The 288,358-nt window shown below is 44.3% G+C and overlaps 8 protein-coding genes and 1 long non-coding RNA gene across 15 annotated transcripts; 7 read left to right on the top strand and 2 right to left on the bottom strand.

The window, feature by feature from the left end:
* The first annotated feature begins 20,008 nt into the window (after positions 1–20,008).
* On the top strand, positions 20,009–35,187 carry LOC119646337 (flocculation protein FLO11-like). Its single transcript, XM_038046762.1, has 5 exons — positions 20,009–20,101; positions 22,660–22,827; positions 22,888–24,684; positions 25,720–26,241; positions 34,880–35,187. The coding sequence occupies exons 1-5, from the start codon at positions 20,047–20,049 to the stop codon at positions 35,071–35,073; spliced, it is 2,736 nt and encodes a 911-aa protein (XP_037902690.1). The 5' UTR covers positions 20,009–20,046; the 3' UTR covers positions 35,074–35,187.
* Positions 35,188–52,518: 17,331 nt separating this feature from the next.
* Positions 52,519–124,400, top strand: LOC119647065 (proprotein convertase subtilisin/kexin type 5-like). Its single transcript, XM_038047826.1, has 10 exons — positions 52,519–52,828; positions 60,150–60,860; positions 70,773–71,720; positions 78,559–78,768; positions 95,262–95,297; positions 95,382–95,504; positions 114,439–115,155; positions 121,817–122,758; positions 123,060–123,977; positions 124,115–124,400. The coding sequence occupies exons 1-10, from the start codon at positions 52,654–52,656 to the stop codon at positions 124,306–124,308; spliced, it is 4,974 nt and encodes a 1,657-aa protein (XP_037903754.1). The 5' UTR covers positions 52,519–52,653; the 3' UTR covers positions 124,309–124,400.
* An 8,745-nt stretch (positions 124,401–133,145) lies between these two features.
* On the bottom strand, positions 133,146–159,241 carry LOC119647056 (proprotein convertase subtilisin/kexin type 5-like). The gene is made up of 5 exons (XM_038047815.1): positions 159,129–159,241; positions 158,934–159,056; positions 153,208–153,924; positions 140,496–141,638; positions 133,146–134,329 (listed from the first exon to the last, which is right to left on the bottom strand). The coding sequence occupies exons 1-5, from the start codon at positions 159,193–159,195 to the stop codon at positions 133,203–133,205; spliced, it is 3,177 nt and encodes a 1,058-aa protein (XP_037903743.1). The 5' UTR covers positions 159,196–159,241; the 3' UTR covers positions 133,146–133,202.
* Positions 159,242–164,709: 5,468 nt separating this feature from the next.
* On the top strand, positions 164,710–166,042 carry LOC119658998. 4 transcript variants are annotated; one of them, XR_005250311.1, is made up of 6 exons: positions 164,710–164,794; positions 164,853–165,019; positions 165,122–165,262; positions 165,334–165,560; positions 165,615–165,788; positions 165,856–166,042. It is a non-coding gene; the product is annotated as an uncharacterized LOC119658998 (long non-coding RNA). The 4 variants fall into 4 exon arrangements; XR_005250309.1 differs by having other exon boundaries at positions 164,753–165,019; XR_005250313.1 differs by having other exon boundaries at positions 164,753–165,019; positions 165,316–165,560.
* An 11,043-nt stretch (positions 166,043–177,085) lies between these two features.
* On the top strand, positions 177,086–178,717 carry LOC119658979. The gene is made up of 4 exons (XM_038066863.1): positions 177,086–177,363; positions 177,704–177,930; positions 177,984–178,157; positions 178,230–178,717. Exons 1-4 carry the CDS (start codon positions 177,163–177,165, stop codon positions 178,480–178,482), a joined length of 855 nt encoding a protein of 284 aa, XP_037922791.1. The 5' UTR covers positions 177,086–177,162; the 3' UTR covers positions 178,483–178,717.
* An 18,580-nt stretch (positions 178,718–197,297) lies between these two features.
* On the top strand, positions 197,298–202,593 carry LOC119658989. The gene is made up of 4 exons (XM_038066873.1): positions 197,298–197,582; positions 201,763–201,989; positions 202,057–202,230; positions 202,289–202,593. The coding sequence occupies exons 1-4, from the start codon at positions 197,382–197,384 to the stop codon at positions 202,536–202,538; spliced, it is 852 nt and encodes a 283-aa protein (XP_037922801.1). The 5' UTR covers positions 197,298–197,381; the 3' UTR covers positions 202,539–202,593.
* Positions 202,594–208,553: 5,960 nt separating this feature from the next.
* LOC119658966 lies at positions 208,554–221,194 on the top strand. 2 transcript variants are annotated; one of them, XM_038066852.1, is made up of 4 exons: positions 208,554–208,673; positions 208,745–208,858; positions 219,866–220,573; positions 220,697–221,193. In XM_038066852.1, the coding sequence occupies exons 1-4, from the start codon at positions 208,616–208,618 to the stop codon at positions 221,083–221,085; spliced, it is 1,269 nt and encodes a 422-aa protein (XP_037922780.1). In that variant the 5' UTR covers positions 208,554–208,615; the 3' UTR covers positions 221,086–221,193. The 2 variants fall into 2 exon arrangements, with proteins under 2 accessions (XP_037922780.1, XP_037922774.1); XM_038066846.1 differs by having other exon boundaries at positions 208,573–208,673; positions 208,728–208,858; positions 220,697–221,194.
* Positions 221,195–237,061: 15,867 nt separating this feature from the next.
* On the top strand, positions 237,062–270,757 carry LOC119658215 (ethanolaminephosphotransferase 1). 3 transcript variants are annotated; one of them, XM_038065492.1, is made up of 9 exons: positions 237,062–237,864; positions 254,914–254,982; positions 255,053–255,236; positions 262,855–263,111; positions 263,168–263,325; positions 263,421–263,601; positions 263,681–263,890; positions 269,397–269,438; positions 270,502–270,757. In XM_038065492.1, exons 1-9 carry the CDS (start codon positions 237,808–237,810, stop codon positions 270,535–270,537), a joined length of 1,194 nt encoding a protein of 397 aa, XP_037921420.1. In that variant the 5' UTR covers positions 237,062–237,807; the 3' UTR covers positions 270,538–270,757. The 3 variants fall into 3 exon arrangements, with proteins under 3 accessions (XP_037921420.1, XP_037921416.1, XP_037921410.1); XM_038065488.1 differs by lacking the exon at positions 270,502–270,757 and having other exon boundaries at positions 237,062–237,642; positions 237,702–237,864; positions 269,397–269,535; XM_038065482.1 differs by lacking the exon at positions 270,502–270,757 and having other exon boundaries at positions 269,397–269,673.
* A 6,917-nt stretch (positions 270,758–277,674) lies between these two features.
* Positions 277,675–287,268, bottom strand: LOC119658896. Its single transcript, XM_038066701.1, has 4 exons — positions 286,915–287,268; positions 286,608–286,834; positions 278,096–278,269; positions 277,675–278,012 (listed from the first exon to the last, which is right to left on the bottom strand). Exons 1-4 carry the CDS (start codon positions 287,113–287,115, stop codon positions 277,766–277,768), a joined length of 849 nt encoding a protein of 282 aa, XP_037922629.1. The 5' UTR covers positions 287,116–287,268; the 3' UTR covers positions 277,675–277,765.
* Positions 287,269–288,358: the final 1,090 nt, after the last annotated feature.

Below are 288,358 nucleotides of genomic sequence, written 5' to 3'. Positions count from 1 at the left end.
TCGGAACTAGTTCTTTGGTTACTTCTGAAACGACATATTCGATTAAGAATTGCTGAAAAAACCCTGAGGGATGGGCTCTGTTCCTCTTGTTCTATCACCATGACGGTGTTAGGCGTTTGTGGTATTGAAACGGCGTACCACAGCCGCTTAGAGTGACCACTGTTACCTATTTATCTACCTAGCTTCTGAAACAAACCCCACTGGTTTGAATCTTTCGATATGAAAGCTTAGCACCCTAACTACTTAGCAATCTGTATAATTATCACCTTTTTGGAGGAGGAGAAATCTTTTTGTCAAATTTTTGTAAAGTTTTGTCAACGTAATAGACTTGGGGGCACGCAATATCCGCAGTTCCATTTACTGAGAGTCTTTTCCCTCCTGTTTTTTTTTGATAAAGGACATTTCGTTTATCTTTCTTGTCGCTCAGTGCGTAGGCTTCAAATCCACGAACGAGTTTCGCTTATCGTGGAGCGTAGCTCTTACAGTTGGTGTCTCTAAAAGTACTGGATTACCTTTCGGAATATATTCAGTGCTGAAGCCAGTTCCTTTTTCCAATGACCTCTTGTGGCATTTGATGCGATACGATCCCAACATCAGCTTCATCAGCTTTTCCGGATATGTATAAATGTATAGTTAAATTAAAACTCGTTGCTCTTCGAAGTACATGCAACTTTTCACATAAATTCGGTCTAGATATAAATTTATTTTTTTATTTTTCAGGTTACGCTGAAATTAGATGCTATCAATGTCAAAACTGTAGTAAAATACCAGAAAATTCTATCGTCACTTGTGGAAGCGGAACGACGGTAACGCCTTCGCCGACAGGATCGTCGCCGGGTAGTACGTCTTCAAGTTCAAGCACTTCGCCAGCATCTTCCTCACCTACTACCCCCCTCTACCATTAGTTCGTCAACTGCCACTCCCTCTACCAGTAGTTCCTCGACTGCTACTCCCTCTGCCAGTAGTCCCTCTACCACTACTCCCTCTTCCAGTAGTCCTTCTACCGGTACTCCCTCTTCCAGTAGTCCCTCTACCGGTACTCCCTCTTCCAGTAGTCCCTCTACCGTTACTCCCTCTTCCAGTAGTCCCTCTACCACTACTCCCTCTTCCAGTAGTCCTTCTACCGGTACTCCCTCTTCTAGTAGTCCCTCTACCGGTACTCCCTCTTCCAGTAGTCCCTCTACCGCTACTCCCTCTTCCAGTAGTCCCTCTACCACTACTCCTTCTTCCAGTAGTCCTTCTACCGGTACTCCCTCTGCCAGTAGTCCCTCTACCGCTACTCCCTCTTCCAGTAGTCCCTCTACTACTACTCCCTCTGGCACTCCGTCTGAAACTTCTGAAGTGACCGACAGTTTTGCGCACCCACGCTTTGCACGTGCCACAGAGGCATACAGCTGCTACGTTGTTGAATATAAAGGTAACGAAAAATCACAAATTTATTAAAAAAACTCACATTAACCCCGACTTTTACCAATAGTTGACAATGTAACATACGTGGACCGCGGATGCACAGATAACAAAGACTTGTGTAAGTTGGCCGAAAATGTTACCGACAAGTGCCGCATCTGTAGCGACAATGAATGTAACAGTACCTCAACATTGCAGATATCAGTTTTCATATTGTTAACAACCTTGGCTGTGGCCTTTGCATCTTTCAGATGAAATGTATTTTTAGTATCAATTTTTGTTAGATTTTGAAGAATAAAAACATATTATTAGTTATGGTTTTTTTTTCATTTATGGAGCTCCACTTTATTGCGTGTACATTTTTCAGTTATGGAAGGGGTTGCTTGCGGGGGGGAGGGGGGGAGGGTTATCACAAGATATTCCAAAGCATTCTGGCTGACAAAGCAACTTTTCAACATCTGAATCTAGTCTCCGTGACAGAAGGACGTAATGATGGAATCAAGGAGAGCCAAGGTAAACAAGGTTTGGCAATGCAAGAAGTAAAGAAAATGGGCCCTACTCATGAAGAAATTGAAGGCCCTGCAACTCTCCAACATGGACAACACTCAGACGGGAAATAACAATGTCGAGTACATAAACAACTTCATTACAAATAGGTCCAAAGAAAACTTCTCAGAAGAGGAGCTAGCCCCCTAAGGAGATGATCTAGGCTCTCCCAGTTATCATCATCAACGGCGAAAAACCGGTCTAGTCCTGCCTTAGTAAGGATCTCCAGAAGTCCCGGTTTTGTGCCGAGGTCTACTAACTCGATATCTCTAAAAGCTGTCTGACGTCGTGAGCTATGCCATCGCTCCATTTCGGGCTATAGACTTTCCGGGTTGGATCATCCTCATCCAAACGGATTAGGTGACCTCCCTGTTGAGCCCGATTTTATCCACAACCAAACGATCGTGGTATTGCTCATAGATTACGCCGTTATGTAGCCTACGGAATCATCCATCCTCATGTAGGGAGCGAAAAATTCTTCGGCGGATTCTTCTTTCGAACGCGGCCAAGAGTTCGCAATATCTTACCCAGGTCTCCAAGGAAGACATAAGGACTGGAAAGTTCATAGACTGTACAGTAAGAGCTTTGACCCTATGGTGAGAGGTTTTGAGCGAAAGAGTGTTTGTGGTCGAAGGGTAGTATAAGTCTCAGTGCCAAACGTGGATTGGTACCCACGAGGGAGCATAAAACCTGGGAAATGCCTGCTGAACTAACACCAACAGCTTTACTACACAAATCCTATCTCCACTTCCACTTGGTGACCGCTGGGAGCTCTTTTTTAACGAAAAGTTGCAGAGGGAGAAGGATGAAGGCGAGTCTCCCGCGCCTAAAAACGTCACAAACTATATCAACTGGTCCCTTCAGGTTGGGGGTTGGGTAGGGCTGAGGACCATGCACGGAAAACAATTTGCTAGGAAACCACAACACGAGCCTCGGACCGGATGGATAACACAACGACGAACTCGGCAACGACAACGAAATAACGATTTGCGCATTTTCTCGTGGAATGTGCGTTACCTGTATAGAGATAGAGCTGCCAGCAGCTAGCCGATACCTTGTCCTAATATAGGGCTGATGTAACAGCGGCATATTGCCGCAAGTTGTAAATGCTCGGAATTCGGGAAGACGTTAACTGCAGTGATGAAATGAGGTTAATACAATTAAACCTCAATCATTGCAGGGTCGCACAGGATTTGTTTGCGCAGACCACTTACGAATTCGCGATGGAGATTGCTATCATAACTGAACCGTACAGAAACCTTGACGGTGGTGTATGGGTCACGGATCTGATTGCGGTCGTCCAGTCATACAGTATAGCATGGGTTAGGCCGGTGGTTTTGTGTGGGCAAAAATAAGCGGTATATTCGTATGCAGCTGCTACGCCCCACTGAGCCTCACGCTGCCTGAGCTCGAAGACCTGTTAGACGATCTAATTCACGTCACAAGTGGACGAGGTACAAAGGACACCATGGAGACTAACACAATGGGGCGGTACTTATTAGAAGCATTCGCCCAGTTGGATGTAGTTCTGGCCAAAGAAGGTGATGTAAACACTTACCGGAAAAGGGGATCTGGTCCAATTGTCCATTTGACTTTTATCAGCCCAGCGCTGGCACGTGATATGTTCTGGCAAGTTAGCGAGGACTTCACGTACAGCGACCACAAAGCAATCATCTTTGAACTAAGAATGGAGCCACAGGGCAGAGACCCGCACCCCGTTAGCCGAAATTCAAAAGAAAGTGATGAATGAAGAAACATTCATGGTGGTGTGGTTAGACTTGCCTAGCAAAGCAGGCACTTCTCCATGTCATATAAAGCATCTCCAAAGCATGTGATGCGTCGACGCCTAGGAGGTGCTCATCCCCCACTAGAAGACCCAATTATTGGTGGAATACTGAACTTGTCAGCCTTCGAACGATTTCGCACCAAGTCAGATAATGGTTGAGAGGGCAATAGGTAGGATCGATCAACGGCAAAAGAAGCATGCCTATAAGGAAGCCTGCAAGAAATTCAAATCCGCTATTCAGCGGAGTAAGAGGGAATATTTTAAAGAGCTCTATTCCAAATCGAATATAAAACCGTGGGGTAGCGCCTATAAAATAGTGACAGGTCGATTCAGCCGTTCATCTCCGCAGATCTCGTGCCCTATACTCTTATTGAAAATAATGCAGTGGTTATTTCCCCAGCAAGAAGGGGGTACTGTCACTTTCCAGCGCCTCCTAATTGTGACGCCAATTCCAACGGTCAACAGAGACAAGCTGCTGGAGATATGTAGTCGAATAAGCGACAGCAAAACCCCGGGTCTAAATGGCATATCGAATAAGGCCCTGGAACTTGTCGTCAAATGTCGGTATTCGAAGCGTGCGTGTCCGAAGGTTGCTTGCCTGCACCATGGAAGCGGCAGAAGCTGGTGCTGCTGCCCAAGGCTGGCAAACCTCCAGGCAAACCTCCAGAGGAACCTTCCGCCTGTAGACTACGTCTTTTAGACACTATGGGGAAAATATTGGAGTGGGTAATTTATAATACAGGGTGCGGCAGCATAACTTTCTTTTTTAAAATGCGCGCCACTCAGTTAGTTGATGTCATAGCGGAGCGCTAGTAGTCTCGTTCAAGAGGGGATACTGTGAAGTTTTGTCCCGACACGGTTCAGTCGCCATCAAGCGTTGGAATAGTGAGGAGCGTGCCTTTGCCGTTGAGGTTTACTTTTCAAGCGGATGTTCGGTTATTGCAACACAGCGTGCATTTCGGAATCGCTTTAATTTAGCCCCGTTGGCTCCCGTCCCAGATCGCAAATCAATTGTTACATGGGTCACTGCATTTAGACAAACTGCAAGTGCGACAAAAGGAAGACCTGGAGTCCCTCGGCCCGTTAGATCACCTGAGAACATTGAAGCAGTGAGAGCGTCAATGTTGTGATCGCCACGGCGTTCTGCGCGCAAACACGCATCTGCCCTTGGACTATCCGATCGTTCTGTGAGAAGAATTCTTCGTGATGATCTTCATTTTCATCCCTATAAAATGGCGATAGTGCAGGAACTTTCAGAACGTGAGGGAACACTTTCCAGAGCGCCTTATCTCAATTAGAAGCGATTTGGAATGACCGGCACGCTCTCCCGATCTGTCCCTTGTGATTTTTTTTTCTATGGGGTTTTTTGAAATCCCGTGTTTATGTGAACCGTCCAAGAACCCTATAAGATTTGAAGACCAACATCCAAGAAGAAATTGCCAACATAACACCTGCTATGCTAACAAGAGTCATGACAAACGCCAGAAATCGGTTTACGCAATGTATGGAGAATGGGGGACGTCACCTAACAGATTTGATCTTCAAAACAATGTAAATAAAAACTTTAGACATGTACCTGCATTATAAATAATAAATAAATATTTTCCGATGCATACAATAGTTTTTATTGAGTTTTGAAAACAGGAAGTTATGCTGCCGCACCCTGTAGATTACTCTCGGTCGTGGAGAGACAAAGAGGACTTTCAGATCGGCAGTATGGATTAGCACTTTACTGGCTTGGCCGAAAATGCAATTCACGGATGGGGTTGCACCAGCAAATATTGCGTGGTGGTGACCCTGGATGTGAAGAATGCATTCAACTCGGCCAATTAGAACCTTATACGTCTCTGACGATGATTGGTGTTTCCATCTACCTCGCAAATATTGTCGATAGTTACTTGCAAAAGCCGACGTTCTGGTATAATACCGATGATGGACCTAAGGACTACATTGTCTCCGCGGGTGCTCCACAGGGCTCTGTACTGGGCCCACTACTGTGCAACATCATGCATACTTAACTTTCCGGTTCCGGAGGAGGCCATAGTGGCGGGTTATGCCGATGATATAGCACTGGTTGTGGCCGCAAATCATCGCGAAGATGTTGAGTTGTACTCAAGCGAAGCAATCAGTGTGGTTAAGGATTGGTTAGAGGTTATTGGACTGGCACTCGTGGATGGCAGCAAGAGGGGCCGCAAGAGAAATTAAGCTTGCATTATAATCGGGAATCGTATTAACACTTCCAAGCCGGCCAATACTGGGGAGTGATGATAGATGGAAAACTCAATTTTATGCAGCACATAGAGCATACTTGCGAAAAGCATACACCACGAGTATGGTTCTGGCAAGGATGATTCCGAATGTAGGAGGACCGCGGCATACTTGCAGGCTGTTCATAGTCAGGGTGAGTTCTATTTTGTTGTATGAAGTCCCAGTTTGGGGAGAAGCGTTGCAGGTTTTTGGCAATGCACATAAACTGAGTGCGGTCTACAGAAGAACTGCCTTAAGGGTGTGTTCTGCTTCAGGATTTTCTTAGATGATGCAACATTCGTCATCTCGGGAATGATGCAGATTGACATCGTGGCAACTGAGATGATGAACATATATACAACATCTGGTCCATCCCTCCTTTATCGGATGCGAAAAATCCGAAAGGGAGACATTCATAAGCAGATAGCAACAGCGATGGGACCAGTCAGAAAGGGGTCGCTGGACTTACAGGTTGATCCTTTCCATCGAGGAGTGGCTGGAGAGAAAGCATGGGGAGATCAATTATAATCACACCCAGTTTCTCACCGGCCATGGAGGACATCGTCAATTCCTGTACAAGTTTAAATTGGACACGTCACATAATTGTCCAAACTGCGGCGGGGTCCCAGAGCAATCAACGCACATATTCTTCCAATGGCCTAGATCTGTGGGAGAAAGGAGGAACCTAGGGGAAACTCTAGATAAAGTGTTATCACAAGAAAATTTTGTCTGGAGGATTGGGATGCGATCTATTTCATGATCGCAGCAATCCAGGATAAATTGCGAAAAGCAGAAGAAGTGAGGGAGCCGCGGGTGGACGGAAGGAGACCTAAAGTAAGCTAACTCCGCCCCTGATCTAATAATTGAAGGTGGTTCCACGAGGTAGAGGGTGATTCGAAGGTGGTTTTTATCGGTAAAAATCCTACACTCTGGGGTGTCCAAGCCATAGTCTTTTGAAGATTAGCACCTCCTAAAAAAAGGCAGACAGTAACCCGATTTTTATAAGGCTTTATTTTATACAAAACCTTAAAAGCCAGGACACTGGTCAATAGGGGACCGTGCTGTCAGACCCTATAGGTATATCCTATAATAGACACTGCCGAAGCTGCGGTGTGGAAGGCAAGAGTCTCACGTACTTCTTTTGCGGTTGCCTAACTCAGCGAGGTCTGGCCTACTAGGAAGTTAGATAAACCGGTTTTTGGCATCCTCACAGGAATTTTTATCTTTAGCGTAAAGTCGTTATCTTTCATGAACTGCGGTTTAAGGATTTGGAAGTTACCAGACTTCGCTTCTTTCTCCTCATAAGGATCATAATGGGCGGGGAAGTTAATCAAAACGGCGCATAATTAAATTAAATTGTTTCATATGTCCCTTGTACTTTTTCGGTCCTAACATATTAAATTAAGTTTTACGTTAAAATTTTGCCTTTACTCGAAACGGGAGAAACCTATTTCTGGGGTTGAGTATCTCGATAGCAGTTGTTGAAGAGCCAGCAGTTTGGCGTATGGGGTAGGTGAAGGGACGAATAAAAGAGGTGCACCTTCAAAGAGCCAAGCAGAAGTTAGCACTATGGCTATTGACGCATCTACAATGAGTCAACTTCCCTTTTATTTTATCTGCAAGCGGGAATGTCCTGTCTTCCATCCACTTTACAGTTTATATCTTTTTCAATTTCAATTAAGAAATTTATCAAGTTTTTATGTACATAAGAATAAATTGATATCAGTCGGGCTTTTAGTTTTCTGCACCTTATTGCATTGCGTCAAGTGCAGTCCTTATCTGGGAATATTATTGTTTATGAGTTCCATTTATCAAACTGTACATAAAAGTTATTTAATGGATTTTATTTTATTTCTAGATTTTAAGATAACAGTAAATCATTGAATAAACTAATAAATATGCTCATGGGCAATATCTTGCAATAGATATCTGACTAGCAGTTTGTCGATAGTTCAAAGTGAAACCTATAGTATGACTTATTGTCTGTTAGATATGGTTAAGGTATGCGCACTGCTGTGTATCACGTAGAAAGGAATTTCTTTGTTATATTTAATCTCCAGCTAGATTTCCGCTGAATTTCTATTGTTATCTATTACTTATCTCTGGGAAATACTCTAATAAACTGCGGACTCCAGATTGCCGATAAAAGGTTTCATACGGGTGCCTTTTTCTGCCCCTCTAAACTGTCAGGAATCTCAGATGATGTATGTGATCGTTATAGAGTCACGAAATAGATGGTTCCACGCGGGGGGAATCGGGGGATTACGCGATGGCTAAAGACCATCCGAATTGTTCGAAGTAACCTAAAAAAGCAGAGCTATTCCAAAAAGTCCTAAAAAAGTAGCGAAATTGAATAAAAAGTTCCGCCCGCAAATACTGCGTATCCTGTTGCCAGACTAGCCCATCAGGGTTGATTTGAAGGATCTTCTTGCTGGCCAGGCTAGACATGTTTCTGTACCTGGGATAGGTGAACGCATTTACGCACGGAGTGTGCGGCCTTCGCAATGTCACGCCGTCAGACTACCAATTAAACACCTCGCGCTCATTAGAGAACTGATCCGGAACAATTTGGCATATTACTTCGGCGAGCGGTAGAGCAATCCACTGCAGGATAGACTGACGCGGAATATAGCTCCCTGAGGCCAACCCATCTCTATTTTAGGGTGAGCTGTCTCTCCTCTAGGGCAATTTGTGGGTTTTTCAGGGGCCAGGCCTCTCTTCAACCAAGACTGTTAGTGAGTCGTGATAGCCACACCCTATACGAGGTGACTCTACTATTAACAAAATGCTACGGATCTAGACTGGAGAGTCGAAAAACACCTCCAAGATTCAGGGTGCCATGCGAATCATGCCCATTGGATAGGTTGCAGTCGGCGGTAACTGACGGCATTTGAACGGACCCTTACTATCAGTCGATCACTAAATGAGTAAGTTAGACCTTACCGTGCTACAGGGGACTCTACAACGGTGGGCCTGATGCTCAGAGGTGGCGGCGAGGAAGATGGGGCGGCAACCCTATCGGCCAAACTAAAACCAAGTGGCCGAGGAGAACCTCCATAGTGGTGGCACCGGGAGACGCTGTAATCACTTTGGTTTGCCGGCCGTGATTCAGTAGACGAATGTTCCAAAGGCCTAATTAGGGCGATCAGACCCGAGTCTGCACGGGGACTCATCTGAAGTGGCAAATTGGTGACGAAACCTTACCAGGAGTATACTGGTACCATGGGAACCGGGAAAGCCCCTGGACTCACATACTTCGGGTGAACTCCTGTTGTATGTGAGGACAGCTCGGTTATTTGCGGTTGGCCCCCTAGTGGGAGTTTCATGGTGGTTGCGGTTATGCTCAAGCGAGAAGAGACCTTCGGGCCTCGACGTGGTTTTGCGTATCAACACGGGTGCCGTACTCCATAGTTCGGTAGAGATTTAGGGAATTCTTGCATCCACCAGTATGAATGCTAAGCCATGCACTTGGTATAGACTGGTACCGTTGTTGCTTGTCTCAGCGGGGCTCTGATTGTGGTCACAAAATCAATCCGTGTCTTAAGAGGACCGTAGGATTAAGTCTCACGACAGGTGCCTACGTAAAACACCTTGGGCTTCACTACCACGCTGGACCTCCTAACCCCCATAATTGTGGGGATCAAATGAGTACCCGCATTAAAATAAAACAAGTCGGGAAACCGGAAGCTGGGCGCTTCAGGTACGAAAGGTTTTGTGTAATTCTTAGTACGTAGCACGTAATATATCCATATATTATGTGAGAGTATCCACTTTCGGGTGATATTGACATTCATAGTCTTCAATTTCCAAAGAAGCAACAAATTTGAGGTATTATAACTTTGTTAGTAATGGTACAATTTCCACGAAACTTGGTAAGATCATGCTCTATATTACTGCCAAATTTCATGGTACTAGGATGAACTTAAGAGGGGTTTCTAACCAATTATAAAAAATTATAGTAATATACTATTATTAACTTTATTTAAACAGATATCGGCATGGAAGGTATTTCGGAGCCCAGGCACCATATAGTGGCAGCCTCCTGATTTTTTTCAGATTTTTCGGTTTGGTAGTTTCTGAGAATGGCCCCCTTAAAGAAGTGATCACTTTCAAACCCCCGCGCTCCCCACTCTTCCAACGAATGTCAAAACTAAGATCGGCTTTGAAAAGTACTAATCGAGACCTTTAATTTGATACCCCACATGACTATATTTGATAAAAAAAAATTTTACACCCCCCTTTTGCATGTATGGGGTGTTTACACAAAACCTTAAAAACTACAACCAAACAACCGACCCCGTACCGCATACAAACTGGTTAACCAGGCGGAGGCACACCTCCGATTACACTGAAGCAGCGAGAAGTTGGGACTTCAAGCAGTAGATCCAGGTCAACATTGGTATACTGCGAGGACATCAACCAACAAAGACCACTACTCAAAAAGAAGGGACATGCAAAAGCACGTCTGAGATTAATATATTAGACATCAGGAAAGAGACAGATGTCAGTGACGCAGGTGCTAAATGACACCTGCGTTACCTGAATGAAGGCCTGAAAAATGAAGAGACCCTTAGGAAGGCTCTGGATAAACCTAAGCCATTTTTATCAAAGCCAAGAAAGCGGGTACCAGCAAAGATTACCCCAATTAGAGGGAATTTTCCCAAAAAATCCAAGCTTGAACTCAAGGGGGGAGAAAACTCGGGCAGGTCGGGATGTAGGCAGGAATCATTCGACGACGGCATCCGACTGGCATACTGCCAAAAACGTTTCCCGAGAAAATAGCCTTCGATCAGGTCGTATACAAAAGTGGCAATCCAAGGCTTACTGGAAGCTGAAGGATCCTCGAGAGGCAGTCGTGGCATCGGGATACTTCCCAAGAGACGACATCCGGGTTCAACTGGGGCAAGTCGCTAAACTGGTGAAGTGCTGTGAGAAGGGGGCGTTACCACTTCTCCTCGGCTGCGATGCCAACGCCCATCAAGAAGTCTGGGGAAGTAGCGACACAAACCGAAGAGATGAGGACCTTCTTGAATTTTTTCTTAGCAGTAAGTTAGAAATATATAACATAGGGAATACTTCAACATTTATAAGACAGGAGGTACTGGACATAACTCCAGGAAATACTTTGACTAACGGGCTGGTCAGGAATTGGAGGGTGTCGGATGAGCTCTCTATGTCTAAACAAAGAAAAAATCTGGTTGAACATTGAGAATCTTGTTCTCTTTTTTCAGCCTTTGTCGGGGGGGGTCGGCTCGTCGTGATCGGTTTCGCCATTTGGTTCTATCAAATGCCTGATGCAATCTCGAGGCTTTTAAATCTCCATCCAGCGTATCAACCCACCGTTGTTTTGGCCTGCCTTTTGTCGTTTACCATTGACTTCGATGTTTAGACCCATCTTGGTAGTGAATTCTCGTTAGCGTGAATTGCGTAACCATATCAGAAATTGAGGATAACTCCGAAATAAAAAGAATAATAAGGAATCCCAGGGGAACGGATTGGGAATACTATGCAACGCACCTTCAAGGGGCCGGTTACATCAGAAGCGAACTGGAACTAGAAACAGTGGTGGAAACCATCAACACAGTTATCATTGACGCATATGAGGGCAGGTATCCGGTTAAGACAGTTAGGCTATCAAGGAATGTACCATGGTGGAACAAGAACCTGGCCAGAATGAGATTAGAGGTTTGAAAACTCTTCAACCGGGCAAAACAAACCGCGGAGTGGCCGAGGTGTAAAAATGCTGCGATCAGGGAAGCAAAACGGAGCGTATTCAGGGAATTCTGTGAACGGATCGAACAGATCACAAAAGCAACCAGGCCTTACAAGGCTGTAGCCAAAGATGGGGCAATATCCTCTGTCTGTTTGAAGAAGGAAGATGGGACATTCACCGAGAATGAGGAGGACAGAGTACATCTTCTTCTCAGAACTCATTTCCCGGAGTCCTACCCCACGGCGGCAGGTGACAACATTCTGCCTGACACCCCAACAACGAATAAAACGAAGAAAAGAGAACTGGAAACTAGCAAAGGAAGTATCCTCAGAAGCTAGGGTAAGGTTGACGGTGGGAACTTTTAAACCACTGAAATTACCTTTAGTTGATGCCATTTTCACAGCACTAATCCAGAGGGGCCTAGGAATCTGAGTCTCTTCTGAGGGTAGAAAGGGGCAGCATAGCTCTGCGATATATATGTGCTAACAAATACTGGAATACAGGTCCAGGGTTACGCGGACGTCATTGTTTTAATTTTCAGAGGCAAATATGAGGACACCCTATGTAATAGAATCGAAACTGGACTAAGGGTTTCTAGTACCAGTGACTGCGTATCAATTTAACCAATCACCATAGTATAATTCACTAGGATACGTAAACTCGATCACCTGAGGGTCATGAGGTTGTTTGACATGGAAGTGAAACGAGGAACAGAGGTCAAATGTTTGGGAATTACGCCAGACCAAAAATTATTCTGGAAGACAAATTTCGGAAAGCCACGAGGGCTCTGATGCCTTGTAGGTCCATAGCAGAAAAAAAAAATAGGTTGTGGCCCGAAGACACTACTTTGGATATACACTGCAATGATCACCTAAGGGGCGGTAATCTGGGCAGAAAGAATTGAATTCAGCACACAAACCAGCGAGTTACATGAACTTCAAAGACTGGTTTGCGTGTGTATCAGTGGGGCAATGGGGACTTGACCAACGGCGCCCCTGGAAGTCGTTCTTGGATTAACCACTCTCCATCTGCACATACAGATGCAGCCAAGGAGGGCAATACTTAGGATGGCCAGGAGTATCAGTGAGGCGGGGTGCTACGTAAATCGAAGGAACGTTGATATTTTTTTCTAGGCGGTGTCCCGAATTATTGATAGCACGGGATAACATGACAACAAGGTTTCACTTCGCTAAGAAGTTTGAAACACGTTGTGTAACAAGGCAAACTAGGAGAACGTGGCTGAGACATACGGCTTAACTCAGCAACTGATTATTTGGTACACTGACGGATCCCTCACAGCAGAAGGAGCGGGTGTCTGGTTCATTGGTCCAAGGAAAATATACTTGGAGCCAATGGGCAGGTGCACTAGCATATTCCAGGCGGAAATATATATAGACAGATGTGCCTCCTATAATCTCCAAATGAACTGCAGGGGGCAGAACATTATTATTCTCACCGACAATCAAGCAGCGATCAAGGCACTGAGGTACAACCAGGTGAACTCTAAACTGGTATGGGAATATCTTGAGAGACTGAATACTCTCGGCTCGTCCAACAAGGTCTGGATACTTTGGGTTCCAGGCCATGCTGGGTTGGAAGGCAATGAGACAGCGGGGGAATTAGCCAAGAAGGGAGCAGGGACACCTTTGCACGGGCCAGAACCCTTCTGTGGAATCGGAAACGGTTTCATGGCAGTGACATTACAAAATGAAGAGGAACGGTTGAGGTAGCTATACTGGGCGGCCCTACCAGAAATGGAGTAGTCCAGGGTGCTTATTGGAGGATACGAACCCAAGCGCACAACGAATTGCTAAAACCTCACCAAAAAGAACCTCCGAATCATAGTGGGAATACTCACTGGTCACTGTAGGCTAAACGACCACCTAGGGAAGCTAGGAATATCTACAGACACTGCCTGCAGGTTCTGTGCGGAGTGTGATGAAACCTCTATATCCGTTCTGGGACAGTGTCCGGCATTTGTGCAAAGTAGCTCAAGGCATCTGAGAGAACACTTAATACCAGATGCACAGTTGAAAGATCTGGAAGTAGGGAATATACTAAAATTCCTAACGGTAGGCTTGCTTGAGATACTATGATTAATAGGTTTACTATAACCAGCAAAAGAGCGCGGTGTAACTTCCCCTTAACAGAATAATAATAACACTTCCCACTGGTCCTTCCCGCTTCTCGGCTAAGGCAGTTTTGAAATCAGGGAATTCCATTCACGAACGGGAGGGAAGAGTAGGAAGGGAATTGTTAGTTCAAGGAACTCCTCGCCATAATTCGGTGTATGAGTCTTGCTGCAAGCTACCCTCTTTGGACCAAGGAGCCGATTTCTGATAAGGTTTGACTGCCAGATTCCAACCCATTTGAAGGAGCACAGAACTAGGCACCAATGGGGATTTTTGATATAGTGGGCAGGGATGCTTCCCATTCACAATCACATGCAGTTCAGGAGAGTCATCCTAAAGGGGATATTATAATCGCGGTAGGTGATCTGAGTACTAAGGTGGGTTCTGACAACACTTTGCTCGGATATCTGATGGGAAACACAATTTCGGTGACTGTAACGATAATGTTTGGAGGTTTGAAAATTTCTGCAGCTTCCACTGTCTCGCCATTGGTGGCGCATTGTTCGAGCACAGAGCTTGCCATAAGTTGAATTAGGCTTCAAAAGGTCGACACCGCACGAGCAACCAGAGTGACTACTTTGGATGGTCAGGTCAAATTATTTGGATGTGCGTAATAAAGGAGGCGCGGATATCGGCAGGAAAGTGAACGTTTTGCGGTAGCCAATTCTCTCGGGGTTAGAAAAATCCGACCCCCAAGTTCAACATCGACTCCTTATATGACCCGGCTGTTGTTCGATAGTGGGAGAGCTATCCTGTCGACCGAACGACAGATACACTAAGTAACTCGTCTTGCCATCAACAATACTCTTTACTCGGGTGCAACGCAGGGCCCCCTCGCACCGAAGTGAGGTCTTAAGAACTAGCTGACTGCCGAATTGTAGAAGCGGATCGATCAAGGGAAGCAATTTGGTTTTGTTGATCGCTGCGAGTGATGGTGACACGCTCAAGCTCCGATATCGTGCGAAATCTTGGTGACAAAATGGAATTTGTTACTATGCTGGTCAGGGAAGCAGAATCTGCCCCAGAACGTTATGATTCCAGTGCCGCATTAGGAAAAACTTGCCTGTGGTAAAAAGTCATTAGATGGGCTTATGAGGGATGTGAATGATCGACTCCTCATTCACCATGGTGAGCAATTGAAGTTACGGATGAGGAATGTTCCTATAGATAGAGAAGAACTTATCCCGGTCATCAATGCATTCAAACCCAAGGAAGCCGCGTGGTTTACCGATTTCCCTGCAAGACTATTTCTCGCTGCTTCTGCTTTTTACACGTATATGGAAATCCTGGAAAATAGAGACATTTCCCACAGAGCGGGAGAAGGAGATGATCATTGAGATTCCGAAAAAGGGCATCCGCTCTTGGAGGTATCTAAGCTTCCTATACTAATCACATGAAGACCCTATGGATCATTTTCGAATAGCGCCGGGGTTAGCTCACCACTTCACCTGCTCTTCGTTGATTTCAAGGAGTGAGAAACATCTTTTCTGCCTGGAAGAAACGCCATAGACAAGTATGGAGCAAGGTAAAAGTAGCTTCTACGTTCTGAATTAGTCTAAATCCTTAGCACTGAGAAAGTACAACTTTTTTAGCATTTACTTTTTAATATTATAGGGATAAGTGAGGGTCACCGCGCTCATGAATACTTAACGAGTGAGTGCACATTCCGAGAGGGACAGCCCTCAAAAAGGCTGCCAAACCCATAAATTAAATTGTTTCTGTCTAGTAAGAAATCGGCCGAATGAAATCACGGAAAATGGAATTGCCACTTGACCCTATTATTTAAGGGAGTCCTTGCATAAATCTCCCGAGGACATCCATAAATTTGATATTCCTAAAAGCTGTCTGACGCGTTGGCCTATGCCATCGTTCCTTCTGAGCCTTGCTTTCTTACCATAAATATTCCTCTTATTGACTTTTCGGGCTGGGTCATCCCCACCTATACGGATTAAGCGACCTACCCACCGCAACTATTTAAGACGTTCTTGGAACTCTTTCCGGACAACTGCGACCTTCTACGGTGGTAATGTAGCTTAAAGAAAAATGGGGAGCCAGTTGTGTTCATGTGGTGCTGAACATCATGCTTAACGGGCTCAGAGAGACTAAGCGCGGTAGTGATGTTGCGGTATTTTTGAAGAAGTACTCGAATACGTGCGTCGGCAACGTCTTCAAAAACAATGAAATGAGTGATGCGTGAGCAGGTTAAGATTTTTCCTAGTGACCTAAGGGAAGTTGTGGGGTCAATGAGGAACCTATTATGTATATCCACTAGCAAACCATAGTGGCACAGGAAATCCGTGCCTAAGATCAGTATACTGATGTCGGTGATTATGAAGCGCCAAGAAAACGTTCGTTGAAATCCTAAACTCAAGTCTACTTGCCTGTAGCCATATGTGTGGATCGACGACGAATTTGCTGCCGCGAGTTTTAATGACTGCGGTATTAAATTATTATCATTGGGATACGGGAAGAACTGAAACTTCCGCTGCTGTATCGACCAGGTAGTTGCGCCGGTTCAAGAGGTCGTAGATTGTGAGCCGACGTGGTGCTTCACTTTGAGTAGCAGTCGCCAGACTCCCGGTAAGTCTGATTTGTTCGCCTGATCGTCTATTTCGGGGGACGGGTCTAGACTTTGATGTAGTCCTACTCCCCGAACGCATACTACCGACAGCCTCTGCCAGCTCAGAGAGGGTGGCTGTTAATACTACCACCATCTGCTGCAACTAAACCACCTGACCTAAGTTGTCGCGGGATACCTCACAACCCATGGGTCGCACGAGGACTTCATGAATTTAGTCCGCGGTGACGGCTAACGTATCCAGGGACCCCAAATCCGCACAGACCAGGATGTGCTTTCCAAAAGCCTCTGACTGTAGCAGCTCGGTACAAACTTTGTTACGCTGGGGAGTCTCAGGTCAAATTATTCGCGGTTGGTTGTCAGGAGGCCAAGTAGAATGAGCGGCAGGACCTGCTACTAAGAAGAGTCGTCTTAGACCATTATAGCGAGCTTGGATTGCGGGTGGTATGAGATTGTCCGGTGGCGTTTTAAGCCGAGGATTTTGCCCATCTCTGAGAATTGAAAGGACTCAAACTATACATTCCTTATTCAGCGATTATAATTGCCGGCACACCAAAGCACGAAATCCATTATCGATAAGGGGCCTCTGCACAAAATTATGCAGTAATGTCTTTCAGAGGTATCGCCTTAGGCCACCGCATGAAACTGTCGATCATTGTGAGGTAATACGTGAAACCGTGCGGAGGATTCTTTTCTAGAGCGCGCCCAAGAGTTCGCAGTTTTTTTTTGCTAAGAACCAAAGTTTCTGAGGAACGCATGGGGACTGGCAAGATCATAATCTTGTACAGTAAGAGCCTTGACCCTGTGGTGAGACATTTCGAGCGAAGTTGAAATAGGCTCCGTTGGCTGCTAACAACCGTGCGCGGATTTCATCGTCATAGTTGTTATCGATGTACGATTTGATATTGTTCGTTCTGTGCTTTTTGACGCTGATGTTGTCACCATGTACTTCGTCTTGCCTTCATTAATGGGCAGCACGAGATCTCCTGCCGCCTGTTCGGTCTGGATGAAGATAGACTGTACATTTTGGGTTGTTTTTCCCATATTGTCAATATCGTCAGCATAGGCCAGCAGTTGGGTGGACTTGAAGAGGATGGTGCCTCTTGCATTGACATCTGCATCGCGAATCACTTTCTTCAGGCCAGGTTGAATAGGAGGCATGGTAGGGCATCTCTTTGTCTTAGACCGTTGTTGATGTTGAATGGTCTCGAAAGTGATTTTGCAAATTTTTTCTGGCCTCACACATTAGTCAGCCTAGTCGGTCTTATCAATTTCGTCGGGATGCCGAATTCTATCATGGCCGCGTACAGTTTCACCCTGGCTATGCTATCATAGGCGGCTTTACAGCCGATGAAAAGATGGTGCAACTGATGGCCATGTTAAAAGGTAGGCATTGATTCGGTGTCTCATATCTTGAACATTAGTTGATGAACCACTTGGTGTAATTGGTCATCTCCATATTTAACCAATTCGGCTGTAATTCTATCGACTCCTGGCGACTTATGGTTTTTAAGCCGGTGGATTGCACGGACTGTTTCTTCTGTGCCTAGGAGCATTTGTCCATCGTCTTCAGTTGGCGAGACCTCCAACTCGCCGATATTTTGGTTGTTGAACAGTTCATCAATATACTCAACCCATGGCTCCAATATGCCCATTTTGTCGGAAATCAGATTTCCCTCTTTGTCTCGGTAGGATGAGCAACGGATATCGACCGGAATATATGGCCTTGGTCCATTGTCTAAGGTCTCGCAGTATATACTGGATGTAGAGCCGAAGGTAGGAAGCTCCCTAAAAGTTCTGAAGAACTGCGTGGTCCTTCTGCGCCCCGGCGATTTCAGGAAAATCGACAATGGCGGGGATCATGACCTCTGCAACGCGTGACGAAGCGTCAGCAAACACGTTATCTTTTCCAGACACGTGCTGGCTGTTGGAAGTGAACTGGCAGATAAAATTCAAGTGCCGAAGTTGGCGAGGGGACGCTTTGTCGGGCTTTTGATTTAAAGCAAAAGTAAGTGGCTTATGGTCCGTGTGAAGGGCCTGCCGAGCATAAGTGCTGTAGTTGCTTTGAAGGGGTTGTGCTGTTTGGAGAAGAAGCTCAACGGCTGCCAGATTCACTTTTGGTGAAGAGCAGCACCTACGAGATGTTTGAGGGATCGGATACGGCTAGGGATGCATCTTGCTGAGGGAATGCCATAAGTGTAACATCCACCAGTTGTTGCTTGGTGGTCTCAAACGCTTGGACCGTCTCAGGGAACCGCAGAATTAGAAGGGAATCTTTGATTTTTGGCTCAGACAAGAAGGCGTTATGGATTGATTGGGGCCTTAGAAATGACGATTGAAATATGCCCAAGAACCTTCCGAAATCCTCAATAGTTTTTTTGGAAGCGGGAAGCTCGAAATCATTTGCTCCTTGACTGGGTTTGGATGAATGCCTTTAGGGGTAATCAGGTGCCGAGGAATTTCACCCGCGATTGCTGGAATTTACATTTCTCCACGTTAAGTACCAGACCGACCTGAAGGAGACGTTGAAAAATGCATTCGAGGTGTTCTCATTGCTCGAACTCAGAGGAAGAGGCAACCAGAACATCATCCAAATATACGAAACAGAAGTTGAGGTTTTCCAGTACAGAGTGGTTTGCGCCGCGTGGCACAGTCCAAAAGTCATTCTAGTGAACTCAAAGTGTCCGAAAGGTGTGCATTTTGCCATTTCTGGAATGTCCTCAAGAGCTACAGGGATCTGATGGTATGCCTTGTCTAGGTTCAAGGTGGAGAAAATACGGCAGTGTGCGATAGAGTGCACAAAATCGTGGATGAATGGGATGGGGTATCGATATGGAATCATCTGAGCGTTTAGACTTCTATACTCGCCATAGGGTCTCCATTCGCCATTAGAATTTGGGACCATGAGAGTGAGTCAAAGTGAGCAGTCTAAAAACTAAAGGGCGATATATCCCGTGAAATTATCCCTATTGAATTTGGTAAGCTGACTTCGCTCCGATCATTACAGTTGAGCGTTGCTGGCTGCAGATAGTTTGAAGATGGGTTACCGATTGGGCTTGTTTTAGTCTTTCGGTTTTTAATTATTAGTTTATTGATCAGCGACCAATTTGACACGTTTCAATTCATTTTAGTTTATTTTTTGGGATGCCATGGCTTTGGGCAAATGTGGCGAAAATATTTTTAAACTTTTCTTTGCACCGGAAAGAGGTCGTTCCCCTACGTTAAATGGAATTAACTTGGATGAAAAAAACCGGTCCTCGAGCGATTTTCAAATTTTTCTTTCTTACACAGTCTATGAGTATATTTTGCTGTAATATCAGGCTGGAACGGCCGTTGCCTTGCAGGATATAAAACCAGCAAATCATTTTTCGGATCGTATCATAATCTATTATATCGTCAATGACACTATACTGACACCTCCCAAGTTGTGTTATTCATTGCTGTATTTTCCAGGGATATTTGCAGCTTATCACTATATAATATCGGTAATTAAAATCACAAGCGATAAAGATATATCTTCTTTACATTATCACTTGTGGCGCGGATGTTTTCGCAGTTTATAAGATCCGCTTCGCAGACAATATTATCACAGTACGGATACAGATATCGATTGAATAGTGCGCTTCTTCAAGACAACATGGTTGTTTTCACAAAAGTGCTACCGTTGGTCCTAGGAATATTATGTGCCCAAGGTGAATTGTTTGGATGAAGTAGAAAAGTGGTCCCTACCTTCATGCTTGGATTATTGTTGTGAAATATCCTTAGGTTGATTCAGGATTGTGTGAAGTGATATCAATTTTATATTTTGTAATCTACGGGTTCATGGCTATTCCATGGTTTTTCGTGCCATAGACGTTTGTGAATCATTCCAGTAAAGTGGTTTCTTTTAAAAAGCTCAAACGCGGACAGTGCCTTAGACCCCTCAACAAAAAAACCCCTACAGCCGAGGTCCTTCTCTTAGTTTTTTGTTGCGATCTATGTCGAACTGATCTTACTCGTTACGTACTTCTATTGAGGCATATCGGAATCCGAGTGTATTAGGTTGACTTTATTAGTGACAAATTTCCATGTCTGAATCCCCTGGAGGATAATGGTGGAACCTGTCCAGTAGGACGGTTTGATATGTCTTCAATGTAGGCGTCCTGAATTCCACCAGTTATATTGCGTTACACAAATCTGGTCGACAAGTCGATAACAAAGGGCCACTTTGCATATACCGGAGTATATAACTGCCGTTTACGTGGCTTCTGATGTTACGAGGACTCCATGAAGACGATCAGCAGCCTCATACTGTTACTGTTGTAAACAACGGGGGAATGACATTCTCTTCCCTTCCTTCCATTTTGCGCTGAGTTCCACTAGATGACCTCATCCCCGTCCATTATGGATCAATAGTTCTACCAGTTTTTCACATGATGAGGCATTCAGTTTCGATATGTTTGATCCAAGCTCACTTTGAATGTGAAAGCGTCCTTCATTTGATGTCACAGAGGATCTTCTTCTTCTTTTGCTGTCACGAGCGATCGCATCCTTCGAGGTTTTTCAAGAAGTTCTTCATCTTACTGAGTACTGCTTTAAGTGACCAAGCCTGAATCCTCTTGATTACTGACTTCACCCCGCTGCAGTTTTTCCCCGACTTTACAATGGCTGCCTTTCAGGAAGTCTTCCAAACCCCCCCCCCCCCCCCTCCGAACAAAATCGTCAACAGTAGAATAAGACTTGCTCCGAGTCCTCAGGTGGGCAACAACATTTAGGGCAAAGTCATCCAGTCTGAACCGATACAGGTTCAGGTACATCCCGCAACTACCATGTTCTGACAGGAATTGGGGTCAGGTGGTAGATAATCCTGTCATTTTATCGCCGAATCCACTTCTCAATACGGAAAACTGATATCTAGATCCACCCTACAAATAGCGTACCTCACTTGCCAGAATGTCTGCCGGGACCATTTCCCCAATAACACGCGCTTCATATAAGGCCCCACTAAGCGGTAAGTCATGTTAAGCCATGTTAAGTACAATCGGCTTGCAGACCGGGGCAATGCATAATAGTGAAATTCCGGCCAAAATCTGCAACTGTATGGAGGGCCTCTACTGTTAGTCATCATCCGTGCTAATGACAAACTGGAACCTGCCGCATTCTCACAGGTATAGTTTAGGTCTCCCTTGAAATCGATCTTCTCGTCAGTCATTACTCCAAAGTATTTGAAAATTGGCATTGAAGTGATGATGTGGCTATCAATACAGACGCTACCCCTATTTATTTCCCTGCGGTTGGCAATCAACGCCATGTCTATCTTTTGTTCGACAAAGTCAAACTGGACCATCTCCAACCATACTTTTAAGGCGCGAAACCGACTATCGTGGCCCCCTGCGAGGCGGGGAGGATAAGAGCCCTAGTGCACATCATGATTCCGGGGATCCGACACTGAGCCTGTGGTACTCCTACCGTCACAGTTCACTGCTTAGGTCATCTGTATCGTAGCGAAACGCCCATTCTGGGAGGAACTTTCGAGGAGGTTAGTCAAGTAACTATGGAAACCCGTTTTAGTTAATGAGTGGAGTGGACCCTACCTGGCTGGATTAAACGCATTTGTGAAGTCCGAAGTTATCACGGCTCACCATTTTTCGGAGAATATCGCGTCTTGAGCCAGCTTGAAAACCACGTCTATGGTATCGATCATTGAAAAAGATTGACGAAAATCTAACTACTGCTTCGATAGGTCAACACTATATTCTATGATATGGAGAAGTTTTCTATAGATGACCCTTTACAATAATTTTACTACGCGGCAAATCGCCCGGTATATTGATGGGTTTCCCGGGTTTTGGGCTTCGGTAGCAGAACTAGTTTCTACCTATTTCACCAAACAGGGAAAACATCTTCAGCTATGTCGACCTCGCTGATAAACCAATAGGACCTCTTATTAACAACGAGTTTATGGGCTCTATTAAGAGTTCTATTATTATCATATATTCTCCGGAATGTTGACTGGAGGGGCACGTGATGGTTGATATTCTTCCTTTCTTTGACGAACCCTCCTTATTTTATTAACGAGGCAGGTGAAAGCTGAGAGGAACGAAGCGGAAGTCTATTGTTTTCAATTACTCCCTTATTGATCTGGTGCGAATTCCCTTGCTGAAGACAATTATATTAAATGTCTCGGAAGGGCTACTACCATGATTATCTCAGTTTCTGAAAATTATATCACGTTATTTGGATTATTGAATTTCTTAACTTTCCATTTCAGTGCAAGCCCAACTAGAATGTTTCGAATGTGATGATTGTCCAGATTCCATGAATAACCAAGCACTCATTAGATTATGCGAAGACGAGAGCGAAACATCGACAATCGGATCAACATCACCAGGGCCGGAAATACATTCAACAACTTCAGCAAATACGCCAACAACAGAAGGTACGTCGCTATCAACAAAAGAGGAATCTTCAAAACCAAGTAGCACACTTCCACCAACAGATAATTCACCACATGCTTCACAAACCACAACTCCATATTTGGGGACTACAACCCCAACAAAAGGAGATACACCACCAGGATCAGAAGGTTCATCAACAACATCAGAAAATGTGTCAGCGTCAACGACCGGGGTAACCACTGAAACAGAAGATCCACATTCAACCACGGATAATTCCCCAACAACTTCCTACACCACTCCACCAGATTCGGGAGGCCCCACTACAGAAAATTCATCTCCAAATTCAGAAAATCCATCAACAACATCAGAACATACATCAACGGAAACCACCGAAATAAGTTCCAAACCAGTCACTTCTTCGACTTCAGAGACAACTCAATCAAATTCGGAACACACTACAGAAATTTCATCACCAAGTTCAGAAAACCCTTCATCAACATCGGAAGATTCGTCAACGACAACGATTGAGCTAACTTCAGAGTCAGGCGATCCAGTCTCATCCACGGATAATCCCTCAACAACGGCGGAGACGACATCAACAGGTTCGGAAAGCACGACTACAGAAGATTCATCACCAAGTTCAGAAAACCCATCATCAACATCGGAAGATTCGTCAACGACAACGACTGAGCTAATTTCAGAGTCAGGCGATCCAGTCTCATCCACGGATAATCCCTCAACAACTGCGGAGACGACACCAACAGGTTCGGAAAGCACCACTACAGAAGATTCATCACCAAGTTCAGAAAACCCATCATCAACATCGGAAGATTCGTCAACGACAACGACTGAGCTAACTTCAGAGTCAGGGGATCCAGTCTCATCCACGGATAATCCCACAACAACTGCGGAGACGGCACCAACAGGTTCGGAAAGCACCACTACAGAAGATTCATCACCAAGTTCAGAAAACCCATCATCAACATCGGAAGATTCGTCAACGACAACGACTGAGCTAACTTCAGAGTCAGACGATCCAGTCTCATCCACGGATAATCCCTCAACAACTGCGGAGACGACACCAACAGGTTCGGAAAGCACCACTACAGAAGGTTCATCACCAAGTTCAGAAAACCCATCATCAACATCGGAAGATTCGTCAACGACAACGACTGAGCTAACTTCAGAGTCAGGCGATCCAGTCTCATCCACGGATAATCCCTCAACAACTGCGGAGACGACACCAACAGGTTCGGAAAGCACCACTACAGAAGATTCATCACCAAGTTCAGAAAACCCATCATCAACATCGGAAGATTCGTCAACGACAACGACTGAGCTAACTTCAGTGTCAGGCGATCCAGTCTCATCCACGGATAATCCCTCAACAACTGCGGAGACGACACCAACAGGTTCGGAAAGCACCACTACAGAAGATTCATCACCAAGTTCAGAAAACCCATCATCAACATCGGAAGATTCGTCAACGACAACGACTGAGCTAACTTCAGAGTCAGGCGATCCAGTCTCATCCACGGATAATCCCTCAACAACTGCGGAGACGACACCAACAGGTTCGGAAAGCACCACTACAGAAGATTCATCACCAAGTTCAGAAAACCCATCATCAACATCGGAAGATTCGTCAACGACAACGACTGAGCTAACTTCAGAGTCAGGCGATCCAGTCTCATCCACGGATAATCCCTCAACAACTGCGGAGACGACACCAACAGGTTCGGAAAGCACCACTACAGAAGATTCATCACCAAGTTCAGAAAACCCATCATCAACATCGGAAGATTCGTCAACGACAACGACTGAGCTAACTTCAGATTCAGGGGATCCAGTCTCATCCACGGATAATCCCTCAACAACTGCAGAGACGACACCAACAGGTTCGGAAAGCACCACTACAGAAGGTTCATCACCAAGTTCAGAAAACCCATCATCAACATCGGAAGATTCGTCAACGACAACGACTAAGCTAACTTCAGAGTCAGACGATCCAGTCTCATCCACGGATAATCCCTCAACAACTGCGGAGACGATACCAACAGGTTCCGAAAGCACCACTACAGAAGGTTCATCACCAAGTTCAGAAAACCCTTCATCAACATCGGAAGATTCGTCAACGACAACGACTGAGCTTACTTCAGAGTCAGGGGATCCAGTCTCATCCACGGATAATCCCTCAACAACTGCGGAGACGACACCAACAGGTTCGGAAAGCACCACTACAGAAGATTCATCACCAAGTTCAGAAAACCTATCATCAACATCGGAAGATTCGTCAACGACAACGACTGAGCTAACTTCAGAGTCAGGCGATCCAGTCTCATCCACGGATAATCCCTCAACAACTGCGGAGACGACACCAACAGGTTCGGAAAGCACCACTAGAGAAGATTCATCACCAAGTTCAGAAAACCCATCATCAACATCGGAAGATTCGTCAACGACAACGACTGAGCTTACTTCAGAGTCAGGCGATCCAGTCTCATCCACGGATAATCCCTCAACAACTGCGGAGACGATACCAACAGGTTTGGAAAGCACCACTACAGAAGATTCATCACCAAGTTCAGAAAACCCATCATCACCATCGGAAGATTCGTCAACGACAACGACTGAGCTAACTTCAGAGTCAGGCGATCCAGTCTCATCCACGGATAATCTCTCAACAACTGCGGAGACGATACCAACAGGTTTGGAAAGCACCACTACAGAAGATTCATCACCAAGTTCAGAAAACCCATCATCACCATCGGAAGATTCGTCAACGACAACGACTGAGCTAACTTCAGAGTCAGGCGATCCAGTCTCATCCACGGATAATCCCTCAACAACTGCGGAGACGACACCAACAGGTTCAGGGGATCCAGTCTCATCCACGGATAATCCCTCAACAACTCCGGAGACGACACCAACAGGTTCGGAAAGCACCACTACAGAAGATTCATCACCAAGTTCAGAAAACCCTTCACCAACATCGGAAGATTCGTCAACGACAACGACTGAGCTAACTTCAGAGTCAGGCGATCCAGTCTCATCCACGGATAATCCCTCAACAACTGCGGAGACGATACCAACAGGTTCGGAAAGCACCACTACAGAAGATTCATCACCAAGTTCAGAAAACTCATCATCAACATCGGAAGATTCGTCAACGACAACGACTGAGGTAACTTCAGAGCCTGGCGGTCCAGCCTCACCCACAGATAACTCGTTAACAACTGCGGAAACCACTACAGAAAATTCCTCAGCCACAGAAAATCAGTCATTAACACCAAGCCGAGTTGTACGGTCAGCACCAATGAGCGGGCAAGTGGTCCTAGTAGGGAAATCAAACTATCCTGAATTTCTTCAAATCCCTAAATCAGTCGCTGGGAGGAAATTACTATTTGTTCGACAAAATGGTAAATCTTACCAATGCTATTCAGTGGAAGTTCAAGGTATGTATTGTCGTATTTAGGATATGTGATATGAAATAGTGAGAGGTACTGGCTATTCTGGAAACCTGTCATGGATGAACCGAACACCAGGTGTAAGATATGCACACTGGCAGGCAGCCAGGTGACCATTGAGGCTTTGCGCTCAGTGGTAACATTTTTTATCGAACAGTCTTGACGGCACCTTCAAAGTCTGGATTCACAGTCGTAGGAGGAAAGAGGAGAATGGTTGGGTTGAGGAACTGTCCAGGCGAGGTTCTGTTCTTGGCAGGTCCATGATGTGAAGGGCGGACTCTGCTCCTATTACTTAGCAGTCCTTGACTTCAGATAGCGAGGGTTCACCATTTGCGCCAAGGAGGATTTGGCCAACTATAAGAAGACGCAGTCGGAAGAGTTTTCGGGTCAGACGCGTGCAATGCGTCGAGCATTTCGGTGGTCAGTACAATGCAATGGCCTATAGGTGATCATGGTGCCAGACTCGGTATACCCTACAATTCGTAAAAGGTAAACTACGAAGGCACTTTCTTTGCGAGTACCAAGCTCTAGCTGAGCCAGGCAGCGGACACTAAGACACCTTAAAAAGGTCGCCAATTGTAGTGTGGAGAGCTGCTATCTTCCATGAATACTACAGGCTGCATATGAGTTACTCAATCGGTATTAGACAGCGTAAAATTTTCTGATCCCTCTTCTTAGTTTTCTAGCAATTAATTAAAATTAATCAGTAGAAAAGTATTTCAGCGAAGGAAATATTTCGATATGATTGTTACTGTTAAGTGAAATTTCAAGGAACCTTCCATTATGATGACTGGACTTCGTGTATGTGATGCTTTCCATTTGAAAACGAAATCGTTGACAAAATATCTTCTGTACAGAGCATACGTCCTCCGCATATATTAGAGGGGGGTTTCCATATCGGGACCTCATAGCAGCGGTTTTCGATATCATCACGGTAAAGTTTGAAAGTGAAACCATATCCAGTGAGGGGGAGAGAACAGGTAGGATATGTTGAAGAAAAATTTAGCTCCCTCTTTTCTCACCCCGTTAAAAATCGCGGCAACCGTCCCCATAAAAAGCTAGATTATTTTCATGTCAAAGTGAAAGGGTTTGATTTCGAACCCCATTCCCGCAGAAGTAAAGCGAGGTATGAACATAGAAGTGAGAGGACCTCTCTCTCAAACCTCATTGAGAAGTCGGTGCTGACAGCCCACCTTAAAAATTGGCAGTTCAAATAGGGAATGTTTTGACATTAACATTGGAAAGCTTGATTTGCCAATGCCGCCTCCGCAAGGGGAAGGGCTGAACAGAGCGTGTAGGAGGAATGGAAAAGTCCCACCTTCCTTCATCCTCGGAAAAAGCCATAAAACTTACAATGTCTTACAAAGTTACGATGTCCCGAAAAGGGGCCAAAGCCTTTCAACGTAGGATGACCGCCACAATTCTTCGACGGTCCTCCTGCATAACCTCTTTATCTACTCCCGCTCCGTGGGTGGCGCTGACAAATCAAACTTTACCGTGATGGTATTAACATATCCCCCATTTGAAGCGACATGACTTTTTAAGGAGTGGCGAAAACCGTTTTTCCTCCGAAAGTGTCAGTCCAGAGTTCTCTAGCCATCATTTTTTTCCGGCTCAGTGATCGCGGCCGGGCTTCATCACCAGTTTGAGTGCCTCATTTGGTATCTGCTCACCCTGCTCACGTCCAGAGGTCTTTGCAGGTAGCCAGTATATCTTTCTTACAGAGGAAATAAACTCTGAATAATTTTTCTAAGTGGATAGCTTTTGGATCGCCTCAACAAAACTTTACTTATTACACCTCCTCGCCTTGTGTTTACGTCCACTACTAAGTCAAGTTCCTTGAAGCATTTCCTCTTTTCGGTAGACGAAATTTGGGTAGAGTTGCTCCAGGAGTACTTGGCGTAGAACAGTTGAGGGAGAGTACCAGCATCTCGGGAAGTCCTGGGGGGACCTGAAACGAATTTCAGGTAACCGTGAACGATGCTACGTAGATGTGGTTGACGTGCTATAGCCCATCAAGGGGTAAATGATTCGTCCAAAAACTGATACTCAGTCGGATCAGCTGCAATCGCTTGCAAACTTACATAAAACAAGCCAACCATTCTATTCAAATTTCCTCCGTCTTCCGTCCTCCGTCCTCCGTCCTCCGTCCTCCGTCCTCCGTCCTCCGTCCTCCGTCCTCCATCCTCCGTCCTCCGTCCTCCGTTCTCCGTCGTCCGTCCTCCATCCTCCATCCTACATCCTACATCCTCCATCCTCCATCCTCCATCCTCCATCCTCCATCCTCCATCCTCCATCCTCCATCCTCCATCCTCCATCCTCCATCCTCCATCCTCCATCCTCCATCCTCCATCCTCCATCCTCCATCCTCCATCCTCCATCCTCCATCCTCCATCCTCCATCCTCCATCCTCCATCCTCCATCCTCCATCCTCCATCCTCCATCCTCCATCCTCCATCCTCCATCCTCCATCCTCCATCCTCCATCCTCCATCCTCCATCCTCCATCCTCCATCCTCCATCCTCCATCCTCCATCCTCCATCCTCCATCCTCCATCCTCCATCCTCCATCCTCCATCCTCCATCCTCCATCCTCCATCCTCCATCCTCCATCCTCCATCCTCCATCCTCCATCCTCCATCCTCCATCCTCCATCCTCCATCCTCCATCCTCCATCCTCCATCCTCCATCCTCCATCCTCCATCCTCCATCCTCCATCCTCCATCCTCCATCCTCCATCCTCCATCCTCCATCCTCCATCCTCCATCCTCCATCCTCCATCCTCCATCCTCCATCCTCCATCCTCCATCCTCCATCCTCCATCCTCCATCCTCCATCCTCCATCCTCCATCCTCCATCCTCCATCCTCCATCCTCCATCCTCCATCCTCCATCCTCCATCCTCCATTCTCCATCCTCCATCCTCCATCCTCCATCCTCCATCCTCCATCCTCCATCCTCCATCCTCCATCCTCCATCCTCCATCCTCCATCCTCCATCCTCCATCCTCCATCCTCCATCCTCCATCCTCCATCCTCCATCCTCCATCCTCCATCCTCCATCCTCCATCCTCCATCCTCCATCCTCCATCCTCCATCCTCCATCCTCCATCCTCCATCCTCCATCCTCCATCCTCCATCCTCCATCCTCCATCCTCCATCCTCCATCCTCCATCCTCCATCCTCCATCCTCCATCCTCCATCCTCCATCCTCCATCCTCCATCCTCCATCCTCTATCCTCTATCCTCTATCCTCTATCCTCTATCCTCCATCCTCCATCCTCCATCCTCCATCCTCCATCCTCCATCCTCCATCCTCCATCCTCCATCCTCCATCCTCCATCCTCCATCCTCCATCCTCCATCCTCCATCCTCCATCCTCCATCCTCCATCCTCCATCCTCCATCCTCCATCCTCCATCCTCCATCCTCCATCCTCCATCCTCCATCCTCCATCCTCCATCCTCCATCCTCTATCCTCCATCCTCCGTCCTCCGTCCTCCGTCCTCCGTCCTCTGTCCTCTGTCCTCTGTCCTCTGTCCTCTGTCCTCTGTCCTCTGTCCTCTGTCCTCTGTCCTCTGTCCTCTGTCCTCTGTCCTCTGTCCTCTGTCCTCTGTCCTCTGTCCTCTGTCCTCTGTCCTCTGTCCTCTGTCCTCTGTCCTCTGTCCTCTGTCCTCTGTCCTCTGTCCTCTGTCCTCTGTCCTCTGTCCTCTGTCCTCTGTCCTCTGTCCTCTGTCCTCTGTCCTCTGTCCTCTGTCCTCTGTCCTCTGTCCTCTGTCCTCTGTCCTCTGTCCTCTGTCCTCTGTCCTCTGTCCTCTGTCCTCTGTCCTCTGTCCTCTGTCCTCTGTCCTCTCCTCTGTCCTCTGTCCTCTGTCCTCTGTCCTCTGTCCTCCGTCCTCCGTCCTCCGTCCTCCGTCCTCCGTCCTCCGTCTTCCGTCCTCCATCCTCCGTACTCTGTCCTCCGTCCTCCGTCCTTCGTCCTCTGTCCTCGGTCCTCGGTCCTCTGTCTAAATGTGCAGCAAACCCTCTGAAGCTATCAGACGATAAACGGAATTCATCTGCTTTCGTTTCTGCGAGTTGCAAGCGCCTCCACCTAGAAAGTTACACCACTCTAGCTGGTGCCCAGAGCTGGTGTTGGGGAAGACGGGGGACACCCTGTCGTCCGAACCAAAACCTAGTGCCCGAGGAGAACCTCCATGGTGGTGGCCGCCGAGATGCAGCAGGCGAATGCTCCGAAGGCCTAATTAGGGCGATCAAACGCAAGTCTGCACGGGAACCCATCTGAAGTCGCAATAGGTCACGAAACCTTACTAGGGGTATACTGGTACCATGGGAACCGGGATACTCCCTGAATTCACATACTTCGGGAGAATTCCTGTTGTATATGCGTTCAGCTCGGTCATTGCGGTTAACCCCCTAGTGGGAGCTTCATTTTGGTTGTTGGTTACGTTCAAGCGAACGAAGACCTTGGGGCTCGACGTGAGGTTGCTTTTCAACACGGGTGCCGTGCTCCTTAGTCAAAGATTTAGGTAGGTCATGTATCCACCAGTATTAATGCTGAGCCATGAACTGGGTATACACTGGTACCATTGTAGCTGCCGCAGCGGGGCTCTAATTGTAGTCACAAAATCAATTCGTGCCTTAAGAAGACCTTGGGGTTAAGTCCCCGAAACAGGTACCCACCCAAAGGAACGAAACCACTCTCACTCTAACCACGTAAGAACCTTCGTTTATTTTTGGGCCTCTTGTTGTTTGCTAATATTCATGTAAATGTCGTGGTGTGGTCGACTAGCATCTACCCAGGAGCATTAATTTCTGCCAGAGCAATTGTAATGTTTCTTCATTTGGCAAAGAAGAATGTCCTTAAGAACCAAATATCACAATTTAGCGGGAGTACCAACACTCCTTCTGGAACCTTGACAAATCGTTGCAGTTGTAAACGGTGGGAAGCTGTCAGTTGAGTACCTCCATCGTCTTCCCTTATCTCCTCATAGTAACAACAGTCCAACAAGCAAAGTTTTAAGGTGGGTTACTGTATTTTTTATTTTAGGCATGGCCCGAAGGTGTTAGTGAATTGAACATATTCTTCCTATACTGCCAGTTTCAATGTTCAATGTTGGGAATGCCATCTAAATCTGGAGCATTATTGCCATCGATTCTCCCAAATATTTATTGCAGTTCTCCATCGGGGAAGGGAAGTGTTTGCAGTCGTTGGATTGGACCATCGTTTGCTTTCCTCTTTTCTGATAATGAAGAAATAGAGTGGCAGCAATTTCTTCACAAAGTAGTGAACAGGTCATCTCGGGTGATCTTTGGCCTCTCAGTCTTTAAATGACCATCCTGTAAGCCTCATCTCAAGGGTTTATGTGGGTATCCTCGCATAACCATTTGAAAATTGCCCACACGCTTTCCTTTGTCCTTTTCTATCGGGTTTTTCTCAGGGCATCTAGCTAAGTTTCCTCTCCGAAAAGCATGCAGGTGGCATCATTGCGCTTTCATTTTTAAGAAGAGTAACATCATGATTACTGGGTGGTTTCGCTGTAATATTGTGATGTTAGGGGGTGATGTGATGTTTGGTGATAGTTGGATCGTATTCGGTTATAGTAATGTGATATCATTGTTGTAATATTACATACATCACCTACCCAAGCTCCAGTTTGTATCACTTCGACCACCTGCAATTGCCTGTAATAGGGTACCCCCTACTTCTTTTTACGTCGTGTTCATTTTGAGCCAGCTACACAGTCATTGTATAGCGCCCTCCGCTTCGCATTTTCTGCATTGTTTCACTTGTTATTTGCACGGCTATGGATGGATGTTTTCGCTATAAAACCTGAGCTAAAGCAGCAAAGGTTTCATAGCCTGGGGTCTAAGATGGGGAGGTAGCTGCATATGAAGTGCAGAGCCGCCTCCTACTCTTCCTCATATTGGCTACATATAGGTGATACTATCATTCCCATTTTATCTTTATGGTAGTTTAAGGAGCAGTGTTCTGCTAATAGCCCTGCTAGAATCCATTCGGTTGCATGAATCCTTGCAATTTCATTCTTCAAGGCAGACTGCTCATGACGCGGCTAACATTTTCCGAGAATGTCGGCTTATGGCCTTCAACAGCAATTTGAGGTGATGATCACTTCCGTTCAGATCGTCTTCCTACCTCATCCTTCTTTAGGTGTCAACTTGTTTTTGGACTTCCACTCTGATTCACTCTTTTTCTCAGATGCCGTAGCTATGTGTATTTTTCCAGCAATTTCACTCGTTCTCTTTCACTTTTTCCAGTTTCTTCAGAGGAAGCCCTTTTTACCCCTTTTGAGTTTCCCATCCGGATGATCTGTTTAACGGTTTATGTAGCCTCTTCCCCCATTTCGCGTGTTCGGTATCTAACGGACACCACTTGTGTTGGCTGACACATTTCTTTTACGTTTTGGTCCCTCTTTTGGTATTGATCATGCCGTACGCCAGCATGATGTCTTTCATTAAGGCCTGTATACTCGCAGCGGTCAAAGGGTAGCATAGGTCCCAGGGCGAAAGCGAAACGTGGATTGATACCCACGATGGAGCATAAAACCTGGGAAACACCTGTTGAACCAACACCAACAGTTCTACTACCAAACCCTATCTAAACCTCCCCGTGGTGATCGCTGGGAGTTTTTTCGTAATGAAAAACTGCAGACGGGGAAGGATGAAAGCGAGCATCCCGCGCCCCTAACAACCGGACAAATTGTACCAACTGGTCCTCCAGGCTGGGGGTTGGGTGGGGCAACAAAATGGAATAACGACTTGCCCATTTTCTCATGGAACGTGCGCTCCCTGTACAGACCGAATGCTGCTGGGCAGCTAGCAAGAGTTGCGCTGAATAGGGACCATCCAGTAAACCATGTGCTTGGAGTAGGTTTCTTAGCCAGCCAAAAAATGAAATTTGTTGTTATCGGCTTTGAAAACATAAGCGAAAGGCTATGCGTTCTCCATTTACGAGGAAAATTTAGAAATATAAGCGTCATTAGGATACCTTCTACGAAGCAGTTGAGCGGGTCCTCGAAGCCTATTCCAAGAAAAATCGGGCGGTTGGTTCGACGATGAATGTAAGCTACGGAACGGAAAAATGCTTCTTACCGGGTAATGTTGCATTCTCAAAGAACGCGAACACGCGGAAAACCGACTTCACAGACGGAAAACCCTGAAGCCTGGGAGAACCCAACAGGCCTGTGAACTCAATACCAGCAAGTCAATGAAGCCTGATACACCTCGATACTTATCCTGCCGAGACAAAGAGGGAAATCTGATTTCAAGCAGAATGGGCATATTGGGGAGCTACGGGTTGAGTAAAAAGAACGTTGACGAGTTGGAGGTCCTGCCAACAGAAGACGACGGACAACTGCTGCTACCACTAAGAATGTAAGAAGCAATCCATGCAATTCATCGGCTTAAATACCATAAGTTGCCAGGAGCTGATGGAGTTACAGCGGAGTTGGTTAAATTTGGAGGTGATCCACTACACCAAGCGATAACGCTCAAGGTGTGGGACAGCGAATCGATGCCTGACGCCTGGCCGTCCGTCCGGTTGTGGATAAAATCCGGCTCAATAGGTTACGGTGGGCGGCTCACTTAATCCGTATGGATGAGGATGATCCCACCCGGAAAGTCTATAAGGGCAATATCTATGGTAGAAAAAGAAGACGAGGCAGACCCTGCCTAAGATGGAGCGATGGCGTAGGTCAGGATGCCAGACAGCTTTTAGGGATATCGAATTGGTGAACCTTGGTGCAAAACCGGGATGTTTGGAGTTCATCACTAAGGCAGGCCTAGACCGGGTACCAATTGTTGCACCGTTGATGATGATGATACTCGCAGAACTTGATAACATTTTCCAAAGATAGCTACCGATTTGGAGCAACGTCTTGGATATCTTAAGCCTTTAGGCGTCGCCCCACTGAAGGAAATCGCGGCGCTGCTGCCCGTATGGAGGGGAGGCGATTCTAGGAAGAATTCTCTTTTTCTGAACGGCTTTGTTCATGGGAATAGTTCTATTCCGTCCTAGCCATTTGCAACAAAGTAGTCAAGATTCGAACTGTTCCTATTCTCCTCTGTGTGATTGAAGGTTTGACGACACAAGACAGAAGTGGATACCGGTGGCTTTGAATGGTGAGCACTCGCAAGTGTTATTTACTCCTTAGTGTTTCCTATTTACCCCTCAGTTTCGCTATCATCGCACTTAACGCTGTGCTTCTTTACTATTTACGATATTTAGAATTTTTGAATTCAAAAAGCACTGAAACTAAAATTGGGTTTTGCCTCATCAAAGAAGTTAAGCGCTATTGAGAGTAATTAGTATTTAGATGGGGGACCGTTGGCGAAATTCGACTTTTTCTTGTCCAACTGTAATGCAGATAGATAGAGAGAGTACTGGAATGATGAATAGAAACGTTCTATGCCCTTGGTAGCAATATATAAGCTTAAAGGATACCCTGAATATTTGGTAGTGAGGGCGAGAAGTAAATATTAACAATTTCAACCAGAGCACGTCCTCTTTATTGAAAACATCACATATAATTAAAGATTCCAGTGTTTCATACTTGCGCCTCTGCTATATAACACATTATTTTATATATTGTCGTTTTTTCGATTTTCAGGATCCGACGGGAAGTATAAAACCAAAAAAGGATGTACAAGTAGGAACGACTTTTGCAGTCCGGCTGGAAATAATACCAGAAACTGCCGTACGTGCGATACCAGCAAGTGTAATGGTGGCGCCCATATTGTTGTTTCGTTAGTAACTGTGATATCAAGTTTGATTTTGTTACGTATCTTTGCCTTACAAGTCTAAGGTTGCTTGGATTCGAGTCTATCACATCTGTTTGAAGGTTTTACCATAATTTTTACTTTTTATTTTGCAATGATTGAATGACTGTCATATTAAATTATTGAATTAATAATAAAGAAATTAAACTATAATGACGTTTGTGTAGAAGCTATTTTTTTAAGAAGAAAGCTATGAGGCAAGTCTGTACCTACCATTTCGAATGGATTATGCTTTTTGGAGGCGAGGTCATTATTTTCCATCCGGCATTTACTGCTAGCAGGGCAACAATTGAGATCCTGGAGGAGTATATGACCAGTGATCGCTAGTCTATTTCCTTTAAAGGGCTAACAGGTCCCCCTAGGTCGAATTAAGGAAAAAGGAAGTAGGTGCAGATGTAGTTACCTCGAAAGGAATAAATGAGCCACAAGATTTGAATGCAAATAATAGAATCATCACGGAATTACCAGTGGATTCAGCGATGAGGCTTTTTATAGCAGGTTGCAATGTATCAGCACCTAAAAAAGACCCTACCACGGGAGGTGGACACCTGAAATTGCCACTTTTTGAAGGAATTACGTAAGTGGATTGCAAAGTTTCGGAGTGGTCAAAAAGAGATAGCTTTTAAATATACACAATGCAGAATCTTTTCAAATACAGACCAGGTACTCCGCCGGGAAGTTAGCAACTAAAAAACACCCTGCTGTCAGGGGCTAGTGAGGGACGTTTGCAGAAATGACGCATGATTCTTTGCATATAGGTATGGACACGTAGAAACTCGGCGCTCACCGATCACATACTCTTCCATGAAAACAGCCACAATCGATGAATTGTCCCGGTGGTAGAGGAACTGGAAAAATAGCGGCCAGGACAGAAAAAGGTCGGAACCGGACAGTATCCCTAGTGATGTACTGAAGCTTGTACTTAGACATAAGACGGATATGCGGCTGTTTTGCCGTTCCATTAGAAAGTTGCAAACTAGCGTTGGTAAGCAAAGGTAGCGGGGACCGCTTTGATTTCCTGTCAGTGTACTACGCTTTAAATATGGTGGTGACAATACCAAAGTTACTCGAGAAGACCCTCAAACTAAGATTGACTGATGGTTTTAGAGTGAAGCGGTCCTGAATAATGCTATAGAGGAAATGTTTAAAGCGGTTAGTCGAACTGCGGTATAAAGCAGTCAAAGTTAATGTCCGGTGCTCCTGACTGAAAATATAGGGACGTCTTCAATTCATTCATGTCACATTTGTGGATATTGAGGGACTATATAAGACAACTTCTACTCGCATAAGAGAAAAGTATATTCAGAAACATTTTTGGCCCACTTCAGAGAAGATTTTGAAAGAAGAAATTTGTAAGTGGCACCAAGACCGTCTGGTCTTGGACAAAATCCAGCTCAATAAGTTGCGGTGAGGGGGTCACATAATCTATATATGAGAGGATGATCCAACCCGGAATGTCTATAGGAGCAATATCTATGGCAGAAAAACAAGATGTAGCTGATCCCGCCTCAGATGAAGCTATGGCCTAGGCTAGAATGAGAGACAGCTTTTAGGGATATTAGATATATTGAGTTGCTTACTAAGGCAGGTCTAGACCAGACACTGGTTGCTGCGCCGATGATGATGACATATAGGACCATCCTAACTCTTTGAGATGTGCGAAGGATAACGGAGATAATATTACATTGGTGGCAGCTCAGGGGTTTATACTCAGTCCAGATCTCTGGGACGCATCAGCTGCGTCGCTCGAACGGTGTCTAGTTGGACAAGCAATGATGTTGGGGTACTAGTCGTCGTTCATTCGCTCAAATATATCCAGCGTACAATGGGAAATGCTTTAATAAGGAACTTAGAACACCAGCAATTTGCGCTAATGTCCGCTAATTTAATATTCTTAACAGCTGCCTGGTACCTGGCCTACGCCATCGTTTTATCTGAGGCAGGGTCTGCCATGTCATTTGACTATAGATATTGCCTCTTTAGACTTTCCTGGTAGGATTATCTTCACATATCCGAATTATGTGACGAATAGAAACTAAGATATCGCTATGACGTTTGACTGGACTTGAACTGGCTTCTAGAATGTGCATGCGCTTCTCGACAACGGTATCGAAGTAGATCCGGCTCTCATCCTACAATAGGAAAACTTTCTTGATGACACAGTCTCCGAAAAATTCATCCAAGAATATTGATAAGCAGTGCCGCCAGGGTTGACTTTTTTCTAGCGTGATTAAATTTTTTGGCTCTGGAACTTCCAGGCTAATGAAAATAGGTGACCTCTGTTACCGCAACAGACTACAATGGGCTCCTTGTAGTGAACAGCATAGCCACTAACATTTCCAAGAAGGACGATGGCCAAAAGGATTCGGACAGACAGGGCAAACTTACGCAATGATCTTTGTTATTTCCGAGCCAAATCGACTCGGATAACCACTACTCAACCTGGTGCTGAATTAACGTGAACGACGACAGCGACGACAACGACGACGACCTGGCATGGGCTTATGATTTGGCAAATGATTCGAAATAGGTGGCGCATAAGCTGACAGCTGTGGCATTATGTCACTTTAGTGCACGAGAGTGCAAAAGGCTTTCAGCGCTATGTTACAGCTGCCTCCGTTCTCCTAATAACCTTGGCGGACCTGCAAATTGACAGTGTAGGCTCAATTGAGATCGACACCTAACTAGTACCTGATAACGGATCAAAACATAAAGGATTTGTGTCAACGCCCGCGTGACCTCCCTGCGCGCATAGGCAATCGCGGGGATCATTTAAGGCGAGGTAGTGGCTTGCAACTGCGACACAAATTAAAATGACAACAACAACAACGACAACAAGCATGACGATACAACAGGCAATAGCCGGAAGGAGAAGCAACGTACCACGTTCAACGCTTCTAGCAACTAAAATGGGAGGTCCCATTTTGCAAGAAGCCCCAAGTTACGACGGCCACCTATTGAAAAAGTAAAAGGGCCCACTGTCCCAATGGTGAATGCGACTGAAAGTGAAAAAGGGAGGACATCGTAAATGATAAGAATACTGGCGACAAAAATGAGAAACGGAAAAAGGGCCACGAGAAAAGATAGCAAACTCCGAGCTATATGACAACACTTTGTCCGGAAAAAAGATTGATGAACTTTTCAACCAGGCGGAAATGCCAGTTATCTCACCGGATAGGATGGTCCTCATCCGATAGACAAGACTAGAAGAAGAAAGGTTACTCAAGAAGTGCGGGGCTGTCCTACGCAAAATGAAGGCCACGGTCCAGCGAAACATCTCAATGGGCGTTAAAAATGACATAATGGGGATGGAAGAACTGCTGCACCTTATTGCACACTAGAGAAACTCCTAGATGACAGTCGAAGAGGAGTTGACGAAAAAGTACATCGCTAGTGCAACCTTCAGTTACGTAAAACGCAGTGCCCGTAGCCCGCCAGAGGGGGAACAAAAATCGGCAAAAGGCGAAAGAAAAACCGTGGGGATCTGCTGACGAGGACGCAGCTCCCTGAACAGAGATGAAGCTGATGAGCAGCTAGCCGATACCCTGTCCCAATATAGGGCTGATGTACCAGCGTTACAGGAAATGCGTTGGACAGGGAACGGTTTCCGAGAGAAACGTCGATACACCATATATTATAGTGGTCATCCAGTAAACCATGTGCTCGGAGTAGGTTTCTTCGTCAGCTAAAAAATGAAACCTGCTGTTATCGGCTTTGAAAACATAAATTAACGGCTATGCACTCTGCGCCTGCGAGGCAAGTTTAGAAATATAAACCTCATTAACGTTCACGCCCCTACAGAGGAGACTGCAGAGTCGGAGAAGGATACCTTTTTTTTTTGTACGTACACGGAGGTGGAAAATCTTAGAAAGACACGTCCGCCGCAGCTCCGCCGCCTGAACGGCGGAACAACAGCGGGCGCGTGTGGAATTCACACCCACTAAAAACCACCCCCGGTCTCTCCAGCCCCAGCCCCGCGGGACCACCATTGAGGTATTACTTCGCGGGGTAGGTTTGCTCTTAGGCACTCATCCTCCTCCTATTTGCAGCTTTCCTTCTTCTTTGTTCCTTCAGCAACTCCTCCTGCATTTGGATGATTGCGGAGCCAACCGCAAGCCACTTCTCCTCGGACTCCAGCATCTCAGTAACCAAGCTGTCCGGGGTCCCGCTCCTGCCCAGCACCTGGTTTAAGCTCCTTCTCTCCATCGCAAATCGTGGGCAGTGAAACATCACATGCTCTGGATCCTCCGGTATGCCATCGCATCTGGGACAGTTCGGAAAATCATCCAACCCAAAGCGGTGCAGATGCTGCCTGTAGCAACCACCGTGTCCCGTGAGGAACTGGGTAATGTGGTAATTGGTCTCCCCATGTTTTCGCTCAAGCCACACCCTAATGTTGGGAATGAGCCTGTGCGTCCACCGACCTTTCGCAGACTCGTCCCATCTGCGTTGCCAGAGATCAAGCGACTCTGACCTTGCCGCATTTCTACGCTGTGCATGCCCCTCCATATGTCTTGCATTGTACAGGACACTCATTTCTTTGGCCAGAATGTGCCCTCAAAGCCATCTGCCGGTAAACCGAGTTCACCTGCTTCCGTCTCTGAGAGTTCGCAAGCGCATCTGCCCACACAGGCGACGAGTAGAGCAGGATGGAGTGCACCACTCCGGCTAGCACCAACCTCCGGCAATGTTTCGGCCCACCAATATTTGGCAACATTTTTGCAAGTGCCGTGGTGGCACTGGCTGCCTTTTGGCATGCATACTCTAGGTGTTCCGTAAAACTCAATTTGGTGTCAATTATTACCCCCAGGTATTTGATAGCCGGCTTTGATACGACCGTATGTCCACCGACCTCCACTTTTACAGTGTTATTTTTTCTGCGTTTCGTTATTAAGACCGCTTCCGTTTTCGCATCCGCCAAGGTCAGCCCGGCCTTTTCTAGCCAGGACTTTACCGCTCTCTCCTGTTTCTGTTGCGTAAACCTCCACATCTTCTGGGTGTTTTGCTGCAACAACAACAGCTAGGTCATCAGCAAAGCCGACAATCGTAGTCTCCTCTGACACGGGAAGAGCAAGCACCCCATTATACATGATATTCCACAACAGGGGACCAAGTACCGATCCCTGTGGTACCCCGGCTGTGACAATGTACTCTTTGGGGCCCTCATCTGTCCCGTACCAGAGAGTCCTCTCTGAGAGGTAGTTTTCCACCAAATTCGCTAAGTATCCGGGGACACCTATGTCAGCCAACGCCCCTTTAATTCTATTCCAGTTGACCGAGTTGAATGCGTTTTTGACATCCAACGCCACCGCAGAACAGCAGCCGCCAGAAATCAGTGCACCTTTTGCCAGGTTTACCACCATGCCAATTGCGTCCACCGTAGAGTGGGCGTTCCGACAAACCATTGCTGGCTTCGACGATGGGCAGGAGTCTGTTGTAGATGACTCTCTCCATCATCTTCCCCATTGTATCCAACAGGCAGATAGGACGATACGACGCTGGGTTTCCAGGTTGCTTGCCAGGCTTCGGAAGCAACACCAACTTTTGCTTTTTCCACTGGGCAGGGAATATTCCTTCTTTTAGGCACGCCTCGAAGGTGTTGGCGAAAAGGTCGGGCCTAGTCTTCACTGCCAGTTTCAAAGCTCGGTTGGGGGGTTACAGGCGGTATTATGCCGTCATTTAGCTGGACAAAAATTTGCCTTCCCCTATTTTCGTGGTGAGGGAACAGAGTGGTAACAATCTGTTTCAGGAGGCGCGGACAGGTCACCTGGGGTGATTTTCGCAGCCTTTTCATCACCACTCTGTAAGCCTTGCCCAAGGGTTTATGTCGGCATGGTCGCACAGCTGTTTGAAGCAGTACTTTTTGCTCCTCTGAATGGCTTCCTTTAGGCGGCCACGCAATTGCTTGTGTGCCTCCTCTCGACCGTCGCCACCGGGTTTTCCCCTGAGCCTTTGGCAAAGCCTCCTTGCCCGAAAACATGCGGCTTGCAAACTTGCGATTTCGTTGTTCCACCAGTAGTTGGGTTGTCTACTGGGGAGCAATCGCCTTCTGGGCATAGTAGCATCGCATGCTTCCGTCACCCATCGAGTGATCTGGGTGGCTTTCTCTCCAGCCGTACCACTCAGGGATATGTCGGATTTGAGCACCGCGGAAAACGTGTCCCCCTCGAAAGCTTTCACTGTCCAGCCAAGCATACCACCCGGCATTCTGCGAAAACTCTTTTTCGAGCTCAATCCGCCCTTGATCTCTATGCAGATTGCCTGGTGGTCGCTGTGAGTATAGTCCTCACTGACATGCCAAGCGATTCTACTGGCTAAAGTGGCACTCACGTATGTCAGGTCCACTATAGACCCCAGGCCCCTTCCCCGGAAAGTGTACGAAGACCCAACATTCGCCAGTACCACGTCCAGCTCCGCGAATGCTTCGAGGAGAACACGTCCCCTGACATTAGTTATCCGGCTGCCCCATTCAAAAGCCCACGCATTGAAATCGCCTCCTATTATGATCGGCCAACGTCCTCTTGCATCCAAAACAGGAGCAGCAAGCATCCGCTCATACTCGACGAGTGTAGCGCTGGGTGGAGCATAGCAGCTGTAGATGTGGATGTTCTTCACCTTCGCTCTGATGAAGCCCTCCTCCGGGTGCTCCATTATTTCCTGGAAGGCTTGTTCTCCACAAGTCCACAGCCCTACTTGGCCCGTTTGGTCTTTGACCCAAACGCTACCACCGCGGTTTTGGTATGGTTCACTTAGTATGGCCACATCGATGTTTTTCTCGCGGATGGTTTGCGCGAGTAGATCCTGCGCCGCCTCGCAGTGGTTGAGGTTGATTTGTAGCAACCTCATCTGCGATTCGTGCTAAGGGCTCTCCTGTATTCCGGGCACCTGCTGCTGCCCGCAATGTGCCGATGGTCCACACCCTCCTTTCCTTTGCACAATAGACAATTTGGGTCAGCTCCGCAGTCCTTGCTGATGTGGCCTTCCACTTCGCATCTCCTGCATTGCTTTGACCTGTCATTTGGGTTAGTGCCTGACTTCGCAATGTGACGAAAGCCAAGGCATCTAAAGCACCGTTTTAACGCCACCTGTTCCCTAAGGCGACACATAATCCAGCCTATTCTCACTCTCCCTGCTGCTAACAGTTTGAGTGCGTTCTCCACTGGCAGGCTGATGATGGCGGTTTGTGTTCCCCCATAGGCTTTCCTTAGCGTTTTCACCACTGACTCTTGTAGTCCGGCAAGATCGAACTGTTTCTCCAACGGTTCGCGAACCTCCTCCTTCGTCGTGATTTCATCTATATCTTTGCAGATTATAGTGATCTCCGGCCTGCTAGCTCTTATGTCGGCTTCCTGCCCTAAAGTCTTCCCGATTTGGCTTAAGAATTTGTCCGCGGTTATATCCTTGGATTTCTTAAGTTCCAACATAAGATCTCCCTTCTGCGACCGTCTAATACGGCTGACGTTGTCTCCCAAATTGGTGAGTTCAGGGTCTGCCTTCACTTTCCGGAGAATGTCGGCGTATGACCCTTCGCCTCGTTTGGAAATGAAAATCACCTCCGGTCTAATCTTCCTCCGATAATTTCTTTTCCGCGGTTCTACCTTCCTCCAAGCTTCCGCATCCGCCTTTGAAGGTTCGATCCCTTTTCTCGAGGTAGCCACTGCAGTATTTTTACTGGTAGATTCAGACGTGCTTTTCATGAACTCCGCCTTTTTGGGAGTTGAGTCCTTTTTTCCTTTCGGGGTTTGCTGGCCTGTTGAGTCATTCAGCTTCCCCGGTTTCTCCCCTTTTGTGTTTTGAACCGGCGCTACTTGAGTTGCCTGGTTCACTTTTCCAATCGGCGACTTCCCTACTCGTTCATCCTGGGCCTTGCCGTACGTCAAACGAATGCCTCTTATCATGGCCCTTATATTTTGGTGAATGTTCCTGCACTCCTTTATAAACTCACACAGCTCCATGATCTTTTTACCGAGGGCAGTAAAGGCAGCTTCAGACTGATCATCGCCCAAAACATCGCTCGGGTGAATCGGCGTCAGTGATTCTTCCTCATCGTAGACTCCCGCTATACGCTTTCCACTGGGGGTAGCGCTTGTGCCCGTGTGGGAGGGGATCTGCGAAAAATCGAGCTCCTTCTGAACGGATCCATCACTGGAGCCAGTTCAAGTTCCTCCCGTACGCTTGTAACATTAGATGCCACAGTAGCCAAGGTTCCCACTACTGAGGCACTGCGGTCGTTGGATATCGACGGCCGGGAGCCCGCTCGCTCACTCCCAAAAACCGCCGGCACTGGGTTTCCGAAGCCCTGCACCGTAAAAAAACTACTTTCCTCCTCTTCCATATTTGGTTTAATTTCTGAGTGTCCTTCCCATAGCCAATTTTTATCCACGGGTGGGCGTTTACTTCCCACCTACCCGGCCTGCGCATAAACATGCCCATACACGCACATCTCCGGATGCGTGCATGTGCATGGCCATGACACATTCGCCGAGCATTCCCTTATCCTCACGAAGGGACGCGCCTGATGGGAGATTTGGCAACTCCACACAGTAGAAGGATACCTTCTACGAGGCAATAGAACGAACCCTCGAAGCATGTCCCAGGTATGATATCATAATCATACTTGGGAATTTTAACAGCTTAGTAAGGAAGGAGCCCTTATTCGAGCGATACGTTTTCCTCCAATAGCTTACACCAAAATACAAATGAAAACGGACTGCGGATTATTCAATTAGCAGAGTCACACGAAATGATTGTTGGAAGTACCTAGTTTGCGTGGAAAGCGGTTCACAAACATAAGTGGGCCTCTCCAAACGGGATCACTTTCAACCCAATTGACCACGTGTTGATCGAACGCCCCCACCTCTCAGCCTTGATGAATGTCAGAACATATAGGGGGGCCAATATAGACTCGGATCACTATCTCGTTGGCATGGTGCTCCGAGCTCGCATAACAACACCACCCAGAATTCCCTCTGACAATCAGGTAAGAGTGAATACTGGAGCCATCCACAACACAGCCCTCCGCAACCCCTATTAGAAAGAAATGGATGCCGTAATAACCGCAGTCAACAGAGATCCTAGAGATGAAGCATCAAGCAGCAATGATCTTCATAATCACCTGAAGGACGTTATCATAAATACGGTCACAAACATACTTGGCCCCGCCCGCAAAAAGAGTAAGAACGGCTGGTTTGACGATGAATGTAAGCTAGCAACGGAACGGAAGAATGCCGCATACCGAGTAAGGTTGCATTCTCAAAGAACGCGGGCACGCGCAGAGACTTATCACGAACTTCGTCGAGCGGAGAAGCGACTTCACAGACGGAAAAGGAAGCCTGGGAGAACCCACAAGTCTCTGAATTAGAAAAGTACAGGGAGCAACCGCACCAGGCGCGGAAGTTTTACTAACAAGTCAGCAGGATGAAGCCTTACACACCTCGATGTTCATCCTCCCGAGACAAAGTAGGAAATCTGATTTCCGACAGAATGGGCATATTGGAGTGATGGGTTGAGTAGCTCATCAAGGTACTGAACAACGAGAACATCGGCGAGTTGGTGGACCCGCCAACTGAAGACAACGACAAATACTGCCACCACCAACTATGGAAGAAACAGTTCGTGCAATTCATCGACTTAAAAATCATAAGTCGCCAGCAGCCCATGGAATTACAGGCGAATTGGCTAAATATCGAGGCGACCAATTACACCAAGTGGTTCATTAACTTGTGCTCAAGGTATGCGACAGCGAATCAATGCCTGACGACTGGCAAAGAGGAATTATCTGTCTCATACATAAAAAGGGAGATATCCCACAGTGCAGCAATTATAGAGGTATAACGTTGCTGAGTATCATCTATAAGATATTCTCCGCTATCTTGTAGGCCGGATAGCCCCATACGCCCAGAACATTATTGGCCCATACCAAAGAGGCTTCACTCCAGGCAAATGGGCAACAGATCAGATTCTCTCTGCGGCAAGCGATGGAAAAACTGTTGGAATATGCACATCAGTTGCACCATCTCTTCATCGACTTTAAAGCCCCCTATGGTAGCATAGCTAGGGTAAAACTGTACACGGTTATGAGAAAATTCAGTATCCCGACGAAATTGATAAAACTGACTGGGCTGCCCTGACCAATGTATGAGGCCAGATAAAAGCAGCAGGATCACTTTCAACACCATTTAACAATAACAACGGTCTAATACAAGGGGATGTTTTATCATGCATCCTCTTTAATCTGGCCCTCGACAAAGTGATCCGTGAAGCTGAGATAAATGCAAGAGGTACGATCCTCTTTAAGTCCATCCAACTACTGGCCCGTGCTGACGATATCGACATCATGGGAAGAACGACCCGGACGTTCAAACTGCCTTCATCCAGATCGAGAAGGCGGCAATTGGCGCGAGATCCTGGGCTGCACATCAGTGAAGGCAAGACAAAGTATATGGTGTCAACGTCAGCACCAAAAACCAACCAACCAACAAAGTCAAACCGCACTGGTCAAACGGGAAGAATAAAAATAGGAGAATACAACTTTGAGACCGTTGACAATTTCTCCTATCTAGGGTCGAAAATCACAACCGATAATAGCTACGACGATGAAATCCGCGCACGATTGTTGTCAGCCAACAGAGCCTATTTCAGCTTAGAAAAACTGTTCCGCTCGAAATGTCTCACCCCGGGGTCAAAGCTCTTACTGTACAAGACTATGATCTTGCCAGTCCTCATGTATTCCTCGGAAACTTGGGTTGTTAGCAAGAAAAATTACGAACTCTTGACCACGTTCGAGAGAAGAATCCTTAGAAGAATTTTTGGCCCCTACATGAGGATGGACGATTTCGTAGCCTACATAACGACGAAATCTATGAGGGATACCATGACCGTCCGGTTGTGGATAAAATCCGGCTCAATAGGTTACGGTGGGCGGGTCACTTAATCCGTATGGATGAGGATGGTCCAGCCCGGAAAGTCTGTAAGGGCAATATCTATGGTAGATTGACGAGGCAGACCCTGCCTTTGGTGCAGCGATGGCGTAAGTGAGGACGCCAGACAGCTTTTAGGGATATCGAATTGGTGGACTTCGGCGCAAAACCGGGTTGTCTGGAGTTCTTTATTTAGGCAGGCCTAGACCGGATACCGGTTGTTGCGCCGTTGATTATGATGATCATTTAAGTTTTTGACCAGCGCATCGTGTGGAAGGGAGGGGGCCGCAATAGCCAGGAACGGGGCAACGCGGTCTACTAATACCGGTTCAGTGCACTTTACTCGATCAGAGTCCAGAAGGGGTTGGCTCCTGATACACGCCACGACTACCACCTTGGCAGAACTAGGCTTACATCATCCCATCTACGTCGACAAGGAGTTGCCGACGGCTCCGGGAACTCCCCGTGTTTCCCGGCGTTTATCAGCCATTAGCAGTTCGCTCTTCATCGGAAAACTTTCTCCAGGCTACTTCCTAGGACCCAGGTATTATGCCAACTAGGGAAATGGAGAGCATGTCTTTCACAAATTTCTGTCTAGTGAGGCCTACAGAATTCGTGCCTCGGTCTGTGACTCCTTGCCGCTTGGAAAGTTACAATCTATTGCGTCTATCTTCATGTGTTTTGGAGACCCTTAGTGAGTAGTAAACTACTACTAGCTTCTCCACCACGATAAGGTGGTGCCCAAGAGGCAGTCCGTACTAACATGGGGAACTCGCCTTCATTCTTTCATTTTTAAGGTTTTGTGTAAACACAAAACCTTATTAAATCGGTTTACCGTCTGTCTGTCTGTCTGTCTGTCCGTCACACGCATTTTTCTCGGAGACGGTTATAGCAATTGACACCAAATTTGGTGGAAAGGTGGAAACTGTGAACGCTCACACATACAGTGAGTTACATCCTTTTACGTTGAATTTAAGGGGGGTCCCCATACATGCAAAAGGGGGGTGTACAATTTTTTTTCATCAAATATAGTCATGTGGGGTATCAAATTTTCGAAGCCGGTCTTAGTTTTGATATCTCTTGGAATCGTGGGGAGTGCGGAGGGTTGAAAGTGATCATTTCTTTAAGGGGGCCATTCTCAGAAACTACCAAACCGAAAAATCTGAAAAAAATCAGGAGGCTGCCAGTATATGGTGCCTTGGCTCCGAAATACCTTTCATACCGATATCTGTTCAAAGAAAGTTAATAATAGTATATTACTATAATTTTTTGTAATTGGCTGGAAACCCCCCTTAAATTCATCCTTGCGGCACGAAATTCTGCAGTGATGTAGGCTATAATGTAGAGCATGATCATACCAAGTTTGATGGAAATCGCACTATTACTAACAAATTTATAATACGTCGAAGTTGTTGCTTCTTTGAAAATTGAAGACTATCAATGTCAATATCACTCGAAAGTGGACATATGCATATATTACGTGCTACGTACTAAGAAATACACAAAACCTTTCATACCTGAAGCGTCCAGCTTCCGGTTTCCCGACTTGTTTCATTTTAAAATAATTTATTTAAAAATGGACATATATTTTGAAATAAAAACTGCGCCTGCACCTAGAGCGCGAGAAGGCTTATTTACTTACTTATTCTAACTTAATCTAATCTAATAAATAATACTTAAATCTAATTCTTATAATTAATGTTTTTACAGCGCTCACAATTTCGCGCTTAACCTCTGTGCACCACTACCAGGCAAGGAGTGTCGAAGAGAGAGACAATGGCGGATTTTAATGCAGAGCTCAGAGGCCTTCCCAGCCTTAAGAATGTGGCTAATGGGGTGGAGTTAGTCCAGATAAAGTTGCCTCATGAGTGGATTGGGGTGATTCTCTGTCCTTTCGAAGAATCTTTCTAATAGGTTGACAGCGAACTCTCGAAGAGGTTTAACTTTTGCTCGCCTGTACACTTCGGCGTTGCGGCCGCACTTCTTGGTTTTCCAATTGTACGACAAGCCGACGCAGTGTCTCAAAATTTTGCGCTCGAAGGACTCGCACTTCTTCACAGCTTTGATTGAGCAAGAGATCCATGTAGGGGCTCCGGTCGGTCTTATGAGTACTTTGTATAGGGTCAGTTTAGACTTAGTGCAAAGACCTACTCTTTTACGAAGAATAGAGTAGATTTTACTTAGTGCACCGCGTGCTCTGCTGAGAGCAAGATTAAAGTGGGGGTCGAATATTAGGTGTTCATGAAATAGCATTCCCAGGTATTTCATTTGTTGTGAACTGTTTACTACGGTATTCCCGATGCGTAGCTTTAAGCGTTTAGCTTTTCTGTGGATAGATCTACATCCCAAGTATCTGGATTTTCTCCGAAGAGTAATAAGCTATGTTTTGGCCTCGTTGATTTTTATCCTCCAGGTCTGGTAGTACTTGCAGAGTATTTCTTTATAGCATTAGCTGCCTTACCGGGTCGGAGGCTCGCGGAGAAGATAGGCGTGTCGTCAGCGAACTGTAATAGTTCTGTGCCGCTCTCTGGGATTGGAGTGTTGGCCGTGAAATTGTTGTAGAGTGTAGGTCCTGAAATGGATCCCTGCGGTACTCCAAAAGTGACCGGTAGGAGATCGGAATAATCATTTCTCACGCTGACGTAAAAATGCCTATCTTCGAAGAAACTTATTATAAGTCTGATCACCAGAATAGGGAAATTAAGGCTGATTAATTTGAAGATGAGTCCGTTGACCCACACGGAATCAAATGCCTTTTCAAGGTCTAAGGCACACACTACTGTGGACTTGTTAAGTCTGCTACTCACTGAATCGTGAAGGTAGCTTAGTGCATGTTAGGTCCCGTGCTTTGTCCAGAACCCGAATTGATGGTTCGGAATAATGTTTTTCCGATCGCAATGTTGGACTAATCCCACTGTCCATACTTTTTCGAAGAGCTTGCCCAAGCTGGAGAGGAGAGAGACGGGCCTGAAGTTTTGTGCTTCGTGGAAGCCGCCTTTTTTTTAATGGCGATTATCTTTGCTACTTTCCAAGTAGTGGGAAAGTAACCATTATTGATGCAGTTGTTGAAGACTGCAAGAAGGAACTTCATTGATGCCCTAGGGAGGTTTTTGATGACAATATTTGCTATGTCATCTGGTCCGGTTGATTTTTTGCCGTTAAGGCTTTTAGTGATGGCTGCGAGCTGTGATAAGCTCAAACAGGTTTTTGGGTCATTTGTTTTGCAGGATGGGTTAAAGGTGGAGAAGGTAGTTAGTTTGAGTGAATGCTCATGAAGAAAGTCTTTGATTGTCGTGTCTACAATCAAACTGACGGCTTGGTTGTTCCTATGTTAGGTGAAGGAGAGTTTAGTTGATTTAGGAAAGACTCCGCGAGTATTTGAGCTTTCCTAGCGTCACTGCCGATGTTTTCATTGTTCTTGGTAAGAACGAAGTTTTTGGATCTGTTGCGGCCTGTCAGCCTATTTATGTGTTCATATTAGATATTAGATCCGGGTTTCACATCCGCTAGCTCGGGTGAGTTCCTTGCTACGGAATTGTTCCACCATTTGACGGATTAATGTACTAAGGCAGTTAATCCGCGAAATTAACACTTTATATTCCGTGTTAGTTTTGTTGCCATTGTTGTGGAAATTTCGTTTGAGATTTCTGCGCCAGATTTGCCGGACTTTCAGGTGTTTCATTATCTCGTGCTGCAGTTTATTGAACTGAATCTCATCGATTTTGAGGAGCTTCGTGTTTCTGCGTGTAGCAGAGTTGATGGCATCAGTAGCCAAGATGATGGCCTCATCGATTTCTTGGTCTGTTAGGTTTTGCGAGACAGTGATTTTTTTCGGGTTTAGCTGTGGTGCTAATTCTGCCCTGAATTCATCCCAGTTAGTATGGGCGAATGATCTTATTGCGCTGGGTACTCGCTTTTGCAGTTGAGAGTTTAAGGAAATTAAAGTTCAACTGCGAAGTGATCGGACATCCCCGCTAAAGTTTTGCACGTTAACACCTGCAGTGTGAGAGTGGCGTCTGCGGACATTAGAAAATAGTCAAGTATTGACTGACTTGCAGGCCTTGTTGGTGTGTCTGGCAAGATCATCTCAAGCTGGTTTAATGGACTTTGATTATGGATTTCGAGGGCAACCCCATTTCGTTTTTTTGTCAAATCGCCCCAGGAAGTGTGCCGTGAGTTAAAGTCCTCACCAAAAATTAGGTATTTAGATTTAGACTGGAAATCGCTCAAGATTTGTAAGTCTTGGCCTAGTTGTTCAGAGGGAGAGTTACATTTTATGTAGACTGCAGCTATTAAGATGCGCCTATTGTCGTTAATTTTAACTAAGGCCGCTGCTGCGGAACAGGTCTGCAGGTTTTTGATGGAAACTTCCTTAAATGCATAGTCTTTTCTGACTAAAAGGGCGGTACCGCTGTTGGTGTCGTCCCAGATAATATTATATCCGGTAAAATTAACGTTGTGCCTGCTTGTCTCTGAAACACAGAAGAAGTCTGCTTTCAGGGAATCGACCAATTCTTGTGCGGTGGCACGTTGGGCGTGTGAGGTCAAGGACGCGGAATCAAATGTAACGATTTTTAACTCCATAAACTCATCAAAAGTTGGATAGCGGCTAATTGTCGCTGTTCATTTGTTTGGGCCGAAGCAAGAGTTTCGACCAAGTTTTTGAAGGCCAACTTGTTGCCTTGAGGGACTTGAGGGGCTGTAGTTCTAGGAATAGTGTTCCTAGTAGTTTGGGTCGGAGAAGTTTGGGGAGGCTGCAGCTTTAGGGAGAGTATTCCTAGCTGTTTGAGCGTAAGAAACGTCCGGTTTGGCCAAGCTTTGTGACATCTGAGTCACCGCCTGTTTGGCTTTCATAGTCTCGGCATTTTTTTTGCCCTGCTGCCCTGCTTCCCTTCTGGCAACCTTGTATGCCGGGCATCCGCGGTAGTTGGCGGGGTGTCCGGACTGGCCGCAAGGAAGTTGGTTTGTCTGCGGTGGGATTTGAGCATTCCCCTCGTACATGGGCTTTCGTGCACCTCACGCACCGTACGATGGAGCAATTGATGGCGATATGCCCGAAGTTTTGGCAGCTGTAGCACTGCACTTCTGAATCGGCTTGACTTTCTCAAGCGAAATTTTCTGGTGAAGGAGATGTTTCACCTTAAATGCATCATTTAGATCTTGTTCTGACTCGAAAGTAGCCATGAACAGCCCCGATTGCGACTTCAACGGAAGCGCCGGGTTCAGGCTGTGAGCAAGTTTGTCGACTCGCGTGACTATATTTGACTCGCTTTTCAACTTTAGGTGCGGGTACTCTTCGTTGAGTTCGCGCATTATGTCAGCCCGGTCAGTCTGTCTATGAAGACCACGGACGACTAAGGACTGAGTCCTTAAAGCCGGAGGGGTACTGGTCGCGGCATGCAGTCCCTTTTCCTTAATAACATTGAAGATCGCTGCATGATCCTCAGGGCTTTGGGCAAAAATGAGGGTCCTATCGGCCCTCGTATTTTTTAGGATTGATTTTAGCCCTTTCTCTTTAAGTATCCTCAAGAATTGAAGAACATTGATTTTATACTCAGTGATGGGCGGAATTTTTGCTTTTTTTGGGCGGAGTGCCAGAGGATTTACCGGTGGGGCATTAACTCTCTTTACACTCACCTTTTCTTTGTTTCTCTTTTTCCTACGCTGGACGAAGTTGAACTCGTCGCCTTCCTCTTCTTGGATGACGACGCACATCCCTCCATCTTGATGATGTTGTTGATCCTTCTGTTCCTGCTCATTCAGTTGTTGCTCGTGTTGTTGTTGTTCATGTTGATGTTGCGTTGTTCACGATGATGTTGTCGTTGTTCGCGTTCTCCATATTGCAGATGTTGTCGTTGCTGCTGCTCCGACGTTGCGATTGGCATCCTCCCTTCCAGGGATGCCAAGCGATCCTCTAGCTGCTTTATAATTTTTTGCTGACAGTCCAGCTGCTGGACCATCGCGGCCTTTTCTTGTTTTAGCTCCTCGATTTTTTCGAGGAGGGTCGCGAGCGAACTGCCTTCACTCTTCACCAGTTGCAGTTTTTCATTAAGAATGAGCTCACCGTGGTCACCACGTGGAGATAGGATTTGGCAGCAAAGCTGTTGGATTTTGTGTCTCATCATGGGGATTAATCCACGTTTTCGTGCTGGGACCATCTGTTCTCCGCCATACAACCATAAATATGCAAACAAATATAATTCGATTAATTATCTGCTATATTCGGTTGAAAAAAGATTCGATTGGAATTTTTACCGGGCGGGGGTTTTCAGAAGTGTTGGGAAAATTTATATGAACTATGGGCAACTAGCAAATTTGAAAAGCTGCAACCACATAGTCGAACCAATGATTGTTTGAACGAATATTGGTTCACAGTTTGAGGGGCTTCGAAAACCTTAATTTTACCTTAATTTCACCTAAGTCTACCCTACCTTGAAGGAAAGTAACGAACATGAGATAGTGAGAGAGCTTTCGATCTATCGTAAACTTTATCGTCAGCCAGATAACGACCAGCCTAAAAATTTAGGCCCGCTGATAACCAATCACTGTGTCTCGGAATATCGATATCAATATGATTCCCATTCCATCATTGGTGACTGCATAACGTGTTATTAACGAGCAAATATTGGAATATATTTTGACAAATTGGAATTTATTGGATCCGTTCCTGGGTGCTGTTGAAAAAAATGTCGAAAAGTGAACTAGGGATTTTCATATGTCTGGTGTTAGTGGTAGCTGCACGAGCAGAGGATAGCGATGTGGAGTGTATAAACTGCAATTCAGCCGATAAGTGGGAATGTGCAGGCAAAGTTGAAGATATAAAAGGAGCTTGTAACGGTCCTGCTTGCTTTACATATTTAGGTGAGTTGGTTCAAAGGATCCACAAGTTACTTCGAACTAGTGAAATCCTTTTTATGATTTAATCTTTTTCACCATTCTCAACATCCACCCTACTAAAAAGTGAAAATCTCTAGGAAAATTCAAAATTCCTGGGTGACTTGTCAGGCAAGGCAACTGCGCGGCCTCTTTCATTTAATTATTCTCGAAAGGTGCTTATCGTTATCGCGGTCACAGTGTGTGTGGAGCAGTGAGATTAATATATCAATACAAGTACACTGAAGTGTTATTACCAAATAAACAAAGAAAATTATAACCACAAGATCGATCCAAAGTGTATGTTCGAGATATAATCCGCACACGTAATTTAATTTAATGGGAAAGCTTGTTACTTGCGAAATTTGTTTTATTGATTATGTGACTGGTGTGCTACTCCCTATAATGTGACTAAACAAATACGGCAGGTGTCTGTACGATGGTGAAATATCAAAATGATATGGGGAGAATGCATTTATTAGGGTATGAGTGGGGGTGTGCTCTATAAATTACATGAATTACTAGATTTCCAAAATTGAAAGTTGAAAAATTTAATAAGGGAGGAAGAACTAAGATAAGTAGGCTCCAGTTCATGCTTTTTAATTTTCATCTCCCCCTTGTTATGTAATGAACATTAGTAAAACTTTTCAGGATTCCAAGCTTCTAGACAGTGGGGTGTTTGCCATACGAACATCCGACTACAGTGGGCCTGGCGAGATTTGCATTCACTCCACCCCATCTCCGCGGACCCCCAGTTCAATGCTACTTTGGGGCTAGGGTTTGTTTTGAAACACTCGTACTTCAGGTTCATTGGGTTTCCCTCGTCCTTACTTCAATTGCGGAAACCGTAAACCAGCTGCCCTTCGATCCCAGCATTTGCGCAACTCTACTCTCCAAGCTCACTGTCCTTCCTAGCGTTTGACACGTTCAAGACAATTCCGTGAATAATTCATCCCAAATTAATGCCCTATGAGAAACAGGGTAATCTTGTAGTTGTTCTGGTGGTTTAACATGAGTACCTACCATGTAGGCAGCCCCGTCAAGACTGGCACAGCGGTACTAGTTTATAAAGAGTGCAGGCTCAGCATTCATACCAATGGATACAAGGCCTATCTAACACCTCTGCCGTAACCAAGAGTACGGCACCGCCCCCAAAAAGCTCTTCCCGCGATGTAGGCATAACTACCACCATCTTCTTCTTCTTTTTCTTCAGCCTTTGTCCCGTTCATAAGCTTTGTCGGCTCGTCGTGATCGGTTTCCCCATTTGGTCCAATCAAATGCCTAATCTGGATACAATCTCATGGTTTTTCAATCCCCATCCAGCGTATCAACCCACCGTTGTTTCGGCCTGCCTTTGGCTCGTTTACCATCGACTTCTATCTTCAGACCAATATTGGCATACCATCGAAAACGCCTCACTCGTAATTTTTCCACGATCGGTGCAACCCCATAACGATCGCGGGTATCCTCATTTCGAATGTGATCAAAACGTGTCACGCCACTAGTCCAACGCAACATCTTCGTCTCCATTACCGCAAGATGCCGTTCATTGTCTTTTATAGTTGGCCAACATTCAGAACCATAGAGGGGGAAAGGATGTACGACGTTTCGGTAACCTTTAGATTTGATTAAGAGCTAATACGTCGATCACAAAGGACACCAGTATTGAGACGCCACTTCATCCAGGTCGCATTAATCCGTGAAGCAATTTCATAGCGCAGTTCTCCAATGCTTGATAGCCTTGACCGGAGGTATTTAAATCGTGCAGTTCTGGGCAGGTCACTGCCGCTGATAGTGATTGTGCTCGTTTCATGGGGATCAGTCGTAAAAAGTTCAGTTTTATTCAGATTGAATCTGAGACCATGTTGCATAAGGCGATCATTCCATTTTTGGACAAGTTGCTCGAGATAATTTTTGCTACTAGATGCTAGGAAAACATCATCTACATAAAGCTGTGTGTAGGCCGCTGGACGTTAGATGTCCCATGTGACGGCGTCCATGACAAGAACAAAGAGGAGTGGTGATAGTGCGCTTCCTTGATGAACACCAACAGAGACACATCGCGGTTTTGATATATCCGCAACACGTCGAACTTTACTTTTCCGATTGTGGTAGAACAGTTGAACCCTGCGCACTATTTCTTCTGGCACTAAGTTTTGTCGTAGAGTATACCAAATAAGTTCGTGTAGCACACGGTGAAACGGTTTCTCTAAATCCAGAAATGCAATATAACGAGGGCGATGCTTCTCACGGTGTTTCTCCATGAGTAACTGCGCAGCGTGTATTGCGTCAGTAGTTCCACAGTTTTTGATAAATACGGCTTGATTCACGGTTATTTCAACGATTTCGCGAATACAGTTGTCAAGAATGCGTTCAAAAGTTTTCATGATATGGGATAGTAACCGGATAGGACGATAATTTGGACATTCTGCCGGGCTACCTTTCTTTTTCCATATTGGAACTATGGTACTTTCTTTCCAGTCAGATGGTGTTCTACCTTCCTGAATAACCCGATTCAAGAATTCACTGAACCACAGTGTTGGGTCACATCTTTTCGCTTTCCAGAGCTCAGATGCGATGTCGTCAGGTCCTGTGGCTTTCACGGATTTCATTCATTTTATTGCCTCCTCGATTTCAGTTACGCCGACAGTTAAGTCCTTGGGTGTTTGACGTAGGTCCCCGTCGTGGAGACTTAATGCTACGGTTTTCTTAAGACACAGATTGATTTTGTGACCAAAATCAGTGCCCCGCTGTGACAAGCAACAACGGTACCAGTCTATACCAAGTGCATGGCTTAGCATTCATACTGGTGGATGTAAAACCTGCCTGCATCTCTACCGAACTAAGGAGTACGGCACCCGTGTTGAAATGCAACACCACGCCGAGGCCCGAAGGTCTCTTATCGCTTGAACATAACCACAACCCTCATGAAACTCCCATTAAGGGGTCTGCCGCAAATAACCGAGCTGTACCCACATACAACGGGAGTTCACCTGAAGTATGATAGTCCAGGAGCTATCTCAGTTCCTATGGTACCAGTATACCCCTGGTAAGGTTTCGTGACCAATTTGCCACTTCAGATTAGTCCTCGTGTAGACTCGGGTCTGATCGCCCTGATTAGGCCTTTGGAGCATTCGCCTACTGCATCACGACTGGCAAGCCAAAGTGGGTACAGAGTCTCCCGGTGCCATCACTATGGAGGTTCTCCTCGGCGACTTGGTTTTGGTTTGGCCGACAGGGTTGCTGCCCCGTCTTCCTCACCGCCACCTCTGAGCACCTAGGGCTGCATACAGTAGGATCGAACTGACCACCCTCGAAATAAGGAGTCGACGGCTCGGTCTTGGGCCACCTATGTTTGGTAGCATTCTCACAACCAGCGCTCCGATGTTATATGCTTTGGTTGCTGCACTCTCCACATGCAATCTGAAATTTAACCTCTGGTCAATCATTACACTTAAGTACTTAAGTGCAGGCTTGGTATGAATTGTTTGCGTTCCAACTTTGATCTTCATGGAAGTGCACTTTCTCCGCTTGGTAATAAGCACTACTTCCGTCTTATACTCTGCGAACTGTAGACCAGCATTCTCCAACCAGGATTTAATCTCATAGATTGCTTTATTTGCATAAAGCTCGACATCTTCGAGAAGGCGTTCAACGCTTCCTTGAAGAGGACATTTTTCTGCTGATCAGCAAAGGAAAAGGGGACCCGAAGCTCCCGTGTGCATATCCAGCGCTGTGTATGCTTGACATGACTGGGAAAGTGCTTGAAAAACTTACCTCCAATGGAGTTCGGGTTCCAAGCATGGTGGTACGCGGTGGAGGCTGTTAAGGAGGTCGTAACGCTTACTTTCGGAAATGCCTTTAATTCCATAAGATGGATAGATAAGCTAGGCACATTAGAAAACTCATTCCACGTGCCAAGCTATCTCTTAAGAATATTGAGGGATTATCTGAAAGACTGCCCCCTGTTCTATGAGGCACTAGAGGGCCAGAGGAGGATGGAGACCACGTCGGTAGTAGTATAAGGATTAATCCTTGCACGGGACCGAAGAGTCGCGCTTGGTCGGTTATGCACACATCGTTGTAGCACTTATTGTCGGGTGCAATGTTGATCAGGGGCGAAGCAGACCTGGTGTTCTGATGCAACCGGTAAGTGGATATGGTTTCAGCCTTGCGTTTGGAAAAACCGAAGTAGTTATATTGACCAGAAACAGAATCCCGACCCTGTGCCCCATATCGATCCTCGAGTTGACTGTAAAGTCAAAACCCGCGGTTAAATCATCATCATCAACGGCGCAATAACCGGTATCCGGTCTAGGTCTGCCTTAATAGAAAACTCCAGACATCCCGGTTTTGCGCCGAGGTCCACCAATTCGATATCTCTAAAGCTGTCTGGCGTCCTAACCTACGCCATCGCACCATCTTAGGCAGGGTTTACCTCGTCTTCTTTTTCTACCATAGATATAGCCCTTATATACTTTTCGAGCTGGATCATTCTCATTCACATGGATTAGGTGACTCGCCCACTCCAACCTGTTGAGCAGGATTTTATCCACAACCGGACGGTCATGGTATCGCTCATAGATTTCGTCCTTATGTAGGCTACGGGATCGTCCATCCTCATGTAGGGGGCCAATAATTCTTCGCAGGTTTCTGCTCACCAAATTTGGTAGAAAGGTGGGAGCTATGAACGCTCACGCATACAGTGAGTTACATCTTTTTACGTTGAATTTAAGGGGGTCCCCATACATGCAAATGGGGGGTGTACATTTTTTTTTCAGCAAATATAGTCATGTGGGTATCAAATTAAAGGTCTCGGTTAGTACTTTTCGAGCCGGTCCTAGTTTTGACATTTGTTGGAAAGGTGGGGTATGCGGGGTGGTTGAAATTGATCATTTCTTTAAGGGGGCCATTCTCAGAAACTACCCAACCGAAATATCTGAAAAAATCAATAGGTTGCCACTATATGGTACCTGGGCTTCGAAATACCTGTTCCAAGGCCTCGTGAACTACTTCCTTCGTGCTTGCATTTATTTCGACTTCATGTTACAACTTTGTATTTTTTGATATCCGGCATAAGGTCTCCTTTCTGAAACTGTCGAATGTGGCTAACATTATCCCTCAAATTGGTTTGGTCTGTCTTCACTTCCCTGGCAGAATTTGGCCCTTCACTTTGTTTGATGATTACCTCTGACCGTATCCTCGTCCGATCTCTCTTTTTATGAGTTACCATCTTTCTCTAGGCTTCTAGATCGTCTTCGTGGGGTCCCTTCCTTTTTTCTGGAACAGCGCCCGCCATCTTTTTTTGGGAGTTTGTTGTCCTGTTGATCCATTCAACCGCTTACGCAGTCTCCTCCCTTCTTTTCTCGCCTTTCATCCTGGGTCTTACTGTACGCTGACCTAATGACCATGGAGCTTATAGTCTCCGGTGTTCCTATGGATTTATGGCTGTGTCATGTACAATGGACCACTACGGTCCGAGAGGCGTTGCTCCTCCGTATTTCATATATATACACATTCATACACCCCATGTGGCCAATCTCTCAAGGCTCTAGTGCCTCTTATTACCTTTGAAGAGATCCTACGACAATTTCTATGCCCTTCTGTAGTGCTGGGAAGATATTGTACCCTCAGGCTGATTTCTGTGGTGTATAGGTTCCCCCATCCTATTTTACTGCAGTTTCCGAGAATACCTCTTTTGCTGGCTTCCAATTTTTCTTATTCCTCTGTAGGTTATTGGGGTGTCAGGTAGAATGTTGTTGTCAAATGCTGTAATATAGGACCCCGGGAAATGAGAAATAGATACACCCTGTCCTCCTTCGCTTTGCTTCCTTAATCATTTGTTGTCCCTATTTGTTTCAGCCAGGGAACGGTTTTTTGGAACTTTGTTCTCATTCTGGTTTGGTTCCTGTTACACCAAGATAAATACTTTAATGACGTGCTTGTCTTACCCCGACAGCTGGATTGTCTCCAGTTCTATTTCTTTCCTGATATAACCGCCCACGTCTAGATGAGCTATGTTATTGCTCAGGTGTTTTATTTAAGAGTCTCAATCTGTTCTCTTAAGGTGTGTGCCTGTCTGTGACCCAACATAGAGGTTCATCTGACACTCCATAATTCTTGACTAGCCCATTCATAAGAGTAGTCTCTAGGGTTAAGCTTAGTACCTTTTCCCTGGTGCTGGCTAACAATGTTGGCGCATTCCAATATTATATATTTCTAACGTTTTGTAAAGGATGAATTCAAGAAAGTGCTCATTTCGTATATACATAGGTGTTGCTGCTTCCAGCCTAACGACTAATCTCGTTATCATTCCGGTGTTGCTATCTGAGAAGTGGCCCAATGCCACGGCTCCGTCCCGAATTGTCTTTCGGTTTCCAATAGAACTGGAATTGAGGTCTGCAATCAGGAACTCTGAAAGGCAGCTACATTTTAAATTGGGTTTAGGATGATACAAGCTCTTGGTTTTTCGTACAAGAAACCCCAAATTATCTGCATATTTACTGCTGGTAGACTACGAATCCGCTCTCGGTACGTCCAGGGTTCTCAACCAGCACTATTTCAGTGTTATTTTTAAAAATCGGACTTTCAATTACTGTAGATGATTCTTTGGCATGGTGGATGTGAACTAACTCAGCTATCTTGGTGCTGATCATTGGTTCCAATAATGGTTGGAGCTCTTCTCCAAAATCGGACTATTATCCTTCTGGTCCGACAATCTCAGTGCTTTGCCATCTGTCTTGAGCTCCAGGAGAACCAGGTCCACCTTCTCCTTCTCAGTTGGCACCAGCCTACATCCTTGCTAATTCTGCCTTTTTGGCTTCTATGCCCTTCGCGATTCCTTCGGAGATCTCGCTAGCCTTTCCTTCCGATGTACCCTGCGAAGTAGATTTCATTAACTTCTCTGTATTCACATGCGACTGGACATTAAGAAACCTGCAGTTAATGAGGCATTTACGGGATTTTATTGCCTCCAGGGATCGGTCAACTATCCTGATCGTAAGCAGTTTGCCTTTGCCTACCTCTACCTAGTTTCTATCATGGTCGCCATCTCTTAGATAAGAGCTTGGTGAACGCCCCTCCTGTACCGATATCAATTTGTCTCTGTAGCTTTGAAGCACCACGTTCCGGCATCAACTGTTTGCAAGGAACGAGAAAGCAGAAGCGCATTTTCCTGTAGTGTAGGCGTTTTGCATATTATGATCAGCGCATTCCTACCTGGACCGCACCTCGGTCCAGTTGGGAGGGAATTACTTTCCCTGCCTCGTCAAATATCAGCTTCTAAATTGATGTTTTATTTGTTTTTTAGATAATGGAATAACGAAGCGAGACTGTACGGGACCAAGTAGCGGTTGCAAAAAAGGTGATCCATTGTGTAAAACCTGCAATGAAAAGCGATGCAACTCTGAAATTATTCCGGAGAATAGGCCAACATGTATTATTTGCGATGGTACTGTAGACTGCATCTCTATAGAATCCAACGCGAAAGGATACCCGTGCCAAATTTATAGTGAAAAAGCAGAATGCTATACCTATGTAGCATCCGAAAAAACCGTCAAAAGAGGTTGTGTTGCTGATAACTTTAAAGACTGCACCACTGAAAACTGTCGCACATGTCCTAATAGTGATTGCAACAACGATGATATCTTCACCGAGTTTTCATGTTATAATTGCACTTCGGAAAATAATGGTGCCTGCAAAAGAAAGGATCCCCCAGGAGATAGCTGCACAATAGATGATTCGATTGGAAAATGCACAAATAAAGTTCTTATAGGTCGGACCTCTGAATGTTTCACCCAGTTCGACGGGGATGTAGTGATCCGTGGTTGTTCGAATACGACGATGACAGGCGATGTATCTACTTGCGCGGAAAAAAATTGTAATTCCAAATGCGTTTCGGACGTGAAGTGCCATGTTTGTGATTCTAGCAAAGACAAAAACTGCGCTGACTCCGAAAAGTTGGGAGAGAGTAAAGCATGCGATAAGTACGTTTCGACATGCTATCATTGTGAAACTGAAAGTAAGTACCTATCTACGTTTATTTATACAATTTCTTCACTTGTAATTGATAGATACCTTAAAGGTGAAACGCCTTTCCGAACGGTCTACTGCTTCGATGTTCAACATCTTCCAGAAGCATTCCTCAAAGAATATCCCAAGTACTTTTGTTCGACGAGTCTCCTTATTATTATTCTGTTAAGGGAAAATCGTACAGGGTCCTTAAAGAACTATTGTGGCCCTTTTGCTGGTTATAGTGTACCTATTAATCATAGTATCTCTAGCAAGCCTATAACCGTAAGGAACTTTAGTATATTCCCTGCTTTCGGATGTTTCAACTTTGCATCTGGTATTGAGTATCCTCCCAGATACCTCGACCTACTTTGCGCAAGTACCAGACACTGCCCCAGGACGTGTATAGAGGTCTCATCACACTCCGCACAAAACCTGCAGGCAGGTCGATATTCCTAGCTTCGCTAGGTGATCGCTTAGCCGAAAGTGGCCAGTGAGAATTCCCTCTATGATTCGGAGGTTCTTTTTGGTGAGGTTTAAGCAATCCTTTGTGCCCATGAGTTCGTATCCCCCAATAAGCACCCTGGATTGCTCCATTCCTGGTAGACCCGCCCAGTATAGTTCCCTCAACCTTTTCTCTTTATTTCTTAATGTCATAGCCATGAAACCATTTCCGATTCCACAGAAGGGCTCTGGCCCATATAATGGCGTTCCTGCTTCTTTCTTGGCTCCACTGCTTCGTTGCCTTTCAACTCCGAGAATCCAGACTTTGTTGGACGAGCCGAGTGTATTCAGTCTCTCAAGGTATTCCCATACTAGTTTATAGTTCACCTGGCTGGACCTAAGTGCCTTGATTGCTGCTTGACTGTCGGTGAGAATGGCAATGTTCTGTTCCCTGTAGTTTCTTTGGAGATTAAAGGGGGCACATCTGTCTATGGCGTATATTTCCGCTAGGAATATGCTAGTATACCTGCCAATGACACCGGCATCCGTTCCCTCTGCTGTGATGGATCCGTCAGTGTACCAAGAACTCAGCTGCTTATTTAAGCCGTATGTCCCAGCCATGCCCTCCCAGTTTGCCTTGTTTCTCCAGCTTGTTTCAAACTTCTTATCAAAGCGAAACCTCGCTATCATGTTATCCCTTGATATCAGTAATTAGGGATACCGCCTAAAAAGAATGTCAATCTCCAGCTCCCCGCCTCACTGATACTCCCGGACATCCTGAATATTTTTTTTGACACATTCAATTTATTCATTTTATATTTACAAAGATCAGCTTAAGGCTATTACTTAATACTAGAACTTATTTCTAACGACATTAATCTTACCTAGAAATTAACCTAAAGCTTAATAATAAGAATAATTTACAGTTTGACTTAACCTAAGCTTACAAGCTAGTGGGGGGAAAGTCAGGAAAAACCCCCCATAAAATAGAGATTGTTTAAGAAACACGGAACCGGTAAAGGGATGGGAGAAGGATGCGTAAGGGGAGGGTTAAAACTATTGGGAGATGGAGTAGACAGTGTCAGAGCGATGTAGATTGTAGGGCCGATGGTAGTACATTAACTTACCGTTGCGAAAAACGCGACCTAAGGAGTGAAGGTTTAGGATGTCGGAGGGGAGGACATGGGTTCTAAATGGGCGGTCTGTAGGACTGATGTGTGAATAGATGGATTCTCGGACTAGGCTATTATCATGATTCAGGGCTTGGTAAAGGAACTTTATTAGGGATTTGATGAGGAACACGTCTAAACGGGTTGAGTTGACCCGGTTGTAGACGGCTTGGTTGGAACGGGGATGGGAAGGGCCTAGGGATATTCGGAGGAACTTCCTTTCGTTAGCTCGTAGGCGCTCCATTTGGTGTGAAGTTAGATCGCACCATGCTACGAAGCCGTACGTCATTAATGGACGTATTAGTAGCTTGTAGCAGTAGAGCTTAACGTTAGGACGGACAGGGGACTTGTAGTTGAGGATGGGCCATAAGGATTTCAGACCACTTGTAGTGTTGGAGAGGATCGAATTAACGTGAGGAATGGGAGAGAGACGGGAGTTTAGATGGATGCCTAGGTATTTTGTGGATGTGACGGTGAGGATTGGGTCTTGGCCAATTTTAATAAGGAGATCGGAAATGTCGCAGCGCATCTTGAAGGTGATTTTGATTCTGCCTCGAAAGACGATGGCATGGCATTTGGATGGATTGAGTAGGAGTTTCCAGGAGATGAGGTAGGAGTTGAGGGATTGGATGGAGTGGTTTATACGGGATTGGGCGGCACGGATATTTCTGGATGGGGTATAGAGAATTAGGTCATCGGCATATTGAAGAGTTTTAACTGTGTAGGGAGTTGTGGTGGAATGGTGAAGAGGGATATCTGCAGTGTAGAGTGAGAAGAGGGTTGCCGAGAGGACCGAGCCTTGTGGGATGCCTGCGGGGGGACTGTAGGAATCGGATAAGGAGTCGAGGACTCTAACTTGGGAATGGCGGTTGGAGAGGAAGCTAAGGATAAGTCGACAAAGGTGGGGATGAAATTTAAAAATGTAGGAAAGTTTGAAAATAAGGCCTTCGTGCCATACGGAATCGAAGGCCTTCTGAATATCTAGGAGGCAGGCGGTGGTGGGGATGTTGTTGTTTAGGTTTTTGTAAAGGTCGGATTTGAGGACGAGGAGGGCGTGTGATGTGCCATGTCCTTTCTTGTTGACGAACTGGAAGCTGGGGATGGTATCGTGGTCGGAGATGTGGGAGAGTAAAAGGTCATGGATGGCAACTTCAAAAATCTTGGAAAGGGAGTTGAGTAAGGAGATTGGGCGGTAGCTATTGGGATTGGATGCGGGTTCTTGTTTTTTCCGAATGGGGACGATGTGCGCTTGTTTCCAAGGCGTGGGGAAATGTGCTAGGATGAAGCAGTGATTTAGGAGTTGTGAAAGCAGAGGACTTAAGGTTTTGGCGCACCTCTTAAGGATAATTGTAGGGATTTTGTCAGGACCTGTGGATTTTTTGCTTTTACGGGAAAGGATTATCGATTCGATGGATTCTTGGGAAAGGGACGGGATTGGGTTGCAAAAATGGGGAGCGGGACCTGGGGGTGGAATTGGTAGGCTGGTGTAAACTGGGAAGTTGGACGTAAGATCAGAGAGGTGTTGAGAAACTGAAGATTCGGTAGCAGGGTCTGAGAGGCGGAGGGTGGTATGATGAGCTGCGAGAAAGGCTTTCGCCAATTGGTCAGCATGATCTTTAGGTGACGTGTTGTGGGGAAGGGTGATGGGAGTTTTGGATTTGGCAAGATGGGGACAGGTGTGACGGAGTTGATTACAGGTTTGGTTGTTTATTGAGATGCCTGCGAGTTTGACGGTGTGGTGTTCGGCGTAGAGGGATTGTATTTCGGATCGGATGGTTCGAGTTAAGGAGTCGATACGTGTTTTGAGGGAGTTGAAACGGGGATTATATCTGTTCCGGTGGAGTTGGCGGCGTAGGGTGGCTTTGGTTTTTATTAGGTTAAGTATGTGGGTGGGGAGTGTGATTAGGTTATTATAGTTTAAGGGTCGGAGAGGAATGGTTTGGTTGCACACCTCTTGGGTGATTTCGGAAATCTGGGCTATTGAATTGTCTAGAATCTCTGGAGAAGGAGAGGGTGGAAGAGAAATAGCAGAGAGTCTGTCAGCAAGTCTGTAGTTGACTAGATTCCAGTTGGCTTTGGAATAATCGGGAAGGAATTTAGGTTGGGTTCTAGGGAGTTGGTCGTTAATGTAGAGTTCTAGGACTACACCGTCATGGTCACTTAGGCCGGGAACAGTTGGGAGATCGGAGGGAACCATAGGGAAGTGGGATTGGGTGAGGAGATTATTACTAATGAGGAACAGGTCAAGATAAGAATGGGAATTGGATGCGTGGTGGGTAGGTTGATTGGGTGGGAGAAGGGTTAACTGTAGGGGGAGGGAATTCTGGGAATACCAGTTGGCTAACCTGTTGCCATTAGGGTTGGGAATGGAATTGAACCACATACTGTGTTTGGCATTCAGGTCGCCGCCTAGTATGAGGAAGACTTGTTTATTTTGGGATTCTGGGAGGCCTCTGAGGAAATGTATGAGTCGGGTGAGGTCAGCTGGGTCAAGGATCTGTTTTGGGCAGTAGAGGCTGCCGAGAAAAGTGATAGAGGAACGGGAAATGACCGCGATAACCGTAGTCTCGAGGAAAGGAGTGATGGATGATGGGACAAAAATTTGGATGGAGTCTATGTGATTGGACACTAGGATAGCTGTACCTCCGCCCGGGCGGTTTATGCGATCGGTTCGGAAGGAAGTGATGTTGGGGAAGGAGAGTTTATGGATCGAGTTAAGCCTTGTTTCGGTGAGGAGGAGGAAGTGTGGATTATGGGTGTTATGGAAGTTAAGGAGTTCGTGTCTCTTTTGCCTGCTCACAATGGAATTTGGGTTGAGCAATACCACTTTAGTGGACATTGCTGGGAGAGACTTGGCACAAGAAGGAAAGTAGGGCGAGGCGTTTTTCCATAGGGGAGGAAAGGGAATGGTAAGTGGGAATGAAGGAGTTGAGTTGGGAGGCGAGTTGAGGAGTCGGCATATTGAATAGTGAGAGGATTTCACTATCCAAATTGAAGGAGTTGCTAGGATGGGTGGCGTTTCTGGCTATGGAAGCATAAGAGAGTGGCTGGCTTTGTAGTGGGATAGAATTGATAGATTGTCTAGGGTTGTGGAGGGAAGAAGTTTTGGGAGCAGGGATTGGGGAGGGCTTGTTTGGTTGAGGAGCTGTGTTTTGGCGTGCACGGGCTTGTACGAACATCGGGCAGTTGCGATAACTCGCCGGATGCGTATTGGAGCCACAGTTTATACACGTGGGATTTTGGCTGGGAGTCTTGGGGCATTGTCGGGGACCGTGGGGAGTGTTGCATTTAACGCAACGGTAAGGTAGATTGCAGTTGGATGCGGCGTGTCCAAGTCTCTGACAATTGCGACATTGGGCTATTTCGTGGAATTGAACGGGTTCAAAATTAACAAGGCAATGGAACATCGCCCTGGCCTTGGATAAGACGGATTGTTGGAAGCCTGGTTTGAATGAAACCAGGAAAAGGTGGAGGGATTTGCTGTTTCGCCTCGATGAGCTCGTCTCATACGGTCGAACACTAACTGCGTCTGCAACACCGAGCCGGTGGAGTTCGCCGAGAACTTCATCAGATGTGTAGGTGAAATCTAGTCCCCGGAGAACTAGATTTACCGGCTTTTGATGCGCTGGTGTGAAAGTGAAGAAGGGATGATTCCCTTCTTTCAGTAGTGCTTTCGTCGTTTCGAACTCCGTTTGGTTCGAGACGAGCACATGTGTGGAGTGAATACTGGTTTTCTTGAGGGAGACATTAGGGGAAGCACTGATTATTTTAGTTGTAACAGATCTTGTACTAGTTGGGTCGGCGCGAATAATTATGGGGGGAAATTTTTCCTGACTTTTTCCTTAGAAGCAGGTGTACTATTCTTATCGCGGATTACTGTATTTGGATGAACTTGTTGTTGAGATGGATTGATTGTGTTAGTATTGGTAATCGGTTGTTGAGTTCTGGAGAGATCAATGTTGGGAGTAGTTGCTGGATGTAGAGTTATTCGTTGTATGGTTGAAGTGTTGAAGGTTGGTTCTTGCTGGATCGGTGTGTGTGTCATTAGTTGTTGGCTTGATTGCTGTTCGTTTATTGCATTGATGTGTGGTTGAGATGGTGAGTCGGAGAGGATTTGAGTTTCTGTTTCTTCTAATGATGGTGGTAGTGGTGTTAGCTGATGCGAGCGGGTCATTGTCTCCGCTTCGTTGTGTGTGTGCATGAGTTGGTTGCCGTATTTGCCGGCACAAAAATTTCGGTAGTCGGCCATTTTGCTGGCCAGGTTGGTGAATGTTTCCTCGTTATCGAGGATCCCGGGCCCGTCAATTCCAAGAAGAGACATGAGCCGGAGGTTGTGGATCATTAGTCTCTTGTTGGTTTCTGAGATTTGGGACAGCCGGCGCTCGAGGTCGGCCATTTTTAATTCAGAATCGCTGTCCGACTCGGAACAGCATTCTATCGAAGCAGCTGCGGGGCTGCTCGGTGGTGAGGAGGGGTCGTCAGGTTCCCCAGCAGGGTGGATCTTTTTGCAAGGATCCACCTCCTGGGGGGATACGGACCTAACGTCCACATTGCGTTTCGACATAGTGTCGAAACGCAATACAAAGTCTATTAATTCTACACGTGTTTAAATGTTCAAATGTACTACTGCACTAGCACTACAAAACTAACTACAACTACGTACAACTACTACTACTACTACTGTTACACAATTGAGTCTTTAAGTCTTTAAGGAACACTCACTCGATTCGGAAAGAACGCGTCCGTACTGCACGACGTACTGACTGACAACTGGACATCCTGAATATTGCCCTTCTTGCCTGCATTTATAGGTGCGGATGGGGAGAGGTTAATCCCAGAAGGGCCTCCAGGGATACCGTTGGGCATATCCTCATTGCCCCACTGATACACACGCAAATCAGTCTTTGGAGTTTGTGTAACTCCATGGCTTGTGTGCTGAATTCGGTTCATTCTGCCTATTTCAGTATATATCCAAAGTAGTATCTTCGGGCTGCAATCTCATTTTTTTCCTGCTATAGATCTACAAGTCATCAGAGCCCTCGTAGCTTTTGGACAAGTGTTTCCGACATGTGTCTTCTCTGATTTCTGTTTCTCGTCTAAGCTCCATGTCACATAACCTTATGGCTCTCAGGTGATCAAGCTTACGTCTCCTAGTGAATGGTACTATGGTGGTTTTGGCTGGATTGATCCCCAGTCCCACCATCCTGCACCAGGTACTAGTAATCCTACAGCTCTTACAGATTAAAACAATGTCGTCCGTGTAACCCTGGACTTGTATTCCAGTATTTGTTAGCAACACAAGGAGTTCGTCTACTACCATACTCCACATAAGCGGCGATAGTACCCCGCCCTGTGGACAACCTTGAGTAGTGTTCATGACAATAGAATTTGTACCTGTTGGTACTTCTATTTGCCTGCTTTATAGCATTTTACCCATCCAGAATGCCAGGGTGTTTCCCACTCCCTTGCGGCTCAGGGCACTTTGTATCTCTGTGTGCGATATCTATCCAAAAACGCACCCAGTGCTATTTGCTGTGTTTCTATGGCATCCCATTGTACCTCCGTCAGCTGATACCAAGCAGTTGACCGTCCTGCCCGGTAAGCGCGTTGACAGTGATGTAGGGGATTACGCTTTAGAACGTTAGTTCTAATATAGTTGTCTATGACCTTCTCCACCGTTTTGAGTACGAACGATGTTAGGCAAATTGGTCTGAAAGATTTAGGGTGAAAAGGATTCTTTTCACCCGCTTTTGGAGTAAAGACCACTTTTGCCCGTCTCCATGCCCTTGGTATATATCCCAGTGCTATGCTCCCCCTTACCACCCTCAGAAGAGACTCTAAGATAATTCCTAGGCCTCCCTGGATTAATACTGGGAAAATGCCATTTACTCAAGGAGATTTCAGTGGTTTAAAGTTCCCACTGCCTACCTTAGCCCAGCTTCTGAGCATACCTCTTTTGCTAGTTTCCAGCACTCATTTCTTCTCCTTTTTTTCGTTGTTGGGGTGTCAGGTAAAATGTTGTCGCCTGCCACCGTGGGGTAGGACCCCGGGAAACGAGTGCTGAGAAGCAGGTGTACCCTGTCCTCCTCATTCTCGGTAAATGTTCCATTTTCCTTCTTCAAACAGACAGAGGATATTCCCCTGTCTTTCGCTGCAGCCTTACAAAGCCTAGTTGCTTCTGTGATCTGTTCATCTCTTCACAGAGTTCCCTGTAGCTGTTCCGTTTTGCTTCCCTGATCGCGTTGCTATACATACATCTCTTCACGGAATTCCCTAAAGCTGTTCCGTTTTGCTTCCCTGATCACGCTGCTATACGGAGTCAGTGCATTTTTGTACCTCTGCCAGTCCCCGGTTTGTTTTGCCCGGTTGAAGAACTTTCGTACCTCTGTTTTCATTCTGGCCAGGTTCCTGTTCCACCATGGAACATCCCTTGATGACTTAACTCTCTTAGCCGGACAGCTGGCCTCATATGCGTCAATGACGACTCCACAACTGTTTCTAGTTTCAGTTCGCTCCCGATGTCACCGCCTCCTTGAAGGTGGGTAATGTAGTTGCTTAAGTGCGTTGCATAGGATTCCCAATCCATTCTCCTGGGATTCCTTATTATCCTTGTTATTTCGGACTTACCCTCAATGTCGAATCTGATTATTCTGTGATCAGACATAGAGGGTTCATCCTACACTCTCCAATTCCTGACCATTCCGTTCATTACAATATTTCCTGGAGTCATGTCTAGTACCTCCTGTCTAGTGCTGATGATAAATATTGGTGTCTTCCCTAAGTTATATATTTCTAACTTATTGCTACGAATAAATTTCAGAAGGTACTCACCTCTTCGATTGGTGTCGCTGCTTCCCCAGACTTCGTGGTGGGCGTTGGCATCGCAGCCGGGGAGAAGTGATACCGCCCTCTTCTCCCAATGCTTCATCAGTTTAAGGACTTGTTCCGGTGGAGCCCAGATTTCGTCTCCTGGGAAGTATCCCGATCCTACGACTGCCTCTCGAGTGCTCGTTCCGGCTTCCAGTGAGACTTGGATAGCCACAAGGTCCCCGGTTAAGAACTCTGAAAGACATATATATTTTAAATAACGTTTAAGAATTATGCAAGCTCTTGGTTTTTCACAAGACGGGTCTCAAATTACCTGCATGTTTCTTCCTTCCAGACCACGATTCTGCCCCCGGTACACCCGGGGCTCCTGAGCCAACACTATTCCAATGTTCTCCTTGGAACTCGCCCTTGCAATTACCGCAAATGTAGCTTTCGCATGGGCTATCTTAATTTATCTGGGCTATCTTAGTGCCGGATATTGGCTCTGTTATTTTTTGGAGCTCTTCTCCATTGTCGGAGTATCGCCCTCCTCCTCCGGCATGACGTTTTCCTGCACGTGGCTGTCCACCCTGAGTCCTGGCAGTCCTAGGTCCAGGTCGTCCAGCTTTCGCTTTTCACTGGGCAGTAGATCTACTTCCCTGGTTGTTCCGCTCCTTTCCGCCTCTATGGATTTCGAGACTTCTTCGGGGACCTCGGAATACATTTCACCCGGTGTCTCCTCCGAGGTGTCTTTCCTCGGCTTTTCCCTCCTCTCTCCACCAGTATAAAACTTGGTTGAAAGCGTATCCCGGAGATACACAAATTTCGAAGTCCATCTCTTGCACATTTACTCGACGACAAGGTCTTCGATACTTTCCTGCTCCTCACGAGTGAGTATTTGCTTGGGAAACATTTTTGACAGTATGGCCAGTTGAATGCCCTTGACCGCAATAGCATAACTAATGGCGGGCTTCGTGAGTCCTACTTCCACCCCTGACCTGCCCGGGTTTTCTCCTCCTTGGGTTCAGGTTTGGATTTTTTGAGAGCATTCTCTTCATGCGGGCTGATCTCTGCTGCTCCCCGCTTTCTCGGCTCCGGTAAAGATGGCTTAGGTCTCCCCTAAGCCTTCTTAAGGGCCTCTTCTGGTTTCAGGCCTTCCTTCAGATACCGCAGATACCATTTAACACCTGCGTCACTGGGACCTGTCTTCTTCCTGACGTGTGATATATCTATCTCAGACGTGCTTTCGTTGGTCTCTCCTTTTTTGAAAACCCATCAAAGGCCGTTTCGATAGCCAAATTTCGTAGCCGTATGGTTCGTCCCCAAGGCGTTGTTGACGCTTCAGTAACAATACATTTTGAAACTTTGAGATTGCTAGCCCACAAAATTCCTTCCCTTTTAGTTGTATTTTACGACAATAATTGAGTTGCTCAATGTGTCAAATATTTTTCTATGAGCTTGAAATTATTTCTAGATTAATAATTTACCCTTATTACCAACAGGTGGTGAAACTCTTCGTGGATGCGGAGTGAGCTCTGAGACAAACGTGGTATGTAAATTATGTCGAGATGACGACTGCAACAAGGATGCTAAGCTGCAAAAGTCATGCTACTCATGTGACTCAAAAACAGATTCCAACTGCATTCGAAACCAGAACATTGAGACGAAATTTTGTAAGACTAGCGAGGACGAATGTTACGTGATGTATGATGAAAATGACGTCACTACCCGTGGCTGCAAGAGCGAAATAACCGCAGAAAACTGTGAAAAACTTGGCGATAACTGCAAAACCTGCAATACACACAATTGCAACAAGGATATTCTAGCTCCCGAATCACTTTCCTGCTACGTCTGTAACGACGAAAAGGACTGTAAAGCAGATCAGTCAACTTTAGCGGTAAAGGCGGTACAATGCAATGACCCAAAGGATCAGTGTTTCATGTATTCAGAAAAAGGAGAAACAATGCAACGAGGATGTTTGGCCCAAACTGGTCCGGAACAATGCAAGAATAATGATCCAAAGTGCGTTAAATGCAGCACCAACGAATGCAACTCTAGAGCATACCAGGGATCCTCAGGACTAAGTTGTATCCAGTGCACAGGAGACGATGAAAGCTGTCCTTGGCAATTTACAGCCAGCCAAGCGAAACCATGCAATGAAACGCTCTACAACAAACGAGAGTTATGCTATTCATTGTCGCTTGGAGGGGGAAAAGTAGAACGGGGATGTTTGTCTGACAACGATGTTTGTACCTTGGAGAATCCTGATTGTCGTGTCTGCTATGATAGTGGTTGCAATACAGAGGCATATCAGACATGGTCCTGCTTCCGATGCCGCAGTGATGAAACCGGACAATCCAGTTGCCTCAAATCTCCTGTAGATGATTTTAAAAGGAAGTGCGTGTATGCACCGACCGCTGAGAAGCGAGGATGCTATATTCGAAATTACAGTAAGTGCTAAATATTTTGATAGACCATAGCTTTTAGGATCCTCGTTCAGTTAATCATAGCATTTATACGTGGGTTCCTGTGAGGTCTGTGGATTGGTGCGTAGACGTTGAGCCGATTGAAAGCGGGCATTGAGGTTTTTTTGCTTGCATCGGATTGGCCTGCTTCCTACAATTTTGACAAGGTTATTGCCCTTGCGGAAATTAGTGGAGAACACGCAACTCGCAATTTACTCACTTAGGACTTTCCTCCGGTTAGAGCACAAGGCTGCTGGAAGGTCGCGATTCAAATCTCACTGGTGGCAGTGGGATTTGAATCGTGATTTGACGTCAGACACCAATCAACTCAGCTGTCAATGAGTGCCTGAGTCAAATCAGGGTTATTACCCTCTCGGAGGTAGCAGTTCGATGCTACATGGTGGACCCCCTGTCAGTTTTCACATTGAAGAATTTGCTTCTTTTGATCGGTTGATCGCTTCAGGTGGATTAAGATCGTCAATCTCGAAAGAAACATTGAAGAGGCTCATTCTACGACCTTTTTCCTTTTTTTTTGGAAAGAGCGAAAAGTTTCGTCTGATTCTGGGCCATTCTTGAGAGGTATTTCATGATTTGACCTGTTTGAGTTTTTGGCAATGGAATTGACGATAAAGTTTTATGTGACCCTGAAATTCTCAGTCGGTGGAGTTTCGAAGACCCCCATTTTGGTACTTACAAGTGATCTTGATGCCTCGATGGGCCGGTCGTCTTTTGACCGCCGGTGGTTTTTGTAGGTCAGGCTTCCTTGGGTTGATAGATCTTCTTTTCCTGTTATGGTGTTTTAGTCCATTTTTCGCGTAGGTGAATGCATTTACGTACAGAGTACTGGACTCCCACAACTGTGCCCCGTGAGACTGCCTACTAAACACTTCCCCATTGTCAGAGAGCTAGACTGAAATCGTGTGTCATATTACTTCAGGTTAGCCTGCGAGCTCACAGCCTTCAAATCAGGGAATTCCTTTCGCCAATGGGAGCGAAGAAGAGAAAGGGAACTGTTAGTTCAGGGAACCCCTGCCATCCGATTCGTCCACCGGTTGAGTTATTTTCTTTGCAACGAGGACAACTAGAACGCAATGCATAACCCGGCTCCACTTGCCAGCACTTCTCAGCATGTCCTCAACGATGTTGTCTGGAGAGAGATACGCTGTGTACAAATAGAGGTGCTGATGAATTCCATGCCACCGTCCTCAAGAAATGAAAACGTGGGAAGGGTGTCCAATCTTTTGCAGACAGAAAATCTCCATGCTCACTTATGAGCTAGGAAAGGAAATAGTTAGTCTCACTTTGTTTCCGATTCAGCCATGCGCCTAAGTAGTTAATGAACCGCGCAGCCCGTCTGCCTCTAGAAAGTTACACTCATCTATTGTACTTTACCACCACCTCCCTTGGCTCTTCTCGCTTCCGCTTGTATATAGCATTACGCTTCTTAACAAGAAGGGCAACGGGGATCACTCCCACGACCACCAGTACGGCTGGTGCGTTAGCAGATGCCACTTCCAAAGTCCGTCTCTGTACTTGTGCAACTTCTTATGCTTACCTCATCCGTAAGAGATGATTTGGCACGTGGAAAGTATTCTCTAGTGTTCCTAGAATCTCTTTCCATCTTTATTTCTGGCGTCAAGCATTGTGAGGAGTATGACAGCGTTGTCTGTGACTCTTTATGCTCTGAAGCCGAATTGCCATGGTATAAATCACCGGCACAACATATCGCTTCAGCGAGTCTATTTATAATAAGCTTTTCGAACACTTTCCACGCAGTGTCCAGTACGTAAAGTGGTCGGTATGAAGACGGCAACCCGGCGTCGCATTTGCCTGGTCAGCGTACGTCTCGCTACCTTCTAAAGGGAAGGGAAAATGTCCTGTTTCAGGCAAGCATTGAATGCGCGAGCAGTAAGTCTGGCCGATGTTGCAGCATCAGTTTGTATACATCTGCTGGGATACCATCGAACCCCAGTGCCTTCCTGTTTTCCATAGGGAGGACTGCCTCTTCCAACACTTTTATAGAAAAAAGTGGGCAGACCTCGGCGCTGTCTGCGCTACGGACATCATCCCGTACAGGGAGGAATAGTGCCCGGACGATGCGGTCCATTTGCTCGGCTTTAAGTGAACAGAGTTTTCGTAACGCCCCGACTTTTCGGGTTACCAATTTGTAACCGAAACCCCACGGGTCCCCATTGACTTCGTCCTGCCACAAGCGGGTTTGCCTTGTTTATTGCGCTGCGGAGTCTCCTTTTGGCTGTTCCGTACTTTGGTAGATGTCTCCTTCCGGTCGTTTAAACTTTGTGTCAAGCGACGGAGGTAGTGACACTCCTTTAGGCGCTCCGCAATTTCCGTCGTCCACCAATACATAGAAGGCTTGCCATGTATCGGTGCCCTCCTGCGCACAGAAACTCCGCAGACTGTCGTTATCTGGTGCATAAATGAATTTACGACAGTCTCAGCTGCAGTACCGCCACCCCCAAGAGTGTCCTCCAGCGTATCCCCACCTGCTCCAAGAGTTTCGACAAACTTCCCGGTGTGGCGTATACTGAAAGTTTGTGCCCACCACTTCAAAGGCACTGTATTGATGGTTGCTGCAGATATATTTTCTAGAACTCGCCAATGATCCCGACGCAAAGCATACGTCGGGTACGTAATGATTCCCTCGCAGTCTGGACACCGGAACGTTGGGGTGGATTCCGTGTTTAAAACTACAAGTCCTGTTCTCGTCGCCATTTCGAGAAGGTAATTCCCTCTGGAGTCTAAGTGAAGTATGCCCCATTTTAGTGCTATGGCACTGAAGTCACCCCAAGCCTGTGTCGAAAGTCCAGCATCATCTCATTTGAAAAATGTAACTTCCAAACACCGAATCCAAACAAAGCTGTCTCCTCGGCCTTGGGCAGGAACCCTGTCGTGGGTGCTGTCCCTTCGAGCAGCGGTACCGGATATGCCAGAGTGCCATGAAGCTAGGCCTTTGTATCAGTACTGTTCGCTCAGGAGCTTTAGCTTTAGCCTCCACAGCGAACAGCGCTAGCAACTCGTGGGCAGCTGAGCTCCAATGCATTTTGAATCAACGCATCTTATGCGGATCAAGTTGATCGCTTCCTAGCTATTTCCAGTTCTGCTCGGAAGACTGGTCACCATACCGAGTCTGGAGTGCGCAACCATCTCGTCAAACGCGGCACGACCCCTGTATAGAAAGCAACTCTCCTTTTCGTTGCAAGTATTCGCTTTATAGCCTGCCTGTCCAGTTTCTACGGCATATTGCCTTTCAAGTCCGTTGCAGGTTGCAGGCGTGTGCGCATAGCTAAACAGTTTAGGTAAGTGGGGCCCGGATTCGTATCCTACATATACTTAAGAATTAGAAAGCCAGCACCGAAGAAGGACACATATTGTGTCCGAAACACGTGTTCGCTATCGTTCAATAAAATTTATGGTTACACTGGAAACTTTTCCTTTTAATAATTTTACTTATTAAGAAGCTTCCTCGCGTATTGTTCCACAACTTCCACAACGTCGAGTTTTTTTACCTCGGGAGTTCGCAAAGGTGATACCAATTCGGACATTGGTTCTGTGAGTCAGTCAAAGTCTCGGATTTCCAGAGTAAACGTGGGTTCCAGGCTAGAAACCAAAGCTTTCTCTCCCTGCAACCCCTTGAGTGCTTCACAGAACGTACCTTTATCTGTTGTTCTCGGGCCTAATTCGAAGAGGAGTCCACCACCCTTCGTTTTCCCGGATGGAAGTCACTTTCACTCCGCTATCTTTAGGCTTGATCCTATAACGGGTTTCGCTGAGGGCTTCCGCAAAAGTCTTGCCTTCCATCTGTTTAATAAGCAGAGCTGGCGGTTTAGTCTTCTTTCGCCTCCCTCTACCCTCTTAGACTCAACGTGTCCGCCTTAATTTTAGGCAGCGATTTTTCCAATGGCGCGACTGTTGCCTTTTGCCTCTCTTCGCCTTCTTCTTTTAAGGCCTGGAGAGTACCTGAGTGAAGTCTCCTTCAAAGCCCCTTCCTGCTTGCGTTTTCCCTCCGTTCTCCCCCGGATTTTTTCGCATCTTTTATAAAACTTCGTCTGTAATACGAAATTCCGTCCAGTAACTCCTCCAGATCCATCAGCCTCTTTTTCACCCCTCTGCTGACGTTTTTCTGGAGGAACGTCACAGACTGCATGTGCTTCGCAACTAGCGCGCATTTCTTGGTGAACCTTTCCTCTCCAGCTTTCTCAAGGATAATCTACAGCGCTACATATTGGCTTATATTGGAAGCCATCTAGTCAGTGGGAACTATCACTGTGAGTCATTCAGCGACAACAGTACTGTATGGTATTGCCTGGGTTGCCATCTCCGTCGCAGTTGCTGTATTACTTTCATCATCATCAACGGCGCAACAATCGGTATCCGGTCTAGGCCTGCCTTAATATGGAACTCCATACATCCCGGTTTTGCGCCGAGGTCCACCAATTCGATATCCCTAAAAGCTGTCTGGTGTCCTGACCTACGCCATCGCTCCATCTTAGGCAGGGTCTGCTCGTCTTCTTTTTCTACCATAGATATTGCTCTTATAGATTTTCCGGGCTGGATCATCCTCATCCATACGGGTTAAGTGAGCCGCCCACCGCAAACTATTGAGCCGGATTTTATCCACAACCGGACGGTCACGGTATCGCTCATAGATTTCGTCGTTATGTAGGCTACGGAATCGTCCATCCCCATGTAGGGGACCAAAAATTCTTCGGAGGATTCTTCTTTCGCCCAAAAGTTCGCAATTTTTCTTGCTAAAAACCCAAGTTTCCGAGGAATGCATGAGGACTGACAAAATCATAGTCGTGCACAGTAAGAGCTTTGACCCTATGGTGAGACGTTTTGAGCGGAACAGTCTTTGTAAGCTGAAATAGGCTCTGTTGGCTGACAACAACCGTGCACGGATTTCATCATCGTAGCTGTTATCGGTTGTGATTTTCGACCCTAGATAGGAGAAATTGTCAACGGCCTCAAAGTTCTATTCTCCTATCCTTATTCTTCTTCGTGTTTGTGTTTGACCAGTGCGGTTTGATGTTGTTGGTTGGTTGGTTTTCGGTGCTGACGTTGCCACCATATATTTTGTCTTGGCTTCATTGATGTGCAGCCCAAGATCTCTCGTCGCCTGCTCGATCTGGATGAAGGCAGTTTGTACGTCTCGGGTGGTTCTTCTCATGATGTCGATATCGTCAGCATAGGCCAGTAGTTGGGTGGACTTAAAGAGGATCGCATCTCTTTCATTTACCTCACCATCACGGATCACTTTGTCGAGGGCCAGGTTAAAGAGTACGCATGATAGGGCATCCTATTGTCGTAGACCGTTTTTGATGTCGAATGATCTTGAGAGTGATCCTGCTGCTTTTATCTGGCCTCGCACATTGGTCAGGGTCAGCCTAATCAGTCTTATTAATTTCGTCGGGATACCGAATTCTCTCATGGCCGTGTACAGTTTTACCCTGGCTATGCTATCATAGGCGGCTTTAAGGTCGATGAACAGATGATGCAACTGTTGTCCATATTCCAACAGTTTTTCCATCGCTTGCCGCAGAGAGAGAATCTGATCTGTTGCTGATTTGCCTGGAGTGAAGCCTCTTTGGTATGGGCCAATGATGTCCTGGGCGTATGGGGCCATCCGGCCTAGCAAGATAGCGGAGAATATCTTATAGATCGTACTCAGCAACGTGATACCTGCATAATTCCTGCACTGTTTGATATCTCCCTTGTTATGTATGAGACAGATAATGCCTCGTTTCCAATCGTCAGGCATTGATTCGCTGTCCCATACCTTGAGCACAAGTTGATGAACCACTTGGTGTAACTGGTCGTCCCCATAGTTAACCAATTCAGCTGTAATTCCATCGGCTCCTGGCGACTTATGATTTTTTAGCCGATGAATTGCACAAACTGTTTCTCCTAAACTTGGTGGTGGCAGTGTTTGTCCGTCGTCTTCAGTTGGCGGGACCTGCAACTCGCCGATGTTCAGGTTGTTCAGTAGCTCATCAAAGTACTCAACCCATCGCTTCAATATGCCCATTCTGTCGGAAGTCAGATTTCCCTCTTTGTCTCGGCAGGATGAGCGTCGAGGTGTATAAGGCTTCATCCTGCTGACTTGTTGGTAAAACTTCCGCGTCTGGTGCGGTTGCTCCCTGTACTTTTCTAGTTCAGAGACTTGTTGGTTCTCCCAGGCTTCCTTCCGTCTGTGAAGTCGCTTCTCCACTCGACGGGGTTCGTGATAAGTCTCTGCGCGTGCCGCGTTCTTTGAGAATGCAACATTACTCGGTATGCGGCATTCTTCCGTTCCGTTGCTAGCTTACATTCATCGTCAAACCAGCCGTCCTGGCTCCTTTTGCGGCCGAGGTCAAGTATGATTGTGGCCGTATCCGTGATAACTTTACTTTGCGAGCCTTCTTCTCTGTTTGGGCATTCCGATGTCTCGTCGGGTATTTCAGCCCTCGCTGCTTGCTTCGCTGGACGCTGGGGCGAGCGTCGCATTTTCGTGATGCATACGAACGCAGCCAACTTATTCTCCATTCCTATCCCCCTCCATTTCTTTATTCACCATTTAAGTGTTTGACTAGCGCATCGTGTCCAAGGAAAGCAAGGGAAGGGGACGCAATAGTCAGGGGTGGCTATAACCTCGGGGACAACGTCCCTATCCCAGTTCCCTGAGGCCTGACCTACGCTTAGCTGATCCCCCAACTCAGGGATGTGAGCATTTCCTTTACAAATAGTAATTTATAGGAACTAAGGCTATAATTTTAACATTATATATTTTATTAAATATTTGTGACTCAAAACCGATTCTTTACAGACGACATTGTCATAAGAGGCTGCTTGTCCGACTTAAGTGACAGAGATTATGCCGAATGTGTCGACGAAAAATACAAAAAGTGCATAGACTGCAAGAGTGAGAACTGCAACAATGCAAAAGCACCAAATAAATCAACTATTCTTCACGCATCAGCTTCAATTCTTTCATTGTCTCTAATTTTCGTAATTTATAGTATTTCATGGTTTAATTACTAAATTTTTATTATCTAGAAGATTTATGAGTTGTTTTATCGTTTTTATGAGGCAGAATTAAACTTGAGATGGTGTGAAAAAGGGCGGAAAAGTATGTTTTATATATTTTTTAAATACAATTTAAATAAACCAAAGAGAATTTTTATTTAGTGTACCTAATTTTATGACTTTATTTGTGCAGATGGGGCCTAGATTTCGTAGAAATGTATTGCTGTTTTTTTTCAGATTTTTCGGTTCGATAGGTTCTGAGAACGAGACTTGTTTCACTTTTTTCGGCACAGATGTGGAGCTCCCACTCCTCTATGTTCCATCCAATATAGATACAAGATCATTTTCAAAAAGTACTAAGCGAGCCATTGCATTTGATACCCCACATGACCATATTCTGTAAAAAAAAAGTGGGCATCACCCTTTTATATGTATGGGAGCCATTTGATCCATTTAGGGGAAGCTCGAGGATCCTGCGATCTCTCCCAAAGTCAACGTGGGTGAAAAAAGGAAATCAGGGAAGCTCCCGGAAGGCTAATGAATACGGAAGTGCCGAGTGGGAAAAAGTGTCAGTGCCATTCCTGCACTGTACAATAGTATTAAAGACGAAAGAATGCTTCGAAGAAATCAAGCATCACTCAGGCAACACAAGCGATACCTGCTTAAAAACCAAAGGGTGGTAAGCTTGAAAACAGGAGTAGAGAGGTTGCGAACAATTCTTTCGGATCCTGGCAGGGCGCAAAAAGGCAAAAAGGCCTCTCCTCGGTAAAGGGGAAGGCAAACAAACTGACCAAAATCATAGAAACAGTGGCGCCGGCTACAATTGACCCACGGGAGGTAAAGTCTCAAAAAGAATCCAGGAAGCATCGACCAAGGTTGGCAGCAAAAAAAATGTGACACTTAAAAGAAGACTACGGCGCGAATTGACTATCATCACGAATAAAAGTTGATATAGCTTATGCCGATATCTTCAGGAAGGTCCAATTCGATCCTGAGCTGATGGACCTTGGAAAATGCGTCACCAGAATCGGACGCCCCCAAAAAGGAAATCTGATGCTGGAGCTGAAAAAGTCTCCGGGCAAAACAGCTAAAAATTTCCTTGGCAAGGTGGAGAAGTCCTTAGGAGAAAAGGCATTAATACGCGCAGAAGGCGATTATGCTTCAGGTTAAAGTTGCATAATTCGGTAAGTCCTTACACGACCTCCTCGTGGTGGCCGCTGAAAACCGTCTTCGGGCGGGACAAGAGTGTGTAGGACCGAGCTGGGAGTAGGCTCATCCAACTGACGAATATCTACTTGTCTGTATGTATCATGTGTTAGGAGCAAGTAGATCTGGCGGGGGGTGGACCGAAGCAACAGCCCGGGGATTGTCCTCCCTGCACCGGAGAAAGGTGCTAATAGGACCCCAAGCCAAGGTGGCACAGCATACGCCGAGGGCTGCGTGGCTAATGGGGAGCTTGGTCTTTAGTATGCGAACTCTGAATACCTTGAGCACCTTCAGTTTCAAATAAGAGCCACACCAGCCAGGGTGGACATTTAAAAAAAAAAACGACGATAGAAGAAGAGAGCGTGATGCCAGGCGCATCATCGCAGGACGAGCTGCTGGCCTCCAGCCAGGAGACAATAGCCGTCGAGGGCAGTATACTCGGTGCCAGTCGTAGCACCACTGTGCTGAAACTAACCGCAGGGACCTCCCGGAGCGAGGTCGCAGACGGACTAGTGACTTCCATCCTGGAATCCGCTGCCTTCAAACTGGGTGTAGCGAGTACCAGACAACCCAAAATCCTCAACGTTGGGGGATCCCTCAAAAGTGAAAACTGACAAGAACGTCGGTCGCCGGAAACCGAATAAGAGGCGAAGACCCACTGGTGTCTTGCTTACTACTGGCTGTAAAGAAGACAATGCATATTCTCAGCAAGAAAAAAAGAATTAGGAGGCCGGTACGCTCGACGAGCGTGATGAAAAAGACCTCGCTAAATACCAGGCGATTATTAAGCAATACAACAGCAAACGCCTGGCAGCCGAGCAGAAGGCGAAGCCCATTACTCTGAAACGCAATCGATCTCAAGACGAGGTCGAGCAAGATCACAAGCAGAGCAGAGTAACCAAGAGCATAGACGCTAAGCAATATCAAAAGAAAAGTACGCAGCAACAGTCCGCCAACGGCCACGAACTGCGAAACCCTTCAGCGACGTGACCAGGAGCCACTTACGTGTGGCGCTCACGGATGGTAATTGGGCTAGCGGCAAGCTACCGCTGAAGGTGTGGACCAGTGATGAGGTCCCCGAAGGCAAACACACCGGATTCATCCTCTGCTTCGATTCCTTTTAGGTGATCCGTGGGTTCAACGTTATAGGTTGCGAGGACCAATTGTCTAGGAACTTTCTCGATTTGTGCGTCGCAAAGACCAGCGGCGCCTGGGAGGGCGTAAAGCTCAATGTCATCCCTTACGACGAGATTCCCGAGAGACCGGTCGCTCGCATGTGGTCGCTCGAAGATCCGCATGGATAAGGACAATCCCAGGAATGCCATGGACGACTGGGTTGTTATAATGGAGGAGGAACCCCAGACAAACAGCCGACTTCTACTCCGCATAAATGAAGAGTGCCTTGGGGTACTGGAAAAGGTCGACTATAAAGTGCGGCTCTGAGTCAGGAACGCAAATAAAAAAGTCCTCCGCTCTGCAAAACCGGATGACGAACTAGATCCAATCGACGCCGCCAATGAGCTGTTGGAGGGGATGAGGATCGACAGTCCGACGGGGACTGACGGACCCCCCACGCAAGCAGTTCATGCTGAGGGTAACGCAGATAAATCTGCAGCACTCGAAGTACGCCTTAAGTAATCTGCTTGTCTTCTCCTAGAGGAAGACATCGGCATTGTACTAATACAAGAGCCTTGGATCGGAGGCGACTGGACCGTGAAAGTGCTAAACTACAACATTCGACGAGCACCATGGCGACAAAAAGGCAAACCTCTGGATAGGCGGCGACGCCAATGCAAGGCATGCCCTTTGGGGCAGCTTGGATATCAACGAGACGGGTGAGGCATTCTTTGATTTTATTATTAATGCAAATCAATCTGTATGTAACAGAGGCAATACGCTGACCTTCCATTTCCCAAGTTTGGAGAACCGTTACCGTTGGGAGAAGGTGTTTGATATTATCCAGCTAACCGACAATCGGATTCGGGTGGAAAACTGGAGAGTGTTTTACCAGAGATCCTTTTCAGATCATAGTTGGATATTTTTCAGTCTAGATCTCTTGGTCAAGTAATCAAGACCAAATTCTCCGGTCCGCAAAGGTCGTTATTCTGCAAAAGGCATTTGATACCGCCTTTAAAACCTTGTGCCCTGCTAAATATAGTAAGAAGATAATGCCATGGTGGTGGAATGAAGATCTCTCCAGCCTCAGGAAGCTAACCAGGGAAATCTTCAACATCTGCTACAGGCATAAATATTAACAGCCATACAAGCGCTGCCTAAAGAAGTACAAATCGGCCATATTGTCAGCACATCGCAAACACCAGCGAATCCGCGATGCTCACAAGATTCTGTCCAAGGAACCTAGGAGCCCATCCTTTCTCAAAAAGTCTCAATGTTTCTGGACAGAATCTTCTAGTGAAACTTTGGAGCTGCTTGTTCCAACGCACTTTGCCGCTCGCGAAGAAGACTGTGGGTCAGAGCCTTGCTTGGAGGGTTTGCAACCAACCCAGCCGTGCGAGACTATCAAATCGGAAATTAACGAGGATAAGATCGGCTGGTTTATAAACAGCTTCTCCGTATATAAATCTTCGTGTCCAGATGGAATAATGCCAGTCATGCTACAGAAGCAGCATCCATCCATTACAAGCGACATCATGGAACGAACCGCGGCTGAATGAACAACAAATTGGTTCTTTCACCAATGTAAAGTATCTGGAGGTAATTGTGGATCCAAAACTAAGTTGAGATTGAACATAAAACTGCGGGTTAAGAAGGCCTGTATAGCCTTCTATGACTGTAAGAGAACACTTGTAAAGAAATGGGGTTTCCAGCCGAGGATGGTCCTCTAGATGTACACAGTTGTGGTCTGTCCAATACGAACCTACGCCTCCATTGTGTGGCGGCAGGATTTGAGCAAAAAGTACAACAAAACGAAGATTATTAGGATTCAAAGAACCGCGTGTGCAGGTTCTACTGGCGCTCTGAGGTTTTGCCCGGTAGATGCTTTCAATCTACTTGTGCGTCTCCTCCCCCTAGGCCATCAAATTAAATATATTGTAGCGCGCAGTGCTGTGAGTCCGGATACTGGTCAGCGAAGCCCTACGGCCATAGTAACATCCTAGACGCGTGTGTGTGTGTAAGATGGGAAAGGGGCAATGCTTCTGAGCGCTCAGATCTTAGTGGTCCATTGTACTCGATTCCCTCGTCTAACGTTAGTGGATGTGATTCTACCCGCTACAGTTAGAGCACGTCAGCACCAAAAATTTGATGTCTGATGCGTCCGTAGGTGGGGCATTCACATAGAAAGTGTTCCGTGGATTCTGCTTCGTCATTATAAGATGGATACGTATCATCCTGGATAATTTCTATTCTGAACATATGCCTAGCTGGGCTGCATATGAATTATGGCCAGTCAGAATGCCCACAATACTTCTGCAAGTCTTCCTGCTTTTCGACAGGATAAACTTTCGAGTATGTTTGTTTGGTTCTGACAGGAAATGTTTGGTCTGTCTAGTAGCATTAAGGCTTCGTCACCTGTCATGGGAAGCTTGTTCCCAGTTTTTGATAGCAGTATCAACCAATGCTACTGCCACCCCAATTGCTGGTTCCGATTCGGGCATGGGGGAAGTTGAAGCCTCTTTTGCTAAGGCATCCGAGATTTAATTTTCCTCTAAATCACAATGACTAGGTACTCAGAGTAAATTCACTGTATTTAATCTAGGAACAGAGTTCAATCGGTTCCCTACGATTTTTAAAGTGATCAAAAGACTACCCAACGTCCCAAACGTCTTTCAACTGCTCGTCAAACATCCGGGTTTCCGCCCTTAGGATCGCATACACTTCATCTCGAAAGGCTGTTATGTATTGTCCCAAGGAAAAAGCCAACTTTTCGTTTTTATTCGAGAGGTGGTCTCCTGCTCCAGAACCATTTTCTGTTTTCGAGCCATCGGTGTAGAAGACGTCAGTATATCCTGACACGCATTCTTCCGGTTCGTCCCAGTTTTCTCTCTGTGTCAAGATAACATCATATCTTCTACCAAACACATGTATGGGGATCTTAGAATCGGAAGACATTGCGAAAACTAGATTTAGTTCTCCCTATAGCTCTCCCAATGCTGCGCGTTGTGTATTTCTATACACTATTCCGCGATCTCGACGAACAGCAAGCACAGCCATATCATCTGCATAAGCTTGAATGTGGCAGATTTTGTAGTTTGTAGTTGATCAGGAGACTCCACAGAAGTGGCGAAAGCACACTTAATTTAGGGCAGCCTTTCGTCACTTTCGTTGTTAGGTAGCGATCAAAAGCACACAACAATCTCTGCGTTAGCATAGCGTAGATCCTCTTTATTAGAGTTTCATCAACACCATGCTCTCTGGCGGCATCACAGCTTTTGGAAGGGCGCACAGCCAAAAACCCCTTCAATGTCTAGGAGCAACCTCATCACGTACTCACCCTTCAGAGTTGCATCTTCTATCTTTGAAACCAAAGAATGTAGAGCAGACTCACAGGACTTACGGCGTTGGTGTTTATGTTGGTTTTCATTTAGGCGGTTCTACGCCTTCCGGCGAATAAAACGCTCAACCAGTCTCTCCTGACATTTCAACGAAAATGATGTTAAACTGATTTGCTTGAAGTTCATTGGATTTGAATACTCATTTTTCCCAGGCTTTGGTATGAAGACTCCCTTCACTTTCTAGCAAGAGGAAGGAACGTAGCCCAGAGCAAGACATCCTCAAAATATATTTCTTAGAAGTTGCTCTAAGTGCTCTATACCCTATTTTAGCAGCGGTGGTCTGAGAGTGAGACTTCGTCTAGCACTCGACAATTTCGAATCAACTCTAACAACTTTGAAGTGCAGATTGTTAGGTAAATTATTTCATTTCTTCTTGGCCCCACGAACGTACAAGGGCACCCCACGTTCGCGGTCATCAGACCAGCTGAAGTGATAACATGAAACAGCTTCTCTCCTCTAGAATTGCATTTGTTACTGCCCAGCAAATACGCAGAGCATTCGCATCACAACCTATTAAAAGTTCAAGGCCACTTGATCCTGCATACACTACCAGATCCCTTACTTATTGCGTTGGCGAAAGGGCAGAATAAATCAAAGCGTAAATAAGCAGAGGCAACTATGAAGTTTCTCTTCTTACCATGAACCTGGTAACAAGGTCCTGGGAACAGAATTGTCTCATCATGGATGCCTCTAACAATTCTGACATCAGAACGTAGTCCCTCGGTCTCGAAGATCTTTCATCAAAGAACATCCTAGTCCCCTTAACTGATCCACTGCCAAATATTCTCTTAAAACGAACCCATGGTTCTTAAACCAGAAAAATATAAGGATAATCCTGCAACTTTGCCAGCTTTGCTGCCAGTAGAAAGGAAGAAGCTTTGACATGCTGCAGGTTAATTTGACTAACTCTTATGTTTGTAGCCATAAGTGGAGTCTAATATGAAAACCACCGCTGACTCGTCCAGGCTACACGGATCTGTTTTCGTGCGTCCACATTACCAGTTTCTCTTTCTTCCGTTTTTCCGGGTAGAGGCGGAGGAGAGGAGGTTCTGACAGGCAAGCCTCTAGTCCCTTCTCCTTTGCGGCTTTAGTTTAATTCCGCCGAGCCTTCCTCCCCCGTATTTTAGAAGGTTTAGGCAACAGTGTCATCAACAGGCCGACCGTAGTCAGATTTCCAATTCCTCTCATTAGGGGAGTTGCTGTAATATCCTTTTTGGTTGACTGCGCCGTAGACACCGGGTGTAGGTTTCCCACTGAAGTGGAGAACCTGTCTTCCACAGAAGAACATGAAAAGATGAATTAGTTGAGGCCTCCAAAATCTGTATCTCGGCCAAGAATTAATTTCTCAGACTCGCGGGCGGGTTTGAAAGTTGTGACTTCTTACCTCTTAGAGAGTTGCAATCCTTTGTTTCCATCTTCATGAGCACCCCCACCACGACAAGATGGTGTTCGAGGGGGAGACCCTAGACGTAGTACCTCGGGAAATCTGGGCTTCCCCAAGGACTATACCACATGCAAGCTGAACTTCATGAGTAACCTTGCTGTGGACTTTCCAACCAGGACAGAATGGGAGACCGGCGGCGTGTTGCAAGGCGATGACACAGTATTTCCCCCCGGCGGATCAAGAATGGAGTAGGTGCGGAGGTCTCCGTATGGTCGTATCATGTCCCAGGTTTCGCTAGTGTGTTCCAAATGGGAAGTACTGGTGATATTGGAAGCCTGGCGGTGGCGGGAGCATGATCGGGGCTCCAAGCGTAGCAAAACCATTCTGACCGATAGGCGAGCGGACATTAAGGCCACTTACTCAGCAGCGACATCATCCAGGCTGGTGGGGCAGTGCAGAAACGTGCTGAATAGTCTGGGCGGCAAGCTCAAGGGTACGATTCTCTGGGTTCCGGGTCAAGAGACGGGAATGAGCGGGCTGACGGATTGGCAAGGCGAGGTTCTTCTCTTGGCATTCCTTCAGCAGGTAGAGTCGGTGTCTCATTGGGGACTATCAAGGGTGGAATCTACTCGCACTATTTAGCAGCCGCGGAACTGAGATGGCAAAGGCTCACCACCTGTGCCAAGTCGAGGAGGATTTGGCCCGCTTATAACAAAGTACGGTCATGAGAGCTTCTGTGCCTGACGCGTGCAAATGAATTCAAACTTACGGCGGTCTGCACGGGGCGCTGACCCATTGGAGACCATGCCGCCGGGCTCGGCATACTTTACAATTCGGATTGCCGATCCCGCGGAGAAGGGGGTAACCCTCAGGCACTTCCTTTGCGATTGCCCAGCTCTAGCTAGAGTCAGGCTACCGATACTGGGTAACCCATTCCTTAGGGACCTCAGAGATATTTCTATTCTGCAAGGTGGGAGAGCTGTTTTCCTTAGTGAATGCTTCGGAATGGCTCTGAAGATCTGAGTCCGGCTGGGCTCTGCCTCCCTACTTTCAAAACAGGAGTTATGTTAGAAGTTTGTGGCATCAAAACAGCGTACCACAGCGCTAATTGGGCTCTTCGGAGCCCCCTCTCCCTACCCAATATGAAGGAAGGAGATAGGAAGAAATAAAATGCATCGTAGAAATGCTGGGTGGTCCTTCGGCCTCTTTTCAAACTTTCAGTTTGTTCTGATGATAATGGCTATCAACCCTACATAGAAGTGAACCAAGTCAGAAGTGGGAGTATTAGCAGAAATTGTTTAGATTGCAATTTGTATGGAAGGGATGACGTACCATATATTCTACTTCAAAGCATGCCTGGCTGTAACGTATCTTCCACATTGCGCCCATAATTGCAGCTAATTGTCCAGAATTGGATAAGTGATTTATACCATTTGACCAAATTTTATTCACATGCACTCGTGTAGATCCCTAAAGTCGAAAAAGACCACCCAGCTATCAGCACAAAATATTTACTACCAATATAGCGGCAATAAAGTTAACAACCCCATTTTAGTGATATGTGCATGTAACGAGCCGCTTGAGATGCCAATCAACAATTCTTCCAATTATTTATTAACCGCCACTTAGTAATTATAAAAGGAATTCAATTTGTAGCCTTTTACACAAATTCAATCATAAACTTTACAATCAAAACGGAAGGCAATTGTATAATTAAATAAATTTCTGCTTAATTGTGATAAGAAATTGACCTAGACACAGTTCCAATTGGGATGGAAAAAGGAGAAATTTTGGATAGAAACAATTGCTGTGTTAGCTCCTTTTGTTGATCAAATAGGAGGATCGACTTCCTACCACTTCACATTTCCTAATTTGTTGTTTCTGAATTACCTGGCTCTGCCAAAATCGACTTACTTTCCCCGATGAAAATAAGACCATGGTGTAAAACCATATCTTATATATATTATATGAGGCTCCAATCAACGCCGCCTTTCGACCCCAAAGTCCTCACTGACGGGCTACTGGATAAAAACCACCTTTGACCTAGATATTGTTTTAAAGCAAACCACTTTTGGTCAAACCATAAACTTCGGGTTCTATTCAGAGTGAGGCTTTTATTGAGTCCCATTCGTCAACCTAAATAGCAGTAAAGAGGGCTAGGTCTGCAGCGACCATTATCCTTTGCCGAAATTGATTGCCATTGGTAAATGCTGTCAAAGTTGCATTGCTTAGATAAGGTTAGATGGACCTTGTGTAATGCCACCAGTTCATCAAGTTACGATAACAGGAAACTCTTCTTAATTGTGAAGTTTGACGATGATAGCATGAACGAAAGTCCAGGCAATAGTGCTACATTCTTAATAATATCTAAAAAGAAGAAGTGCCTTCTCAGTACTCCATACAAAAGCAAAACGCCATAATGGAATTCCGATTTGACAACATAAATCGAACTTTCAAGATCGGGATAACTTCAGACTGGAATTGTTACAAAGGGGCTCACAAACATCAGACAGGAAAACCATTGGATCGGCTAAAGGACCATAGCGAAGAGGCAGAAAGGATCGAAGCAAGTTAGAGGAAGAAGAGCATAGTCAGCAACTTTGCAACAATCAGGATCCCCAAGTCTGGTAAGCGGTTCCTCAGCTGCGATACCTGGCTTTGGAATGACGATGTTGAAAGTCAATATCTGCCTACACAGACTTCCCCTCGGACGCCACCTTGCCGTGGTGGGCGAGCTTATGATAGTTTAATACTATACTAAGGGGTCCAAAAACACATGAAGATGGAAACAAAGGATTATAACTCTCCAAGTGGTAAGAAGTCACAGATTTCGAATCTACCCGAGACTTCGAAAAATCAAGTCGTGGCCGAGGCACGGATTGTGAAACCCTGATCAAATTCATGTCCCCCACGGAGAAATCTGTGGAAGACCGCGCGGTCAGCCAGAAATGATAGTACAGGAACTCCCTTAATGAGAGGAACTTGAAACTTGACTACGGCCGGCCTGTCGGCGACACTGTTGCCTAACTCTAGTTAAAATACGGGAGAGGGAGGCTCGGCAGAAGGAAACTTTAGCCAAAAAGGAGAAGGGATTACAGACTTGCCTGTCAGAACCGTCTCCTCCACCTGTACCCGGAAAAATGGAAGAAAGTGGAGCGGGTAATTTGAACGCAACTGGTCTAACGCCCGTATGTGAAAACAGATCCATGCAGCCCGGACATCGTGAATCTGGGAGAGCTCTTGGCCGACGTGAATGGAAGGTACTGGGGAAGAACGCGAAGTTTTTTTCGGAATGTGGATGTGGACATGGCTACACCACCAATGCGGAGATATCCAGAGAAATCGGACGCAAGAAAGGGGAACTTTTGGTGGAAGGCACAAGCTGGTAATCCCGGTGGGATCCGTACTGAATGCAGCAGACTTTTCAGTTAGCGGCGGTTTTCATATTAGACTGCCCTTGTGGCTACAAACATAAGAGTTCGACAAATCAACTTGCAGCATGTCAAAGCCTCTTCCTATCTACTGCCAGCAAAGCTGGCAAAGTTGCAAGCCTGTTCTTATAAATATATTTCTGGTTCAAGAGCCATGGGTACGTTTTAAGAGAATGTGTGATATTGGATCAATCGAGGGGACTAGAAACTTCTTCGATCAAAGATCTTCGAAACCGAAGGCCGGCGTTCTAATGTTAAAATTGGTAGAGGCAACCATGATGAGACCATTCAGTTTCCAGAACCTTGTTACGGTAAACTTACAATACCAGGTTAATGGAAAGAGGACAAACGTCATAGTTGCCTCTGCTTACTTATCCTATGATCCTTTGTGCCTTCCACCGACACAAAAACTCAGGGATTTGGTAGTGTATACAGAATCAAGTGGCCTTGAACTTTTAATAGGTTGTGCAACATTGTAAGCATATTTGTTGGGGCAATAGCAAATGCAATCCTAGAGAAGAGAAGCTGTTTGATTTTATCACTTAAGCTGGTCTGATGACCGCAAACGTAGGGTGCGCCCTTAAATTCGTGGGGCAAAGGGGAAGTGAAATAATTGACCTAACAATCTACATACACTTTAAAGTTGTTAGAGTTATTTCGAAATTAGTGAATGCTAGACGAAGTCTTACTCTCAGACCACCGTTACTTAGAATTTAGTCTGACTATTGCAGGCGAACAGGCCGTAATACGAAAACGGATTGGACGAAGTTCAATGAACTTGACGACAAAGTTGAGCTCCCTATGCGACTAAGGATTCTTTTGGCGATAGAGGATCAATTGGAAACTCTGAATCGTACACTTTGAGAGTGTTTTGAAGAGTCTTGTCCTATTTCCCGAGGCCAACGTGGTAAAACGGTTCTGCAAGGGAGACTTCTCAGCTGTGCAGAGTATCAATCGGCCAAGTTGGACTCTTTTAGAAAACCGGATGGTACTTTACTCCAGAAGACAGATTGTCTTTGAAGTACCCCACCCGCGAGAACAGGTGTCAGAAGTGGGAAGAAGAGAATTGGCGGTTTCCGCAAATCCTTTAACATGAAGATGTTGCAAGGGGAATTGAGACACTGCGAGTGCGGTTGTTACCAATGAAAAGGCGAGAGCTGCTATACTATCATGAACACTTCAAAGCATCTGGCATCGGTGGCAACCAGCCAGCGATGCTAAAGAACATTTAGAGCAATTAGGAAATATTTTTCGAAGATGTCTTGCTCTGGACCACGTGCCTTCATCTTGGCAGAAGGTGAAGGAAGTCATCACACCAAAGCCTAAACATCATTTTCGTTGAAGCGTCTGGAGAACCTGATTGGGGGTCATATTCGCGGGAAGGCGCTAAGGTCGCAGCCACCAAATGAAAACCAACATGGTTACCAATTTGGGAAGTCCTGTGAATCTGTTCTTCATTCTTTGGTTTCAAAGATAGATTACGCAACTTTGAAAGGCGAGTACGCGATGGGGGTGTTCGTGCACATTGAACACGTTTGACTGTATGTCGTTCCAAAAGCTCTGTGATGCCGCCAGAGAGCATGGTGTTGACGAAACTCTAATAAAGTGGATCTACGCTAAATTGTTGTGTGCTAAAGTGGATGTTGGTCGCTACCTAACAACGGAAGCGTCGAAAGGCTGGCTTCAAGGAGGTGTGCTGTTGCCAGTTCTGTGGAGTATGCTGATTAATTCACTACTATGCGAACTGCAAAATCTGCCAATACACGTTCAAGCTTATGCGGATGATGTGACAGTGCTGACTGTTCGTCGAGATCTTGGAATGGTGTGTAGAAATGCACAACGCACTGCTGATTTGTTTGAAAATTGGTGTCTAAGGCATGGACTTTCACTGAACCCAAATTAAATCACAATGGTATTATTTACAAAAAGGAGGAAACTGAATGGTATTTGCCTTCCAGAGATGAGGGGTACAACCCTTCAACTCTCCGAAGAAGTGAAATATCTGGAAGCTATTCTAGATAAGAAGCTTCTTTGGAACAAACATGTAGAGATAAGGACGAAACGAGCTCTCACAGCTTATGGACTGTGTAGGCGGACTTTCGGCTCTACATGGGGACTTAGGCCTCAGGTAGTAATGTGGGTATTTGTTGCTATCATTAGGCGGATGTTCGCTTATGCATTCGTAGTATGGTGGGTGACAGTGAAATAAAAGGGTTTTCGTTGTAAACTAGCCACACTACAAAAAACTGTGTGTCTGGCTATCACCGGTGCCATGAGCATGACATCCGATGCAGCTTTGACTGCATTACTCAGCCCTTGAATTTGTTTATTCAGAGCACTGCAATGAGAGCGGCTCATAGACTAATTCGATTAGATCTATGGAGAAACTATGGACGTGGAGGTCGCAGAGCATTGGAAGTGTCATTGAGAGAAGTGAATCTGGTTTTTGCAATGCCTTCCGATTCTCAGATCCCCATACATCTATTTGGCGTATGCGATCCTAAGGGCGACAACCTGCATGATTGACGAGCGGTTGAAGAGCAGGCGCATCGCAATCTGTAGTGATAGTCAAGCTGCATTGAGGGCATTGAGTAGTACTTTGATCACTTCAAAAATTGTTCAGGAATGTAGAAACCGATTGAACTCTGTCTCTAGATTCAATTCGGTGGAATTACTCTGAGTATCTGGTCATTGTGATGTAGAGGGATATGAAATCTCGGATGCCTTAGCAAAAAAGGCTTGAACTTTCCACGGGACATTTTTTATGTGAGTGCGCTGTTTGTGGACGCATCAGACATTAGATTTTTGGTGCTGATGTGCTCCAACTGCAGCGGGTAGCATTGCATCCACTGGCAGAAATCCTGCGATACACAGACGAATCCGGGATATTTCGATAGATGGGCAATCGAGTACAATGGACCAGTGACGTGTGAGGGCTTGTAGACTTTCGATCGAGAAGCAACGACGGACAGTTGGAATACTTTGAACAGATTTCAACTAAAAAAATTTCCTTATTCATCACTTCCACAAGCACTGCAAGTATTTGAAGCAATTCTAAATGTCAGCGACATAGGTGCCCTGAGATGACGAGGAGTTAGACAGACGGTCGATCAGCAATATAGCTCTCCCACTGTCGACCGACAGCTGGATCATACAAGTGCTGAACTTAGAGGGTCGCAGCTTTCCAACCCTGCCAAAAATGGCGGACTCAACAAGCAAACGAACATAAGCACCCATTAGGGAGTGATCCTCTTCGAACCCAAAGTAAGCGCCTTTCTTGTTACTCACAACCAACAGACAACTTCTAAATTTTCTGCCGACCTCAAAATGTTCGATCTAATTGCTCGTACGGCGTCGATCCATTGAAACCCAACTGATCTTATGGCACATTCTGAGCTCGAACAATGTGCCACCAACGACGATGTAAAAAAGCATCCACCACGAGTATGGCTCTGGCAAAGATGATGCCGAACGTGGGAGGACCGCGGCATACTCACAGGCTGCCCATAGCCAGGGTGGTGAGCTCTCTCATGCTATATGCCGTCCCAGTTTGGGGAAAAGCGCTGCAGGATTTAGGCAATACACATAAACTAAGTACGGTTTGCAGAAGGACATCCTTAAGGGTGTGCTCTGCCTTCAGGACTGTCTCAGACGATACAGCGTTCGTCATCTCGAGAATGATAATGATTGATATACTGGCAACCGAAATGATGAACACTATAACACCTAGTCCATCTCTCCTTTATCGCAGGTGAAAAAAGCTGAAAGGGAGAGCTCCATAACCAAATGCGAACAGCGATGGGACCAGTCAGAAAAGGGTCGTTGGACTTACAGGTTGATCCCTTCAATTGAGGAGAGGCTGGCGAAAAAGCATGGGGAGATCAATTATAACTCACCCAGTTTCTCACCGGCCATGGATGATACCGTCAATATCTATACATGTTTAAGTTGGACACCTGGCTAATTGTCCAAATTGCTACGGGGTCCCAGAGGACCCAGCGCACGTATTCTTCCAGTGTCTTAGGTTCGTCGAAGAAAGGAGGAACCTAAAGTAAACTCTAGGTGAAGTGCTATCACCGGAAAATTTTGTTCGGATAATGGTAGCTTGCCAGGAAGACTGGGATGTGATCATTTTCATGATCGTATTAATCCAGGATAAACTGCGAAAAACAGAAGAAGTGAGGAAGGCGCGGTTATGAACCCCACGTAGACGCGGTAGACGGAAGGAGACCTAGCTAAAGTAAGCTAACTCCGCCCCTTGATGTAATACCTAAAGGTGGTTCCACGGAGTAGGGGGGAGTCGGGGGTGGTTTTAGTGGGTAAGAATCCCACATTCTGGCGTGCCCAGGCCAGAGCCTTTCGAAGCTTTTCGCCTCCTTAAAAAAAAAAGACCGTGAGAGTTAGATGCACTATCGTGTATCAAAAGTGGGCATTAGGGAAACCCTCAGTAACTCTTCCTATTTTGAACGTAAAAATCGCGCATGACAATTAATGATCACAGGGGAGACGTTTTATCAGACGCAGCCTCCTGACTCTCCCCAAGATCGAAACCGTCAACAGGTGGTATTTGCTCTGTATGTGTTCAATTCAAAACCCGAAAAGGGTGAGAATTATATGATCTGTAACCGCCAGGTTTATAACCTTGACTGACTCCAGCTAAGACAACTAATTTTTGTACAGGATGAGTGGTCTTGAGCACACCATCTGCTTAATGACGGGCTATACTGATCTAATGAGCAGCTCACTCTTCTGTGGAGCACTCTTTTCTTGGGCCTTCTTCCCACTCAAAAATTTGTTAGTGTCAAAGCTCACCAGTGCTTATATATTCTGCGGAAACTTAGAGTTTACCAAATAAAATCGTAGACTTTTTGCCACGTTCGAGAGGAAAATCTTCCAGAGAATTTTCCGTCTACTGCGTGAGGAGGGACGACTTTGAGAGCCATGTATAGTCATGGATAAAATTAGGCCTAGCAGGCGGCAGTAGGTGAGCTATTTGATGCAGGGGAGACTGCTCGGAAAGTTTGTATACATATATATATACAGTGAGAGACGACAAGGGAAGAACAATGGCGTATGGTAAGATGCTAATTTTTTTTTGTGAGTAAACGAACTGGACGACCTTGGAGCGGAATCGGGGTGTCCGAAGCTTGCAAATGCAGCGGGCCCAGGTTGAACACTCCAGGCTGTCGTTGATAATGGCATATATATATATATATTTATTGAAAACTTCCAATAGAATTATTTTTATATGCTGCTCAAGTGGAGTTAGGATATTCCTAAATAAAAAAAAATTGATCTAAAAGCTTCCATAATGAAACCAGCGGTTATACAACAAAAAAAATAAGCCCTCGGTTCGCATCATTACCTGAACGATAGGACCTTCATATACCAGCATTTACCTAGTATCCACCGAAATAAAGTTCGAAGGTTTCCTTTCTGATGAAAGTGGATTGAACTCTGGAAGTTCCACGAATCAGCAGTTTGCGCAATTAGTAAGGCGGGAAAATTTTTCTAAACGAAAGGATTTACGGTCAGATAACAAGTTTATGGTTTCACGCAATCATTCCAACACTTCTTTATCATGTTCACAAATTTTATGTGTTGTACCCATGAAAGTCAGCTTTAACGCTGATATAATTCGTTATCACTGTATAATTCCTGAGTGCAATTATATCAGGCAAGGGACAGATTAATGATTTACAGCCAAGATCTACCAGTTGAGGATTTTTTTTTATTTCGGGGTTTTTCTCAGATACATACGTATATATTATTGATAGTAATTAACGATTATGGTTAATGGTTATGTAGGTGGGATAAAAAATAATTGAAAGTTTATCAATATCATTTCTTTCCCAAAGTATAATGGGTGATTAATGAGATTTTGAATTCAGTTGATCGAGTTTTGTCCATCATAACGTATCAAAATTTCCCAGATAGTCAAACATGGGAAGTTTTAAATATCTTTTAGTGTCCCTATTTATTTTAGGATATGTTTTTAGTGACGGTGAGGTTTACTAAACGAATTCAAGTTCGTGGAAAGTGAAGTTTTATAATCTATTTCTATCCTTTTTGTCCTTCGAAAAATTAGTACAAAGTTTAACTTGCTGGAGTTGTAATTCTAATGTGGACCCAGATTGTGCGCAAAACCCAGGAAGTCTTACGGAACAAACTGAATGCCAGGAGCCGACAGACAAGTGCGAAGTCGCTATTTGTAAGTATAACTATTCAAGGATAAAGAAATTTTACAAACTTCAAACTTAGTTCAAAAGATATTTTTAAAAATTCGAAGAAGACCTTTATTCATTAATTCTACCATCATTGAGTATGACATGGATTAACAAGTTATTCTGCAGACGTAAATCTCTGCATTTTTTGAAAAAAAAAGGATTTTATACTCATAGTAATTTTGGGAACCATTCGCTTCCCTCTGTCGTACTACATTTTGTTCCTGTCGTAATTATTGTCGCATTTAGTGATTGACATTTTCTCGGAGTAATACATTTTACGGTGGTGAAGAGAACAACTGGTTCCCGAAATATGGTATAAATAATTTGAAACCAAAAAACGGGGTTAATTTTTCAATTAAAATTAATACTTCCTGTTTTTTGGAAATTAAAAAAAATAGTGGTCAGCAGTGAGATAATAACTTATCTAGCGAATTAAAAATTCATCAAGTTATCTACAGAATATTGTGAAAACAAAAAAAAGTAGATAATTTTTTAAATCCTTTCTATTGTAGTAGTGCAGCCCGAGGAATGATGACTGACTGACAATTTGAAGTACTTCCAAAAATTGAGGGATGTCAATTTTTAGAGAATATTTAATCCTCCTAACAATAATACTGGGTGTCATAGGTAATGGATGACGTGGATTAATTAAGCGGCATTCATGGTTTATGTGTGAATGAAAGAATCTCTGCCTATATCTTATTTCCGGAATCAATTATTTTCCTTCACGAGTGCTTCCAAAAAGGGAATACTTTTTTCATACGCATACTAAGTTGGTAGGAGAGGATATTCTGAGTTAAGACTTTCTTCTTCCTGTTCAATTTTTGACTCATTTCGTAGTAGGGTTGGCTCATTTCGACCGGATTCGTCCCTCTTCTCGGTCATAAACTTGCTCCGGGAGGAGTCGAAAGGCTCTCAAATCACCACCAGACGTATCAAGTTATCGTTGCTTCTGTCAGACTTTTGGTCTTTTTCCAACGACTTGAATGTTCAGATCAGTTTAGATCAGCAACTTTTCACCAGCTCGAATTTTATGACCAGACTAGCAAAGACCCCTTACTCGCCACTTTTCTATGCTGAATGCAACCTGATATTAATCGAGGATGTCCTTATCTAAGATGTGACCATAATAGGTTATTCTACCGATCCAACCAAACATCTCCATCTTCATTTCCACGAGGCACCGTTCATTGTCTTTGACAGTCAACCAGTACTTAGAACCTTAAAGAGCGATGGGGCGCAAGACACTACCCAGCAGGTTTCTTGCTATTGTATTACATTTATTTGTAGCCCTTTCTACTACTACAAATTTTAAATCGGAAAACAACCTACATCCCTCAGTTAGTGACTATTCATTTCAGTATTATCAGGATCAGGAAGCCAAAAGATTTTCCCTGTTAAAGCGATTATACTGAGTGACCAAATCGTTTAGTTATAAAGCAAGTTTATCAGAAGATGTCCACACATCTTCAAATCACGCACAACTCAGTAATTTCTTAATTGGTCTCAGTATCTTAGATTGCGCCTCCAAGCTGCGCTCCATAAATCCAGATTTTCTTTATCGCTGTTTTGTATATCAGCACTTTGAATTCCAAGTGCAGGTTGGAAAATCTAGTTTTTATTTTTGAATCTCAGGTTGCTTTGAGCTTTTTGACCTCAATACAGTAAGCCTAAGTCTAGTCTAATTGTACTACTAGGTAGTACCCAGCTATCCTTAGATTAAGGAATGGATGTGTGGTTGAGGCTAAATGGAGGGGACATGTCAGTTACTCCAATGGGAAATGATATGAATACACTCGTTGACGTTGATTTTCAAACAGGCCAACAATAGCTTAACTTCTTTCATGTGATTTTCAACGCCCCGAAGTTCTAGACTTAGATTGAATTGTATGCATGGAATCGCTGTGAGATATGGTTCGATTGGTTGATTTGGTAAATGAGGTCTCTATACCAGACCTTGTGGAATACCTTTGCAACGTTAACGTCGATCGGCACTTTATCCTTTTCCGAAATGCTGAGGATCAATAATTTCGATTTCGCTCTAGTGTTTCAGTAGCTTAGATATTAGCAGTTTCTTGAATAGCTTTGAAAGCGAGGTGAGCCGATCTATTGGATGCAATGTCCACACCATCATCATTATTTCCGAAAATTTCCAGCATTTTCCAGTTTTTTTTTTTTGTTTTTGTATGGGAGGAGGTGGAAATCTTAAAAAGACGCCGCTGCGCCAGGTTACAGCAGTGTGTGGAATTCTCGTCCATTAAAACACCCTACTTCTCCGCCAATATCCAGGCGAGACCACCGTGAAGTATTACGAGGAGAGCTCTGGTTGACACCAGCACAACTAAGTCATGCGTCCGTAGCGCTTTCCGGGCTCGTTCCATTTCCTGCAGTTTTTCCTGTATCGCAGTTACTGTTGCATTTATCGCACTCTAATTTGCTACGGACCTCAGCATCTCCTCCACGAAATTATGGGGCCCGATAACTGCGCTTAGGATGGCGTTTAAGCTCCCTCTTTCATTCGCGAACCTCGGGTCCTTGAGTGTTGCGGCGCATTCGAGACAGTCTGGGGACTCATTCAATCCGAAGCGATGCAAGTACTGCGTTAGGTCGTAGTTCAATTCTCTATGTTTACGCTCGACCCATCTCCCAATACAGCCCCAGACTTTTCGAAAAGCCACAATCACTTCGGTCGGAATCGCCCTCCTTTTCGGGTGACCGCGCACTGTCGCATGGGAATCATCTTCGTGATGACACACACTGCCTCATAGGATACTGTTCTATATGCCCTGCACACAATTAGCCCGATTGGCCGGTATGACGAACTTACCCTTCTCAGGTTCATTGTGTTATCCAGTGCGCACGTTCAGACAGGAGCCGCGTATAGTAGGATGGATTTTGGCTCTCCAATATTTGGCATCATCCGTGCTCCGTGCTGACCTTTGCTGCATTTTTGCGTGCATAGTCCAGGTACCTATTGAAGCTGAACTACCACCATTACCACCACGTATCTAATGATTGATTTAAAAACGACCAGGTAATCAGTAACCCGGATTTTGACAGATTTGTTTTTCTTGCGATTGGTATTAAGTACCGCCTCCTTATTATCATTCGCCAGGTCCAATTTCACTATTTGGAGCCATGCTTTGATAGCACGAATGGTTTCATTTGCACACAGTTCCATGTCCTGATGGTGTTTCGCAACTGTTACCACTACCAGGTCTTCCAAAAAACCAATCAAAGTTATCTCCCTTGGCACGCGAAGACCGAGCACTCCGTCATACATTATGTTCCACAGCAGGGGCCCAGTACGGAGCCTTGCTGTCACAACATATTCATTCAGCCCGTCGTCCGTTTCGTACCAAAGAAGTTTCTCCGAAAGGTAACTCTCGCTTATCCAGGTTGGGTTAGCAGGGACACCCAATTTAACTACGATTCCCTTCATTCAACCCCAGTTGGCCGAGTTGAAGGCATTCTTGATATCCAACGTCAGCATCGCGCAGCACTTACCAGCGGCCGATATGTTCGGGGCCAGGTCTATGACCGCTGCAATGGCATCGACTGTGGACCGCGCACTGCAAAATCCATACTCCCACCCGCTCCTCGACGAACGGAAGCAGCCTGTTGAATGTCACCCTCTCCACCATCTTCCCCATAGTGTCCAAAAAGCAGGTAGGGCGATGTGAAGAGGATGTGCCAGGTGGTTTTTGGGGCTTCATTAGCAGAACCAAAATCTGCCTTTCCCATAGCGCGGGAAACACTCCATCCATCACGCATGATTCAAATATACTTATGAACCGTGCGGGCCTAATTTTAGCTACCACCTTTGGCCTAATTTTAGCTACCAACTTTAGGGCTTTGTTCGGAATTCCATCCAATCCCGGAGCCTTACTATCCCCAATTGGTCCACAGTTGTCCTGCAGTTCCTTCTCGGTAATCCTTGGAATTGTGAAGATGTCTTGTTGCACCGTTGCTTGAAGTCCACTTTCTCTCTGCTGTGTGGTGTAATTTTTGTACACAAATCTTGTTCATTACAACACGCCCCACGGGTTTATATTTACTTCAAGGCACAACTGCTTGTAGCAATTCCGCTTACTTTCCCGAATAGCCTTCTTAAGGCTACTTCGAAGATCGCGGTATTCCCTGTCCGGCGCCGATGTTTTGGCTTCACTCTGGTCCTTTGGAAAAGCCTCCTCGCTCGCAGAAATGATCGTCTTAACAGCGCGATTTCTTGGTTCCACCAGCAGTTTGGTCTTCTACTGTGGTGAAACGTCCGTCACGGTATTGTTGAGTCGCATGCCTCAGTTACCCGTTGACACAAGTGGCTCTCTTTTTCCTTCGAAAGCTCCAATGGACAGCCCAGCTATCCTGGTTTTTCCACTTGTGTTGCTCACTCGACAATCACCCCCTCCCTTCCTAATATCGAGAAAGATTGCCTGATGTATGAAGTGATCACTCACTCGCCAAACCATCCCTCTCGCCAACGAGATACTGGGGTAAGTTTGATCAACGATTGAGCCAAGCCCTCTAATTCAGAAGGTGGGCATGCATCCAACGTTGGCTAGTACGATGTCCTGCTAAGCGAAGGTTTCAAGCAAGATTTGGCCACTGGTGTTTCTTACTCGACTTACTCAACTAAGGCACACGCGTTGAAATTGCTGGCAATGATTTTGTGGCTGTAGTCCTTTGCGTAAAACACCAAGCTATCTGGCATCTCCTCATATTGCGATAGGAGGAGCAGGAGGAGCAGAGCAGGAGATTGGACGCCGTTGACTTTTGCACTTATAAAGCCGGCTCCTGGGAATGCCATTGTTTTTTGAATGACTTTCGCGGTCGGGTTCGTCGTTGTAAGATCCATCCTGTCCGAGGTTTCGTAACTTTGGTTTTCCGTGTAGGGTTGTCAGCCCTACCCAGCCTGAAGGACCAGTTGGTACAATTTGTCCCGTTTTTAGGTGCGGGAGACGTTAAGAAAGAGGTCCCAGCGGTCACTACGTGGAGTTGGGGATAAGGTTCGGTAGTAGAGCTGTTGGTGTTGGTTCAGCAGGCGTTTCTCAGGTTTTATGCTGGGACCTATACTGCCGTTTGGCTACTCTTACTTTGATGTTAGAATAAATCGTGTCTCTTTATATGCTTGCATTCACTTCAATTTTGTCAATTATCGAGGGACCTTAGGGCTCCATTCTCAGTCCGTTATGGTTTTCACTTTTCCGTCCTTATTTACCACATTACCCAATGCGCTGTACATTACACAATGTACCCACCCTTAATGCTGTTGAGCTATCAGTCGTGAAGCTTTTGTGCTGCTTCAACCCCCTCTTGCTCAGATTATTAAGTGCATAATCGATTGCAGTTTGGTCGTCTGGCTTCATCCGTAGCCATTCACAAAAATAGATTTATTGACGCGTTGTAAACATTTTTTTTATATAAATAAAGAAATACAATCAATCTATGTGTAAATTCCAAAACAAAATAATTTTATTTATAAATCATCTTAAAAACCAAAACTCTGCCAGAGAACTTTGCTTTTTTGATAGCATTTTCCTCGGAATTAGTAAAGCTGTGAACACGTGGGAATGCTGAAAACGTAACCCAAATCTAAAGTTATCAACATCATAAATCTTTGCAAAGCCACCACACCTATTGTTATCGGAAAGATGGTACTTACTCAAGACTGTGTAACTGAGGTCCGTTGTTAAGCAGTATGAGGTAAACATTTCAGATTTGATGACCAAGAAAAGTGACCTCCCTCTTAGTAGAAAATAGCCAAAGATACGAGGGAAGGAATCCCTACAATATATCTTATAGGTACATACTCAGCTTCCCGGAAACGTCTGTATTCAGCGTTGAAAGGCGTCAATCAGTTTCAACCGTTTTAATATTCCCCCATTCTTAGTGCTGGATCAGTTGGGATCAATTTGTCGAAAACCTCGGTGTTATGCAACTACATATGTGTAATTGATGGTTAGTTTTATCGATGATGAACAATATCAATTAAGACTTTAAAATTATCGCCAGGCATTGTTTCGATGTGATTTCCTAATCCATCAAATTCCATCAGTGAAACGTTGCATAGATATTTAAGGGGTTTCCACACTTTATCGGTAAAATATGTAAAGACAAATTAGCTGGAGTGGGTTGAAGCGAAAGGAGTTGCTATAGAGAGAGAGATGCTTCCAGGGTCTAGGGAATTTTTCCTGTTCGTTAATAACATCATCTTTGATAAGCGTTGAGAAGAAAGATAGATACAGAAGCGGAAACCCCCCCTTTTCAATAGCATAGCAGTTTTTCAGATTGTTTTCCCGGCAATATTTTCGATCATACCCCGTTTTTGGTGTGGTTAGGATTTACTACCTTTCCCTCTTTAAAATGCTTGTCGAAAATGTCCCATATTTAATAAAAGTTTCCTGCTGTTGCTATCATTAGAACAGCTGGACTTGCAGTTTTGATATTGCGAGCGAAACATTGGAAGCAATTTTGTTTGTCCGGGTAATTGCTGGGCTGTCGGACGAAGAAGAACCTTTCAAGTGAAATCGGCTTTGTTAGCAAACCAATAACCACTAACTAGTTGAGGGGAACTGTTGACAGAAACTTAGATTAGGACAGCTTCAGAAGCTGTGTAACCGTTTTGTATGGTTTGACCCGTTTTTAACTTTCGAAAGGTTTATAATTGACAGTGCAACTTGATGATGAAGAACTGGGGGAGTTTGATCGGAGATCCTTCTTGGATCACAATTGTATATTTATCAGTCTCACTCACTGTAGGACCGACTAGTGGAAGTTTGGTTAGGTTATCAAAGCCAAGCATGCCGGTGCTCCCAATGGTAAGACCTGTACAACAGGGGAACCGGAATTATAGGTCGGAGCTTTAGAGGAGAAATTCAAGATTGCCTATAGTTTCTCCCGCCCGGGAAAATTTAACGAAGCCACATTGCTGCCATGGTGGAATCAAGATTTCTCCAATCTCAGGAAACTGACCAAAGAGGTTTTTAATATCTGGTAGAAAATAAAAAATATTGACAGCCAGACAGGGAGTGCTCGAATAAACACAAGTCGGCTATTAGGGCTGCCAGGAAATGGTCCTGACGAGAGTATTGTCAGAACATTGAAAATGTCAATAATTCTGTAAGATTCAGTAAGATTCTTGCCAACGAACGCAGGAGCCCATTTTTTCTTAAAAGCTCTATCTACTCCTTTTTGTGTTGAAGACCCAATATCGAGTCCTGGATATCAAAGACAGGCCCACAGAGACAGCTCTCTCCGAGGTAGTTAGCACGATTGAGCGGTCGCTATGTTAAAAGCGTCATACCTTAGCAGCCTTGACGGATAGATATAAAGTATTCAATAGCATCAGTAGCAAAACCAGGAGCAGGACTCAAGATGACATAAGAAAGTTGACGAATAGCATTTATGCTAAAAACCAGGATAATTCAATCTGGTTGGAAGGTGGACACTTGATTAGAGTTATGAGTAAACAGATATCCCAGAGTGGCGCCATGACACTGAGGCTCTGAATAACAGTGATGGATGAATTTTTACGCCGAGTGGGAAAGAGTGGAGTGCTAACGACTTGGTGATGTTAGTGTCAAAAACGTTTCCATCTGTAATCAGCGAAATTATAGAAGGGAAAGGTCTGCTTGTGAACTGCAAGATGCAAGCTCGGGATTTTTCTTCTAGGGAGGTAAAGTATATGTACACAAAAAGTACCAGACTGGCGTCCCAAGAGGGCTATCTGCTAAAACACTCCCCTCTTACGTACATAACGCTAACTCGAAACTTTTTGACACACCATCTCAGGCCAGCATTATCAGCATATGAGCATATATAAGAATACCTTGAATGCAACGTGCCCCTTTGCTCCACATGTCCTTGTTTTGCAGAACGGGCTCAATTATGGCGTCCGGAGACGCTTAACACGTCGACAAGTGATGGCAATGGCGCACCTACGGTCTGCAGAAGAAAAAAGTGTGGTAAGCATCATTCGCCACGTCTTTGCAGTAACTATTGACAGGTGACCGTGATTTCACCATTGTGTGCAGGTAAAACTGAAAATACTCCTGCCCACTGAGCAGCTGGATTAGGAAATAACCATTCTCACCGTATTTTCGATTGAAACGTGGCCGCATGTCTTTGATGACATGCCCTCGATTCTCTTTCCCAGGATTTCTGCCATGAGTTGAGAGGATGAGCTCACTCTTCATAGGGTATGCACCCTTCAATAGCAGGAGAGCGATCGGTATAACCCTGCTATCATGATTATTGCTGGCTCTGAGAGGATTGGATAGACGGACGAAGTTCGCAAAGCTGGTAGTTGCTGTCTTTACGCTAGACTCTTTTGGTACGTCTCTCTACTAAGGATGCCAGTCCATACTTCGTAGCTCTAAAAAAGGACAAACTGAACCGCATTCATCAGCAAATAGCGCCTACTGGATGAACAACTGTCGATATTGGGCATTCGTGTGCAAATCTCAAGTATTCTAGCTGCAGTCCTGTTTGCTGTGTTCCACATCTGCTCGAAGAAGCTGATCTTCATGTCTATCATGACGCCGGGGTATTTGTGACAAGATTGTAATTTTACCAACATGAATAAGGAGTATTGTATGTGGCATTGCAAGGGTCTGGACTAAGAATAAATTGTTCGTTGTCCCGTAGAACACAATGCGGCCTTTTAAATCGACAACCAATATGCGCAAAAGGTAGGCTGGAATATGGAAAAAAATGTGCCTTGAGCTCGTTGCACCAATTAACAGAATTGAGATCACTTCTATATATAGCGTCAAAAGGAGCACTGCTCGTCGACAGTGATGACTGTGTACCCCAGTCAGTCTCACTGCTTGAACTACGTCCTCTATCGCATCAATTGTGGACCGTCCTGTTCTAAAACAATTTTGTTTTGATGAGACGCCTCCCACAGCACGTATTGCGACAATCAATCCGGGATTGGCGGGCTATTCAAACAGTTTCCCGGCTGTATCGAACATAGTAAGAAAACGTTACGCTGATGGCGCCTCGGGGTCGCTTTTTTTGAGTAACACGAACCTCGCAATCTTTCATCATTATCATCATCTAGGGCGCAACAACCGGTATCCGATCTAGACCTGCCTTAATAAGGAGCAGGGCCTGCCTCGCCTTCTTTTTCTACCATAGATAGCTGCCCTTATAGACTTTTCGGGTTGGATCATTCTTATCCATACGGACTAGATGACCCGTCCCCCGCAACGTATTGAGCTCAACGTGTCCAAGAGTTTGCAATTGTTTTTGCAAAGAACCCAAGTCTCCGAGGAATACATGAGGACTGGCAAGATCACTGTCTTGTACAGTAAGAGCTTTCACCCTATGGCGAGACGTTTCGAGTGGAGCACTTTTTGTAAGCTGACCGTGCCGGATTTCGCCCTCGTAGCTGTTATCGGTTGTGATAGAGATAGGAGAAATTACCAACGTTCTCAAAGTTATAGTCTCCAATCTTTATACTTCCTGTTTGACCAATACGGTTTGATATTGTTGGTTGGTTGGTGTTTGATGCTGACGTTACCCTCATATACTTTGCCTTGCCTTCATTGATGCGCAGCCCAAGATCTCATGCCGCCTGCTCCATCTGGATGAAGGCAGTTTGTGCGTCTTGGGTCGTTCTTCTCATGATGTCGATATCGGCAGCTTAGGTCAGTAGTTGGGTGGACTTAAAGAGGATCGTACCCCCGCATTTCCCTCAGCATCACGGATCATTTTCTCGAGGGCCAGGTTAAAGAGGACGCATGGTAAGGCATCCCCTTCTTTAAGACCGTTGTTGATGTCGAATTGTCTCGAGAGTGATCCTGCTGCTTTTATCTGGCCTCGCACATTGGTCAAGGTCAGCCTAGTCTATCTTATCAATTTTGTCGGGATATCAAATTCTCTCATGGCCGTGTACAGTTTTACCTCGGTTATGCTATCGTAGGCGGTCTTAAAGTCGAACAAAAAATGGAGCAACTGGTGTTCATAATCCAACAGTTTTTCCATCGTTTGCTGCACAGAGAAAATCTGATCTGTTGCTGGTTTGCCTGGAGTGAGGCCTCTTTGGTAAGGGCTGTTGGTGTTCTGGGCATATGGGGCTATCCGGCCTAGCAAGATAGCGAAGAATATTTCATAGACAGCACTAAGCAGATATCTGTATAATCGCTGGACTGTGTGATATTTCCCTTTTTATGTATGTGACAGGTAATGTCTCGTTGCCAGTCGTTAGGCATTGATTCGCTGTTCCACATTCTGAGCACAAGTTGATGAACCACTTGGTGTAATTGGTCGCTCGCGGGAGTTCCTAATAAGTCTCTGCTCGTGCCCGGGTTCTTTGAGAATTCAACGTTACACGGTATGCAGCATTCTTTTCTTTCTTTCTTTCTCTCTCATGTGTTCTGCGGATCTAAGGGTTACTTTATCTCTCCCCCAGAGTCTGATGTAGTTCGTTGGTAGACTTGCAATTTAAGCCATCCACCAGTACGCAGCTGACTTCTCTTGACGGTATCTCCTTTTTGAGTGCCTATTCAACGTAAATTACGGTGATAAAGCTCATTTTGGACTTCACTAACGATTTAGTCGCGCTTTGCATATAAACGAACTCGGGCTCATGGCCCGTATGGGGAAGGGAAAGAGTTTCTGAAAATTTTCCAGTTTCCTTGGGTACACACAGTCGGTATTTTTCACACTCTAATGTGAGGTGTTATCATGTGGTGGCCGATGCTTAGCAAGAAATATAAACTCAAAGCTCAACGGTCATAATAACTGTAAAGACCGAGTAAGGACCGACCCGGTTTTGCGGAGTAACAATGCAGTATTCTTTATCAATGTATAAAAGATGGGCCGAGTCGGTCCGACAGTGAAAGAGAACTGTATGATTTTCTAGAATAAGCTAGTGTTCAATCGTACTGGCGATCATGGCAGCCTATCCATGGTTGGGGTATTATTCGACCCCAAAACGTAACGTAGTCAGTTGTATTGGCAGTCAAGTCACCATTAGCGCCTTGTACTCAATAGTGGTGTCAATCAATTCAGTGTCGACAATGAGGGGTGGAATCAACTCGTACTACTTGACAGCCACTAAGTCCAGATGACGAACATGCGCAATATTTGATGGAGGATCTGATCACCCTTAAGTACTCAGGCTGTGGAGATCATGAAAACAATTCCTAGGGGATCTCAGAACTACATACTAATTCGGGAGTTAGAAATGACTTTAAGTTTATGTGCTGAATATGAAAGGCCACGAGGATAGAGCTACTACAGTTGATCAGCCTCCACTAGTTTATCTGAGTCGGCTATATTCTGCCCCATTTGCCCTTCCTACAGCAGTTACGATTGTCTTAGAAGTTCAAGGAAAGTCTTCAAAAAGAGCCATCTGAAAGAATGCATAATAAAGTGGAAGCGACTACCGACTAATACAAATATTGTGAATTTTATTGGATCTTCTCCTTCTGATTTCAATCATTTACGATACCTATAAGGGTAGATGATCAGAACAACCTCTACATCCAATAAATCTTATTTCGTTCCTCATGTGCTGGTGTTTTAGGTTGCTGGTAAAGAAATTTGAATTTCGATAGGCCAATGAAAATCTTTCTGAGGCTAGCAGAGTGACATTTTTGCTATTCCTTAAAAAGGGGGAGATGAGAACCCTAGTAGAGCTTTTGATGGGGTGCTGTTCCTTAAACTATCCTACGGTGGTCCTGGCTATTTGCAGCCAATGTGGGGAAAAGGAGGAGGCAGCCCTTCAGCTGCACTGTAGTCTAAATGAAGGTACCTCAGAAAGTTTTCCTCCAATGAAGAACCTCTCTGCTCTCTGCCGTTGGAAGACGTTGACAGATTCCCAAAAAACCCTGCGGAAACCGCAGTCGGGGGCTTTTGAATAAGCGATTTTAGGGAGCAGCATAATGGGCCTGATAGAAGATCTAAGAGTTTGGAGCTGCTGCTGGCTTGACCAAACTAACCTAACCTAAGTATAAGTTGCCGCAATTGAAGCGATATCTCTTTGTGGCAAATTTACGACAATATTTCGGCTCAGGAAATGTGTTTTATATTTCCATGTAACTAGTCCATTAGATACCAAGATTGGGTGTGAACCCCATTGATCTCAGTAGAAACTGTCATGGTTTTTCCTTCTCTGGATTGCGGTGTCTGCATTGGAGAGTTGTTCGGCTCCATGCAAGTATTTACTTTTAATTTTGCCTTCCGACCCTTATTAGTTTTGCCACGAAATTGGGGAGTGGTAACCTTTGGAAATGGTTCTGTGAATCAGTGTTGAGAGCGTCTAGAAGCAACTTCGGTATGCTTCTGTCTGATCTTGATATTTCTTAAAATCATAACTAAGCGTTTTTAATTAATTTCTGATTACGTACGTTTTTGATTCTCCTAATTTTATTATATCCAGAAAAAAAATAAATTCAACCTTTGATAAATTTGGGGATACTCATAAACAAATAAAATTGACGCCTTATGATTCGGCACTTATTATGGAACGTAAAAATAGCTATCAAATCAATTTATCAATAATTTATATGAAAATGATGGAGCCAAATCTTGTTTGGGTTTTACTGACTACATACTCGTGTGATTCAAAATTAAAGACAGTCGACTGCCAGTTACATAAATTTATGATATCGATAAGACTAATAAATTATCCAATTTATTTTTAATTGCTGTTAACCGAAGGTTAAGTAATTAAGATCTGAGTGATACCGACAATAATCACGTAAGCTTAGCTACAGAAATTCTTGACGTTTATATTTCTGGATTGGATGCCCAAAGAACTTGCGTACCCACGCTTATCGACAAATTATCCAAAGGGTGGTTAGGCCAATAAAATGTAATCTAACTACTAATCGGGTAGGAGGAAAATATCGTATTAGATTACGGTTAACGTATCTTACTTATTCAACTGACATCCATAAGATAATTGCACGAGTCATACCCCATTCTGTCAGGCCTTCGCACCTGCTTTCTTATCGAGTGTTTACTTTTTAATGTATTGGGGGCACTTAGTTAGTTTACTGTGAGAGATCGTTAATGTCAGTATGACGCATGATTCATCGATTTACATAGGTCCTACCTCCTTTTCACCTCTGCTTTACAGTACCACTTATCAAGGTTGGCTTCCCTTTGGGAAAATTATCAATCTCTTTTTCTGATGACTGAGAGATAGTGGCGCTTATCATAATGGACCTCTCTCTTTAGGACGTTACAGGCACATAGTTAGAGGGTATTTATTTGCGAAATTTTCGTTTCAGTTTTCATGAGGCCGTACTTCATTTTCATTGTCAACGCACTAAAAGTGGGGCAAATAAAAAGCCTGTGGTTGAAAGAGAGCACAAAGATGAACACAAACAGCCATGACGATCGGGATTCGAAGCCAGACAACTAAATCGAGAAGTTGCTGCTCAAGCATCTCGATCATCACACCGTCAAACAATATTCACATTTAGAACCCAAATTTCACCTTATCGGCAAAATGCACGGATCTAGACGCGCCGGCGTATAGGATTTGCACGCATTTTTCTAAATTTCTACTCCTGTCCGCAAATCTTGAACATTGGAAGAATATGTGCGGTAGGTCCTCCTAGATTTCATCCCAGTTTAAATTATCAGGTAAAGCGTCCAATATAAGCCTGTTTGGGCATAGGGCTCCGTGACATACTCGAGGAGATTATAATTGGTCACACTATACTTTCTCTAATCATTCATTCCTTTATTTCAGAGATGAGCCTGTAAGTCTATCCTTTTTTTAGCCGATCCTATCGTTGCCGCCCTTTTTTGAAAATCTCTCCTTTTCAACATCCTTCATCTACGAAAAAGAGAAATAGACTCCAAGTTACAATCGGTTATTATTTCATCCGCTAAGGTGCCAGTCATCATTCCCAAAGGGACGAATGCCGCACCATCTGAGATTATCCTAAAAAAAAACAGCCTTAACCGTGTCCGTTTGGAGGCGGCATTCAGTTTATGTTCGTTACATGAGATATTTAATGCTTTTCCCTGAATAACCAGCTTAGGATTTCGACGAACTTCCGTCTACGCCCGCTATTTTTCTGTCCTGATGGGCCTTACCCCGTTCTTTTGGCCCCCCATCCATTCGTTTGGCTCAGTGACAAATTGATCAGAAATTAGCAGGTTCACTATTCCACCAGTAGTTTGTACTCGTAAATGTACATCTCCTAGTCCTGAACGCGTTACATACTTTTGTGATGCGCTGATTTGGTAATCGAAAGCTGGTCTGATGCCTTTTTCGGTTCGTACGCGCTTCGTATCCCGTTGCTCCTGGTGGTTGCTTTGGGTACACTTCTCGCTGACTAGTTAGCACATAGCATGGGTCAATGTAGCAGCTCTACAATTAACTCAAACCCTCTTACGACACTGGTTCACATCATCTGAATTGACAAGTACCCACCTCCTTGAATTTGCTCCTCCACTAACTCTTTCGCAGACCCACGGGACTTAGTCATCGACAACTACCTTTAAGACTCACCTCATAACATGGAAACCGCAATTGTCAAGCATGCCTTCAAATTCATACAATTTATGATCTAGTAGATCCTAGGAGAAGGCCCGCGGTGAGTTCCATGTCTCAGTTTGGAGAATAGTGCTGCATGCTTTAGGTAACACACATAAACTGAGAGCGGTCTACAGAAGAAGAGCCCTAAGGGTCTTCAGGACCTTCTCAGATCGCATTTATCTCAGCGGTAATGCCGGTTGACATCTTGGCAGACGAAATGACGTTAGGTCAATCTCTCCTTTATCCCAGGTAAAAAAGTCGAAAGGGTAACAACAATGAGACCAGTCAGAAAAGCTTAGTTCTGACCATCGGGGAGTGGCTGGAGAGAAAGCATGTCCGGAAAATATAGACATGGGATATGATCATAATTAAAGCTATCGGAAAAAAATCAGGAAGGCATGATTACCAATGCTGTGCATAAAAAAAGGATACTTAACTAAAGTGAGTTAACTACGGCTCGTAATGTAATAACCAATGATGGTTCCACGGAGCAAAGGTTGGGGGGGGGGGGGGGGGGGGGAATCGTCGGTGGCTTCAATACTTCTTATCTCCTACCAAACCGGTTTTGCAGCCAGACCCCTATATTGCCTTTCCAACGGTAGAATATATTATTCATATATTTGCGTCAAGATTTCTGTAATGTTCACTTTAATAGTGCTTTCCCCTGTCAATTCGGAAGTGGGTTGTGCAAGCGAAACCCGAGCGACATTGAAAATTCTGCACATTTACACTTCCGCCAATATTTCTGTCATCCCGTGCTTGGTTTTCTTTCCACAATTTGTATTTGAGGTCCTTGTTCCACTCTTTACGGATATGACCTTTCTCTCACATATCTATATAGATCGAATCGAATGCCACCGATGCATCCCTTTGCGAATTGTCCAAACAGGGGGGATTTGAAGAATCTCTTTAGTGAGGTCTATTGTGTTTGACAGCAGACATACCATCCAATTCAAACCTTTTCTGCGTTTATCAACTTCAGCCCTGTGAGTTGGTGTTTAAGAATACAATGCTGGTCTTAAGAGGCGACTAAAAGGGATAGAAATTTATAGGTTAGCAACGTGCAAATTTTGAAACTGGAAGCAGATGCAAATACGCTGACGAGTTGCTTCAGTCGATTACCGCAAAGTGTGCTTTCTTCACCTGGTAGTCGGTTTGTGACAGAAGTTTGATTGCTGGATTCCGGTCCAGGTTAAGAAACATCACAGTTGTACAGTGCTATGTTCCCATGGAGACTTTCAATATGGTGGAGAGGTATACTTTCTACGAGGAAATAACCGCAGTTCAGGGGGACTTTTCCTAAAGGTGACAATGTGATCGTTATGGGTGATCTGAATGGCACCTCGTCATTTATGACACATTGTTCGGACGCAGAAGTTGCCATAAGGTCAGTTGGGTTCCAACTGACCAACACCGTACTAGCAATCAAATCGACTACTTCGCGTTTAATAGTAGATTTTGGAGTTGCCTTCTGGATGGGCGCAACAAGAAAGGCGCTGAAATCGAAAAGAACACTTCACTATGGTTCATAGCCGTATCACGTTCGGTGAGGTTCTGAGGTTCCACCTCTTGCAATTGAAATGGCCGTCACTGTTACATTCCGGCGATCACTGCGGTCAAACGGAGTAAAGAAGGTGAGCCTGACGGGCTCCCCGGAGAGCTATTTATCACTGAACCTGCATTTACTGCAGGTCTACCACTTCTACTTCCACCGAAATCTTGAATATCTAACACATTTCCCTGAGAGTGGGAGAAGGGGATGATCGTTAAGATTCCAAAGAAGGACAATCGGTTTGAGCCTGACAATTGGTTGGAATGGTATCTATGATAACAGCTAAAATAATCCTGGAACGCATCAAAGAACATATTGACAGTTCGGTCGACGGAGACCAGGCTGGTTTTCGGTTCGGATCCTTCTGCATTCACCACATCAACACCCTACTGGTCATTTGGAACAGTGCCCGGAGTTTAGACCTTCGCTTCAGCTGCTCTCATCGATTTCGAGAAAACCTTCGATAGTGTGAACCGGGAGTGTAACTGGCATTTCGGAGAAACATAGCTATTATCAGAGCGACAGATGATGGTGCCGAATGTCACGAACTGTACCGAGGTACAAACTCAGAAGATTTTAAGGTCGAAAGTGGAGTTCGCCAGGGTTGCATCTTGGCACCGATATTATTTCTCTTCGTTGTGGGTGAAATTCTTTCATGCTGCCTTGTCCGGAAGAAGTAGAGGAACGCAATGAAATGCGGTCACCCTATCTGCATTCATGGGCAGAACACCCGTCGATCAATTTATATATCTAGGAAGGAAGGATGTTACCAGAAGCATTAACATCATTAAATCTGCTTTCGCTGGCCTGTCTAAAATCTGAAAATACAGTTATCTCAACACCAAGATAAAGGTGAGCCTGCTCTGTGCTAATGGTTCCCCCTGTGTTGCTATATGGGAGTAGTGCATGGAAAGTTAAGTTAAAGCTAAGTCTGCGTTATATCATGAGTATACTGGCCCAGTACTGGTCGGTGCACAGACCTGACATTCATATGCAATCTGATCAGAAATTGGCAATGTGCTTTCCCCGCCTTGACATATGAGAATGCTCCCTTGCGTAAAGCATTGCCGATACACTTCTTTTTCACTCTATAGAAAGCTTTCTCGAAATCGATTAAATACAGGTGAAGCGGGTGGTCTGAACTCCGTATACTGCCCCAAAATAGTCCGATAGGGAGGTAAGGGAGATGCAGAGAGCAGCCATCCAGTTCATCCACAAGAGATGAGATTATTCAGTTGAATATAGTGGAGGAGCCTCCACCTCCTCTTCTTCAACTACTCATCATCGTGTACGAGCCTATTTTTAATGTCTCTGAGAGTATTATCGAAGTTTTCATGAGACGGAATCATTGCCTTCTTCGGTGGCTTCTGCTTCCATTTCCTACGAAATAGTGGCAACATCGACGTACACTATACTGCACTTTTCGAACTTTTTGATGGTAAGGGAATACCAAACCGTCGTGCTCACCCCGCTTGAAGTTATAACCTTTTCGGACTGTCGGAGACTGCGTAATATATTAGTTAATAATTTAGTTGAAACGATGGGGGATATGGGGTCTTGTAGCACTGTTAGGAATCACGGTTGTCCCAATTATTTCCATGACGATGGTCCTGCGGTTTGTCGGTATTATCTATGATTTTCACGTAGATTTGCCCTCTTTTTCTCGTTGGGACAATGTGCCTCAGTTGTCAGGAAATCTATCGAAACTATTCCCTTTAATAATCCCTGCTACCTCTTCGTAGTTTGTCCTCAAGACATCAGACTCTTAACGTCACCAAGAACCAAGCCAAGTTTACCCTACTCTAGTTGTGTGTTCTAGTGATGTTTCTTGCGATCTTCGATGTATAGCACTGAAGGAGGGTACAAGTGATTCCCGAAACGAACAACTTCGACCACGAGTAATCTGCTGTTCTATTTTGGGTTTCTGATGTTAAGTATAATCCATTCTAGCGATATAGTGTTGATACTTGATTCGGGTTTATAGTTTTTTAAGTTTCCTTTATGGGAGAGGATAGACTGCCACTAATTCATTGAGAAGAAAATGCTGACCGGTAAGGTGTACTTCTATTCGTCTCGGGTTCTCTATACTACTTCTGTAGGCTAGCCCGTCTACAAGGAGAGAAGGGGAATGAGGCATTCCCCCACACTTGAAGATTGCTTGGGGGCCTAGAATTTTTTGGGGAAGGAATGGCGGGCGCATGATTTTCTCCCCGAACCCATTTTATTATCCATACGACTCTGCCTGTCGCTGTTTCCCAGTAATTTAGATCTCTGCCCAAAGTTCTTCGAAGTTCTTCGGGGTTGTGTCACCTGTGCATAAGACTGTGTGGACGAGAGTCAGATCCGAGATTGGAAAACGACGCTCTGTTTTCCTGCGAGTAGATGCAGTAGCGACGCCCAAGCGAAGATAGGTTCTATTGAGCACATTCCGAAGGCAACTTTTAAATCTACTGCTGATACCTATATGACACACCTAATTTTATATTCGTAGTTAGTATGTCAAAATGCACCTTGTAGCAGACTCTGTGCAAAAACAGTGTCTTCTCAATAATGCAGTGGTGGAAGTATTTAAACCTTTCATCGTTGTTACGGTCATCTCCATCACATATCCGAGCAAGATATTCCGGCCTTAATTTGAACTGGAATCTCGTAGTGGAAGCCTTGTCAAAAACCAACTTCGTCCAGCAATTCAATATCCCTAAAAGTTGTTAGGCGTACAGAACGTGATCAGCAACGGTTCATCGTTAACTGAATGTGCACTCAGGACTTTCTCAATCCTTAAACGAAGATGAATAACTTATTGAAAATATTTCAATTTAAAAGAGGAGTACTAATAACTTGTTTTGTATATTTTCAGTGACCGATGATTCAACGTATCGTGGATGCTCATCTGACCTTCCTACAGAAATAACAATATCAGATGAATGCGAAGAAGACCTCTGCAACGGCGAAATCTATCCTGCCGATCGACTTCAGTGCCATCAGTGTTCTGGAGCAGATTGCTTAGCAGCGCAGACACAGGGAAATGAGCTTCCATGTAAGTTATACCAACCTGACGATGCTTGCTTCACCGATGTCATCGATGAAACGGATGTTCAACGAGGTTGCACTTCCGATTCAAGCTATGTTCCTGGCGATTATGCCAAGTTCTGCAAAACATCAGGCTGCAACTCGGACCCAGGTTTGAGCGAGTTCAGCTGTGCAGTATGTGACTCAACTGAAGACGGACTAAGTTGCGTATACGGAACAGTCTCCGGATCAGAATGTTCTGTCACCACGGAAAACACCTGCAGTATGCAACTATTATTGGGAAGATTGGAACATTGTTTCACCTATCACAAAGGAGAACATGTGGTCCGTGGGTGCTCCCGGGACTCACCGCAGTATGTGAACCAAACGAATTATATTCGAGAATGTATTCTGGAGAAGTGTAACGACGAATGTATAGAGCCACCACAGTGCTATTCTTGCAGTTCCGCCACAGAGCCTTACTGCCAAGATCAGAGTGTTGGTAATCTAACTGTTGAAAATTGTCCTGTAGGAACGACCTCTTGTCACACGTGCAGAGATGAAGGTAAGCAATCAGTTATTCGAAAAAATGCCAGATCGAACTATATCTGATCAAAGATTAGTAACTTCCTTACGAAATTTAAAGAAGCTTTTAATTAGTTAATGAATGCATCCTAAAAAGAGATTGAAAAGCGTCCTTGGTGTTACTTGAAATTGTTTAACGCTGGCATTTTTTCGAAGTTAAATATACACCGATCCTTATTACAACACAGATAAACACACACTAAACACAGCACACATTCGCGAATAATTAGTGATTCAAGTTCACCTAATTATGAATTAATATAATTTAAAATATCCTCGAATAGAGGAGCCAAGTTACAATTGTGATGAAGCTCTTAATTATTTTGTTTTTCGTAAAAATGCGGTTCATTGTGTGGTTTTGTCTGATTTTTGGAAAAAAACATTACAGTGTATTTCGCAAACAGTTTAATTTAGGTCGTCGAAGGTAGTATTATTTTAAATTTCACCACATCGCTCTTTCAAAATTTAGCATTTCCAGTGCCTAAAAAAAGAAGAAACTATGCCAATTGGTCTTCCAGGTTAAGGGCTAGTTAGGGCTGAGAATGCCACAAGGAAAACGACTTTTATCAGGCCTCGGAGACAGCCTCGGATTGGGCTGACAACACAATGTCAGTTCCGGCAAAGAAAAGTATAAATGATTTTGACATTTTCTCTCCGAGCGTGCAGTACATATCAAAAACTGCTGATGCTACCAACAGAGCCTATTTCAGCTTACAAAAACTGTTCCTTTCGAAACGTTTCCCCCTAGTGTCAAAGCTCTTATCCTGGAGGAATGAATAACACCAACTGCAGATTACCAAACTGTCACCAATGTTTGCGGTTGGTGGAGACTTGGTTTTGGCATATGCGCTGGTGCTTGATCGGTGTCCAGCCATTGAGCTAATCGTCGGCGATTATCGTACAGGATTCACTTTTCATCGCGCTTCACAATTCTTTGCAAAAAGGGATTAATTGTGTTTCGCGCAAGAAGAGGAGTTTTTTGAAAAGCAACTGAACAAACTCAGCTGGCTTCGAACTTTGCCACGAGAGGCAGCAACATCAGCGAAGAGGGGTATCGAGAAATCAGCCGCAACAACGCATAACCTTCTAGTTTAGTTTTATTATTCTGGAATGGAAAGTGATTTGTATTTAGAGATACCCCCCCCCCCCCCCCCGTGTTTCCTTTATAGAGAAAGACGTATACGTGGCGATACATCCGGTTCCTAAACTGGTGACCCACGATAGGTTTGGACAACGAACATTTCATGGACGCAAAGGAAGGCGAGCACGAAGCCAAACAGCAATCTGCCGAAATATGCAACGTCATCGCCCTCACGCTTCTACCGTTCTGGCAAACGCAACCAGCATTATGGTTTGCGCGGGAGGAACCACAATTTCTATCGTTTAGAATTGCGATCAATTGCAATACATCGAAGTTCGGTAAGGTCATTGGAGAATTGGACATGCCCGCCTTAGCACAGGTGGCGGACATCGTGGTAACTCCCCTTGCTGCAGGGAAATATGCTATGATCAAGCAAAGTCTTCTAGCCGCATTCGGTGCAAGCGATGAGGAGCAGACTCGGGATCTCATACATGGCATAAAATTGGGCGATCAGCGTCCAACTCAACTCCTGCTATATGAAACGTATTGCAGGTAATACAGTCACGGAGGAGTTTTTGATATCCTTGTGGTTAGAGCGTCTACCAGCAAGATGGAATACAGTCAATAATGATAGCTTTAAATACCGACGATATAGCGACTGCGGCCGACCGCATAGTAAAGGTCAACCAGTAGACCATAAAGTTCATCACACAGTCCACTAAAAGCTAGCTGGCAGTTACCGCAGAAACTTCAGTCGACTTGCAGTCTTGCGATATGTTAGCGTACGATGAAGCTGTTCTACGTTCGGATTTTCGTCGGATGCGAGTCGAAAGACGAAGCGGACAATTCCGGACGTACACATCGTGCCGCACTCCACCGAGAAATAATGCGGGTAACCATGAAAGCACCAAGACAATTCGTTGGTTCCACTCACGCTTTGGAGCTGCAGCGAAGAACTGTCAATAACTATGCTCGTTCAAATAACAGTCAGGAAATGCACAAAGTCGCTGATGGAGCAGGTGCTAATCACTTCGCAGATTTTTTACGACAGCGGCTTCCGAGGGGCGTTCACCCTGATGAGGACCTGTTCACACGTCTCGAGACCCCTGGCGGTGTTGACTTTCGACGTCGCTGATGCCCAGAAAAGGATCGGCGGGGGGCGTTGATTCTCCCCGCAAACCATCTCCACTGGGCTGGCCGCGAACTCCTCCCGCTGGGCTGTACGAAGACCAAGGAGGACAAAAGGCAAGGCCACCGCGTAAACCTGTCGACCATTGTGGGGCAATACTTGAATCCGTGCGAATCTCACAAAGGTCCGATGATGCCGAGATGGATAGTGTGAAAGCGCTTGGTTCACCGAGGGAACACACCTACTTCTTTTCGAATGTGTTTGTTGATCTTGCACTTCTGGCACGCGATGCATTGTCTGGCCCAAGAATTTACGTCCTTGTTCATGGACGAACAGAAATATTTTTTGGTAACTAACTGGTTCGTCATCCTGATCCCTGGATGCGCATGATCGTGAATCGCGTGGAATACTTCCCTCCGAAAATGGACTTTGTCCCTTATTTGAGGTCTCGCAGAATAAGTTTTCAGCCGAAAATAGGAAGCTCCTTGAATTTATATTTGGAATTTGCTTTCAGGCTCTGAAGCTTTGCGTCATCTTTTTCTGCCTCGGCGATTGCCGTATAATCGACCGAGGTGGGACCTGTGGCCATCGAAATTCGAGACAAAGTGTCTGAAATAAAACTGTCTTTACCAGACACATGTTGGATACCAGACGTAAATTGGCTGCTATAAGTCATGTGTCTAAGTTGGCGAGGGGACGCTTTGTTGGGTTTTTACCAAACCGCGAATGCATGGGGCTTGTGGTCCGTAAACATAGTGAACGGCCTGCCCTTAAGTTAGAAACGGAAGTATTTTATAGCGAGGTTTGTGGCGAGTAATTTACGATCGTAGGCGTGTAGTTGCGTTGGGCTCGGTTGAGTTGTTTTGAAAAGAAGCTCAACGGTTGCCGGATTTGATTCACCCGTTGGTGTAGAGCGGCGCCTACCGCAGTATCTGAAGCATCGACGAACACAATTGGGGGAGCATTTAGCTGGGGAATTGCCAGCAGTGTTGCCTCAACAAGCTGTTGTTTGTCTGTCTCAAATGCATGGACGATCTCAGCAGACCAGGCAACCTCGCAGGAGTCTTCAGTTTTGGGCCCAGACAAGTAGGCGTTCAGGATCGCTTGATGATGGCCGCTCATCATCTGGGGCATCTGGGCAAGGAACGACGATAGAAATTTAACATGCGCAAGAATCTTTGCAGATCCTTCACTATGGTTGATAGTGGAAAAATTTTAATCGCCTCAATCTTGTCTGGGTCAGGCTGGTTACCGTCAGGGGTAACTAAATGGCTGAGAAATTTCACCTTCTTCTGCAGAAATCTGCATTTTTCAATGCTTAAGACAAATCCGGCCTCAAGGAACCGTTGAAAAATGCACTCGAGATGTTCCAAGTGCTCACATGCTAAAGAGGAAGCGACCAAAACATCATCTATGAAGACAAAACAAAAGTTCAAGTTTCGTAAGAGAGAGTGGATGAACCTCTGGAAAGTCTGCCCAGCGTTGCACAAGCCGAAAGTCAGGTTAGTGAACTCGAAGAGTCCGAAAGGTGTACAAATAGCCGTCCTCGGAATGTCTTCTGGAGCTACAGGAATTGTGGTGGTACGCCTTGGGTAGATCCAAAGTCGTAAAAACACGGCGATTTGTCAATGAGTGCGCGAAATCATGGATGAGTGGTATGGGATATCGGTGGGGAACTGTCTGAGCATTCAGACGTCTATAATCCCCACATGGCCGCCATTCGCTGTTTGGCTTAGGGATCATATGAAGCGGGGAGGACCAACAACTGTTTGATAGTATGCAGATATCCTGTTTCATCAAATTTTCACTCGCTCTTCGCAACAGCAAGCTTCTTAGGTGAAAGGGGACGCACCTTTGAGAAGATTGGAGAGTCGATGGTATTGATATGCTGTTGCACATTGTGCTTCACCGGCTTGGAGAAACTACTTTCCGTAGTGATGTTGCGAAACTTTCGGAGGAATGCGCGAATGCGATGGTCGGCAACGTTCTCGATAATTATTGAGAGAGTGGCATTTCGGCAGGTAAAAATCTTCCCCGAGGCTGCGTAGTCTATTAATGTCCTGTTCTGCAAGTTAACCAGCAGCCCATAGTGACACAGGAAGTCTGCGCCTAATATGAGGATGCTAAAGTGAAGCGCCACGAACAGGTTCGGCAGAGTCCGAGACTCACGTTAACCTGCCTATAGCCATAGGTGCTGATGGGAGATGAGTTCCGCTAAACGCACGTTTTGCGGAATAAGAGTATTCGGACGGGGTACAGGGAAAACCGACAACTCAGCGCCCATGTCGACCAGGAAGCAACGTCTGCTTAGGGGATCAAAGATTGAAAGGCGGCGGGCTAGCCATCGCCGTCGCCGAGACACCCAGCGATCCTAGTTTTTTACTGCACTAAACGTGCATCCTGTGGTACATTTAGTCGCTTGAGGTCCGTATTTCCGATGGTACCAGCAAATCGTCGAAGCATACGATTATCCGAACGCCCCTTTTGGGAATAAGACCTCGACGGTGATTGCCATCAAGATCTACCTTCCGAACGCAAAGTACCTACCGTCGTAGTGAGCTTGGTGACCGCGTCCGCTAATATCCTCACGATCGATTTCAGTTCGTCGATTTCTCAAGTTGCGTCTCGGGAAACTTCCGCGGCCACGGGGCCCGTGTATACCTCGTGCACTTTGTTGGGCGTGGCGGAGAACACCTCCAGCTAGCGGCGGTATCGCGTCTTCGGCGGATTTCTCCTCACGCGACATATTCCTCTCAGATTCCGGGAGAGCGATGAAAAGGAACTGGAGCGGGAAAGAACTGTGGCTCAACTGAATTCGCGTCCGCCGAGGCAACAATTAACGCAGTCATGCGGAAAACTGTCTAACAGAGACCGTAGCGGAATTTAAAAGGAAAGGAAAAATAAAAATATAAAAAATAAATATAAAACAAAAGAAAATAAAATAAAAATAAATGGAAAATAAAAGAAAGACTGTAGTTAGCTCACCTGTGCTTGCGGCCGTCTTGAATTTGCTCCACCTGCTCCCAAAATTCCAGGTCCGGCCGAATTTCTCGTGGAATGCTGGCTGGTCCACGAAAACGGCGGCGATATTAACGTCGCTGATGGGTGCTGCTACTCTCGTTGGCACCACGGCAGACAGTGGTTGCCGCAAATAAAAAGTACCCGCTACAGAACAAAGCAAAAAAGTTTCACGTGTGGTGAGGGGGCGCAATCTATGTGTCGGAATTGAGAAAAAACAGCGTCATTCTTATCGTTAATTTTCACGCCCTAACCGTTCACCGATCCTCATCCAAACAGCCGGGCTAATCCGCGGAAGTTTTTCTTTGTCCGCTGGAACTACTACCAATGCCGTTGTTAGCGTGAAAACAAAAATGTTTGTTTCAACCAGGCGCCTTCAACAAAACGGGGTCACCATTTTGTTTCTGCGGCCATTAAATGCAGCGGCGGAGGCGAATTCATGTAGGCGCTTAGGTTCACGCCTTCGATTTGCCGCCACATCACTCCGCTCCCACCACAATATTTTTTTATGAACGACCTTGCTTTCATCCTCACCTGCCGGTGTTTCCTATGCGCAGACATCCTCAAATTATTTGCCTCTCTTTCCTCTCGCCTGTGCTCTTTTGTAGAGACATTAAATGTCAGCAAATGCCACTAGATGTGCCACTCGTTGAAATCCTGCCAAGTATCCTTTTCCTACATTCCTGGAGGACGACCCCTTTCCTTCCAAGCCAAGGGTGTAATTCTTCGATGACCACCTTCTTTTCAATTCCATCATCAATTGCGCTTCCAAAATCCTCCGAGTCCAGACTTCCTTCAAATTTGTCAACTCCCTTGTTAGAAACATCCTCGAATATTGTTGTGTAGTCTAGTTTCCCTTCCGCAACTGTGATTGTCCCGCTCTAGAAGCTGTGGAATGCAAATTCATCTGATCCTATTGTTTTTCAAAAACAATTTTCCCGGGTGGACCGTCCTTCCCGCACCACACCCTCAACCTCCCTTCCCTGCAACAACACCGAAACGTCCATGATGTTCGTACCCTTTTCACATTCTCTCATTGCCTGATAGTCTGCTCTGCCACCTAGGATATTGTACAACATACTCTCCTCGTTTCCCTTTGAGGAATACAAATTAGGGGGCTTCCAAAATCCGGGCCCCGATTTGAAGGCCTGGAGTCCCGGATGAAATCGAAATCGATTTTTTAGTCGTGAACTACTATAGGTTAGTCTACCGCGTCGAGGCGGTGTCCGCAGGAAGCCAGCCATGTTTTCTTAAACGAAAAACCTATTGTTTGTCAAGGTGGACTTCCCCTTAACGTCCTACCTTAATTTTTACTACCTACTACCCGTCAATATGTTACGAAATACACTACTGATGTTTATCGTTTAAGGATAGCAAAATAAAATGCTTAAATACTCCTTGAAACCATTCAAGCGGGAACAGCTCATCGCGGATGCGGGGAGTTCGAAGGGAGTGGTCAATGTGCATCCTGTTGGAACGATCCAGGGTGTAATAATAAAAAGATGCTTCGTTGTTACTCCTGCAGTTCCGAAAATGATCCAAATTGTGATACTTGGGAGAATCCTGAAAACATCGACAAAGTAATTTGCAATGGAAATTGTATAGCAACTCTTCGGAATGGTATCGTAGAAAGAGGATGTCAAAGTAACAGCTTCGACTGTCAGCCAAGTTTGACATGTAAGAGTTGCACGGAGGATGACTGCAACAGTGGACGCGTACCTGATGAAAGTTTACGATGTTATCAGTGTGGTGAGAATGACGCCGATTGTAATAATGACCAATCATACCAGCTAGCCCCAAGTTGCCCCATTGTTGAAGATGAAACTGACAAATGCTACATGTTTGTCACGAATGACAACAAGATGGTTCGGGGATGCACCACGGATATGCGCTACAACGAGTGTACCCTAATGCCGGCCGGAAAATGTGTAACTTGCTCTGGAGACGGATGCAATAGTCAGGCTATTATTGGTAAACTGCAGTGTATCAAGTGTGATTCTAACACTGATCCTAGCTGCAAAACTGGACTGATTACGAGGGATGATGAATGCAGCGTGACTTCACTACAGTTCTGTGAGGTAGAAGTCCCTTTCTCAGAATATGAATATTGTTTCACATACCAATATGGAGAACGGGTTATCCGTGGATGTTCCAAAGAGGACACAGCCATTTCTAGCCAGATTAAGTACGTGCGCGAATGCAGGTTTGACAACTGCAATAACGAATGCATCGACTCACCAAAGTGTTATTCTTGCGACTCCTCACAGAATCAAAACTGCGCAGACGATGTTTTTATGACTAATCAAGTTAGTTGTAATGCTGGAGACATCTCATGTTATACATGCCGAGATTCAGGTAAGTGTCTTTAAGTTGGAGCTTTGAAGTTGGCGTTTTTCGTGTGTGAGGTGGTCCTTGTTATTTTCAAATTTATTAATCCAAAAATACGGTAACTTGAATTTCTAGTAACTTCAACCAGACATACATTTACCTTACATATGCAGATCCAAGAACTCAGCACACACAAAAACTATAACACTTACACTGAGAAACAATAAAGTTGTCAGGTCAATTGGCGTATTTGCTTTAAGCAAGGGGCGACCATCCCAGCTGACTTGACAAATTTCTCCCTTGTTACTAATCTGAAGGATAATTCCAGGCAAAGTCATTCGACGTGGGTGCGGTAGCGGTGACACTTTTGGACAATGCGAATCCTGTTGGGATGATGACGGTTGTAACAATAAACCCATGCTTGAGTGCTACTCGTGCAATTCGCAGGTGGATAAGAAATGCGCCACTTGGACTGATGTGGGAACTATCAACACTATGATCTGCAACGGTCTTTGCATTGCTACCCTCCGTGATGGCTACGTAGTGCGAGGATGCCAAAGCAACAGTTTCGACTGCCCATCAAGCGAAACCTGCGTCCGATGTGATAAAGATAATTGCAACAGCGGTCTGGTTCCAACTGACCGAATGATGTGCCACCAATGTGACGAAAGCAATCCTGATTGCTACCAGGATAAGGAAAGCAGCGAAGCCACTGCTTGTTCCGTATATAAATCTGGCGACCAGTGTTTCCTTTTCATGGATGATAACAATAAAATGGTCCGTGGATGTGTATCTGATGAGCGTTATGATGATTGCTCCAAAAACCGGGATCGTTGCATTACCTGTTCAGAGCCAGGATGTAACAGTATGGGTGGACTAGTCGAACCAGCTCTTGAGTGCGCAAAATGCAAAGGGGGTGAAGAATGCGCCTGGGCCCAAACTGAGTCAAGTAAATGTGAAAGCTCAAGACCCTATTATGAGTCTGAAAGCTGCTATATTGCAAGGTCCTCTGATGGAACTATCAGCAGAGGCTGTTCGTTGGATGATCCAAACGCCTGTACCTCCGCAACATGTACCACCTGCTCAACCAATGGATGCAATGATGTCAACCGCGTTTATCAAAGTTGTCTCCAGTGCACTGGAACTGGCGACAATTCTTGTGTAGTAGGTCAGGATGTAAAGGGCACAACGTGTTCTGAGCCTGTTCAGACATACGACACCAGAGGATGCTATGCCCAACGTGACGGTAATTATACTTTAAATATAATTTTTTTCTGGCAAAAGTTTTCAGGTCTAGAAATGCCTTGGCCTTTTGAGACCTCCTTAGTTTTTCCATTGCATTTGCCACTTGCGTCAAGATTTATTAACAACCACTCCTTTCAGGTGATACTGTGAAACGAGGCTGTCTCTACAGTTTGAACAATGAACAAAAGGAAAGTTGCGAAAAGGATCAGAAAAATTGTCAAGTTTGCTACGATCAGGACTGCAACACCAAAGACCTGCGAAGTCACGCACCAACTCTTGGTGCCTTTTCAGGTTTGCTGTTGGCAGTTGTTGCATACCTCATCAAGGGTTAAGGACAATAGCTCATGATATTAAAATATTTTATTAAATTATCTTTGTTGCGTTTGTAAAGTAAAGAGGAGTTTTAAATATAAAATTGAATATAGGTATGAACTTTTTTGTTACTTTAGGAAAGCTAGCCGAATTCCTTTTATTGTACAAGTCAGAAACCGGAAGAAGATTTTTCCAGTAAGGAATGTAATGTAAGAGGATTCTAGCCCAAGTTCACTTTGCTGTCAACGAATCAAAGCTGGATTAAACTAGTCCAAACAGCATCTTGTGGGGAATAGGGCGTCAACTACAACTCCATTAGAACTTACCGAGATGGCGGCACTTTCCTACTGGTATCTGCCATGTGCCCTTCGGCTTTTTTGGGAGGGTGGGTTCCACTGCATGAAATAGTTAGCAACTGTTGCTCCTCTTTACCGTGTGATGTACCCACTGCCATCTAAAAAACGCCTCTTCTTAGATACACAAATTGATCGACGACACTTCGATGATCTGCCCATCAATACAGATAGGCAACGTGCACCGAACTGTCAGGCTGAAACCTGGTTTTTTTTCTTGCTTATTTTCAGTCCAACCCTACTTAGCTCTCTTTCCAAATTCAGAGTGATTTGATTTGAGTCCAATGAACTGGAGAGGAAGCAAACAGAGGTCATCAGCGTAGTGGAGGCGTGTGAGAAAAGATGTCATGCGCCATTGAATTCCTTGACGTCCTCTAGACAGGGCAGCATGAAGAACATGCAACCTCTGTTCTTTAAGGCGTTTCAGGATTATTTTAGCTATTATCATTGCAACGACAGGAACCACCTAGATACTCCTTCAATTGTGACACTCAAAAGGTGCACCTTGTTTTTTGGAATCTTAACGATCATCCCCTTCTTCCACGCTTCGGGAATCTGCAGAAACCGTGTTTACAATGATAAATAACTTTGGGGCTTGAGAGTCGTGCCCGGCGACTTTGCTCCGCTCCGGTGCATAGGTGGCCGAGATGGTCTTTTTCTGCTTGGAAGACCAATACGTATCCGCATATTACGGTGGCTAGCCATTTCATCTACAAGAGGAGGAACCACATCAGATCTGTTATGGTTAAGGACCGTGGTGAAATTTTTTTTACCTCTTCAGTTTTTGATAATCGTGGATGAGAACTAAACCGTTAACGTCCTTCACAGTGCCACCGGAAGATTTGTGACCACATGTAAGCTCTTCCTTGGTGAGGTTTGCAGTTCTCAAATCATTGCGGTCCGCTGCACCTTTCGTCTCCTTTTGTCACGGCACACACTACGTTCACTTTTCCAGGATTTCGTATGGTATTGCAACTCGGGCGCGCCATGGGGCCATCATTCACAGCGGTTAATGGAACCTCCATTCCCTTCCGTTTATCGATCAGCTGCCACGATTCCGCACTCAACTTATGACGCCTCTTCGGAGCCTAACATCTGAGAGCAGAACATTTTTTATGGCGGCCCAATGCTTATTGATATTTTCACATGTGTCTGCCGTCCGATCAGCTAAATAACTCCCCCAATGTCAAGCGACAGTTGGATCATATGAGTGATCGATGTTGAGCTTGGGGGTCACAGCTCCCCAACCGCGCGCCAAGTGACTAACGTAAACGACCATCAGATGGGGTTTCCTTTCGAGGCCGATGTCAGCGCCTCTCAATTTATACATATCCAGAAGCTGACTTTTATACCTACTGCTGCTCGCAAAGTGGTCGATTTAATTGCTCGATCAGATGAAACCTAACTGACCGGTCATATGCACACTCATACAACGTGTCACCAATTACAAGAACGTAGACTGCAGGGATCCCCAGACCTTCCATTATTTACGTAGAGGTCGCCAGGACCGTGTTTTCTCATCACATGTCCGAGCCGTGTATTGTCAGAGCTCACTTTGCCATTCAGATTACCCATCACGATCACAATGTGAATTGCTCATAGAAACCATCCATCTCCATCCATCCATGTACAATTACGATGCTCCTTAAACCAGAATGTTGGAGTCAGAATCCTGTCAGAAGCCGGGTCCCAGGTCAAGAGAGCGCCCCTTGCGGTGGCTATCAGAAAGCACCCGTCACTGGATACGCATCTGCAGAGTATAAAATTCCATTGTCGCAAAAGGGGGAGAAGTACTTTTCAGTGTCCTACTTCGCCTAGACCCAGAATATTCAGCTTATATCTTCGGAATTCTCGCTTGAGTTGGAGAAATCGAGAATTCTGGCCACCCTCGATACCGAGGAGCATGTGCACATTGCAGAAGCCGGTCATGGTCCGTTCTCGATAGCCAGAGATCTTCGAGGCATTCCTGATTTTTTGGTAGCAATAAAGATTCAAGTGTCCAAACAGATGAGTGGCTAGAGCACAAGGTTGTCATACGGAAGGTCGCGGTTCAAATCTCACCGGTGGCAGTGAGATTTGTATCGTGATTTGACGTCGGACACCAGTCGACTCAGCTGTGCATGAGTACCTGAGTCAAATCGGCGTAATAATCTGCTGTGCAAGCAATGCTAACGACATTGCCTCCTTTAGGGCACTGTAATCCTGTAGTGTACCATTACGGTCTTGAATGAAATGCTCCAACACACGTCAACGAAAGTTGCTAGTCAACCAATTCTTTCCCCTTTAGTTGTCTTTTAGGACAAGCAGTGTAGACTTTGAGTCTTTTCTTAAATCTCAACTCATAGGGTGTGACTCTTGCGCGACTATAAAGCAGGCTCAACAGGGTTTCACGTCTGAAAAGAGGGTAAGGATGCGTCCCTGCTGAGGGAAACCGCGGGTTTTTATGTGTTATACTGAGGAGATTTGAAATTGGACACAAACATGTCGGAAACTATAAGTTCCTCTCTACAAAGGTTTTGCATATTTTCTAGGTAAGGGCCGAAAGTACATAAGAATCCTTAGAGACTGAATTAGACTTTGAAAATTTGATCCTTTTCTATACCACAAATCTGCCTGCCTTTGTTAGGTCACATACATTCCAGTTTTGGGTCAAGGACTACAAATTCGATATCCCTGAAAACTGTTGACGTCCTGGCCTTGGGTATTACTCCCTCGGGGCAGGGTCCGCAAGTCTTCTTTTTCTATCATACCCCTTCACAACCGGATCGAAAACTAAGAGCTGCTTCGAAAAGTATTAATCGAAACTTTTTATTTAATGCGCCCCATATATGTGGTGAAAAAATGTATGAGGAGCTCCCCTAAGTTCACGGTAGAACAACGATTTCAATGTATATGTGGGAGTTCAAGGTGCCCACCTTTCATGTCAGTAAGCGCAGCTGTTCCCGAGAAAAGTGTATGTGACACAGGCAGACAGACACTATCAACACTTTCCATTAAACAAAAAAGCTTATCGTCCACTTTGAGAAAAGGGGCCAGAAACCGTAGTAGGTGGGCAAATGGTGCCCCAAATATTAGTGCCTGCAATGGAGCTGAGATCCAATCAAGAAATAAATGATGGTTAGACTAATTTTAAACTAAAAAAAAAATTAAAAAGTAGAAAAAGAAAATGAGGAGCTTCTCCGACTCGATCATCATTTCTATCATTGGTGACCTACGCAGGTGAAAGGTGACCTCGATCTTAAGGACTTGGGAGGAAATGTCAGGAGCATCCGTGGTAACTAAAAGGGTCATTTCATTCCGGAGTTAAAAAGGTCCGACAATCTTGCTAAAAATATACTTGACAAGATTGCTACAATGCGTGCTCAAGTGGGAAACCATTATATAATGCGAGGACTTAGACGAGACCACTTCTAAGACAGGCTGCCTTAATGGAACAGTTTAAACTACACACTTTACAGAAGGCATTTATTATATAATAATACTCAGGAAAGCGTACGTAGGCACACCGAGAGAAATTATTCGACTACCAGCAGAGGCAGGACGCAAACTACTGAGCGTTGGAAAGGCCTCTATAGTATGGGGAAAACGTTCATATTGACCAGAAATATCAAAGGAATCTCAAGTGCCTACTACACAATAGAAAGGAGGGGTTTGAGAGTAGGCATACTGCCTGAAACGGCAACTGTCATAAAAGCCTCAATGAATCCTTGCGCACTCATACCACCTACGTACCGAAGATGCAAGTGGCAATAATAAGTGCACCCCATAGAAACTCTAACAATTATGTGTAGGTAGTCGATCTAAGAGACGGGACGGCTATATACGCTTGCGGTGCCAAGTCATGCAGGGATATATTAGTTTGCCTACAACTGAGTTCGTGTAGACAAAAGTAGACGGCATACCCGTCTATATTTGTTATTCTCTTCCAAGCCAGACGTTAGCTCAGTTCGAAGGTGTGTTGGACAGATTGATCTTGGACGCGAAAGGACGAAGGCCAAAAGTCATTCCTGTTAACTCTAACGCATAGTTCCGAGAAAATGGAAATTCACTGACGAATGTAAGAGGGCGCTGCTTTTTGTAGACCTTCGCGCAGTTAGACAGACAAACAAGTCAAGCGATAACCCTTGATTTGCAAAATGCGGACAATTCGGCTGATTGGGACCTAATTAAAAGGTCTTTGGAGAAAATTGATGTACCCAATTACTGAACACCACTTATCGACAGGAAGGAGGCGTTGATATGACAAGGACAATGGACTGAACGAATTTGATCTTTGCGGGTGTTCTGTAGAGTTCTGTTCTGAAGCCGCTTTTGTAGAACCTTATGTATAATGATGTCCCCAATGTTCCAGTTACAAGGGACGCCAAGATAACTGGTTATAACGGTGACCTTTATTGCAAAACATCTCACGGATGTGGACTTGGATTTATCTGAACCAATCACTGCTATAAAAGAAGTAGTTGAAATATGAAGATCTTGCACAGGCGATAGACAAAACAGAGGTGGTAATTATCACGAAGCGCCGTAAGGAAACAACTTCTTCCATTGGAATTGAAAAGTACATCATCAATCCACCTGGGGTGATGATAGGGGACCGCCTTGTTGGTTTAGAACCGTCTCGGGGAATGCGGGCTATGCGATAGTAGAAATGGACGTGACAGATACCGTAAATATCTGTATAGGTATAAACGCAGCTCATCTAACTATTCCAGCTGCGACGGCATTTCGGAGGACCGAAAATATGTTTCTTTCTTTGTTCTAGATTCCCAAAGGAAAAAAGGGGTCTAGAATCTCCTCTGGAAAAGACAGTTTCACCAGAAAACATAATTGAAAGTAGTAGTAGGGGGAAAGTAGTTAACATATGTGTATTCATATATATATGCCTTTTGTAGATTTCCATCCCCCAAAACGATAGAAAGACCGCCAGACGGGCAGATAAATAGGGAACCAATTTTAAAAAGGTTTTGTTTCCCACGAAGCCTTAAAAACCAAAAGTTTTATGCACGATAGGATGCTCAATCGCGAGGTAAAATAACTCCCACTTAGTGTGTCGTTAAGACAGTTGCGTTTCTGGATTTAGGGCAAAACAGGCAAGATGTATTTGATGGAAAGAACGCTCCCTGGATACACAAGCAGAACGAGTGCGATGGTCGATGGGGCTGAGAATCTTGGTTTTGCTGATGCTTATCTTTCCTCTGACAATATCCACCTGTTTCTCCAAATCCAGTGTCGAGGTGTATGAAGAAAGAGGACATAGTCCATTAAACTACTTCACATCTCCCACCTAAGACATCTTACAAAATGTCACCAACAACAAGAATAAAAAGTATCGGTGAGAAGGTGCAACCTTGGCAGACTCTGCTTTGTATGTCAAATTCTTCTGCTTTGATGCAGCATTTCACATTTTGGCCCGTTTCTCGGGGATACCCCTCTGGACAGGATGTTCCCAATACACTCCTTGCCGAGATTAAAATCCCACACACTACTCAACAATGATCCGGATTGTGCCACTGGGGCCTGCACAAGAGGATGTCAAGCGAAAACCAACCTGCTCTAGTTCATTCAAACTTTTGAGGTCACCTAGGATGACTTTAGCCACTATCTCTAAGACGACAGGGAGGATGCACCACACCAGTAGCTGCTTTGTCGACAGGAGTTACAAGGAATAATTACGCGGGAAGACTATTAAGGTCGGAGGCTTTACTCCGTCTTAGCGGGTAGATGGCAGAAAAAAATTGGTTTTGTTTGAGGGAGCAGTCCGTACGTACATGTTTCAGTAGCTTACTATATTATCCTCAAAAAGTGGAACCTCACCGGATATTATACGATAGAGAACCATGGGTGTTCCTTTCACCTTATCAGCAGCTCATCAACATGGAAGCGAATCCAACCGTAAGCTTTCGCTACGGGACAAATGACGGCTTTACGACAATAGGTCAGTTCGCTCGTCATGCAGTATACGGTTCTGAAATCGTCACTATCTGCGACAGCTCCGCTTTCCCGATGATATATTTTCTCTTTTCTGTTACAGCACACACTCTGCTGAAATTCCTGAGATTTCCCACAGTGTCATAGCTCGAGCGCATCACACTTATTATTTTTCTCACTGATCAATAGAGTTTTCATCTCCTTCCTTTCGTCGATCCGCTTCTATGATTTCGTCATCATTTAACATCGTCATATTCCTCGCCGTGCCATTATGGTTTGAGCCTTATGAAGCCGTCAAGTCAGGAAATTGCTGTTCAATTTCTCCACCAATCGAGTAATCTTCTTCGGAGCAATAAGAAACCCATTTTAATGCGCAACACGGCTTCAGCTGCAGCTCCCTTCGGTATCTCTGTGACAATCTTGGTGGTAAGAGCTTTTCAGTGTATCCGACCGTCTGTCCTCTGTTCTCTTTCTTGTGTCTTCTTCGTCTCTATGTAACCTCTGTCTCCGTTCTCTGCCCTCCACCCTCTGCTCTCTGCCCTCTTTCCTTTGTTTTCTAACTTCTGACCTCTGCCAGCTGACCTCTGCCCCCTGTCCGACCCTGATGAGGAAACTATCTTATTCTTACCTATTCAATAGTGTATCTGGCCACCAGGTGTATCTGGGACCAGGTACGACTTTCGAGGCTACTGGATTCTACAGGATAAATTCCAGCACTACCGAAGACGTGATATTGATTCCCTTTTAGCACTGCAGCTTTTCATAAAAAACGGAGCGGTCTCAGATAATTGCGTACCATCCGAGGAGAACCACCCGCTGTACGCTTTAGGTCGATGAAAACCGAGCCACATTTTTGATAAATCCCGATTGCACGTGTCGCCTCGGCCAGTCTACTCTTGATAAGCTTTTTGACCCACTATGTCAAGCATACAGAGCGAATGCTATGCAGACGGCGGGTTCATAACTAAATTTGCGACGGTGTCAGCTGCAGCGTCTCCACCGTTCCAATTATGCTTCAGTGCAGCTCTATCTGCTCTAAAAGATTTGACAAATCCCTCATGCTTCATCTTAGTAACTTAGTAACACACAGAGAGAGCGCTGGTTTGATGCTCGCAGGGAGATTAAATCGAACACTTCAAACGCGATATATTAATGGTCGAGAAATCTTCCAGAACTCGCCACCCGTTCCCCGATAACACCAGTGATTTCCACGACAAGGTTACGTAGGAAATGCTTCTTTCGCTGTCGTAGTCGGCCCGTTTGGGTGATATTCGTCATTTTCCTTGGTCAAAAGCTTGGTCCGGATGTAGTCGAGAGGCTTTTCAATCACCACCTGTTTCGGTTGGCCTTTTAGTCTGGGTGTTACATAGATAAAAAGCACTAAATCCAGGTAAAACTACTCCTTATGCTTTGAGCCAAAACCCACAAACGAGTGCCATTCCGAAACTAATTGGAAACAGTACTTGATAAGGTGAAATGCATGAATTTGGACCCTTGTACCGGCGGCGTTCGCTGATTAGCACTAGATCGGCTTTTTCCTCCATATTCAACTGCGCTGGCAATTCACGAGTGGTTGTACTTCGGTCCATGTTGGTTTGTAGGATATAGGTCATGAAAGCCGGGTCCTAGTCCATTCCAGTTCCGTCTGAAAACCGGACACCGCACTAAGTCTACAGTATTTGTGGCACTTTTTCCAGACACGCCACGATCCCTACAGAGAATGTATCTCGCCTTTTCAAGCTGGTTTGCTCTATAACTTATCTGCTCGTATTTACGATGCAGTTCCTTCCTGTCATATCCATGCCAAGTGAGCCTTATTTCTCAGTTTCCCCTTGACTGCTTCACAGAACTTACCCTTGTCAGCTGCCCTCGAACTTAATTTAACGAGGACTGCGTCACCACTAGTTTTCCGTATGCAAGGCACTTCTGTTCCATTCAGTTAATTCTCGAACGGATGCCATCAAGGACATCCATAAAGGGCATACATTAAGCACATAATAATTCGGGGATGGATAGACAACTTTAAGATTGAACTGTTGAACGTACATACTGCGGACAATGGTTGCTCAGACAAAAACTTCATTTATTTTATTGTTTTACTGTCCTCGTTTGGGCACAGCATTCCAGCATTCAAAAAGAGGAACTAACGGTTTGGTCCAAGACAAAGGGAACTCATCAGACGCTGCCTCACCTCTACCCTCGGAACCGGATGACCAAAACCGTTAGTTCAAACAATAATCTAGCTTTAGGCCTAGGTTCGGCTCAAACTATGGGCTATGGGTTTAAACTTGCATATACTATTTTTGGGAATATATAAAGGAGAGTTTTCCACCTATTGCCACTTTCGGTCACGCTCCCAGGACAGAGGTGAGGCAGCTCCAGATGAGTAGCCTTTGCCCTGGACGAAACCGTTAGTCTCTCTTTCTTCATTTATTTATTTAATAAAATAAAAAAGTATACTTCAATCAGTGAAGATCCTCATAAAAGGAGTAGATTAAACAATTTGTTCAATATAATAAATATGTATATGTTTCACAATCCGACAGAAAGAAGAAACATTCCAATTTAAATTTTATTCGTTTATTTTTTAAAACAATATGAGTCAAAATAAAGCTGTTGATTTACTAAGAACCTTAAATTAAATATTTCACTATCACACCTACTAAAACAGGCAGGCTAATCAAAAAACGTTTGGCAGAACTTGGGACTTCTTGATAGTTACATCCTTGTGTCAAGCAAATTTCACAAGGCTCATCGCTTTTCTTGCATTTATTCAATGAAACTTCATCCAAAGCGTTGACACATCCTCTTTTAATTGTTTTTCCATCACGCATAACATAGCAGCCACGTTTGTCATAAAATTGGATATCATTTGCGCAGCGAGTGGTGTCAATACCCTGAGCGGATTCCGCACAAGGACCACCCCCAATTTCCGCAGTGCACTGCACGCAATTCTGGTAAATCGCATTTCCTTTGTTGCAACTTGGATAAGTACAAACATCACAGTTTTTATCTGAAGTCGGATCGCATTCGTCAGGATCTCCTGTGCAACCTCTAATCACAAAGTTGTTCTGGCCTAGGTGGGTGAAACACGAGGGTGTTGCAAAGAACGGAATATAGGATGCACAACTTTTAGATGTTAATTGAGCCCAAGGACATTCTTCGCTGTCATCACACTGCATGCATGGTAACGTGTTTGCCTTTTCCTTTGCATAACTATTGCATCCCGATCCACTGCACACTAGACATTGAGGTCCCTTCTTCAGACATTCTTGATAATTCTGGTCGGATTTGCATCCTCTCACAATCTTCCCTTTTTCGTTTATAAACTGGTAGCACTTATCGTCTGGGTCATAAACAGGACATGCGTAAGTTTTTCCGCGTTGGGCTTCGTCGCATGAATCGTCAGTTTCATTACATTGGTAGCATTGCAGTCGATCCTCTGGATATATACCTTCGTTGCAAGCGAGGCCATAGCATGGGGTACAGAACTGGTCATCAACTTCGCATTTCAAGCTGTCGCTCTTACAGGCACGAATGGTTTTCCCATATTCAGTCACTTTGGTAAGACAGGATTCGGGACAAATCTCAAACTCCAGCATTTCGTCATGGTGCCATGTTGCACAGTTCTCGTCATCATCTGAGTTACATTTGTAGCAAGATTGGACTTCTTTCGAGTTGCACCCATTCGGACTAGGGCATGACTGGCAGACATCTTGCACAGATGTTCCATTAACGCATCCTCTGGTTACTGAATTATCTGGAAGGGAAGGAATGTTCAGTAATAGTTGATTATAGTTTCCGATTTGCCTAGCAAAAAAGGTTATAAATCGTCTCGTCATTAACACCGCGTTATGGGATCATAAGGCAGTTAAGGGAATTAGGAGGGTGCAACGACAAATTAAGAGAGCAGGAACAAATTTTTGGATGAACTTCTAGATAAACTAAAAAGTCTACTGTTAAAATGAATGCAGGATGCAATCAATGCAAAACACCACAGTAGTAACGAAAGAGTGGAAAAGAATTTGGACTTAACTATATTAGAACCTTTAAGGTGGGTGTGTCAAACGATGGGGAAAGAGGATATCCAGTGGGTTGAAACAAACGCAAGAGGACACCATTTGGCATGAGAACGATTTGGATTCCGATAATTTTCATGGGGTAGTTCGCAGAGTATTGCGGTAGAAATCGTTTTTAGGAAGGTGTCATATATATTCCGACCATAAGTATCTGATGGTACAAAGTCATGAAAAAGACGAATAGAGCTCATTTTTAAGAAGCCCAAATTCCGGAAGTTGGTGTGGACTGTCATTGGGGAATTGAAGTTACCATTGACTTAGAAGATAAAAGCAAAGTATAGTTTTAGCTGTGAGAGGACGCGTTAGGATTACTGGGTTATTTATATAGTTCAGAGCAGAGCACTTGCTACCTAATGTTGTAGGACACAGAAGGCTCTTTTTGATGTAATTTTGGGCAGGAGCTTCGTACAGAGCTAAGCCATCATTGATTGTATTCCAGAAAAGTGCGATGACATTCTTAGAGGATCGAGCGAGTTATTAAGGAAGCTGAGAATGACTACCCTTCAAGATAAAGTGTTTCAGTTGTCATTTGATGAAAATTGTATTGTGAATGTTTCGCCGGATTAAAATAGTGAAGTGTATATTTAGAAGTAAAAATATGTTCCTCTAGGTTTGTTCTACAATAGAAGTCCAGAGTCTGTTGATCAGTGCATTGGAATAGCGACGAGAGGGTTGTGTAAGATGGAAGAAAGCCGGAGGAGGGTTGTTTTAGACCTCGGAAACCGGAAAATTTCATAGGAGGAGAACGCCAGCTGGGAGAATAGGTCCTAGGAAGGAAACAATTTGTGAGCATTTCAGTGTCGTTTAGGGGAACTGCCTGTCATCAGTAAGTGGTGCCAAATATATTTTTAAGTAATAAAATACTGAGTTAGTCCGAAGTGAATCTTCGGAGTTGTATGCTTGAAGTCTAGCATTTACTGGATGAAAAATTTCAGTGGTCGAGGGGGAGACGGGTGAAATGTTTAATGAGATACTAAAGCTATCGATCACATCATCACTCAATTGTACCTGGTATATAATGATATGTTATCTCCTTCAGGGGATCGGTTGCTGTTCACTATCGTTAAAGTTTTTTGGATACCATTGTTTTCATGTACGATGCCCATGAATAAACCACAGCATCGGATACCCTAAGCTCATAGTGATGAATAACTAAACTTTCCAAACACCCCGAGTATTATTCCGTACAACTGCCTGTTTATGCTAGTGCCGAAGAAGCAGCGGAACGACGGCGAAAGAACAATTTGACCATATATTATCTTTCCAATGGATTATCATTGCCTTAGTGCACCAGACTTCAGCCGTCTTCATATCCAGCTCCTCTCTTGCGCACTCGGGTGGCCCTCTGCTGCAAGTTGCATCTCCGCCTAAGGATTTTAAGCTCTGAGCTCCTCGAGGAGTTCTCAGTCTTTCGCTGCGGCAGAGATCGCATACCTTCAGGTAAGTCAGCTAGTGGATGTGCCTTGATCGCAGTTAAGTCCCCCTGCTAACTGAATCCATTTTTGCTTTAGCTTCTATCCCCTATGATTATATCACCTTACGTGTTTTTCCATCCAAAGCCGGTCCTTTTATTAGATGTTGTGTACACTTCCTTTGCCTAAGTCCCTTCTATCTGTACGATGAATTTTTCGACAATCTTTCAGAAGTCCTTATTGTAACTTTCCCTTCTCTTCTCTTCATTGTTTGTGGTGGCTTTAACCTCCGACTCTCCCTGTATTCATTTTCGTGAACACCCGTGCTGTTTTTCAGTTCAACCGTACCACAAATCATCTAATCGCACTCTCGATCTAGTCCTCTTCTATACGCCAGAACGATTTCTTTCTCAATATTCTCTTCCTCTTCCCTACATTTCTCCTGACGCTCACTATCCTGCTCTTGAGTTCGAGGTACAACTGCCATACCTCAACTCCTATACTATGCGCAAGCCCTCTCTTAACTTTCGTAAGGACAACTTTGAGGGTTCGAACTTACCTCCGGCGTCAATTAACTGGGATCCCATTCTCTCACCATTAACCTGCGACCAAGCCCTCCACTCCTATTATTCCATTCTGTTTGACCTCCTTCCTAGTTACGTTCCTTCCTCCCCCAAATCCCTGAACTCCTACCCATTATGGTTCACCACTGAAATCTATAAAAAACTGTAGTAAGTAACTGAAGTAGTAACTGAAGTAAGCTGCGAGGAAAACTTTTTATCCACCAGAAGCCGTGCAGACTTTGACTATTTCAGCGATCTGCGATCTTCATGTAAGTCGTTGATATTCAAGACTAGGAAGGATTACCTGGACTGTGTTGAAATCGATTTGGCGCGTGGTATCTTGAAGTCTTTCTGGTCTCACATCCGTCTCCTCGCACTTTCATCAAATTCTCAGACTCCACTGCAACCTCTCCTCAGCTATCCAGTAATTTTCTTTGCAGTTACTTCTGATCGGTGCATAGCTCCTCTCCCTATTCTTCCTCTCTCTCTCTTCTGAGTACAGCTTCCTCCGAACCATGGTGCCAATGTAGGACCCTGCCCCGATGGTTTTGTCAACCTCTTCCTTATTAAAACCTCTAAGTTCATTTCCCATCCTCTCTGTATTATTTTCAATAAGAACTTCGAAAAGTGTCATTTTCCCAGCCTGTGGAAAAAAACCCTTATTATTCCCGTACATAAAGGTGGTGACCATACTCTTGCTGAGAATAACTAGCCTATTTCGCTCCTCTCATCCTGCTCCAAAATCCTCGAGAAGTCAATGGCTGGTTGACTACCCAGAAAAAAGGAGCAGAAAAAACTTTGATTCACTGTTACCAATCTTCTGGACTTCACCAACTTTGTGGCCAATTCCCTTAACCCTCAGCGGGAAGTCCATGCCATTTATACGGACTTTTCTAAGGCGTTGGATTCCGTTAACCAAAAGATACTATTGTCTAAACTCGCTGCTGCCAACATTCCTTCATTCCTTATTACATGGCTTGCCTCCTACCTCCCCTGGCAATCCTGTAGCGTTTCCTTTGATGGTTGCACTTCTAGTCCTTTCTCCCCTCCTCTTGTGTGCAAAGAGGATCCATTCTGGGATAAGTTGGCAGATTCAAGACACAGAAGAAAAGTTTTCTGTACTAGCACCTGCAGATTAAGAGGTTACCTTTTCATATAAAAACTGCCCTATATTATTCTAACCAATGCTGACCCAACTTTTACGAGGTTTACAGGTTTACCTTGCTACAAACACAGTAGAAAGTTGTGGCAGACGCCCAAGTGATCCTAATTATATTTTGTGTAGCTGATTTGAGGTTGCATTCAGCCGAATGTAAGTTCCTGCGAAAGTAGATGGCTTACTTAGGACACGTTTCTCGAAGATGGAATTAGGCCCGATCCTAACCTGACAGAAAACGTGAGACATTTTCAGCAGTCGAAAAGTCTTAACCAATTGCGATTCTCACCAAGGAACGTTGCACTTTCGCACAAGGGAAGTCTTTAAATTACTAGCCAAGCTCGATTGATCCAAATCTGCCGGTCCTCATGGTATCTCGCCCATAGTCCTACAAAGCTGCGCCTTTTCTCTGACTAGACCTCTGCCTTCTGTCTCACACATTGGTTAGGGTCAGCCTAGTCAGTCTTATTAATTTCGACAAGATACCGAATTCTCTCATGGCCGTGTACAGTTTTAATATGGCTATGCTGTCATAGGCGGCTTTAAATTCGATGGAAAGATTGGTGAAACTGATGGCCATGTTTCAACAGTTTTCCATCCCTTGCCGCACGCTTTTTATGTATGAGACAGGCATTGACTCGCTGTCTCATACTTGATGAACCAGTCGGTGTAATTGGTCGCCTCCATATTTAACCACTTCGGCTGTCATTCCATTGGTTCCTGGCCGATGGATTGCACGGACTGTTTCTTCTATGCTTGGTGGTGGCAGCATCTGTCCATCGTCTTCAGTTGGCGGGACCTCCAACTCGGGTTCGTCGTTTTAAATCCCATCTTTTCCGAGGCTTTGCAACATTGGTTTTCCGTATAGGGTTGTCAGCCCTACCCAACCCCCAACCTGGAGAACCAGTTTGTACAATTTGTCCCGTTTTTAGGCGTAGGAGACCCGCCTTTATCCCTTTCCGTCTTTAGTTTTTCATTAAGAAGGAACTCCCAGGGATAACAACGTGGAGGTGGAGATATGGTTTATTGGCAGAGTTCTTAGTGTTGGTTTAGCACGCGTTTCCTAGGTTTTATGCTCCATCGTGGGTACCAATCCACTTTTCGCCCTGGGACCTATACTGCTCTCTGGCCGTCCTTTAAATGGAAGTTAGTACTAAATAATTTACAGATGGTTTCGCCTTCAGGGCAGAGAGAAACTCATCAGGCACTGCCTCACCTCTGCCTGGGGAACAGCATGAAAACCACCATCCACGTTCTGTTTGACCTGTCAGTTACGCAAGAAAAATCCGCAATGAATTGGAAACACGTACCGGTAAGCTATGCGGCATCATTAGTTCAACTCTGGATGTGGAAGGAGTTGAGATACAAATTTGATATATTTTTATGTGCCGGCATTTACCAGCGATGAATATGCTCACAACAAACAGGAAATTTTCGCTCATTGTCTAAGCAGCCTGTGTGCGACGACCTTCGACAGGTATGGATAGTTTTTAATTGTCAGCCGTATGCCGCCCACTTTGCGGTCGCTAGTCAAATGGGGACGGTGAAGGTATAATTGACAAACCGAACTGATGGCGGATGCGGCCTTTACAGTACCTGGTCTCATGGAACTTTGGTGGTATTTCGCATCACCAATGTCCTCTAATAGTTCAAGAGCATGATAGATAAAAATACGGCCTATTGTGAAGGGCTGTAGCGTTTTCTTTATAGGTCCATTCCTATGCAAAACAAAAGAAAAAGCGATGCACTAGTGAAAATGTTACTAGACTGACTGATATAAGCCTAAACGTCAAAATCTGACAGGTACAAAACTTTAGTGGATTTATAGGTATGTATTTAAAATTGTTACAATATTTATATAAGTACGAGGTATTCTTTTGTTCATGGTTAAAATTCATGAGCTCAGGTAATTATTTCTCCGATTTGAGGGAGGGCCTCAGCTCCCGCAAAGCCCCCATTGCGTGTTTCATGGGTATCCTCAATTAATATGACTAGAAAAATACCAAGGTCGGATGAGGACCCACCCCACGGTCTGCAGATTGCTAAAATGAGAAGCAGGAGAGACATTGATTGAGAATGCGATCCCTCGTGAATCACCTCTCTCGACCGCGGGACTCGGGTCTTGAGTTGAGAGAGGCTTACAAGCGCGTGTTGACGGAACACTTCAGAAGAGCTGCCCTTACGTATTAGTATAACTTGACCGTCAATTTCGTAACTCTCTTAGGTTTTGTCATAGCTCAGGTCTCGTGATTAATCTTGGTCAACCCAGATGGTTTTTTTACGATTCCTTTCAACAGCTTTGAAGTTTTCTAACAACTGTGGCAAAGCGGATATATACATATATATGGAATATTTCACATGAAATTTAATTTAGTTTCAATAATTACATCAGAAAATGAATGCCTTTTATGGACAAAACTATTTATTGACTACGATTTGGGAATAACTACACTAAGCTTTTATGTAGGACACTGGGAGATATTTCTGGTTTTCGCCGAATATTTTTAATAAATTATGATATCTACAGCATTTGGGGCACTATTTATTCCCTTCTTTAGAGCAATATTTTCGTTTTATTTCAAGATTTCGCAATGAGAGAGGGCACAAATTGTTCCCAAAATATTGCATTAAAAATGGTTGGCCAAAAACAAAAATATCTTCTGGTATTTGACATTTAAAAATTATCTAAAAAAGTCGCTTGATAACTAACGATGTCAGACTAAATTGTTCGAGATAATCAAGGCTATAATTGGAAGGGCAGTAAGTGCAGTTAACCGTTTTGCCGAATTTACAAGATTTTGAAAATTGCATCCTTGGTCCCGGCATATTTTGCAGTATTCATCCCGATCACATAGTAGTTGTGCATCAGTATTCAATTCACTGAGGCATCCTCTCATCACGACATCGTTAACGCGTTTAGCATAGCAACCACGATCCTGGTAATACTGTACTGCCTCTGAGCATTGGCTCGCCTCAAGTTGTGCTGCATTTTGAGCACACATCCCCTCTCCGATTTTTCCACTACACTGAATGCACTCTTGATAGATGATATTTTGGCCGTTGCAACCATCCTTTGAGCATAGTTCACATGTGAGGTCAGTGGGATCGCAGGCGTCTTCATCTGACATGCAACCACGAATGATGGTCTTGTTGGGAAGCTGATAAGAGAAGCATGCTGCAAACGTACTATTTCCAGTTTTAGGCATGCAGCTTTCCGTTTTCGTTTGTGCCCAACCACAGCTTTGGTCGACATTGCTGTTGCAAAAGTGACACTGCAAGTATTCTACCTTCGCGAGACTCTTAGAATTGCATGCATTTTCATTGCACACCTCGCACGTATCCTGTCCAAAATCTTTACAACCATAGTAGCTGGAGTCAGAAGTACAGCCTCGAACCATGTGTCCTTTTGTATCAAGGTATTGGAAGCAGCCATCTGAGCTCATATATTGGGAACAGGCAGGTGGTGGACTGTTACTCTGATCGGAATCGCAATTTTCATTTGATGAATCGCATTGGTAGCAGAGTTGACGTTCTTCTGGAAACACACCACCATTGCAGTTATCACCATCGCACTCTTTACACAGCGAATCCCCAGGAGCGCATCTGAGGCTCCCGGTTTGGCACCCCCGTACCGTGAAACTTAGATCGTTGACTTTCACTACGCATTTGCCTGTGCAAACCGCGATGTCGAGCGCGCTTGTATTTTGCCAAGTAGCACAGTTGTTATCTGTCCCCGAGTTGCAATGATAGCATGTCTGAATCAGATTCGAGTTGCATCCGTTTTCGTCCCAGCAAGAAAGACACGTTGTGTTGCCAGAAAATGTCCCATTTCCTCCGCATCCACGCGTTATTGATTGGTCTGAAACAAGGATTTGAAAGGGTTGATTTAGTCCAAGGCGTTGCTGGTCGCAGAGTTGGTGAATTATTTACAAAATGTGTGGAATTTCGCTAATATTCAGTGTCGGATTTTATACACCTCCAAAATTACAAATAGTCCTTTATGAACATTAAATAGACAATGGAGAAAACACATGCAGTGTACAACTTATTTAGTTGGTAAAGTCGACGGTAAAGTACTGGAATACCAATCACTATATTCGAGATCATTTTACAGCTTCCAATATTTTAAACTAGAACGTTGCCGATGTCCTTGAGCATCCTTTCTTTGCACTACCACTTTCATTCATACTAATAGCTCTGCTGTGGACTTAATTTCGTTGAGTGGTTTTCCACCAGTAAGCTCTCTTCTGGGGGGTCACTCGAGAACCTAAAATATTAAGGGGAAACCCACAGGGTATCGCATCCTCAATCGATGTTTTTCATACCTCAAAACTAAATAACACCTTTGGGGTCATCGTGTCTACCTCGGTATCCTTCAACAATAATAATTGAAGACATTTAACCGGATGGCAATAAAAACAAAGACTGCAAAAGCCACATTAAGTATCGTTTACAATGGGCCGCAGCGAATATCGGAGCGCAAAAAAACACACATCCCGCACATCGCTGATCATGCAGTTAGGGTGTCTGTTTGGGGATGTTTCAGTAAAGGTTGCACTCTTCCTCCTTCTGCCTGATGGGTCTTTATTATCTTCCATTAGGTGTTCCATTTCCAGTCCTAACCTGTTGAGTTTGGCATTGTCTTGTGGTGGCCTGGTCCGTATTTTAGACCCTTGTTTTTTTGACAATAAGGTTGAGGATTTTCTTGGTTTATACGGTATTGTCTTCGGTGGTCGATTTGACTTGGTAGTTCTCAATTTGGCCATGCCTTTCGTGCATGCCTTCACGAAACAGTTTAGATTTCTCCACTTGATGTAATTTCATCCCGATTCTTATACTGAATACTGACCTTACTCCTTCTTCCTTTAGCTCAAAGATTCTCTTCCAGGATTTCTGATGACTATTCTGCGGGATGGCAGACTTTGGACCTTTTTAGTATCACGCATGCGGCATCCTGGCCTTGCTGCAGAAAGCAATCCTCTGTGAGCGAATTCGCTCCTTTCTTTTGTCATTTGTATTGGCTTCGTTTTGTTTACTGACACTCGCACTTGTGGCATCTGCATTTCCCCTTCTGAATCTTTACCATCGATTCTTGAAATTGCCAATATGGCTTTCTTTTTTTAAACGCCTGCTGATTCCATAAAGGATTACATTTTTACGAGCGGTCTTTTGCTTAGCCATAAATACGTCAGCATGATTAGGTGTCACTTGGGCCGCCTCTGATACCTATAGTATCAGTAGCAGGTTTTTATTTTTTTCGGGAGCGCTTTCTACTTTATTCCTGCAATTAAGACCGATCTAAATGGATCTGGATGTCTTAATAGTTAGAGCGCTAGGCTCGGTATCAGCAGATTGCGGTTCGAATCCGACTTGTGGCAGAGAGATTTGAAAAGTGACTGGATATCGGATACCAGTTGGCTCAGCTGTGAGTGGGTATCTACAACTATTTTTGTTCCAAGCTAAGTGAGAAACTTGATAACTTTCCTCGGCCAGCTATATCTTTTACCTCATCTTTGTTCGCCTTATTTACTGACGCTTGAACACTTCCTTCTCTAAATCACCGATCCTAGCTAGCTTCCTAGCAAAAGCTATTGGTTCATGTCATGCTAATCAGGCCACCTATGAAACAACATGAGGAATGTTCAGGCTATTCACGAATTAAATGTTGCCCATTTTGTCAAAAAAGAGAAGAAGTGATTTCTCTTACCCGATTGCCGACCGTTATGAATGTCAAAGAACCGTGGAATTAAGCTAGAAACACGATCCACAAAACGGCCTCACCAAGTCACCAAGCTTGGTAAGCGGTTCATGGACACCTCTATCATAAGTCAAGAGTTTCTCTTCGATAAAACAGTGGCCAGTTGGCAGATTTAGGAGAATGCTAGTTGGAAAACAAAGAAAGCGAGAACGGTCCATTATAACGGCCTTCCCGATAAATTAGATATTCTGAAGAAATCTGTATCAACCTGTCAAAAGCCGACACCAAAGCATATTGAATACCGAACACTTCTCTCGCATTAATGACAAAGGTTATACTTTGCCTACCGATCAACAAGCTGCGACGGACAGATGGCGGAAATATTATATTTTGAGCAAATTTCAACGGAAGAAATTGCTTATTCTCCACTTCCATGAGCACTGCCAATTTTTGGAGAAATTCCACCAATCAGCACCACTGAAGTAGTCATCAAGCAAATGAGAAAAGACAGGACCAGAAGACATTGCATCTGAGCTCTCAAAACGAAAAGCTGGGGTCCAACTCTGTGGACCAATGGGTTCTCCAATCGGGTTATTGAGGAGGGTAGAAGACCATTTGACTACACTACACTACACTACCATTCCAATATGGAAAAAGAAAGGCAGTCCGGCAGAGAGTGTCAATTGTCGTGCGATCGCGCATTTTTTAGAATTGGCGGTCAAAGGGTAGTATTGGTTTCAGTGCGAAATGTGGATTGGTTCCCACGATTGAGCATAAAACCTACGAAACGCCTGCTGAACCAACACCAGCAGCTCTACTACCAAATCCTATCGTCACCTCCACGAGATGATCGCTGGAAGCTCTTCTTTAACGAAAAGCTGCAGACGAAGAAGGATGAAGGCGAGTCCCCCGCGCCAAAAAACGGGGCAAATTGAACCACCTGGTCTCCAGGTTGGGAGTTGGGTAGGGCTGACAACCCTATCCGGAAATCGATGTTACGAAGCCACGTAAGAATCTACGGACAGGATGGATTTTAAAACGACGAATGCAGTAACGAAAACGGAACAACGACTTGCATATTTTCTCGTGGAACATGCGCCGTCTCTACAGACCGACTGCTATTGCGCAGCTAGCCGATTCCCTATCCCAATACACGGCGTAACAGCGTTGTAAGAGATGCGCTGAGCAGGGACTGGTTTCTTGGAGGAGAGTAGGTTCCCATGTCAGCCAAAAAATAAAAGCTTCGGCTTCGAAAACATAAGCGATCGGCTATGCACTCTGCGCCACGTTTACGCCCATACAGAGAAGACTGCAGAGTTGGAAAAGGACACCTTCTACGAGGCAGTTGAGCAGACTCACGAAGTCTGTCCCAGGTATGATATCGAAATCATATTTGGAGATCTCAACAGGCAAGCAGGGACTCCCAAAGCCTACATACGGATACCAATGATAACGATCTGCGGATTATTAAGTTAGCAGTATCACACGAAATGTTTGCTGAAAGTACCAGGTTTGCACGGAAAGCGGTACACAAACAGACATGGGCCTCTCCAAATGGGACCACTTTCAATCAAATTCACGATATGCTGATTGAACGCCACCACCTCTCAACGCCTTGATGAATATCACAATATATAGGGAACAAAATAGACTCGGATCACTGTCCCGTCGGCATAGTGTTCCGGGCTCGAATTACAACACCACCTACAATGCCCTCTGACAATTAGGTGAGAGTTTATACTGAAGCCACCCACACCACAGCCCTCCATAACACTTATTAGGGAGAAAGGGCCTCGGAGAACCAACAGATTTGTGAACTCAAAAAGTACAGACAAAAAGGGAAATTTTATTTCAGGCAGAATGGGTGTACTGGGGCGACGGGTTGAATATTTGGATGAACTGCTCAGCGACCAGAATATCGGCGACTTGAGGGTCCCGCCAATTGAAGACCATTGCGTCGTCTTGCCACCACCAAGCATGGAAGAAACTGTCCCTGCAACCCATCAGCTTAAAAATCATAACTCGCCTGGGGCCGATGAATTACAACCGAATTGTTTAACTATGGAGGCGACCAACTACACCAAGCGGCTCATCAACTGATGTTCAAGGTATGGGACAGAGAATCGACGCCTGACGACTGGCAACGAGGCATTATCTGTCTTATGCATTAAAAAGGGAAATATCACACAATGCAGCTATTATAGTGGTATCACGTTCCTGTTCCACGTTCCTTGTTAGGTCGGATAACCTCATACACCCAGAACATCATTGGTCCATACCAAAGAGGCTTCACTCCATGCAAATTAGTAACAGATAAGCAAGCGATAGAAGACTGTTGAAATGTGGCCGCTGGTTGCAACGTCGACATTAAGGCCGCCGCTAATAGGATAGCCAGCGTAAATCTGAAATTGATAAGTCTGACTAGGCTGACCCTGACCAATGTGCGAGGCCAGATAAAAGCAGCAGGATCACTGCCGACACCATTCAACATCTGCAACGGTCTAAGACAAAGGGATACCCTATCATATGTCCTCTTTTACCTGACCCTGGAGAAAGTGATGCGGATGTTAGTGTAAGAGGAACCATCCTCCTCAAGTCCACCTACCTACTGGCCTACGTTCACGATTGACATTATGGGAAGAACAACCCGGTGTGAGATCTTGGACTGCACATTAATGAAGGCAAACGAAGTACATGAAGAATTTTGGACACCCTACATGAGGATCGACGATTCCGCAGCCTCTATAACGATGAAATCTTTGAGCGATACCATGACCGTCAGGTGATGGATAAAATTCGTCTCAACAGGTTGCGGTGGGCGGGTCACCTAATGGATGAGGATGATTCAGCCCGGAAAGTCTATAAGGGCAATATCTGTGGTAGAAAAAGAAGACGAGATAGACTCTCCGTAAGATGGAGCGGTGGCGTAGGTTAGGACGCCAAACAGCTTTCAGGGATATCAAATTAGTGGAGCTCGGCGCAAAGCCGGGGTGTCTGGAGTTCTTTACTAAGGCAGACCTAGACTGCATACGAGTGATGATGATGAACGAATATATAAGTTTTATTATGAATTATCTCATCAACTTAGGGACTGCCTTCCTTGCTGCTCCTTCTTAACCTCAATACTCATATTGATTTAAGGGACATCGTCCAATATCATGGTATGAGGATGTTAAGGTTGGGCGGGAACTTCAGAGCCTTTTCGGTCGATCTGGAGCAGAATTGCCTGGTGGTCGTTATGAATAAAATGCTCACTGACAAACCATGTCATTCTCCTTGCCAATGTGGCACTCACATATGTCAGATCCACTATTCAGCCCGACCCTGGCCCACGCAAGGTGGAAACATTTCACGTATTTGCAAGCACCAAGAGTAGCTCCACGAAAGCCTCGAGCAGGAGACGGTCCCCGGTGTTAGTAGTGCGACTGCCCTAATCCACGCGACACGCATTGAAATTACTCGCTATGATCTTGAGGTTTCAACTTCTTGCATCCGAGACTAGCATTCCTAGCATTGTTGCGAATTCAGCTATCGTCGCTCTTGGTGGAACAACTGTATTTGTTGATACCAGCTATTTTTTCCCTAACGAATCCAACTTCTGGAAACTCCATCACTTCTTGAAGGGCTTGATTTCCACATGCCCATATTGCCGCCTTGCGAGTCAGATCGATAGCCAAGGCACCCCCCTTTTATTGCAATAAGACTCACTGATTATGGCAGCTTCGATTCCATTCTCGTAGATGGTCTGCGAGAGCGCAGTGGTTGAGGTTGATTTGTATCAACCTCATTTCTTTACTGTATTCAAGGCTCTCCTAAACACTGGGCATCTGCTACTCCCTACAAAGTGCCGATAGTCGATGCCCTTTTTCTCCATGTAAAGTGTAGTTTCAGGCTCAGCCTTGCATTCCTTGAACATATGAGCTTCTCCCCCACAGTTTCTGCAACCTTTTGACCTGTCACAGTCACCGGTGCATTTCACCGCTTTGTGGCAAAATTCAAGGCATCTAAAGCAGTGTTTAAGGACATCTGCTCCCTGAGTCGGCAAACCACCCAACCTATTTTTACTTTACCAACCGCCAGCAGTTTAAACGCTGCTTCAGCTGGTAAGCTTATAGTTGCCGTCTGCCTGTCTCTGTATGTCTGGCTCAGTCGTCTGATTGTGGAATCTTGCAAACCAAGTGATCCGAACTGCTCTTCGATAGCGTCGCCGTAGTGTCCTTACATTGTATAACAATCTCCTTCTTTTTCGCCCGTACTTGGGCCTCTTCCCCTAAGGACTTCTCCACCTTGCTAAGAAATTTTTAACCGTTTTGGCCGAAGACTTTTTCAGCTCCAGCATCAAATTTTCTTTTTGGGAGCATGTGATTCGACTGACGTTTTCTCCAAGGTCCATCAGCTCAGGATCGGATTTGATCTTGCTGAGGATATCGGTATAAGTCATATCACCTTTTTTGGAGATGATAATTAATTCGGGCCGTACTCTTCTTTTGTGTGTCACATTTTCCTTTCCGCCTACCTTGGTCCATGCCTCCTTGGTTCATTTTTGGGGCTTTACCTCCCTTGGGTCGATTAGAGGCGGCGCCGGTGTTCCCACGATTTTGGTAACTTTGTTTGTCTTCCCCTTTACCGGGGAAAGGCCTTTTTGCCTTTTCGTGTCCTGCAAGGATTCGAAAGAATCGTTTTCGTCCTCTATAGTCCTCTTTTCAAGCTTACTGCCCTTTGGATTTTGAGGGCTTGGCGAGCTTCTCTTAAATGGATCAAACACTAAATCTTGCGACATGTCCCCACTATGGGCTAATGAATGACCAGTTTGTGGGGCATTTTTCGGTGTTTTCTGAACAGGTGTTCTCGTGAGTAATGTACTCCTTTTAAATCGCTCTTTCTCCAGGCTACTTGTAGTATTCAATACAGCGGTGGCCAAACAATCCACCACCGAGGCATTGCAATCGAGGGATATCGACGGCCGGAAGCCTGCTTGCCCACTCCCAAAGGCCGCCGGTACTAGGGTTCTTCCATGTTGGTTTCTTGTTCTGGGTATCCATCCCATAGCCATTTTTGTCGGCAGGTGGATATTTTGTTACCACCTACCCGACCTGCGCATAAACATGCCCATGCACGTACACCTCCAAACGGGTACATGTGCATATTTCTATGCATCCGCCGAGCATTTCCTCATCCGCATGAAGAGACGCACCAGATGGGAGCAACTCCGCTCTGTCTGTCTGTCTGTTATACGCAGTTTTCCCCAAACCGGTCAAAGCGATCCGAACGAAATTTGGTTATCAAATGGAAGCTATAAAATCTCACCCACACAGTGACATAAATTGAGGTGGAGTTTAAAGGGGGCTCCCCATATATGCAAAGCGGGGATTTAAAATTTTTTCACCAGATATAGTCGTGTGGGATATCAGATGAAAGGGCTTGGTTAGTACTGTCCAAAACTGATATTAGTTTTGACGTGGATTGTAAAGTACGTGAAGAAGGAGTTAAAATTTGCACACATAAAGTAAGATAGGACTCATTTTCGGAAACTACGCAACCCAAAATACCGAAAAAAAATCAGGGTAGTGCTCTTAGATGACATCTAATACTCAAAATATGTACCATTTCGATATCTGCTAATAGTATATTATCAACTTTTAGAAGTTGACTGATAAGCCCCCTTAAGTTCATCTTAGGAATACCAAATTTTACACCGGCATAGAAGACCGTTTCGTGCATATGTATGCCATTAAAATCCGGCTATTAGTGTCAAAGTTCAAACTTATCAATTTCCGACGAATTTCCCGCATCTTAAGCCATACAAATAAGATGCTGATGTCATAATTAACGATAATAATTGACTTCCGAGTGAAATATTAAAATTTCATTCCAGAAGAATGACTTCTCCCCAGCCTTTTTCTGTATCTGGTGAAGGTTAAGTTCTTTACATTCACTAATAATATTATACTCCGAGTGTGAAGCGTATGAGGTTGACTGTTATCAACACAATGCTTTCCATCAAATTAGTTATTTAAATGGCTTTCTAAACAATAGAGGGCAATTGAACTTTTAACTATGTGTACGCAAATCCTCGTGTTTGTATTCATTTTAGAGGATCCGGTCCGAGCCGGAAAGGACCTGCGAATTTTGTGCAGTGATACGTGAGGGTTCAAAGCGTGAGGGTTCGAAAAGACCCCCACATTCCCGAGTCAGAGCACAGAGGCGTGCAAGTACGTGTCGACAGAGCACTTCGATGAAGCTTCAATATTTGTAAGCGGACCTTTACGGTCAATTTCGCCAACTTTTTAGGTTTGTAGGATAGATCTCTCCTCCTGGTCGCCTCCGGCCACTCAGGATGGTCTTATGATCATTGATAATCCAGCGGATATCAGCTTCCCCATTTTAGGCGCAGACTTCTTGTGTTACTATGGGTTGCTGGTGGACTTGCTGAACAGGTCCCTTATAGACTCCACAACCAACCTTAATTCGTCAGGCAGAATCTCATCTCACCCCAACAACAATCTTTCCGTACTTTTGGAGGACATTACTGACTCTCATGTTCGGGTACTGCTTCAAAAGTTCAGCCAGATTACTACCGAATGTAGCCTCTCTAAACCAGTGAGGCACAATGTGCAGCACCATATTAATACCAATGGTTCCTGTACCACCCCAGAAGCTGGCTATTGCACAGTGAAGCCCATGGTGTTTTACGTAGGCACCTGTCGTGAGACTTAATCCCACGGTCCTCTTCAGACGCGGATTGATTTTGCGACCACAATCAGAGCCCCGCTGAGACAAGCAACAACGGTACCAGTCTATACCAAGTGCATGGCTTAGCATTCATACTGGTGGATGCAAGAATTACCTAAATCTCTACCGAACTATGGAGTACGGCACCCGTGTTGATACGCAGCACCACGTCGAGGCCCGAAGGTCACTTCTCGCTTGAGCATAACCACAACCGCCATGAAACTCCCACTAGGGGGGCTAACCGCAAATAACCGAGCTGTCCTCACATACAACAGGAGTTCACCCGAAGTATGTGAGTCCAGGGGCTTTCTCGGTTCCCATGGTACCAGTATACCCCTGGTAAGGTTTCGTTACCAATTTGCCACTTGAGATGAGTTCCCGCGCAGACTCGGGTCTGATCGCCCTGATTAGGCCTTTGGAGCATTCGCCTATTGAATCACGGCCGGCAAATCAAAGTGATTATAGCGTCTCCCGGTGCCACCACTATGGAGGTTCTCCTCGGCCACTTGGGTTTTGGTTTGCCCGATAGGGTTGCGGCCCCATCTTCCTCGCCGCCACCTCTGAGCACCTGGCCAGCCACTTATGCAACAGGGTATCTGCAGACCTTCAGACAGCTGTTGGTCTTCCCCACTCCATATGGTCCCTAAGCCAAACGGCGAATGGCGCCCATTCCACTCATCCACGACTTTGCGCATCATCTTGCAAACTGCCGCATCTTTTCGACCTTGGATTTAATCAAGGCGTATCACCAAATCCCTGCAGCTCCAGAAAACATCCCAAAGACGGCAATATGCACACCCTTTGGACTTTTCGAGTTCACGCGAATAACTTTCGGGTTGTGCAATGCGGCGCAAATTTTTCAAAGGTTCATTCACTCCGTCCAGCGAAACCTCGACTTCTGTTTCGTGTATTTGGATGATGTTTTGGTCGCTTCTTCTTCTTAGTTTGAGCATTTAGCCCATCTCGAGTGCATTTTTCAACGTCTTCTTGAGGCTGGTTTAGTGCTAAACGTTGATAAATGCAGGTTTCTCCAGACACAGGAGAGAGCCCGAACCAGACAAGGTGCAAGCAATCTGAAGCTTCCCGCTTCCGAAAACCGTGAAAAATTTGCAGATGTTCTTGGGCATGCTAAGCTTCTACCGTCGTTTCCTGCCCAAGGCTACCCAACACCAGTCCGTTTTGAACGCGTACTTATCTGGTCCCAAAACAAAAGACACAGAGAGAGGCTGTCCACGCGTTTGACAAATCCCGACAACAACTGGCTGATGCTACACTCTTGGCATTCCCTCAACAAGACGCACCCCTAGTCGTTTTTGTTGATGCCTCTGACATCACAGTATGTGCTGCTCTTCACCAAAAGGTGAACCAAGTCTGGCAGCGTTGAGCTTCACCTCCAGACAGTTAAACCCCGTTCAGCGGAACTACAGCACCTACGATCGAGAACTGCTCGCCGCGTACTTGAGCATTAAATACTTGTCTTTCTCCCTAAAAGGCAGACCGTTCACAGTGTTCACGGACCATAAGCCTCTGACATACGCTTTGAAACAAAAGCCCGTTAAAGTGTCCCTTTGTCAGCTTCGAAACATGAGCTTTATAAGCCAGTTCGTGTCCGACATACAGCACGTGTCCGGGAAGGACAACATATTTGCTGACGCTTTGTCACGTGTCTCCGAGGTAAACATCCCCACCTCACTCGACTTCTCGGTGATCGCTAAGGCGCAGGAGGAAGAGGCAGTACTTCAGAGCCTCAAATCCAAGCCCAAATACAAATTTCGGGAGTTCCCCAAGGGCGACAAATCCGCTAGTCACCGAAAAATACTTCTGGCCCTCCATGAATAAGGACGTCAACTCCTGGGCCAGAGAATGCAACGCATGCCAGGAGTGTAAGGTCACCAGGCATTAAAAAAAGAAGTGGGCTCATTCCTACGCACCACAAAGCGATTCCACACAATACACTTCGACATATTGCCTCACAATCATCGACAGGTTTACGCGGTGCCCTGAAGCAATACCTCTGAAGGACATTACGGCGCAATCTTGTGCCGAAGCCCTCTGTCGAGAGTGGATCCCTCGCTTTGGTGTCCCTGTAGGGTATGCAATTTGAGTCCACCCTTTTCTCTGAGTTAGGCAAACTCCTGGGATTCAAACGCCAGCAAACTACGGCTTACCACCCGCAATCCAACGTTGGCACTGGACGCTGAAAACCGCCATTATGGCTCGCGATAATCCGTCCTGGACTCAGGTCTTGCCTCTCGTCCTACTCGGCCTACGAACAACCTGCCGAGAAGAGTTTTCTGCCAGACCCGTCGGGTTGGTATACGGGGAGAACCCAAGACTCCCCAGTGATCCGGTCTTCGACAAGAGATCGGGTCTCACAGATTTGGGATTGCTGCGCCTGCTGAAAGACAACTTTCGCCACATAAAAGCCACACCTCCCACACGACACTCGTGGTGATGTTAACGAGCGTGATGTATAGAGCTCCTGTAACATGAAATCCTCAAAAATGTAATTCAGAAAAGCCTTTAGTTTTATTGCAGTGCGTCCCCATATGATTAAACTTTTCCAAAAAATATGAATTTAGTAAAAAGTGATTATATTCTTCCCCAAACAAGTTGAGGTAGGCAAAATTACGAAAATGTGCAGTCTAAAATTTATCGGTAACATGTCGAAGATTAAGGGGGAAAGTAAAAAAAATATTGGTTTAACTTTGAGTCTCAGGAAATAAGGATTTTTGCTGACGTAAGGAATCGTTTTGAAAAGGGGCTGAAAGTCGATGCTACTTTAATGGGCTTACCATACAGGAGAAGGACCGAAACCGTTTTTATGTGTGAGGAGAATTCTCTAAAAGGCTGAACTTATGAAGATATTGGGGATTAAATTGGCGATCGAATTACGCCAATCAAGAAAACTTATGCAAAATAATGATCCCCTGCCTTAAAGGAAACCTGGAGTGTCACTCTATAAGCTTACATGTACCAACTATAAAAAAGTACTTACCCTCATGCTTGCACGTATAACAGGATAATGTTTCTTGCGGGCAATCCTGTGGCGTTAAGGAACCTTGATCCATCAAGCAATTCTGGTCTTGATTAGAGTCACACACATAACAGGTAGGAGTAATGATACAGTCGTCATTACAGTCTGAAGTACGGCACACGGAAATATATTGTGACTGCATAACTAGATCAGGACTCAGTCGGGAGCATCCACGTACTACCTTTTCTCCATTATGGTAAGTAAAACAGCTTTCGCTGCGACCATGAAGGACATTAACAGTGCAAACGTCCGTAACATTCACTCGGCAAACCCACGCGGATGTATCTCCGTGCTTGCAATTCTCATCGTTATCGGAATCACAGGATATACAAGAGAAGGGACTAGCAGCTGCAATATTGTTGCATCCGTCACCACGACAGAAATCTGTATAAACTCCAGCATTATAGTCATCATCTGAGACACATCCACGAATGACGTCGGTTTCATCGATAACGTCTACATAACACAAATCATCGGTGTCGTAGTTCAAGCAAGGTTCCGCAGGTCCTGAGACATTGACACATTCTTGTCGTTCGCATTTGTAGCACTTAGGTCGTGACTCTGGATATATTCCGCCGTTGCATAAATCGTCCGTGCAGGTTGCATTTTGGCAAGTTCTGCAGTTCTCCGGAATTACAATATCAGACAAACAGCCCCGGTAGGTAGCCATGTCATCCACTAAAAAAAAAAAACAAGAACAAAAATTAAAATAAAGATCAAAATAGGAAGAGGAGGAGGACAGTTTTAAGGATAATTGTTTTCAATGTTGTGCGAAATATTGAAAGAAAGTATTTTTATATCGCGAAAGGATGCTAGAAATAGCAAGAGGGCAGAGGCAATTCATCAGACGCTGCCTCACTTCTGCCCTGGGAGCAGCATGACCGAAAGTACTGTAAACATGACATGAGTGCGAATTATGTTGAAGTTAAATCCGTCGTATGTTTAGAGCTAAACTGGGCAGAAGTGAATTTTTTCTAGAGAATGCACGGAGTCCGCAGACACTTGATGACGGATCACTTGGGAAGCAACTTACTTCCTCTCTTGCGGTCCACGAACCCCTCTTTTTAAGTTATAAAACTACAGCAAATCAGGAAGCACATATGGAAAAGCCTAAGGTCATCTATATAAAGCAAGCCAGTGAACCCGAAAGAGGGAAGGTCGTTGACGAAAAAGAGAAATAGTACCAGGCCTAGAATGGAACCTTGCAGTACACCAGGTAAAAGCAATGAGATATGCAAGCATCAAAAGAAACGTGGTGGAAGAGTGTAAGATAGGTAGGAGGCGAGCCATCTAGTGAGTCACAGAGAGGCGAGTTTGGACAAAACTATTCTGTAATTAGCAGAGTCAAAAGTCCCTCTCAAAAATCCGTCTACAGAGTTTAGACATTTGGCTATGAAGTTGACGAAGCCTAGTAGGTTGGCATCGATTTGCCGACGTTTCACAAAGCAGAGTTGCTCTTAAGATAAAAACTAGCCCAAGGATGTAGCTAACCAGCTGCTGACATATGTATCAAAGATGAAAGAACGGAAGGAGAGGAGGGGAATTGGACGTTATTTCTCGGATAATGACAGTGTCTTTTCACAGGTTAGGAAAATGACGATTTTCGGGGTTTTTGCAAAAATTATGCAGATAGGGATATTTTTGGTATTTAGCGAAAATAGATTAGGAAGGCTGTCAAGACCGAAATTAACTTGTGCGTCAAGGTTCCCAATGGGGTACTCGACTAAGGAAAGGTTAAGGAGGAGTATTACAGACACTGCAGCCCAAACTGCACCAAGTCGGGAGAGTTATACACCGCGAAAAGGTATTATAATTTTAAAATAAGTCACACGATAATTGCGTTGAGTCAGTAGAGAAGCTTGAAGATGATGAAAGTAGGGGAAGACTGGGCGGGATTGCGGTTTTTCCTGATGTGAGACCAAAGGGGCTTGAAGTTCTCGCAAGCCAATGCGGCCTTGACACTAGGTAGATACATCTTACTAGGCTTATATATTAGTGACATTACTGAAGCTTTCAGAACTTTAAAGTAAATGAGATCAGCAACAACACTCAAGTCTTTAAGTGTCTACAATCTAGACCATTATATATCCAATCATCCTAACAGATGACCGACATGTTGAAAATCTTGTAACCTAGTTTGGCCCTGTACCGCTTCGTTATGTTGCTTTGCCCGTAGCGACGCCGATGTACCAAATCTCCAGGCGCAAACTGGCAAGAGGGAGGTCGCAGATCATAACTTCTCTCCTATACCTCAGACGCCTGTTATCATAAATGTGCCTCTAGGCTGGGGCTCGCGAAAGAGCAAGGTGGAACAGGATAAAAATCCGAGCCGAGTTGTATGTTATGATGAACCGATATCTAAGTCTAACTGATCAGTTCACTGTGAAGGTCGTACTGTTTCATCAGTCATCTGAGCGACGCGTGTTCTGTCACCACTTCAAAAGTTGTACCATCTAAAAATATTCTAAATTTGGGCACAACCTCTGGCTGCCATACGTTTTTGATCAGTAACCATATATAATAGTTTTGCTACGCACGTCTTAACTTCTTTAACATGTACGTGATGGGCACCTGGACATATTGGTTTCCACCACTATGTATGGCGTTTGATTTGTCTGAACTGTGCAAGACAGAAATGTCGTTTAAAAGCATGATCGTCATCAAAAGAGAAGGTTACTACGGAGAATGGAACCCGCCAAGGATGTAGACATGAAACAATATTAGTAAAAAACGCAGGGACGTCGTCAAACGTCTCTCTAATAAGTCAAATCGAACTAGAATTTCAACGATATAACCTGGACATTTTGGGCCCAAACGAAGTAAGATCATGCTACTCTGGAGTGTACTCCTCTCCCTTTTACGACAATGTACTTTTGCACTCTGGAAAGCCAAGTGGTGGCAGGCCCGAATGCCGTGTCGAGTTGTTTCTGACGGCCACCACAAGGCGTGCTCTCTTCACCTGGTAGCCAGTTTCTGACAGACTTTTAACAGCAAGATTCCAGTCCAAGTTAACGAGCATCACAATTATACAACGCTATTCCACTAGCGGAGACTTCCGATATAGTGGAGACGGATGCTTTCTACGAGCAATTAAATGCAGTTCAGAGGAGGCTTCCTAACGGTGACATTCTGATTCTAATGGGTGATCTGAATGCTAAGGTGGACTCTGACAATACCTTGCTCGGACATAGTGGTAGGAAGTTCATAAATTTCTGCAACTTCTACCGCCTCGTCATTGGTAGCACATTGTTGGAGCACAGAGCGTGCTATTAGGTCAATTGGATTTTAACTGATCGACAACATATGCGTAATCAAATCGACCACTTCGCGATCAGTAATAGATTTAGGAGTTGTCTCCTGGATGTGCGCAACAAGACAGCCGTTAACATTGGCGCGCTTGGGTGTTGCGTCCACCAATTGTCGTGAGGTGGGGAGCTGCGACCCTCTCAGTTCAACATCGACCGCGACCGCATGTATAATCCAGGTATTACTCAACAGTGCGAAAGCTATCTTGCTGATCGGACAGAAGATATACTGGATTATTCAGCCAAGAATATCGACGAGGATTGGGTCGCCATCAAAAATACTCTTTTCTGTGCAGGAAGGAGTGAAGGAGTCGTCCCAATATGTGGTTGATTGCAGAATCCTCGAAGCGGACATATGAACTGAAAGGATTGAAGGTTCAATTGATCGCTGCAAGTGTGCGGACGTGACGCGTTCAAACTCTTGTACCATGCGAAATCCCGGCAAGTTTGTAGTGTGCGTTGTGACAAAAGAGATTTTACTATTGCATTGGTCAAGGAAACGTAGACCGTTCAGACCTTAACTCATACTAAACCTAGACTTCAAGAGGCGGCTAGAAATCGCTTCAATGAGAAGTTAAGTCCTGGAGATTTCCTGCCGTATAAACTTAACCCCACGGTCTTTGCAAACTCCTTGAAAACACAGACTCAATTTAACCCTCCTAAATTAGACCTTGAGCTTGGAGAAGTTTACAACATAAAACTACATGACTCCAGGTACATTATATTCCGCAACGAAACGGGTGGAGGCACAGTAATCCTTGTCAAATTAGAAGATTTACTTGCTTCAAACAGTCTATTAGCAGTCATTAGACATCTACTCAGGGGTGGCACATATTACTGCATCTTCCTCGTCCTGTCCGAACTTTGGGAAATTGCAGCCAGTTTTGACGCTTTCATCCTCGGAGGCGACCACAAACCGAGGCATATAACTTCCAGTGCTAGCTATCAACACAAAGCTCTTTTCGGTTGGTTCCAGTGAGGTCCATTCCTCAGTGCGGACATTATTAATGCGGAAGTCCCAACCCTTTCCCGGGGGTCATCCTTCCTAGACGGCATTATAATCTCGTCCAACCTCTCAGCTTGTATCACTAGCTGTTCCTCAGTGGCAGCTCATTTTGACCTCAGCCTCTCGATACAATTCTCCCATGTCCGTTTCTCCGTAAAAAATCAAATCTTTTAAGCTGATAAACTGGGAAGCTTTCCAACGCGGCTGATTTGACGCGCTGGGTTCTCCTCTGGACAAAACGCGTATCCATACCAATGAAGAGCTAGCCACTCACATCAGGAAATTGAAATCTTCCTCCGATCTCACAATTCACAAACATGCTTCCAACAAAGAATATAGTTACTAGAGATACAGGTGCCTCTAATCTTCAACCCTCCACTTAGTTCGCGACAGGAACAGACTACTGTAGCGAAGGAAACGATTATTCTAGAGGCAAAGTAACAGATTTAATGCTGATTAATGCTCCTTTCTGAAATCCTTCAAAACTTGTCCAGCAAAACTTGAGAGCGCTATTAGATGGGAACTGAGAGCTTTTTACAAGAAACTCCGTAAGTACCTTAAACTGAACCCTGAAGTTTTTTCACACTAAGCTCCATCCTTGGCCTTAAACTGCTCGACATCTTCCTCCACGACATACCTACTTGCCTCCCTTAAATTCCCCTCCTCCCGCCAAAGGTAGCCCAGGCTGCGCTACGCGCACCCTCTCCCCCGCATGACAATAGCCTTCCCTGCATATTCTTAGAGGACAGCATCATCCTGTAAGCGAATGGGCTCATTCCTGTCTCTGTTTCGAGGGTAACATATTTCAGCCGGTAGGCTCTCATGGGTAACGTTTTCAGAGACCTCAGCGTGCCACAAACCGGGTGTTATTTCCCACCAGTTTTCGACTTTGAATCCGATAACCATGTGCTTCATGTTACCTGAAAATTAATAGATTTCCCAGGAAAAACACTTAGCAAGGAGCCACGTAATTTCACTTAAACTTAATGCAACGTTGCATAGCAAATTAAGATTCAAGGTAATACTGACGACCTTGATTACGTGGTACATTCCTTTTATTTTAAGATAGAAGTGATTGTGTGTAACCAACAATGCCAACTATCTATTTCCCAAAATAACATTGTTGAATTCATTTTTGACAGGAAATCAAAGTTCTGATAGAGCGTCTTCACTTGGAGGTTAAGGTAAAAAGACATGATTAATCCGATAATACGCTGCGAATTCAATAGATAAGGAAACAATAGGAGTGGAGAGACCCAGATTATACACGAATGCGCTGCTAATTATACTCCCATGATCTAAGCTTAACAGATAGTATCACTCGGAAAAAAGTTAATTTTTTGCTTAAATTTCCTTGGAAAGGTTTGAGTACTCACAGACAGCCATAGCACATTCTCCATCTTCTGCAGGACATTCCACGGTTTCCAATTGGTCACTGGGATTTATAGCACAGTCCGGTGTACTCGTTGAGTTGCACTTGTAGCACTGTAGAGCCTTGGCTTCAATAGATATTTGATATTATTAGCTCATTTCCGAAAGTAGTAACAAATTCAAAGGAACATGTTTCTCACCAAGATCAACACTAAGCCCAATTAAAAGAACTAACGTGAAAATTCGAATGGGGATTGAGGACGACATTTCACCTGAATTGCAAATACCTAACTAATCACAGCCCCGCATTTGATCGGTGGTAGCCAAGTTGTTACTTGATTAACTATCAAACGATTTGTTTATCAGAAGCTTCTGTTGTTTTTCGATTGACGAAAGATAGTCACCGAAAAATCGAATAAAAAGAACCTCAGGTGAGTTGACATAATGATATGATAAAGATATGAACCACCGATTGCCTAACATACATAGTTGTAAATTGTGTTTTTTATAAGGTATTCGCGCATTGTACAGGCAACCTCCAGACAATATAGGACCATGGGTTTTAATCACTGAGTGGTAATTCAAACTCAGAAAGCTTGGACCGGATCAAACTCTCCAGATAATGGGGTTTGCTTAAAGATTTTGAATTCCACCAACAAGAAAACCTTGTTGGCCCGAGGTACGAATCCATCTACGGCATTTTTAGTTTGTTGCGTTGACTAGTCGCCGTCCTTGAGGCTCTACAACCCATTTCAGTCGTTAGCCTTTAGAATGTACCTCAATAAGTGTCGATCCTTTCGAATCCGGTAAGCGATTTTTTGGTTTCCCTTTGTTTTTCGGTTTTTTTTTTCCATTTTAGGTATTCGACTATTTTCCACACGTTGGATTTGTTCGCGAAGACTTTTAGCTGGCCACAAATTTTTCGTAGAGCTCAGGGATATTTCTGATCGCCATCGGTCTTCATCACATTTCGCTCCGATATTTCATTTCAGAGCTTTCATTTCAAATGCATCCAACATCTTCACAGAAGCTTGTTGATTATTCAGATTGGAGGTCACTCCCGCGATCACCATCAGATGCGTTGCTCCCAACCACAACATTTGCCATTAGCCGACTCAAGGCCGAGACTCCGGCAGCAGCCCTGTCCACTGCTGCTTTGGTTTGCTCGGAGAAGCTCATCTTCGAGTCGAGCATTAAACCAAGGTACTTAACCGCTGGTTTTGACTCTCTAGTCAACTCGGCGATTCGGGTCGGGTCGGGATTCTCTTTCTGGTCAAGATGACTACTTCAGTTTTCTCTAGCGTAAAGATGAAACCATGAACAGTCATCCATCCAGTTATCCGTTGCATCAATATGCAAGTCGGCTTGGCGCTTGTTCAACAGCGTGCCCAGCAACAAGTGCCGGAACGTCGATGGCATAAACGACCAAGCGCGACTCTTCGGGCATATGGAGTCTCAGCAGACTATCACCGGAAGCGTTCCAGAGATCTGGTCCTAGAATGGATCCCTGTGCTACTCCCGACGTGATTTTCATCCTCTTCTAGCCCTCCAGCGTCTCATAGAGCAGGGAGCAGTCTTTCAGATAATCCCTCAATATCCGCAAGAGATAACTTGGCGCGTGGAAAGAGCTCTCCATGAAGCCTAGTATATCTGTCCACCTTATGGAATTAAAGGTATTTCTTCAAGCGTTATGAGGAACACTATCTGGCACTGATTGGCGGCTGTGTGCTTTGGCTCGATGAACCGCATCCACGACCTCCATAACAACATCCACTGTAGATCTCCCTGTTCTGAACCCAAACTACCTACCTTGCGGAAAAGTCCCCGGCAGCGCGGATCGCTTCAGCTAGTCTACTCCTGTTGAGCTTCTAGAACACTTGTCCGGCCTTGTTAAGTATACACAGTGGTCGGGTCTCCTTTACCCTTACTGATCAACGCGAGTCTAGCCACTTTCCAGCGACAAGGAAAAATGCCGTCCTCCAAGCAAGCGTTGAGCAGTTCAAGCAGCATGTCTGGCCGTTGTATTTGTATGTTTGAATACTCCTCCGGTATATCATGGTACCCTCTTGTTTTTCAAGGTGAGAACTTCTTCTAACTTTCTCATGGTGAATAAGGGGCAATCCTCGACGCTTTCCACTCTATTGACATCAACGCGTATAGGATGTCTAGGCAATAATGCCCGCACAACGCGGTCTATCTAGTGGATACTTAGTATGCAAGGCTTCCGCAGAGCCCCGATTTTCCGGTTGACAAGCTTATAGCCAAGTCCCCACGGGTCCCCATTTACCTCGTTGACAAGGTTCTGCAGCCGTGAGCTTTGCTTTTATTTATCGCGGTGCGGGGTCCCCTTTTTTGCTGATCTTTACTGTACCTTCATGGCGCATGCCTCATTTAAACGTTGTGTTAAACTGCGGAGCTTATGACACTCCCTTCGTAGGTCAGTAATTTCTGCCGTCCACCAGTACATAGAAGGCTTGTCACCGCTAGGGCCCCTCCAGGGCATGGAAGCGTCACATGCTGTCGTTATCAGGTTCACCATTGAATTTATGACGGTGTCAGCCGCGACGCTGCCGCTCGGAGTGTCCTCCAGCGCAGTTCTGCCTGCTCTAAGAACTTCGACGAGCTTCCCGGTGTTCACCCTCGCGACATTCCACAGGCAGGGAGAGCGTCGCGTTGGTGCTCGCCGGCAAGTAGCTTCAACCACTTCGAACGCGATGTATTGGTGATCACTTGTCGAAAAATCTTCTTGGACTCACCACCCGTCCACCGATGATGCCAGAGATTCCGGCACAAATGTGATATCAGCAATGCTTCCTTCACAGCCTGGGCGCCGAAACGTTAGCGTGGATCCGGTGTTTAAAACAACGAGCCTCGCCGCCATTTCCAGAATCCGTTTCCCTCTGGAATCTGACTGAGGCATGCCCCATTCTAGGATTCGTCCCTTCGTTCTTGAAATGGTGATCTCCAGAGCATCAAGCTGGCACCGAAAGTCCGGCATCGTCTCATTCGGCGTCAGGTAAACGCTAGAAAATGTTATCCCTAAACACTGCATCCAGACAAACCCATTCCCTCAGCCTTGTGGAGGAACATGAAGTTGAACGTCGTCCCGAACCCAGATGGCAGCGGTACTCGATAAGTAGAGATTCCATGATGCCGGGTCCCTGTTTCGATATTGCTTGCTGATTAGCACTAGATCAGCCTCTACGCAGCAACTGGTGAGCGGTTGCACTCCGGTGCATGTTAATTTGTAAAATGGTGCCTTACCCAATGGATCACATCCACGCAGAAAACCGGACAGTCCAATCTGATCATGGGATCCTCTAGGGTGGCGTGTTTCTGGTGCTCTGGATGCTAGAGCGAGATGGAGGTGGTGGTGTTTACCAACGACTTGGTGATATTCGAGTCGGATGTGCCCCTCCGCTACATCTGTGGTTATGCAAGGTGGTTTAGGAAGAGAGTGCCTGTGGAATGCAGGATGCCAATTTGCTATAAGTCCAACCAAAACGGAGCCGATGCTGTTTACCATCAAGACAAGTGTCCGGATAGCTGAGTGATTAGAGCGCAAGGCTGTCGTACGGAAGGTCGCGATTCAAATCTCATTGGTGGCAGTGGAATTTGTATCGTGATTTGACATCGGATACCAGTCGACTCAGCTGTGAATGAGTACCTGAGTCAAATCAGGGTAATAATCTCGGGCGAGCGTAATGCTGACCACATTGCCTCCTACAGTCTAGTGTAGTGTGTCGTTACGGTCTTAAGTGAAGTGCTCTAACACACTTCAAGACCCTGATCCAATATGGATTATTGCGCCAACGATTATTATTATAAGGGTAACCGAACTCTATCTCCCACGGCTATATTCGTAAAGACTGGTACCTTCCTCGAATATAAATTATCTGGGTGTGGTCCTGCATCCTGAGTTAAATTGGAGAAAGAACATAGAACTGACGGTTGAGAAAGTCTGCTTAGCTTTCTATGCCACCTCTGGACAAAGGTTATTCTTTGGTTGCGCACAATAGGGGTTCGTCAGATCCTCAAACGTACGGTTTTATTGGGTGATGGCCAGCGCTGAGGAAGAAATACAACAACATGTCCGGGTGTTACAGGGGCTCAACTGACCTGGTCGGCTGATGTCCTTAATACACTGATACAACTCCTCCTCCTGAACCTTCATATTAAATACGCTATATCAGACCTCATGAGGCAGTATCTTTTGCAATGATTCCCTACAACCATAGTAGCATCCCACGCTAATTGTGAGCTAATAAACTACGCCACATGCAAGTTGAAGAGGAATTTTGGTTTGGGCTCTTTAACTAGGGCAGAGTGATAGACCCGGAATTTGTTACAAGGCTGTGACGCCATTTCCTTTCCGGACGGACCAGAGATAGTCTGTGACGTCGGGGAGGGACTGTACTTATATACGGCCAGTATAGCCAAGTCGTCCTCTTCTCCAGAATACACCAGGGCATTCCAAGCATAGATAACATCCAAGCGGCCACTATGGCTTTGTACTCAGTGGAGATATCCTCCAGACTGGTGGAGCAGTGTAAGAACTGTCAGCCAGTCTGAGAAACACGCTCCAAGTCACTCTCCCTCCATCCCCCCTAACCTCCTCGTCCCAGGAGGACGGGGGAAAATAAGCAGGTTGACGGATTGGCCGGTGAAGGGTAGTGGATAAAGTTTGTGTCCCACTGGGTGCTCTCAAGGGAAGAATTTGCCTTGGCGACCAACAGTAGACTATATGATTGCAACGTCAGCACCGCAAACCAACCAACTAACAACATCAAACCGCACTGGTCAAACGGGAAGAATAACGATATGAGAATACAACTTTGAGACCGTTGATAATTTCTCCCATCTAGAGTCGAAAATCACAACCGATAACAGCTACGAGGGCGAAATCCTGCACGGTCAGCTTACAAAAAGTGCTCCACTCGAAACGTCTCGCCATAGGGTCAAAGGTCTTACTGTACAAGACAATGATCTTGCTAGTCCTCATGTATTCCTCGGAGGCTTGGGTTGTTAGCAAGAAGAATCGCGAATTCCTGGCCGCGTTCGAGAGAAAAATCCTCCGAAGAATTGTTGGCCTCCTACATGAGGATGGACGATTCCGTAGCCTATATAACAACCAAATCTATGAGCGATACCATGACCGTCAAGTGGTGGATAAATCCGGCTTAATAGGTTACGGTGGGCTGGTCACTTAATCCGTATGGATGAGGATGATCCAGCCCGGAAAGTCTATAGGGGCAATATCTATGGTAGAAAAAGAAGACGAGGCAGACCCTGTCTAAGATGGAGCGATGGCATAGGCCAGGACGCCAGACAGCTTTTAGGGATGTCGAATTGGTGGACTTCGGCGCAAAACCGGGATGTCTGGAGTTCCTTATTAAGGCAGGCCGAGATCGGATACCGGTTGTTGCGCCGTTGATGATGATGATAATGATATATTATTGATACCTATTTCTTAAAAATAAAAAAATAATTTAGAAAACCAAACGGACTACGTACAAATAGTATTGTTCTGAATTCAAATACACTCACAGAAGAAGCAAACAAAACCTTTCGGACCTGAAGCAGGGAGCTTCCAGTTTCCCGACTTGTTAAAGATTGTGGAGCACTGTGCACTGAAAATTTATTTCAACTCATGTACATATGTATTTACATTCTTGAACTTCATTTCGAATTCCGTCTGCACCCTCTAGCGTCGTTTTAATAATCAAATTATCTTAACATAAGCTAAGCATACTTATCTTGCACAGTACATAGCTATGATTACGCTCTGACCGGTATAAAGTCTCATCCAGTCTTCCATTGGACGTCCTACTGAGTTGGCCTCTTTGGCCCATCTTCACATTGTTAAGTCAGTACTAAGTATTTGATTAGCATGGCAGATAGATTGGTTGATATCCCAATTCAAGATTTGGTGACTCTTCGGGATTTCTATAAAGGAGACTGGCCCACGTATAATATCGGATATGGTATCGTGGATACATATGTACGGTGGCTCGGTAAAGATCCCAACATCCCCCATATCCGTATTTTCTCGTTGAATGGTGATTGGAGTGATGGTACTTTTATTATTATAGTAAGTACACTTGAACCAAGGTAATTTGACTTTAAAAGAGTCCTTGTTTCCCGATTATCTATATTTTGGCCTTAAGTTTAACCTGATATTGATTCTTCTCAGATCAGAGAACGCTCAGCTTTCCACTTAAATATGATTATAAAATGAAGATACTTTTCCATTGCGTTTTTATCGATCTTAGATGCATAGCTGTCCATATAGATGCTGTAGATGGAAAACGAACGAACAAGTGAACATTGAATTGTAATAAAACATGAAGCCTTATGATATCACCAATTCCTGACGATCAGTAAAAGTATCTTTCATCATTGCAGGACTGGAGTATGGTCTACTGCAATACACGAAATACCAATTTCACTCGTCTACTAAAAGCCCTATCTCTTATCGATTGGAGTAAAGGATACACAATTGGTTCCATCGGATGTGATGATGATGATGAGATAAATAATTTCGTCAAGGACAACAAAATTGAGGTTGATTTCGTAAACCCCACAAAGTGGTATCGGTTGCCTCAAGCAGAAGCCGTAAAGTTCGTTGTAAAGTAGGTAACCATTCGAAACTGCTGGATTTTCTCTAATTTCTTGACTTTTTTTAGTCCCCCTCATGGTATCACACTTAGGCCTCTAACCGAAGTAGATGCAGTCACTGCTAACGCTTTGTGGCACCACAATTATCCTGGTTCCGTTGTGTATTTGAAACGCATGGTTAAGTATAACATCAGTGTTGGAGCTTTTACATCAGAAGGACAGTTAGTGGCATGATGCTTCAGGTGCGAAAAAAACTGAAAAATCTAGCCTTCCACATGTTCCTTTCTGATTTTTCTCTTTACTCAACAGAATTCCAGCTGGCTGTCTCGGAACCCTCGAAGTTATAGAGTCGCATAAACGAAAAGGACTTGGAAGCTTGATGGTACGGGCTATGGCTAAAGCTATAGCTGAAACAGGGGATGATGTCTTCTCTCCAGTGGTGGTCGATAATTATCCATCGATTAAAATGTTTGAAAGACTCGGATTCAAAGTTTGTGGAACAATGAATTGGATTACGACAGCTGATCGTGGAAGCTGAGATGATAGCGAGCAGCATTATTAGGAAAACAAGCAATTCATTAGAATTATCTTTCAACAATTGAGTCATTACATCGCTTTTTAGAGTGGTTTCTTATGGAAATTCAGTGAGGGCAAAAGATTTATTGAACATGTTTAATTTACATATTTACTTCTACATTGTGTACATATTCAAATAATTGCGTTCTGACTGACGTCAGCTTCTTGACAATATTTACTTGAGCTGTTATCGAATGTTAGGTTATCAGTTGAAGACCTTGTGTCTGTATTAATTAGAAATATACTTTTAAATCCGCTCCTTCTAGACCGATATACTTCCTTTTATAATCGCGCTTTCGATTGAGTCGTAACACGACTACCTGAGACCTGAACAATTAACAACCTCCCTCAGTTGTCTTTCTTCTGGCTTCTGGAATATGCCTACGACAGCATAGAGACCCCGCAGGATTATTGCTTTCTCCAAATTCAGCACGAATTTTAGGATGGAATTTTAGCCCCCAATTGCGGTACGGTATCATTGTACCCTGAGAACATAAATCAGGATACAGATTAATCTTAACTGGAATCACAAGGTAGCCGATATAGGACAGAATAACATTTGAATAGTGTAGTGCTACACACCAACGGAGACTTCCGACATAGAAAAGAAGATGACTTCCTAAGGGTGATGTTAAAATCTATATGGCAAAATTAATTTTAATAACATCTCGGTCGAATATATCTTGGGGAAACACAGCCTTGGACCGGAATGACAACAGTGGGCCTAGTGACAGAAGGGGGAAGGGGATGGAGCAGAGTAATATCCTCGGTGTGGAGTTTTTCGAGACTCAGAATAAAAACCTTTCCAGAATGAAGGGGTAATGGAGATGTTTCCAGCGTAATTGTCACCATAGGACCGCTTCCTCGACGATTACCTAGACTCAGATTCTCTACTTACTCAGGTGGGAACCAATCTAATTAGAACCCAGTCATTAACGGACCAGCTCGAGCAAGCCCCTTCTGTCAGCACTGCTGACCCCAGGCTTCAATCGACGCCACTTGCTGAGGCTAAAGTTTTGCCCATGGATAGGCACCTATCCACGGACCGCAAACAGTCTTCGGGCAAACCGCCTCCGGGCAAAGCACAACCCCAGGGCTGCGCTAAGGTTGAGGAGAAAGGATCGTTCGGGGCACCTGCAGCTAAGGGGAAACTGAAGCAGTAGCGGTTCTTGAACGATCCTAACTCTTCGACACAAAAAGGAGCAAACGGAGCTCGGTCTGCAACAGCTAAGCCTTCATTTGCAGCCAAGGTTATCGAAGCCGATGGATGAGTCCTGTATGACGACTTTAATCCATCTGGTTAGGATACCGAGCAGTGCGAATAGCTTAGGAGGAAAACTCCTCCTAGTTGTAATGACTGCATCCTCATCATCGCCATCATCATCAACGACGTAATAACCGATATCCGGTCTAGGTCTGCCTTAATAAGGAACTCCAGGCATCCCAGTTTTGCGCCGAGGTCCACCAATTCGATATCCCTAAAAGCTGTCTGGCGTCCTGGCCTACGCCATTGCTCCATCTTAGGCAGGGTCTGCCTCGTCTTCTTTTTCTACCATAGATATTGCCCTTACAGACTTTCCGGGCTGGATCTTCGTCATCCATACGGATTAAGTGATCAGTCCACCATAACCTATTTAGCCGGATTTTATCCACAACTTGACGGTCATGGTATCGCTCATAGATTTGCTTTTATTTTTTTGTTATATAGGCTACGGAATCGTCCATCCTCATGTAGGGGGCGAAAATCCAAGTTTCCGAGGAATACATCAGGACTAGCAAGATCATTGTCTTGTACAATAAGAGCTTTGGCCCTATGGTGAGACATTTCGAGCGGAACAGTTTCGTATCATTGTGGAGTTTAGATTGCCACAGGAGATGTGCGTCCATAGGCATGCTTATACGAAGGCCAGGTAGTTGGGGAGCAAGCACCCACTGTGGCTATGGGTAGAGCACCCAGAAATCAAACCTAACATGGAGGACGTGAATGGAAATTTATTTACGGTGCAGGGCTTCGGAAACACGCTCAACGGGCTCCCGGCCGTTACTTCAGTAGTAGAAAACTAACGCTACAAGAGATTTTGAGTGGAGTGGAAATGAAATCCACACCGTATTCTTTTCGCAAGTGCTCAAAACTCGGGAGCTAACCACTATGGGCAACATTATCTCTAGGCAGTTAAGGACCCGGGACCCGAAAAGGAACTTGAGTGTGTATGTGCAAGATGGGGGAGAGACAAAGCCTGTGAGCACTCAGAACCTAGTGATCCATTGTACTCGATTTCCCCGTCTAACGGAATATCACGAATTCGTTTATTGATCGCAGGATTTCCATTAGTGGATGTGATGCTACCCGCTGCAGTTGTAGCACATCAGCTCCAAAAATCTGATGTCTGATGCGTCCAAAGGTGGGGTACTCACATTGTAAATGTTCCGTGGATTCCACTTCCTCATTACAGGATGGACACGTATCATTTTGGAGAACTAGTGTTCTAACCGTATGTCCAGCTAGTGAATTATGGCCTCCCAGAATGCCCACAATACTTATCAAAGACTTCCTGCTTTTCAACAGGATAAACTTTGCAGTATGTTTGTTTGATTCTGGCAGGAAAAGTTTGGTGTATCTAGCAGCATTAAGGCTCACCCACCTGTTATTATAAAAAGTTGTTTCCCAGTTTTTGAAAGCAGCATTAGCCAATGCTACCGACACTCCAATTGCTGGTTCCGGTACGCACATGGGGAAAATTGAACCCTCTTTTGCTAAAGCATCCGAGATTTCATTTTCCTCTACGCCACAGTGATCAGGTACCCAGAGTGTTTCCACCGTATTGAATCCAGAGATAGAGTCCAAACGATTTCTGCATTCCTAAATGATTTTCGAGGTGATCAAAGGACTATTCAACGCCCTCAATGCAAACTTAACGCCCTCAATGCAAACTTAACGCCCTCAATGCAGCTTGGCTATCACTGCAGATACGATGCGCCTGCCCTTCAACCGCTCGTCAATCACCCAGTTTTCCACCCTTAAGATCGCGTAAATTCCGGCTTGAACCGTTTCATATTGTCCCAAAGGAAAAAAGCCCACTTCTCGTTTTTATTCGAGAGGTAGAATCTGGTTCCAGAACCCTCTTCTGTTTTTGAGCCATCGGTGTAGAAGACTTCCGTATATCCCGCCAAGCATTCCTCTGGGACTTCCCATCTCTCTCTACGCTTCATGGTAGCTTCATATCTTCTACCAAACAGATGTATGGGGACACGATAATCGGAAAGCATTGTAAGAACTAGATTGAATACTCCCAGTAATTCTTCCAGAAATCTGTGTCACCCACATCCGTTGTTTCCCCATAGATCTAATCGAATTGGTCTATGAGCTGGTCTCATTGCAGTGCTCTGAATAAATATATTCAGGAGCTGCACAATGAGTAGTGTATTTAGAGCTGCGCCGGATGTCGTGCTCATGACACAAGTGACACCCAGTACGGCTAGTTTACAGTGAAAACCTTTTTGTCTCACCTTAACCCACCACACTACAGATTCATAAGCGGACACCGGCCTAATGATAGCAACATATATCCACACTACCACATGATGCCTAAGTCCCCATGTCGAGGTTTGTCTGCACAGCCCATAAGCGGTGAGAGCTCGTTTCATCTTTACCTCTACATGTCTGTTCCAAAGAAGTTTTTTATCTAGAGTGAATCCCAGATACTTTACTACTTCGGAGAGTTGAAGGGTAGCACCCCTCATCTCAGTGAGGTAAAGTCCATCCAGTTTTCTCCTTTTTGTGAATAATACCATTGTGGTTTTGTTTGGATTATCTGAAAGGCCATGTCTAAGGCACCAACTGTCTATCAAATCAATGGCACGTTCTATATTCATACACACCATTCCAAGATCCCGATCAACAGCAAGCACAACCACGTCATTAACACAAGCTTCAGCGTGTATTGTCAAATTTTGAAGTTCACATAGCAGTGAGCCGACCAGCATACTCCACAGAAGTGGCGAAAGCACACCTCCTTGGGGGCAGCCTTTCGTTGCTTCTGCTGTCAGATAGCGATCGACACCCACCTCAGCGCACAGCAATCTCTGCGTTAGCATAGCATGGATCCACTTAATTAAAGCATCATCAACACCATGCGCTCTGGCGGCATCACAAAGTTTTTGAAAAGGCACACAGTCAAAAGTGTAGGAAAAAGTGCAGAACCATATGGTCACTTCCCCTGAGCACATTCAGACTCTTTTCGTCCAGTTCGAATAATGGCGTCCAGTTCGAATATGGCGCGGCAATCCATATTGGTTCAGGGCCCTGAAATGTGTTAGAGTACTTCATTCAAGACCTTAACGGTACACTACAGTACACTGTAGGAGGCAATGTGGTCAGCATTACGCTCGCCCGAGATTATTACCCTGATTTGACACAGGTACTCATTCACAGCTGGGTCGACTGGTATCTGACGTCGAATCACGATATAAATTCCATTTCCACTATTGATATTTGAACCGCGACCTTCCGTACGACAGTCTTGTGCTCTAACCACTGAGATATCTGGACACCAGTTCGAATACCAAGTTGAAACCCTTCACGTTTGTAGATTTGTCCTTCCTGGCATTCATAAACTTTACCCTCCAGTGTCCATGCATGCGGATGATGCCCTCTGCCTTCGTCCGAGGGCCCGCTAAGCAAAATCCAACATGTTCTGTCCTGCGCAGCTCAGTGTTCACAATAGTGAACTTGGGTCGACCGCCGGAACTCAAAGCCGGGATTGCCTGCTAGAGCCACTTTAAGGCAGCCTCGTCAGTGCACTCCAAATGGAGAACCCATCGCGAAAACCTTGATTGTTAAATCGTGGCTGATTTGATCACCTCCCGGCACCCTAGTCCTAATCCCCGCAGGACGCGTGGAAGCAGGCCCTTGTGCGGACCACAATAAAGCGTCGGCCACAACAGATGTGTTGGTCTTACGCTTCTTGCACGCATTACCGCTGGCAGAAGAGTCTGGTACGTTCAGTGTGGATCTCACCTGGTTTTCCGTTTGATTGCCTCCAGGGATTGGTCATCTACCCCGATCGTGAAGAGTTTACCCTTGCCCTCCACTTTGCTTCTGAAGACTCTCCATAATTTCGTATGGAGATCCTCATTCTGAACGATTAGGAGTTCCATGGTCCGTCTCTATTTTTGCGGCTTCCGGGAGAAACACGGTTACCATGTATGCTCCTGATATATCCTCACCAGTACCTGTTGACAGTTCTGCTCCTTCCCTGCCTGGCAATTTAGGAACTATGGTCCTAAGGCATTCTGCAGTGTTTTCCGTCGCGCAGTCCACCAGCTGGTGACCTGGTCGAAAGCGTATCCCGGAGAACACAAGTTTCGCAGTCCATCTCTTGCATATCTGCCTGACGACAAGGTCTTCGATAGTTTCCTGTTCCTCACAAGTGAGTATTTGCTCGGGAAACATTTTTGGCAGTATGGTCAGTCGAATGTCCTTCACCGCACTATCATAGCTAATGGCCTTTAACCCTGACCTTTTCTTTCCTCTTGGGTTGAAGTTTGGATTTTTTGGAGCATTCTCTTTATGTGGGCTAAACTCCTCTACTCCCCGCTTTCTTGCCGCCTTCTTAAAGGCCTCTTCTGGTTTCAGACCTTCCTTCTGGTAAGACAAGTGCCATTTAGCATGTGCGCAACTGAGAGCTGTTTCATTCCTGACATCCGATATGCTGATCTCAGACTGCTTTTCCTTGCCCTGCTTTCTAAGTAATGCTCTGTTTTGGTTATTGTCCTCGCAGTATACCAATGTTGACCTCGGATCTACTACTTGGCGTCCCAACTTCTCCCTTCTTGGGTTTTAGTATTTCAGACATGTGCCTCCGCCTGGTTAACCAGTTTGTGCGCGGTACGCGCTTGTTTGGCTCTGGTTTTTTGTCTGTTTTAATTAGTCCGCCGTGCCATAGCCCTTGTAGCACAGTAAGGTCATACTTAATCACTGAGGCCACCAGGTATCAGTGCGGCGGGCTCCCGGCCGTCGATATCCCTCGACCGCAGTGCTTCGGTGGTGGACAACTTATCCACCGTTGCATCTAATACTACAAGTGTTTTGGATTTGGAGAAGGAGGTGTTCAAGCGAAGCACAACTCTGCCAAGAACACCAATTGCGAAGGCAAAGAATGATGGGCTAAAAGGAGATAGCTGGCCAAAAAAGGCGATTTCGACACCCATCGGATCTGATCAAGAGGTACTCCAGCAGCAGCAAATAGATCCATTCAGGAGAAGCTCATCAATTTTACGATCTCCTCCAATATCAAAGCCGGCAAAAGAGAAAGCTCATGGGAGCTCAGCAACTGAAAAAGGTGAAGGAGTCAGTAAAAGGAGTAGTCTGGCCAGGACTCAACAAGAACAGAGCCCTGACCCAGAAGAACTACCTTTTATGCAGCTTGGGGCTAAAATAGTTGAGCTGTCCGAATTCATCAAGGACAAGCACAACGTGCACCAAGCCATTAAGAACATGGTGAGAACCATCAGGGTGCTTTATAATAGGTCACAGGAAGAAATAAGAAAGCCTAAGGAAAAGCCGGACATCCCAGCCTCAACAGTGTCACAGGCGACCCAAGTGACACCCAAGCACAAAGTCGCCGACCTTCGCTCAAGTAAAAGAGTGAGAGACAAGGAGGAGGAAGCTTTGGCGAATCAACAGGCCCCAAAAAGTAAAAAAGGGGTCTTGACCAGTCCAACAAAGGGAACTAAAAGTTCAGAAGAGCCCAAAGTACCAAAAGTAGGAAAGTCGGCTAGCGAACCGAAACTGAAAGAAAATAAGAACGATGGTTGGACTAAGGTCGTGAATAAAAAAAGAAATAGGAAACCAAAGGTGCGTATTCGCCCGGAGGCAATTGTAATCTCCAGCAGAGGACATCTAACATATGCGGAGATACTGAAGAAGGTGAAATCTGACCCCGACCTAAAAGACCTAGGCGGAAATGTTAGCAAAATCCGGAGGACCCAGAAAGGTGATCTCATGTTTGAGCTGAAAAAATCCAGCGTGGGTAAAACTGACGACTTTCGTAACCAAGTTTTAAACTCACTTGGGGAGAATGTCGCGGTTCGTTCCCAAAAACATGAGATCTATATTCAGTGCAAGGATCTCGATGAGGTAACATCCAGAGAAGAAGAGATCTGCACTGCCTTGAAGGAACAATTCAAGTTGGAAGATTTCAGGGAAGAATCCATCGTGAGCCTAAGAAAGGCTTATGGCGGTACTCAAACGGCCACAATGCGACTGCCAGTGGAGTCAGCGCAGAAGTTGTTGGCCGTGGGGAAGGTTCGGATTGGATGGGTTGTTTGCCGACTAAGGGAACAGATCTCCTTAAAAAGGTGCTTCAAATGCCTAATGTTTGGACACTTCGCAAAGGCATGCACTAGCGGCATCGATCGGTCCGATCGATGCCGAAGATGTGGGGAAAAAGGACATATTGCCAAGGAGTGCAATAGAGAACCCAAATGCATTCTGTGCGAAGAAAAGGAGGGAAGGGATAACCGGCATATTGCCGGAAGTGGGAAATGCCCAGAATTTAGGAAGGCGTTAACTGCAGTGAAAAAATGAGGTTAATACAAATAAACCTTAATCATTGCAGGGTCGCACAAGATTTGCTCGCGCAGACCACTTACGAATCCGCAATGGAGATTGCTATCATTAGTGAACCGTACAGAAATCTTGACGGTGCTGTATGGGTCACAGATTCGACTGGTGGAGCGGCGATATGGGCGTGCTGTCGTCAAGCCATACAATATAGCATGATTCAGGCGGCTAGAGGCTTTGTGTGGGCAAAAATAAGCGGTATATTCATATATAGCTGTTACGCCCCACCGAGCCTCACACTGCCCGAGTTTGAAGAACTGTTAGACGGTCTTGTTCACGATGCAAAGGGACGGAGTCCAAAAGTGATAGCCGGTGACTTTAATGCGTGGGCTATCGAGTGGTGCAGCAAAGAGACTAACGCAAGGGGGCGGTGCTTATTAGAAGCATTCGCCCAGTTGGATGTGGTTCTGGCCAACGAAGGCGATATAAACACTTATCGGAAAGGGGGAACTGGGTCAATTGTAGATCTGACTTTTATCAGCCCTGCGTTAGCACGTGACATGTCCTGGCAAGTTAGTGAGGACTTCACGTACAGCGACCACCAGGCAATCACCTTTGAACTAAGGATGGAGCCACAAGGCAGGAGACCCGCGCCCCGGAAGCCGAAATCCAGAGGAACACCAGGATGGTCTGCCAAAGCGATGGATGTGCAGACATTCATGGAGGTGTGGCTAGACTTGCCTAGCAAAGCAGGCACCTCCACGGATAGAGCTCTCCATGTCACACAGAGCATCTCTAAAGCATATGACGCGTCGATGCCTAGGAGGTGTTCATTCCCCACTAGAAGAGCCAATTATTGGTGGAATAGTGAACTTGCCAATCTTCGATCGATTTGCCACAGAGCCAGACGAACGGCTCAGAGGGCAATAGGTAGGATCGATCAGGGGCAAAAGGAGCATGCCTATAGAGAAGCTCGCAAGAACCTCAAGCTTGCCATCCAGCGGAGTAAGAGAGAATGTTTTAAGGAGCTCTGTTCGGAAGCGGACATAAATCCGTGGGCACGGCATACCGAATAAGGCTCTCAAACTTGCCGTCAAAAGTAGACCGGGTATGTTCGCGGAGCTGTTTGAAACGTGCATGTCGGAGGGTATTTTTCCTGCACCATGGAAGCGGCAGAAGCTGGTACTGTTGCCTAAGGCTGGCAAACCTCCAAGTGAACCGTCCTCCTATAGACCCATATGTCTTCTAGACACTATGGGGAAAATGTTGGAGCGGGCCATTTATAATAGATTACTTCCAGTAGTCCAGAGCCAAGGGGGCCTTTCAGATAGGCAGTATGGGTTCCGGAAAGCCAGATCAACCATCGATGCCATCAAAATGGTTACTGGCTTGGCCGAAAATGCAATTCACGAAAGGGGTTGTACCAGCAAATATTGTGTGGTGGTGACCCTGGATGTGAGGAATGCATTCAACTCGGCCAGTTGGAACCTTATACGAACGTCTCAGGCGACGATTGATGTTCCCACCTACCGCGCCGCTATTATCGATAGCTACTTGCAAGAGCGGACACTCTGGTATAATACCGATGATGGACCCAAGGAGTACATTGTCTCAGCGTGTGCCCACCAGGGCTCTGTACTGGGCCCACCACTGTGAAACATCATGTATAATAATGTACTTAATCTTCCCGTTCCAGAGAAGGCCACGGTGGTGGGTTACGCCGATGATATAGCACTGGTTGTGGTCGCAAAGCATTTCGAGGATGCTGAGTTGTACTCAAGCGAAGCAATTAGTGTTATTAAGGCTTGGTTAGAGAGTGCTGGACTGGCACTCGCGGAGGCAAAGACGGAAGCGGTCCTCATCACTAAGCGCCGCAAAAGAAATTACACCTGCATTAGAATCGGGAATCGTATCGTCACTTCCAAGCCGGCCATCAAATATTTGGGGGTGATGATAGACGGAGGACTTAATTTTAAGCAGCACATAGAGCATACTTGTAAACGAGCATCCACCACGAGTATTTCTCTGGCAAGGATGATGCCGAACGTAGGAGGCCCGCGGCATACTTGCAGGCTGCTCATAGCCAGGGTGGTGAGCTCTATCATGCTGTATGCAGTCCCAGTTTGGGGAAAAGCACTGCAGGTTTTAGGCAATACACATAAACTGAGTGCGGTCTACAGAAGAACATCCCTAAGGGTGTGTTCTGCATTCAGGACCGTCTCAGACGATGCAGCGTTCGTCATCTCGGGAATGATGCCAACTGACATCCTGGCAACCGAAATGATGAACATTTATAACACCAGGTCCATCTCTCCCTTATCTCAGGTGAAAAAAGCCGAAAGGGAGAGATCCATAAGCAGGTGGCAACAGCGATGGGACCAGTCAGAAAAGGGTCGTTGGACTTACAGGTTGATCCCTTCCATCGGGGAGTGGCTGGAGAGAAAGCATGGGGAGATCAATTATAATCTCACCCAGTTTCTCACCGGCCATGGAGGATACCGTCAATACCTGTACAGGTTTAAATTGGACACCTCGCTTAATTGTCCAAACTGCGGGGTCCCAGAGGACCCGGCGCACGTTTTCTTCCAGTGTCCTAGGTTCGTGGAAGAAAGGAAGAACCTGGAGGAAACTTTAGGTGAAGTGCTATCACCGGAAAATTTTGTCCGAAGAATGGTAGCCTGTCAGGAAGACTGGGATGCGATCAATTCCATGATCGCTGTAATCCAGGAAAAACTGCGAAAAACAGAAGAAGTGAGGAAGACGCGGTTACGAACCCCGCGGGTAGACGGAAGGAGATCTAGCTAAAGTAAGCTAACTCCGCCCCGTGATGTAATACCTAAAGGTGGTCCCACGGGGTAGGGGGGGAGTCGGGGGTGGTTTTAGTGGGTAAAAATCGTGGCGTGCCCAGGCCAGCGTCTTTTGAAGATTTCCACCTCCTCAAAAAAAAAAAAAAAGATATCAGTGCGCCTCTGTTCAAATAGGCACGGTTCGCATGACACCCTGGATTGGGGAAGGTGTTCCAGATTCCTAGCGTTTTGTTAATAGTAGGGTCACCTCGTATAGGGTTTGGCTATCACTACTCGAGACGAGAAGCTTGGCCCCTGGAAAGCCACGCATCATCCTCAAAAAGAGGTAGGAGGCAGATAGCTATATTTCGCATCAGTCTGTGCACTGTTTGACCCATGGTTTCAAAGATTATGCAACGCTGTCCACTGAAAAGTGATTGCAACTCGTATACATATGTATATATTTGCATTCTTAAACTGCATTTCGAATTCCCTCCGCACGCTCTAGCGTTGTTTAAAAAATCAAATTATCTTAACGAAAGCTAAGCATACTTATCTTGCACAGTAAATAGCTGTGATTGCGTTCTGAGCGGTGTAAAGATTCATCCAGTCTTGCATTAGGCGTCACACTGAGTTGGCCTCTTTGGCTCATCTTCACATTGTTAAGTCAGTACTAAGAATTTGATTCGCATGGCAGATAGATTGGTTAATATTCCAATCCAAGATTTGGTGACCCTTCGAGATTTCTATAAAGCAGACTGGCCCACGTTTAATATTGGATATGGTACTGTGGATACATATGTACGGTGGCTCAGTAAAGATCCAAACATCCCCCATATTCGCATTTTCTCGTTGAATGGTGATTGGAGTGATGGTACTTTTATTGTTACGGTAAGTACACTTGAACTGATGATTTAGCCTCTAGATAGCCAAGTGCTTTAAAAGAGTCCTTGTTTTCCAATTATCTATATTATGAGCTCACGTTTAACCTAATATTGATTCTTATGCATAAATTTCAAACAATCAGATAATGCCTAGCTTTCCACTTAAAATGTGACTATAAAAAGAAGATACTTTTTCATTACGTTTTTGTCAATCTTAGATGCTGTCCACATAAGTAGATGCTGTAGATGGAAAACGAACGAACAAGTAGATATTGAACTGGAATAAAGCCGCAAACGATCTAGCATATCTAACTCCTCACGATGACTAAAAATATCTTTCATTGCAGGATTGGAATATGCTCTTTTGCAATACTCGGAATACGAGCTTCACCCGTCTAATAAAAGCCTTGTCTCTCATCGATTGGAGTAAAGGATACATCATTGCTTCCATCGGATCAAGATTACTCGATGTGATAAATAAGTTCGTCAAGGACAACAACATTGACGTCGGTTACATAAACCCCACAAAATGGTATCGGATGCCTCAAGCCGAAGCTGCGAAGTTTGTTATAAAGTAGGTAACTATTCGAAACTTCTGGATTTTTTCTAATTTCTGGACTTTTTCAGTCCCCCTGATGGTATCACATTTAGACCTCTAACCGAAGCAGATGTAGTCACTGCAAACGCTTTATGGCGCTTCAATTATCCTGGCTCCATTGTGTATTTGAAACGTCTGGCCAAGTATAACATTAGTATTGGAGCTTTTACATCTGATGGACAGTTAGTTGCATGGTGTTTCAGGTGAGAAGCAATTGAAAAATATAATATAGCCTTCCAGGTTTTCCTCTCCCAACTTTCCTCTCTATTCAACAGAATTCCAGCAGGCTGTCTTGGAACGCTCGAAGTTATAGAGTCGCATAAACGAAAAGGACTTGGAAGCTTGATGGTACGGGCTATGGCTAAATCTATAGCTGAAACGGGGCATGATGTCTTCGCTCCAGTGGTGGTCGATAATTATCCATCGATTAAAATGTTTGAAAGACTCGGATTCAAAGTTTGTGGAACAATGAATTGGATTCCAACAGTTGATCGTGGAAACTGGGATGACAACGAACCGCATTACTAGGAAAACTAACAATTCAGTAGAATTATCTTTCAAAAATTGGATCATTGCATCGCTTTTTAAAGTAGTTTATTACGACAATTCAATGAGAGAAAAAGATTCATTCATTTATAGTATTTACTTCAACCATGTGTACATATTCAACTACATACTTGTATTCTGGTTCACGTCAGTTGCTTCACAATAGAAGTATTTACCTTTTAACGACTGAGCTGTTCTTCAATGTTAACTTATCAGCTAAAGAGCTACTCGTAGTGCCTATATTACTCGAGATTTACTTTTAAATACTTTTGACCATATTTCCATTTGATAAAAGCTAGATAGAAATAGTATGTCAATCGTGCCTGCATGCCCGGTTTTCGGTTCAGGCCTTTTGAGTCTCACACCTGATAGGTCAGCCAGAAAGCTGATCAATTTTCAAATTTTCTGATCCATCCCTTTTATTGGCAATTGTATTGAAGCCCTGCTGAAGGATTGCTTTCTCCAACTTCAGAGAGGATTTCTGCATTACAGGCTGGACATTATGGGACTAAGCCAGGTACGGTAGTGGTATTCTAAGAAGCACTCCTCTCCCTCTTGGGCAATTCTATTATTTTATTCTAGAAAACCTACCGGAGCAAACCTGAATCCACAGTCAGGTTCATTTTAGTTGCATCCACAAGGAACGCTTTTATTTTCTGGTAACCGCTATCATACGGAAAGGGGAACATCTTAATAGTCCAGTGCAATGCACCAACAGATACTTCTAATACAGAGAAGAAGACGGTTTTTTGTAAACACCTTAGTTCAAAAGAGAGAGTTCCTAAAGGTGAAATTGCATTGCATATGTACAGGCTCGCAAAAACATAACACTCTTACTCTTCCAAGAGATGGGGAAACACAGTACTAGGTACGGTAACGAAAACAGTCCGGATCCGTGGCTGAACCGAGTGCACGGTAAGATTGATTACTTCCTTATCCAAATTATAAGCGGGCATGGAGGTTTTCAGTCTTACCTGCACAGCATTGGGGACGCGCGATCTCCTGATTGTGTATTCTGCAATGGAGTGGCGGACGACGCTGAACAAACCCTCTTCTCTTACGAGAGGTGGGAGGGCTTTTGTCAGCAGCTTTATGCAAACACAGAGGACCTCTCTTCAGACAACATTGTCAGAGAGACGCTGAAGAGCGCTGGCAGCTGGAACCGTATTGCGCATTATTTTCGGGCTTTTTTATTGCGAAGAAAATGGAACTCGACCGGCGGAGGGATCGGATAGCAAAGGGTTTCCTGAACTGACAACTCCCTTCCTCCTCTTCCCTCTCGTTGGAGAAAGGAATTCCCTGACTTGAAGGCTTCCAAAGCCGGGAGAGCGAGAGGGTTAGCCCGAAGTAATGTGTCAAACGGTTCCAGGCTAGTCCTTTGAAAACAGGGAGGTGTTTAGTTGGTAATCCGACAACGTACTGTTGCGGGAGTCCATACAATCTGTGCGTAAACGCATTCACCTACCCTTAACAGAAAATAAACAAGTCGGGAAACCGGAAGCTGGACGCTTCACGTACGAAAGGTTTTGTGTATTCCTTAGTACGTAGCACGCAATATATGCATATATTATGTGGGAATATCCACTTTCGGATGATATTGACATTTATAGTCTTGAATTTGCGAAGAAGCGACAACTTTGACGTATTATAACTTTGTTAGTAATAGTGTGATTTCTACCAAACTTGGTAAGATCATGCTCTATATTATACTCTATATTGTTGTGAAATTTCGTCGTGCTAGCATGAACTTAAGGGGGGTTTTGCAGTCAATTACTAAACATTCTAGTAATATACTATTGTTAATTTTATTTGTACAGATATTACTAGGGAAGGTATTTCGGAGCCCAGGCACCATATAGTGGCAGCCTCCTGATTTTTTTCAGATTTTTCGGTTGGGTAGTCTCTGAGAATGGCCCCCTTAAAGGAATGATCACTTTCAACCCCCCGCACTTCCCACCTTTTTAACAAATGTCAAAACTAAGGCCAGCTTCGAAAAGTACTAACTGAAACCTTTAATTTGATACCCCACATGACTATATTTGATGAAAAAAAAATTTACACCCCCCTTTTGCATGTATGGGGACCTCCCCTTAAATTCGTCGTAAAAGGATGTAACTCACTGTATGCGTGAGCGTTCACAGTTCCCACCTCTCCACCAAATTTAGTGTCAATCGCTACAACCACCTCTGAGAAAAATGCGTGTGACGGACAGACAGACAGACAGACAGACAGACAGACAGACAGACGGACAGACAGACAGACAGAGTGGCCTGTGAGGAGTGGCCAGATCTCCCATCAGGCGCGACCCCAGCTGGCGGATAGGGGCATACTTATTGATGTGTAAATATGTGTTCATGCACTTTTCTTTTTTGATTGTGCATGGGCTAGTGTTTGCTCATCTCTGGTGCGCGGACCAAAATGGCTATGGGAAGGATACCCAGAACATAAAACCACCATGGAAGACGAGAGAAGAAGGAAACTTACGGTGCAGGGGCTCGGAACCCCAGTACCGGCGGCTTTTGGGAGTGAGCAAGCGGGCTCCCGGTCGTCGATATCCCTCGACCGCAGTGCCTCGGTGGTGGACAACTTATCCACCTTGGCATATAATGCTACAAGTGATTTGGATCTGGAGGAGGAAGTATTCAAGCGAAGTACGACTTTACCGAGAACACCAATAACAAGACCAAACAAAGATGAACTAAAAGCAGCTTTTTGGACAACAAAAACCGTGACAACACCCACCGCACATGTTCAAGATGTTCGACAGCAGGAGGTGCTCCAGGAACAAGGAAGAGATCCATTCAAAAGAAGCTCATCAACTTTGAGATCTCCACCAATGCCAAAGACGATGAAGGATAAAGTACAGGCCAAAAGTGAAGGACCATGTAAAAGGAGTAACCCTGCCGGGACTTATAGGGAGCAGAGTCCCGATCCGGAGGAATTACCCTTCACCCAGCTTGGGGCAAAAATAGTTGAGCTGTCCGAGTTTATCAAGGACAAGCACAACGTGCACCAAGCCATAAAGAATATGGTGAGGGCTATTAGAGTTCTCTATAATAGATCACAGATGGAGGAAAAGAATGATAAGAACACGCCGAACCCCGCTGTGCCAACAGTATCACAAGCGACCCAAGTGACGCCTAACCGTACTACCATCGAATCCCAGCGAAATAAGCGAGTACGTGAAAAAGAGGGGGATCCTTTAAGCAATCAGCAGGCGCCTAAGAGAAAAAAGGCGGACAGGACATCCGGAAAACCAACACCAACAGGTCAGAAGGAGGAAACCGTACAGCGAATCTAGGAAACTCGACCAGCGTTGCGAAGCCTAAGACCAGCGAAAACGATGGATGGACTAAAGTTACCAACAAAAAAGCGGAACGAAAGGCAAAAGTGCGAACTCGTCCAGATGTAATTGTTATCTCCAGTAAGGGCAATCTGTCCTACGCGGAGATACTCAAAAAGGTCAAAGCGGATCCCGGCCTAAAAGATCTGAGCGGAAATGTAAACCGAATCCGAAGAACCCAGAAAGGGGATCTCATGTTCGAGCTGAAAAGATCCAGCGTGGGCAAAACTGATGACTTTCGCACTCAAGGGAAAAACTCACTTGGGGAGAATGCCGCAGTGCGTGCCCAAAAACATGAGATCTACCTTCAATGTAAGGATCTCGATGAAGTAACATCGAAAGAAGAAATTTGTATTGCTCTGAAGGAGCAATTCAAGTTGAAAGAACTCACCGAGGAGTCTATTGTGGGCTTACGAAAAGCCTATGGTGGTACTCAAACAGCCACAATACGAGTACCAGCGGAGGCAGCACAGATGTTATTGGCTGCAGGAAGGGTTCGGATTGGATGGGTTGTCTGCCGTTTAAGGGAACAAATTTCACTGAAGAGGTGCTTTAAATGCCTCATGTTTGGACACTTCGCGAAGGCATGCACCAGCAGCATTGATCGATCCGATCGATGCAGAAGGTGTGGGGAGAAAGGGCATATTGCCAGAGAGTGCAATAGGGACCCCAAGTGCCTATTGTGCGAAGTAAAAGAGGGACAGGATAACCGGCATATTGCCGGGAGTGGTAAATGTCCAGAATTTAGGAAGGCGCTCACTGCAATGAGAAAATGAGGTTTATTCAAATAAACCTGAATCATTGCAGGGTCGCTCAGGATTTACTTGAGCAGGCCGCGTTCGAATCTGAGATGGAAATCGCCATCATAAGCGAACCGTATAGACACCGTCACGGTGGCATATGGGTCAAAGATTCGACTGGTGGAGCGGCGATATGGGCTTGCGGTCGACAGGCCATACAATGTACTGCAAGTCAGGCAGGCAGTGGCTTCGTGTGGGCGAAAATAAATGGTGTATATGTATACAGCTGCCACGCCCCGCCAAGTTTGACACTGTCTGAATTCGAGCAAATGCTTGATAATCTTGTTCTCGACGCGAAGGGACGAAGTCCAAAGGTGATTGCTGGTGATTTCAATGCTTGGGCCCTAGAGTGGGGTAGTAGGGAATCAAATGCTAGGGGGCGCAGTTTATTAGAAGCTTTTGCGCAGATGGACATAGTTTTGGCTAACGAAGGTGCTGTAAACACCTTCCAGAAAGGGGGATCAGGCTCGGTTGTAGACCTGACCTTTGTCAGCCCTTCGCTGGCGCGTGGTATGTCCTGGTGCGTCAGCGAACGCTACACCCACAGCGATCACCAGACAGTTTGCTTTGAGACATGTGTCGAACCTCAGGGCAAAGAGCTATCATGCCCGAAACCGAAAAAGATTTCAGGCTGGTCTGCAAAATCTTTGGATGAGCAGAGCTTCTTAGAGGTGTGGTTGGATCAACCTGATATAGCAGGCGCCTCTACGGAAAGAGCTGTCCATCTGGCTCAATGCATCGCCAAAGCATGTGACGCGTCCATGCCTAGAAGGTGCGCATTCCCCCGTAGAAGACCAAACTACTGGTGGAATGATGAACTGACCGGCCTTCGATCAGCCTGCCACCGAGCGAGTAGAGCGGCTCAGAGGGCGGTACGTAGAGTCGATCAAGGGCAGAAAGAGTGCGCCTACAAGGCAGCCCGCAAAACCCTCAAGCTCGCCATCCAGCGAAGCAAGAGGAAATGCTTTAGGGAGCTCTGCTCAGAAGCGGACGTAAATCCGTGGGGGAGAGCTTATGGAATCGTGATGGGACGATTTAGAGGCCGTTCGTCTCCGCAGATCACGTGCCCCGCCCTATTGTTGAAAATCATCCAGGGGTTATTCCCCCAGCAAGAGGAGAACACCGACACATTCCAACCACCTCTGAATGTGACGGCAATCCCGCCAGTCACCAGAGACGAGCTCCTGGAGATCTGCGGCAGAATAGGAGACAATAAAGCACCGGGTCTGGACGGAGTACCAAATATGGCCCTTAAGCTTGCCGTGAAATCCAGGCTGGACATGTTTGCTGAGTTGTTCGAAGCGTGCATGTCCGAGGGAATATTTCCAGCGGTATGGAAGCGGCAGAAGTTGGTGCTTCTGCCTAAGCCTGGTAAACCACCAGGTGAACCATCCTCATACCGACCCATATGTCTTTTGGACACGGTAGGGAAAATGCTAGAGCGGGTAATCTATAATAGATTACTCCCAGTAGTTGAGAGCCAAGGCGGCCTTTCAGATCGGCAGTATGGATTCCGTAAAGCCAGATCAACCATTGATGCCATCAAATTGGTTACTGGCTTGGCCGAAGATGCAATCCACGGAAAGGGTAGTACCAGCAAATATTGCGTGGTAGTAACCCTGGACGTGAAAAATGCATTCAATTCGGCCAATTGGAATCTAATCCGGAAATCCCTAGCGAAGGTTGGTATTCCCGCCTACCTCGCCGCAATTGTTGATAGTTATTTAACTGAAAGGAGGCTCTGGTACGACACTGATGACGGACCGAAGGGAGTACGTCGTTTCCGCGGGTGTCCCGCAGGGCTCCGTATTGGGCCCACTACTGTGGAACATCATGTACAACGATGTACTTAATCTTCCCCTTCCGGAGGAAGCCACAGTGGTGGGTTACGCTGACGACATTGCACTGGTTGTTGTCGCAAAGCATCTCGAAGATGCTGAGTTATACTCAAGCGAGGCAATCAGTGCTGTCAAATGCTGGTTAGAGAGCTCTGGTCTGACGCTTGCGGAGGAAAAAACAGAAGCGGTCCTCATCACGAAGCGCCGGAAGAGAAATTACGCCTGTGTTAGAGTCGGGAATCATATCATCACTTCCAAGCCGGCCATCAAATACTTGGGGGTGGTGATAGACAGGAAGCTCAGCTATAAGCAACACGTACAGTATGTTTGTGATAAATCATCCACTGCCAGTATGGCCCTGGCCAGGATGATGCCGAACGTGGGAGGGCCACGGCATACCTCTAGGTTGCTTATAGCCAGGGTGGTGACCTCAATTATGCTCTATGCGACCCCAGTTTGGAGCGAGGCGTTGCGGATGTCAGTTAACACTAGCAAACTGAATGCAGTCTACAGGAGGACAGCTCTGAGGGTATGCTCTGCCTTCAGGACTGTCTCAGATGATGCAGCATTCGTCATCTCTGGAATGATGCCCATTGACATCTTGGCAGATGAGATGGCGAATATATACCATGCGAAGCTAATCTCTCCCTTATTGCAGACGAAGAAGGCTGAGAGGGAGAGATCCATAAATAGATGGCAAAAGCGGTGGGAATGCTCGGGAAAGGGTCGGTGGACTCACAGGCTCATTCCTGCCATCAAGGAGTGGTTGGAGAGAGGACACGGTGAGGTTAATTATAATCTCACCCAGTTTCTCACGGGACATGGAGGATATCTCCAATACCTTCACAGGTTTAAATTGGAGACCTCACCCGACTGTCCAAATTGCGATGGAGTCCCAGAGGACCCAGAGCATGTATTCTTCCACTGTCCGAGATTTGTGGAAGAAAGGAGGAACATAGAGGAGACTCTAGGAGAGGTGCTGGTACCAGAAAATCTGGTGTCGAAAATGCTAGCACATCAAGAGAATTGGGATGCGGTCAACTCCATGATCGCATCAATTCAAGATAAATTGCGAAAGGCAGAGGAAAGGAGAAAAACGCGGTCACATGCGCCGCGTATAGAAGAAATGGGATTAAGCTAAAGTGAGCTGACTCCGCCCCGTGATGTAATACCTTATGGTGGTGCCGCGGGGCAGGGAGGGAGTCGGGGGTGGTTTTAGTGGGTAAAAATCCCACACGCTGGTGTGTCCAGACCAGTGTCTTTTGAAGATTTCCACCTCCTCAAAAAAAAAAAAAAAAAGACAGACAGACAAACAGACAGTAAACCGATTTTAAAAACGGTAACAGTGAGAGGTTTTTAACTTTCTGGAATGTTCCCCACCTTGGAACATTATTCGACCATCTAGTCCACGATAAGTTTAATAGGATTTCAGCTGACTGGTAACAAACATCAAATCAGATCGACCACATAGCGATCAACAGTAGACTTATAGACTGTATTCTTGACGAACGAGACAAAAGGGAATCTAACCTTGGCAACTGTTCTGAAGATCCCTCGCAGAATATTCACGAACATTGGGCCGGTATAGAATGTGTTTCTTTTTTGCCGCTACTCAGGTTATTGGCCACGTCATAAGGACGGGTCAATTGACCTAGTTGTCTATGCAAATGTGGAAACGAACCGAAATTCTTGAGAAATTAAAAGCCCTGCAATTGTACGGTGCTGGGATAGAGATGTTATACTATTACCATCGCTAAATCCTGGAAACCTGCAATTTATGAAAAAGAAGAAACAAGTCCTGAGTACCATGATTGAAGCGGTTGTAAAAATAGTAGCTAAAATTATTACAACACAACGCTTGTTAAGCTTGATCTACAAATTGCATGCTGTTTCTTCTGTTACTATATTAACACCCTTGGGAGCATTGTGGGACCAATACCTTCATCAGCTTCAAGAAAGTTTTTGCTTTCTGCTCAACGCTGCCCCCTAAATATCACGTGCTGCGTCGAAGAAAACTTTTGTTGGAACTCAGTTGAAAGCCAACTCCGGCAAGGTTCAATTTTGTGTCAAATACTCCATGCTGCCTTGACTCGAGGACATGAAGAATTTAAACGGACTGTGACACCCTCCCTCGAAACCTTAACTACGTAGAAGACATTTTCGTAGCATTTCATCGAGTCACTGACCTAGTTTTGAATTTGAAGTAGGAGATGAATTTAGATAAATGCGAACAAAATCAAGATTCTCCGTCTGGTAGGTAATTGCACTGTTTCTATCTATGTTAATGGGCGGAGCATCAAAAGTATCGAATATATGTGGGTAGCGTTATTGCTGCCGACGTTAGTATCGAACTAGATACCATTCGAGGTACTAGCAACCCTAAACGAAATGAAGAACTATGCCGACGTATGACCCAAAATCCCGGAGTGTGTTTGTTAGAAAGTAGAAGCGACAATGAAGAGATCACACACCAACATTGGAGGACATTACTACACTCCACTGTCCTAGCATGGCCGACCAGTGCGTAACCCTAGAACTATATGGCACGAAACAGTGGAAGGGGAATGCGAACTTCTTGAAAAGCGCTGAAAGGGTTGAAATACGTTGCAACGCACCAACAACGATAACTGCTGGATGTAGTTGACGTACTATGCCCTACTTACAGCTCAATGATAACAGTACGTATTCCACTGCCTAGACACTCGGCAACTCATCATCATCAACGGCGCTACAATTGGTATTCGGCCTGCCTTAAAAAGGAACTCCAGACATTCCGGTTTTGCGCCAAGCTGCATGAATTCGATATCCCTAAAAGTTGTCCGGCCGACCAACGCCATAGCTCCGTCTCAGGCAGGGTCTGCTCCGTCTTCTTTTTCTACCTCTTTTTCTGGCTTTTCGGGCTGGATCATCCTCTGTCATACGGAATAAGTAACAACCCACCGTAACCTGTGGAGCCGGATTTTATCCACAACCTGACGACTATGGTATCGCTCATAGCTTTCGTCGTTGTGTAGGCTACAGAATCGTCCATCCATTTTCAAGGGCTTCAAAATTGTTTGGCCTGTGCGCTTTGATATTGTTGGTTGGTTGGTTTTCGGTGCTGGCCTTGCCACTATATATTTTGTCTTGCATTAATTGATGCGCAGCCCAAGATCTCGCGCCGCCTGCTCGATCTGGATGAAGACAGTTTGTACATCAGCGCATGCCAGTAGTTGGGTGGACATAAATAGGATCGTACCCATCGCATTTACATCGGCATCACGGATCACTTTCACCAGGGTCAGGTTAAAGAGGACGCATGGTAGTTCTTGAGAGTTATCCTGTTGCTTTTATCTGGCCTCGCACAATGGTTAGGGTTAGCCTAGTCAGCCTGAGTCTTATCAATTTCGTCGGGATACCGAATTCCCTCATGGCAGTGCCCAGCTTTACCTTGGCTGTGCAATCGTAGGCGGCTCTAACGTCGATGAAAAGATGGTGCAACTGATTTCCATATTCCAACAGTTTTTCCATCGCTTGCCGAAGAGAGAAAATCTGATCTGTTGCTGATTTGCCTGGTTGGCTGGAGTGAATCCTCTTTGGTATGGGCCAATACTTTTCAGAGCGTATGGGGCTATCTGATCTAGTAAGATAGCGGAGAATATTTTATAGATGGTACTCAGCAACGTGGTACCTCTATAATTGCTGCACTATGTGATATCTCCCTTTTTATGTGCGGGCCAGATAATGCCTCTTTGCCAGTCGTCAGTTGTGGCTGTCCCACATCATGAACACGAGCTGATGATCGCCTCCATATTTAACCAATTTGGCTGTAATTCCATCGGCTTCTGGCGAATTATGGTTTTTGACCGGCACGGATTGCACGGACTGTTTCTTCTATGCTTTAGGGGTGGCAGCACTTGTCCGTCGTCTTCAGTTCGCGGGACCTACAACTCGTCGATATTTTGATTGTTTAGTAGTTTATTAAAGTACTCCACGCATCCCTCCAATATGCCATTCGGTCGGAGATCATATTTCGCTCTTTGCCTTGGCAGGATGCGAATCGAGGTTGTAAGGTTTCATTCTTCTGACTTGCTGGTAAAACTTGTGTGCCTGGTGCGGTTACTCCCTGTACTTTTCGAGTTCACAGCCCTGTTGGTTCTCCCAGGTTTCCTTTTTCTGCACTCGGCGGAGTTTGTCTTCGCACAAGTCAGCGTCCTTTGAGAATGGGAGATTATTCGGTATGCAGCGTTCTTTCGTTCCGTTGCTCATTGTCGAACCAGCCGTTCCGACTTTATGTATTCATGATTAAGTTTTTCAGGTGATTGTGAGAATCATTTGTGGATGCTCCATCTGCAGGATCCCTGCTGACTGTGGTTATTGCGGTATCCATTTCCCTCTGATAGGTATTGCGGAGGGCGGTGTTGTAGATGGCTTCAGTGTTAGCTTTCACTTGATTATCAGAGGAGTTCTGGATGGTGTTGTTATTCGAGATCGGAGCACCATGCCAACGAGATAATGATCCGAGTCTAAACTGGCCCGCCTATATGTTATGACACTCATCAAAGCTGAGAGGTGGTGGCGTTCGATCAACACGTGGTCAATTTGGTTGAAAATGGTCCCGTCTGGAGGGGCCCACGTTTGTTTGCCGACCGCTTTTTCAAATTGATAGACCAGTAGCGTACTCCAAACTACAATTTTATTTTATTATGTATGTATTTCGGGAACAACTTACTTCCTTCATCAGTACAAAGCTACTAGCATACATAATAAAATAAAATTGTAGTTTGGAGTAAGCTACTGGTCTGTCAATTTTGTATTTTGATGTAAGCTGTGGGAGCCAACGTATCGCGTGAATAAGGTCTCCGTCCCTACTTGGCGGTTAAAATCCCCAATTATGATTTTGATATCATACTTGAGACGTTCTACTGCCTCGTAGAAGGTATCCTTCTCCGACTCTACAATCCCCTCTGTAGGGTCTTGTGCGTTAATGAGGCTTATATTTCTAAATTTGCCTCCCAAGCGCAGAGTGCACAGCCGTTATATACTGTCAAAGCCGATAACAGCAAGTTTCATTTTTTGGTGACTAAGAAACATACTCCGAACATATGGTTTACTGGAAGGCGGCTACTACACCATATAGGTGTAGTGGCTCTTATCCAGGAAACCGGTTCCTGTCCAATGCATCTCTTGCAACACTCTTACACCAGCCCCTATATTGGGACAGGGTATCAACTAGCTTCTTGGCTGAGACGGGTTCTTAGCAAGAAAAATTGCGAACCCTTGGCCGCGTTCCAGAGAAAAATCCTCCGAAGAATTTTTGGGCCCCTACATGAGGATGGACGATTCCGCAGCCTACATAACGACGAAATCAATGAGCGATAGCGAAACTGTCAGGTTATGGATAACCTCCGGCTAAATAGGTTGCGGTGGGCGGGTCAGTTAATTCGTATGGATGAGGTGATCCAGCCCGGAAAGTCTATAAGGGCAATATATTTGAAAAAAAAGAAGACGTTTCCTGAGATAGAACGATGGTGTAGGTCAGCGCGCCAGACAGCTTTTAGGGACATCGAATTGGTGGACCTCGGCGCAAAATCGGGATGTCTGGAGTTCCTTAGTAAGGCAGAATAGACCAGATACCGGTTGCTGCGCGTTGATGATGATGAGTTTCAGATCACAGCTTCACTTTCGCTTCATCCTTCAACCTCCGTCAACACCTGCCCACGTCATCCCATCCAGGTACTCTAACCTAATACAATTTCGAAATGAGACATTAGTCAATATTCGGGCCAGATGCCTGAGAACGTTCTAATAAGAAAGCGGAAGTGGTCATACATTCAAGAAAGGCGACACAATTGTGGAACACTCCATGCGATGGAATGCACTATCTCAAGATGACAGTGAAGGAGGCGTGCTGAAATTCATCTCAGCAAACACGGTGGCCACTATCCCCTATATGGTGGCTACTATCCTCTGAATGGAGAATACCACAAAATGCACTTTACTTGTCTCGAGGACTTCTTGAGAAAGCCAAACTCCTCCCCCGCTCTTCAGTACCAAGCAAGTGCACTTGAGTCAACCACTCTGGCAAAATGGGATCCATCCCTTTCCTAAAATATAACCGATCCAGTCGATACCACCCTTTAATTAGCATATCAACTTGTACCCGGCCTGTAGGCCGACTCAGCTTATCACTCGATATTTTCGGAGACCAGAATAACCAGGTAATACGTCGGAGATAGGTGATAACGAAAACGAGAGAATATTAACTGCAAGACTTCGGATCAGAATGAGGAATAGCTCAATAAGAGAAGAAAAGGAGGCTTTCTGTAAGATATTGAAAGTTGTCCAGGAGATCGTCATGGTGAGTGAGTGACTTGAGTGAATAACAGTAAGATTGGAGCCAGGCTAGGCTCGTTTGACACATATACGGCTCCATTCGATTTAATTAAATTTAGGTTCAATTTTGGTCGCTTCCAGCGAGTGCGAAACGGTGGTTAGGTTTTAATTTGGCATCTATTCGGCACCTAAGTGAAACCGTATAGAACCTAATGTTCCCATGACACGAATAGTTATTATCAGATTTCAACACAGTTCGAATTTGTGCTTGCCAAATGAACCCGTGGATGTGTAAAAGTGTTTGATTCAGTTCGGTTTGATTTAGGTTGCGAACGAAAACAAATTGAACCAAATAGATTCGAATATGTGTAAAATGAACTTCAAGGAGCATCACAGTTGTACAGTGCTAAGCACCAACGGAGGCTTCCTATATAGTGATGAAGTATGCTTTCTACTAACAATTACACGCAGTTTAGAGGAGGCTTCCTAAAGGGGATACTGTGATTATGATAGGTGATTTGAATGACAAAGTGGGCTCTGACATTAGCTTGTAGACACGATTTCTGTAGCTTCTACTGTCTCGTGATCGGTGGCATCATAGACCTCACCTTAAGACCAGTTGGATTTCAACTAATCGACAACATATATTCAATCAGATCGACAATTTCGAATTCAGCAGTAGATTATGAACAGTATGTTGGTTAATAATGATGACGCACAATAGCGCCCGAAACTCGCATACGTTATTGATAAATTCAATCCCTTCTTAGACAAATGAATGAAAAAAAGACTTTTATTTTTTGGAAGTTCATCCGTAAATCTGAAGAATCTGAAATTTTCCCCAGTGAGTGAAAAAAAGAAACGGTTGTTGATATTTTGAAAAAAGGCGCCCGTCTTGAATGTAGCAATTGGAAAAGTATTCTCATGCCTCCTGACGTTGCACAAATAATACGTTAGCCTAGAATGGAATGCATCAAAGGACATATCGAAGGCTTAATCGACAGAGAATAGATTGGTCTCCATTCCGTATTCTCTTGCGCTGTCAACTTTGGCGCTGCACGATAGCTTCTAGCCTTCATTGAAACCTGCTTTTGCCGTGTCCTATAACCTGACACAGTCTAGAATGAAGCACTACCTTGCTATACGGCCTAAATACCAGTAGACGTGTTGAGTAAACGACGGAAGTGGCAGTGGATAGATACATAAATTTCGAAATTTCTTATGTGAATCATTTTTCATTTTCATTTTATTTATTTCCAATTAGTGTCTTACATCTGATACATTCTGCTTAAAAGTAGCTTAGAATTAGCTTAGCTAGGTTAGAATTATTACAATGGGTGGCTATACATTGTTTGGCCTACCCGACCTTCTCTGTAATTAACTTTATTGTGTAAAAACAAACTGTAATTTACAACGTTCCTTGGCCTTGTATTTAATTAAAACATTACTAAACCTATTTTCAAAACTGCGTCCGCACTAATGACGCGAGAAGGTTTTGTTTTACTTACTTACATCTACCTTATTACTACTTATATTTACTTACATAAATACTTAATTCTACTATATACAATAGCACTTAATATTCATATAGTGCTTAGCCTCTTTGCACTCCTACCAGGCAAGGTGTATCGAAGAGGGACAGGATTATTGATTTTAGGTCAGGGTTCAGTATCTGGCACGGCCTAAGGAAAGTCGCTAGTGAGATTGATTTGCCCTGCTCATGCAGTCTTCTAATTTTTGGGTTTGGATGGTTTTCAAGTTTATTGAAAAACCGCTGGGTAATGTTGAGAATATATTCTCTAATGGGGTCTATATTTGCTCGCCAGTATACTATGGCGTTCCTGCCGCACTTTTTAGTCTTCCAATTGTAAGATAATCCAGTGCAATGTCTTAATACACGGCGTTCGAAAGACATGCATTTATCCATGGCTTTCGAAGAGCAAGTGATCCACGAAGGGGCTCCGTAGCATATGATGGGCCTGATGAGAGTCTTATATAGGATCAGCTTAGTTTTGGTGCTTAGACCCACTTTTTTGCGAAGAAGAAAGTAGATCTTGCGCAATGCACCATTTGCTTTTTCAATGGTGAGTTTAACATGGTCGTTAAATCCTAGGAATTCGTTGAAATTGATTCCTAGATATTTGATCGATTTCGACCCTCTTACTATTGTATTCCCGATTTCCAGTTTCATGCGTTTAGCCTTCCTGTGGATAGATCTAGATCCCGAGTATGTAGATTTCCTCCTGAAGATACAGACTTGTGTCTTGGTTGAGTTAATTTTAATACCCCAGCTCTGGTAGTAGTAGCAGAGGTCAACCAAGTAATCCTCTATATCGCTAACTGCCTTGTCTGGGCGAAAATTAGAGGAGTAGACGAGTGTGTCGTCGGCATACTGCATAAGTTCTGTACCGACCTCAGGGGAGCGAACATCAGCAGTGAAAATATTGTATAAAGTAGGACCAGAAATGGATCCCTGCGGCACCCCAGAAGTAACCGGCAAGAGATCGGAAATCTCATTTCCGACACTGACGTAAAAATGTCTATCCTCGAAGAAACTGATGGCAAGTCTGATAGTCGGGATTGGGAATTCGTATTTGATCAGTTTATAGATTAGCCCGTTTATCCAGACGGAATCAAAGGCCTTTTCTAAATCCAGAGCGCAAGCTACCGTGGGTTTGTTATTGACATTAAGTCTGCTGGCCACAGTATGGTGGAGGTAGCTCCGGGCGTGCTGTGTTCCGTGTTTAGCACGGAAACCGAACTGATGGTCTGGAATAATGTTGTTAAGATTGCAGTGTTGGACCAGCCCTACGGTCCATGCTCTCTCAAAAAGCTTCCCCAGGTTAGATAGAAGTGAAACGGGTCTGAAGTTACCAGGTCCACAGGAGACACCTCCTTTGCGAATGGCTATAATTTTGGCTATTTGCCAGGTGGATGGGAAGTAGCCATTATTAATGCAGTTATTAAAAACCGCAAACAGGAACTTAATGGAGGCTACTGGAAGATTTTTTAAGACAAAATTCGTAATTCCATCTGGGCCTGCTGACTTTTTACCGTTAAGGTTATGGGTAATAGCAGTGAGTTGTGATAAACTCAGAAATTTGCTCGAATCAGTAGGCTTGTTGGAGGGGTTTTGAGCAGGAAAAGACGTGATTCTGTAGCAGTTCCTAGAAGTGAAATCTCTGACTGTTGAATCAACAGTCTTAGTGAGAGCCGTTCTGTTGCTCGGAGGTGTTGCGTTGAGCTGTCGCTCGAAGAATTCCCCAAGTGTTTTTGCTTTCTCAGCATCACTGCAGACTCGCACTTTGTTTTGGGTTAGAACAAAGTTGCGGGCTTTGTATTTCCCGGTTAGCCTGTTGATATTTTGGAACATATTAGCTCCAGGCTTAATGTCTGCAAGTTTGCGGGTCAATTCCTTGCTACGGAAGGTCGCCACCATACCACGGATTAGCGTACTGAGACAGTTAATCCGGGAGAGTAATGCTTTATATTCCGCATTTATTTTATTCCCGTACTCGTGAAATTTGCACTTAAGATTACGCCTCCAAATCTGCCTAACTTTCAAGTGGAGCATTATCTCATGTGGAAGAGAATTGAATTCAAACTCATCGACTTTCATCAGCTTAGAGTTTCTGCGTGTAGCAGTGTCAATAGCGTCAGACGCCAAGTTAATAGCCTCGTCAATTTCTTTGTCCGACAGATTGCGATTATTTGAGAGCTTTTTCAAGTTGAGTTTTGGTGCTAAGTCAGCCCTGAATTTATCCCAGTCAGTGTGGGCGAAAGACCTAATTGTGGTCATTACTCTCTTTTTCAGAGAAAAAGGTGAAGACAGTTTGAGATTGACCTCGGTAAGGTATCACATGATATTACCTGAAAGCTTTGCTTCATTTCCATAGACAGAAGGAAGTAGTCTAATATAGATTGACTACTGGGCCTTGACGGAGAATTTAGCAAGATCATCACGAGATTGGTAGGCGAGAAAGGGTCGTAGATCCATTTGAGCAGGGTTTTCCCATTACAGTTAATGGCCGTGTCGCCCCAGTGAGTGTGCCTGGAGTTGAAGTCGCCTCCAAAGACAAGGTAATTAGATTTCAACTGGAGATCGCTCAAGACTTTTAAGTCATGGCCCAGTTCCTCATTTCTAGATTGGCACCTAATATAAACGGAGACAAAGAGAATCCGTTTATTGCCAGCCGTTTTAATGAAAGCCGCCGCGGCGGAACAGGTTAGCAGGTTGTCTATGGCGACTTCCTCGAATTCATAATCTTTTTTGATTAATAGGGCAGAGCCGGTGTTGTTATCGTTCCGGATGGTATTATATCCGGTGAAGTTCACGTTATGCCTGCTTTTAAGATGGGTCTCCGAAACGCAATAAATGTCTGCTTTCAGAGAGTCGATCAACACCTGGGCAGTGGCACGTTTGGCGTGAGATACAAGGGACGCGGAGTTAAAAGTAACGATACTTAACTCCATAAATTAAGAATAAGTTTAATGGCAGCGAATTACCGTTGTTCAGTCGTGCTGGCTGAGGTGAGGGCTCCAACCAATTCACGGAATGCAGCCGGCTGGTTTGGGAGAGACTTTGTTGGAGGTGGAAGTGCAGGGGCCACGCGGGGCAGTGATTGTTTTATGGCTTCGGCGTAAGATATGCCTGGTTTGGCCAAACTTTGCGACAGTTGTGCTACTGCCTGTTTGGTCTGCTGTTCTTCTTTACATTTGCGGACTTTGGCAGCTTCTTTTCGAGCCAGCATATCTTTATATGCTGGGCAACCGCGGAAGCTGGCGGGATGTCCGACTTTGCCGCAGTTGCAGCATTGCGGCACCTCCGTTGAGGGGCGTGGGCAGTCGCCACGCGGACGCTTTGTGGTGCATTTAACGCACCGATGTACAATTTTGAGCAACGTGCCCAAAATTTTGACAATTGAAACATTGAATCTGTCCCAACGATCTTATTTTTTCTAAGGTAACCTTCTGGTGTAGAATGTATTTCACCTTGAAGGCGTCGTTGAGCTCTTGAGAGGGTTCGAAGGTCACTATAAAAAGTCCCGATTGAGACTTCATTGGGAGAGAAGAATTCTCCTTATGTAGAGCTTTGTCCTGATTTGTCAGGAAGTTGGCTACAGACCGGATTTTAAGCTGCGGATGCTCAGCTTTGAGCTCCGCCAGAATTTCGACAGCATCGGTTTCCCGATGTAATCCTCGAATAATGAGGGACTGCGTCCTCAGGGATTGAGGGGTGCTAGTTGTGGCGTTTAAGCCTTGCTCTTTAATGAGAGCGAAGATTTTGCCGTGATCCTCGATGGATTCGGCGAAAATGAGGGTCTTATCCGCCCTCGTGTCCTTGAACGTTGCCTTTATCCCTTTTGCCTTAAGGGACTTTAGCAGAACAGGAACATTTAATGAATATCCGGTAATCACCGGTATCTTTTGCTTCTTTGATTTCTGAGTGGGGGTTGGGGTAATATTTGCCTGGGGAGTGCTTTCACTAATCTTCACACTTTTGGCACTAACCTTACTCCTTTTTGACTTACGCCTTGTGACGAAGTTGAATGGGTCTTCGTCCTCCGATGTTGCAGCGGTGATGTTGCTCGTTACGGTTTTGTTGGCTTCAATGTTGCCGGCTACGATGTTGCTGGCTTCTAAGTTGGTCGGCTCTCCCGAGACATCTCCGGCGAAAGCAGATGCACATCCCACGATGTCGTCCACTTCAATGGGCTGTCCGGCTTGCAGGTTTTCCTTCTCCTGCCGTTTTTCACGTTCTGCTCTGAGCTCTGCCCGGAGCTCCGCGATCTCCTCCTTCAGCATTTTTATTATCTCGAGCAGATTTGCTCGATTCTCGTCTCCGGGGCTCGGGCCCCCCTCTTCGTCAGAGGGGCCCCCTGTCTTCGCCCTCTTGGCGGACATTTTGTCCCCAAGCCCGTCCTGCGTGGATGTCAGGAATTCGGTTCACTAAAAGAAAACAGAAAAAAAACAATCGCATGTAAATTATACTTTAATGTACGGTGTCTCAATAATATTGAGATCCACTGTATATTGTTAACAGAACGATACTTCCTTTGTTTAATTGCTCTACAGAGCACTGCGCTTAACACTTCCGTCACTTTTGTCACTTTTTAATTTTCCGTTCCTAGAACACTTGGATTGCTCCGCAACACGTCCGTTCACTACGAGATCTCGAAGCGAACTGATTATGTGAATTAAAGTGCCGATTTGTAGACGTATGGTTGCACTTTATGAGATATTTCACAGCTTAATGAAAATAACCAGTATATTTATAGTTTGTTTCAGTTCTAATTATTTTAGAATGATTACCCGGAAACTTGACAAGTTACTAATGACACCCACTGCTAAGAAATCATTGCACTCGTCATTTAATTGCACCTTCATCTTCACTTCCTTATTATTCAAGTGCATTTCAAATTCTGGATAAAAGTGGCCTTATCTTATTGTGAATCATAGATACACGCAACGTATATATAAAAGCTTCATCTTCCAGAAAACTTTGTTCAGTACTTCTTACCTTCTTCACAGTGTGAACGGTTTTTTTGATTCAAAATCCAAAATTATAGTTATTCGAGTTTTGAAATGGGAGACAGATTAATTGATATTCCAATTGACGATTTGCCGCTATTAAGAGATTTATATAAAATTGATTGGCCTAAATATAGCATCGGCTATGGTACAGTAGATACCTATGTAAGATGGTTAAACCAAGATCCCAAGATTCCACATTTGAGGATTTTGTCACTGAATGGCGATTGGAGCGATGGAACTTTCGTTATTATTGCAAGTTTTATATTTATTTTATTAATTTATTTAAAAGTAAAACCAACAATTGGTGTCGTTTAATAATTTCAAAGAGGCCCTTGAAGTGAGCTTTTGTATTATCAGTTGATGTCATTAAGTGCAATTAAAGTTGTTTTCCATCAAATGATGTCTTCAGCAAACAAAGGAATAAAATAACGCAAAAAAAGTTCAGATAACTATGATAGATAAAAAGCCTCTCCATATCTGGAAACCATTTACAAACCAACAATCACAATATTACTGAAAATTACATGGCTTTTTTGGGAATGTGTGTGTGTATGGTGGGGGAGAAACTACAGCTTCTGAGCACTCAGGCCGTGTCGGCCCATTGTACTCGCCTCCCCCGTCTAACGGAATATTCCGGATGCGTTCACGTATCGCAGGATTTCCGTTAGTGGATGTGATGCTACCCGTCGCAATTGGAGGACATCGGCACCAAAGATCTGATGCTTGATGTGTCCATAGGCGGGGCATTCACATAGGAAATGCTCCGTGGATTCCGCTTCCTCGTTACAGGAGGGACACGTATCATCTTCGGTAATTCCTATTCTGAACATATGCCCAGCTAGTGAATTATGGCCTGTCAGAATACCCACAATACACCTGCAAGTCCTCCTGCTTTTCGACAGGATAAACTTTGCGGTACGTATGTTGGGTTCTGGCAGGAAAAGTTTGGTGTGTCGAGCAGCATTTAGGCTCTGCCAGCTGTCATTATGGGAAACTTGTTCCCAGTTTTTGAAAACAGATTTAGCCAATGCCACTGATACCCCAATTGCTGGCTCCGGTCCCGGCGTAGGGGAGATTGACCCCTCTTTCGCTAAAGCGTCCGAGATTTCATTTCCCTCTATGCCGCAGTGACCAGGTACCCAGAGTAGTTCCACCGTATTGAATCTAGACATAGAGTTCAAACGGTTTCTGTATTCCTGAACGATTTTCGAGGTGATCAAAGGACTGCTCAATGCCCTCAGTGCAGCTTGACTGTCACTGCAGATTGCGATGCGCCTGCCCTTCAACCGCTCGCCAATCACCCAGTTTGCCACCCTTAGGATCGCATAAACTTCGGCTTGAAAAACCGTTGCATATTGTCCCAAAGGAAAAGCCCACTTCTCGTTTTTATTCGAGAGGTAGACTCCGGCTCCAGAACCCTCTTCTCTTTTTGAGCCGTCGGTGTAGAAGACTTCCGTATATCCCGCCACGCATTCCTCTGGGTCTTCCCAGTCCTCTCTACGCTTCAAGGTAACTACATATCTTCTACCAAACAGATGTATGGGGACACGAGAATCGGAAGGCATTGTAAGAACTGGATTCAGTCCTCCCAGTAACTCTTCCAATGCTCTGTGCCCCCCACATCCGTTGTTTTCCCATAGATCTAATCGAATTAGCCTATGGGCTGCTCTCATTGCAGTGCTTTGAATAAATATATCCAGTGGCTGCAAATTGAGTAGTGCATTCAGAGCTGCGCCGGATGTCGTGCTCATGGCACCAGTGATACCCAGACAAACAGTTCTTTGCAGTGCGGCTAGTTTACGGTGAAAACCTTTTTGTCTCACCTTAACCCACCACACTACGGATGCATATACGAACATCGGCCTAATGATGGCAACGTATATCCACATTACCACCTGAGGCCTGAGTCCCCATGTCGAGGCAAAGGTCCGTCTGCACAGCCCATAAGCTGTGAGAGCTCGTTTCATCTTTACCTCTACATGTTTGTTCCAAAGAAGTTTTTTATCTAGAGTGACCCCCACATATTTCACTTCTTCGGAGAGTTGAAGGGTAGTACCCCTCATTTCAGGGAGGCAAAGTCCATCCAGTTTTCTCCTTTTGGTGAATAAAACCATTGTGGTTTTATTTGGATTAACTGACAAACCATGTCTAAGACACCAGCTGTCTATCAAATCAACGGCACGCTGTATATTCCTACACACCGTTCCAAGATCTCGATCAACAGCAAGTACAGCCACGTCATCAGCATAAGCTTGAGCGTGTATTGGCAAATTTTGCAGTTCGCATAGCAGTGAGTCGATCAGCATACTCCACAGAAGTGGCGAAAGCACACCTCCTTGGGGGCAGCCCTTCGTTGCCTCCGTAGTCAGATAGCGATCGACCCCTACCTCAGCGCACAGCAATCTTTGCGTTAGCATAGCATGGATCCACTTAATTAAAGCATTATCAACACCATGCGCTCTGGCGGCATCACAAAGTTTTTGAAAAGACGCACAGTCAAAAGCCCCTTCAATGTCCACGAACACCCCCATCGCGTACTCACCATTCAAAGTTGCGTCCTCTATCTTTGTGACCAAAGAATGAAGAGCAGACTCACAGGACTTTCCGCGTTGGTAAGCATGTTGGTTTTCACTAAGTGGGTGTGACCTAAGTGCTTTTCCACGAATGTGACGCTCCACCAGTCTCTCCAAACCTTTCAGCAAGAATGAAGTCAAGCTGATCTGTCTGAAGTTCTTTGGATTAGAATAGTCATCTTTCCCAGGTTTCGGTATGAAAACTACCTTAACCTGTTGCCAAGAAGAAGGCACGTAGCCCAGAGCAAGACATCCTCGAAAAATATTTCTTAGAGTTCGCTCTAAATGCTCCATACCCTCCTTTAGCATTGCCGGATAGATGCCGTCCATGCCAGGTGCTTTGAAATGTCCAAAGGACAGTATGGCAGCTCTCACCTTTTCATGGGTAACAACCGCTTTCGCAGTGTTCCAGTTCCTCTTGCAACACTTGCGTGTTGAAGGGGTTGCAAGAACTGTCAACTCTCCCTCTACCACTTCTCTCTCCCGTTCCCCCGGGTGGTGTACTTCCAGGAGGGTCTGTACTGAGTCCAGTCTGGAGCTTGTGAAAGTAGCGTCGGGTTTTCTAAGAGAATCCAACTTGGCCGACTCATCCCTTTTGAGGACTCTGCACAGCCTTGAAGTCTCCCTTTCGCCTTCCAGTTCCTCACAGTACGCTCTAAAGGAGTCTCGTTTCGAGCACCTCACGAGCCTCTTATATTAACGTTGTGAGTTCCTGAAATTAAACCAGTCTTCGTCCTTGTTACTTTTGCAAGCACGATTTAGAAGTCGCCTGGTTGATTTCCTGAGTTTTTGCAGTTCTCGGTTCCACCAAGGAACCGTTTTACCGCTTCGGCCTCGGGAAATAGGACAAGCCTCTTCATAGCATTCTAAAAGTGTGTAGTTCAGAGTTTTCAATTCATCTTCCAGCACCAAAGGAGTCGTTAGTCGCATAGGGAACTGTACTTTACTGCCAAGAGGTTCATTGAACTTTGCCCAATCCATTTTCCTAGGGTTCCGTCTTTGTACTGCAGACTGTTCGCCCGCAATAGTCAGATTGAATTCTAGATATCGGTGATCTGACAGTGAGACCTCGTCTAGCACTCGCCAGTGTGTAATCAACTCTAACAGTTTTGGGGTACAGATTGTTAGGTCAATTACTTCGCTTCTTCTCGGTCCCACGAACGTAGGGGCGCACCCTACGTTTGCAGTCATAAGACCAGCTGAAGTGATGAAATCGAATAGCTTCTCTCCTCTTGGATTGCATTTGCTACTGCCCCAACAAATATGTTGAGCATTCGCATCGCAACCTATTAAGAGTTCGAGACCACTTGATTCTGCATACGCCACCAGATCCCTAAGTTCTTGCGTCGGTGGAGGATACAAAGAATCATAGGGTAAATAAGCGGAGGCAACTATGATGTTTTTCCTCTCGCCATTTATCTGGTATTGTATGATGACCGTAGCTAAGTCCTGGGAACAATATTGTCTCAGCATAGTTGCCTCTAACCGTCTTGACATCAGGACGCAAGCTCTCGGTCTCATGGATCTTTCGTTGTAGAAGATCCTAGCCCCCTTTACTGATCCAATGCCACAGATTCTGTTAAATCGAACCCACGGTTCTTGCACCAGAAAGATATAGGGGAAATCCTGCAGCTTTGTCATTCTCGCTGCCAACAGGTAGGAGGGAGCTTTGGCATGCTGCAGGTTGATTTGACCAATCTTTATGTTTTTCGACATAAACTTAGTCTATTGTCTTTTTTGGGAATACTCTGAAAAAGAAAAGAAAGTGAGGCGATGGTTGGGTGTCTTATTCGAATTTGCTCATTGTCCAATGTATTCCTATTACGAAATTTAGACTCAATTATAGCTTTCTATCTTAGGATTGGAATATGTTGTATTTCAACACTCTAAATGCCAATTTTGATCGACTCGAGAGGGCTTTATCGTTGGTGGACTTCAGCAAACAATATAAAATGGGTTCCATCGGATCTAGGTTGCTGGACATGGTGCATAAATTCATCAAAGATCACAAACTTGATGTCAAAATTATACCTGGAACCAAATGGTTGCGGATGCCTCAGGCCGAAGCATCTAAAATAGTTGTTAAGTATATTTAAATTTCTAATATAGATTAAATAATTTTAGGATAACTTCTTTCTTTTGGTTTGCTACAGTTGCCCTGAAGGGATAACACTCAAACCGCTATCAGAAAAGGATGCGGTAAAAGCCAATGAATTGTGGCCCTTCAAGTGTCCTGGATCTGCGACATATCTAAAGCGTCTAGCTAAGTACAACCTCAGCATTGGAGCGTTTACAAGCGAAGGAGAGCTAATCGCATGGTGCTTCAGGTAACCCAGTGATATATCCTTGTATGCATTAGATGGATAACTGTTCTCTGATTCATAGAATTCCAGCAGGAAGTCTTGGCACTCTCCAAGTAGTAGATTCACAAAAACGAAAAGGATATGGAAGTCTTACGGTTCGTGCTATGGCTAAAACTATAAGTGACACAGGATATGATGTTTTTGCTCCAGTGGTCATTGATAATAAACCATCCCTTAATATGTTCGAGAAGTTGGGATTCAAAATGTGTGACACAATGCACTGGATTCATCCATCTTACTTTGAAAATTGGAGTGATGACGATGAAGTGTAATTTGGTAGCTACGGTATCACCCGGAATGCAATAAATTATGCTGATTTTCGACGTCTTCGAGGACTTTGTTATAACAACGAAAAATTTGGCTAACTTTTTAGAAGGCTCTTAAGTGTCAGTTTCTACCTAAATCAGCTGTCAAAAATTTTTTTGATTTTGGATTTTAGATGTGTTTTTTCAGTACAAAAATTAAAAATCCTTTTAAGTTGATCATACTGAATGACGCTCATCGAACAATAGATGTAAAATTGTGTGATCAAGTAAGAGAGGGTCATTGATACCTATATGGAACATAGCGACGATGCTGGGTTCAGGAAACGCATTTTAGTTCCTCTCATGATTAAGTGAGATGCCCACACTTCTCCCCTACGGTTCTACAATCTCCTTTCTAAGGAGATCGACTTGGGGAGGCATTGCTAGTAATGGAACTGTGGCTCTTTCCTAATGTGTGACCTATTTGCTACTGCCTTTGGATTATAAATCATTACGTCTAAAGTGAAGTAAATATCATTCAATCATTTCCAGATTGACAAAGCAAGCGAGGCTAATTAACCACAATTTGATTGACATCGAGTTCAGTGTCCACCGCTCGATTCAGTATCCTATTATATCTACAACAAACCTTATTTATTAGAGTATACCAACTTTGTTGCTGAATCCGTCAATGAAACTTAATGACCTGCATACAATTTATACTGATTTCCCCAAAGCGTTCGACTCCACTGATCACATCTTATTCCTCAATAAGCTCGGTTTGTATGGCTCTCCGCCATCTGTACTCTCCTGGTTAAGGTGAAGGAGTGAATATGTAGGGTCTCCTTTAACAGTTGGCCATCAAGTTCTTTTTTTTCCTCATCTATAGTCCAGTGTCTGGATAGCTGAGTGGTTAGAGCGCAAGGCTGTCGTACGGAAGGTCACGGTTCAAATCTCACTGATGGCAGTGGAATTTATATCGTGAATGGACGTCGGATACCAGTCGACTCAGCTGTGAATGAGTACCTGAGTCAAATCAGGGTAATAATCTCGGGCGAGCGTAATGCTGACCACATTGCCTCCTAGTGTACCGTTATGGTCTTGAATGAAGTGCTCTAACACACTTCAAGGCCCTGATCCAACATAGATTGATGCGCCAACGATTATTATTATATTATAGTCCAGCAGGGTTCCATCCTTGGGCCATTTCTTTTTTCATTATTAATAAATGATCTTTCTTCCTTATTTTTTTATCCATAGTTTTTTTATGCAGACGATGTAAAGTTATTTTCTATTGTTGGCTCGCCTGCAGAACTCAATCACCTGCAATCAAATCTCGTCACTCTGCCTCGTTGATGAACGCAAAATAAGCTGGTCATATCACTCCGCCCCCAGATGAAACCTAGGGGTTTCAGCGACTGAGTTCAGAACTGCGTTTGCCATCACGCGCACACGGGCTTCAACCTGGATAAGGAGATAGCCTTTTTGTGTACTCCGATCTCGAGCTGGAAGAAATGCCGACTCGAGAATACGGTACGGGTCTTCGTATGGAGGGTGCAGCGGCTTCCGCACATGTCCAGCTTCTTCGGAGCGCACGCAGGTGTGGATGTGTGTCGGGTGGGAGGTGTGGTTTTCATGCGGTGAAGGTTGTCTTTCAGCAGGCACCGCAATCCCGAATCTGTGAGACCCGATCTCTTATCGAAGACCGGATCACTTGAGAGCCTTGTGTTCTCTCCGTATACCAGCTCCGCGGGGTTGGCAGCAAATTCCTCTCGGCGGGTTGTTCGGGGGCCAAGTAGAACGAGAGGCAAGACTTGAGTCCAGGACAGATCGTCGCGGCCCATAATGGCGGCTTTCAGCGTCCGGCGCCAACGCTCTAGCGTCCCATTGGATTGCAGATGGTATGCAGTAGTCCGCTCTCGACAAAGGGCTTCGGCACAAGATTGGGTCGTAATATCCTTCAGAGGTATTGCCTGAGGCCACCGCGTAAACCTGTCGATGATTGTGAGGCAATACCTGAAACCGTGCGAGTCTTGCAAAGGGCCTACGATGTCGAGGTGTAAAATGTGGAGCCGCTTGATAGTAAGGGGAATGAGCCCACCTCTTTCCTTACATGCCCGGTGACTTTACACTTCTGGTATGCGATTGATGTTGCGCAGCGGGGTTAACAGTATTCGCAACTTGAAGGATCGATCTTTCAATCCTCTGACTGGGGTGAAGTCGGATCAAGAGTGGATCGTTGAATGGAAGTCGAAGGCAATGCACGGTAAACACGTGAATTGTCTTTAGAAACCATTTGTCGATTTGCATTTGTTAAACAAATGGCTATGTGCTGGGAAGCTCTTTGCTGAGACGGAGGGATTCATGGTGCCATTCAGGACGGGGTGGTCGCCACCCGGTGCAATACACCACCAGACACAATGCTTCATGTAAGGAAGGTTCATCAATACCTTGAATACAAGCATAGGATGATCACAGGAACATGTTCGGTTTACCGATATGAACCGCAAGCAATACTTGATAGTTCTGTTTACAGCATGTACTGGGACCGGCAAGTTCCCCACAATAGGCCTGAAGTACTGCTAGCTGACAAGACGGATCGCCCCGTGTATATAATGGATGTTGCTATCGCCCATAGTAGCAACATTAAACGGAAGTACTTGGAGAAGAAGGTGAACTATGAGAAGGTGGTCCGGGAAGTCAAAGAAATTTAGCGTCTGGAGAGGCTGGTTGTAGTTCCCATAATATTGACAGCTACAAGTATTGCACCTAAATCCCCCACGGCTGCCCTTGATGTGCTGGGACTCTCATACAGTCTCGTTCAAACTATGTAAGAATACTGCAGTCTGCATACGTACTCGATGTTGCGGAGAGTTCTCAACGGATTCTTCCACTAACCCACCACCGGCCGCCATCACCAACGCCCCTTTAATTTTTAAGTAGGTAGGATTGTCCGAGCCTAAATGCTTGGCATTGAGTCATAGTATTAAGTAAAATCCGTCATTTGTCGAGATTGTGACAATCCGAATAAAAATAAATAACTAAACCTAAGGTGGCTTGGAATAATTCATCGATAGCAAAAAAAGAACCTCCTTCCCCCCAACCCTCCCCCCCCCACTTTAAACTTAAAATATCGATGAAAATATACCTCGGGAGAGCTCTCCAAATAGCTACTAATTTCTTTAGAATGCAGGCTCTAGGTAAAAGACTTCAGAAATATCTCCACATTGGATCCGTTGCACCGTGCAGTACCGTCAGACTACGTGAGTCCGGATGCTGGACAGCGAAGCCCTACCGCCATAGTAACATCCTAGACGAAGTACTTCTGGAAATCAGGGCAGTCTCCGCGGACTATGCCACCTACAAGCTGAACTTCACGCAGAGTGGAAGACCAGCGGCGTTTTGCAAAAATTTACCCAAAATTCTTCACCGATGGATCAAAAATGGTCTGTGGTACCGGTGCAAAAGTTTTCTGGAATATACACAGTGTATCCGAGTCGTATGATCTCGAAGGTTTCGCCAACGAAAGTACTGGCGATACAGGAAGCCTGTCAATAGCTGGCCCATGATCCGAGCCTCAAGAGTAACATAGTCATTCTGACCGACAGCCAAGTGGCTACTTAGGCTTTATACTCAGCGACGAAATCGTCCAAGCTGGTGGAGCAGTGCAGAAACGCGCTGAACAGTCTGGGCGGCATTCTCAAGGTCACCTCCCTTGGGTTTCCGGTCATAGGAACATATAGGGAAATGAGTGGGTTAACGGATGATCCAGACGGGCTCTGCTCTTGGTAGTCCTTCGGCGGGTACAGTTTGAGTCCCGCCGGCGATTGTCAAGCACGGAATCTACGCACACTACTTAGCAGTCGCGGACATCAGATGGCGAAGCTTCACCACAAGTACCAAATCAAGGAAGAATTCACCCGCTTATAGCAAAACCCGATCCCGAGGGCTCCTGTGCCAAACGCGTGAAAATGCATACAAGATTACGGCGATCTGCACCTTGCACTGGCCCATAGGCGACCCTACTACCGGGTTGGACATACCCTACAATTCCGATTGCCGAAGTTGCGGGGAAGAGGGGAAACCTTCAGGCACTTTCCTTGCAATTGCCCAGAACTAGCTAGAGTCGGGATACGGATACTAGGTAAATCATTCTTTGAAGACCGCAGAGAGACTTCTAGCCGCAGGGTGGGAGAGCTTTTCTTCGAGAATGCTGTGGGCTGGCTCTGGAGATCTGGGCCAACTGGATTTTGCTCTCTTGGTCTCTTAACGACAGGCACGGTCTTAGGAATTTATAACATCATATGTACCTTACTACCTACCTACCCGCGCTTTCAGTTGCCGCTATCGAAAGTCTTTCCGAAATTCCGATTTAAACTCTGCTCATTTCGAAGCTTTCTTTGATAATGTCGGACTGAGTAAAAGCGCAGACCAGTAGAGCATAACAGTGATATGTGGCTTAAACCTTGCATATCGATGAGTCCTTTATCACAGAGGAGATGGTACCTACTTCAGCCTTCAACGTTCAATCAAGGCGCTCAGATTTAAATCGATGAACTCAGCTTTAGAATCATAGTGAGAATTTGTATAGATCACTGGGGCCTGCGCTACCATTTGAGAAGGCTGACGATCTCGAAAGACATTGTTTGTAGATTTGACGGTAAGAGCAATGGAACCTCCATACATATTTCTTGGTCAATATTTAATTTTCGAACAAAATATTAAAACATACATTGGTAAGTACTTATTACTAGGTGGGAGGCTAAATCATCTAGAAATAAAAGTATCCTAAAATTTCTGTCCGTTAGAGAATTGACTAGTTTGACCTGGTTATGGTAGGCCCACTATACCCATTAAGTGATCGCAGTAGCTCTTCAGGACGCTATGCAATCTCTCGTGATACTCTCTTTTTTTAAGTCTTATTTAGACAGACTGTCTGTCTGTCTGTCGCACACACTTTTTACAAAACACCGTATGTACACAAAATGTCAGTAGCATGATAAACTGAACAGTCCGACATACGAAGTACGTATACAATAGGGACTCAGTATATAAAAAATCCGCAAAAATCTTTATACTTGAAGCGCCGAACTTTTGGTTTTCGACTTGTTTTCTTTTTCATCAACCCACTTAAAATTTTCTGTATCTCATTCCGACTTCACGATAGTCTTTAAATAATACATTTCAATGTCCAAATTTACATGCCCAAACCGCACCAATCTCCAAACCTCTCAACACCCTAAATTGTATTTAGTAATGATATAATTAGATACATTTACAAAAGATTATATGAATGATAACTGACCAAACAAAAACTTATCAATGACCTTTCTTCCTAGTAGTCCTATGTGGAGCCCCACGTCAGTGTACAATTAAATGCATTTTGCCTAACGTATTGGCACAGGTAATGGAGAAATTGCATTATATGTAAGTCAGGAAGCCTTGAAAAAAAAGAAAGCGTGCACCGAAAAAAAAGCTCGTTTTTTTGCCGGTGTGTAATATTCTTCAAAGATTTGTTTTACTTGAATACTATCTCTTGGTTTCATGCTTCTGCATTAATCTAGAAAACAGAATAATGTACTTTGCGCTCCGATGAATAGCTAGGTAAATACTGATTGGAGCATGTCATATCCTCAGAAATATGGTTGCTGTTTGCATACTACACTGCAATGTTCGAGTTTGATTTCTTATGAACCAATATCTGATAAAACTTTCGTATAATAACTACGTCAACGGTACTTCATTTTCAATGCTACTCAATGCATTCATGCAATTCATCCGTTTCTGGAAACGACACTACGTGACGAGGGAAGGTTTTCCCTTCATATGAAAAGGGGGTTATAAAAGAAAAACTTGACAATATGTATATATGTCAATATTCATATCATCTATAATAGCACAATCATTAAAGCTGGGATTTATGTAGATATAGATTGGCAATTGTATCTAATTGCCGGTGACCATTAATGCCAATTTATTGCAAAAATACCCCGTGATAAGGATAGATAAACCTTGAGGTAGGCATCAGCAGAAGGTAGAACATTCATTTGGGTATCAAAACGTGGTTATTGTGAAAGTTCCCTTAATGCAAATCGGACGCAATTATGAAACCGTTTTGTATTCAAATATTTCTGTTTTTACAAGTGATTTGGATATTGAGAGGTAGATTTTGGTTAAATATTTTTTAGCCGAATTTTTCATAAAACATTCTAAAAGTGAATATTCGATTCTAGTGGCTGCACTTCAATGCTATTCGTGTTCCTCCACTAAAGACGCAAGCTGCGTTTGGAGGCAGAGTGAAGGTGACAAAGTTACCGAATGTGAAGGCAGTTGCATAAATGTAATACGTAAGTAATAAATGCATAGTAGTATAAACTCCTGTTAACTATTGAGTAAATAATAAAAACTAAGTAAATGCAAATGAAGTAAAACACACTCCCCTTTTTCAGACCCATTGCATACCAAACAATTATTCGTAATCCAACGTTAATTGTTCCTCTCTCCTGTGTCACATTTTTCCAGTTAGCTTAACCCGTCATACTTTATCGAAGTCACCAATAAAAGGCTTATATTGTCGTCATACTATTTTTGATAATTACCGACCGAGGCAGATTATCCCTTTTACAAGGAGCCCGAAAAGCTGCTACAGTCGATCAATTGTTCAGTTGCATTTCACTTAGGGGAAGATATAATAACCCGCGTTACTTCAGTAAATAAATGAATTCCCTATCCTTCATCCCTCGTTTCATATTTTCAGGCGCTCTGAATCTTCTTTCGTTTGTGAGCCTGGGTCATATTACAACCCAAATTTTCCAACCTAAGTTATCCCTCAATGATAGATATTAATTGAATCTTGCTTTCATCCGAGGTATTCTTCTAAACATGGAACGAGTATGAATACAAACTCATCAGTACTTTTCAGAGTTATCTCATTCCCGCCATTTTTTATTCTTCCTAGGTCTTTTTCCATTCAGCTCTCCCGCCTCGGGGAGCCTTCGAGCGAGGGAATTCGTTTCACTAATGGGAGCAAAGAGAAGGAAGGGAAATGTTAGTTTAGAGAGCTCCCTGCTATCCAGCTCCTCCTTTGGTCAAGCTTCCTTAAAATAAGGAGAACCTGAATGCGCAATACGCAGTCAGGACATCTTCCTGACAATGTTGTCAACAGAGAGTTCCCCTGCGTTTAAATAAAGTTGCTGACAAATCCCATCCCACCTTCTGCTAGGGAAAAAAGAGTGATCCGCGTCATTCACAACTCCATTGCAAAACACGCAGTCTGTCAACAGCGTGTTTTGCAATTGTGCCTCCTCAGGAAACACTGGAAACCTTCTCAATAGGGAAATAGTCAGTCGCACCTTACTTTCGATTGACTCATGCATCTAAGTTTTGAATGAGCCGCAAAATCCATTTGCCTCTTATCACGTTTTGTTAAGAGAGTTGCGACTCACTTAGAGTACATTGCCGCTCTTCTCGAGCAACCACCTCCCTTGAATCTTCTCCCGGACAACGGAAATCACTTCCGGGATCATTATCACGCCCATTTCGGAGACAGCGCAATAAGTAGATGCCATCCGCAAAATTTATCTCTCTGTGTACTTGCGCAAGGCGCTTTCGATATACCTCAGCCGGAATCTCCCCGCCGTAGAGCATAACAGACTGCGCTGCACTCATTTGAAGACGTTGTCTGCTTGATGCCGGACCCGCAATGTTTTCCATTAGCCGCAGGGAGGGGTTTCTGAGGTAATAATGTATTGGCTAGTATAGTGTCTTTCCATCTTATGACATTTCTGACATCAAGAATTACGAGGAGCACCACGCATTGAACTCGGCGGCTATCAGTCCCGATTATTCAACTGCATCCACGACGTGCATGATAGTATCTACTGTGGATCTCCCTGCTCTGAATCCAAATGTCTTGTGAAATAACATGCCTATACCTGATGCACTTCCTCTAGCACTTTATCGGCTCTGTCAAGCATGCAAAGTGGCCCATATGCTGACGACAACCCTGGGTCGTCTTTCCTTTTGGTAATCAGCTCAAGTCTCATCACCTTCCAGAGGAAGGACAAATGTTCTCTTTCAGGCAAGTGTTGAAGCGCTGAGCAGTTGGTCTCGTCAATGTTGGGACGCTAGTTTGTATACCTCTGCTGGGATACCATCAAATTCTGTCACCTTTTTGTTTTTGTGGAGAGGACTGCAACTTTCAACTTTTTTTTAAAAAGAAAAAAGCGGGAAATGCCCGGCATTAAGCGAATAGTGTTTTCGTGGCATCCCTGTTCACCACGTTGACTAGGTCCAATAAGCAATTTGTCGCGCAGCGTAGCATCCTTTTGATTGATCTCCACTCCGTCATTGTGCTACATGCCTCCGCTAGGTTATTTAGGTGTAATGTCAAGCGATGTTGTTTGTGACGCTCCTTCCGGAGCTCGGCAATTGTCGCCATTCACCAATATATAGACTGCGGTTATCAGGAGCGTCCTTTAGCATGGCTCCATCTGCTCCAAGAGATTCTAATAAGATCCTGGTGTTCACCTTCACAACGTTCCACGTCACGCGGAACTGGTGCTCACCGAGAGTTGGCATTATTCACTTCAAACGCGATGTATTCATGGTCACTTGCCTAGAAGTCTTCCAGAACGCGCCACCGGTCTACCAGCAAACCCAGTAATTCTGACAAGAAGAATAGGTTGGGAATGCTTTCTCCGCAGCTTGTGCGCTGAAACGTTGGGGTAGATCCGGTGTTTAGAACTACGATTCCATTCCATTTTCTTCTGGGGTCTGAATGAGGCATAACGCATTCAAATGCCCTGTCGTTAAAGTCCCCCCAACCAGAGCCCGTCCCTCTGTGTCAAAAGCAACGTCCCCCGGAGCCTGCGTCGAAAATCTAGCATCATCTTATTCGGTGTTAGATAGAGACCATGTTTCTGTTAAACACCGAATCCAGATGAAGCCATTCTCCCAGCCTTAGGCAGACACCCTAAGGCAATTGTCGTCCCGCACCCAGGTGACGACGATACCTGATAAGTCGGGATGCCATAAAGCCGTATTGTTTACTGATGGGTGCTAGATAGGGTTTTATCTCCGTAACGAACTTCTCTGGAAAATTATGATAGGTTGCCCTGTGGTGCATATTTATGTTAATCCCGTCCTAGTTCTATCCAAATCTATTCTGAAGACCGGACACTGTTGTAAGCCCGCAATATGCACACCGCTGTCATCAGACGTGTTACGATCCCCGCACAGAACGCAACTGTCCTTTTCATTGCAAGTATTCGCTTTATGGCCTTCCTGGCTGAATCTACGAGATGCTGCTCTCTTGTCAGGTTCCCGGCGGATTGCAGACATATGTTCATAATATAAACATCTGTAACACTTGCTTGAGACGGCCCTAATTCGTATTCTACGTACTACTCAACCAATTCTGATTTTCCCGCTGTTAGGAAGTTTGCTCACGTATTGTTCGTTAACTTCTAACACAGCGAGTCTTTGGCGTCGAAAGTAGCAGAGGTGACACCAATTCGGGTATTGGTTGCCTCCGGATATTTGAAATTGAGGGTTTCTTCTACTTTCGCCTTTTCTGTGAGGCAGTCTAGACCTCCGATTTTCAAAGAGCATGTTAGTCTAACCTAGTAACCAGAGCCTTCTCGTCCATTGGCTCTTTGAACGCTTCATAGAACGTATCATTGCTTGTTGTTTTCGGATTTATGTCAACCCCTCGTTTACGGAATGATCCCGCTGTCTTCTGGCTTAATTCTGTAAAGGATTTCGCTAAGGGCTTGCGCAAAGGCCTTTTTTTCGCGGTTTAATAAGTAGATCTAGTCCTTCGTCCCGCTCACCTTTTCTTTTGGCGCTCCACCGTTCGTATCCGCTTTAGTTTTGGGCAGAGGGTTTTCAGACGACGACGCGTATTGTTGCCTTTTGTCCCTTTCGCCTTCTCCTTTTGAGCCCTGGAGACTACCTGAAGTTACCTTCAGATGCGCTTTCTTCTTTTTGTTTTTTCAAAGAATCATCTGCGATCCGTCTGATGTTTACGGTACTCTTAGCAGGTGGCGCGGTTCCTTTTGCATTTCGCACGTTTTTTGTTGCACTCCATGCCCGCCTGCAAAGAAAGTTCAATACACTAATCCTTTCAGTTCCATACGCCCGTTTTTCATGCATTTGCTCATGATTTTCAGCTGGAACGTTATAGACCGCATACGCTTCTCAACTGACGCGAATTTCCTGAAAAACCTGTTCTCTTCAGCTTGAGTAATGACGGTCGACTATTCTCCAACTCGACTAATATTCGAAGTAGCGTCCCGTGTTCCTTTTTTTCTGCATGGTACTGAGGTTGCCGTCCTCGCCCTAGGTGTCGCGTCACCTTGCAAGTCTTCTTCTTTATGTGGCTTTTGCTGCCTCCTTCGCTGCGCGTTGTGGCACATTTTCTTGCCGACCACAAACACAATCACCTCCTTCTCCACCTTCTCCATTCCTATTTCCTCAGTTTTGTTTGCTTTTTTGTTGCTGCCATGGAAGTTTAACCAGGACATCGTGTGCAACGGCCGTGCGAGTAGTCCCTACCCTAGTTGTCTGAAGTCAGATCTATGCTCGCGGACGGATCAGCGCTCACTTGGAGCAATGTGGTTTACTAATACCGGTTCAAAGCAAATTATCCGAACAGGGTCCCGAAGGGGCTGGCTCATGATACACACCACAACTATCACCTTGGCAAAGCTCGGCTCATATCACCCCATCAGTGTCGGCAAAGAGTTGTCGCCGGCTCTGGCGCTGACAGTGTAATCTGACATGTGTCGGTCATTAGCAATTTTCCTCCAGCGAGAAATTTTTTCAAGGCTAATACCTAGTACACAATTATAATGCCATCACTGGTGATCCCTGAGGGGTTTATATAATAGTAGGGATCGTACTTCTCTGACTTGGAACTACTTTAGGCTACTCTTTGCTTTTTGCAATTCTTTTGGGGCGGCCGAATATAACGTAACGTCCTCAACGTTAAATATGTTTAATAAATAACAAATTGCTAAAATTTAAAGATAGTTCTTCTGTGATTACCTTGTTGTTATGCTGTACATATTTCTCGGCTTGTGAGCAATTAAATGCATTATGGCTAAGCCAACCCGGCTCAATTTTATGTGCAGGTATGAATGCAAGTAATTCTTTAGGTCTAATTGGCAGAGTGCATTGTTCATTCACTGTGACGCGATCATTGGTCGGTGATTGTTCAGTAAGTCCTCTTTGTGATTTTGACTTTAGTAGTATTTCAGGCTGCGCTTTATTTTCATCATTCTTTCCACTTTAAAGGTTTTGTGCAAAAGCTAAACCTAATTAAAATTGATCTATCCGTCTGTATAACTGGCGGTCATATACATTCCTCGGAAATTTCGGCATCCGCTAATAAGTCCCTTTGTACTTTATTCGGCTATAGTTGTCTAATATATACATTTACAAGTTCTGGAATTTCAATCTGTACAAAGGGGCTCAACGATATACAACATTGGTCATGGGAATATCACTTGCAATCAATAAACTTGCATCAGCCCAGACCCAGATACCACGACTTTAGGAGGTTACCTGATAATTGCCTTCAAATCTGATATACATACTAAATAAGGGAACGCCCGAATGATGATGAAATAAATATTTATTCGTCGATATGCCTGACGAAATTCAATTTGTTATATTACCGCTTCAGAAGCTAATCGCTTGCTTTTCGGTCGTTTACATCAGAAACTGGCTAATCTCCCAGATATTAACAAATTTTTGCCGATAAGTCTCATTAATGTATTGATCCATGATTATGATGAATTAATATATCGGAAAATGTACTCCATGCAGTGAATGTTCCCCAGGCATTGATGTAGACACCGTAGTGATAATAGGTGTAATTTGTTAGTCAAGTGAAGGAAAATTAAGTAGATATTCATTAGATTTTAGCAATAGGTTTAGTGCCAACCAACGAAATAAATTGAAGTATGTAAATAGGAGATACCAGTCATGAAAGGAACACAATTGTAAGTTTTTTCTAGGGGACTAGAAATTCAAAATAACAAATCCTCGTTGAACGAAACTTCAGTGCACGTGCCTTCCAAAACGGACCTGGCTCAGAACTTGGCCTGTTGTGCAAACAGGCTAGAATCAATCTAAATTATGGTAATCCTTCAAACTTTCAGCATTTTAATTGTAAGAGGACAACTCCCAAAATCACTCTAGGATCCAAAGTCTTCAACAAGGCTTTCAAGTCGCCATTCAGCGTGTCAAGCCACATTTGCTTCGACCTACCTTTGGTCGTTCCTGATCGACTTTGATGTTCAGACCAATCGTGACAAAAGAATTTTCATTAGTGTGAATTACATCACCACATAATACCATCGAAAACATTTCTTTCAAAAATTTGTTCACGGTACAACCCCATATCGACCGTTGATATCCTCATTTTGGATTTTGTCCAGTATACCATCTTCGCCTGCATTACTGCGAGGCACAGTTCATTGTATTTTATAGTCCGTCAACACCCAGAACCATGGAGGGCAACTGGACGAACGGCATTGACGGTAAATGTTGGAACTCCACTTCATCCAAGTTCACTGCGTGAAGCAACCTCATAACATAATACTACATTACCTTATAATATTTAAATCGCTTAGTTCTGGATAGGTTACTGACACTGACAGCGGTAGTCCCTATTTCATTCAGATCGGTGGTCGAAAAAAGCAGTTTTATTCAGATTCAATCTGAGATAATATTTCATGAGACGAGAAACACGAAGCGGTTTTGGTATACCCGCCACATTTCACGCTTTATTTTTGGGTCGTAACTAGATGTTGCCGCAAAGCATACTAGATGTGTTCGTATAACACATGATCTAACGCCATCTCAAGAAACGCATTGTAGAGAGAGCGAAGCTTTTCACGGTGTTTTCCCATGAATAACTGCGCAGCGTGTATTGCGTCTGGAACTCAGCAAGCGGATAGGACGGTAATTTGAACATTGTGCTGAACAGCCTTTTCTTTTCTGTTTGGAATGATGCTTTCTTGCCAAGAAGATGGTGTTTTATTGAAGAATGACTGACCCTTAGTGTTGAGTTTCAGCACTTCGCGTTCCAGAGCTCAGATACTATGTCGTCGGATCTTGTTGCTTTCCCTGATTTAATTCATTTTATTGCTTCCCCAACTTCAGTCACACTGACAAGTGGAGTTGGTCTATATGTTGGCAGTGCTCGTAGAATGAAGTAGACCGGATAACAGCGATCGCTTCCTTAGCTTTCCGTTTGGTATTCTTGAAAATTTGCCAGTTAGTCGGAGTGTTATTGTAGATGGCTTGACGATCCCGAGCGTTCCTTCATGTAAATTTTAAAATCTTTGTTATACTTTTGTTACTTGTGAAATGCCTGCGAAGTAGCGAAGTTTTATGTAAAACAAAACCTTATTATTAAAATCAGTTTACTGTCTGTCTGTCCGTCTATTTCTTTTTTTTTGTGAGGAAGTCGGAATCTTCAAAAGCCACTGAGCTGGGCACGGCAGCGGGAGGGACTTTTTCCTACTTAAACCACCCTGACTCCGTCCATGCACCTTAAGATATTACATCCTGGGGCAAAGTCAGCTCACTCTAACTTAGTCACTTTGTATTTACGCACAAAGTTTCGGACTCTTGTCTCAGACAGGCTACCAACCTCACCAGGCTAATCAACCTCACCAGGCTTTCGATTGAACCTTTCTTATGAGATGCGCAGGCCATCTACCTCCCGATTCTCTTTTCTAATATTGCTGCCATGGGTAGAAGGTCAGGTCTCTCCCTTTGCAAGCGGCACCTTCCTTGTTCCCCTCGCCTTTCCTGAAATATATGAACCTCCGCTTGGCAGCATGGAGAGCGATTGGAATAACTGTCGATAACTCTCGGTATGATAAGCGGGTGCAACTCGCAGAGCCCCCGCCTTTGTACTTGTGCTAGGCATTTACGATACATTTCCTAATTGAGGGAAGCAGCCCATATTTCGAACCGTAAAGCAGGACGGACTGAACCGCGCTCATCAGCAAGTGACGCATGCTGGGTTAGGGACCTCCGACGTTGGACATCAGCCGGCAAATTGCAAACATTCAAGCCACAGCCTTGTCTGCGGTGTTGCAAATCTGCTCGAAGAAGCTCATCTTCGTATCGATCATGATGCTTAGGTACTTCACCGCCGGTTTCGACAAAACCATCGTTTCACCAAGCTGAATAGGGAGGACTGTGGAAACCTTCTCCTTGATCAGCACAATGACTTCAGTTTTCTTCAACCATGCGTGCGGTTTACAATGCCGTAACATCGTCCACTGGTCCGACCAGATGCAATTCATCAGATATTTCGAGTCGTATAAAGTTATCCTATGAGGCGCTCCAAAAGTCCGGATCAAGGATAGACCCTGAGCCGCCCCCGATACTACCTGCATTCTGCCTTTTAAATAGTCCCTCAATATGCGGAATAGGTTGCCTGAAGTATGGAGACCTCGTAAAATAAAATGGGTTTCTTAGATCGGGGATTACAAGGAGCACCATTCGCTGACAGTGGGGACTGTGGGGACCTCTTCCTAATTTATGAATCACCCTGCTCTAAAACCATATTTTGTTGGTGAGAAGTCTCCCGCAACACATGTTGCGTCAGTCAGTCGTTCAAGCAGCTTCCCCGCTGTATCTAACATACTGAGCGGACGATACGCTGACGTCACTTCTGGGTAGCCTTTGCCCTTGCTCATCAGTACAAGTCTCCAACTTTCCAACGGAAGGGAAAAACATCCACTGTCAAACATGCGTTGAATGCACCGAGTTGTCCGGCTTGGTCACCTTACGTTTCTTTTCGGCAAATACAGTTTGCTCATGTAATTATGGTGATCACATCCCAGCCCTCTTGACGTACCAGCATTCTTTTCAACAGATTTTCTGGTAGCAGTATCTCTCCTAAAGTCTCCTCTAGGTTCTTCCTTTCTTCTTGAAATGTGGAGGAATACCTGCTGTGGGTCCTCTGAGACCCCATTTCAGTTTGGACAATTAGGTGATCCGACTTTATAGAAACCATACTGTCGATCTGAGAGGCCTTCTTGGCTCGAAACCACCGGAACGAATCTATTGTAGATAACTCGCTCTAACATTTACTCTCTCGTGTCCAGAAGACATACAGGTCTGTAAAAGGTTAGGTCAGTGTCCGGATGGCTAGAATATTTACACCACTGGGCTATCACAGCGGAAGGTCGCGGTTCAAATCTCAATGGTGGCAATGGGGGGATTTGCAATTTTGACTGGATGTCGGATACTAGTTGCTAGCTGTGAATGAGTACATGAGACGAATCAGGGTAATAATTTGCCGACCACATTGCCTCTACAGTGTACTGTAGTGTACCGTTACGATCTTGAATGAAGTGCTTTAACACACTTCAAGGCCCTGATCCAATCTAGATTGTTGGGCCCTTATTATTATTCCGAGTTATCATAGTCTCGGCAGATGCCGGATTATACCTAATACTAGCACTAAGTGCAAAGCATTTAGGTTCGGATGATCCTATCTACCTAAAAACTAAAGGGGCACTGGTGGTAGTGGCCAGTGGTAGGTTAATTGGAGAATCCGTCGAGAACTGCCCGCAACATCGAGCACGTATACAGAATGGTGTACTTCTGCATGGATTGAACTAGACTGTTGGAAAGTCCCAGGACATCAAAGTAAGTTGTAAGGGATTTAGGTACAGTACGTGCAGCTGACAATATGATGAGAACTACAACCACCCCCTCGAGACATCAAATTTCTTTGATTTCCCGAGCCAGGGGCCGATAGTTCAACTTCTTCACCTCCTAAGCATGAACGCGTCCTATGCTTTGCTGATGCACTGGACTACATGGTCAGCTCTTTCCGTAGAGGCGCCTGTTTCATTAGATTTGTCTTGCCACAACTCTACGAAGGTCTGTTCATCTAAGGCTTTTGCAGACCAGCCTCACCTCTTCCTCTGCGCTGCCTGCATCAAGATACACCATGCGCCAGGTCAGGACTGACAAAAGTCAAGTCTACGATTGAGGCAGACCCCCCCCTTCTGCAAGTGGTTTCCATAGCCTTCGCCGGCCAGAATTATATTCAACTGCGCAAAGGCATCTAATTGACTGCGCCTCCCTTCCACCCATAAAAAAACTACCCACAAGCTTTAATAGCGCATACATATAGATACACATATCTACCCCGAGACAGATTAATCTCTTCGTCGATGAATCCCGTAGATTGGTCCTATCAAAGCTCATTAAAGCTAATAATTATACTCTTCCTCAAGCCAAGTACATCCCCTTCTTAGGCAGGGAAATAACAAGGAGGTCTTTTGAATTCTATTATTCCGAACAGATTATAGGCCGGCAAACTGTCACACCCCAGATGGCCATCATTCTCTATAGATCGCTGGTAAGGCCTATCTTAGAGTATGCAGCCACGTCCATTATGAATCCGGCCAGATACTTTGAAAACAAGTTTAACTCTATATCTAATTGTATTCTGAGAAGATGCCTGGGGCTGACCAAAACCGCCCCCTTCCACCACATTTTTGCTTTGGCTTAGGAGCCGCTGCTCCGTATTACAAGTGTCCTCTTGGCGGCCAAAACAGTCAATATGGACGCCTCAAGTAGCAACGCAGGCAATCGCTTTCAATGTACCTCCCTCGGATCACGTCTGAAACTAAAGGAAAGGAATCCTAAAACCTATAATTAGGTAGTACGAAACACCGATGTTTACACTAGTTTTATTATTTGGGAGGAACCTGTGGCAGGGTCCACGTGACAGCTGCCGATGGCCTTAAATCTAGAAGTTTTCTGGTGCTGGCGTCAGATGCTACTTTCAAGCGTGATTGTTCGACCTGTACGGTAGTTGGTCACTCCGGGACCCAAGTCCCACGCTTTTCTTTGAGGTTCGGCTTTAGCGGCTGAACTTTTTGCTGTCCTTCCGGAGGGCCATCAAGGTGGGTTAAAGGATGGGTGAGGAGAAGGTTGCCATCATTACACACTCCCTGCAGACTTGTAAATTACTCAGACAAACTTGGCGATCACAATGCCTAGAGGGCAAAATACATGCCCTAGTTTCTGACCTCTGTTTTAAGTGACTGAAAATTATCTGGTGCCCGGCTCATGTGCAAATCTCTGGATTCGTGAAACACACAAAAACCTTTTAGCGCGCAGATTCCACTTTTCCGACTTGTCAAAGACTTTCTATTTTCCTTCTTTTGAAAATTAAATATGCTGTGTTGCTTATAAGGACAACATGTGACCATACTCAATCTATTCTTGTTTTTTCTGATTATTTGACTTGATTTTTCAATAAATTCAGTAAATATGTCTAGTCATGTAAAATATTGTGATAGTTCCAGATGGTTCCTTGTTCCGAGGATGCCTCTCCGATTTACCAAAAAGTGCATTCAAGCAAGAAACATGCAATTCAGATTCATGCAACGCTGATGTCTTCCCTTCCAACCGCCTTGCCTGTTACCAATGTCATGGCTTAGGGTGCGCGAATGTAACCCAAATAACCATGGATGATTCCCACTTGTGTAGAAAATTTGTCGAACAGGATACCTGCTATACGGATGTTCGTTCCAGGGCAGACATTAGGCGAGGTTGTTCCTCTGACGAAAACTACGCACCAAGTCCGTACCAGCAACAATGTCGGACATCTTATTGTAACCACCATGCAGCAGTTCAGACGCTTACTTGCTGGGAGTGCGACTCTAGCGTGTCTGATATGCTTGCCTGCAAATTAGGCAAGGTGGAGGACGGCGAAATGGGAAAATGTCAGATGACATCTCTCCTTGGACATCCTGCTTCTTGCTATGTTCTGCATAAGGCTGAGTATGTTAGGCGTGGCTGCTCCAACGATAAGATATACAACCCCAACGATGAGGACATAACGACCTGCAAAACGTCCCTTTGTAATAATAAGGAAATATCAGTCACACATTGTTACGAATGCGATTCAGAAACTGACGAAAACTGTATGTTTTTGGATGGCCGTGAAGTGAGTGTAACAAAATGTCCAGCTGGAACCTCTTCCTGTTTTTCCTGTCGTGATTTTGGTAAGTTCTAAAGACCTATTGAGTTTAAAGCTGTCATAACCAAGATACGTTCAAACAATACCCACAGTATTTGGTATTGGGGAAGTATGGTATTTATAAAGATTTTTTGGAATATCTTTTCAGGAAACATTGTGCGCAGAGGATGCGGTCAACCTGATCAGTGCATCGGAGCATGTTTCCCCTGTTGGGATGATGCGCTTTGCAACTCTAACCCAATGTACGAGTGCTACACCTGCTCTGCTTTTAATGACCTCGACTGCGATGTATTTACGCATCCTGATCTAGTTGACAGGGAAATATGTAATAAGGGATGCCAGGTGTTCCTCCAAAATGACACACTTCATCGAGGGTGCTTGAATGAAACCATTCTGTGCGCGGATGACGATACCTGTTCCTCTTGTTATCATGACAATTGTAATGATTATTTCATAGATTCACAGTGTGGAGTTGTGAAGTACATGAACTCGCAGGAGTGGGTGAACTCAATAGAAAGGTTCGATGACTTTATTTGAAACAAAGAAATTGTTTAAAATTAAGACTTGGCATGAAGACTAACTATTGGGATTAAGAATCTTAAGATCGAGAAGTTATTTATCAGTTTCCAATGTGATTATATCTAATAAATTTTTTTATTAAATAATTTTAATTTTTTTAATCCAGAGAAACCGTTTGCTCACATGACACAGAACATGTTACCGCTACGTTAGACTAATCTACTGCGATCCAAAGTGCTGAGTTTGAAGTATGAAAGGGGTATAAACCGCGAATCATCATCATCAACGGGGTAATAACCGGAATCCGGTCTAGGCCTGCCCGGTTTTGCGCTTAGCTCCACCAATGCCATCGCTCCATCAGCAGGGTCTGCGTCATCTTCCTTTTCTACCATAGATATTGCCCTTATAGACTTTCCGGGTAGCATCATCCTCAACCAGGCCCACTCACCGCAACCTGTTGAGCCGGATTTTATCCACAGCCAGACGGTCATGGTATCGCTCATAGATTTCGTCGTTTTGCAGGCTGCGGAATCGTCCTTTCTCATGCAGGGGAGGCAAAAATTCTTCGGAGGATCCGCGGATCAAGATCCTTAGTTATAAAATCGACACGACGTCCTTGGCAGCATAACTCGCTTTTAAATAAAACCATTCCTGACCGGAATAGGTATAGCGCACATATCATGGAGAAGTTGTGGGGGAAATGTCTTCAGAGATACAATGATCTTATCTACGCGGAGGATAACTCGCTAACAAGATTGATCTCACGACGGCTAACTGGAGCGACGATGGCTTCACATGCTATAAGGCGAATCTCCCGACTTCACATGGATTGAACTTATGACCAAAAGATATAGCGAATTGGCCGATAAGTCGACAACGCTACCGAACAGGATAGGCTCTAAAAAGAAATGCACGCATGAACTTATTGTTCCAATCTCTCGGAAAAGTGGTCGAAACTGAACCACATAAGTGACGAAGCGGCCCTTTCTGAAGCTAGGGACTATTAAAATCGACTAACTTTGCCTTTTATGACAGACAAGTTTATTCGGAGGCATAAATCTGTAACTAGCTTGGGTGATTTTAATTCACTAAAACTACCCGCACTGCTACCTTTCCATCTTGGAACTATCCTTAGGTTGTTACTTAGATCTTGATCATTTTTCTTTCCACTGGCATTTTTCAGCTTACTTGAATGCTCTACCATGAAATACGGTATATTATAGTCAAGAAAGCGGTATATAGGAGGGACAAATCCAGTGGCAAAGGGACACGGAATACCATTACGTATTTTTGGCCCATTGAGGTGTCGGTGCGTCGATGACGCTTAGATGGTTTTCTTGTGTGTGTTTCCCCATCTCATGTGACAAACCATAAACAACTGTGCAATGTCGCATACCCGCAACCACGTGGATACATACCAATGCGCTGCATCTCATACACGGCACTGACACCAGGCCTTATCCACGGAATTTTCCTCCTGCAATTACCGTTCTTGTCTAGTATTTTGAGACGTCATCATAGCTAATGCCGGGTCCACATGATTGGCACTTGCCGCAAACTCCAAACCTTCTCAAATGTTTCGAATGATTTTAGGGAATCAAACATCGCCATCCAACGAATATAAGCGGGTTAGTGTGAATAAACAGGCAAGCATGCGGGTTACGCTGACAAACGTGTGAATGCGCCGCAAACACTTGTGGCAAATTCTCTCCGATTTGCGTCAAAAAATTGGCACTTGATTGGATCAGATGCAGCAATTGCAAGCCTACATAAACCAAGGAAAAAATTATGTTCTTACGTTTGAAATTACCATGGTTTGTTGCACTTTGGCAAGGTTGTGGACCCGACATAAGGTATGTAATTAGTTGACTCCATTTAAAGTTTGCGCAAGATTGTGATATTGTCAATCAGCTACTTTCATGTTATAGGTTTGAGTGACCGAAGAGATCCACCATGGAAAATTCGGAACGTCGATGGGACTCACTAAGGCAGGACATCGCTAGGCTGACTCAACTCAACTCTGGCAATGGCAGCAGGCGGGTGAAGAATAAAGTGTAGAGGTTTTACCCGACTATACCACCCCCGTGAATCACCCGTAGTTGAAATTCTGGACACACTAAAGCAGAAACTTTCTGTCATATGCAGTCGGTTACGACAGTATGGCAAAAGGCCACATGTGTCCAGAATGCAACATATGCGAGGAACCAGTGAGTTTTTTCAGATCTCACAACGAATCCCAACAGAGCGTCCAGACAGTACAATTTTCGGTTACGAAAGCGAAAGCATGTTGAGGTGGACTTTAGAGGTTACCCGCCCAGCATGCTGAGCATATTACCGCCGAAGGCACCCGCCATACCACTACGCCTGGTATAAATTTTGCGGATGTTACCGAGTAGGAAGTTAGAAGAGCCATAAACAGCTCGAAGAATTGGAGGGGCCCAGGTCTGGATCCGGTGCAGAACTTCTTTTACAAAAAATTCACCAGAATGCATGGTCCGTTGGCGCACAGCATAAATCAGGTGATGAGTCGGCCGGAGGAATTTCCGCCATTCTTATTACCTACCTTATCCGTACAAAGACACGATGCAGGACCCCGCAGACACAAGACTGCTTAATTGCTTTCCAACCCTCTACAAATTCATAACGTCCATTATTAGTCGAAGGGTCAATGCGCACCTTGAGACCAACAACATTCTGTCCGAGGAGCGGAAAGGCTGCCGAGTCAGTTCAAGGGGTTGCAACTGATTATCGAATCGGTAGTTGTAGGGCAAGCAATTAGAGGCCAAAGAAACTTCTTTAGTTACCATTATATATCGATTATGTCAAGGCTTTCGACAACGATCGATGTCCTACATCTGGAAGGCATTTTTCCGAAGCTAATAAAGTTTTTGGCGACAGTTATGGAAGGTTGGCGTACCACCCTATCAGTCCGTACATCTGATGGTGCTAATACCTCAGAGCCTATCGGTATACGGAGGGGCATTTTCCAGGGGGATTCGTCGAGTTCCCTTTGGTTTTGCATGGGACTTAACCCCCTTTCATGGTCACTGATGGAAGGTAGAGGGCATGGTTTTGCAATTAAATGCGATGTGATAAGTGCGAGCATTTGTGATCTCCACAGAGAAGCTATGACCGAGGCAGACCAAGGATTCCTAATACCTAAGAATACCTAGAAATTCTGCAAGGAACCCATGCTCGAGTTGGTGATCTGAAGGGTGCTCTCCTATGCTATGGTGCTTATGCTTTCGGAATAATGCCGTGGACGAACGCCGATCTAGAAAACGTCCAGCAGTGGATACGGACAACTATGTTCAAATTCCGAATGCATCATCCAAACTCCGCCGTGGAATGGATGAACCTGCCCCGTGACATCAGAGTTAGGGGCGTTGTTGCAGAAGAGAAGAGAGGAAAAAGTGCATATATCAAAGAAGATACGGCGTAGGCGGTAGGTAGGGAAGATTAAGAGCGCGGAGTCGTGACGAATAATTAATTCATAGAAGGCCCTTTTTGTAAAAGAGGGTCCGGGTGAATTTGCGTTGTACAGCTTCAAGAGCGCGGCAGTCCTGCATGCGGAAGGCAGACCAGACTACACAGCAGTATTCAAGAACGTTTCTGACAAGGGAATTGAAGAGTATTAAGGAGGGCTGGATTGAGGTAAAGTCGGAGGAAGACCGTAGGATAAAACCAGACATTTTGGAAGCTCTATTGATGATGTCAACGAAATGGAAATTGAAACGAAGTTTGTCGTCGAATATTACACCCAGGTCTTTGAAGGAGGTCAGTACTGAAAGGAGTTGTCCACTGAGAGAATAGCAAATGGATGCTGGGGAGGGTTGAAGGGAATAGTGCATCCAGTGGCATTTGTTGACATTCAGTGTTAGCTTGTTCACCGAATACCAATGGACTAGCGAGTGGGTGTATGTAGTTCCCATAATATTGTCAGTAAGAGGTATTGTACCTAAATCCCTCACAGCTTCCCTTGATGTCCTGGGACTCTCACACAGTCTGGTTCAAACCATGCGGATGTACACCATTCTGCATACGTGCTCGATGTTGCGGGAAGTTCTCGACGGATTCTCCAATTAACCTACCACCGGCCCCCACCACCAGGGCCCCTTTAGTTTTTAATTAGGTAGAATTGTCCAAGTCTAAATGCTTGACACTTAGCGCTAGTATTAGGTAAAATCTGACATCTGCCGAAATTGTGATAACTGGGAAATAAAATGTATTGAACATATTCATCAAAATACAAATACCGTTATGTGCGCGAGTTTATTTCTTACACCATAAAAAAATTGAAGTTTCTTTTATACCTTTTATATAAAAGTCCTTTGCCATCACAAGCATTTGAATCTAAAAAAATCGTAACCCCAGTATCGTCATAACTATAAATGTTGTCCTGATCTCGGTGAGCTGGAAGTTAGGATAGACTTAGACAAATGGTCTTTTTAGAGGAAATGAAACGGCTTTTGTCCGATTATTAAAGTTAAGCGTTGTTGGAAGTAATGAGTACTTAGATAGGGGGGCAAATTGAAAACGCTTTCAGTTTTAGTATTTTTAGTGAAGCTCTGGTTTCCGATTTGTTTTCACATAACTTCTAGTGCTTTTTTGTACAGCTGATAAAGTTCACCCCTACGCTTTACTACCGCGGGTTTCTTAAATCCTTCTATTCTGGAGACCACTACGATTAGTGAAAAGCGTCGAAAGACGTCAATTGTTTCAGATTTAGTTTTCTACAAACAAATAAGGATTTATAGTAGTATGTCAGAAAAGTATGTATTCTAAGTTTTCCAGTCATTTAAAATTGGTTTTTCAGGGAACCTTCATTAATCCGATGCATTACCGACCTTCAAAATAATTACATAACAAAAATATACCGTCGAAATTCCATTATTAGATTGTAGTGATAATAACTGGAGCAACTATACCATGTTGTGCTTTAATGAAAGATATTATTGTATCTATCATCAATCCATTGATTTGAAGGTGAGTGAAGTAAATTCAGGTGAAGCGTTAAGAAAATGCCAAAACTGCTTCGATAATATACGAGTAAATACGTATCTTAATATCAGAGTTCGCCACGTTATTTTGCAAAACTTAGTATGCCAATTTTCGGCCTCGTTGCGAAACTAGTGACTCACATTGATTAATGACGCGTGAAATACTTGCGAATTAAACAAATTTTCTGCTTTGTTTATTCATAGCCGCAATCAATGCCGATTAGTAAATTGCTTTCTGCATGTTTGTTATCTTGTAAGCCCGAATGTTGTAGAGAAGTTTTTGCTGCCTAATAAGCAGAATTACGTTTGCATATTTTGATCAATTATACGTGGGTAAAAATGCATTAAAAAATGAGCAATTGCTTTTCTAATTTACACTACTTCTGATCATCTCTTTAATACCTCAAGAATATTATGAGTTTATCCAAATTTTATCTCTAATGATTTTGATAATTATCGTCTTCCTTAACTTAAATCTTGGGATGAAGTAAAATTTTTGTAATAGATCGACTGTTTTATATTTTTCATTGCAATTGGAATGAGTGTCCTTAATGGACGCTTAACTCAGAAAAACAAAGTTGATGAAAATTCCACAAAAGAATGCAACGAATTCATCAATGCAGTTCTCTAGTTGACGCGATCTTTTGAAAAATTTACCTATTTCTATATACCTTACTCTCTGAAGAATTTTCAGATCTCTAGGAATTGATCGTACCGCAATAAAATAAATTGCTGGCCGTAAGGAATTCCCTAAAGAATAATTTTTATTAGAAATTGAATGAGCCCTAAATCCGCCATCCAGTCATGTCACATCGAAGCAATTAGAGAGAGACTGCAGCTCACTTTTTTGGTCCATGGGCTCCTCTTTTTCGACTATGCCTATGTCTCTCCCCTGGAAGCAGCGTGATCGAAGCGGTTACCAAATGTAGTAGGCTCCCTTTTATGAAGCCGCAAACATGTGATGGATCCGAATTATATTTTATAATTTTTGTTGGGAACTGAGAGAGCCCTGAGTCCACCATCCACCTCATGACTGATTAATAAAGAAGAGCGAAATACATCTGCTAACCATTTCCTTAAAATTTAACGTTTGGCTCTTCTAATTGTTACCCGATTACTCCATTAGAGATCGTGGAGCCACTAATGTTGCCCGGTGTCACCCTTGCCACCTCTCTCGGAAGCTTCGATTCCACATTGCCTGTGGTGGTTCAATTTGTTCCATTCTGGTTCTGTTAAGATCGCCTAGCTCTCTTGCGCCACCAACTTCCACCCGTTCCTCCATTCCCGGATTACTTCTACGTTCTCCCAGGTAATGCTATGTCTCTCTTCAATAGTGTGCCCTGCTATCATTGATTTCACCGTCCTGCTCTTCTTGTTCTTCCTCCTGGCCCGTTCTACTTCTCTCTCGTGCTCTCCCGTACTGAAACTAGCCTTTTAGTTTGCCCTATGTAGCACTCCTCACAATCTGGACATTTCACTTTATATATCTCACTGGATTCATGTTTTTGGGGTCCTTCGAGGACCCTAGCCTAGCCCCTGAGGAAAATTAAAATTTTCCACAACCCCGGGTCGTAAAAATTGGCAAAAATGCAAAATAGTCGGATTACGACCGGCAATACCTCGCTCGAACGGGGAGGCGGCCCAGATTCAGGCATTTCCAAGCTGCGATGCCGAGGACGCGAGATATCGCGAAAAATCCGAGACCAAACAGGCTGGCCACAAAGGGGAAAATTGAAAATTTCGACAACCCCCGGGTCGTAAAAATTGGCAAAAATGCAAAATCGTCGGATAACGGCCGGCAATACCTCGTTCGAACGGAGAGGCGGCCCAGATTCAGAGAATACAAGAATTTTCCTCTCTAATGATTCTTAAATCAAGAAACGGGAGTTCCCCATTGATCTCTACCACCATTGTAAATCTAAGGTTTCGATTTACCTTATTCAGGACCTCCAGCATCACTTTGTCTTCATGGAAAATAGTGAAAATGTCATCTATATGCCAGGTCTAGCTCTTTGGGAGCAATTAATCGGAGTGTAGATCATTCTTAATTTCGTCCATGAATACGTCACTTAAAAAGGGTGAAAGGGGGGTTCCGCATTGCCACGCCTCCTGTTCTTTTGTAGGACCTCCATTTGAATGTCAGATAGCTCTCCGATATGCATACCTCCGCAAGTTTCATAAGTATCCCTGTTTCTCTTTTTCATGCCAAAGATGTGGTATTTTTACTAAGTAGCCACTCCTCTAGATACAAAAGAGCCTCTTTCGCTGGGATGCTTGGAAACAAGGCCTCCACGTCGAATGACCCTAATCATTCATTTGGTGTCATAACTTCCACATCCTTTAGTTTCCTGATAAAGTCCTCTGGATTCCTGAAGTCTTTTTCAGCGGGTAGTTCTCCTAGTTCCTTAAACCTATTCAACAGGCACTTGACGATATTTTGTGTGGACGAGTTTGTGGCTGTTATAATTTCCCGGAATTCGTTGCCAGGTTGGTGGATCTTTGGTAGACCCTTTATTCCAGGTAGTACAGGATTAGGCGTCCGAAATTTGACTGGATTCTTAATAACTTGGCGACATTCCCTTAATACTTTCTTCATACGTTTAATTTAATCCGGCAAAGGGTCTTTCTTCAATTCAAAGTATCCTCTCGTCCGAAATTTTTTGAACAGCCACGTCGTATTCCATTTTCTCCACTATCACGATCGCACTTCCTTTATCCGCTTTTAAATAAAATGCCGGTTTTTCTCATAGTTTCTGCATTGCTTTTCTTTGTCTTTGCGCTATTCGTAGTTCCTTGAGGCCAGGTTTATTATTCGACGAAAGGATGCAAGGTTTATTATTACTAATAAATAATATATCCCGTTTAAGGAAAAAATCAATTGTTTTTTGTTTTATTTAGATTCTTTTAGAAGGCGTGGATAGAAGTGACAAAATCGAAATTGATCTTTAAGCGGGTTATTCAGGAAGGTAAAATACCATCTGGCTGGCAAGGAAGTACCACACTTCCAATATGGAAAAAGAAAGGTAGTCCAGAAGAATGTTCAAATGACCGTCCGATCCGGTCACTTGTCCGTACCGTGAAAATTTTTGAACGCATTTCTGACAACAGTATTCGTAAAATCGTTGAAATACTCGTGAATCAAGACGCTGCCGCTATATGGTGCCTAGGTTCGGAAATACTCTCCATATCGATATCTATTCAAATGAAGTTAATAATAGTGTATTACGTGCCCGCATAACTCAGTGGTTAGAGCACAAGGCTTTTGTACGGAAGGTCGCGGTTCAAATCTGGCTGGTTGCAGTGGAATTTGTGATTTGACGTCGGAAACCAGTTGACTCAGCTGTGAATGAGTATGTAATGAATCTAGGGGAGTAGGACGATCAACCGATCATCCTAATTGGCCGAGAACGACCTAGAGGGAAGAGCTATCCCAGAAACTTAAGAAACTTGGCGAAATTGACCGCCAAGGCCCGCCCGTAAAGACTGGACCTCCATCAAAGTGCTCGGTTGACACGTTCTTGCACGCCTCTGTCCTAGCTAGGCTCGGGAATATAAGGGGGTCCTTTAAACGCTTTGGTGGAACTTCAGTCTTTGCCGGTGGACTTTCACGGTCAATTTCGCCAACCTTTTAGGTTTCTGGGATAGCTCTAGGTCGTTCTCGGGCAATTAGGATGAATGGTTGATCATTCTATTCCCCTAGGTTCATTACAAATTTGGGATATTTTTTTTGGATATTTTATAGCTCTTCACTCTAGGTCGTTCTCGGCCAATTAGGATGATCCTCTAGGTGTGTTACAAATGGCGCCCAACGCGGGGCCGAATATTTCCTGGATCATAATTTCTTATTTACAGGTTTTCTGAATCAGTGGAAGGTAGCCTATTCCGGCTCACAACTCCATTTGGTGGTGTCGGATAGAGAATCCATAGATTCTCATCATTGTTCCCGGCTAGGCTTCACGTACATTTGCCTTCACATTTCTAGTTTTAAGTTTCACGGCTTTTTCCCCGAAAGCAAGTGTTCCTAAGCCTCAATTTCTTTTCCCACCTTGTAAAGTAGAGTTTCTTTCCCTATCCTTGGTAGAATAACATAAGAGCTAGTCGTTTGTGGTGTTTGTCTTTGAGATTTAACGTCTCGGGGGTGATTGCCTTCCAGAAGTCTCATTTTCATTTTTTTTTATTTGATTATTCTTTTTTAATTTTTTTTCTCCACTATTTACCTTATTTTCCCGTTTGCTTTTTGGTTATTTAAATTTGGATTTTTTTTCTTTTGATATTTTCGTTTTTGCTTTTGATTGCTTTTTTAAGGTTTTGTGTGAAACAAAACCTTATTAGAATGGTGACGGTGTCTGTCTGTCCGTCTGTCCGTCTGTCTGTCTGTCTGTCTGTCTGTCTGTCTGTCTGTCTGTCTGTCTGTCTGTCACACCCGATTTATTCGGAAACGGCTAGACCGATTATCACGAAAATTGGTGAGAGTATGTAATCTGGTGATCCCTTTACATGCAGTAAGTGGCGCCATCTTGCGTTAAGTTTAAGGGGGGGCTCTCCGTACATGTGAATGGAGGGTGCAAATTTTTTTTTCACAGAATGTAGCCAAGTAGGGTATCAAATGAAAGGTCTCAATTAGTACTTTTCGAATCTGGTTCAATATTTGATATTAGATGAAACATAGGGGAGTAAGGGTTGAAAATATGACCCACAAAAAGTGTAACAGGTCTCGTTCTCAGAACCTATCCAACCGAAAAATCTGGAAAAAATCACGGTGGTGCATCTCTAAGAAATCTAGGCCTCAAAATATATCCGGTTCCGATATCTGCACAAATAAAGTTAATAATAGTATATTTCCACATTTTAGAAATTTACCCGGCACCCCCCCTTATGTTCATCCCAGAAATACAAAATTTGGCATGAGTGTAACGAAGAATATAATGCACAGTTTGGTCAAGTTTGAAGAAGATCCAGCTAATATTAACAAAGTTATTGGGGGTGAAACTTTACAATTTTTTGTGAATTTCGTGCACTCTACAACCCGCATGACGTCATCATCACATATCAATTCGTCAATACCACAACGAAATGAATTCTTATGAATTGGGTCGCAGACAATTATTTTGTTTTAGTTTTTTAGTTATTTGTCAACCAGACATGTGTATATGTAGGTATATAATATATGCGTGCTAATGAACTTTGCGGGTAGTGCCTAATTCAGATAGATATAAGACGTAAGTCGGAAATATGGGTACGATAAATTTAGATACGTGCATATATGTGTACAGCAGGTAATAAGCAGTTTGTTTGTTTAGGGTGAGCGTGATATCTATGGCTCTAATATGTACGTATGTCTCGTAGTTTGGAAAAATATGAAGGATTATGTTGGATTTGTAGCTATATACGGACAGAGAAATGTGCGTCTCTTACATAAGATGAACACAAAACCTTTATACCCGAAGCGCGAGCTTCCGGTATTCCGACTTGTTTAGGTTTCTGGGATAGCTCTTCACAATAGGTTGTTCTCGGCCAATTAGGATCGTCTGATCATCCTATTTTCTCTAGGTGCATTACAAGTACCTGAGTCAAATCAAAGTAATAATCTCGGGTGAACGCAGTGCTTACCACATTGCCTCCTATAGGGTACTGTAATCCTGTAGTGTGCCATTACGGTCTTGAATGAAGTGCTCTAACACATTTAAGGACCTGATTCAATATGGATGGTTGCGCCGACGATTATCATTATAATATTACTATAATTTTTAAGGTTTTGTTTGCAATACTTATTGCATTTATTGCATTTATTTTTCTACTTTCAGATTAAGGGGGGTCCCCATACATGTAAAAGGGGAGTGTAAAATTTTTTTTCACCGAATATAGCCATGTGGGGTATCAAATGAAAGGTCTCGATTAGTACTTTTTGAAAGCCGTCTTAGTTTTGTGATTCGTTAGAAAGGCCGGGAGTGGGAGGGGTGGAAAATGATGATTTCTTTAATGGGCCAATGATTATTATTATTATTCTCAGAAACTACCCAACCGAAAAATCTGAAAAAAATCCTGAGGCTGCCTCTATATGGTGTCCAGGCCTCAAAATACTCTCCACATCAGTATCTGTTCAAATGAAGTTAATAATAGTGTATTATCATATTTTTGGGAAAATTGGGTAAACCCCCCCTTAAGGTTATTCCAGAGTTATAAAAGTTGAAAGTAGTATAAAATATAATATGAAACATATTATCATATTCAGCTCCCTCCTATATGCCGGGCACCTGCTACTACCTGCAACGTGCTGATCATCTACTCCCATTCTCCCTTTGCATAACATGCATTGCGGATCTCCAGTGCACTCTTTGATAAGGTGGCCCTCTTCACCACACTTCCTGCACATTTTCGACTTATCGTACTCGCTACTACATGCTGCTACAAAGTGACCGAAATCGAGGCATCTGAAACATCTTTTCAGAGATATTTGCTCCCTAAGTCGACATGCGATTTTTACATTAATAATTATAATAATGGTTAGCGGAACAATCCAAACTGGATCAGGACCTTGAAGGGTGTTAGAGTACTTCATTTAAGACCGTAACGGTGCACTACAGGATTACGATACCCAATGTGGTCAGCACTACGCTCGCCCGAGATTATTACCCTGGTTTTACTCAGGTACTCATTCACAACTGAGTCGACTGGTACCCGACGTCAAATCACGATACAAATCCCACTGCCATCAGTGGGATTCTTACATTGTCCGCGGCAATCAGTTTAATTCCTGATTCCACCGGCAAGCTAATAATAGCGGTCTGTGTACCTCCACATGTCTTCTTCATCCTTTTAGTGGCACTGTCTTCTAGGTCGCTAAGGCTGAATTGTTCCTTACACCAGCACAGATATCCTGTGGTAATGTTACCTCGTCTAGATCTTTGCACTCGATCACTATAGCTTTTACGTCAGCTTGTTCACATAGCACATTTTCCACCTGGCCGCAAAAGTTATCCCGGGTCCTCAGATATTCAACCACATTCAGGACACAAGGGAGAATCATCCAGCCTGAATTCGTGCAGGTACTTCCTGTAACCACCATGTCCTGACAGGAACTGCGTCAGATGGTAGTTAATCTCGCCGTGTCGTCGCTGCATCTACCCCTCAATACGGGGAATCAAAGTGTGGTTCCAGCGACCCCTCTGCAAGTCGTCCCACCATTTCTGCCACTTCTCCAGCGACTCTCGCCTTGCCGCCTTTCGGTATTCTGCATCCTTTTCTGGAGGGTTCATTTTCCTTGTCTCGTACAGGCAGCGTGTCTCACTTATCAGAATGTCTATCGAGATCATTCCCGCAATAAAACACGCTGCCTCGCCTGATATTGTTCTGAAGGCGCTGCACACCCTTAGCGCCATTAAGCGGTAAGTCATATTTACCCTCCTACGATTACTCTCACACGATAGTGCTTCCTCCCAAATTGAGGCCGCGTATAATAGTCTGTAGCGAACCACTCCGGCCACAAGTAATCTGCGACTGTATCTTGGGCCTCCAATGTCAGGCATCATCCGCGCTAATGATACGCTGGTATTTGCCGCTTTCTCACAGGCATAGTCCAGATGTCCTTCGAAATTGATTTTAGCGTCAATCATCACCCCTAGGTATTTGATAACCGGTTACGAAGTGATGACGTGACCACCAACACGAATATTAACTATTCCTCTTTCTGTGATTGGTAATCAAGACCGCCTCCGCCTTTTGTTCCGCAAGATCAAGCTGAGCCATCTCCAGCCACGCTTTTATGACGCTAATGGTTTCGTTAGCGTACATTTCAACGGCTTCAGGTTGTTTCGCGACGGCCACCACAGCTAGATCATCTGCGAAATTGCAAAACTAGTTTTTGCCTCTTTCACTGGTCGGGGAAAACTTCTTCTATCATGCATGTTTCAAACACGCTGTTTAAGGGCTCTATTGGGAATAGCATCCAGACCGAGTGCTTTATTATCACCAATTCTCCGGCAAATTTGCGTAACTTCCTCCTCAGTTACCGCAGGTATGGTGTAGACGTCCAATGATTGCTTGTGTTGTTTGCGCTCCCCTTTATCCGGGGGGAGGAGCTCCGTCGCGATATCGAGCAAAAGATGCGGGCAAGTTAGTTGTGGTGATCCCCCTCTCATCTTCTTCATAACTAGCCTGTACGCTGTTCCCCAGGGGCTTTGATCTGCTCCTGTGCAAAGTTCCTTCAAGCATTCTCGTTTGCTGGTCCGTATAGCCTGCTTAAGCCTACCTCGATGATTCTATGAATGCATCCTCCTCAAGCTTTTTCATAGACCAGCCTCGGTTTCCAGCTTCACGGGAACGCACATCGACGCATGGCCCATATTCGACCTGGTTGAAAATCGCCTGGTCGTCGCTCTGAGTATAATGCTCGCACAAGCCATGTTATTCTCCTCGCCAATGTCATACTGACATATGTCAGATCGACTATTGGGCCCGACCCTGTCCCACGAAAAGTGGAAACGTTTCCCGTGTTGGCAAGCACCAAGTCTAGCTCCGCTAAAGCCTCAAGCAGGATACGGCCCCTGGTGTTCGTAGTGCGACTGCCCCAATCCACGACCCACGCGTTGAAATCACCAGCTATGATCTTGGAGTTTCGACTTCTTGCATCCGAGACTAGCATACCTAGCATTCCTTCGAATTCTGTTATCGTCGCGCTTGCTAGAGCATAGCAACTATATATATAGATACCAGCTATGTTTGCCTTGACGAATCCAACTTCTGGGAACCTCCATCACTTATTGAATGGCTTGATTTCCATACGCCCATATTCCCGCCTTGCCAGTTACATCTGCAGTCCAGACACCGCTCTTATTGTTGCGATAAGGCTCGTTCATTATGGCAGCTTCGATTCCCTTCTCATAGATGGTCTGCGAGAGAAGGTCTTGCGCTGCCTCGCAGTGGTTGAGGTTGATTTGTATCAACCTCATTTCTTTACTGCATTCAAGGCTCTCCTAAAACAGCGCTTAAGGGACACCTGCTCCCTGAGTCGGCAAACCACCCAACCTATTTTTACTTTTCCAGCCGCCAGCAGTTTGAACGCTGCTTCAGCTGGTAAGCTTATGATTGCCGTTTGCGTGCCTCCGTAAGCCTTCCTCAGTCCGCTGATTGCGGAATCTTGCAAGCTAATTGGTCCAAACTCCTTTTCTAAAGCGTCAGGGATATCCTCCTTTTTCGTGATTTCGTCAATGTCCTTACATTTTATGACACTCTCCTGCTTTCTGGCTTGTACTTGAGCTTCTTCTCCTAAGGATTTCGCCACCTTGCCGAGGAAATTTTCCACCATTTTGTACTGTCTGTCTGTCACAAGCACTTTTCTCAGAAACGGCTATACCGACTGGCACGAAATTTGGTGAGAAGGTGGAAACTGTGGACCCTCAGCCATGCAGAGAGTGATATCCTTCTACGTTGAGATTTATGGGGGGTCCCCATGCATGTAAAAGGGGTGTGTAAACATTTTTTTCACCGAATATAGTCATGTGGGGTATCAAATGAAAGGTCTCGATTAGTACTTTGCGAAACCAGTCTCAGTTTTGAAATTTGTTAGAAAGGCGGGGAGTAGCAGGGGTGGAAAGTGATGATTTCTTTAGCGGACCCATTCTCACAAACTACCCAACCAAAAAATCTGAAAAAAATAATGAAGCTGCCTCTATATGCTGCCCAGGCCTCAAAATAGTCTCCATATCGATATCCGTTCAAATTAAGTTAATAATAGTATATTACCATTACCATATTACCTTATTACCAGTTTAGAGAAATTGAGTAAAACCCCCTTAAGGTTATCCCAGAGTTATAAAAGTTGTAAGTGGTATAAAATATAATATGAAGCAATAGTAACAAAGTTACATTAGCTCAAAGTTGACTTTACCGTGTAAATTTACTGCAACTGTATATCAATATTACACTAAAGTGGGTAATTATACCTGCTAAATGCATATACATAACGGGCTACGTACAAATAGGATAGTTCTACACTTAAATGTACTCACCGAAGAAGCAAACAAAACCTTTCATACCTGAAGCGCCCAGCTTTCGGTTTCCCAACTTTTTTTTATTATTGAAATGGCTAATTAGTATAGAAAATCTGAAATCTGAATCTAAGAATATGAATTTTCTTAGGAGTCACATTCGAAAATCTAACAAAAGAGAACGATTTTAAGGAATTTCATTGAATTTTCAATAATTCGAAAACTATCAATTTTTTATTAAGATCATTTAATCTATAAATCAACTTTGAAAAAAGAATTATTGAAAACTTTGACACTAGATCATGATAAGACATTAGGAAATAAGATTTGACAAACTTCTGTTTCTTTTCCAAAAGGGATTCAGATATCGATTGAATTAAAACAAAAATCTCCAAGCTAGCCTTTTTCTCTCCGATACCATATAATCCATAACGCAATAATATCTTCGTGTGTATCAAAAGTACTACAATCGACAATAAAATGATTATGCATTACCTCTAAAAAAAATTTCCTTTTCCCTCTTTTTCATGAAAGAGAATGGTTACTGCCACCCTTAGTATTTCCAATTTACACAAAACTCGCAGCCTCTCAGTGATAGATAAGGATAGGTCCAGAGAATCATTCTTCAGAACTGCGACACAGACTCGCTATCACACCCAATCACTGTTCTAAAACATACGTGATATCACATACGAACTGTAATCAGTCTCTTGAATGCGATATCTTTCAAGTTTAAATTAAACTGGAAAAAAGTGATGCACTGGAAAACTCCATTGCATTTCCGGTAAGCATATGCTATACATATATATGTATATCGTCAAGAGTAGCGTATGGATGTATCTACATGTGATTACTTCTAACCACCCCCTTGTATCTGCTTCCAACCCACCGCAAGTACGCCACATTTACGCTGCAACGTTGTTTATTTGATTAACAAATTTGTGCCACTGACATGTCCAAGGTGGCATCAAGCACGAGCAGCGGCATTCTTGGAGCCTCTCAGGTTTCAGTATTCCCCGAACGACAGTGCTCAGCCCCCACTGGCTGATGTCTAGCCACTGAAATTCTAGGGCTCAAGTGGTGGAGATTAATATCACGGCTCGCCCGCCAGCACAATTCCGGATTCTATCAACTTGCAGTGATAAGACTGATAACGGCGCGGGTAATGGCTGAGGGTTACTCGCTCCAGTGATAACAGTGCTCAGTTCCAGCACTGGATGGCTGGTAGTTCTAGTCACGCACCGTCATTAGTCGGTTCATTTATTGACTATTCAAAACGTTCTCGGAGCTCCAACAAGCCCCCGCGAGTGAAGATACTTGAAATCTCCGCCAAGTGTCCTAGACATCTTTAAATATTAAAAAGAAAATCTTGCACTGAGTTCGTCGTTGAACAAACGTGTTTCCGCTAATAGATCAGCATCAGATTGTTAATACTAAAATCTTAATTGCAAAGCTCGCAATTGTGCTGGAGCTGCAAAGTGAATAATAGCGTTCGCCATTCCATGAGCTTAGGTTTAAGGTCGTCCGTTCGCGCAAGCAAATTGTGAAAAATGTCTGCGTCAGACTGAACCTATTCGTAGTTTGGCATAGTACGTAGTCGAGCTGAAGCTTTCGCAAGTGCATGGTGGAATAATTGTGTTTTGATTAGAAATTTACGACTGAACGTAGGAAAAGCTCACACTCGGCCACTGCGTCACTGAGCCCCACATCGCCTGACCCATTCAAGAGCAGCTGAACCCAAAGGTCGGAGAAAAATGCTGGGCATGAAATATTTATCAGAAACCCACTTGAAGGGTTTCGACCGGTACAAGGTGAGTACTTGGAGCTTCTTCACTGGATAAGTAGTTCACCCCCGAATAGATATATGTAATTTTCCACTCTTGCATGCACGCAATGGAGGCGTATTTCGGGAGCCGGACGTTGTCCCACGCGACCCATTTTAACGAGGCAACCGCAAGCTGGAAGTGATTAGATTTCATGTAGGCAGCACATGCTATATTCGGTGGGGACCTTGACCCTGTGTAGTTAAATCCCGGATTTATTCTTGCTTGCTTTCTACGTAGTGTGAACATAGTATTTGGATTGGAATTGATAAACACACCGAGCGATGTATATTCTAAGGGTTGATAGTGTGATTGGCTATTCCACCAAGACTTGTTGTTTCCATTATTTATAGAAGATTGTTGCTTGTCGCCTTAGAATATTTTCCAGGAATAAACTGCCCAATCAAAGCATAAGCCGATGATTTACTCGAAATATAATAGTTACACCCCGATAACTTTAGAAATCAATCAATTCTGTTCGTAAATTAAACGGAAATCGATTTCATTCATTTGGCGGTCATTACGTATTGTAATGAATTAAAAGCTACCATCGCCCTTGGATTATTTGAGCTATTGCATCAACACTTTGTATAGCAACTCAGTAGTGGATGCGTAAGCTGAATTATTGCAATAGAAGCGAAAAAAGTTGATCCAGCTGTTTTCGGGGCTTGATTGAGTTGGAAGTTCCCAGCTCTTTTGCTACTCAGTGTCTGTGATTCACCAACCGCCGGCGTCCCTCAGTGGAAGCAAGTTCCCTAGATAATCCACTACTTACGATGACGATCTCTAGTCTCAGATCCGTGGTTCAACTTTGAATGCCACAACATAAGATAGGATAGATTAAGATCTAGTTTGTCATCCATTGGATTTTCCCATACGGACTTCTCAAAGGCGGTGTAAGGTATAAACTTTGAATTTATTGCCTTTGCTTATGATTTTGAGGCTCAAGGTGTATCTGCTGGCGGTGTGCTCAGTTGCTTTGCTTTCATATCAAAAGTAACATATGTACATATGTGAATAATTAGGCAAAAATTTCATCCAGCGATAAAAAAGATGGCCTATTGCTGCCAATTGATTTCGCATTGAACCTAAGCTTCACTAGTTAGGAAAGGTGCATGCAAGTTACGTTTATCTCTCGGAAATGCGGAAAAAAATAACACTGTATTTGTTTGATTAGCCTTTCTTCTCGTGTTAAGCTGCGGAGTTACAAAAATTGTCTAAAAGTCTACGTCCACCTCCTTATAAAATAATAATAATAACCGCCGAAGCCGGTCCCAAGCCCAGTTGCGAAAGAAGGAGGGTTGGAGGCTTCAGTCTAAATGGCTGTACGACACCGCAGCATCTCAGGGGGCAGGTGAGGAAAGTGCAGGAACTTTGCAGTCTTGCAGATTACTCACTGAGGAAGCTATCCCCACACCTGGCAGTTATGATAAAATGCAAATCCATATATGAGAAGAAGAAGAAATTTGAGGTCCGGTACGGATAACCGGCGGAAGTCATCTGACTTGGTGACTGGGTTCGACGTCTAGGCGCCACGACGACCAGGAGCATTGCTCCGCCTGCTGCAGCTGTTTACGACAATCTGTGGCGGCTACTTCAGCAGGTTCGCTTAGGCCCATTCGCTGCCTATAGACTGAAGCAATGAACCTCTTCATCATCCGCTCCTACTACGAAATAACATCGGGGGTGACTATAATATTTTACCGCCCCTTGTTGCACCAGAGATTCGTCGAGCGTTTCCCGCAATTCGCGCACGTGACTGAGCATCGAATCGCAGGCCAGTACCGCTTTATAACTCGCAGCGACACAACCCCGACCACCATCAGGGAGCATGTTCGACTTGAGGTCATCGGAGAAACTGGTGACCGAGAGTCGATGGGGGAAGAGACGGCGGCATCAACATCACGCCGCAGGCAACAGTCTCAGTACTCGCCGCAGCACTCTTCTCCACCGTCCAGCTGAGGTTTCCGCTGAGGCTCGGGACGAATTACAAAGAGCATGTATAGAATTCTCGGAAATGGATCCTTTGCATAGACCAGGTATTCTCAGGCTCAATGCATTCCCAGCAACTCCGAGAGTTCTATCTCAAATCAAAGATGAGATTGCATCTCGACTATGTCGCTTTCGTGTTTTTGGTATGAGTGACCGAAGAGATCCACCATTGAAAATCCGTCTGGAACGTCGGCGGGACTCACTAAGGCAGGACATTGCTAGACTGATTCACATCAGCCCTGGCAATGTCAGCACATGGGTTAGAAATAAAGTGCAGAGGATTTACAGAAACTATGCCATCCCCAGTGAGACACCCTTAGTTGAAATTCTGGACACACTAAAGTAGAAACTTTCTGTCATATGCAGTCGGTTGCGGCGAATGTCATTCCAGACGTGTCCAGAATGCAACATACGCAAGAAACTAGCGTAGCTTCTTCAGACCTCTCAACCCATCCCAACAGAGCGTCCAGACAGTGCAGTTTTCGGTGACGGAAGCGAAAGAGCTTGCGTTTACCCGCCCAGCATGCTGATCATGATGAGTGGATCACCACCGAAGGCACTCGCCATGCCAATACGCCTGGCATGAATTTTGTGAATGTTTCCGAAGAGGAAGTTGGAAGAGCCATTAACAGCTCGAATAGCTGGAGGGGTCCAGGTCTAGATCGTTTGCAGAATTTCTGGTGTTTGAAATTTACCAGTGTCCATAGTCGGTTGGGACACAGTATAAATCAGATAATGAATCGACCGGAAGAATTTCCACCCTTCCTCACTGTGGGGATTACCTGCCTTATCCCTAAGAAGGACACGGTGCAGGACCCCGCAGAACAAGACCGTTTACTTCATTACGTCCATTATTAGTAGAAGGGCCAATGCGCACCTCGAGACCAACAACATTCTGTCCGAGGAGCAGAAGGGCTGCCGAGTTGGGTCAAGGGGATGCAAAGAGCAACCTGTTATTCACTTGGTAGCTGTAGGACAAGTAAATAGAGTCCAAAGAAACCTCTTTAGTTGCTATATCGATTATCCCAAGGCTTTCGATAGCGTTCCGCATACCTGGCTAATCGATATCCTACATCTGTATCGCTTTGGTCCCAAACTAATAAAGTTTTTGGTGACAGTCATGGACGGGTGGCATACCAACTTATCAGCGCGTACATCTAAGGATGCTCATACCTCAGAGCCCATCCATATATGGAGGGACACCTTCCAGAGGGATTCGCTGAGTCCCCCTGGGTTTTACATATACAGAACCCCTTTTCATGGCTACTGAATGCTGCTAGAGGGCATGGTTTTGCAATCAAATATGGCCTACATGCTAAGTGCGAACTGACACATTTGATGTACTTAGATGATATTAAGTTGTATGCTAGTACTGACGACCACCATAGAAGTCTGTTTCCAATAGTAGACATGTTCAGCCGTGATATCCGGATGGAGTTTGGAGGAAAGAATTCACCAACCCAAAATTTTGCGAAGTGGCTCTAGGAAGGAATTAAAAGGCCTTAAAATACGAAAACAGGCAGTGGGAAATGGCAGGGAAGTCATTGCCTGGCTTAATGAAGCCGGGGCGATACAAAGTGATGAATTACTAGTATCTTTCGACGTAAAAGCGCTGTTCTCAAGCGTACAGATGAAAGAAGCCCTTGTTTGAAGAATGGATCACGACACACACATACATATGGCTACATAAACATGGATTCTGGGTCACCTTGTCCGGCAGACGATACTTACTTAGGTCCCGGTTACAATCAGTCAAGGACAAAACGGAGTGGACTGAAAAAGCGGCATTTATAAGATTTCATGCCCAAACTGCGGCAAAATTTACGGAGGGTAAACAAAACGGCTAGTCCACGCCAGAGTGCTAGAACACATAAAAGAAGCCGAATGCGCTAAAAATAAGAATAACCCACAGATAAAGTAAGCGGTTTGCAGATATATAATAGAGCAGGAACGCAGGGGTTGTTGGCAACGCAAATATTTTGAAGAAAGTGAATGGCGTTAGGAATCTAGACTCCTATGAGTCTCCACATCTCAAAAATTCCTCCCAAAAAAAGGCTAAATACGAACATGGGCAACAATTTCAATATTGAATTAGAGAAGAGGAGGGGGGTTAAACACGTCAAGAATGGAGGATACAGTCAAAATTACATCCAAATTGAAGGTACGGATTCGAACAACTTATACGGTATACAAATACTTCAGTATATTACAAGCAATAACACCGACTATAGTAATTATGAAATGTAGATTACTGGGGGACCGGAACACTGTAGGTAAATGCAGCAAAAAAGCCAAGCTGGATACTACAAAAAATCCGTCTCAGCGACAGGATTGCTCCCGAAAAAATTTCATACAGCACTAAAACGCTCGGTCAAAGGGCTAGACTATAGATGGAACTGCAGAAAGTTGACGTCCTTGAACTTGTACTATAGTTCGATGAGTCCCGTCCGGTATTAATCTGAGAAACAAATTTCTGGTCCGACATTGTTTGCAAGTGGCGTTTAGAGGCCAAAAAGTACAAATTGAAAGTTAAACAGGACTCATTTTTAAGGCTTTTTGTGTGATAGGATTTCACCTAGAGTTTTTTCTAGGTTCCTCCTTTCTTTCACGAACATAGGACATTGGAAGAATACGTGTGCTGGGCCCTTTGGGACCTCGTCGCAGTTTGGACAATTAGGCGAGTTGTACAATTTAAACCTGTACAGGTATTGACGGTATCCTTCATGGCCGGTGAGAAACTGGGTGAGATTATAATTGATTTCCCCATGCTTTCTCTCCAGCCACTCCCCGATGGAAGGGATCAACCTGAAAGTCCAACGACCCTTTTCTGACTGGTCCCATCACTGCTGCCATCTGATTATGGATCTCTCTCTTTCGGCTTTTTTCACCTGCGATGTCAATCGGCATCATTCCCGAGATGACGAATGCTGCATCGTTTGTGACGGTCCTGAAGGTAGAACACTCCCTTAACGTTGTTCTTCTGTAAACCGTCTCAGTTTATGTGTATTGCCTAAAATCTGCAGCGCTTTTCCCCAAACTAGGACTGCATACAGCATGATAGAACTCACCACCTTGGCGATGAGCAGCCTGTAAGTATGCTGCGGTCCTACTACGTTCGGCATCATCCTTGCGAGAGCCATACTCATGGTGGAAGCTTTTTTACAAGTATGCTGTATGTGATGCTTAAAATTGAGTCCTCCGTCTATCATCACCCCCAAATATTTGATGGCCGGCTTGGAAGTGCTGATACGATTCCCGATTCTAATGCAGGCGTAATTTCTTATGCGGCGCTTAGTGACGAGGATCGCTTCCGTCTTTTCCTCCGCGGGTGCCAGTCCAGCACTCTCTAACTAAGCCTTAATAACACTGATTGCTTCGCTTGAGTACAACTCAGCATCTTCGAGATGCTTTGCGACCACAACCAGTGCTATATCATCGGCGTAACCCACCACCGTGGCCTTCTCTGGAACGGGAAGATTAAGTACATTATTATACATGATGTTTCACAGTGGTGGGCCCAGTACAGAGCCCTGGTGGGCACACGCTGAGACAATGTACTCCTTGGGTCCATCATCGGTATTATACCAGAGTGTCCGCTCTTGCAAGTAGCTATCGATAATAGCGGCGCGGTAGGTAGGAACATCAATCGTCGCCTGAGACTTTCGTATAAGGTTCCAACTGGCCGAGTTGAATGCATTCCTCACATCCAGGGTCACCACCACACAATATTTGCTGGTACAACCCCTTCCGTGAATTGCATTTGCAGTAATCATTTTGATGGCATCAATGGTTGATCCATTGCCTGCCTGTCTAAAAGGCCCCTTTGGCTCTCGACGACTGGGAGGAATTTATTATAAATAACCCACTCCAACATTTTCTCCATTGTATCCAGAAGACATATGGGTCTATAGGAGGACGGTTCCACTGGCGGTTCACCAGCCTTAGGCAGCAGCACCAGCCTCTGTCACTTCCATGGTGCAGCGAAGATACCCTCGGACATGCACGTTTCGAACAGCTCCGCGAACATATCCAGTTTACATTTGACGGCAAGTTTGAGGGCCTTATTCGATATGCCGTCAAAACCCGGGGCTTTGCTGCCTATTCGACTGCAGATCTCCAGCAGTTCATCCCTGGTGACTGGTGGAATCGGTGGTAGAAAAGTGGGAACTGTGAACGCTTATGCATATAGTGAGTTACACCCGTTTACGTCGAATTTAAGGGGTGGTCCCCATACATGCAAAAGAGGAGTGTAATTTTTTTTTCATCAAATATAGTCATGTGGGGTATAAAATTAAAGGTTTTGGTTAGTACTTTTCGAAGCCGGTCTTAGTTTAAACACTTGATAGAATGGTGAGGAGTGCGAGTGGTTGAAAGTGATTATTTCTTTAAGGGGGCCATTCTCAGAAACTAACCAACCGAAAAATCTGAAAAAAATCAGAAGGCTGCCACTGTATAATGCCTGGGCTCCGAAATATCTTCCATGCCGATATCTGTTCAAATAAAGTTAATAATAGTATGCTACTATAATTTTTAATAATTGACCGCAAAACCTCCCTTAAGTTTATGCTAGTACCACCATCACGACACGTACCAATTTTGCAGTGATGTAGGCTACAATATAGAGCATGATCTTACCAAATTCGGGGGAAATCGCATTATTACTAACAAAGTTCTAATACATCAAAGCTGTTGCTTCTTTGCAAATTCAAGACTATGAATGTCAATATCATCCGAAAGTGGATATATGCCTATATTACGTGCTATGTACTAAGAAATTATCCAACCTAAAAAACTGAAGAAAATCATGAAGATGCCTCTACAAAACAGTTAAGCCTCAAAAACATCTCATAACTATCTCTTGTCAAATAACGTTAATAATAGCATTATATAGTAGCAGAATTATTTTAATAATAGTATCATTATTTTTTCCGAATTTTACTGGAAAGCCCCCTCCCTCCCCCGATTTCTTTAGATTAAATCAACTCTGGCATTCAGTGATTTTCTTAACTTGACATAATCAACTGAACCATAAATAGAATCTCAGCTACATTAAACGAAATTTCAGATTTCTTCTTCAGCTCTAAAATTTGGTTCCCGATTTCACCCTCGAATATTTCAAGTTTCAATTTCTTATTTGAAAATCTGAAGTGCAGTAAGGAGCTTAGTTTTAATACGACAAGATTGCATTTATCAAAAAGTATAAATCTACACTCGAACGATCGAGTACTAAGTTCTTCTAGACAGAGTGATAGTTGCCACATCATATCGTATTCCAAATTTAGCAGCAGCTTAATTGCATCTGAATCTGAACATTCGAGTATGCAGGGTCTAGTGGGGCTAAGGCTCCTTTTTAATGCCGGACTATTGTTCCGCACAAATCCCTCGCTAAAGCATGTTTCACCTATTTATAGTATTTTAACGTCCGCATTGCGGCCTAATTAATAAAGTTTTCTACTTTCTACATCCAAGTACAACCGAGTGCGAGCGTACGTTTATCTTTGCTCATTTTTAGACTCTTTGAAAATCAGATAACATCCCTATAAATCATCACGATAAAGATCGCACCACACTTTTCTTTTGCGCTCACATGATTGAAAGATAACATTTTTCATACCAGAAAATAGCGACGAGACGAAATTTAGATTCTCAAGTTTGACGACACGTTTCCACATTTCCACAATATTAGTGATTGAAATGTGGTTCGATTTTCGATTTTTTTTTCTCAGATTTTATATGTATTGGGATTACTAAACGTTTTCCATTGATAAGGCGAAAAATCATAAGATGAAGTTTCTTGACTTCGTTTTTGTGCTGATAAGAGATGGCATGGGGGTCACTTCTATTAGATCTGATTCAGTAAAATATTCAAAAAAAAAAGGGAAGTATTTGGCCTGAATTCTTGTGATTGCGTAGTTGTATCACGTTACGGTTCTCAATTGAAGCTTAATCGTTGGGTTTTGTAGGAAAAAACTGTCTACATGCGAATATAATGTTCGGTGTCAATAACCTGAATTTGACTAAAATATTCGCTGGAATGACTCCGAAATAATGATGATAATTAAAATAATCAAACTTTGTTCGCCGCAAGAATAAGGTACTAGGAAAGGCTTATTGCTTCAATCTTAGTTCCAATGGATCAAGAATTTCTGACACAGGTGTATTCTATGAAATCATGAATTCACGAAACTTTTGTTTCAACAAAACGAATGCGATTTTCCGTATCTCTATATCAGAAACATTGCAAGGTTTTTTTCGTTAGTGCGAAAAATTTCCCTGAATTTCCAGTAGATAGCAAGTCAACGACACCGACATGTAATGTAGTGCACCGCCCTCAAGATCGTCCCGAAAAGCGCTTACATTCCCCTTGGTTTTGCACTACGTGACTCTAGGGGAGGAGGAATCTTAAATCGAAATCTAACTGTGGAAATATACTCCGCCCAGTTAGAGTGCCTCGAGTAAGGACGTCCATCTCTGGTGAACAGATGTAGCGTCATATTTGACTATCACAACGGTAGGTCTTGGACTGTTGCACTAATTCAGAGCATGGGTTAACAGCAATTTATGCAACACCCATTTTCCCCGGACTTAGTTCCTTCCAATTTTTACTTGTTCCGCACTGTGAACAATCACCAGAAAGGAATCATCACCATCAACGGCGCTGCCGTCTAGGCCTGCCTTAATAAGGAACCCCAGATACCCCGGTTTTGCGCCGAGAACCACCAATTTGATATCCCTAAAACCTGTCTGGCGTCCTGACCTACGCCATCGCTCCATCTCACGCAGGGTCTACCTCGTCTTCTTTTTCTACCATATATATTGCCCCTATAGACTTTCCGGGCTGGATCATCCTCATCCATACGGATTAGGTGACCCGTCCACCGTAACCTATTGAGCCGGATTTGATCCACAACCAGCCGGTCGTGGTAGCGCTCATAGATTTCGTCATTATGTAGACCACGGAATCGTCCATCCTCATGTAGGGGGGCAAAAATTCTTCGGAGGATTCTTCTCTCGAACGCGGCTAAGAGTTCGCATTTTTTTGCTAACAACCCAAGTCTCCGAGGAATACATAAGGACTGGCAAGATCATAGTGTTGTACAGTAAAAGTTTTACCCTATGGTGAGACGTTTCGAGCGAAACAGTCTTTGTAAGCTGCCAACAACCGTGCGCGGATTTCATCGTCATAGCTGTTATCGGTTGTGATTTTCGCCCCAAATATGAGAAATTTTCAACAGTCTCAAAGTTGTAGTCTCCTATCTTCATTGTTTTCGTTTGACCAGTGCGATTCGCCAACATGTACTTCGTCTTTCCTTTATTAATGTGCAGCCCAAAATCTCGCCTTAATAGCCGCCTGCTCGATCTGGATGAAAGTAGACTGTACATCTCGGGTTGTTCTTCCCATGATGTCGATATCGTCAGCGTAGACCAGTGGTTTGGTGGAATTGAAGAAGATTGTGCCTCTCACATCTAAATCTGCATCGCGAATCACTTTCTCCAGGGCCAGGTTGAAAAGGACGCATAATAGGGCATCCCCTTGTCGTAGACCGTTCTTGATGTTGAATGGTCTCGAGAGTGATCCTGCTGCTTTTATTTAACCTCGCACATTGGTCCGGGTCAGCCTAGTCAGTCTTATCAATTTTGTTGGGATACCGAATTCTGTCATGGCCGTATACAGTTTTACCCTGGCTATGCTATCATAGGCGGCTTTAAAGTCGACAAAAAGATGGTGCAACTGATGTCCATATTCCACCAGTTTTTCCATCGCTTGCCGTACAGAGAAATTCTGATCTGTTGCTGATTTGCCTGAAGTGAGGCCCCTTTGGAATGGGCCAATGGTGTTCTGGACATATGGGGCTATTCCGCCTAACAAGATAGAGGAGAATATCTTTTAGATGGTACTCAGAAACGTGATACCTCTATAATTATTGCACTGCGTCATATCCCCCTTTTTATGTGTGAGACAGATAATGCCTCGTTGCCAATCGTCAGGCATTTATTCGCTGTCCGACACATTGAGCATCAGTTGATGAACCACTTGGTGTAACTGCTCGCCTCCATATTTAACCAATTCGGCTGTAATTCCATCGGGTCCTGGCGACTTATGGTTTTTAATCCGATGAATTTCAGGGACTGTTTCTTCTATGCTTGGTGGTTACAGCATTTGTCCGTCGTCTTCAGTTGGCCGGACCTCCAACTAGCCGATATTTTTGTTGCTGAGCAGTTCATCAAAATACTCAACTCATCTCTCCGATATGCCCCTCTGTTGGCAATCAGATTTTCCTCTTTGTTTCGCCACGATGAGCATCGAGGTGTATAAGGCTTCATCCTGCTGACTTGTTGATAGAACTCGCGCGCCTGGTACGGTTCCTCCCTGTACTTTTCTAGTTCACAGACTTATTGGTTCTGCCGGGCTTCCTTTTTCCGTCTGTGAAGTCGCTTCTCCGCTCGACGAAGTGCGTGATAAGTCTCTGCGCGTGCCCACGCTCTTTGAGAATACAACATTACTCGGTATGCGGCATTTTTCCGTTCCGTAGCTAGCTAGCTGAGGCCAAGTATGTTTGTGGCCGTATAAATGATAATGCTCTTTAGGTGGTTGTGAAGATCATTTGTTGATGCTTCATCTCCAGGACATCTGTCAGCTGCGGTTACTGCGGGATACATTTCCGCCTTTTAGGTGTTATGGAGGGCTGTGTTGTGAATGGCTTCTGTATTCGCTTTCACCTGATTGTCAGAGGGGATTGTAGATGCTTGCTATCCCTTTGTAAGTTACGAGAGCCAACATATCGCCTGAATACTGGCTCCGTCCCTACTTGACTGTTGAAACGCAGAGTGCAATAGCCTTTCACTTATATTTTCAAAGCCGATAGCAACAGGTTTCATTTTTTGGCTGACTAAGAAACCTACTCCGAGCACATGGTTTACTGGATGACCGCTATAATATATCGTATAGCGGCTCTTCTCCAGGAAACCGGTCCCTGTCCAGCGCATCTCTTGTAACGCTGTTACATCAGCCCTATATTGGGACAGGGTATCGGCACGTTGCTCAGCAGCATTCGGTTGGTACAGGGAGCGCATGTTTCATGAGGAAATGCGCAAATCGTTAATCCGTTGTCTTTGCCGAGTTCGTCGTTGTAAAATCCATCCTGCCCGAGGCTCCTGTTGTGGCTTCGTAACATCGGTTTTCCGTATGTCAACCCTACCCAACCGCCAACCTGGAGGACCAGTTGGTACATTTTGTCCCCGTTTTCAGGCGCGGGAGGCTTGCCTTGGAAAGGAATGGAATTTCTTAATAGGACGCTCTAAAAATCGCACTTACGGTTTTCTTCCCATCCGAGTCATCAGAATTTTAGAAAAAGAGGATTCTATTGTTGCCCGATCGTTGACAATATTTAATGGACTAGAGAGGCATGAGTTAGAGTTAAATTGAAAAAAGAAGTCATCTTTAAATTAAACCGAGAAAATCTATCTACACATACGCCCTATAAGTACAAAAGCCAAGAAAATTTCGTTGCTTGTGTAGGTTATAGGTGTTGTTCCATTTTAAGGTTATGTATAAAGCAAAACCTAATTAAAATCGGCTTACTGTTTGTTTGTCTATCACACGCATTTTTCTCGGAGACAGTTATAGCAATTGATACCAAATTTGGTGCAAAGGTGGGAACTGTGAACCCTCATGCGTACAGTGAGTCACAACATTCTTCGCCAAATTTAATGGAGGGTCTCCATACATGCAAAAATTTTGTTTCACCAAATATAGTCATGTGGTATCAAATGAAAGGTCTCGATAAGTACTTTCCGAAACCGGTCTTAGTCTTGCTGGAAAGGTGGGGAGTGCGGGGGGTTGAAAGTGATAATTTCTTTAACAGACTTATTCTCAAAAACTACCCAACCGAAAAATCTGAAAAATCAGGATGCTGCCATTATATGGTGCCTAGGCTCCGAAATACCCCCCATACCATATCTGTTCAAATAAAGTTAATATTATATTACTATAATTTTGAGTGATTAACTGCAAGCCTCCCCTCCCCCCTCCTTAAGCTTATCCTAGAATCATAAAATGTTGCACCAATGTAGACTATAACAGGATCCTACCAAGTTTGGTAGAAATCGTACTATTATCAACAAAGTTATAATAAGTGAAAGTTGCCGCTTTTGTACAAATTCAAAACTTTGAATGTCAGCATCCCGTGAAAGTGGATATAGTCACATAATACATGCATATATTACGCCTAGTACAAATGGGACAAATGTTTACTGAATTGTTTTTATGAAAGAAATACACAAAACCTTTCATATTTGAAGCGTCCAGCTTCCGGTTTCCCGGTTATACAATCGCGTGGACTAAAAAGTGGGAGCAAGTGATTCCCGGTTGGCCCATCAAGTGGATGGGTACTTAAGATCCCTCATCCGTAGACAAAAAATCTAGCTCTGGCCAAGTTTTGCTGTGAACCATGGTTACTTTCGTTATGATGCGGGAACATATAAAAAGGAGTGTTAACATTTGCAAACTGCTTCGTACACGCGTGGCTGATGAGTTACCTTTACCTAGTTTTTCAGAAGGTCATCGAAGCTCTTCCCACAACCAGACAGACAAAGATCGTTCGCGATTTCGGGCCACAATACATGTTCCATCTATCTTTTAACCGTTGTTGGAGCATTGCATAATTCAGAAGGCCTTAAATTGATTTTCATTTCCCAGTAACTACTTTGCATATGCCGCTTGATAGTGTGCCCAAAGTTTCATCGATTCAAAGTAGTGGTATACAGTCTTTTATCGCTATCTAGTTTAGCTTCCTGTAATCTACACAGAATCGAGTACTTCTACCATTTTCCTTTACAAGCATAAAATGCAAACTCCATGGACTTGCTAACTTTTTTGCATTTCCTTCATCGGTTTTTCCTTCTCATCTAGCTTTGCAAGTCACCACCTTCGGGGAGTACGCCAGATTGGATTGCTTTACCTGTATCAATGCTGTGCTTCACGACTGAAGCTCCACTACCGTTTGGTAAATATTCCGAAGTAATTCTGGACAGTTTTTTGACTTTTTAGCTTTGTTCCCCTGCTGTTGGTGCAAGTTTCCTTTAAATTCCCGATGTCCTCCCCTTTGACGGCAATGTTGTTGCTATCTTGTTCGAGACTGTGATTAATTATCATTGCAACTTCTTTAAAGATTCTTTCTTTTCTAAGTAATTTTGAGCAGGTGCCAAAATTTAGCACCTTTATAATACCAATTCATTTCCCCGTTTTTGCAACCGATGCTTTTCAATAATTGCTTCGTGATCATCTACAACCAACTGCAATGATTCCTTGCCATGAGCTTCATTCAGCTTTATCCACTATACGACTACGACTTATTGGCTGAAACGACTGTCTAATGCACGGTAACTTTCCGCAGCTTTCTTTCAAATGTATTTCAGTATTGCAAAGTTCACCTCTCTAGACCTAAAGTAAATCTATTCCTTCCCTTGAAATCTATTCCGCAACTCACTATCGACTGGGTAGTTGCAGAACAGTTGCTATATCGATTATGCCAAGACTTTCAACAGCATACCGCATACGGAAAGCCATCTTCCAGGGGAATTCGTTGAGTCCTCTTTGGTTTTGCATGGCACTGAACCTTCTTTCATGGCTACTGAATGATACTAGAAACTGTGGACTGACTTCACTTAACTTGAGGGATCGATCTTTCAATCCTCTGAGTGGGGTAAAGTCGGACTAAGAGCGGATCGATGAATGGAAACTGAAGGAAATGCGCAATAAATACGTGAATTGTCTTTGCCAATCATTTGTCGAAATGATGGCTGTGTACTGGGGAGCTGTTTGCTGAGACAGAGGGATTCACCCGAGCTTATAAAAAACTCATAATGAAAGAGCATGTGAAGAACGACCGGTGCAGAATCGACCGGTAAGTTTTAACTGATCGCCACATATCGTACAACAGACTTGGCGAACTATTAGCTGACAAGACGGGTCGCTCCTCCTACAATATTCGGCTTCCCTTTATGTCCTCGGACTCTCACACAGTTTGGTTCAAACCATTTCTGGTGATCACATTTTCTTTTTCCAATAAGTATTCTCAATTATAAACAAAGCTAACGAGTGGAAAGTGTTCAGTAATGAAACGAAAAATATAATAAATCTCGAATCCACCTAAACTTGTTACGACTTGGAAATTTCAATCTGAATCGCTGTTGTTACGCTCTCGGAGGATGCTCCAATGTTTCTTTATCTTTCTCGTTTATGCACTTCTTTGAAGAATTCCTTAAAAATGTGAATTCAGCACGGTCTTGGAGGACGTAAAACAGTCTAGCTTGAAACACGGTTGCATGGAGTTAGCGGTACTAAATGCTCCCTCGCGAGTCCTTCCGTTACTCTGATTTCTTCAACCATCAATGCGCAAGTATCTAGTTCGCACTACTTGTAGCTGTGGAAAATAAATATGCACATTTGGAATATTTACGAATAAATTCAAAATACGCTTCAATCGAGCACGTACTTGTCCTAGTTCTGAACGGAACCGAGAGAGAATTGTCTTGGGCACGGAGCAGCACAGCAAACACAATTCAAGTATAAGCAGGGAAGACACAAATTTTCCTGCTGCACACTCTCGAGGGTGAAAAACTGCACGAATCTATAGTTTCACTTTCCGCTAAATTCCGTGCGTGGAGTTTTTTCCATTATCAGAAAAATTAGAAAAAGCGAATATAGCCGCAGCGCACGCAATCCCCTCTCTCGAATCTCATCTGATGTTCTGTTTCTGTAACTTGCGATTTTCTTTTCATAACATGGTGCCAGGTTCTAGATCAACTAATACGCCACGGAGAGCGTATTTACCGCCGGATGCATATCGACCGTAGATGATTTACCAGAACTTTGGCTCTAATTTGTTTTCCGCGTTGATTGCTTTGATAAGAAAAATTTGATATTTTTTATTAATTTTACTTCCTTCAATCTGTGTTGGAGCACTTCATTGAAGACCGTAACGGTACACTACAGGATTACAATGTGTCAGCATTGCGTTCATATTTTGATTTATTTTCAAAAAATTACAAGTTTTCGCACTACTCACGCATATTAAACGATGACCGCCGGTTCAGCTTATCAGCTGCCCATTGATCAGCCGGTCTCGGTCCCGCTAATTTCGTTCCCGGTCTATGGCCATGAACTTAAAAGTCCATGCCGGCTCGGTGTCAAGATCAACATGCACGGGTGATGAAGTGTGCGGGAGGTCATTTCCCTCAGCCACGAACAATCGCCTGCCTGCATCCAATAATGTGCAATACGAACATTTTTTTAAAAAATAGAATCTAAAATGGTTTAGGTGAAAATGAACTATAAATTTTAAGAGAAAGGGACCAGTGTTTATATGGTTTAAGACATAAGAAAATTTAATTAGTTGAAGTGCTAAGTATTGTATTTAAATGAAGGAAGGAACGGGAATTGTGAAATAAAGAAGGATAATAGAGAAAACTAAAGAAGTAGATAAAACGCGAGTATAAAGAGAATATTACACATGATTGAATGCATTATTTGGTCAAATTGGCCCCAGAAAACGCGAATGCAATACCGCGCCTACCGATAGATAGATAGAATCCAATTCCTCCTTGAAGCCATTTTTGAAGGGAATCCTGCTCAAATGTTGAAATTAGTCGAGTTGCCAAAAATGAGTTTCTTTTAAAAGTTGAACTGTGAGTAGAAAGGATGAACAGGGGCAAAATATTTTAGCTTGGGATTCCGGTCTAATAAATGTAAATGTAGGATGAATTAGTTAAATGTCAATGAATTTATCCAATGGGAGTTTCCCTATTCCCGTCCTATTTTTGGTAGTATTTTTGCTTTTATAGTTTGTCCTTGGAAAATCCGATTAGGGAACTAGCCTCTCGCAAAAATATGACAAGCATATTCCAGGCGGAGATAGGTGTGATTTTATTGGAAGCGAAAGTATGTTTGCCACAAAAATCACATCAGTCACATCATGCGTATCTGTTTTGAGAGACGAGCAGCATTACCAGTACTAAAGAGCAACAAGATATTAGGACAATGGTGGAAGTTGCGACCAATTGCCATAGCCAACTGAAGGAAACATTGCTGATGTAGATGTCAGGGTTCTCGAATATTACCGGTAATGAGGAAGCTGGCAGACTGGCTCGCAGAGGATCTGGCTGGTGGTCTTGGTTATTTATAGCCAATGCAAAGAAGAGGAGCCAACGGCGTTGCACTTCCTATGCAGCGGTAAGGTTCCCTTCAACGAAGTATTGGCGCGCTCTCTGTCTCTTGAGAATGTTTTCAGATTCGCAAAAGTTTGAAAACGCCGCATGCTACGGGTCAATTAGGGGATAGTACTACGGGTTTAACGTCTGGGTACTTGGAGCTGCTCGTCCCACTACTGTAAACGAAGCAACCCTTATACATAGTTTAAATTCGGCATAGAATTGTAATTTGTAAATTGTAGTTTCGACTATACTACTTATGTATAAACCTACACACATTTAATAAGAAATGGAATGTCAGATTAATTGGTTGGAAAGAAAAGACGCTAGTTGGTCGGGAAAATGTCCACCACGATGTCACAGTTCACTATAATTGATTATTTATTTGAACAGAAGTCAATATTAAATATATAAACAAATATTTTTGAGCCTAGATTTGACACAGAAGCAGGTTCACATTTTGTTTCAGATTTTGCTATTAGGTAGTTTCTGAGAATAAGTTCTGTCTTAATAAAACTTTTATTTTTCAACCCCTCACTCCCCTACCATGTGGCTCATATAAAACCTGAAACTAATCGAAACCTTTTCTTTGATAATCTTCATGCCTACATTTATCTGACGAAAAAAATGCATCTCCATTTCGATTATATGGGGTACCTCCGTCACAGTGTGCCTATGTTCACCAAACTTCATCTCAATATATTTAGTCCTTTTTGAGGAAACTTCGTATGACCGGCTGAATAATACTTTAAAAAGGAGGAACTGATCTTTAGCTTTAGTTACTGTACTTACACCTTTAAAACTAATAAATTTTCATCTTTTTCATATTTTCAGTACAATAGCATCGATACAAGTTTCCTTAGCGTGTATATTATGCATCCGTTCTGGAATGAATGTGTTAAGGTAAGAATTAATATCCTTTGAGCGCTGAGTGCAACTCAATATATATATTTCTTTTCTTTCCCAATTTCAGATAGTTCCACGTTGGGTAGCACCCAATCTTTTAACATTTAGTGGTTTCCTGCTAACAATCCTCAATTTTCTAATAATTGGATATTTTGATTGGGGATTTGATGCGGCAAATGGTGATAAAAATACAGTTCCTAGATACATTTGGCTTATAGCAGCTATTAATATATTCGTAGCATATACCTTAGGTAAGGTCACGTATAAATTAAAAACACCATCTTACAAATTTAAAATTTATGTAATCTTACAAGTTTAGTATTTTTTATTTATTATTTGATATTTCTGCTTTCTCTTCATAGTCTGTATACTTTTCTGTGATGCATATCAACCCTTTATTCGTGACTAGAGAAAATCATGGAAATCCTTTAAAGTAATTATGAAAAATTAATTGGAAAACCTTTTCTAACAACTCAGTGACTGATACTTGAAAAGCTGAAGTGATGTAATTTTCTTGATGCTTTTTTTCGATTAGCATCTATTTCTACAACAACAGAGGTCTACAAATCGAAGTAGGGGATTTTGACCACTTAGGTATGCTGGTTTATGAGTACCATCCCAACGAAGGATCATTCAATACCTAGTTGCTATCCACTTCCAGATAATAGGTTCGAGTCCTTCGTACTTCTTTGTTTCACAGGTTATTGTCAAAAACTACTTGTTTTAACCTTAGTTCACCTGAGACTGATGAACTCTATAATCCAAATATCTGTCACTATTGATTAACATTATATCGGATGGATAATCTGGATGCCACGATCGAATTAGGGAAAAGCCACGACAGGCTATATCCTCCCCAGATACTTCTTTTGCCTCAGCTGGTATTCAAGTGCGGTCTGTGGGATCCGTAACTTCTCTCGATATCTGGCACCCTAAAATAAGTGATATAAACGTGGTGCATTATAATTCAAACAAAATAGATCATAATGAAAAGAAAAGAAAAGAAAAAAGGAATAATATAACAATAGAAGAAACCAAAAACAACGATACTAACGGAAAATAATGAAGTAATAAAATCAAAAAATAATAAAATAGTACAAAACGCTAAAATCATAAAACGATAAAGTAGTTGTATAAGATAACGATGGTAATAATATTAAAAGATAAGTAATATCATTAAATCTAGTACTGAAAGTGAAATGCAAAGCATGAAAAACGTAAAAATACCTGAAACCATGAAAAAGAAACAGATAACCATGGATCCACCATGGTAAAGAACCCCAAACAATCTTATATAATTATATCAACTACTACGAATCGAGAGGTGGCTAGGTAGCTGGGTATAGATGGCTATTCCGGAGAGCACCAATTAACACTATGGTGCATTGTTTTAATATCGCAAAGACTGTTAAATCCTATGGGAAGAGCAAAAACTGACCAGTTCAGATCTTCAAAGCCAGCCCGCAGTATTTACGAAGGATAGCAGCCCCCCACCTTATAACCAGGGATCTCTTGGAAATCCCCAAAGAATGCTCTATCTCCTCTCCGCCGGCTGACTCTAGTTAAAGTTGAGTAGCCGCAAAGGAAGTAACTGAGTATCTTCTATTGCTCTCCGCAACGTCGACAATCCACATTGTGTGGCACGCCGAGTCTGGCGGAATGGCCTTCTATAGGCTAATATCCCTGTAAAGCTGGTACCATTTATCTCTACAAGCACACTCGTGAATTTTCCAGCCGAGCCGAGTATTAACAAACTAAATAGAATCGTAGAAATACCATGTGATACAATAATACAGACACAGTAATAGAGGATCGCACTAGAAGGTGCTCAACTATTACTACCAAAGCCATAGTAAATCTAAGTTTTCTATTCTGTATAGATTTATTCCAGCTATTATTAATACTGTTAAGGGAAGTTCCATTACGTCCTAGAAGAACTGTTGTGCTCTTTTTAATGGTTATCATATACCTATTACCAATAATAGGTCAAGCAAGCCTATAACCGATATATATATCCGCTTAGCCTTCCTTCCTAGGATTTCAACTTGGCATCTAGTATTAAGTATTCTCCCAGATGCCCCCTTGGGCCCTTAAGTTCGTATTTCCCCATGAACACACTGGAATGGTCCATTCTTTCAACCAATCCTCTTCATTTTTCAACGTCGTAGTGTAGAACCCACTTTCCATTCAACAGCAGGAGCAACCCAACCGGGCCTGAAAGCCAGAGTATCCAGACCTTATTGTTTGAGTCCATTTCGAGTTCACCTGGCTGGACCTGAGCTCGTTAATGGCCACTTCGCCGCCGGTCAGAACAGCAATGTTCTAACACCTAGACTTCGTTTGAAAGTTGAAGGGGTACATCTATCTTATCATACTTACTTATCATCGAAGACGCGTCTCTCCCAATTTCTCTATAATCGGTGCAACCTCATATCGATCGTAGTATAATGCAAAATCTTCGTCTCCATTACCGCAAGACATCCTTCATTGCCTTTTATAGTCGGCCAGGGTGACTGGGCGGACGATACTTTGTTAAATGTTTGATTTGAGATGTCCGTTGATACTTCGATCACAAAGATCACCAGTTGTGGAATGGTGCTTCATCCACGTTGCGCTAAAGCGTAAATCGATTTCATAAAACCAGTCTGCATTGGCTGATAGTGCCTGTTACGTGAAGACTGTATTGCATGATGCGATCATTCCTTTTTTGGACAAGTTGATCAGCATAAAGCGCTATCTATGGCACTAGATTTTGGATGCCTCGTGTGATGATGTCCATAACAAGAACAAAGAGAAGTGGTCAGAGGGCGCTTGCTTAATGAACACCAACAGAGACGCAAAGCGGTTTTGATGCACCTTTCACATTTCGAACTTTACTTTTCGAATAGCGGTAGAGTAATATAACCCAGCGCACGAGGTGTTTCGGTACTAAGTATTGTCGTAGAACATACCAGATGAGTTCATAATGCCCACGGCCAAACGCTTTCCCCAGATCTAGAAATCCAATGTAGACCGAGGTATGCTTCTCACGCTGTTTCCCCATGAGTAATCGCGCAGCCTGGATTATGTCAGTAGTTCCGCAGTTCTTGACAAACTCGGTTTGATTAACGGATATTTGAGCGGTCTCGCGAATACGGTTGCCCAGAATGGGCTCAAAAATTTTCATGATATGGGATACCAACCGGATCGGACCACAATTTGAACAATCTGCTAGACTATCTTTCTTTTTCCATATTGAAACTGTCGTACTTTTTTGCCAGTCAAATGGTGTTCTACCTTCCTCAATAACCCGATTGAAGAACTCACTGATTCACAATACCGGGTCCCAACTCTCCGCTTTCCAGAGCTCAGATGCGATATCGTTGCCTTCCCTGATTTCATTCGCTCCATCGTTTCCTCGAATTCAGTTGCTCTAACAGGTGGAATTGCTCCAAATGTCTGCAATGCTTCCGCGAGATCCCGCTCGTTATGCCGAGTGTGCACTTTATCGTAAAGATCTTTATAATGGACCGCTCGGATAGCAGCGATCGTTACTTCCCGATTGGCATTGTTGTAAATTTGTCAATGGTGCGGTTGTGGTCGAGGCGCTTCTTTTCACGGACCTTCGTTTGAACATCGTCATTCTAAAGGCAGGTATCTTGGGTTGGATAGGATGTGGATCATGTCTTTAATTTGGTTGCACGATTCTTTCACATTCGTAATAGTTGAGATAATTTCTTTTCTCTTCTGAAGAAATCACCACCATTTTATTCGCGGCAGGCTAGTGCGTTCCTCACGCTGTTTTATCATTGGATTGAATCGCAAGACGGTATCTAACGGCTGATGTTGAGTTGGTATGGAACGGCTTTGCAGTCATTGTCGGTGGTAAAATGCCTGCACCTTATGAGAAGATAGTGGAAGATGAGGTCATGGGTCTCCGCAAAATCGACTATAAGCTCGCTACTGTTATAGCGTGCCCCAAATTCTTTTTCCCCATGGCACTTGTAATGATGATATAGTCATTAGCAGGCATGTTACAGGTCTTTGCATCGAGAAGTTTAAAGAAGGCATCTTTCTCGGCATCAGGTCTGTGGTACGTACGCCCGTCGAATGTCGTCCCTGCTGTGGGGGATCAGTCAGTGTACCAAGTAATCAAAAGCTGATTTAAACCGCAGGTTGCTGCCATTATGTACCATTTTGACCCTGTTACTCCAAGGTGTTTCAAATTTCTTGTCTCAATGAAACCTCGTTGTCAGGCATAACCCCTTGGTATCAGTAATTCAGAATATTGCCTAGAAAGAATTTCGATCTTTCTTCGATTTAGGCCGCTCCCCACTTCATTAATGCGAGAGTATTCTGAAGATCACCCTCCTTGCCTGAATCCGTATGCGAAAATGGGGAGGAGGACTTAAAGTGATTTTGTTGGACATTTCCTCATTGCTTTACTGACATTCTCGCAAGCCAATCCTTGAAGTTTGTGTAATTCCCTGGCTGGTGTGCTGAATTCAACTGTGTTTCCACAGATTACCGCCCCATGGATATATACTATTGCAATATATAGCCAAAGTAGTATTTTCAGAATGCCTTCCCACTTTTTTCCTGCTGTGAATTAGGAAGTGATCACAGCCCTCGTAGCTTTCCGACATGTGGTTCCAACATGCATCTTCCAGAGTAATTTTTGGCCTAGTGTAATTCCTAAATATTTGACCTCTCTTTCTCGTTTTCCCTCCGTGCCATATAACACAGTAGCTCTCAGGAAATCTAACTTGGGCTTCCTTGGGAATGATACTACATTGGCTCTGGCTCGATTAATGCGCAGCCCTGCCTTTCTGCATCAGGTACTAGTAATTCTTAGTCCAATTTAGATTCTATAGCATATCGTCAGCGTAACCCTGGACTTATATTCCAGTATTTGGTAGCTTTCCTTAGAAATCATCCCCATCCTTTAAGCAACTTTAAGTAGTGTTCATGACAATAGAATATGTGCCTATTAGTACTTCTATTTGTCTCTGACATTCTGGCCATCCAGAAAGTCAAAGTGTTTTTCACTCCTTTACGGATCAGGACATCTCGTATTTTTGAGTGCGATGTGTTAACGAATGCTCCTTCGATATCCAAAAACGCACATACATCCATTAACTAAAACAGGGGAGTTTTGGTTGGCCGTCCTACCTAGTAAATTTGTTAACATGGACGCAGGGGAATTATGCAATTAGTTATTGATGATCTTCTCCACTGTTTTGAGTACGAACGATGTTAGGTAAATTGGTCTGAAAGATGTAGGGCGAAAAGGAGCCTTTTTACGCGCTTTCGGAATGAGGATCATGTTTGCCCGTCTCCATGCCCTTGGCATATATCGCAGAGCTATGTTATTCGTTGCTACTCTTAAAAGCTTTCTGGGCCTCTCTAGAGTAGGGTTTGGAAAATGTCAGATACTCCGACTGATTTCAGTGGTTTGAAAGTTCCTACTTCCCATTTAAGCCTAGCTTCCAGGCATACCTCTTTTGCTGGTTTTCTGTTTTTATTTGTCCTCTTCTGCTCGTTGTTTACGCTGCGATCTAAGACACAATATATACGTATACGTGCCAGACATAAAAGAGAATAATCTAACTTGGTTAATTAACAAAAGGGCGCCCAACGTGGGACTAAACATTAGTGAGGTTTCCAGGCAATAAAAAATAGATTAATTCGGCTCCACAATTCGATTAGATTTACGAGATGGGGTTCACATCTCTGAACTTTGTTCCCAGCGAGGCTTATTGCACACTTGATTTCATCTTCTAAATTTTGGATTGCAAGGCTTTTCCACATGAAACAAGTGCCCCCAAACCCGTTTTCGTTGTTTTTCTTGTGATAGCATACAACAAGAGTTTGTCATTTTTGTGTTCATCTTGGCGCTTATCGTCTCGTAGGTGATTGCTTCCCAAAAGTCTTTGGTTTACAAGACAATGCGGCTATACCCTGAAGCTTCTAAGAAGTGTCCTTCCCTGCTTACCATTTCGAAGCTATCATATTTATTCCTCTCCGTCGAGATGAAGGGGGAAGTGAATTTAAGCGTTTGATGGAGGCTCATGGTTTACGCCATTTCATCAACAGTAGAAATATCTGAATAATTCACCTTCACCTCAATTATATTTCAACATAATGGTTGATTTGGTTGATGACACTTTCGTACTCAATCTGGTTATCATTTGGCAGAAACCTGAAGCCACCAACGCTTCTTTTACGGGAACTTTGAGACTTTGCAAATCAAACTGCGAATGCAACATGGAGGAATCGAGAGCAAGTCCAGGGAAAACCGGGGGTAGGAAGAGAGAAGCAGTAGAATCACTGCAACGAGAGGAAGCTAAACCAAAAGCAAACCTTCTTGAGTGCACAGGCTAACCTTTATGCTTGCTTCATGGATTGCTGCCGAAGGAGACGTTCGAGTTCGACATTCCTATTTGGCTTAATTATCAGACAAGCCTTGGAGCAAGAACAGCACTCTTTGACCCTACTGGGACATTTCGGGTTAGATCCTAGACCCTACCTTTTTAACCACGTCGACGCGATATCGATATTTGGGAACGGATGCAAAGTGGTAGTCAATGAAATATACAATAAATGTTAACAAGACTCCAAGATCCTGGAAGAGAAATGGAGTTGGTAGAAAGTTTGGAAGGTCACGTCTTTAGTGAATTTGCATGGTTGGAACAGTAAGTATGAAATTTCGGAGTTGACCTCAGATTGAGCTTTGAACTCTCTCCGCTGTTGGACTGCTGATAATTGGGATACTTCAGTTAAGCTCCACTTAGACGCTGATTTTGAAATAGCTCTGTCTTCGTAGTTACTCGTAATCAAACTGAACTTTTTTCGAACCAAAAAATTGACTTCTTGTAAAATCAGTTCGTCAACTGTAACGATAAGTCCACAAAGGATCAAAATCATTTATGAACTCTGCTCCTTTCGAGCATTGCGTTACCAAAAAGAGGAGGCCACGTATTATTGGAGGCGTCACCATATCTAAACGTCAGGCTCGGTGACGGTGCATAGAATTCCTTCGCTATTTTCTTGACCTTCTTACTGGCTAAATGCCATCCCAAAGTTTACTTTTAGAAAAAAATTAAAAAATTAATTCTGTTATTCTGAATATTCTCGGTTTGTCTATTCTTTGTTTGTCGCAGGTTCCAGAGTTTTTTGGCCACTTTTGTTTCCCCTACATATACTACTATTGGCGTTGTTCTTGAAAGAAGATAAAACCTTGAGTGCCAAGAGAACATCTGGTGCCTATTTTCTGCTGGTTGATTTGATAAGATAAAATAATCTTTTTGAAATGCAGTGGAAACATTACTTCAAATAAAATAGTTCGATAATTTCGAGTAGTTACCTGAAGAATATGCAACTTCCGTCGAGTTTAGGCTGTCAAGTCACATTGGCGAAACTGCATCGAAACAATATTACATATTACATTTGCTTACCACAAACCCATATGATTCTAAGCACTACTATCTTATGCACGTAATTACAAGGTTAGTAATTGCATTACCTTTAATTACAAGAGATGAGGACTAAAACCACGTGATTCAGTTCAAGGCTGGCCGCATCAGAACTGTTTTGTTTTTGGACTGTATGATGGAGGGGACCAATCATATCTGCCCCTGAACGATGTGGTCTGATACTTTTTGAAAAAATGGGGGTTCGACCATAACAAGGGGTTTGTGGATTAAAAAGACTAAGACAGTTTCTCTCCAATTGGGCTGGTTCATGGTGATGTTAGTAGACTCGGGACTCCAACAATGGGCAAACAAAGTTGGTCTCTCTAACCAAAAAATGTACTTTATTATTAATTTAATCGATAAAATCTTTAACAAAAAAAGTAATGAAAGAACGCATTTTCAATTTTTCCTGCAGACGGAATCGACGGAAAGCAAGCACGACGCACCGGAACAAGTGGTCCTTTAGGTGAACTATTTGATCATGGGGTGGACTCCTACTCAAGTGTGCTAGTACCAATCTATATGTTCTCATTATTTGGAACACTCGACTTACCACCGATTAGAATGTTCTTTGTGATTTGGAACGTATTCTTGAACTTTTATTTATCACATTTCGAAAAGTACAATACAGGCGTCATGTTCCTACCATGGGGCTACGACTTTACAATGTGGGTAAGTTTTTGAATTCATCGAAAACAACTGAGAGAAATTTATGAACTATTTTTAAGGGTGTTACATTAACACTATTTGCAAGCTGGTGCTTTGGTCCAGAAATATGGAGGCATCGGTTACCGTATGGAATTGTACCTGCCCGCGTTTTCGAATTTATACTCATTTCATCTGGCCTTGTCACTAGTCACCCAATTATTATTAAGAATATTTATAAGTAAGTATATTGCAAAGTTTTTCAATTTTATAAATAACTGTCATAAAAACCAGGAAATCGTCCTCCTATTAAAAACACAATTTTCTATTTTTCAGTTCATACCGAAAACGTACTGGAAAAATGCGTCCCATCCTTGAAGCCCTTCGTCCTTTATATCCATTCGGTTTGCTCTTCGTAATAACCACACTTTGGGTTTGGTACTCAAGGAATCAAATCCTGGATTTGGAGCCAAGAATAATGTTTGTACTTTTTGGAACGATATTTTCTAATATTTCGGTGAGAAATCATATCCACACATATGGAGTACCAAAAGCCCACCTTCGCTCTGACACCGTCAATTGCTTTTTCATTTCAGTGTCGTCTGATCGTAGCCCAAATGTCAGATACTCGAACTGATGCGTGGAATGCATTGATGTGGCCACTGTGCTTCGTTGCATTTATGTCCTGCGTACCTGTGGACGAACTGCTCGGATTTGCCCCCATAACAGTGCACACAGAACGGTGGATGGTCTACATGTTGACGACATTTGCAACTTTTGCACATATTCATTACGGACATGGAATAGTAAGTACAAGTTTCGTTTAGCAAATTTTTAGGACTAATTTTTAATCGGAAAAAGTCAATTTACTTTGGCTTAAATTATTGGCGGTTTTATGTTGAATATAATTCGCATCCAAGTTATGTTTCCGAATATTTAAAAAGGAGAGATCTGTTTCCAATTTCGGTCACGCTGCTTCCAGGGCAGAGGTGAGGCAGCATCTGACGAGTGGCATTTTCCCTAAATGAAACCATTAGTTGCGTGTTTTGAATACTTGGGTGCCCAAAACGAGTGCGTGGACCTAAAAAAGTGAGAGTAAGTTGATCTCTATTTGGTCCGGCCCGATATTAAGTAGATGTGGGGAGATAGTCCCTCCTATCCCAAACAATGCATTTGTACTTTTTGACTTAATGAAGATCTAGCTTTTGGTGACTAGATTGTGACGGAGGAGGGGAGAAATAGAACCCGCATTTTAACGGAGGCGACCACTGCGAAAGGTGTACAATGCCAGCTTTTGCTAGGGGATCGTTGTCACGTTCGTGCTAGACTCCCTTTGACGGAATTTCAGCCGTTTAGAGTGCACCTCTGTATCGACGGTGATTTCAAAAGGGTGGGAACGAATCGAGTGAGACAGATTGTGGTTGAAATAGTTCGTCGTCCAATAAAAAGAGAAATTTTCAGGAAGAATGGATGGTGGAATGTATTGACCTTAAACTGCCGCAACAACTGAGATTAATCTGAGCGAACTACTGGTCGTCGGACGTATGAATTCGAGATAACAGCTTCAAACTTTTCTAAAACCGCTTCAACCCGTAGAAAATGAACCATTGAGGTGAAAGGGAAAACAAGTCGGGAAACCAGAAGCTTGACGCTTCAGGTATAAAAGGTTGTGTTTGTTTCTTATGTAAGTATATTTGAGTGTAGAACTATCCCATTCGTATGTAGCCCGTAATATGTATGTATATTTAGAATGTCAAACTTCTCACTTTAATGTGATATTGATATTTGGTATAGTATTTGATATAAAATTTACACGAAAAGGACAATTTTGAGCTTCTGTAACTTTATTAGTATCGGTAGGATTTTGATCAGAACTGAAGATATGATGCTTCATATTATAATCATCATCAGTAAAAAAATGTTACAGTCTAACTTTGCATGTATGAGGACCCCACCCTTAAATTTAACGTTGAAAGATATGTGGAAGTTCGTATTTCACAACTTCTCAAATAATTTCGTTCCAGTCCGTATAGCGGTCTCTGAGAAAAGCACATGTGACAGACTGACTGACAGGCGGACGCACGGATACACATTGAGCTGATTTTATTAAGGTTTTGTTTTACCAACAAAACCTTAAAAAGGAGGTAAAGTCTATGGTAGTGAAGTTGTTCTTGATAAAAGTTTCCAATGCTGCATCTGATGATCGTAAATCGCCTATTCAATGGCTTCCCGCCTAAGGCGTTCGAAGGCTTCAGCGAATCTGAGAACATTCTCCAGAGGCAGAGTTTGTACAGATTCTTCACTGAAGAAAACCTTACAAAGGTGTTTTCGTCTGAGATCTGAGGAGGCCGGACAGCTGCATAAACATTGCAGGGCCATCTCCTCCTCACATTAACTGCACATAGCCAAAACCACTACCTCAATCTTTTCCATATCGTAGTTTAAGGAGCAGTGTTCTGTTAAAAGCCCTACTAAGGTTTTCATGTCCCACTTCTTAAGCGACAAAAAAATGCTGTTCTAGCGACCCCAGGCTCTTTCACAAGGATTTTCGCCTACCGGCAAGAGTTTAAATGTCTTTCCTTCAGAGTAGACTTGACAATGATGGCCGGATTCCAGAAGCTGGTTCTGGCCCCACCATTGTGGATAAGGACCCTCGGCGAACCAGTCTCTCAGCCTCTTCATTACCAGTGATGTTTGAGTGCCCCGGCACCCACATCAGGAATCTTTCGTTCAGTCGCCCAAGTTTCAGCAGCCCCTGATGACAACTCCACACCTGGCTTGATATGTCGTTGCTGTTTATTGCTGACAATGCTGTCCAACTATCGGAACAGACACGAATGATGCGATCCTACATTTTTGTCGCAGACATTCTTCTGCTGCCAATGAAATGACATATATATCCGCCTGGAATATGTTCGTCATTTTTTCGAGGGCCGCACCAGTTCCATAATCGGATTCCCCGAAAACGCCCCTGCGCCCGATCCGCCCTTCTTGACTAACTCGTCGATAAAAATTATTAAGTCTGTAATCTGAAAAGACTCATGGCAATTTATCGACCATTCTCCTCTTTTGGTGATTACGACAATGTATATCTTTTCAAGGACGAATCTGGAAACCATATGATCGGGCTCTGAACCTGGGTTAGCAGGTCATTCCTACAGCACCAGAACCATCTGCAGGATTCCTGATATTGTACCTGAATATGGTGCTTTCACGTTAACTTGGTGTTGGTGAGTTTTTCTGACTTGGGAATGAATATCATCTTGACATCACACCAGTTAAATAATATATTCCGAATATGTAGATCCAGGGCATCCATTCCCTCTATCAAAAAGCCTAGGAAGGATCCCATCCGGACCTGCAGACTTGTATCTATGCAACGAGTTAAATGCCCATTTTACTCGCTCCAGTGATACTACTTTGCATGCCGGATTGCAGTCTCACATAAAAGGGCTCTATGTACCTGTTGGCCCCGAGATTAGAATTTGGATGCTGCCTGGGAAGTGTACTTCAAGCAAATGGTTTGCCGTTTCTTCATCGCACGTTTGAACAGCGATTCACTTACGAAAGTAAGATCCACGACAGACTCTAGTTCTCCACGCCTAAAAGTGTTCACACTTCCGACATTGGTCTGGGCGGTGTTTAGGCAGGAGGACACCTCGAGGAGAGTTCTTTCCCTTTCATTTGAGTCCCGGCTTTTGCGGTTTCATCTTTGACGTCTTTAGCTACTCTGTCTAGCATGTTCCAACACTCTGGTATTGTCATACTTGAAACGGCATAATAGCTGCAAATAAAGGGGTCATCGATCTTAACCCTCACAAAGTCGTGTTCGCAATGCTTCATTGCTTGCTGCAAGACCCGATTACCGTAAGCTCACACCGCAGTCTTCCCGCTTATGTCTGTTTTCCAACCGCCTTGGCGGGGACTTTTGTATTGCTCGCAAAGAGTAGCAACATTGATTTCCTTTTTTACACTTTCTGCAATAGCAGGTCGATAGCGGCTTGGCATTGGTTTGGATGTTGGGTCCTTAAAGTGATCCTGCAGGCTGTACACCTTTCATACCTAAAGCTGTTTCCCTTGCGGTCAGTGGATAGTTCAATTTTAGTTTTTAGTCTTAGCGTTACCTTGTTTCCAGTCTTTTATTCAGTTTTCAGAAAGGTTAATTTTTTAATCGACTGACAACAGCCCGTTGAAGCTGTCTTCTTGCTAAAAGGTTAGGTGGAAAACTAACGCTTCTTTGTTCTTGGGAATGAGATCCCCCTCTTATTGTAGCAATTTTGAAATCTTTATGGATTTTTATATTTGACGCATACCAACGTGCACCGGTGATTACTCTTAGTATCCTGGCGACTAGCTCTTTTTAGCATTTCGAAATTGGATGGCATTGTGCGACGGTGCATTATCGTGGTGCAAGATCCACGAGTTGTTCGCCCACAAATGCTTGCGTTTTTGACGAACTGATTCACACAGACGTCTCAAAACACCCAAGTAGTATTTCTTGTTGACAGTCTGACCTTGTGGCAAGAATTAACTATGCACCAAATCGTGGTATTCGATGAAATCCGTGAGCATCGCCGACTTCTTTGACTGGAAACGCGGTTTCGGTATCGGCTCATTCGACGCGCGCCATTCACTTACCTGATGCGTGGACTGCGTGTCGTACTTATCAACCCACGTCTTGTCTCCAGTAATGACGCGTTTGATGAATTTTGGATTAAAATCAACCATGAAAATCATGTCTTTGGTGATGTGCACACGGTCCTTCTTTTGCATGGAATTCTCGAAAATCGTGAACACGCTCAGAGACACATGTACTCAACTCAACGTAACTTTCACAACTGATGATGAAATAATGCCAATCTTTGACGGCAATATCAGTGACAGTTGAGTAACACATACACACATACACAAAAAGAAGGGCAGCCGAGTGCTAAGAACGCCACACGGCGATCATTCCGGGAACTTTTTGAACAAGGTAGTATATTCTACCGAAGGTTGAATTATTACAGAGGTGGAAATTTTAGACCACCTTTGAAGTGGTAGTATGTGAAATTTTCCAAGCCTAGGAGTAATAGCTAGGACGTACGTGGGCCACGTGGTATATTGCGATTGCACGATCCTTCACCTTGATGCGCTCTTTAATGAAAAGAGCAACCCATTTGGCTTGAAAAGAGAAGCTTCTCTACATGGTTGTTTGGAACATTCAACATTTACCATTTTTCTTCTGGATGTTTTTCAAATGGGGCTCCTTTTTCCCCATCACTTCCTGTGATGGTAAGCTTGACGATCTGCATTGAACAAGTTTCCTCATCCATAGTATAGTAGCGCAGGGAAAAATCAGTTGATGTAGTAGGAAATAGGCTTGAGGAGGCGATGATTGACTGGGTTTGACAAATTACTTTTTAGGTGTAGAGATTTGTTCGCCTGCCATTGTCCTTTCAAATTGCGTTTTATTTAAACCAGCTGTAATATTCTATACGGTGTTGTTGGCGGAACGTGGGCATGGGGTAGCAATCTGAGCAACCATAATCATTGTTTCTTTGAATTTTCCCAAACCTTGGTCGATTTCACCTTCGGTTTCCAAGGCTTTTTGCTTCTCATATTGTTATAGGTATGCTCGCAAGTTTCATAATGACGAAAGTAGTTGTAGACTTTCCAGAAGAAAGGATATCTAATCTTATATCACAAATGTTTGAAAAGTCAAGTTATCCCGCTGATCCATTGCGTTAACCTTATTGAAGTTACTTGGAGGTAGTCTTTACAGTGCTCTTCTCGAGGATAATGCTTAATGCAGGACCTGATAAGTATTCCTGTACCCTGATAAGCTAGCATTGCGGGAACATTATTTGGGCCGCTTCATTTGCTTCTGACCTGTGAAATCTCTGGGTCTTGCTCATCGAGAGCGGTTCATTGTTTGAGGGAACTCTTTCCCGGTTATGAGGTGGGACCCTTGCATTTGAGATATTTAGATTTTTTTTATAAAAAGGTAGCAACTTGCGTATGACTATCCTTCCGGATCTACGAGCACTGGCTTCTACTTTTTGTGATAAATTCCCTGAACTCTTATTGTAGCTTTAATTTTAATTGGAGCGAGAATTCAATATATATCCTCCTTCATTAGAAAGGGTTTTTCACAACGCTTAAGTTACAACATCAAACATTGTAAATTCGAAAATCTTAAATAATAAACCACAAAAGTCATAAATATATCTATTAAATAAAAAGTGAATAATTTAGATTTTAATTGGCATAATCCGCTCAAGTTTAAGTCGTTGACCAATTATATTAATTAGTTTGTTTTTTCCTTTTCAGGTGCGTGAAATGTGTGATCATTTCAATATTAAATGTTTCAGAGTAAGAAAACACAATACCAATAATAATTTCAATAGTAAAAATTTGAATGAATAAAATTAAATGAGATTAAACTGAAAGTCGTTGAATAATTCTAAGCAAACTGAAAATTTACGAAAATGGTCTTAGTTTAATTAGTGCTGGACGTAAACTAAATTCGAATCTCAAATATATTTCTAAGTTACTAATAAATTTATTTTCAAGTATCTAATATAAAAAAGTTTTTATGATAATTAGATGCATGGTTGTTTGATTTTACTATAGTTTGTATGCTAATATAATCTTAAGGATGTCCCCCTTTGTTATGTATCTTCTGTAGTAAATCACACTAACATTAGCCCTAGGAAAAACTTTACTCATCTGTGCCGTCATCCTGTTTATGTTACATTTAATTTAGGAGATAAATGTTAGTAAATTTGGCAGATATTTCCATTTTGCATCAGAGTCCTCTTTGTAAAACAACTCTACCGGCTATATCTAGGATAATTCTGCTCTATTTGCTAACTCGTTTCCCAAACATGTGCTTGCCCTAAAGGAACCCTTTACTGATTTGTAGTTTTTTGGACCTCTTTGTCTGCCCAATTCCGGAAATAAACGATTGCTCTTTAAATTAAAAGCTGGACACAATTTCTCTTATTTTGTATACAAATGTACATATTTAAAACAATATTTCTGCAGTACGTTTTTCAATTGTTAAAGGAAAAGGAAGCATCCCATAATTTCAACAAAAGGAAATTGTGCATCACTTTTAATTTATTTAATAAAAACAATCTTTTACTTCTCCCACTTTACTGCTTGATTTTTGTGTTTCAAATAGCGTCACCCTAACTAACCTTAGCTTCCTTACTTATCTAAAATTCAAACTTACTTACGATTAGATACTCCTACTAAACATTACAGTGGTACCTACCTATTGCCTGACTGTAGAAGCCGGGCTAGAAAGTATCTACTTGCATTAGTTCTGTGAGAATAAGTGGGTTAACAAATCAAATTAGTAACTACAATAAATATCTTGGACATTGGGAAGTTATTAAGCAAGAAATTCAATCTTTTCCGATTTTCTTAGATTACCAAACCTATCGCCGGTATGGATGGAGTTTAAGCAATACAATTTCAGGGGGAATACAGGTAACGACGAAATGGAAAGAATCTATGCACGATTGAGTGTAAGACTGAACTTTGATTAATTTGGCCAGAATATCGTTTGCCACAATATTTCCCTAAGTTTCCTATACTTTTTCTAGTTTTAGAGAAAATCGAATGTATATAAACTTTTATCTTGTACTTGTTAAAACCGATGTAATAAATAAAGACGATAAGAAGTCCGTGTTTCACTTTGCATGAACAGTCAGGAAGCTGCATGTGGAATATCTTGCTTTCGTTGAAAACCTCATATATATCAAAGCATCGTATGTTAAGGGCATGTCACTTAAAAATTTAGTTTGTAAATAAATACATAGGATAGTCATAAGTTATGTCAGTCGATGCGTACAGCAAGAAATGTTAGGCGGCCGAAACTGGTAACACTGTGCACAGAGAGTACCTAACCATACCCCACTTCCGTCAGACTTTCAGGCTCCGAAGGTCAGTAGCTTGTGCACGAGAACACGATGAAGTTCGGTAACTACGAAAAAAAGAAGAATTATGGTGTTGCACCAATGTGGGAATACGCCGAAAAAGATTCATAGTTTGTTAAAAAAGCTGCCAGTAAACAAACGATTCGTTTTTAGGGCATTAGCTGGATACCGCGAAACAGCTGATATGATTGACAGGCCGCGGTAGGGGTGCCCGCGCTCTGTACGTCGCCGAAATGTCATGCATTCTGCGCGTGAGCGTGTTCGTTGCAATCCCTTCCGCAAGTAGAAACGAATGTCGGCGGAAATGGGCGTTTCAACTCGAAGCATTAGTCGTATTTTACGAAAAGATCTCAGTCTCGGTGATGGTGCGTTAGGCATATGTTAACACCAAAACTGAAGGAAATACGGCAAACTCGGTGTACTGCTCTTCTGCAACGATTTCCCGGTAAAAAATATCGCAAAATTCGATTTTCTGATGAAAAAAGTTTCACCGTCGAGTAAAAATTCAACCGACAAAATGATCGTGTATATGCTCACAATTTTTATGAAGCAAAGAAAATGCTCCGCGAGTTCAACGTCGAATCCGACTTCTGTCATGGTAAGGTGGGGCGTCTCATATCACGGAGTAACTGATATTCATTTCTGCGAGGCCGCCTTCAAAACCGATGCGAGCGTAATATTAAAGGATGTAGTCGAGCCATTGAGTGAATCTCTATTCACTGGAAAGCCTTGGTACTTCCAGCAGGGCTCGGACCCCGCTCATAAAGCCAAGATAATTCAGCAATGGTTAACGGCGCATGTTCCTGACTTCATAACCGCGAATGAATGGGCCTCGGGCAGCCCAGATTTGAACCCTTTGGATTACAGCCTTTGGGCTAAGTTAGAGGAGATTGCCTGCGATCGCGCATTGTGCGTGCAACTCGAGAAATGCCGCTTCATACCGTTCATGAAGCGATCGAGGTATGGCCTCACAGACTTCCAGCCTGTATAGCTGCTAGCGGCGGCCATTCTGACTATTTTTTTCGTTTGAAAGCTCTATGTTTCCCTTTTCTAATGGTGTACTTTTCCATTGATTTTCTTTATTACTTCGTGAGAAATAAAATCGTGAGAAATGTTCGACTGACATAACTTATGGTTATGTAGTTTGGTCCCCAGGGGTATAGGTAAGTATCCGGTTTTGTTGCAGGAAGGAAAAGACTTCAGAAATAGTTTGGTAGACAGTACACATTAGTTATTGAAAGGACAGTATAACGGCTTACAGTTTGGAGGCACTCAGAGTTAATATCCAAGTTGCCTATTATCGGAGACGAGTAGACTCCCGGAAGAGATACACGCTGCCGGAGACTTATCCCCATCATAGTTCGCTTTTAGAGCAGGAAGATCCACAGTTGATGCTGTCATGCAAGTAATGGAAGCCGTTTATCGAGCGGAGGCACATAACCGCCAGAAGAATCGCGCCTGGTCGGTTATGCAGATGATGTCGCAGCGCTTGTTGCTGAACGCACTGTCGAGTCGGCGCAAAGCAGACTTGGCATGCTGATACGACGGGTAAGCGGATGGGTGGCTGCCCATGGTCTCAACCTTGCGCTGGAAAAAAACCGAAGCAGTCATTCTGACTAAAAAGAGAACTCCGACCCGTGTCCCATATCGTTCGCGGTAAAGTACCTTGGACTGATTCTTAACTAAAAGATGAGCTTTTTTGGGCAAATCAAAGCAGCGAACAAGGCTGCAGCAGGAGTTTCGGACTTAAATAGGGTAATGGCAAAAATTGGGAGTCCTACGTCTAGCAGGTGAACCCTCCTAATGAGTTCAACGCAGTCTGTTCTATGGCCCAGAGGCATGAGCTGGCGCTCTTGGCATCGTAAGCATCTCACGCAAGTACAGAGACGGGGAGCTTTGCGGGTGGCGTCGGCGTACCGCACTGTCTCTGAACCGGCCGTGATGGTGATCCACGCGCCCATCTTGCTAAGGAACGTCAAGTCATTTAGAAGCGCAAGGACGAAGAGCCAGGGGAGGTGGTTGCTTGTGAACGGTAACGCACGGTAGATCAGTGGCAACTCTCTTTACAAAATGAAACAAGAGGCAGATGGACGACGCGCTCATTGGCAACTTAGGTACGTGGTTGAATTCTTAAATGGGCATGGAGGGTTTCAGTCTTACCTTCACAGGATTGGGAAGGCATGATCTCCGGATAGTGTGTCTTGCAATGAAGCTGTGGGCGACGCCCATCACACTTTTTTTTCTTGTGGAATTTGGAATGTGATTCGTCAGCAGCTCTATTTAAACACAGGGAATCCCTCTACAAACAACACTGTCGACGAGATGCTGAGGAGCGCTGACAGGTTGACCTGTGGTGCACATTACGTTCGGTTTCTTCTCGTTGCAAAGAAGATAGAGCTCGACCGGAGGAGGAGCCGGATGGCAGGGGATTATTTGAACTGACACTTCCCCTCCTCCTCTCCCTTAAGACTTCTCTGATTTGATGTCTCCGCAAGGCGGGAGGGTTGGGGGATAGCGCGAAGTAATGTGACAAACGGTTCCGGACTAGCTCTCTGCCGACGGGGAGGTGTTTAGTTGGTAGTTCGACGACGTGCCGTTGCTGGAGTCCTCTCTGTCCACTCTGTGCGTAAATGTAACCTACCTTAACCCCCCCCCCCCCGCCAAAGTTGCCTATTATCAATCATGAAGTCAAAGCTTTGGGGTAAATAAGATTATCCTTTATACTTTTAATACACTTTATTCTTAGCTTCTTAAATTTAAGTTTATTATTAAATTAGTTGAGAGGAGTCCCTCTCTCCTCTTGCACGTTCTGTCTGCAACTAAGTTGACGTTGAAAAGCAATTTTCGCTATCAAAACAGATGGTGTTGGGCCCAATACATTATCCTTTGGTACACTAGCTGCATTTTTTTTCAATTCAGAGTATGTTCCTTCGTATTTCACATAGGCGCCCGGATGCATATGATTTCAGGATTTTGAAGAATTCTTCTACGAGGATAATATGCAATTCAAATAGCATACCTTCGCGCCACACCTTATCGAATGCCACGGGCGACAGGGAAAAAAAATACTGGGTACACCTGCTTTTCTTCCATTACATTTTCGATCGGATTCTTGATCCTGTAAACCTGGTGTATTACTGAATGCTTATCACGTACGCCGAATTAGTGAGCTGGTATTAGCTTTCGATCCACGATAACCTATTAAGGAGAATCCTTTCAAACGGTTTGGCTATATTAGGGAGCAGCGATATTGGTCGATACGATTCGAAAGAAGCAAAGTAGTTCTTTCCTGATTTGGGGATCGCTTTAACTTCAAATCATTATTAAAAATTAGATCACTTGTCAGGAAGCAACAAAAGAACCTCGAACTGGATGAATTTTACAACGATTCTCTGCAATTAATTCGTTAACCTCAGAATTCCGCCATGCTATTAACATAATATGGTAGCCCCAAGCCCAGGTAAAGGAGGAGGAGTTGACGCAACGTACTTTGTACTATTCTCAGTAAAACAAAAATAAAATACTGAAATCATGGAAAGAGATCAATTAAGTATAATTGGGGTTATTCCAGTGTGCCAAATCCTACTTGGTTTCTCTTGATGATAGGTCCCGCCACAGGGCGACCAATAAAAATGCAATGTCATTAGAAACAAGATGATCGGATCGAGTAACAAGCCAGGGAAAATGGTAGGGCCTCTACCTAGGACGGGCCCTCCTCCTGTCGAAAAATTGGCAAGGGTTATTGACGTATGGATGACGTCAGGACGTAAGTAAGTTAGTCCGAGCGAAAGCAAAACAAATACGTGTCTGCACGTTAAATGTTGGCACCTTAACTGGAAATACCGAGGAACTCACAAAAGCCCTTCGGAAAAGGCGCATTGATATTTGCGCTCTAGAAGAAACCCAATGGTCTGGTGCCAAAAGCTGCAACATTGAACGCGAACGCGTTAAAAATGGATATAAACTTCTCTATTTTGGTAGCCCACACAATCAATATGGTGTTAGCATTGCCATCTCAGAGGGTTTTCATGATGCCATTATGAAGTCGAACGATTTGATGATCGGCTGATGAAGTTCACCATTATATCAACAGATCGCACTATTCACTTCTTCACCGCGTACGCCCCACAGACAGGTCGACCTGATGACGAGAAAGATACCTTCTGACCACTTCTCGATGAAAAGGTTTGGAACGTGTCTGCTGACGATTATATCATCATTGCCGGCGACCTTAATGGTCATGCGGGTGAAAAAGCACACGGTAACAGGTGCATCCCTCGGGGTCACCAAGCCAAGTAAGCGGTACATCAACCGAGATACTTGGCTTTAGAATGACGATGTTGAAATGAAGGTCGTGCAAAGAAACGCCTCTACCACAAGTTTCTCGATGATAAAACACTGGCCAATTGGCATCTTTATAAGAATGCCAACCGGGAAGCAAAGACAGCGATCGCTATCATCCGAATGAAATCGGGGAAAGCAACAACGACCTGACGACACCGCATCTGAGTTCTGGAAAGCGAAGAGCTGTGGCTGTGCTCAGTGAATTCTTTAATCGGGTCATTCAGGAAGGTATAATAGAACACCATCTGACTGGCAAGAAAGTACCAAGTTCCAATATGGAAAAGTAAGCTAGTCCAGCAGAATGTTCAAATTACCGCCGATCCGGTTACTTTCCCATACCCTAAACGCATTCTTGACAACCGTATTCGCGAAATTGTTGAAATAACCGTGAATTAAGCCAGATTTTTCAAGACCTGCGGAATTGCTGACACAATACACGCTGCGTGGTTACTCATGGAAAACGCATAAGAAACATCGCCCTCTTTACATTCCATTTCCGGATATGGAGAAAGCGTTTGACCGTGTACCACACGAAGTTATCTAGTATGCTCTACGGCAACACTTCCGCACCACAACCGCTTCGTGCCTCTGTTGCTGTTCATCAAAGAAGCGCCCTCTCACCACTCCTCTTTGTTCTTGTTATGGACACCGTCAGACGGGACATCCAACGTCCAGTATCGCATACACTGCTTTATGCAGATGATGTTTTCCGAGCGTCTAGCGTTTTCCTAGTAAAAAATGATCTCAAGCTTGTCCAAAAATGGAATGATCGCCTCATTCAATACGGTTTCAGCTGGAATCTGAAAAAAACTGAAGTTTTGACGACCGATCCCCATGGTACAATCACGCAGCCTGAATGAAGTGACGTTCTACAACTGGTGTTCTTTGTGACCGAAGTATCAATGAACGCCTCAAATCTAAAATTTACCGCAATGTCGTCCATCCTGTTGCTCTCTATGATTCTGAGTGTTGGCCAACTATAAATGACAATGAACTACGTCTTGCTGTAATGGAGACGAAAAAATGGCATTGGACTAGTGGCGTAACACGTTTTGATCAAAGCCGAAATGAGAATATCCCCGATCGATATGGGGTTGCATTGATAGTGGAAAACTACAAGAGAGGCGTCTTCGATGGTATGCTCACGTAATTCGTGCTAACGAGAATTCACTTGGCAAAATTGGTCTGAACATCAAGTGGACGGTAAACGACCAAAAGGCAGGTCGAAACAATGATGGCTGGATTTAAAAGCCTCGATATTGCATCCAAATTTGGCATTTGATGGAGCCAATTGGCGAAACCGATCAGGACGAGCCGACCCCACTTGTGAACTTGGCAAAGGCTGAAGAAAAAGAAGAACCCGGCAACGAAAACGGTTTAACGATTTGCGAAGTTTCTCATAGAACGTACGCTCCCTGTACAGATCGAATGTTGCCCAGCACCTAGCTGATACCCTGTTCGAATATAAGGCTGATTTAATAGCGTTACAATCGATGCGCTATACAGCAACCAGAACAATACATAGCGTAACAATAAAGACAATAAAAAAAACTGTTGTTTACGGCAGCCTAAAGATTAATGGGTTTAAACGTCAAGTCAATCTTGTGGGTGTTTGTGAATAGACCAAGTCTAGCCTCTATAATTAGTTTCAAAGCTTTGTAAGGAATGACACTCAGATACGCAGTTTTTATGACGTTAACTAACGTCATAAAAACTGTGTGAAACAAAATTTTATTAAAATCGATTTAGTGTCTGTCTGTCATACGCATTTTTCTTGGAGATTGACGCCAAATTTAGTGGATAGCTGAGAACTGTCAACTCTCGCGCATACAATGAGTTACATCCTTTTACATCGAATTTAAGGAGGGGGGTCTCTATATATGCAAAAAGGGATGTAAATTCACCAAATCATGTGGTATCAAACGAAAGGTCTCGATTACTACGATTAGGCCCATTCTCAGAAACTACCAAATTGAAAAATCTGAAAAAAAAATTAAAAGGCTGCCACTGTGTAATGCCTAGGCTCAGTAATTGGCTGCAGAACCCTAATAAGTTCATCCTAGTACCTAGCAATGTAGGCTGTAACATAGAGCATGATCCTACCAAGTTTGGTGGGTATCATACTATTACTAACAAAGTTGTGCCTTCCTTGCCCGATTTTTTGCCTTTTTGGAAATATTTTATTCCCCAGGACCATTTTTTCCCGATAATTTTCAGTCCGAGCTCTTTCTCTATGGTCCCGTCTTCACTAGTAACAAATCATTGATTCTCATTTAGACCTTTCTCTATACGAGTATAAATAAATAAATATGTAAATTAAAAAAAAAAACACGGTTTATTGTCTTATTTGTAACATCCAATCCGATATAAAGAGCGAATATCTGGAACTAATATGTATTTGTACACTATTCACTCATCTACCCAATGAAAATCGTTTAGAGGAAACGTCCTAAGCCAATAAGCTGTATCCAATAATTTGAATCCTAAACTTTCAAACAGCTTTCTCGACGGCAAGTTAGCTTCACCAACTAATGCAGTCGTATCATGACCCATAGCCGCTAGTTTTTTAGCCATTACCTTTACAACTAAACTCCCAAGTCCTCGCCTTTTATAGGAATCTTTTACTTGAAGGGCTCCCAGGAAACCTGCCTGTAATCTGAACAACATTTCGTTTAGATCCTCAAATACTCACCCCAAAATGTAATACTTTCTATTATGCATATATGTATTCTATATTACCGAAAACTCCATGCAACCAATTCGCCTTGCTTTGTATAGACACCAATATTCGGGTTCCAGTTAATGAGTCTTTTCAAGAAGAACCAAGATCCTTCATGCTTATTGGGCCATACATCATCTGCTGTTTTTGCATCTTCCTCGACCATGGGTCTTAATGTAAGGTCATCTGGGCAACTTAAAGTAAATCGAAAAGATGAAACATGTTAAAATCTTAGAACCTTTTCTGATAAGAGCGTTGATGAAGTTAGGGTCCGATTCTGCTTCTTGCTACCACTACTACCTACTCTTCCCCCTTACGTTCCCTAAGTATAGACTAAGCTAGGTTGGCATATTCCACTGTGTTTTGCTTGTTTTTTAATTGAAAATACGTCAGGAGTTGAAGTGTTCACAGTTGTATGATGGGCTCTCATAGCTGTAGTGGAAATTCTAGTAACAAAAAGGAGGCGTTGCCATGCAAGGAGGAGGAGGTGAAATCTGCGAAAGGTAACCTTATCTGAGTCATAATTTATCGAATATTTGGTAAATTAATAATAATAGTCGTTGGCGCAATAATCCATATTCATTAGAGCACTTTATTCAAGACCGTTTCAGTACACCGCAGTACACTGTAGAAGGCAATGTGGACAGCATTGCGCTCGTCCAAAATTATTATCCTGATTTAACTCAAGTACTCATGCATAGCTAGGTCGACTGGTACCCGTCATCCAGTCACAATAAGAAATCCTTCTGCCATCAGTGAGACTTGAACCGCGACCTTCCGGTATGACAGTCCAGCACTCTAACCACTAGAGCCATTCGGACACCAGACACCATAGTTAACTGCAACTCATTGGCTTGGAGCGAACAAAAATTTGGCTTCCCTCCTCCAAGGGTTACTCAGGTGATGCTATTATTGGCAGTAGCATCTACGACTTTTATCAACCACTAGGTCAAAATGTTATCCCATTAGGGAATTCAGCGAATAGGGACCATCATGTAGGTCCATGTAAGCAAAAGTGGCTAAGACCACGAATGTTCACCACTTAACTTATCATAGAACCATCTTAAAGAACTGATGTCAATTCAAGTAAATCATCTCAAAACAGGAATGAAAAATAGTATGGAAAAATTGATAAAAGGACAGAACCTCAATGAAGTCTAAGCCTGGTGGAGAAAAGAGGATGGATGGGTCACTTCAATCTGAATAGTTGATGCCCCAGCGTCTCAAAGGGTAGGTAAGAAGTGCGTAACGACTTTCTGGTCTTGTAGATTATTCAGCGGAGAAGCCACTGCAACACACAGGGTGCCAGGTATAATACCTAACAAGTGGCCCTGGGGCGATTTGACAGCTAAACGCCTCAGCGGCTAAGGCTCCACCTGCTACAGCTGATTCAACAGAGTCTATAAGAGGTATGTGTAGGCGATAGTTTGAATGAGGAAATTAACTTTTTTATCATCCGCTTTTACTTCAAAAACAATGGTGGGAATCGAGTGAAACATCGCATCGTTCATGCTTGCCCCAGCAAATTGTCGAGCATCCCCTGTAATACGCGTACATGAGGGTGCAGCAGGTCGCAAACCAGTGCCTTTTCCACTGGTAGCGTCAATTTTGGCTATCACAGGGGTATCAGGGAAGCCGAGTCAAATCAATACTAGCAATACCAGCAAACGAGGGTTTACTGGAAAAACGTCATCCTCAGTGAAGCACTTTTTGTTAAATTTGTGGATACGCTCAAGGAGAAACTCCTCGTCGTAGGGCAGAATCACGGTGGTAGGGCAAAAGTCACTTCATTCACGTGCTTGCGTATACATTGGGGATATTGTCATAAACGAAGACCAATCTGAAAAAAATCTAACACCGGATATGGACTAATATGACTAAATTCCAAATAATCGGAATGAACTTGCATCTTGCCGTCATAGGTAGGGGAGGCGGACAATATTGTATCGCTAGTTCAACTCGTCGGTCCGTGTCCGGATAGTTGAGTGGTTAGAGCACAAGGCTGTCGTACGGAAGGTCGCGGTTCAAATCTCGCTGGCGGCAGTGGGATTTGTATCGTGATTTGAGATCGGATACCAGTCGACTCAGCTGTGAATGAGTACCTGAGTCAAATCAGGGTAATAATCTCTGGCGAGCGCAATGCTGACCACATTGCCTCCTACAGTGTACTGTAGTGTACCGTTACGGTCTTGAATGAAGTGCTCTAACACACTTCAAGGCCCTGATCCAATATGGATTGTTGTGCCAACGATTATTATTATTATTATTATTAGTTCAACTCGCAGCGGGCTGATTTTTACAGCACTGAGCAAGCGAATCACCAATGCGGCGATTTGTAAAGCTGTTTGCAAGCTTATGGTACTTAACTGGCAACATTAAACAGTCAGTACTCTGAGAGGAGTAAATTCAGATTTGAAGAGGGTCGACAAGTTGAAGACGAAGGTAAATTCATGAATTGCCTTGGCAGTTGTTCGTCGATCTCCATTTTTCCAAACGACAACTTTACGTTGGAAATCCCTTGTGGGCTTGTCAAGAAAGTATGTCTGGTGTACCAGTATGCTTCGTTGATTTTTTTTGGATTTTATTACGAGATGTTGATGAAAAAATTGATAATGCGGCGCATTGCTGTGAAATTTGTGCCATGCATAATGACGGACGAAGAAAAAGCCAATCACGATGAAGTTCGCTAGAAAAATAGAATGAAAACTTCTTTTCAAGAATCAGTAAAAATAATGGGTCGTGGATTTCTAGAAAAGTTGCAGGCCATTGCGTCGTCAGAACAACTCATAAAATGCTGTCTCACTTTTGCCCTTCAAAGCATGGTGACCGAAACACCGTCGGTTTAGACCTTAGCTGATATGAAACTTGACAAAGACTTTTATATTATAATTGAAGATTGACTAGTCCTGAACCGCATTCATTCGAGTTTATGGTTAGGACACGCTGCGGAGCTCAGATGGTGAAGGCTCACTGCCTGTGCCAAGTCAAGTAGGATTTGGTCGCCCATTACGAAACCCGGCCGCGAGAGCTCTTGTCTCACACGCGTGCAAATGCATACAAGATTACGGTGGTCGGTACGGGGCACTGACCTATAGGAGCCATGCGCCGGACTCGGCATATCTTGCAATTTACATTGCCGAAGCTGCAGAGAAGAGCGAGAAAGCCTCAAACACTTCCATTGTGAAAGCCCAGCTCACCTAGCGTCAGGTTACGGACATTAGGCAAACCATTCTTTGAGAACCATAACTACTACGGTCTGGCTCTGAAAATCTGAGCCGGTTGAATTCTGCCGCTTTCCTCTTATCACAGAAGTCGTGGCCTTAGGAGTTTATGGCATCAAAACGGCGCATCATCATCATCATCATCATCAACGGCGCAACAACCGGTATCCGGTCTAGGCCTGCCTTAATAAGGAACTCCAGACATCCCGGTTTTGCGCCGAGGTCCACCAATTCGATATCCCTAAAAGCTGTCTGGCGTCCTGGCCCACGCCATCGCTCCATCTTAGGCAGGGTCTGCCTCGTCTTCTTTTCCTACCATAGATATTGCCCTTATAGACTTTCCGGGTGGGATCATCTTCATCCATACGGATTAAGTGACCCGCCCACCGTAACCTATTGAGCCGGATTTTATCCACAACCGGACGGTCATGGTATCGCTCATAGATTTCGTCATTGTGTAGGCTACGGAATCGGCGCATCACAGTGCTAATTGAGCTGCTTGGAGCGCTCACTGATACCTACATACCTACCTATCTTTCTCAAGACTTCAGAAACAAAATTGAAGGTATTGAAGCTGTTGGAAGTATGCCATCCCTTTCTATAGGCCAGAAATGTGGATATTTGCAACTTGTTTTCCCATCACGACAACCGTCCAGTTTTTGCTGAAACATCCGATCCCTGTTCTTTCTCCTCTTCCTTAATCACCTCACCATTCCCTCAGGGGTCGCCAGTGACCTTTAGCGGGTCATTTACGATGCGAGGTGTGATGTTCCCGAGGTTCCCGAGTAAGTAGTTTCTAATTTTCCATGCAGAATAAACCGAAACCAGCAAAAAAAGTCTGCGAAATAACAGGGAAGGAGGAAGAGCTGAGTCCGCTTGGGCACAGCAAAAAAATGCGTTCTCGATCTGACATAGGGACGTCCAAATAAAGAGGAAGCTTTACCAAGTGGCGTAACTGACGGTTCGGGGACGGCAACCTGTCAGAATCGCTAGTCCTGAGTAGGAGGATTCGGTCATGAATCGAGTGCAAGTGCAGTCGACCGTCCTAGCTAGTGCCGAAAAGGAAAGGCTCATCAGGAAATGCGCGGCAGTGGTGAAAAGTATGCGGTCGGCAACGTTCCTCCGGAGGAATGTCAGCAAAAGCGTCAAAAACGGGGTGATGAAACTAAATGAACTATTGGATCGCATCTCCTGCTACAGACGAACGTGGAGAATAGCGGAAGACGATTGGAAAGCAAAAACAGCCGCACTCCCCGCTGCTTGCGCCGAACGGACCGCAGATAGCCCACTGCAAAACGAACTGGTGAAAATGCGGAAAGAATTAGAAGTAGTTTCCAGGGCCCAAAAAAAGAAGGCGAAGAAGGGAAAAAGGAAACAACTAACTACGCTACAGAGACCCGTCTGTTCAAAGACAAGGAGGCTGTAAAGAAAGAAGAAAAGACGAACAAACGAAGAAGGACCGCCGGTTCTGTTCATTAAGCCGACTTAAGGTAAAACATTTGCAAAAGTCCTTAGTGAAGTCTGCTACAGAACGAAACCCAAAGATAACGGAGCAGAGGTGTCTTCCATACGGAAAACGAGGGGTGGCGGAGTCGTCGTCGAACTGGGCCTGAAAACGACTAGCAAGAGTACGTTCTGCAAAGCAATCAAGGGGTTATTGGGGGAGAAGGCTCTTGTTCTACAGAAATGTGGGATATTAACTGCCTCACTGAAAAGGTTGAAATGGAGGAGGTGATAAAGCGTGAATGTCCAGAGGTAACCAATGCCCGGATAGGTATCACCTCTGTAAATGATCTAGGCTAAAAACTGGTGGAAGTTCCCGAGGAGTATGCAAGGAAACTCCTTAGCAGCGGCAAAATCAAAATTGGATGAGTAGTATGTTGGGTACGAATGCGGATAATCCCCACCAAATGCTACAGGTGTCTGAACTATGGACAGATATCAGCAACTTGCAAGGGACCAGACAGGGGGACAGCATGCCGGAGATGTGGCGAAGTGGTGGTCACCAAGTGGAGACCTGCAAGGAAAACGAAATTTGCGTTCTCTGCAGGGATCGTCGCGCGTCTGGTGAGAGCATCGCACCCACTGCGGGCTCGGGATGGTGTCCAATCTTTAGGGCGGAACTGAAAAGGGCTAGGCCGTGAATGGCATGATCCGCATTTTACAAATTAACATGCAACGGAGTGCAACCGCTCACCACTTGCTAGCGCAGTTCGCTGCGGAGGTAGATGTTGATCTAGTGCGAACCAGCGAGCAATATCGAAACAGAAATCCGGCTTCATGGCATCTCGACTTATCAGGCACCGCTTCCGTCTGGGTTCGGGACGACCTTCGACTTGGTGTTCGAAACAGAGACCTGGCGTAATGGCATCTCGGCTTATCTGGGTTTTTGCCGAAGGCCGAGAAAATGGTTTTGTCTGGATCCAGTGTTTAGGGATAACGGTTTTTAGCGTTTACCTGATGCCGGGTGAGACGATGACGGACTTTCGGTGCCGGCTTGATGCTCTGAAGGACGCCGTTTCGAGCACAGAGAGCGAATCCTGGTAGCCGGTGATTTAAATGCTAGGGCCCATGGATGGGTATGCTTCTACCAGACTACAGAGGGACACGGATTCTGGAAATGGCGCCGCGAACCGGGCTCGTTCTAAACACCTGATCCACGCTAACGTTTCGGCCTCCAGGCTGTGAAGGAAGCATTCCTGACATCACTTTTGCGTCGGAATCTCTGGCACCATCAGTGGATGGGTGGCGAGTCCTAGAAAACTTCTCGGCAAATGATTCCCAGTACATCGCGTATGAAGTGTTTCACTCTACTGGACGGCGAGCATCAATCCGACGCTCCCCCTGCCTATGAAAAGTCGCGAAGGTAAACATCAGAAAGTTCGTCGAAGCTCTCGGGGCAGGCAGAGTCGCGCTGGAGGACGCGACGCGACATTGTTGTAAATTCAGTGATGAACCTCATAACGAGGACGTGTGAGGCTTTCCCACCGCGGACTGACCCCAGTAGCGACAAGCCTTCCATGCATTGGTGACGGCAGAAGACCTACGGAGGGAGTGCCATAAGCTCCGCCGCTTGGCGAAATAATGGCACAGTATAAATAGGCAAAAAGAAGACTCCGCAGCGCGATAAATAAAAGGAAAGCTCGCCACTGGCAGAACTTGGTCAACGAGGTGAATAAGAACCCGTGCGGACTTGGCTGTAAGCTTGTCACCGGAAAAATCGGGGATCTGTGTAAGCATATTCGGTATCGACCGGATGGACCGCATTGTACGGGAATTATTCCCCAGACATCTTGTACGGATTGTGTCGAGGATTGCTCCTATTCACAATGGGAGAGCTCAAAGAAGCGGTTCTCAGTATGAAAAACAAGAAGTTGCCAGGTTGATGGCATCTCAGCGGAAGTTTACAAAGTAGTGTTTCCCCAATGGCTAGACTTGTTGCTTAGGGCGTTCAATGCTTACTTGAAGGAGGGCATCTTTCCTTGCCGCTGTGACCAGACTCCCGCTGATCAGCAAAGGAAAAGGAGACGCGGAGATTTTGTCTGCATACCGACCACTGTGTATGATTGACATGGCCGGGAAAGCGCTCGCGCTGTCGGGGACTTATCCCAAAGGCAGTTCGGGTTTAGAACAGGGAGATCCACAGTGGACGCTGTTATGGAGGTAGTGGATGCGGTTCATCGAGTCAAGGCGCGCAGTCGCCCATCTCGACCGATAGTGCTCCTCATAACGCTTGATGTCAGAAATGCCTTCAATTCCGTAAGATGGACAGATATGCTAGGCACATTAGAAAACTCATTCCACGTGTCAAATTATCTCTTGCGGATGTTGAGGGATTATTTGAAAGACCGCCTCCTGCTCTATGAGACACTAGAGGGCAAGAGGAGGTTGTAAATCACGTCGGGAGTAGCACAGGGATCTACCCTAGGACCGGGTTTCTGGAACGCTTCCAACGATAGTCTGCTGAGACTCGACATGACTAAAGAGACCTGCAGACGACGTTGCGGCATTTGTTACCGGAAGGACTGTTGAACAGACGCAAAGCAGACTTGGCATAATGGTACTACGGATAAGCGAATAGATGGTTGTCCATGGTTTCAGCTTTGCGCTGGAAAAAACCGAGGTAGTCATGTTGACCAGAAAGAGAATCCCGACCCTGCGTCCCGTTTCGATTCGCGAGTTGACTATATTGTCGAAACCAGCGGTTAAATATCTTGGTTTAATGCTCCACGCGAAGATGAGCTTCGTCGTGCAAATCAAAGCAGCAGCGGACAGAGCTGCAGCTAAAGTCTCGCCTTGAACCAGCTAATGGCAAATGGCTGGGGGCCTTATATCTACTAGCAGACGTCTCCTTAGGGGAGCAACCCAGAAAGGAGGAGCGGCTTATGGGACCATTCTGGGTGAATTTACCAGAAATGGAAAAGTCCAGGAAGCTTATTGGAGGACACGAACCCGGCGCAAAGGACTGTTTAAAACTCAACACGAAGAACATCCAAATCATAGTGGGAATTCTGACTGATCGCTACTGACTAAACTATCACCTAGGGATATATACGGACACTCCCTGCAGGCTCTTTATCTGACGCATTTATTCTTTTTGAAAAACACACTTTAAGAAAGGGTGACAACTTCACCGCTGGCCATGCCATGCAATCCGCTACCGCAAGGTGGACAAGTGGATCACCCTAGAAACACATAACCTATAACGGTAGAGGAAGAGAATAAGCTTCTAGGAAAGGCATGTAGAGAGTTGAAATACATTTCCGAAAACCGGCATCAATTGTGCGTAAGTGCAGTTAACACACTAGACCTCATTTCGAGTGGAATAGAAATCACATATGTAAGTATATCTCGCGGTCCCGACTTATGGCTTTTTTTCTTATTTTACGTTTTATCCCCTCTATTGGCCAGAGTCACACCTCTTGACAAAACAATGTATAATTGTAAGAAAATAAGATAGTTTTGAAGAAAATATTTACTCTGCAGTCTACGTTGGATTTGCTAGCTTAAGACAAATTCCGACCCCGTAAATAACACAGTTTACCTGATAAATAAGTAATTTCCCCAAAACACCAAAAATTTATTATTCTGGAGCAAACATTTAAATGACACAGAAAACGCATAAAATATAATTTTCTAGTAAAAATCCTCGGTAGGCCGAAACTGGTAAAACTTATGGATTTATTAGTGAGAAATTATTTTAAGATTATCTACGTAGATAAGATTATCTTACATCTGCATAATATTAGGACGCGTTTTCTCTGAGATATATAGAGATGTAGATGGTGTCAACATATTTTTTGGCTCTTACCTTATATCAAACTTTTTAGCATCAGCTCGCGGTAGGTAATACAGAACTGTTAGACTATCGTATTCCTTTTCCAGCTTTTTCGATTCTACAACATCCAGCACAGCAGGACGGTGCCTTTGTAGGAAGGAGCTAACTTTGTAACCATTGGTCCAATCTAAGAGATTCAAAGCTGTTCTAAGTTTCTCGTTGGAGGGATTCAGAGAATTGAGGAACAGTTGGTACCTATCCTGAAATTTGTACAAAACAATAATTTATTTATTCTGATAATCGACTCTTGAATTGAAAATTTCATAAGTATCGTGCTTACAATAATAACAAATGTTCCGTCACTCCAATCACCGTTCAATGATAACACTTTGAGATGTTTAATATTTGGATCTAAGTTGACCCATCGGATGAAATTATCTAGGGTATAGTAACCCACATGGTTCCTAGGCCAATCTTCTTTGTATAGATCCCGTAATGCTGGCCAGTCAGCCACTGGGATTTCTACAAGTTTATCTAACATTATGAGCACTCCGTATCTACAATGCACTATTTTCTAGAGCACTAAGCGGCTATTTCTATCGTATCGGCAGTCACAATATCACCCTAGCTTTGTTGCTTATACTAACTGGTGGAGCTACTCCGAAGCACTTGAATAATACTATCTGCATCTGAAAATCTTGTCATCAAGCCCAGATGGATAACGATGAAGTATAGTACATAACTTACTATGGTGCTTAATTTTAAGCTTAGAAACATCTGTTTCCAATCGTCATCTATTTGATGATAAGTTTTAGTAGGCAATATACTCCATAAGCTACAATATATGAAAAGTTCATTGAAAATTCCGAATGAAAGCTAGTAAATGAAGCTCCAAGGATGACAGCTCAATAAGCTCAATCTTTCAAAGTTTCATATTCAGATAACTTTTGAGGTTTTTTATTACTTATTTCAGTATGGTGCCGCCTGTCCGACTATCTGGGCAGTCATGGACCAATCTATTGGTCAATAAAATGAACACGAGGGAAGTGTAGGAAAACAATTCGTTTATTTTGCCAGAATGGGTTGTAAACATTATTCAACACACACGTCCAAAAAAAAAACAAATCGAAAAATCGGAAGCTGGACGCTTCAGGTATGAAAGATTTTGTGTCTTTCTTATATAGAGCATTGGAGTGTGCATTTGCCCCATTAGTACATAGCTCGTAATATATGCATATATTACATGAAAGTATCCACTTTCGGGTGATATTGACATTCATAGTCTTGAATTTGTAAAGAGACGACAACCTTGACCTATTATAACTTTGTTAGTGATAGTGCGATTTCCTTCAAACTTCGCAAGATCATGCTCTATGTTATAGCCTACAACACTGCAATTTCGCGGTACTAGGATGAACTTAAGGGGGTTTTGCAGCCAATTACTAAAAATTATAGTAATATACTATTATTAACTTTGTTAGAAGGGATATTGGTATGGAAGGTATTTCGGAGCCTAGGCACCATATCTTGTTTTTTTTTTAGATTTTTCGGTTGAGCAGGTTCTGCGAATCAGTCTGTTAAAGAAATGGTCACTTTCCACCCCCCGCACTCCCCACCTTTTTACCAAATGTCAAAACTAAGACCAGCTTCGGAAAGTACTAATCGAGACCTTTCATTTGATACTCCACATGACTATATTTGGTAAAAAAATGCACCTACCCCTTTTGCATATATTTATATTTGACATAAACGGATGTAGCTCACTGCATGCGTGAGCGTTCACA

Source organism: Hermetia illucens, chromosome 1, assembly GCF_905115235.1.
Source record: "Hermetia illucens chromosome 1, iHerIll2.2.curated.20191125, whole genome shotgun sequence".
NCBI classification, from domain to species: Eukaryota; Metazoa; Arthropoda; class Insecta; order Diptera; family Stratiomyidae; genus Hermetia; species Hermetia illucens.
The sequence above is the reverse complement of the archived record's forward strand: the minus strand, read 5'-3'. Positions and strand labels throughout refer to the sequence as shown.

What these genes read in the sequence shown, in the direction of transcription:
- LOC119658979 (XM_038066863.1), top strand. Translation starts at nt 177,163, where the DNA reads ATGGCAGATAGATTGGTTAATATTCCAATCCAAGATTTGGTGACCCTT. An exon ending in ATGGTACTTTTATTGTTACG is followed by an intron (nt 177,364 to 177,703) that starts GTAAGTACACTT and finishes CTTTCATTGCAG; the next exon opens with GATTGGAATATGCTCTTTTG. An exon ending in TTAGTTGCATGGTGTTTCAG is followed by an intron (nt 178,158 to 178,229) that starts GTGAGAAGCAAT and finishes TCTATTCAACAG; the next exon opens with AATTCCAGCAGGCTGTCTTG.
- LOC119647065 (XM_038047826.1), top strand. Translation starts at nt 52,654, where the DNA reads ATGTCGAAAAGTGAACTAGGGATTTTCATATGTCTGGTGTTAGTGGTA. An exon ending in CTATCATTGTGAAACTGAAA is followed by an intron (nt 60,861 to 70,772) that starts GTAAGTACCTAT and finishes TATTACCAACAG; the next exon opens with GTGGTGAAACTCTTCGTGGA. An exon ending in ATGCTATATTCGAAATTACA is followed by an intron (nt 71,721 to 78,558) that starts GTAAGTGCTAAA and finishes GATTCTTTACAG; the next exon opens with ACGACATTGTCATAAGAGGC.
- LOC119658966 (XM_038066846.1), top strand. Translation starts at nt 208,597, where the DNA reads ATGCAAATCGGACGCAATTATGAAACCGTTTTGTATTCAAATATTTCT. An exon ending in AGTGATTTGGATATTGAGAG is followed by an intron (nt 208,674 to 208,727) that starts GTAGATTTTGGT and finishes ACATTCTAAAAG; the next exon opens with TGAATATTCGATTCTAGTGG. An exon ending in TTTTTCCTGTCGTGATTTTG is followed by an intron (nt 220,574 to 220,696) that starts GTAAGTTCTAAA and finishes ATATCTTTTCAG; the next exon opens with GAAACATTGTGCGCAGAGGA.
- LOC119658989 (XM_038066873.1), top strand. Translation starts at nt 197,382, where the DNA reads ATGGGAGACAGATTAATTGATATTCCAATTGACGATTTGCCGCTATTA. An exon ending in ATGGAACTTTCGTTATTATT is followed by an intron (nt 197,583 to 201,762) that starts GCAAGTTTTATA and finishes TTTCTATCTTAG; the next exon opens with GATTGGAATATGTTGTATTT. An exon ending in GCATCTAAAATAGTTGTTAA is followed by an intron (nt 201,990 to 202,056) that starts GTATATTTAAAT and finishes GGTTTGCTACAG; the next exon opens with TTGCCCTGAAGGGATAACAC.
- LOC119646337 (XM_038046762.1), top strand. Translation starts at nt 20,047, where the DNA reads ATGGTTGTTTTCACAAAAGTGCTACCGTTGGTCCTAGGAATATTATGT. An exon ending in AAATACGCCAACAACAGAAG is followed by an intron (nt 22,828 to 22,887) that starts GTACGTCGCTAT and finishes TTCCACCAACAG; the next exon opens with ATAATTCACCACATGCTTCA. An exon ending in CTATTCAGTGGAAGTTCAAG is followed by an intron (nt 26,242 to 34,879) that starts GTATGTATTGTC and finishes TTCGATTTTCAG; the next exon opens with GATCCGACGGGAAGTATAAA.
- LOC119658215 (XM_038065482.1), top strand. Translation starts at nt 237,808, where the DNA reads ATGCTGGGCATGAAATATTTATCAGAAACCCACTTGAAGGGTTTCGAC. An exon ending in AGGGTTTCGACCGGTACAAG is followed by an intron (nt 237,865 to 254,913) that starts GTGAGTACTTGG and finishes TCATATTTTCAG; the next exon opens with TACAATAGCATCGATACAAG. An exon ending in ATTATTAAGAATATTTATAA is followed by an intron (nt 263,326 to 263,420) that starts GTAAGTATATTG and finishes TCTATTTTTCAG; the next exon opens with TTCATACCGAAAACGTACTG.
- LOC119658896 (XM_038066701.1), bottom strand. Translation starts at nt 287,115, where the DNA reads ATGTTAGATAAACTTGTAGAAATCCCAGTGGCTGACTGGCCAGCATTA. An exon ending in ACGGAACATTTGTTATTATT is followed by an intron (nt 286,835 to 286,914) that starts GTAAGCACGATA and finishes TACAAATTTCAG; the next exon opens with GATAGGTACCAACTGTTCCT. An exon ending in GCTAAAAAGTTTGATATAAG is followed by an intron (nt 278,270 to 286,607) that starts GTAAGAGCCAAA and finishes ATTTACTTTAAG; the next exon opens with TTGCCCAGATGACCTTACAT.
- LOC119647056 (XM_038047815.1), bottom strand. Translation starts at nt 159,195, where the DNA reads ATGTCGTCCTCAATCCCCATTCGAATTTTCACGTTAGTTCTTTTAATT. An exon ending in TGGGCTTAGTGTTGATCTTG is followed by an intron (nt 159,057 to 159,128) that starts GTGAGAAACATG and finishes TATCTATTGAAG; the next exon opens with CCAAGGCTCTACAGTGCTAC. An exon ending in AGAATGTGCTATGGCTGTCT is followed by an intron (nt 153,925 to 158,933) that starts GTGAGTACTCAA and finishes TTTTTTTTTTAG; the next exon opens with TGGATGACATGGCTACCTAC.